The sequence below is a fragment of the Maylandia zebra genome, linkage group LG12 (assembly GCF_041146795.1).
Source record: "Maylandia zebra isolate NMK-2024a linkage group LG12, Mzebra_GT3a, whole genome shotgun sequence".
NCBI lineage: Eukaryota > Metazoa > Chordata > Actinopteri > Cichliformes > Cichlidae > Maylandia > Maylandia zebra.
In genome coordinates, this window is record NC_135178.1 from 29,145,614 (window position 1) to 29,421,611 (window position 275,998).

The following is a 275,998-nucleotide window of genomic DNA, read 5'->3' on the forward strand; positions in this document are numbered from 1 at the left end:
GGAAAATAAAGCCAATGCGGACATGCCTGAAACTACTTCCTCTAGAGGTGTTCAAGCATGCTAACAGATGCAGCTGGTCTGCTAGCCCTGATCTCTGATAACTGGACTCACTGAACTGGATCCCCATTTCAGATCATCTCGTTTTGGAGCAGTTCCTTTGAATTATCTGACATCTGATATGACTTGCTGTGAGTCAGCCTGTCTAAAACATTTGCATTTTATTTTGGTTTGTTTCTGTTTCAAATGACATAAAACTTTGTATAAATATAAACTTGTAGTGTTTCACTAAACAGGGTGGATCAGTTACATTCTGTGGATTTCCAAAGAAGCCAGAACATTTATGACAATCAAGTTTTTTTTTACATGTTGTTACTACTTGAGTATTTTGACTATTGTTTCTTCTCCATGCAGCTAGGAAGATGGCAAAGTTAGACTAATTCAGTAGGCATTCCAGTAATGCCTATTACTTTTCCCCCCCAACCCTTTAAAATGTTTTAAAATGTTAGCAACTTACTAATTGGCCATTATCAATTATAATAATCCCCATATTCACACATATCACACAACAACTGTATTCATTTGCATTATCTGGGAAGCTTTCTGTTAATCGTTAATTAGAAAAGGGTGTTTATTTTCTGTATCTGTGGAAGTGATTAGAACTGTTAATCGCCATTCAACGGCATGATAAGGACTGAAGCACTGGTTGTGTATTGACCTACAGCTACACTAGCAGATAGGAGTGACAGGGTCTAAGTACCTGATTCAACTTCAAACTAAAGTGGCCCCTTTCATGACAAAAGGCTTTTCTGAATAGAGCTTTGACACCTTATTGTGTGTTTGTTTGCATTCTTGGACAAGCTAAGACATCTTCCTGCAATACTGGCTCCCGAAGTGGATCCAAAGGGCTGTGAAGTCCAAGTCTGTGACTGAATTGCTCTCAAACAATAATTTCTGACGTCATTCAGTGTGTTTAAGGGTCTCCCCATTGTAAATGAATGAATAAAATGCTGAATGAAGTTCAGTTTCCTGACTCGTTATCCCACCTAAGAAGCTGTGAGTGTAACTTTATTTCCTTACTATGTTTCTTTTGTTGCATACATGGGGCTTTCACAGTAAAGATGGATGTAATGCTAAAGTAATGCTTTAATCATGTAAGAACATTTCCTTCTGGGCATGCAGAAAGCTCAGCTAGTCCCCTTTCCGCATGCCCAGAAGGAAAGCTGCAAATAGCTGATCCTTTTCGTACTGCTTTTTTTTTTTTTTTAGCACCATCTGTTTGTTGAAGTGTGTGTTCGTGTGTGAAATGTGGGGATCATTCATATGCAGAGATCGGCAGCAGCAGGCTGTCTAACTGTGCTGTCTAGCTCCCCCTGAAAGGTCCTGCAGCTCTCTCTAAACTTCAGATGACATCCTGACATCAAACACTCTTCGCATTTTCACACATAGGTGTGTTGATGTTTGAATCACTGGGTATGAATGCTACACTACAGGATCACGTTTGCCTGCACGAGCAAAGTCATTGTAAAGACATCCTGTTTGTGTGGGCTTCTTGTGTATCATGGGAAATACCCTAGACCAAGATGTGTGTAAAACAGTGATTTTCTTTGTTAACTTGAGGAGGGGGGCAATAAACCTAATTATGGATTATTTCAAGGGTTATCTTTTCAGATTAGGGTGTGTTTATTATCTAATAAAAATAAGCCTTGGGTAAATTTGAGCCTATGCTTCAGTGTTCGCTTTCAGTTTTGAAGGAAACATTGATGTTTGATAGCATGGCTTCAGGCAAGTAAATTTTTTCTTTGCAACTGTTGGCATGATTCAGCTTGCATTGAAGATTGTGTTATTTCAGACCCATTTTACAAGCATCTTGGAGAAGATCCATCTGAAGTGGACTATGTTCCTGTTGCTTTTGAGACATAGTCCACTTCAGAGTCTTCATGTGTGAAGCATGGTCGGACAAGCTTCACTTTTTAAGGATGTGAAGCCTTCATAGACATGTCAGGAAGTCTGAAAATCTGCAAACCTGTGGTTTAAGTTCTTCCCCTAACCTGAAGTTACCCAAAACGCATATAATGCTACATTAAAATGCAGCACAGGTGTTTGGAAGAGATCCACTATCTATGGCTTACTCATGGCATAAGAAGTTTTTACAAACGGTCACGTTAAAAGAATTGTGAAAGCGATTTGATGAGCACTACATGGTCACACCTAAAACATGCCTGTAACTGCAAATTTATTGACTAATAGTTCTGATCTGAGATAATTGTGGGTAGAATAGCATGTCATCTTTGGTAAAGATGTGCTGTTGGATAATGGTGATCTCGCAATTTGCAGAAGAATGTAGCTACCTTGCAAGGCAAAAGCTTCACCCTATAATACACCACTCAACAGTAGAGCTCCTATTTTGCTTTGCTTGTTCAAGCCCCCCACATTGCAAATGCACGTATATGTGCACACAGCTGATGCAACACAGTTTCTCACCAATAGTGTCGCACAATTTCTGTGGCATCTGGCACTGCATCAAAATACAGCACTGTGCCAGTAGAAGTAGGTCAGAAGAAGGCTACAAGCTAGTTCACATGCAAGTAAACAATGCAGGTTTCAACTGGCAGGAAAACCAGATTTCCAAATATTGTATAAGAATTGGGCATTTTTTAAGGGCACCTTTAGCCAAGGATAATTAGAATCTTATTAAATTATCATCACCACCAAAAAACAGAAAAACACTGTTTGAGTAGCTACTACTGTAATCTAGATGTGTGTGTAGTTTTTTTCTGACTGCAATCTTTTGCTACCCACCCCCAAACCCACCCCTACCAGAAAAACAAGCCAAACAACAAACACAGCAAGAAGCCTTTTTGATAGTCCACCTATCATAAAGCAATTCTCAAAAAGGATGAAGAGACTGACAACAGATTCCTTACAAAGTTCATAAAACAATAAAAATATATTTTTATATAATTTATATATTTATAAAAAGGCAGGCAGGTTGATGGGCATCGATATCAACATATCAGGACATTTTTTTGTTTGAAATGTGTTTTTTATTTTAGTTTTCATCGCACATGTAAAGTATTATTTGTTAAAGAGTAAACAGCTGTTATGTTGTTTGTTATTCGGATACTAGCTTGCCATCTGTTTTTCGTACGTAGTAATGTCAAGTCATTGTGGTCTCAAGTGTTCATCATCTGCAATATAAAATGATCATATTTCCATTGGTCCCCCAAAAACAACAAAACAATGCGCTCAAGAACATCTTGACAGCAGCTGACGTCTTTGCTGTGCTGTTGTTATATGCTCTGTTCACAATGTGAACTAAAAGTTTAACGACCGAGGACAAAGGTTTTACTCTGAAACAGTGCCCAGTGATTCATTGTTGAACTTCTTTCTCGAGCAGTCACGCTACATTTTTCTGTAAGTTTTGAGATAAAAAAAAAAAGGTTCTGTGGGGAAATAACTGATCACAGCCACTTTCCCACCACGCACTCCAGCTAGATATAACACAAAGTCCCTTTGTTTGACCAAGTGCCACATATTCAATGGCTAAAATTCAGAGGGAGCACGGTGTCACAGCTCCCGGATTAGGGTCATTTCAAAAGTTGGATGGAGGAGCGAGAGGGTTAAGGGGGTTAAGGTTAGAATTGGCATGGGGGGTTGGCTCAACTACACAGAGCAGGAATGCGTATATGCCTACAAACGAATTTAGCCTGAATGCTGTTTTTATGGTTCCTTGGTAGTGTTTTCCTAGTGATTAGCTTCCTTGCCATTACTGATCTCTCTGACACATGGTCAGTCACGTTTGAGTGCCTGATAGGGCAGATGAGAGAGAGGTTGTCTGTGAAACAAGAGAACAGGGGGCATCACACTGCCTTAATCTAAAGATTAATGTGATTTTTTATTTTTTTATTATTATTTTATTACTTAATCAGAGTTTCAGGGAAATAAGTAACTGTTTGTACTGGATGTATGATGAAACAAGACGGGCATATAATAGTGAGTAAATATTCAGGTATGAACTGATCAACGTTTGCACATGCCACAATGATTGTTGCTTATGAGAATGGCATGTCTTTGTAGTGAATGTAGGTTCTCAGCCACACCAACACACACGAAATCTCAATGTCAATGAACTGGAGTAACCCTCTTTCAAGGTGAGGCCATACCTCTCAGCCAATCACAGTGGGTCTAGGATCAGGCACCCTGGACTCAGCCAATCAACACGCTTGTGTTTTTTTCTCCCCCACTTTTCTCTGGTTCTTTGTAATTCTTTTAGAAATAGTATTTTATGACTAACAACTAAACGCCCTAGCGGAAATCGTTACCATTTTGTTGGTGTCTGCCACTCAGGCAGTTTTTTTTCTCCTTGTTCTTATGCCTCTTAAGCTTGCATGCCATTGTATGGTCTCTGCTACTCATTCATTGACAAAGTAGACAATACAAAGGGGAAATCCCTAAGTCTGTTGCTGATGACCATGTCTGTGTTTTCAGTGGACAGACATTTATCCCATTTGATCATTTCGTTTTTGGAGAAGTTTGGGAGCTGTGTGTGAGTGCGAGTGTACAGAGGCATGTGTGCAGACGTCCTTAGTAAAGTGTAATTTGAGGCTTGCGACACCGTCATCTGACATCAGCCGTTGCATAAACCATGTCAAGTAAAGACACGACTGCTTCTTACTCTGCACAGATTCCCACAGAATACCATAACATGCAGTGAAAGCTCAGGTGGTCTGTTCCCATATGTCAGGATGATGGGAATGTTGTAAGATGAGCTCCTCCTAATAATAAGTCATTGTTTTAGTTGAAGGAGCTCTTTGGGATAAAATAATGTTTTTGTAATAAGTATTTTAATCTGATACAGATGCAAGAACCTGTGGTGGGGAAAAATAAGAACATAGAAAAAGCCGAGTCTGGTTTACTTAATGAGATTTGCAAGATATACATTTGCCTTAAAGCTTTACAATTTGAAAAATACATCTTGCATTTGCTTGTATTCATTCATAGTTTACTTTTTAAGCATACTGTATAACCTCTGGTAATTGTGATCTTTTCCAAAAAGACCACAATTACTTTTCCAAAAGTCTACATCCTATTTTCATTTAAGTTAACTACAATGTTTTTTCCACACCTTTTTATTTAATCCCCCCCCCCCCCCCCTCCCCCCGCAGTTTTAGTAAACTATAATGACCTTGGTGTACTGCTTGGGTGAGTGATTTCTTCTTTTTTTTTAGTTTTTTTTTTTTTTTTTAAGTGAAATCTAATCTGATGAAATTCTTCAACTCGGGATGCACTGTTGGATACTCTGGTCATGGATGAGCACAGTAGAGAAAGAGACAGGGTAGAAAACTGAAGCCTGCAATAAAGTGCCAAAAAATGCAGGCTTTATAGTTTTTCTCCAAAGCTAGTCAAGCATTGAAGGTTCCCATGTTACAGAAGCTTTACAGCAGAAATAAACAAAATCTGATAATAATAGTAATTTAAAAAAAGGGTCTTTGGTCTCTGTATCTTATTTCCATTTCATGACAACTGTACTGCTGCAAGTGAAATAAATTTTTATACACTGTTTCAACTGTATTTCAGCTTTGATTTATGCATAATAATAGAAGGCGTCTGACCTTTGAGTGACAGATGGGTATTGTTTTGTCTTGCCAGTTCCAACCATGATCTACAGACTCCTCCAATTTGAACATTCCTTTGAAACTCATTTCTTAAAAAACTGCATGTGCTGGCTGCCGGCAGAGCCCACGGGCACGTCACTGCAGCCCCCTCTGGCTTCTGCCCCATGGCTGCTGGGTGATCTGGGGCTCTCCTCAGCTCTTCCCAGGAGGGTGATGCCCCTCTGGTGGTCCTTCTTGGGCTCTCACACTCTGGGGCCTCTGGATGTCTGGGGACTCTCAAGGCCTGGAGTTCCCTACCCCTGCTCTAGCAGATAGTTACATGGAGAAACCTTTTGAATACAAGCACGCTGATCCACATGGGTGTGCACACAGGTGTTCACTGTTCATAGACACAAACTACATTTTTCTTGGCTGCTACCTCAAAGCACATTGTGCGCTGTCAGTCTTGCGCGCTGCACAACAACATTCAATATTAAGTATTTACTGTTATTTACACTTAGCAAGATTAATGCAATGGTGTTGCATTAATGAGAATGCATGAGGAAGTCTCGAGTTGCAGAGAAGTTTGTGAGGTTGTGCAGGACATGTATGAGGTCAGTGAGACAGTGGCTTACGTCAGGGATGTGCTCTGAGTCCCTGCTTATTTCCAATGATCATGGACAAATTGACTGGGGAGATCAGGCAGGGTGGATTATGTGGGTTATGATGTTTGCAGATGACCTGTAGTAAGAGCAGCTGGAAGAGGGCTTGGAGAGGTGGAGATATACTCTGGAGAGAAGAGCAATGAAAGTCAGGAGAAACACGACAGAATATGTGTGCCTGAATGAAAGTTTCTCTGAAGCAGCAAAGGTAAGGAAGGTGGATTAGTTGCCAGGCAGGAGGAAAAAAGAGAAACACCACAGATGAGAGAAATGAATGTAGTGAAGGAAGAAATGCAGAGGGTTGTTGTAAGGGTGAGATGGAGTCAGAGGTTGCCACATTTTCTGCTTCATCCCTATTCCTTTTCACTTTTGATGTGTATGTCATACCATAAATAGTTGGTGTCAGAAGGAAATGGGTTTTTAATTAAGAAAAATATCACTGTAAAACTCCATATATATGTTTGTTTTTTGGTGTCTTTTCTTCTTTGATAATTCAAAGTCATCATTACAAAATACCCATTTACAAAAATATTAGTGTATGTAAAATGCGGCTCTAAAATACGTTGTGAATATTGATGAAGAAGATTCACTGGAAAGCAAACAATGAGCTTTAATTCATCTTCAAAACTTCAGCTTTTCATGTCAAGACAGCTCCAAAAATGCCACTCTTACATGAGTTCCAAAACTGCAGTGTCTGCCCTCCTAGAAATGCCTTAGGTTAAACTGATAATTCATTTTGAGTCTCGTAAAAAAATTTTAATAAGACAACAGATAAGACAGCAAATTCCACAGTTTTTATAGGGTAGGTACTCAGTGTGTCTGTGCTCCATAAACAAGGTTTGAGTTTTGTGTGTTCATGATTTATTTTTGGGTTTATGAAGTCATTTATGTTCTACTTCTATATCCTTTCATCCTTTGAGTATATGAGTATAGTACTATTTCCCAGCACTTCTGAGTTTTGCTAATTGCGTTTCTAGTTCTCAGTTCTTGGTTAATGTGAATTCTCTTTTGTGTCCAGACTGTCCTGGTCTTATCTCTGCGGTTGACCCTTGTGTCTCCTGTATGAAGTCAGTCTTGTCTCTGTGTGTTTTACTTTCTGTCTTTGTGTCAAGTCTGCATTTCTGTTCCTGTGTTCTGTTACTTCCTATTGTATTTTGGCAGTCGGTAATTAGATTCTGTTCACCTGTGTCTTGTTTTCCCCAACTGTGTCTTCTCTCTTTAAATACCTCATGCACATATTTAACCCTCAGTTGTCTCAGGTTTTTCTTGTGTCCCGGTATTCTGGTTTCCCCTTTAATTTCCTAGTGTGTCTTCAGCCCAGCTTTATTTTGATAAGTTCCAGCAATAAAGATTCTGAGTTTAGTTCTGCTTTGGAGTCCTGAATTTGGGTCCACACCCTGTCTGTCTTTGGACTTTTAATGACCTGGCTGATGGGTATATATAAAAGAACAAAAGCCTGAGTGAGCAGCACCAAGAATTGTGTTTATAATGGCAAAAACACATTTTGATCATGAGTTTCCCCCATGTTCCTATGCTTCTGATTAAGGCAAGCAGCCCAGGAAATACGGGATGATAGTGATTAATTTTTGGGGGGAGAAATTTAGAGCAGATGTTTTTTTCTTCTTTAATTCAGTGATAATTGTTACCATTTTATCATCAAAGGTACCCTTTACATGGCCTTTTCTTTCTTGTTTGATCTGCTGTGAAACCAACAAATAAGATTAAGTTCTTGTGAAACTGATACTAATACTAATCTTGTTTTTTGGCTGTTGGGCTATTGCTCATCCGTTATGGACTAATAAGAATTACTGTTGGTAAAATATATGACCTCACTTCACGATAAGAGGATGTTTGGAAAGACAGTCGTTTCTTTGGGAGAACAGAAAACCTTGTATCTAACATCCCTTAGTAAATTACTTTATTTTACATCTGTTTAAATTCCTTGCACAGAACAGTCTGAACAGACAGCCTCTTTTAAAATGTCCTAAATCAGTTTGAGACAAAAACACAACCTCAGGGGTCACAAGCTAGTCTACTCCTCATGCTGGTCTCAAGCCTGACTCAATGAGTTGGTTGTGTCAGGAAAGGCATCTGGGTAGAGGTCACCATGCACATCAGTCCACTGTGGTGACTCCTTGGGAAATAAGGGAGCAGCTGAAAATAGCCATCTGTCTCTGTCTGCTGATTCACATGTAATATTTGTTAATGTGTTTTTTAGTTCATATGTTTGCTGTGAGGATTTATGCAAGTGAGTTTCTATTGCATTTTGTGAAATTTAGCCTCAATAGCTTAACTTTCTTTTTATGACATTTCTACTAAATAAATACAGTGTCCTACCCTTTATATGTCAGTTTTGATCAACCTTCATAAACAGACTCACACTTGCTACTTCATTGTGTACACATGTTAAAAACTGATTGTTAATGCAAATATCCAATCAGCCAATCACATGACCATGAGCTGGAGTTCTCAGGGTGAAACTAAATGCCTTGTTGATGTCAGAAGAAAATGGCCAGACTGCTTCGGCCTGATGGGATGGTTACAGCAATTCAAATAACTGCTTGAATAACCAAGAAGAGCATCTGTAAATGACTCTATGGCGTGGTGTGGTTTGTGGCTCAGCTGCAGGGGAGGGGTGGAGCAGTGGGTTGAGGGTGTGGTGTCTGACTCACACACCTGACCCCATCATCTAATCATGTCTCCCCTGTCAAAGATGTTGCTGGCACCTGAGAGGGTTGTGTTGTGTCCGCCACAGAAGAGGAGCAGCTGGAAAGCTGCACGTTGGAAAGCCAGTCAATAAAAATGTGTAAACCTGCAACGCTGCTGTTGTCGGGTCCTTTCCCACAGACTCTAAAGGACAACACTGACTTTCCCATAGTTATCCCGACAATAAAACTGGTTCTGGGCTGGATCTGGATCAACTGTGTGAAACCCAGTTCTACCAAAGTGTACCTAATAACGTGGTTAGGCAGAGCATTTGTGTAGCTTTTTGTCCTATAGTCTAGCATTGCATAGTGTAGTTTAGTATAGTTGCTGTGATGTAAGAACCACAAGGCATTTTACTGACTCATTACAAATTCCCCCATAATTTAAGAGTAATTATATAGTAATTGTTAGAAAACAACACTATATATTGTAAGGTCTGTTATGTTATGTTCACTCAGAAGGACGCTGAAACAAAGTGTAAAACTAACTGTACAAACCTAAATAAACAATAGGAAGGTGGAGCCATACATTAAATACATTAACATCCACATGCTAAGGATTTTGCCTTTTATAGATGGATTTAGTGCCCCTGCGGACTGTCTTCCCCAAGAGAAAAAAAAACGTGATTCATTGGTATTAAAAGATTAACAGTAAATCCTCATTCCACAGCAGGGCAGCTCTGATGAAAAGTGACGCTCCCTTTGAGGTTGGTTTTGTCTGCTGCTGCAGTGAGCTCAGCTGAGACAGTGTAATGTATTTGATCTACTGTACAAATCAATCTTCAAATCATATGATTCAAACCATGTGACTTCAAAGCCAAATACCTTCACATACAATACAAGGACTCGGCTCAGCAACAACACGATGGCCGAAATCTTTACAATAAAACACCAAAAAGCATTTTCCAAAATGCTTGTTTGATTGTTTGTTTGTTTGTTTTTAATATAGAACAATGTGATGCATGTGTTATTTAACTTGCCTACCAATGCTGATTATATTAAAGTAGAAAACTAAAGGGTCTTTTAGGTGTCATGTTTGATTGTGTTATGCAGGCAAAGAGGTGTGGTAATCATGTAAGCAGTGAACAGGTCATGTGCACACAGCTATTAAAAGAAGTGACTGGTCTTAAATAACCCAAGCACTGTTGTATAACTATATAGCAAACTTGTGGCATCAGTGACATTATTCTACGAGTGACCAACAGTTAGAAAGCTGATACGGCTGATGTGTGGATACACACCCACTTAGATAAGTCCAACTGCAGCTTGTCTTCCCAAAACAATAAGTATATAAATCTAGAAAATACCCAAAAACCTTCAAAAGAAAAACCATGAGTATTGCCACAGTCAAAAATTATGATTTTGCCATGTAGTTTGATTATAAACAAAACTAACTGCTTTATCATATCCATATGTCATTTGTGACTTTAACTGCATAAACCGATCCCAGACGTTGTCTGAGAAATAAGGCCAAATCAGAATGTTGATTCTTAACATTCAGACCTTATATCCTTTTGTAACATGAAAGAATTACATAAGTCCCATTGTCTGCAGATTATGGTTGTTTTTCTACGTTCCTTCAGCTAGAAGGGTATTTTTGTGGCTCCGTCACACTTGTCTGGCTCATTCCCACGAGAACTTGTGAGCCTACACTTCTGACACCATAAAATATGGGAACACAAGAAACGACCAGCTTCAGAGGCTCTTTGTGTGGCACTGTGTGTCCCAACAGAGTGAATCTGTGTTTTTAATCAAATACAATTCAATTAACCCTCTCAGGCTCAAATTAAACTTTTTGTTGCTAATGCACAACCAAGTCCTGCAGTGGTACTTCTGACTAAAACAAACTCATAAAATATGTATGTGGGGTAATCAGGTTGTTAGTTTTTAACTGTTGGAAATCGGCAGAAATTGAAAGAAAGAAGCATGTGTGTTCTGGAGAAGACCAGTTTCACTGAAATATATTGCCTTACTGATGCAAATCTAGAAAGGTCAAGATCTGCACTTGTACTTCCTTCTTCAAAGAGGTTAAGACCTGGTTAAATTTAAGATGATTAAGATTAGAATTCCACTAAGGTTAAAAAGTTTTTAGTTGGACCTGTAGTTGCAGTGGTGCGGTAAAGGCTTAATCTTAGTCAACCTAAAAGGCTTGTGTGTGTATTTAGACTCTTCAGAATAGAACAGAATAGAATAGTCATTTATTGTGATTGATATTGTCAAGTTCTTTGCAGTCCGAATAGCTTAAAAATGTTTTTGAGTCTGGAGGTGTTTCATCAAAAGAAAAATTAGCTCCAAAGTTTATCAGATGCAGCATAACGGAACGTGATGATGCTGCACGACAATAATCATAAGCATCAAAATAAAACTATTGCATGATGGCGGTTAGACCGCAAACATGAACAAAAACAAACCTAAATCAATTAGCTGTTCATATTAGATGTCATAAAAATATGGCTGAGATTAAACAGATTTGTAGAGATTCAAAATTCCTTGTGAATGTTGCACACGTCTCATCTGTAGTTACTGGAAGCGGTTTGCGGCCAGAAGAGCTAAAACCAGTTTTCAAATTCAAGGGTTCACTTACTTTTATCAGCAACACTGGTGATGGTGTGTTCAGTAAAGACTTGAAGGATTATGTGTAAAGAGTATTTGATTTAAATGTATTTGTGTTAATCCTACAGCATCATGCTTTGGTTGCTCTTAATATGACTAACTGATATGAAGAAAGATAAAGTCTACATCATTTCTGCAGGCTCCCATTGACATTTTAAATAACTAATAAAGTTACTGTTTGAAATCTGGACTCAGTGTGTCCTTGTGTAACAATTGTTGTTTATTTATACATGTTTGCTTAATGGCTGTGTGTGTTTTGCTGACTGTACAATAATTTGCTGATCTGCGATAATAAAGATATCACTGATCCTTGACCCATGACATTATGATGAAGTTGCTGCAGAGAAACAGTTGAAACATGGGACTTTACCCAGAAGCACATGTGGTGGTTGGGATTTCTGTTCAGTGTTAAACCAAAACTAAAGGCTCAGATATTTTTAGACTCCTACATTTTTCTCTCCTTTTCCTTATTTTAGGTTTTCATTCACAGTTTGGCTAGATTTAGACAACAAAAGTATTTCTTTTGATTTGGGATAATATCAAGGTTTAGATTAAATTAGACTCTTGCACAAGCCACCATGTGTTAAGTATTACGCACGCAGGACTAGTGTTGATTCCAGTCATTTGTAAAAGATTTCAAATGTCATTAATGATATTAACTTCAACAGAACAAATGTTATGTAGCAGATGTAACAGCTATGTTTGTAACTACCAGTCACAGATGTCAGTGAAATAAAACAGATTTTTCTTACTTCATGAGAATTCTGCTCATGAGAGAGTCGTTCCCCTGGTAACACTAATCCTGTGTGAGTAAGGTTCAGAAATATTTCTATCAGAAAGGATATGAGGCAGATAACCTTGAAGGTTAACTACACTGACTCACAAAGCTCTGAATAACATACATTATGAGCTGTAGGAACAACATTAACACGCATATTGTTAGCTTAAATGTGTGTTTGTGTGTATGTGTGTTTTACACAGATCACATTACATTTATGTTCCATATTCTACTCGGGTCTGGTTTAATAATTGAATCCTTATAAAGGCAACATTTGAATTGAGAGATGTTTTCAGGCAAGTGCTTCATCATATCGAAACATTGCCTTTTAAAGAATGTTTTATGAATGTTTTGTGAATTATTGATGAGACTTGTGGAACATTGGACATGCTTACTACAAGTACTGTGCAGAAATGTACTATAAAAGTACCAGTCCATTTACATTCATGTTTTGGAAGCAGTAGCATTAGAACCTGTTGGGATTGGTTATGGCTAAATTTGGCTGCATGTTAAGCCGATTTTTATCAGTTTTTATGTTAAGCCACACCAACTAATCCTGGAAGACAGATATAGTGATCTAAGTTAACCAGTTCAATTCAATTCACTTCAATTCACTTCACTTCACTTCAATTCAATTCAATTCAATTCAATTCAATTCAATTCAATTCAGTTCAGTTCAGTTCAGTTCAGTTCAGTTCAATTCAATTTATATGGCAAAAATTCATAACAACAGCTTTCTCAAAGCGCTTTATATTGTAGGGTAAAGATGCTACAATATTAGAAAGAAACCCAAACAATCATACAACCCCTGCAAGAACCTGGAGACAGTGGGAAGGAAAAACTCCCTTTTAACAGGAAGAAACCTTTGGCAGAACCACGTTCAGGGAGAGGCAGCCATCTGCCATTGCAGTTTGGGAATGAGGGGGAACAGAAGACAGCAGGGAGAGAACTCTTTAAACGAGAAAAGAAAATGGAACTTTACGAAGATGCGCAAATCAGCAGAAATAAGCATACAACAGATATAACTTCCTGGTTCATTAGAACGCTTGAAACAGCTTTGCTGACACTGAGCTTTAACAGTAAATGACCTCTGATGTTGGATTTCCCCTTAAAAAAGAAAGGCCTGCAATTTAGTCATTAAGATGTTTCACTGTAAAACTGATCCAGTCCCATTGTTTATTATATCTTTCCATTGTTCAAGATCCTGTTTGCAAGATGATTTGGCACTACTTCAGAAGTCGTGGCAAATATGTGACATTCAGACACAGCCGATTATTATTTTCTTTCCAAAGGGAGTTTCCATGAGAAAAGGGGATGAGAACTGAAGCTGATTCGGCTCACAGTTGACGAGGTCGGAAGAGTTCATTGATGTCCATTCCAACGCCGCTGGCTCACCGGTCTCTCCATTTTTGCTTATGTTGGCACTTAGTGGTACACTGAAAAAAAGGGATTGGCCAGCTCTTGGATTTATGTAAGCATCTTGCGTGTATTTAACACATGTGCCTCATGCTTTAAAGTTAAGTGTAACTATATAGTGTAGAAACTACATGATATGCAGAGAGGGTAGATTAAATTGTTTATATCATGTTTGAGTGAAGTAAGTCAATAATATAGCAATGTTAAATCTCGCGACACCGCACAGTATTTCAGTTTCGCGCGCTTTGGATCGTGGTTTCAGGAAGGCATCCCCCTCAGTCAAGTCGAGCAGCCTCCTCTACTTTTCTTGGTAAATAAATTTGGTGGTTGTTACATTAAAAAAGTCTAACTTGTAATTTGAACACAATAATTTCATGTTTCTATGAACCTAATTAAATCATGAAGGATCTGTAACAAATTCAACAACTTAATTTGTTCTTGTTTAGATTACATGATACAATCTAGTAAGAGTGGTTAGTTGCTGAACTCATGAAATTCACAAGATCGCACGAGATGTCAAACTTCAGGAAAATCACTGGAGTTATAAGAGGCAGACAACTACACACACACTATGTGTATGCTATTGCTATTTATTGTGGTTTAACCTGTCAACGACAAAGGCATGGATTGGTGGCGGTTAATGCTGTTGCTTCACATTAAGAAGGTCCTGTGTTCAAATCCACAATCTCGGCTAGTTTGCAGGTTTCTCTCTGGGCATTCTGGTTTCCTCCCACAGTTAAAAGTCATGCAGTTATTAGAGTTAGGTTAATTGGTGATTCTAAATTACCTGTGAATGTAAGTGGCCAATGGTTGTTTGTCTCTGTGATAACCAAGCAACTTATCACTTCAGGGTTATTTCCCTGCAACCAGGATAAAGATAGGAGGATTAGCTGTTGTAGATCCATTTGATTTTTATAGTAACCAGACTCTAGATTTTGCTGAACATTATGTAATATGAAGACAACATGTAATATTTAAGTGACCTGGGATAAAAGCTATTGAATAGTGTTGAAATAAAATGACAAAATTGTGAAGGATTAAAATATTCCAAGAGCTCAACTTACTTCATCTAAACATGTTTCAATCACGTTTTATGAACACAAAATGCACAGGTTTGTTAATACGGAAAAGTTATATTGATTTAACTCAGTTGTTTAAGTTTCTGCCAAAGCAAAACATTTGTGTGCAACCAATGTACACTATTGAATTAAGTAAATCCAACATGCCCTTTTTGTCATTGTAGGATCATGGTGATAACTGCACATTGTTTACTTAGTAAGTCATCATCTGAGAGGGCAGTGAGGACACAAGTCCAGCTGTGTTGGAGCTCTGCATTAGGACAATGACCCGAAGCCTGACCTGACAATCTTAGTCCGTTTCCGTTTCATATAACTGATGAGTGATGATTCCAGAAATATGTACTGCTCAAAAACAGTTAGGGGAATACTCTGACAATCTAACCTTGACTTCTGGTGGGATTTAGAATAGAGCACTCTGAGGATAGATTATTTTGGTATCCACTGGCCATTGTTATGGGATTTTGTTCTTAACAAACATGCACGGCAGAAAGATTGTCAACTTGATTATTTTGTTCTTCAAAACCCAATTACTGATTTGAGTGTTCTCTTAATTGTTTCCATCAGTATATATATATTTTTACTACAAATCTGATTACAGAATGGTTTTAGCTAAAATACACAGTGGGACTGAATTGTTGAGGAGCCAAAATATTATATCAAGCAAGAGATGGACATTTAAAGTCTCATCAGTTCCTGAAAAGGAAAAGAGTGCTTTTAAAAGAAGTGATGATGCAGCACAAAATGCCACTTCACAATTTTGTTTAGATGTGCTGCTGGTATTAAATAAAAAGGGAGCATATACTATAAAGTACTGGTCAAAATCCTTGAGCCATGTATTTTCTTAAAAAATGGGAAATAGTTGCAAACATATATCGAAACATCTGCAAACATGAAAACACAGTACATAAGGCAATAACAGAGTTTGCACAAATGTAACAAGCTTAAAAGTCAATATTTGGTATGATGACCATAATTCCATCAATTTTCACAAGCTCTCCATGTGCACCTGACTGAATTACATCTCCAAACAGTAGATAGATCAGTTGAAGGGCCACATGCAGCTTTTAAGCTTTGTGTCAGGTATTTGCTGGATTATTTCCTATTTCTTAAGGACATGACTTTGCAAATAATACAAGTGTTCCCCACTTGTCCAGTTTGCAAAAATTGTTTAAGGACACACTGCACTGCAGCTAATAGCTCTAGCGAAATCAATTTGCTGGTGCAAAAATACTATTAGAAACAAAATATAAAGAAATGGTGGATGGCTCAAGACTTTGGCAAATTTTGTATTTTAAAAAAGTAATATCTTATTTTTACAAATTGGTTATTCTGATTTTAATCAGCCAGGCCATGTCACAATCCTGGGTCTGTTGACCCAGCGTTTTGAGTTTTAGTTTATTTTGATGTTTTTGGTTTATAGTTAAGTCCATAGTTAAGTTCATTCTATTATGCCCAAGTTACCATTATAGTTTCTTAGATTCCGCTTGTGTCTTCTACCCCTGTGTTTAATTTTCCCTTGCCTGTTATGTGTTTCATATCTTATGTCTTATATTGTCGAGTTTGTGTTGTCGTGTCTGGGTTCCATGCTGTTTCCTGTTTTATTGTGAAAGTCCCTGTCCTGTGTGCAGTGTCTAGTTTTGCTTCCTCTTGTCTCGTTGGGTCTGATTTGTCCCAGCTATGTTCCCACCTGTTCCCCATCCCCTTATTATCTTTCTGTGTACTTAAGTCCTCTGTCCTCCTTTGTTCAGTGTCAAATCGTCTGTTGTCTTTTGCGCTATGTCTCCATGTACAAGGTGTCTTTGTAGCAACGCCAGGTTTCATGTTTAGGGTTTTGTGTATCTTTAGATTCCTCAGTTTAGATTGTTTATTCTCGTCTTTGCTTGCCTTATGCATTATTTTGTATTTCTGCATCAGGGACATTAAACGGCTCCCTTTTTGCAAATTCAAGTTTTTGTTCCACGTTCCTTCGTGTCTGCATTCTGGGTCCACTATTCACTATTCATACAGTCTGCTTTGGCACACTGTGACAGGATGAAAATTTGAACATTTATGATTATTGTGAAACTTTCCAGGTTTTCCCTGGTCTTTCTCGCACCACTTCTCAAAAAATACATCTTGAAAAGTATTTATATGAAGCTAAAATTTCTTTGTACCATAACATTTTTATATAAATTGGAGATGGTTTCATGGGGAAAGCTCTCAAAAGTGGACAGAATGATCTAAATAAGATTTGAATGGTGTGCAACTCACTTTTATTTGAAATTAGTGAGTGTAAAAACATCTTTAAAAAGAGTAAAATGATCCTGGAGATAAAACCTGCCCACATAAATTTACTGAAAATCACTTGAAATCACAGGTGACTAATAACCCTCAAAACGCTCTTGGTCTGTCACAACATGGCATAACGGTGCTGATGCCACCCACACATTCTCAAGTACTAGAAGGAGACTTGTGGAAAATTCCCCCCATCACACCAGCCCCATCACACACACACACACACACACACACACATATCAACATAGGGACCAGGGTATATAATTACAGCCTCTTAAACAAACTTGTTATGTACCTGCAAAGCATAAACACTGAACTTAAACCATGTAGCCTCTGGGTGCTCGGGCAATTTATGATAGGCTAATGACAGTCATAGTGGGTGGCACCTTCCCACCCACAAACAACACTTTCCTCTTGTATGTGAACACATTTTTCCATCTGACGTCAATATATTTAGCATGTGCACAACACGCACCACTGTCCATGGGCAAAACAATAAATACAGCAAGAAGACGATTTTGGGGAAAGTAGCTTTGTACTTATTGTCACCAGAATTCTGCTGACTGTCATAATGCTCTAAACTGGAACCAAGCAAGATCACATTTATTACTGAAGGAGAATAAGAAGAAGGAGAAATAAGTAAAAACACTTTATTTACCACAAAAGTTGGGAAATTACTGTTTTACAAAATTTTATACATAAAAAAAATCATCCGATAAATCTCAATGAAAACAATTTACAAATATTTGCGTTCTCTTCCAGCATTAAAGATATGATCATATGAAGTCCTGTACAGTCCTGTGAAGAACACCACTGCATGTTAATTTGAAAGTAAGTAGAAGCCGGTTGCTGTGCCACATTGCTCCTTGCACTATAAAAGCAGAGGTTTTTGCACTTTGCTGGTCTGGAGCATTCATGTATGACAATACTGCAACATTCCTGGGAGTGGACATTCCATCAAATTTGTCATTTTTAAATACTAGCAGCTAGATGAAGTTTATGTAAAAATAATTTACAGCAACTTTTCTGCAATATCATTTACATTAAAAAGTGTTGCTGTTAATTCATTTACAGTGAGGTTTTGTAAATAAAATTACAGCAGCCATTATCGTAATGCTAATAACCATGTCAATAACTTTGACATTAAACATGTCAATCCTAGTATCTACTACTGTAACCTGAAGATGGCACTAAATGCAAAAAACCAAAGGTCACTAAAATCATAAAAGACAACCTAAAGTCTGGACCACAGTCTTCATAATCCACCTCATAACTACAGTGTCTATGTCACCATAGAAACAAAGATGGTAACGATCTAACACAAATCAGCTTTGTTGTGTTTGCAGTGTCACTTCAGAATGTCAGCTTTCTATCAGGTCAACTGGCAGCAAAAACATAAACAAAAAAAGAGTTATTTGTGTTGTACATTTCAGCAACTTTGTCCATAACCTCTTCTTGAGACACAGTAAGGTAATTGTTTTTTTTTCTGGGGTTGATCTGGGATTTGGTTCAGGGATATCAGAGTTCATTGTCTCTGTGAACCTGCAAGAACACTGTAACAAGAAAAGGGGTTAAAAGCAGTTCAAAAAGTTGCAATGAATGCCCAGTCACAGCTTCCCCTCATTGCTTAGCATAGCACTTGAGAATAATCTTGATTTTCTGTTTGATAAGGTGGGGTGGGAAAATAAAATTTAGCCTATTTCATAACAAACAAACAAAAAAAGTGTCTTTCATACAAGGCAGCAGCTGTAATCAAGTAAATATCCCTCCATCTTCACTTCACTTTGTTGTATTATGGCCAAAAGTGAAAAGAAACTGCAAGTTTGTCACAGGTAAAGTAAAGAATATTTTATGGCTGTCTAATCTAGTTTAACCTGCCAGCCTTTTATTATAGCATCTTCAATGTGTAGACAATTACTTGTTCGGAGATGGTACAGCTTTAGACCCAACTTCACCAACTTTGTAACATCTCCTAGAAAATGTAGCAGATGTCTTCCTTGGAAACAGAGTTAGTACATGTGACCTCAGAGTGCTTTCCGCTCATGCCAGGCTGGCTTGCCAAAACCAGTGAGCCGTCAGCACACTTTGTACCGTAAACCCAGAGAGGTCAACATTCATTTCTGCTCAAAGTGTCTCTAATTGACCACTGTGATGTCATTGAACGCCCTAGAAACAAGGTTAAAGTGGTTCCTCCCTCCTGGCTATAGGGTCATGTGAGGTGAACTCCCCCGCTTCCCACCACCACTCTGTGCTATTGATCGCACTGCAGTCACTGGTATAATGCCAACAACATAACATGTGGCAATGTACGCACAGCCACCCTTTAATCTGCAAGGCACGTGGCTCCAGGGCAACCAACAACACAGGACAGCTCATGTTGTGTTGCTGGGAGAAACTACAGAGCCACTGCTTGCAGGACCTTGCAATAAAAATATTTAGATTTAGATTTTCCAGGACATGCACAAATGAATTACAGCTGGACTGCAAATGTAGGACAGGTTTGCCTAAAACCTATTTTAATCACATTTCTGCTTCAGAGACCAGGCCCCATTTAAACAAGCATACACTGGCGAAATATAAACACACACATAAAGCATGTGGTCTGTGGCTGATTATTCATCTTGTTCTGCTATTTCTTGTTGAGTCTTTTAATTTCATGACAGTAGAACAGCTTTGTATTTAAAAATGACGTGAAATTTGGAAGAGATTCCCCCAAATCCCGCTGACTTTGGTAATCCTCTGACTTTACGTTCAAGGTTGTGAGTGAGAGTTTTTAATAGTTAGAGAGTGGATAAACACAAACTTGGTGCATACATTGATGTTCTCATCCAAATGCCGGGAAACATGCCAACATGCTTAATAAGGTGTTCACTGACATAACATTAACCTGGTACCACTGTCACTGTGATCATGCTTGGTTACATTTCTGCACTTTTGAAGAAACCAGCTTGATATCTGTCACTGCTTAGATGTGACAGATATCAAACCCAGAGAGGGTTTCATATCTGTCACAGCATAATGTGCTTAGCTGCCAAGCACATTATTTTGTTTTGGTGTAGAGGAGAGAAGGTGTATGAGGAAATGAAAAGCAATTTTTCATTTTCTCGCTACTTTAACCAGTTAAAGTGGCTTTGTGAGGTAGTATGTAATCTGCCTGTATGCTTATTTGGAAGGCCATGACCGATGTCAAATAGCTGTGGGGAAGCTGTGTCTGAATGTTTCTGTAACTTATACTTTGTGGAAACAGTATGGATCCAGAACTTTTTCTCAATAGTCCTGTATAAAGTCTCAAAAACATCATTGCAAAACACTCACTGCATGGAAGTGGCTTATTGGGAGTTTCGTGTTCTGAGAATAATGGTTTCAGTTTTGTAAGTGGAAAATCCCCTGAATTGTGGTATTTATTTGACGATATCGGGTACAAGCATGCTAACGTTAAATACATTTCATGGAAATTGTAAACACTTGATACTTTCAGAAACAGAATCTACAGACAAAGATGATAAACTTCAAAGAAAAAGACAATTTCTTTTTTGCTAGTTGGCACGTGCATACACTCACAAGTGCATTATATGGTAGCAGATTCACTTTTCAAGATGACTTTCGTTTGCAAATTTCTCATAACGATGGGTCGTGCAGGAGTTTCAAATGTGCGTGCGAAGTACTTGTTTCGATGCCTTAATCCAAACATGAACAGAAAATATCTGAATTAACAAAACATCAAAGAGAATCCTCAGGTTCAATTGTTTTAAAACTTCTATATCATGGGTTGTTATGGCTCCACCATGGTGATGGTGTGATGGTGAAAATTGGTGGACACAAAATGACAAAACTGACAGTTTTTTATCATTAAATTAAATAAAAATTTAATAAAACATCAGTTTACAAAACACCAAGAAAGCAGAAGTTTAACCACCGCAAGGTTTGTTTGGCATTTTATATTTAACCATCAGAGGTTTTGAAAATGTTCTGTCTGTACTGAGGTTAAGATTCCTTTGCATTTTCATCATTTCTGAATAAGTCAAGATGCCAATAAGTTCCAGTTATAGAAAAGACATGTTTCAAACAGTGACTAAAAGCTAAAGGCTATGGCTTGTTTTCCATTCTGGAGGCAGACGACATTAATGGCATTAAAATACCCTATGACTATGAAACTGGAGTGAGTCACTGAAACAATATTGTGTGGTCAGCTTAGCGTGGTGGTAAAACCAGCTTCATGCCTTTAACCACAGACATTTTCTGAGCAGATGTTTGTTTGTCTTGGTGAAAATGGGTCAGCAGAGTTGTACACAGGCAAAAGTAACCACTGAAGATAGCAATCAGACAGCAGAACAGGAAAACAATTAAAACTTTGACAGAGATAGGAAGTCTTGATATAGATCATACGTAAATAGCTGCCAGGCAGCAGCGACGATCACAAGGACCCATCTCACGTTACATACAGCACATCTGAAGGCATTACTAGACCTAGAAATCTTCAAGTACACTATTTCACACACATCTGTCAGCTTATTACACTCTTTTCCCATGTTTAGTCAAGGCAACCGAGTGATATCAAGGGTCTAAATGTATTCAAAGAATTTCAGTGAAACATCACAGGATAGCAGTTGTGACGTAGATGTTTGTGAAGGAGTAATATGATGGGAAAAAAGTGAGTGAGTGTGTGTGTGTTTGTGTTGCTCCTGCTCCAGTAAATGGATGTCTCATTAAAGACTGGAAAAGCTTGTGGAAGGAACACATCCAGTTGGATATTAACTGCGTGTTGTGTTACAGCAGAATAAAGTGAGTCAACATGTATACAAGAAACAAACAAACAAAAAGAAATTCTGCTCAGCTCAACCTATGCCATGGTTGAACCATGCCACTGTATGCTATGAACCATGAAGTGTCATAGGTTTTCCTGTTTATTCAGAAACTATAGCTTAGAGGAAGCAATGCTGACGTTTCTCCTGACATCTTTCAAGGCCTGAGAAAAAAAACAAATTTTACAAGCAGAGCAGAAATCAGAGTACTACACTGCAAATTTACCCCATGACATTTAGCCATTTCTTCTAGTTTCTCAGAATAGCATCAAACTCCTTTTATAATGAAAGGTGTTCAGCTTATATTTCAAATATAAAGTGAATCCTCACAGGAGGTAACAGGCGCGCTTTAAGTTCAAGCATCAGTTGCAGTGTGAGCTGTAAAAGCATGTTCTCACAAGCAGTAGTGGAGTCTTTTTCAGAAAACATTCACTTTCAGCGTTCTCCTAAAGTTGAGTCATACAGAAATGTCACATGAACATGACAGTGTGACAAATATACATGCTCTGATTACTGAAAAATCAAAGTGAATCTTCAGGTTAAATAGTTTCATCTTCTATGTTGTGAGTAGGCCACAACACCGATTTAATCTTGAAATGATGGACAAGGCACAAGCTGCTACAAACAAAGTGTGAATTTATTTCTCCAAAAGAAACAAATGTATTTACATTATGTACAGACACATCCCCTCAAAAGTAAGTCACATACAGTAACTACACACAAAAGCACAGAAAGGCAGGATCCAATAAGACTGACATCTCCTTCAATTAAACAGTGTATCAGTAATCTCTTTCAGCAGAAAGGCACACTTCACAGGTACAAACACGCACATTAATACACAAATACTGCATCTCGAAGAAACTCATTCAACATGCGCTCCATTATGGGGTGTGCTCTGATAAATAAGGTTGTCTTGCAGTGCTTTCATTTATTCATAAATAAATATTTTAAAAATTGTACAGTACAGTGACTATAACTGCTGGTGTGTCCACTGGCAGAAATCTCTACTTCACTAGTCCACACAGAGGAACTTTCTGTAACTTCTCAGGCAACCCACACAGTTGAGAGTGCCACCACTTCCAGGCTGTGCACCATTTTGCAACCGCCGCATGCTGAGAGAAACCCATCGTTCTTATTTTCAGAAGTCAGTGGAAACCTTCCCCACTTCCCCCTTCACCACGTGCTGATTAAGCCTAAGTGCTCAAATACAGAGGGCACAGCTTCTTCCTGATTCATGTTGGATTCCCCCATGGTGATGGTGCATTGGTTGTTGGGAGAGCCGAATTGTTACATGGGCACCCTGTTGATCAGAAAGAGCAGAATAATTACATACACCATAAACACAACTTTAAGTTACAGGACCAGGTAATGATAAATTTGAATTTTTCCAGTTTTTCAACTTTTCATACCGTTTTCTCGGTTTTGCATCCCAGCCATCAGGGCATTTAATAAAATTGATATATTCCCCTGGAGAGATTTCTGTTTTTGAAGAGTCTTCGGCACAGAAAGCATACCTGTAACACCACAAAGCATCAGTCAGTGTCTGAACAGATTAATTAAAATTAATTCTGCACCATTAAGACTGGCAACTGCAGTTTTGACCCTTCAGCTCACTTTTTCTGTGATTCTCCAGCTTTCACACGCATCCGACGAACTTCAAGCACGGGTTTGGAAGGGTTGGCGTTCCAGCCCCAGAAATTCTTCTTGATGTTTTTCCACATAGAGCTCCAGGAGTCGGATTCTCCTTCCCAACTCAGACGGATCCTGAGCACTTCACCGATCTCTTCCTCGGCAAAAACCAGGAAGGTGTTTGTCATGTTCAGACCAATGGTGTTATCGCGGCTGCACAAGTAGTAAGAAATTTGTTTAAAAAAAAAACCACGTTAAAAGGAAGCTGTGTTTAAGTCCACCATTTTTTAAGATCAAGCATTTGCAACTAAAGTAGACCTCTAAAATAAACAGTCTTCAGAGAGCTGTCATATTGCCCTGGCACGCTTGTATATTTATGAAAACTGCTGTTCGCTTCAGTCTGCCACCAAATTTGTTGTACAGCCCAAGACCACTTTGAAAAAATTCAGAACAAGCACTCGAGTTGAAAATTCTAAATGTATAGAAATAATCTGATTGTTTCTCAGTACAACATTCAGTCAAAAACAACTACCACACTGTGCATACAGAAGGACTGTAACTGAGCCGTTAGCGATTTACACGTTGTCATGTTGAGACATTGTGAAAGAAGACTGGTTTGGCAGGAAGGGTTTAGGTTTTGAACTTACACGTCAACAAACATATCAGCTGTGTCCTTGTGCTCGCCATACAACTTGACATTGAAGATGGGATCAGCATCATCAGACTGTTTTTTGTTGAACACGTGCATCTTCATCTGGTAGTGGTAGCCTTGAACAAAAAGCAAGAGTTAATACTTGATCTAGTGTAGGTGTGTGTACAGTAGTAGTTTACACTGCAACTGTAAAATCATAAAACAAGTTAGATATAGAGGTTAAAGATATGAAAACAGATTGGGTTATAGTACTTGCTTATCACTTTTGCTCTAGGAAGTACACGTCATAACATTTCACACATTTCATTCTTCTTGTATCTCACCTGCGAAAGGTGTGTCAGCCCGGGTTTTCAGATACATTTTACTGTTACGCCTCTTGCGCATTTTTGTGGCATTGTAGCCAATTTTGTTGCAGCGGTTTTTGCGACAGCTCAGGCAGATTCCCTTCTTGAAGCGGTCGGGCCCAGTGCACTGGAAGGCATAGCTCAGGTGCTCCTTGTTCATCAGAGAGTCCACAAACAAGTGCACAGCGCGCTCGTGTTCACACTTCATCACCTCCATGAAATCTAGAAAAGTTGAGTATAGTAGATTATAGTTTAAAGGTCAGTAGGATTCTTTTTCTTCTTTTTTTTTTTTTTTTTTTAAACATAGGGGATACATGCAAAAGTAAAGACTTTCAGCCACTTACTTCCTGCCACTGCCAGCACGTCCCCAAGTCCACAGCCCGGCTGCACGTCACCGCCATTAGGATAGATATCAATGTCCCCAATTGGCTGCTGGATTCCAATGCTCACACCCAAAGCCTCCCGAGTGTATGTGTGCAGAACATCCACAAAGTCGGCATCATCTGGTGAGAGGCGCTTCTCCTTCTCCACGCCCTCAAACATCGGTCCTGCTGGGTCTAGACCTATGAAGAACAAAGATTAGAAAGGTCAAGCAAATGAGGCAACCCTCAAATTAAAGGGCTATTTTTTCTGGCTCATATTACTTCCAACTTACCAGTGATTCTGCCAATGGTCCCTCGTACATGCATTCCTGCGTAGCCTGCCACATGAGCACCTAAACTATAACCAATCAGGTGGACATTCTCCAGAGGGAGCTGGTGCTCATCCTGTTTCAGGAAACAATAAAAAAAAAAATATATAAAGATGTCAGCTGCTGCCACAGTGGCCTACAATGGACAGAGCCTGGATTTCAGCCAATGATGAGTTGTGCCTGCAGCTGAGCCAGGCTCAGTTAACCCGAACAGAATCCACTGATAGTTCCTTCCATGGAGCAGCGCCTCCACCCTCTGTCTCAGTGACACTCTTTGTCTACATTTACAACTACATGGCAAGATGCCTGAACGCTTTCTGAATTGCCTTTTATTTACTGATAAAATTTTGTAACAGTCCCACTGAATGGGAATTGTTGTCTTTGCCTTAGAAGTGCTAAATGCACTGATCTTATTTGGAAATTGGGAAAACGAACCATACAAACAAAAAGGTACTCAAAGCAAAAAAACAAAGTATATTACGCTAAAAAAAAAAAAAAAAGAAAAAAAAAAAGATTTCAGAAATGGAGCAACCATGTTGTACTATATCAGAAGCACAATGTTACACTTTAAGGCTATGATGAAAGCCATTTATACATCAGTTCTGCAAATGAAGCCATTTTGCCTTTGATAAAGTTATGCACGAGTGCACCTTGGTGTCCACTGGGATGTTACAATTAAGTAGTTGCACATCAGTTTTCACTTTCTATAGTTTAAAAAAAAAGAAAAGGCTGAATAGAAACCCACTGAAGCATTACTAATATTTGAATGTTTAGTTTTGGTACTCTGGGTGGGTGGGAGCTTCTTTAAATTACTGTACATACCTGAAGCCAGTTGAGCAGCGCTGCAATATCAAGGCCAACACCATAAGTGTGGTTGACTGCATCAGGGTATAGCTGCTGGGCCCTTGATATCCAATCAACAATCACCACGTTGGCTTCACTTTCACGTTGCATTAATGCAGAGACGAGCTTGTGCATCCAGTGTTCAAACATCCCGCTCATCTAAGAGGAAAGGACAGCAGAAGTCAGTCATTGGTCAGACTGTTAACTATGTAAGCATCTTTCTGCTACCCCCAACAATCAAAAATAAATAGTTAAAACATTTAAGCTTGATTCACTCTGAAGTCAAGAAAGTGACCTAGGAAGCCAAAGAAATAACCTAAACTACACAGATGCTTATTAACAGATAGATATAAATTATCATTCATATGTACCGTCCAGCCATGGATGATGAAGATAGTCTTGGCTGTAGCATTGAAGCCACATTTCTCTAGACAGTCATTCTTGCCAGTTTTCAGGTAGCAGCCCTCCTGCTCCAGATCTAAGCTCTTTCTCATGTTGTACTTGATGATGCCAGCAACAGAGTGGCTGTCTGTTGACAAGTCATTCTGCCCACTGTCTTCACCTGAGGAGAAAAATGCACAATAATAAATATAAAAATTGACTGTTTATATTGTCTTTATTTTCAGCCTTTAGGGGCTGAAAAACTAAATAAACCTGCTTTTGCTGCCAAGATCTGCTCTTGAACAACGGTTAGGTGCAAGCTGGACTCAAGAAGCAGTAAAGTCATCGCTATGCTTCTTCAGTTCATCTTTTTCACAAATCTGCAGCTACAGCTCATAATTATGCCACAACTTAGCATACCTGTCTCAAGCCGGAGATTAAAACGCCTGGTGAAAGAAGCCGACTGTTTCCAAGTTTAAAAATAATTGCAGCCGTGCTTGATTTTAAAGATGTACAGTCCGAATTGGTTTTGAATAGGACTTTTAATTTAGTCTCATTGTGTTACGCTCTTAATGAACCGAATGAAGTCTGGTTTACCCTCGCAGCAAGTAAAGATCAGTTTTAGTTATAGCCAACATCGCACATTGTGTCAAGGAACTTCACAGTGTGCTCAACATGAACTCAACGCCCCAATGGGCCACACAGACCAAAATGATTTCAGCTGAGCTGGGTAATAAAAACGATCTCGTGAAGTCTGCAGTAAAACGCGGATTCAGCAGGACATCTTTCCAAGGGCAGCGCACAGACGTGGCGTTGTGTCCTGGCTCTACTTGAAGACTCCTTCCAAAAAGGACATGTCGCCCTCGTGTCCTTTAAATCCATTCCAGTTTTTCTGCTTTGCTCTGCCCGCCACACTTGTTCAAATGTGTAATTTAGTCTAAAAATGACGCGCATTAATCAAGCGAGACGTGGGAGAATTTTAGGATTTTCTCAGGCGTATGATATATACCCCGCTGTATGCTAGACGTGAGGTTTTCACCCTCTCCCTTTATTTTAGAGAGCAATTAGCGAATGAATAGACAAAAAAGCCATTTCTTACCTTTAAGAACGGCGTTTTCCTCAGTTGCTGATGAAAAAAGCGGATAAGCACATAGTAGGAAAATCCTGATTAAAACGCTTTTATGATTCATTTCTCAGCCACAGATGAGTGTGGACGAAATGAAAGCTTTCTTAGGATATAAAATGTTTTTTGGTAGTACTGCCGGCAACGAGGTGCGCTGGTGAGCGATTGAAATTCAGTGGTAACAAAAGAGCCGGTGATGCGTTTTCGTGTGCGCCTGTTAAGAACCGGCTCCAGAAATGTGTAAGCTGTGAATGAAGCGTGTCATTACAGTTTTAAATAGTTTCTCCTTTCGGTCATCTGATCATCGGCTGATCTATGGCGGATCTTATTGGTCAAGCCCCCATTTGTTTACGTTGAGGGCGTGGAAAGGTTGAATGAATCGTAGTAGCCTATCTCACTTTAACCCTTAAAGGGTGTATAGGCGTCAGACGCAATTAATTGTTTTGTATTGGTCTGAAGATCATACAATTCCCGTCTTTGTTTTCTTACCGGACAGATGAGGGTAAAAAATAGGCAACATATGACAAAAGACGCGAAAGGAATATGCAGACAAAAATTCAAGAAAACTCCGAGACACCCAAAGAGAATGCGAAAATACGCTTTCTTTCTTTTTTAAATTATTTTTTATGTTTTGCTCATCCAGAGAGCACTTCAAATAGAAATGTTCCAGGAATCCAGGAGGCGCTCCTTCTCAAAAAAGAAACAAGCAAACAAAAACCAAAAAACAGTTGAACGCTGAAAGACGCACTGAAACGAGACGGCGTTTTTACAATACCAACATTAAAAAAAAATCCAGTCATACAAAGAATATCCAATGGGAGCTCTTATAGGAATATTTAAAAGGCTGCTGGTTGTATGGAGAAGGAAGGGGTCTCTCTCCCCCTGCCTGGCATGCTGCCAAATCATCAGCTTAGCTCGCAAGCCAGTTTCAGTTGATGAGACGAAGAATGGGTGCACTCACGCAAAGGTCCCTGTTAAAGTGACACCACTGTTTTTTGTGTGCACACGTCACCAGCTGGAAGTGTCATCTGCTACCCCAACAGCGCCTGATACCTGACATCTAAAAAAGTTTTTACGCATCTCTGCAAATAGTTACAGCGCAATTTCTTATGTTTTATTTTGCTTTTTTCACTACCTTAAGGCACTATAACTACACAGATCCTATCTGTCTGTCTGTCTGTCTGTCTGTCTGTCTGTCTGTCTAAGATGTCACTGCGTGTGTAATCTATCACATCGTGCAATCAAATGAGGGTACACACAGTACAGCTTTACGTTAATGAAAAACTAACAATGAGCCATCAGTGCACTGAAACAAGCAGTGATGGAAATGCCAATAACCCATATCCTTCATAGTGCTTCACTGCACAAATTGACCAAGAAATTATGTCCTTTTTGAATTTTTTTTTTACAATTTTGAAAAAAATCAGAAGACACACTAAAATGTATTCTTGAATGGAGGAGCGTGACACTGTGTGACAAAGGGCAGTCCAAAGTAACTTTTCGTATTTTTAACACCCATTTATATAAAAATGTATAGGAAAGTATATGTTTTGATTTCAGTAGGGCACTAAAGTTCAAGTGATAAGATGAGACAATGCACCTGACTGACTCAATACTACATTACTTGATCCCCTGAGGGTTCCAGGTGCCTTTCAAAACATTCAAGGTTGCCTTATAACAAAAAAAATTCACTGTCTTTGTGAGTCGTAAATTGAGGAGTAAACCTGGAGGTGGCAAAGCTGAAGATGCTAAGATTTCACCTGAAAATGACCAGAATGTACAGGATCAGAAATGATTATATCAGAGGGCTATAGCTTAAGTTGAGCGCTTTGATGACAAAGTTAAAAAGACAAGGCCAAAATGGTCTGAAGTTTAGGAGCAGAATCTTGTATTGGATGCGTTCGGGAATGGGGAGCCAGCAACGCTGGATGTGAATAGATATAATATGATTGGTGGACTTCAGGTGCATGTGATGAGTCTGGCTGGAATTATGTTGTTAAGTTGTTTGGTAAGACTGGAGACATAGATATGCAGATCTGCAAAGTATTTATTTACTTTCCAAGCCCATATACTGTGCTAATATAGGTATCACACTGTGCTGTGTGAGATCTATGTGGAAAAAAAGGCGTGGGTCAGATGATTACCTCTGTGACGTCTGTGCATGTTTGGAAACTTTCCAGTAGTAGAGCATTGCCCTGTGTTCTTTCACCTCTGGCAAATAAGTAAATATGAGATACAATTTCATGGGGTATTATAGAGTTCCCCAAGGTGTTTGAGGTCTAAAACTAAACATTTCTCTGTATGCTGTGGAAATAATAAAATTAGAAAGATTGTAGTTTAGAGGTCAACATATGTTTTACCAGATAAACTTATTTTTTTCTGCTTCTTATTAAAAATTTAAAAAAAAGAAAAGAAAAGCTTGTGGACTTCCCAGAATCAAGCTGATGTTGGACATTTGCGTCAAATTTAAAATAGCTTTGCATGCACAATTAAAGTTATTCTTTCCATCCACATACCTCAGCAAGCTGCCAAATGTGTGAGCCAGTTTGATTCTGCACTTTGCTGACCTGTCTTGATTTCGCTCTACAAGGTCTGCCTGGCAAGAAGCAACAATGAGGCACTGTGAAATACAAAAATAATCAGCAGTTCTCCAGTATAATTTAAACATCTTCATCTAGTGCAGCCGTTACTCCTTCCTTAAATTACTGTCAAAAACTTCAATTTTGAGCCATGAAGTTAGAACAAAGCTTGCAGTGTTGGCAGACCACTGAGATGACATCCTGGCAGCAGCAGCTTCTCAGCAGAACTCACACACAAAGCTTTTAGATGTCTCAGTCTTGGTGTGTTGAATAAAAATAAATGACTAAATAACAAACTTCCAAGATTAAATACCTTTTGACGTTATGTGTGGTCATCCTTGGTTTGGTCTGGGGAGTAGATCCCTTTAGAGTTGCATCAGGAACAACACCTGGTGTATAAACGTCTGCCAAATCATCATGCTGAGCAACCCGCTGTGGTGACCATTTGTGAATAAGGGAGCATCTGACAGTAGCTGACATGATCAAATCAAGCCTCCCAACTAATATTGTATGGGCACCCACCAAACAAGCTTTGGCACCAGGACAGGGATGTATGATCTCAATTCAATTCTTTATTTATTTGTCACATGTAGTTATAACTAGTACAACACACAGTGAAATGTTTTTTCCGGCTAAAAAGTACTCCCCCCCCGACTGTGCATCTTACTAAACTTATAATAAAAAATATCTATATAAAAGTATAAAAATGTATAATATCGTGCAAAATATTACGCTGTAATAGTTAAGAGCTATAGTGTACGTATTTACATAAATACAGATGTATATGATAAAGTACAAATAAAAATAAGGATAAAACTCAAAGGAAAATTATATACTGTGTATGGAATTGTCCATCATGTTGTCCGATTTGTGTTTTGATTGAGGAGTCTCACTGTTTGTGGGTAAAAACTCCTCCTGAACCTTTCAGTTCTTGTTTTCAGGCTACAGAGGCGTTTCCCTGACCTCAGTGGCCTGAACAGTTTGTAAGCAGGATGGCTGGAGTCGTTAGTGATCCTGATGGCCCGGGATCTGGGGGCGTTGGAAGAGGATCCTTTGAGATTTGGATCTGGTTTGGTGGGAGCAGATTATTCCACCTGATATCCTGACCCAGCATAACATTTCATTGTAAGGCAATGATGAAAATTCACCTAATCTGTCAGTTATTCTAATGCTGTGGCTGTTTGATGATGCTAAAAATTAAATAAAGTGGGTAGAACTGGAATGAGCAATAATTAGAGGTCACGACACCTCATCTGCATCCATCTCAAACTATCCCTAACACCCAGTCATCTGTCACACCAACCCGCTCAATGTTGTCCTTTACTACATTCATGAACCTGCTCAACCGGAGCTCTTCCTCACTTTAATCCCGTCCTTCCTGGTCACACAATGAAAATCTCATTATCTTCAACTGTTCCAACTCCAGTTGCACCTCCTGTTTAATGATTTAAAAAACACTTGTGAGAATTTTCAATGCTGAAATTCACGGTAAATTAAAAAAGTGAGAACTAAGGTCACTATAGTTCATCCACAAGCGACCCAAAGCAGCATTTGTGGTAAAAAAAAAAATAAAATGGAACAACAGCGCCACCGTGTGCATGGAGTGACAATGCACTGGACAGTGACACAGCAGGAGGCGGAGGGAGAAGGAGAGGGAGGGGGCAGCGAGCCAGACCGGATCCTTCATGAGGGAAGAGGCCAGGGAGAGCCAGCCAGCCCCGGCTTCTCTTCTCTTCACTCATATTATTTTGCATTGCAAGGCGAAGGAGCCCGAGCAAGGGGCTGCGCTAGGATGTCCCGTCATGAAGGTAAGAAGGTGCTTTAGCACGGAGGTGGAAGCAGAGACGGGATTTGCGATTAAAAACGATGACAGCTCACCGCTAGCTAATGTTAGCTAGCCGAGAATTCCTTAGTTTGCAGCTCATCCTAGCTAACGTAGGCTAGTGTTAGCAGCGAGGTTGCAGTGAAATTTCGTGGGGGCACATTATGGCTGCCGGGAGAATTGGTGTCTAATCATAACGGACTCTTGGAGTTGGTCTTCTCTCTTCAGAACATATGCACTACTCTGTTTTAACTGACCAAAACAACGCTGACATATAAGCGGAAGGAGCTCCGTATCTTTAGCTAAGTGTGCTAGCTAGCCTGGGAGATGGGTAATGTAGGTTAACCTTAACGAGCCGGGGAGCGAGGGGAGTGTCGAGAATAGGAAACAGAAGCGTGGAACGCGACCCAGATGGCGTTATGGGTTTGAAACTTGTATGTCGTAAACGTTAGCTAGTTTCAGCCTCCTTCCTGGTCATTGCTGGCCTGCTGAATCAAGTTTCGCAAGCTAACATTTAGCAAACTAACATTCACGTCGTCCTTGTGGCCAACCTTGTTAGTTATTAGTGTTGAGTAGATGTCTTGCAGTGTTGTTAGAAGACGTTTCTGATCACAAACCGGCAAAAAATTGACTTGGGTAAAGTCTACCATTGATGACTTGCCTGTGAGCTAAGAGTTAAGTTGTTAAATTGTTAGCCGGTTGCGAAGGTTAGGCCGGGCGGCCTTTACATGCCATGCCTGTGTTGTTGTTGTTTTTAACTTTGCTGTCAGTCAAGGTGTTTGTGCCTGAGTTATATCATGAAGGGGTTACCGTTATCACACTCGTTTATATACCTTTTTACAGCTTCATAGTTATGAATGGAGATATTAGGGGGGGTTACACAAACCAGTGTCATGCCATGCGTACACTGTGTCTGTACGACTGTCGTAGTCAATCAAAAAGTGCCCGGACTTGACCACAGTCCATCTCACATGGCGCATTACATGTATGTAGGTACTGAAATGAAGACAGTGGTAATTAGTAATTCACTGTTGTGAATGTAGTTTTTACTTAAACATTGATGGGACTTGGACTAAGTGTAACACAGTAACACTTTATTTATAAATTGTGCAATAAATAAACACTTGTAAGGAACACAGCCAAAAATCTACTCCAAGTCACCTATGCCCACCACAACACAAGCAAATATTGAACAAAACGCTTAGCCAACTACAACAAAACAAATGCACAAGAAAGTAATGCAATCCAGTATGTTACCACAAGAGTCGACTTCTCTCAAAGTCCCAGTTCAGACTAAACAGTGCTGTCTGTGCACTTAATATTTATTATAAATTATCTTAATGAACATTGAATTATCTCGATTGTGTTAGTTTTAATGTTGAGGCAGGAATTCTGCAGCGATCTGCGATATTCTGGCTCAGGACTGAAAAATCAACTGAATATCCATTACTTTAAAATCTTCCAACCAGACAATATGTAGTGGTAATGTTTCTGTAAATTTCCAATGTAGGTATGTTTTGAATATTATTCACTGCAGTTTAACTGAAGTGGACATACAAGGAAAAAAATATCAGTTGTAATCCAGTGAACCTAATGGTATCAGAGAAACTGTGATAAATTGTATCCAGTAATAAATCTGGCAATCCTCAAAAGATGAAGTTTTCAATTACTTGATTTTGAAAATTAATTAAAGTTGATTAACTGTCACATCTTCTAACTTTTCTCTCTTCTGTTCTCCTGTCTTCACTCAGGTGTGAGCTGTGATGCATGTTTAAAGGGTAACTTCAGAGGACGACGTTACAAATGTTTAATTTGCTACGACTATGATCTTTGCGCATCGTGCTACGAGAGCGGTGCAACTACAACCAGACACACGACAGAGCATCCCATGCAGTGTATATTAACCCGCGTTGACTTTGGTAAGTAAAGATGATATGCATGTCATCCATGTCAACAGACAGTCAGCTAAAAACCAGGAATGAGAATGGAGTGTAGTTGAATTTATGAACATTTCTCCATTAGTTGAAATACTGAGCCTCAAATTACAGACACAGTGCCTGTAAGCCAGTTCTCATAGAGGGTAATTGCCTGTTGTATTTCACTGTCGAGTCAACTGAGGGACTGTAAACTGTCAAGCAATCAAACATGAATTTATCAGCTGTTAAAGAGGGATGATGTGTGCTCATATGGTGTGTTGAGTGATAGTCCAGGTATGGGCCAGGTGTATGAGGGAAGGGGAGGGGGGGTGACAAAAGATGGAGAAATTATGAGCTGTTTTCAAACTTGGTGCAGTGGTATTTTTTTTTTCCTTTAAAATGTGACAAATGCTAAAGAACTGAATTGTCTTGGGATGGTCACGACTGCCAGTTAGGGCAGAGCGGTAATACTGGCAGTGTTTTGTTGTTGTTTTTTTTGTTTTTGTTTTTTTTAATTTTATAAACCTCCCTTCACTAGATTTTATAAGATTGCAAAAGTGCAATGTCGTATGTTATCTTTTCCTGGCACTGGCTTTTGTTTTCAGATGGGAAGGCTGCTCCCAAATGGCTTAACAGTGATGGATTTGACTCAGCCTGAGGAGTTTTTGGGAGTGTGTTGTTGGCCTTCTGGGTTTGATTTATCACTGCATAACTGGAATATTTTATATTGGCAGCAGTAAGGATTAAACTTCTCCAAATCTTTTAATATTCTTAATTCTTTAATTAAGCATTCGGGTAAGCGTGGTACAATCCAAATTTCTTTCGATTAAATGGGCCATTTGTCTTCCTTTTGGACGACTGCTTCTGTTATTACTTCTTGTCTTGATGTTGTGAAATATGTTACCGTTCAGCTTTTCACACATTGAAGATGCTCTTTTTCAGCCTGGTGAAAAAACAAATACAAACAGCAACTGTTGCTGAAAACACAACAGAAGGTGCAAGCTTAATAAGAGGTTTTCTTTTTTTTGGCAGTGATATTTTATTGACTTTTTGCAAGCATTTTCAGTGAGCCTGCTGGTTTTCCACCAACTGAGCTATGTCTAAAAAAAAAATAATTGATGATTAGAATTCTTTTGATTATTTGGGGAAATGAGACCCCTGCCATGAGTTGTTGTCATACATGTAGCTAGTAATAGGTGATTTCTTTCTCTTTAAAAAAAAAAAGCGATGTGAAAGAAAAGGTGTGCTATAAATTGGTCTCTGTGAAATGCAGCTTTTCTCAGCACCTCTATAGAACTATTCAGGGTATGTGAACATTAAAATTTTCTGGTTTTAGCGTTGTGCTCAGTTTCTTTTTCTTTTTTTCAGAGCTGAAACTTTCACACCAGGTCTAGAGTCAAATCAAGATGGTGTTTTGTTTTTTTTTCCCCCACAGATGTTTGTAAAGACCAAATTTAAAAAAGGAAAAAAAAAAGCTTCCATAATCAAGAAAAAGCGATGACTTATTTGCATTCAAATAATAATTCAAATATTTGCATCATTGCCAGTCTAACACAGGGCTAACACAGAGACAGGCTACCACACGCACATTAACACCTTCAGCCAATTTGTTTAACGTGCTGCTGCCCAATTCAGCCCAGTGATGGTTTTTCTTCCACTCAGTTTTTGAGTTTACCTGCAAATCAAACTGCCTAAAGCAGCTCAGAAGTACCTTTTTTTATTTTTTTATTTTTATTATTTAACCTATGCTCACATTAAGGAAGAATTTGAAGTAGCAGTGGTGTTGCTGGACAACACAAGTGTTGATTTTTAAAAAGATGGTATTATGGACTGTAGAATGAATATAGATGAGCATGCATCTATAAATGCATGTTTTCATTGCTTTTCATTGATTATCCCTGAAGACTCGTGGCAAGGAACACATCTTTAAATTTTTTAGTTCAATAAATATCGGATCTTTAAGTTTATGATTAGTTGTGTTAAACAGTTGACATTAACCAATATTAATCAAGGTTTATAGATTAATGAATATTAACTGTAATAAACACCATTTTGAGGGGGGAGGGGGTTTGTTATTTGCGAGTGTTAACTATGAAAGTAGGAAAAGTGAAATTTGCACTTATATTTAACTCAAACATAACCCCAAAGTTAATGCTAATGTTGTTGTATGTGTTTTTTCTGTTGTTGTTGGTGGGTTTTGTTGTTGTTTTGTTTTTTTAAACAACTAATGGAGTGCTGAGTAGATCTCTCATTAGGAGCTAAATGTTCTTCTTAAATGGACTGTTGTAGTTTGTAACTATGTCTGTAGATGGCCTACTTGCTGATGGTTTCATGTGCATGGGTTTATTTATGTTTCCTGGTATATGTAAAGGGTAAAAATACTGTAGTTAACAGAGTATCTTTAATTGTGTTTACATTTTATAGCATACTTGTAGCTTTAACTTAAACTCTTGCATTTAAATGTTGCTACATAACTGACACTACATGGAATGTGGGTGTTTATTCCCTCCCAGACTTGTACTATGGTGGTGAAGCCTTCTCGGTGGAGCAGCCCCAAGCCTTCACATGTCCCTACTGTGGCAGAATGGGCTACACAGAGATGTCCCTGCAGGAGCATGTGGCTGCAGAGCATACAGAGACCTCCACAGAAGTGGTAAGTTGGTGCTCCATGAAATTAAACTTGATGTTTGTGCAGATATTAACAGCTGCATTTCCTTCAATATTATCTTAACTAAGCAAACTGAATCAGTGTCTGAGTGGGCCTCACATTGCAGGATCTTGTTGGGTTTGTCAGCATGCATTTATGTCATATTTATTGTCTTGGTTCACAGTATTATTGTTGAAAGTCCTTGAGTCAGTTTCTGAGTCTGAAATAAGAATCAAATTGCAAGTCATGGCAGACTTTGCAGCTCTATTTATAGCTTATTCTTTTTGTACAGTCAACAAAAACACCACCACCACTGGCTTATACAGCTGAGACTGCACGTGAGCTTTCCAAGCTGTTGACTTAAAATGATTTTTCAGTTATGGCTTTATATTTGTTTTCTCATTCTAATAAGGGGAGAACTAGTTTTCTATGTGTGCAATTTGTGAGAAAGGCGCACGAGCAGACAGGGAGACTGAGAAAGTACCGGGGAGGCACAATCTGTCCAGGAACACCAGATGAAAGTTAGTATATTAATTGTTAAAAGTCATACAGTCCCCTTAGATACCATATAAGGCCAAGAACATATGTAGCTAAAGGCGTTCTCAATAAGTTTTTATTCGAAAATGAATGAAATTTAACAGTATGTCTTCCCCACAGGTGCAGACAGCCATTGTGTAAAAACACTGTTAATGTCTCCTTATGTTTGCAAGTGACACAAAATCCTTGTTCTTTGAATATATGAGGAATTGCCTACCTGCTCTGGTTAAATCAACACTGCAGCTTAGCTTGGATAATTTGAATTTTCTTCCTTTTTAAATGTACAAACAAAAATTTATCACATTGTGGAAATTTCTAATGTGATTACATTAGAAAAAATTGTGAAAAACATTTCCCTGGGGAAAAAATGACAGCATTGAATAAACAGATTTTTATAGATAAATTTTAAAGATAAATATCACTTAACAAGTGAGGAAGATGGAACTGTGAACGATTAGCTGCCATTCTTTCTGTCATGAAACTCTCCCATAGATATCTCTCATTATAAAGTCTCAGGTGTCAGTTCCTGTCAGATGACGGCGTGAGAAAGCACAGCAGGTATCAGTCTGTCACTACTGCAGAAAATTGGCATTGAAATAGTAGTCAGAGTTTACAAGGTATTAAAATATTGATGTTTTTATTAATGTCATTGTTACAGCCAGTGCTGTGCAGCATTCTGATGTTTTGATGGCAGTCTGTGCCTTTTAAATTAATTTCTGTTGGATATATTCCTTTCACATGCAGGTTTCACTTTACTGATATTACATTTCTTCGTGTTTAAGCACAGTGTTTGTTTAAGAGGATTTAATACCTCGTGGTGAATGTTGAGTGTGAGGTGAAGTGTGTGTGTGTGTTGTGAAAACTAATGTGCACACTCTGTTTTTCTGTCATTTAGATCTGCCCCATATGTGCAGCACTTCCTGGTGGTGACCCAAATCATGTGACAGATGACTTTGCTGCTCATCTAACACTTGAACACAGAGCACCCAGAGACTTGATATCCTTTTCAAGTACTTTAAGTACCATCTCTGCAGATATGAAGTGACATTAGCTGCATTTTATGCTTTGTGAAAGAAATGCTGAGTTTCATGTCATTGAACTAGCCTTGTCTATTTAAAGATCATTGCAACAAGGAGGCATCTGTTCAGTGGAACTGACATTTGTTGATATTTTGCTTACAGTATTAAAGCCTACTCTGCATGACAAGCCATTTTAACATTAACATTTTATTTATGTTAATAAAATCTTTAGCAGTTTGCTGGTGATCTGGTGCATAGACAATGCACGACAGTGAAGGCACATGGACTAATTATCATGCCTCAAAAACAAAAATATGAACACATGATTAAGTGGTAAATTAATAGCATGAGGAAATGTGGCTAAAACAGATCAGTGGCACTTGTGTTTTCAGCTTTTTTCCCTTCTTTTTTGTTATTTGGCTGTTTCAGGTTGTCATAGGGGTTTCCACTGATTTTGATGCCTAGTGGCATTGTCATTGATATTTGCTCAGGATTTATCAATACAATCTGGATCCTTATTGATACTGATATTGTAAATACTGTACTGTTTTCCTCTACTGGTTACTTTTATTATTTCTCATTATATATAAATCCATGGAGCCAAAAGCTGCAGTTTTTTTCTACTCTTGGCTCTGTAAGATGCCAGAAAAGAGATGAAGAAAAAAGTGCTGATGGACAGAAACATTACAGTAGACTTGTTTTATGAAAGAGGAAAAAAATGTATAATGGAAACACTGATTTGCATTGTTTTATCACCTGATTTAGATTTTTGTTGATGATATAACTGCAGAAGGCAGTAACATGTTAGTGGTTCAGAAATCAGTGCAGGAAATAAGACCTGAGTATTTCATTCACTTAAGCATTATCTGGGAAATTTCTCTACTCAAAAAAAAATTAAGTAGTCTTAGGAGTGCTCTTATCTGATCCGTTACTTGATTGCTATTAAACTTTGCATAAACCCAAGGCTCTGTCAAGGCGTTTTAACTAATTAGATTCCAGACATGCATGCTTATCTCCTTCATTCCTTTGAGGATAAAAATGCAGACACATTGTAACTTAAATGAGTAAATGACCACTTGTGCAAAGGTTAAAGAAGCTTCACCTCCTCCCAAAAAAGGGACATTCATTAAATTGAGCTAATTGTCTAAATGGCTAAAATGTGATTGTCTACTTAGCCTGTCAGAAATCAGCTGAAAAGCACACTCGTGAATAGACTCGGACTGACAACAGCAGTCTGGCTGCCTATTTATAGCGTACTTTGAATGGGTGCAGTGAAGAAAACCACAAATGCAAAAATATAGTTGAATGAAACGTAGCTCAAACAAGTCCTTTGACAGCTTCACTGACAGAGCCATAACTTTTGATTGTGAGTCAGCAAAGTTCTTTGTCTTCTGTGTTTATGTTGACATGAGAGCTTTATGCAGGTATTGATTGCAGATGGCTCATTAAAAGTCCTGGGAAGCATTTAGAGGCGTGGCAGCGATAGTTTTGAGCTACATCTCGCTTATTAACTGTTCGTTTTTTAAAAAGCAATTTTATAAGCAAGAAATATCTGTTATTCACAATCAGGCACATTTTGAGGTTTATGGATTATTTTTAATTGTACTTTTTTTTTATTATTCATTAATTTTTGACTTTTAGTTGTATCAATATTATGCTCTTGTTTTGTTCCTTGACGGCAAGCATCACGATGAGTCCAGTGGCGTGCGGCATGTGAGGAGGATGTTTCACCCCGGGCGCGGGTTAGGGGGCCCGCGAGCCCGCAGGTCTAACATGCATTTCACCAGCAGCACCACAGGGGGGCTTTCCACCAGTCAGAGTTCATCACAGAGCTCCAACTACAGCAGAGAGGCCATGGACCCCATAGCAGGTTAGTCACACATACACTCAAAAAACCTTTTTTTTTAAATTTTTTTTACTGGATTCAGGAAGTGCCTGATGATTTCTTCAGTATGAGTGTATGCAAGAACGGTTCAATAAAGTACCCAAGCCATTTCAGGGTAATTTTTAGTTCCTCTTCCATGATAGGTAATCTCCCAGCACGACAGTAAACGATGAGTGACGTATGTTGCGCTGACTTGAAATGTAAATGCCGCACCAGAAAGTGTTATTTAAAAAAAACAAAACAAAACAAAAAACGGGGAAAATATCCTGGTAGCTCTGTAAACGATGGGTTTTAACTTTACGAAAACCCTTGGAAATCCAGGCTTTATTGAGCTTAACTTTAGTACATTTGATGCAGTTTTTAAATAGTCTGAACCCACCAACCAGTAATGTCACCTCACCAAGGTTCAAATGCTGCTTCCCAGTGTGTAGTTTTCCCTTAGTCCCCAGTCCCAAAGCACCTGTTATTACAGGCTTCCTGTGGGGCACATAATTGTAGAGCAAGAAGCTGCAGAGCCAGGTGCAAGTCAGACAACAAATTATTACAGTAAGACACTAAAGGATTAATTTATCTTTATTGTTATATGCATTATCATATAGGTCTGACAGGGAAAGAAAAAGTGCGCTCAATACTAAATCAGGTGTAGCATGTTTATTAGGTTTTCTTTAGTATATTTTCCTCCTCACAAAAAAGGGTAAGCTAACTGCTGTAGCTTGGGTATTACAAACCATTGCTACTTGTGTCTGCATGTACTTAAGTGTTGTGTAGATGGTAAAGAAATGTGTGGGTAGAGTTGTTGCTGTAGCAATTCCTTGATTATCCTGTTCCCAATTTGAATCTGGTTCAGTGCTTGGCATTCGTCATGTCAGCTCCAGCTGTGCCATAATGAGGGACCCTGTTCAGTCTGCCTCACACACGGGTACCAGCCGCCTCTCTAATGACCCACTATACCTGCTGAGCCCTTGATCCAGCTCATCGAGTTTTAGCCCTGAAAATCACATTTGTCTTTTGATTTGGTGTGCTGGTGACAGTATAACTAATCAGTGCATATTTTGAGGGATAAAACGCTTGATCGACTTGATATATTATTTTGAAAATAATAAAATATTGCTATCTTTTAAAGAAATGTATTATTGAGCTATCATCTGTAGTTAGTATGATCAGCTTTAATGCTTTACACTGACCACTGTTGTTTTCTGTTCCTCCAGAGCTTCTGTCTCAGTTGTCGGGGGTACGGCGTTCAGCAGGAGGTCAGCTCAGCTCGGGCCCGTCTGCCTCCCAGCTCCAGCAGCTTCAGATGCAACTCCAGCTGGAACGCCAGCAGGCCCAGGCAGCACGTCAACAGCTGGAGACTGCCCGAAATGCCACCAGAGGTGGCGGCCGAGCCAATGCTATTCTAAATACCAATTCAGCCACTGCAAACCCCAACCCAAGCGCCAACCATAATACCAACCCAAGCCCTAACCCGGGCCCACCCGAGCCCAACACACAGCATACTGCACATAGCTCCCAGTTTCTACTCAGCAGGTGTGCCAGTTTTAAATGTTTTTATTTTCAAGTCTCTTTTGTTTTTCTTTTTTAAATGTATTTTACTTATTACCTGTGTTTAGAAATTCTTTCTGTGCAGAGAACGTGGAAATTGAGTGGAAAAATTAGCAACAACCACGTGCATGCTCGTTTGAGTATGTATGTGTGATCCACTCATTGGTTCACAGCTTAACATGTGATCAGAAACTCCTTTTAAATCTTAGTTTAAGGCAGTTATCTGCAAGCATTACGTTTGGCCCCTTTGTGGAAATTTAAAAACCTCTAAATCTTGTGTCCAGTAGTAGACGTTTTGGATTTTTCAGTGCGGAATAAGTAGTTACAGGATTTTTATGTTACAAATAAATTTCTTATTCTCATCACTCCTTCTGTCTCTCTCTGTGCAGGCTGAACGAACCACGGCTGTCTGAGGCAGAGCGCCAGGCGTGTGAGGCCCAGTGGGCCGACAGGAGCCTGTTCGTGACGGAGCTGCTGCTGTCCACACTGTTACCAGACGAGGACGCCTCAGCCTCCTCCTCCGAGGACGAGGATGACTGTCACGGTTCGTTGCGGAATTTCGCTGACTTCGAGGCCATGGGTTGTGTTGAGGTCATGACCTTAGACGTGGCGCTGGAGAACCTCAACCTGAAGGAGACGACCCCAGCTACCAAGACGACGAAGACGACAACTAAAACGGCACCAACGAAGAAAGAGCCTCCTCCGCCGCCTCTTTGATGACATGGCCCTTCCCTCCCCTCAAAACCACCATTGTAACTGGCTGACTGCGGCGTCAGTCCAACTGCCAATGGATGACAAAAAGACTGCAGTTCTTCTTGGCTTTTTTTTTTTTTTTTTTTTTCCTCTCAGTGATCATCTGTCAATGATCATGTCATTTCAGCTCTGTTGCTCCCCACTCCACCCCATGTTTTATGTTGTCCATTGAATAAAAGTAGTGAGACGAGAGAATGTGAAAGCAAGAGTGGTGGCTGCGTGAGAGAAAGGAAAAATAACTATATAAATATATTATAGAAAAATCTATATGAAAGTTGATAATCAAATCCACATAACCCGTGTTTCCTTTAGCAGATGAGTAAAGCGTAGTTAGCCATTTTAAGAGAAACTTGTCACACACTCCACTCACCAAGGGAGAGGAGCAGACAGAAGCCTCTCTGGTAAAAACGCTGCTGTGTATTTATAGTTATAAATTAAAGAAGTGCTTGGATGGTTTACCACAACTTAAGCATGAGCTTAAATCACCATGTGCCCATTTTTAACTGCACAGTCACTAGACGGGGAGGTCTTTCTCTTTTTGTTCGTACACCTGAGTAACTGTACATTAATGGTGCTGAGTGCCGCATCGCCGGCACTTCACCGCACACACTAGACACACACACGAACACAGACTGATGACGGCGTTTGGTTACCTTCAAGTCCAATCTCACCCTCCTCCCTCCCCTTTGTGTGACATTACCTGTGTTGGGTCATGTGACCTTGCTTTCTATAAACTGTGGGCACTTTGGTTTTGAATTGCATATCCAGTGTCCATTTGTGTACACTACAGATGCTCTACATAAAAGCGATACACAACTTGGAGGCAACCAGAGATGAAACTATCTCAGTGTGACCGTTTTCAGGCCTTTTCTAACATGGAAGAAACGCGACCCTGTTCTTCATGTGGTTGTTTTTTTTTTTGTTTTGTTTTTCGTTTTTCATCTTCTCCCTCCTTTCTCTCTTAATGAAGATCAGATGCTACTTTCTCAAGCTTCCAGTGATCTGAGATTAATCTTCTCTCCATTACTCATGAATGCAAAGATTACTCATCATGTGACTTGAAGGAGAGAATCCTGTATTGCTCTTTCCATTAATTTCTCTCACTCAAAACGATCTTTGTATGCCTCCACTGCTACCTGAGGAAATGCAATGTATGTTTTTTGGCTTATCAAAGAAGCCAAATCACAGGGTAAACCTTTCAGTTTGGAGGACAATAAAAAATGTTTTTGGATGGAAATGAACTAACTCAATCCTGCTCTCTGGTTTGTTTGTTTGGTTTTTTTACTTTCTTTCTTTTTTTTTTTTTTCTCTCAGTTGCTAACTTCTTGGCGAGCATGTACAGAACATGGTTACAAGAAAAAGAATAAACGCCTATCTTACAGGTCAAGGCATTCTCAGTTGGTCTTCTCCTGTCCTCATTCACAGCAGCAGATTGACACACTGGACTAAACTGAGTGTGGGTTATTTTTTTAATAACAAAAAGATTTCACCTTGAGTTCTGACATCGTGTAACTCACAAAGAGTGAGGCACATCTGTCAGTGTGGAATGGCTTTTATTACTGAGCTCTCTCTGACAGAAATGAGAACAAGGGTATGAGTCTCTTCGGTTATCCTTGAGATTATAGTGGCGCTAATGAACTTTTGGTTTTATGCCCTGGTTTTTGACTTGCAGGCCAGCTCGGCTGTTCTTGTATTTTCACAGTTAAATTAAGTTTGGGAGAAATAAACAGCATGATAATCTCAAATTTACAAAAATCATCTTTGTAAAAGTTGATTTCCTTGACAACCACTGGACTAACTTGGGTCATTAAAATGTAGTGGAAACTTACCTGGGGAAAATTTCCACAGTTTTTCTGTGCACAGTTAGGAAAAAAAACAACACATTAACTATTAAAGGCACAAATACTCCAGTGTTTTTTTTTGCTCACATTATGGCAGCTGCACTTTCCTCCTCACATGAACACGCACAAATCCAGACGAATATCTGTTATGCTTCACTGTGAACTTATGCAAATCTGAACACGAACGGCACATGAATACCAATATAGAACAAAAATAGCCGTATCTCCGGCCTGTCTGCCATGTGTCATGTGAGCAGACCATCTAGGGCCAAAGAATCTCAAACATCAATGGAACAGTGGACAATATGTCTGGAATAACACACAAAATAAACACGTCTTGGTTTTTAAAGCACATAGAAACAAAGGTTAAGAATGACACCTAAATATAATGACGTCACTGCTGCAGAATGGAACAGTGGACAATTTTAGCATCTACAAATTCCAATCGATGGCAATGGCAGGACTGGGACTTTTTAAGAATCATGTAGTTGAAAATTAAGGCTAATTTTTTACAGCTTTACTGAAAAGACTGCAAGGTCTTTTGTGAAATACTTTCATCATCGTCATCTGGAGACATACCGCGTTTCAAGAACAACTTGAAAACAAGGTCTTTATAGAAAATTGATTCACAGAAAGACACATCTGCAACATACTACAAACAAATTAGACTTGGTGTTTGAAGTTAAGCATGCAAACCGGTGGTTGCAGACAAAGGAGGAGGTCAGGGGCTTAAAATGAAGTGAACCTCCACCCTGAACCCTGATGAGATTTTTACTGCAGTGCAGGAGCCACATTTCATCACAGCTGAAGGGTTGTCTGTTGTCAATTAAGATGAGGACGAGAACCACACATAAGTGGACAAATACCATTCACAAAGCACGCAGGCTGTGTGTTACTGAAACACTGCAGAGAGGTTATGGTTTCCATTTCTTGTTGGTTACTGATTTAACCGATGTGAAATGGAAACCATTATCCCTCTGAACGCAAATGGTGTCACTTGCTGTGTGCCAGCATCAAACCAGCATTTTTCACCGTTACTGTAGAGATGTATTAAATGAAACCCAGCTCAGACAGCAATGCTGCTGAGAACTTAAAGTGCAATCTGAGCCAAGTCAGTGAATTATTATTTCAGCTCAAAACCCTAAATAAGAGCAGCCTGAAAAGATCTGGCAGATTCATTTGGTCTTTAAAGAGGTCGGTTGCTGCAGGAAACCAAATGCATGCAAAGTGGGGGGAAATGAGAAGAGACGCAGCATGAGCAGAAGTTCATATTAGATGCAGTGGAAACTACACACTGTATAAAGCAAGTTGCCGTTGTTGGGTTCATAATACCAGAGATTGGACTGGATTAAAAAAAAACAAAAAAAACCACTCGGACTGTATATCAAAAGTTGTTTTTTTTTTGTCTCTTTATTGACTTAAATAAGCTAAATAAGGGGTGGGGTGTTATTGTTTTTACCTTGTGAGTTTTATACTGCAACAGGAACTGCCACGGAGGTGTTTTTTGAATACTTTATCAGGTGTTTCTGTCTCTGTGGTTACATTTTATCAGCATGCCTCAATAACGCTGGACCTAAAACCAGTCAAAACTTTACAATGTTAACTACATTCCTGTAATCACGATCGAGAGGTTGGGTGTGGTCCAACACTACTAAATGGAAGTAGGGGCCCAAAGGTCCTGTGGCTCCTTTCCACTGTTGGATTTTTAATACATGCATAACTCCTAACATGAGACATCTTTATCTTGTATAAAAGGAAACAAAATGGTGTGGTTCAAGAACTCGCTAGCATCAGCGATGGTCTGATCCCATTGCCAGATGTTCTCTAGCTTACCCATAATGCAAAAAAAAATAAATAAACACTATGTGAAATAAACAATGTGGTAACTTGTCTTAAATATCCGTCTCTTGTGCCTACTATGCAATAAAGCCTCAGTGTTTAATTATACACTTTCCCAGCTTTCCTTATGCAGCATACAAACACATACCACACACCTTTACAAAAGTAAGACACAACTCAGTGGATTTTAGGTACTCTGTAATTTTAATTCCCATAATTTAGTTTAAATGCAGACATTTTCTCACTAAATCTTAAATAAAACATTACAGTACGATATATGCAAATCAGAAGAGCTTTAAGATTTTGTAGAAGCAGGCTACAGTTTCTTTAGATTTTTTTTATTTCTTTTTTAATTTATTCATTTGTATTCATATATATATGCATCTTATTTCTGAAGGACCGGACAGTTAAGTAGCAGTAAACAGTAAAGAGACATCACAGAGCTGTAAAACCTGCAGGCCAGCCAAGGAGCACATTCTATTACAAAACAGACCCGACAACTAGGAGACAGCACGCCACATCCAGATGAAAGTCTGAGCTGATGCTGCTCCGCCTTTGGGAGGCGGTGCTAGTCCCACACACACAGGAGAGGGCGCTATTACACCAGGGCAGGTGGAGCTACACACGACCACTAAAGTGACGGCAATGTAGTTGCACCTTCACGAGAAACGGCTTGTATTGCACATTCAGGGAGAAAGAAATGGCACATTCTGTTTTTTTTGTTTCGTTTTTTGTCTACAAAAAGGTTGATAAACAGTTGAAATGCGGCAGAAGCACAGCAGCTCCCTCAATGGCAATTCAACCAATCGTTGAAACAGTCCGTCTAAAATGCTGTCCCTCTCTACGGGGAGGGAACGTGTCAAACTGCGCCCTCTAGGGACCGTGGTCATCCCTACGCCCAATCTTTTTTTGCGTTTGTGATCAAATTTTGAAAGTGTTCGGATTTTACAGGGAACCACGTTAGATGTATATATTTCCTGTTGCCGGCTCAGGATGTAGCCCTTTCTCTCAGATACTTAAAGCTGCCAGCAGAAGGCGATTTTCACTTTCCCTCCCCATCTTGAGCAGTGCATCCCTTTTGGCCTATCAGGACTGAGAATGCATGGAAAACAATATAGAAAATGACAGTGTGAGTTACAAAGGGGGGCTGCAGCAGAGGATGGTGACACTGCACAAATCAAACACGCGATGCATGCCGGCTGACCTCAGTCCATTCACAAACAAACCTCCTAATGCATGAAGGAAATAAAGTTTTTTCCGGCTCATTATATTGTTTAGTAAATCTTGCACCAGAGCAACAAACTTCCACAAGCCTCAGAGTAGAAAGCTGGCAAATGAAAGAGTCTTTCTTCAGCTTCTGACTTCATATTATGAATATAGATTTTTAAGGTTTAAACTGCTTTTATTTCAGCAGTTATAAATGCCATAGTATAAAATAGAATCCAAAGAAATAAAATAGCACAAAATGCTATCCTCACGACTGCATGAGAGATTTAAAAATTTTTGAGGCTACCGTCTGCTTTTACTAATTTTTGTCATTTTTGTGCCATTTGCTTGAGGCCAGAGCGCCTCAGCTGTTTAGCAATTAGAAGTTGGCCGTAACACTGGCTTGCTTTAAAGACAAAGGGGAAAAAAACATCCATGAAAGCTTCAGATCTCTGCTGCATATTTTCCTGGGTGGGGGGGGAGGCTAAATGTTTTGTGTCATCACAAAATTCCTTCTAAATATTCTTCCTCCGGGCATCAGAGAACAAACACAAGAGGATTTGAACACACCGGCTCTGTGCAGCCCCATTGAACAACACACAGCCTGTGGAAAAGTAGAAGGCCATGAGCTTCAACAGCGCTAACCTGCCAAAAAACAAGGAAACAAATTTCCTCACAATCAAGTTTCCAGATACCACTCATTGCATTCATCTTCATCAGGTCAGTCCTACACAATGGTTTTCTGGCACGGTGCTGTGCTGCTCTTGAAGCTCGTGGCCAAAGCAGTAGGGAAACAAAATTACAAAGTGTTTTCATCAAAAATTCAAAAATAAAAATGGTAATTTAAAAATCTGATCTACTGGCAACCGACACATCAGTCTATATGTTAGAGGAACCCACCGGGCTGAGAGGAAGTGTGGCACATGGCACCCTGAAATAAGACCATTTCTCAGTATTGCTGCGATTACAGTCTTACAACAACTAATCCCAATTGGCCAGATTTTACCATCAGCCCCACAGAGTGTCCTCCAAAGTGTCCGGAAGCTCATCCCGGTTAAAACTCAGATATGGTAGAAAAATATAGTTCTGATGAAATTTCTCTAGTTATCCTCTTTATTACTGAATTGCACCCATACATGTAGTGTTAATGCATTGTAGTAGCAGTGTAAGGTGACGGGGGTCAGGATCAGCACTACCGCTACAAGAAACAAAATGAAAAACGAGTCACTGCGCACACACTTGCTCTCGCTCTCTTTCTCTCTAGACACTTCTGGTTATTTTTTTAAAAAAATTTTTACTTGCACTTAAAAACTCACGGTTAATAGTTTGTCTTTCATTGGCATCATTAGGCAACAGTTGTTTTTTTGTGGGTTTTTTGTTTTTCAGATAACTCTACAATATGGTTACGATGTAAACACCACAGTACATAATTAGTTTACTTTTTCTGCACAAAGTAAAACACAAAGTTACAAGGCAAGTGGCTACGTAAGCATAGATTTGTTCATGAGAGAGAGAGAAAACAAACAAACAAACAAACAAACAAAACAAGAAATGAGGAAACACACCACAAGAACAAAAACAACTTGCGACACCTGGCATCGAGTTTGTTCAAATTAAAAGAAAAAAAAAAGACTTTGTTCATCTACAGGTCAGGTGACCGTTTTAAAAAGCTGGTGATGATCAGTTCTACCTCCGAATACAACCTTAAGTCCTAAGACAAAAGTCTTGTGATATTTTTGTGGCATGAGCAGCCTTGAAACCCTCACCGGGCTGTGATTCACACACCTCATGACATGGCGCTTAGACTGAATCAGATGTGATTGAGAGACTAAATGCTTCTCTGCTCCAAACAACACCTGCCCATTTTGAGGAGCTACTCGTGTGGCTTGGATTGAGTCCTCTTCCTTTCGACGTCTGCATAACGCTTTACAATTTAAGTATTCGATATGACAGATCACAAGGCCTTAGCTTTTTGCATGTCTCACTCTGTTAGATTTGAAACCTGGACTCGGATAATCTCGGATAACCGCGGTGCGAGATCTGAGATGATCTGAATATGAAAAAATGTAAAGGTTCATCAGTGGGCAGGGAGCCTTTGATATAAGGAAATGACTCCTGCTTTATCCAAAGTCAAAGGCATATGGATGATGATATGCAAACATTTTTACTAAACTTAATCAGTGCTTTATTTTTTGTACATCTGATCAGTTTTGGCATCTGCTGTACCTCATTTATCTGGCATACAGACATGGTGACAACAACTTACTTTGGCATGGTTCTGCTCTCTAAAGAGCAACCTCACTGTCCCTCGCTATCTGCGTATCTCCTCAAGGAGGGAGCCGTTAACAAAAGAACCTTCTGTCAATACTGTTCAATTCACCCAGGCAATAAAACAGTGAATGCAACGGCAACTCTCACTTCCTCTGCTGTGGATGGGTTTGGTAAAGCAAAACACTTTGTTCTAATCAATATTCTTCTGCCAACTTCAGAAAAACCTGCCAAGTGTTCATCGGTGGGAGTTTCCCATGAGCAGCGGGGGTTGAAACTAACCGTGAATTCTGACATCATTATGAGGTGAAGAGGCCCCCCCCCCCGCCCACCCACTTTTCTGAAACCATTCACACTCACACGCACGCACGCATCCCCAATCCCCCATCCCAGACCCCCACATCCAAACTCTTAAAGGACATTATTTACAGTACAAATTACAGTATAATACATCATTAAAAAATATGAGATCTCTAAAAACATACAGGAGCTCTTGACAAAAACAAAAAATCAACTCTTTAGTAAATTAGGTTCCTATGGTATCATGTGAAAAATAATAATAATAATAATAAAAAAACAAAAGCAGAGTGACAGTCTCACCGCTCCTCTCTGAGGCGTCCGTTCCGTTTGGCCCCAGTTGTACCGGCTAGCATGTTGAAAGTGAGATGACGGATGGGTTTGGTTGACCACGCGCACATCTTTTCTTTTGTTTGAAAGCAAGCCGCAATACAACGAATCACACTCGACCCAATATCACAATATGTACAGTTTTGTTTTGTTTTTTTGTTGTTTTTTTCACCCCTGGCATTTTGGAACAATGATAACGATAATAAAAAGTAAGCACTTGACCGATTGTGCTGCCTAGAATTTCAGGCAGAAGGATATGGATTTACTGCAGGCGAGTCTGCTGGCTTATGTTAGCAGAATAAACTGCTTTTTGATCATTTTTATTTCTGTATTTTTTATATTTACGTGGTTTTGTTTTTTAAGGAGACTGTCACGTGTTTTGTTAGAAGTTACCAGTAAGTCCCCTGTTATTGTCTTATGTACAGCAGATTGAATGGTACACTAGTTACACTTTTGTTTTTTAATCAATCCCACCAAAAAGAAAGAGAATAAATAAAAACCGATTGGGAACTCAAATGAGTCAAAAAGATCTCTGGACTACGGAGCCAGGCAGCATGTGAACCAACCCTCCTCACATCTACAGTACAACCAAGTCCACCTGTAAACCATCCTCCCTTCTTCCTCGTCACCCTTGTGCATCGACTCTCTTCCTTCTCTTCTATCAGCAACCCACACATTCGAGATATGACATCTACCCAAGTTTCCCCCTCTCTCTCTCGCTCTCTCTCCCCGACTCTCTTTTTCCTCCTCTGCTCTCCCTCCCGGCGCTGCGCCCTCAGACGTAGGGCAGGATGCCGTAGACAAACAGGGCCATGACGGCGGCGCTGAACAGGCCGGCCACAGGCACCGTGACAAACCACGCCAGGAAGATGTTCCTGAAGAGGCGCCAGTCCACTGCTTTCTGGGAGCGGATCCAACCCACAGCCACAACTGAGCCCACCTGGAGGCCGCAGCAAGGAGGGAAGAAAGAAAAATAATCAGCAGCAGCACAGAACAAAACGTTCAACGCAGCAAAGCCAAAGTCAGTATAAAGAGCTACAGGTTGTCCACGCTTTTCTCTTGATGGAAGTTTCTCCAAGATTGTTTTGCAGTCAGATTACGTCAGCTATTCTTAAGACATGTTTTGCAATGCTTAACTCTTCTCTTGTGCAGTAAGTGGTTAATTGTCTAATTAACCCTATTGGACAGAAAAGATAACAGCAACAGCTGATTAATTAAATTGCAGATGGTGATTGGTGGAAATTATGTGTTAGTCTCCTCTAACAGTATCAGTCAGCACTTGAAGAAGTCCTCAAATTCTTCTGCAACAACAATAATAATAAGTTTAATATTAAATATTCTATTTAAGGGCTCCTTTTATGGTTTTCCTAATTTGCTCCCACATAAAACACTGCATGCTTATTTAGAACACGAGCAAAGTTTCAAAAAATGAGGACAGCGTATGTAAAAGTAATCTCTATGAGCTAAAGCTCAGGCTTCAGACTACGTTTTTTTTCTACTCGTCCCGAGATGACATCACCTCGGCATGGATGTCCTTACATGGTCATTTTAAGCACAAACAGAAGCACTAGGTTGAAAACATGGGGCTAAAAAGAATCAAATTCCTGTTTGTGGAAGTCAGGCAAGAAGAAGCCAGTTAGTAGAGTGTGGTCAGCAACGTTTTAGACAGGGGGTGAGCTAACATGCTTCACAGAGGGACAGTATAAGAAAAATATGTACATACATACTCAAGTCCATTTTCGTACTATATGGACTCTTACAAAGAAATACTTTGATACTTTGAATTTAATGTAATTGATATTGAAACTGGTAGTAATTGGTATATTAACTGTATCTAAAACTTGTACTGAGCAACAACAAAAAAAACTTCCACCAAAGAGTGCGGCCAGAAAGACACACGAACAAAAGGTGATAACATATCAACAGGTCAGCAGAAAGGCCACGTGCAACCTGCAGCTCTTCAAAATCAGATCAGTTTTCAGTGTCTGCGTTAGTGACTGCAAGCAGATTATAGAGGTTATCACAGCATAAATTAAATTTGGTATCCGTGGAAGCCTGAAATCAGCAGCTCCAGAGTAGCAACAGTCTATTATTTACTTAATATTAGGCTGTAAATATCAAAAAGCACTAAACTAGAGCTAGTTAGCTTTTGCAAATCTGTCTGCAAATTTCAGACTTCCACTTCTTTCTTTTGATAGAAATAACTTCAGAATACAAAAGAGATTGTTTTCTAATCCATGTTCAAAGACTCAAAGCGACACACCTGAGTGTTGGAGTAACGTGCAGTGAGTGGTTTCAGCTCTTAGTGACGCTACAGGTGGGCGGGAGTTAAACCGCGTTTCCCTGCTCTTATATGGCCGCAGCAACATGAGACACCGTCTGTCACACGCTGACTAAATGTGGAAGGTCGGGCCAACAGAGTCCAGCCTGTTCTTTTGGTTTATTAGTCAGTCTTAATAAGACTAAGCTCTACTAGACTCACAAAAATATCTCCCAGAAAAGACATTCAGGTCATGTAGCCTTTCTACTTAAACGCAAGATACTTTAATGTAGCATTTCTTGGATTCTCCTCTTTCCAAAGCAGGGTGTGCATGTGTTGAACAATATTTAACTCAGTGGTCACATTGTTTGTTTGATGGTTTTAGTACCTCAAGCACGGAGCAACAAATTCTGAACTTGGTGTGACCTCAGTGTTCGTGTTGCTTTTGAGTTTTTGAAACGAGTCACTGCACATTACCATACCACACCGACCCACACACCCATCCATTCGGTTTAACTTCCACACCCACACACACAAAAGACCTGAAAAGAAAAATTATCACTCATACACAACAGAACTTCACTGAAACCGAATGGATGCCAGTGACACAGATACAGACACACTCTCTCTCACACACGCACGCACGCACACACTGAAGATGTTGAGAGATGTTGCTGGCTACTTTCTGAAAACCAAACAATTTAAAATGTCAAAGAGCTGCAAGTCTTGCTAGTGGTTTTTTTTTTAGTCCAGCATCATCTGTGGACCATCTCCACATTTAAAATAAACAAATAAATAAGAATCACTAAATCATTCAAATCACCACCACGATTATATACCTCTAACCATCAGTAGATTTAGCATTTTAGCAGAGCAGTTGATTATCCAAGGTTTTTAGGAAGGAAACGCGAAGGCATTTGGAGGTGAGAAATGAAGATAAGGTATGGATGGCGATGATATTGATGTTTAGACAAATAGATCACCAGTAACTTAAACCCAGTTTTGAGTCTTGTGCAGTTTCCCTTCAGTGGAGCTAACATTTTTGCATTCCTGTTTTCACTGATTATTGCACGTATGATCTTATATAAGCTAAAAACAAACATTTCGGGTGTTTCATCCAGCTTCAGCTTTACAAGTAGCTAAGAGGCTAACGGCAATAGCTTAATATTTAGTGATATCAATATTATCATCAAACTCTCTACTTGTGTATTTGTTTAGCAAATATTCCTAGTTTTTCATCTATTAAAAAAAACTTTTACTACTAATTTAATAAACAAAAAACAATAAATAAATAAAGATGATATCTATGTATTTGCTGTATGTCTAATAAACATGCACGTAACTGCCTGATAACATTCTTTAATCTTACAAAGCTACCTTTCAGTCAAACTTGGGGTTGTGTTGCTGAAGGAAAACTGCACGAGAAATCAAAACGTCAACTTCGGGAGTTGTGATTGGCTTTGGCGATTGACAGCTACAGGTGAAGCGATGAAGGCGAGCTCCCGGAGGGCTCTCTAGGATGACTTCACTACCAATACCTTGCAGTGGGTGGAGCTTATTGGGATGCCCACATTTGATGCAACAAGCACTGTTAGCGCACTCATTACTTCAATGCAAAATCCGCTGTGAAGATAGATGAGTAGAGAGACAGACAGAGAAAGATGGAGAGGTAAAAAAAAGTGGAAAACAAGTGTGACAGGTGGGTTTCGGGGGGGGGGGGGGGGGGGGGGGGGTGATAGGTATTTGGGAGGTTGAGGTCTGCTTGCGGACAAGCACGGCAGGGTCGAAAACCCACACACCAAACCATGCCAGTGCTAAGAGGGCAAAATGGAAGAGACTTGGTGGAAATGAAACAGAGAATGAGACACCGTGTTGATGGGGGCGGGCAGGGGAGGACTGGGACTGGTGGGGTCCGTCTCGAATTCCAGCCTCGATCTGCTGTTCCTGAAAAGAACAGGGGAGAGGGGCTGCACACTGCTGCCTGGGGCTGGTTGTAGCGGGCTGGACATGGATTCGTTTTGATCTTCTCATGCACCTCAAAGATTGGTTAGGATTATCAGTTCCTGCGGAGGATAAGTCTCGTTTATGAGAAAATGAGTGGTATTTACATCGTTTTGACAACGATTTCTACTAACGATGCTGTTACTGTGATCACTGTGGGAAACACTTTACCAAACTGGAAATATTAGGGTTCATTTTTCATACTCATGAGGATGGAAATGATAGAAATGGCAAATCGGACCAAAAACAATTGAGCAGAGCTTCTTCTGCTATTTGAAAAGCCGCCTGGAGCGCCCTGTAATAATTAAAGGCAACTCAGACTTACGAGAATTTTTATCGCCTGGATTTCAGTAAATCAGCTAGAGGATAATGTTTAAAGAGATTTTAATGATAAAATTAAAATGTAACTGTAAAACTGGTATTAGGAAATTTAACCGAGTCAGGCTCCCTGCTGATTTCCACAGGAAAATACTTTCTTGCTTTTTTTCCCCCCCCCACAACACACCCGACAGTAGGGCCCGTGTTACTGACTTTGTTGGACTAATGATGTCGTGCTCACGGCTTTCGGCCTAGCTTGTACAAGTGATCACAACAGACAGAAAAGAAGGTCAAAACTAATAAATAAGACCCACGTTTTCATAAACTGCAATTATCCTTTTTTTTCTCTGCCACAATAATCTGAGCTTTGATTTCTGTGGAGAAATTTAACTAAGAAGCAGAGCACTTGTAGGGAGGTAGGCATAAAATTATAGTAAACTAAAACAGATTTTAGCTAATTATCTCACGACATGACTAAGCACTAATTATAGCTAAAGCGGTGTGTGTGCGCGATTCTAGCTCAGTCCAGCACGGCGGCCTGGGAGGCAGTGTGAGCTCCCTGTCCCCTGGAAATGCCTGAAAGGGAGTTGAGAGGCCAGCTGGAAGGCCACTCAGTCATACCTTGCAGTGTGTGGTACTGACAGGGATTCCGATATTGGAAGCGAACACGACTGTGACTGCAGAAGCCAGTTCAATAGTGAATCCACTGTGGAAGGAAGGGAAGGGAGAGGAAGGGAAGGGGGGAGGGAGCAAAGAGACATTCTTCATTGTGATGTCTTGGATGATGCTCATGATGGCACGATCTCACTGGCATCCACATATAAAACCATTGCAGAGCATTCAGCAGTTCTTTAAAGTATACCCAACACACATTTGAAAAACAGAAATAATATTAAATATCTGACACACACACACACACACACACACACACACACACACACACACACACACACACACACAATAAACACAGCATTTCTACCAGGTATTACACACTAGTGTGTTATTCATAATGGACACAGTTTCAGTATGTGATATACAAACAGGCCTTTGTGTTGGTGTGTTTCTGTGCTGCCTTGTGCTTACTAGAAGACAGTTTCTCTAAAGCCACCAGCTGCTTTCAGGACACACACAGAGAAGACATTAGACATTAGAATAAACTTCCAAATCATAAAAGAGGGGAAAAAAATTAAACTAAATGCATGAAAATGCAACTTAAAAGGAGAAAAATGTGGCTTTTTTCTTACTAGATGGCAGGCAATAACATTCGTCAGAAACACTGAGCTAAGGTTCCAGATGAAGATACGACTGAAATTTAAATGTCACTGCAGGCGGAGTGTGGAGTGGTCGAGCAGCAGGAGCCAATCTCTAAGACAGCAGAGCACCAGCGATGTCACCTGATTAATTTTGAACCCATTTGTAAATGGCCACTTGGCCCCAACTCATGGCCTACAGAAATTGATAGCCATTAGGCAAATGTTAACTGTATTACTTAGACCTGTGCTTTCCCCCAGCTCATGTCAGAATGTAGGAGTAGAGGGTCTTGCAAGAAAGCTACAGAAAAAACTCACACCATTCGCTCCACCTCTCAACAGCAACAATAAACTATAAACAACTGGACAAGTGTGCCATATCGACTCATCACAAAGAGATATGATTGTTTGTGTTTCTCTGAGTTCTGCTGGTTAAGCTTTGCAGAGCCTGGTAGATCTGCAGCAATCTGTCCCTGTGGTGCTTCAACAGCAGAGCTGGGCAGAAGGATGAAAATCCATACTTCAAGTTTCAAAAGTCTTTTTACTGCTGTGATACATTGCACTTTTTAGGTGTTCGCTGCGGCTGCTAAAATATATTCCCGGGCACATAGACCGCAGACACACATATAAACACTTCTGTGTCCTTGCCCCAAACAAACTTCTTTTCAGAGTGATGCATGGAAACAGACACTGGAGGAAATCAAGTCTTTAGAACGGTGAACCAGTGCAAATTTGTCTTTGGGTCCTGGCAAAAAGTCTAAGCTGGTGATGGAAGGAGGGAGATTAAGAGAGAAAGGAGACAGACAAAAAAGAGAGAGCCCAAACAAAAAGAGGAGAAATGAGGGAAGGGAAAATAATGAGATGGCGTGGGCGTGAGCGTGAGAAAGAGACTTTAGGGAAAAGGGGAGAGAGAGAGAGAAAGCTCTTTAGGTGAGACGTAAAAAAAAAAAAAAAAACAAGATGTAAAGGAATGAAGAAAAAGAAAAAAGCAGGGCGCTGAGAAGAAGAAGAGGGTTAACCACAAAAATAGTGATTTACAGGAGTGGGTAGGAAGGAGAAAGGAGGACGGGGGGGGAAAGAAAAGTGCAAGAGTCAGACTGGCGTCCCTCCCTGCGGTTGGAGAAGAGAGGCTACGGTTCCCACTGTGGCCCTCCCTCACCCCTCCTGCTCTACTTCTCTTCACCCAGAATGCCAAACAGCTTCCTGCAACCCTGTGTGATGTTCCTGCCAGGCAACAAAACACAGCCACTCAAACACACACATGCACGCACGCACACACGCAAACCTCAAAACGCCTTGCTGGAACAATTAGACCCTAATGTGCATGCATGCTCGGACACATACAGTACATTCAATGCACAGTGACTTGCAGAGTTCGGTTTCCTCAGCACACAAACAACTCGGTGGTATGCACAGACACACGCGGGCACGCACGCACGCACGCACGCGCGCACACACACACACACACACACACACACACACACGCGCAAACTCTTCATCTTATGCGTGGGAAGAGAAGAGAGAGAGGAAGGAGGAGACTGAAGTCAAGGACAGAGCAACAGCACGGGTTTGTGGATGTGAGACGTCTACTGCTCAGGTTATCAGACAGCCAGTGTCCTCAGGCTTTGTTTGTTGTGGTCCGAAAGTCTACTTGTTTATTCAGAATTTTTTATGTAATAGGTCAAAAAAATCTGAGAAAAAAAAAAGCGCTACTATTTCACTCCCTAGGCACCACTAAGATACTATTATTAAAGCAGATTTCTGTAAAAAAGTAGTAAGAATTATTTCTAGCAAAGTCTGGGATGATTCCCAAAATCATAAATAGTGTGCTTAATGCTGAGATCAAGATTTATTTATCACCAAATTTTTATTTATACGTTTATAGCAGGAAAAAGTAATAAAAAAAATCCATTCAGTCTTTGTATTTTACCTAATAAACTCAAATGTAATGGATTTGAACACACAGATCTTTTCACTTAAACGATCTGTCTGACCTCTGATGATAAACATGAGTGCACATCAACACTGTGTGTGCAGGTCACTCCCTGGCAGAGAGTGAGGGAAAATCAGAACATTCATTAGTTACACAACAGACAAACTGCTTTATGCATTTTGCTGTCTGCACATAGATTACTAAGTATCTTCTGATTGTTCATTTGCACTTTACTGCCCTTAAGACATTGTGCATAAGCATTCTAATACGGCTGTGGGAAAGTAAGTACTCACCATGGAGGCTGGGAGCCCTCTATGAACTTGTTTGTGTCAGCGTGTTGAGGCTCTATGGAGCGCGTAAAACCAAAGCATGGTGGATAGTTCACCTCTGCAGCACAACTCTCCTTCAAACGCACCCAACCGCATCCACAGACATGCACATGTGCACTCACTCTCCTGTGAGGCGACTTTCTCACCTTGAGGGGGTAATGGGAGTGAGGTCCTTCCCCATGGTCTGGATGACGCGGCGGCCCCATACCCACAGGCCGGCACAGATGCCTATACCACCGTAAAACAGCAGCCAGATAGGAGTGGCAGCATCCTGCATCACACCGCCCTGTTCATAGATCATCCACAGTGCCACCAAAGGCCCAATGGCATTACTACAAACAAGAAAGTAGATAAAAACCTTATTCAGGCATTATATACTCAAGTCCAAAGAGCAGCGTGAAGATGATTTTTTATATTTAGTTGACAGAGAAATGTACTCTGGACCATAAAGGTCGCTATCTGTCATGCAACACGTAGGGGGCAGCACCTGACATCGTTGCCTCCGTGGGCGAAAGAACCGAAGCAGGCGGTGAGGATCTGCAAGAAGTGGAAAAGCAGAAACACCTCAGGTTTGTCCTTCTCCTCCTGATCCTCCAAGTCGTCCGGCCCTGGAGGTGCAGCCCCTTCTTCCTCCACCCCTTCCAGGTCTGTGGCAAGCTTCATCTCCACTCCGCCCTCCTCGGCCTCGATCTCAGCCTCGGCCACGGCGTTACAGTACGATGAGTAGCTGTCGTAGCGTATCCGCTTTTTGGAGTAAGACACGCTGTTGCTCCTGCCACCTCCCTCACCAACCAGCTTTTCACTGTCCTCGCGTGATTCGGAGCGCATCGGCTGGACGGGCATGCCGCATATTGCCGCTGTGTAGCAGGTGTAGCTGTTGTTGCGGCGCAGCAGGCGGTAATTGTTGTCAGGCGGGCCGGCGTTGGAGCGCTCGTTGTCATCCATGCGGCCCAGGTGGATTTTGTGAAGCAGGTCTTTGTACAGACCCGAGTCTTTGTGCACCGTGTGGTACACCTGGCCATCGCTACGCATGTGGCCATCGAAGCTGAAGCTGCCGTTAGAGATGGGGGATTTGAGGCTGCCGTTCGTCATTGAGTGTGTCCGACCTGGAAGACAGACGATTAATGAAAAGTCTGCGTGGGAGCAGGATATTAATGATGATGACCGACGAGTTTGATCTCCATTAATGGCAAATTTATTTATGCTAATAAGTATTAACGCATAAATAAAGCTATAGTTACTCTCCTCTTATCAAATATTATTATAAATGTCCAGTTGTACCATACACCCTGCCGTTTGGCAGGATAGTGCCTCCATTCGCCAGGTTGGTGAGCTCGCTGCTGGATTCGCGGGTGCCCCGGTCACTGCTGCCGCCTGTGAGCGGCATCACAGCCTCATCTGTGCCCTTCGCCCCTGGTAACTCTTTGAAGACGGGGCTCTCCTCCTCCTCTTCAGGGATCTTATCCAGGCTCTCATCAGAAATCCTCGACAGAGCCTGCTCTTTCTTTAAACGACCTGGAGGAGATCAAGCAGCAGTTGAAAGAGCACCGAGTTAGGACATTTTTGCAGGTTGCTTTAAATCCATCATGAAAGGAAAGCCACAACTGTATTGTGGCAGCCTTTTATTATTAAAGGATTTCAAGGAAACCAATCTGGATGGCAGCCAGTTAAGAAAGCAAAACAATAGTTAGACAAAAAAAGGGAAAGAAAAAAAAAAGATTAGAATTTATTTGCAACTTTTCACGCTTAAAAAAAGCTGTTGCTTCTGCTTTCAGGTTCGGGAGACAAAACTTCTGACAAGAAACAGATTATCTAAATTATCCCAGTGCCTACCCGACTCTTTGAATACCCCAGTAGAGAAAAAAAAACCCAATCAGAGTTATGACCTGTTTTATTTAAGTGGATGCAGTAATATCCAGATTAGCACCAATAATTTTACCTGTAATCCTTGCAGGCATTAGGGGGTTCATGACACGGTCACACAAACCACGAGTCAATGGAAAAAAACATTCATTTTTTTGGCCTAAACATAGATATTATTTTTCATGGCCTATAAATACCACTCAGCTTCTTATTAAATTTTATTTATATTTCTTTATAGTGCAAAGCATTTCTGGCATCGATCAGATTTTTTGGATCAAGTGTTTGAGCTCTTACACAAAGAACCTTTTATTTATCCAGCACAAAGTTAAAATAAACAGAGCTGTGCCTTGTCTTTATCCACCACTGTCTACTTTTTCCAATGTTTTAATTTTCTGTGTCATGAGTTTTACAGCACTGCCTGCTTTGCTGTGGGCTGGTTTTCCCATTAGGGAAACAATTCCCAGCCCTGATCCTGAAAGCTTTCTACACTGCAGGCCACGATCTTAGCCTCTTTCATCTGACCAAGTAGCTCTACGCCCAAAAATCTAAGTGGAGCACTGGAGAGTTCACAGGGATTTTTCTGGTGGCTTTAGTGCCTCTGGCAGAGGCCAACAAGAAAGCACATGCCCTGGCTTCCGTTGTTTGGTGTCAGAGCGTTTTCACATGGCGTGAGAGAGACAGACTGGACACACACACACACACACACACACGTATGGATATCCTTGTGAGGACATTCGTTTACATAAAACCAAATACCTAAACACAACACTTACCCTAACCCTAAACCAAATTTAACAGATACTTACTTGCAATCTTTCTCCTCATCCAGGGACAGACCAATATCCAGACCAGAGCTGCGCAGACCAGCGAGCCAGCTAAAGTGATGAGAAAGATGGCCCACACCGGTAGCATCTCCAACCCGAGCACTGCAGTTAATGAACACACATTAAAAAAAAAAAAAAATACAAAATCATGTACTGGCATCACACATTCAAGAGGAATTTTGAGCAAACTAACAAGCGCTTCCATCCCTGAGGTGATAATTTGATCATACACTGGTGTCAGGTTAAATAATCAGAGATATACTGGGAATAAGCACTTACATGGAGCTCCAGTATACATGATGGAGAATGTGTTGATACCAATGGTGGAGGCGTAGAAGAGGGGCAATGCTCGCAATCCGTTTGGAACAGAGTCATCCTGTGAAGTAAAAAAGGAAATGCAACAATAATGATAATAAATCATAAAACAAAATATGTACAACACAATAACATATTAGCTAAAATGAGAACATCTTCTGGCTAAAAGTTTAGCTCAGGTCAATTTAAAGGTGTGGAGTAATACAATTATTCCATCTTGCACAACCATGGCTTGCTTTTATCAGAAGGTTAATAATTAATATGACTAATGAGGCAGGTGAAATGTAAAATGACACTAAATGGGATGTGGATTTTACAGAAGTAACAAATCTCAACCCTGCAAACACAAAACAGAAAGATCGAATATTCTGATGCAAATAGCCCGCAGACGCAAAAATGAACTCATTCCTAATTTGACCCATCTATGCAGTAACACCGGCCCAAACGGCAAATCTTCCCGTGACTCACTCATATATAATCCTGCAGTCGTGACCCTCGGATGATCTGCAGCACTTCCTAGTCTGCCAGAGCTTTCCCATTACATAACAAATACGCGGGTGTTGCCATATCAAATGGGTTTTTATCTGTGCTCAAGTTCTTTCAGACAAGTTGGGCGTACACGTGCAAGTCTGTCTCCGATTTCTTATATTAAAATGACCAGATTGGCAGCTAAGTGTGAGTGCGGAGAGTGCAACGGCTGCAAATGCAAGGGCAGTGTCACAAAACTGAACACAGCATTAGTTGAAAGTGATGTGCGCCTACCTTGTTGAGGATGAAGTGTCTGATGAGCATAAAGAGAAGTCCAGACATGAGTCCAGAGAGCAAGGGGGAGATGAACCAAGACGCCACTGAAGAAGAATTGAAAAATGTTAATGAGGAAACGACAGGAGAGCCTTGCCAACTCTCTACAACTAGAAATTTTGTGTTTTAATAGTTTTTTGTGTTTTTAGCCATCAGTTCTCTTCCTAAAATGAATTCCAAGTCATTTCATTTATGCGTTATGTATTTAAGTATGAGAATAAATCCCAATAACCAGTTTTATGGTGACGTGAGAGTTTATTATTCTTTAAAGTATGCATTATTATTGGATGCTGTATGATGTATGACAGAGGCTCTTAACAAGGAAGAAATAGGTTTATCTGTCTAAACTAAACTCATTAAAGTACTGGGTATAAAGTGAGTCATGTACTTGGAAACACAATCTGAAGATTGTTGTTTACTAAAAACCTAGAAACCTTTCTAAAAATCAAACTCCACTGGGCATATCTCAGAGTGGTTTCTATTCCATCAGGTTTCACTGGAAAATGGGGCAGTTATTATAGGCACACACACACACACACACACACACACACACACACACACACACACACACACACAATGATACAATCTTCTGCCATTACCAATCTTGACAAGCTGCATCCACTGTACTCCCTTTGTGCCGATGGCTACCATAGAGAAGCCGATGGTGGCGCCAACGATGCAGTGAGTCCCAGAGATGGGGAGCTTGAGGAAGGAGGCGATTAGCTGCCAGACGGCTGACCCTGTGACCAAAACAGAGACAAAAATCTAACGTTTAGCTTGGTTTATTTATTTGTCCGCCTCCATGCACAAAAACAATCTCTTGGGAAAATTAGCAGTTAATTCCCATCTGCAGTTTGTGTGACATCATGTAACATCTTAAATGAGGGCCTGAGAGTGCCATTTGAAATTCCAAATGACTGCCTTAAGTTTGCAGTGTTTATAGAAGCTGAGACAAAAGTATAATCTGAAAACTACACTAGGCTTTGTTTATCCCTCCTTTAACAAAGACTGCTATTCAAAAATTGCTCAATGATGTGAGTAATTGCAGTGTTTTTGACATAGAAGATTATATATATTTAAAAAGAGGAATATTTTAAGATCCAGTCGTGAGAAAAAGTTTCGAAATAATCACTCAAATATGTCTTCTAAATCACTACATTCATTAGAGACAAATATTTTAACTAAACCAATAACACAGACAAAGTTCAACACAGAGAGTAGTTTCATGGCCCAAGCTGGAAAATCGAAAAGAACATCTGAGACTAAGACTTTAAAAAGCTCATTAAAATCAGGAAAAACTGGAAGTGTGGGTTTAGAGAGGTACCTCTCTCTATAAATAAAGTCATAAAATGTGTGTAGTGAAAGAGCACCCTGTCAAATCACTGAGGAAACAGTGAATTTGAAAATTACAAGATAACTTTAGGGGCAGCGGATCATGACCTGCAGCTCTGGAGATTTTGGGTGATGTAAGCAGACAATGACCCAAAGCGCACACAGTGAAACAATAACAACAGAGCTGCTGAAAAAAGAAAATTTGTTGCGGAGGCTAAGCCAGAGCCTTAACCTTAATCTAATTGAGATGCTGTGGCATGACCTGAAGGGGGCTGAGGACAGGAATTAAGAGGGGCCGAAACAGTTTTACAGCAGAGGTATTCTATGAGGGATGACACAACCTGCCTCCAAAGAGCCAATCAACAGCTGAACCAGGAAACTGCACTGACTCATGCACACAGCTGAGGTTCACAACAGTTTCAGCCGAGTGGCGCTAGGGAATGTGTATGTGTAGAAAAATGTGTACCATTTCTCTCGGCTTACATTTCCATAAATTGAGTTAGCATGGTGTCTGTTCAGTGCTCCGGTAAGTAGAGCTAGAAACACTCATCGAGTTAGCTGTTAAGTACTGTTTTGGGTGTACATAGTACACTTATAACCTGCAGGGGGGGGAGGCAACCTTTTAAAAGCTTATTTTGGCTGGAGATTTTATACATGCGGTTGTTTTCATTATCCTAGAGAAGCAGATAATAGGACAAATCATTGTCAGCCCTAAATTAGACTTTAAACTCCAGCAAAACACCAAAGCCTCCAGTACACAAGAAGCACTGGAGGAAGTTTTAACAATAGGTTAAAACTTCTTTAATTATGCATGAACAATATGCCAGTTAAAACGTTTCTCCAACAGTGACCTGTGGCAGCCAGCCACACCTGAATTTTCATCTCCTTGGGAATCCCCTGTGCATAATGCTGCCCTTTTTAAATCAACGTTTGCCAGCAGTCTGTCATCAAAATGGTATTGTCCTAATGGGAGACCCATTGTTTTCTGCTTTTACTGAAATGGTGGTGTGCGAGTCTCCAGTTGATACTCAACAATTTCTCTTTATGTTTCACTTCAGGAGTTTTGTTTTCCTGCGGCTCTTAGGAAATACTTACAATGCTGCAAGGTTAGCTAACATTTGCAAAGCCCCAATAAAGTTTGATCTGAAAATACATAAAAAAAATAAAAAAAAACACTTCGTGCAGTGCCTTTCATGTACAGTAAGAAAGTGAGTGAGGTGCACTGCTTAATAACAGTAATTATGATACATACATGAGGATTGGTGCATGTCACAAGTACCAGCTGAGCCCAGGATAATATATATAACATTATTGTTAAATTCAAATTCATTTCTAAGCCTTTTATAAAGGTCTATGTCTGCATTAAGCTATGGATTTAGCAGATTTCGGGAGGATTAGCAGGGCCTAATTTGTGACATGGTAAATATTGAACAATACATATCAAAGTAGTTTATATGAGGTAATAAATAAGACATTGTTGAAGTTTTAAAAAATTGTCTTTTGGGCTGTTGGAAAGTAATTTTTTAATTTTTCTCTTATTTTACAACTTTACAGGTGATGGGGACAAAAAAAAAACTGAAGCATTTCCTCTTTAATATATACCATATATTACTGCAATGTGCAAATCTTTTAGGCATGTGAGAAAGATTTCTAATGTAAAGAGTTTTTATTTATTATTTTACTAGGAAAAAGCATGTGTTGTTGTAATCCTAGACGGACAGGATGATGTTGACATCAGGAAAACTGCTGTAGGAATACTTGATCGTGTGGCCGAATGGCTGAAAATAGATCTTTGGCTCTGTGTGACCCTTTGCTGGATAAGGATCGAAACTTGTAGTAGTAACACTGGAGTGATGGGGGGAGGGGGGCACCTTTGGTAACACATTTTTCATCTATGGAGTGGAAGTCGCAGGAGTTTCTCTTGGCTGCAACTAGCATCACAACTAATATTAGCAAATGAATCAACTTTTAAAGAGTCAAAAAATTTCAGGAAAAAAAAAATCGCCGAGGCAACAAAGTCAAATGTCTCTCTTCCATCGCGGCTCATTCAAAAGCCTTTTAACAGTCTTAGAAGACAGAAAAGAAAAATACACTTAAGCATCTCTAATAAAAAGCATTTACAGACTGTTTTCAGAGCTACTGACAACTATTATTCTTATTTCCAGTCTCATGGTTGTTTCCTGTTTGTTAACAGTTGTTTAGCAGCTATAACATCAAAAAGTCAAGCATGTTCTCCACTAATCGTGTTTGTTACAAGTTTTGATGAAGTCTGATGTGATTTGTAAAGGATAAAATAAAATAATGAATCCTAAATTTCATCGACATCCAAGTTTTTTTTGCACATTCAAGTTACTTCAAACTTCATTCAGACATGCAACAGGTTGCAAATTAAAAAAAAAAACAAAAAAACAATCACTGGGTCTATTTAGTAGAAGTGCTGTTGTGGCTTTTACATCAAATTGACTCTGGTGCTTATTCCAGCATGGCCTAAAATTGTCCATCAGATAAACATAAGGATTTGCATGTCTAAAATGAGGCTTAAGACATTAGCGGCAACTGCGTCACTCAGTGGATGTAAGAGCAAATTCAACTTACCAACCATGGCGCTGACCTCGCCTGCCATGAGCACGGGCACCGTGTCATTGTAGAGGCTGACATCTATGATGCCCTTCCGAATCGTCTCTCCCACTTTGGCCCCGAGCAACATTGAACCCAGCGTCTCGAAGATGGATGCCAGGATGCAGGCCTGCTTCAGAGTGACCACGCCGGATCCCACTGCTGTGCCAAATGAATTGGCCACATCATTAGCTCCGACTGAAAATGCCAGGACGAAGGCAATGATGAAGCCAATAACCACCATCCACAGATACGACTCCAGATCCATCTTGATATGATTTCAGGTGAGAAAAATATGCAAAGAAACAAAAATCCTGCTTAAAATATCTACAAAAAAAGACGAAGAAGAAAAAAAAAGATGAAGTGCTCTGTGCGTTTTTAGCAGAGGACTTGGTAAGCCCACACCTTCTCTTCGTCCCCTGGTTATAAAGAGTCTGAGGGGAGAAGCACAGCCGCTAACTAAGCGTTTGGAGCTCAGTCCAAAGATTGGAGGTTAGTGATGGTGGGAGCAGAGAGCATTCCATAGCTTAGTGTGAGACAGTCGGTCTGCACGTTCTTTCACCTGCCGGAGAAAAGAGAGAGGAGAGACAGAAACAGATTAGTGTCATAAGCTATGATTACTCTTTTTCAACACCTCCTGACAACACCTCCCCGTGACTTCCTCAGAAAACCAAAAACAAAGAAGTCTGGGTGGGACTAGGAGAGAGGGGAGGGGAGACACACATAAATGAAAGATTCGGGATAGATGATGATGAAGCAGAACTGGCTTTGATGAAACAATGATAGCACTCCAGTGAGAAAAGCTGAGGACATCTCAGATATCTACAATAGGAAATCACAGTCTGCACTTCAAAGGAATCAAATCAGATCGTGCAGAGGGTTTGCTGTCAGCACTGACACTATAAAAAGATCACCGTTTCCAGAATGAGACATGAGCAATGCTCCGAACATTAGAAAGGCTAGTATCATTTTATCCCCGCGCACCAGGGCAGCTGACAACCTTTGCCACACATTCAGACAATCTCAGATAGGAGTTTATAATTTACTTAGTTTTAATGTTCAACCACACAAAAAAAGAAAAATCACACCATCTGTTATTATTTTAATCCGACCCAGTGATGCCAACAGTGATAACAGAGAATTTTTAAGTATTCTATGAAATGTTAAAACAGAAATGTTAGTCATAAAGTTGCTTCAGTGGCAGCCCCGTAGATGTTTTCTTGCCAGATTTACATTATAGCTGGTTTCCAATCTGTGCTCCTTTAGCCTCAGCGTCACTATAATTGTGCTTGCCGGGCGACACTGAAAGGTACACGAGTTTTGTAACCAGCTTTGGAGTACAAGTTCAAACAGAACCAAATGCTCTGGTGCAGTGCAAAAAAGAAAAACGTGGTGCGTTTAAGTTAAGACTGCAATGCAGCAACAGCATCTGCGCTGATGTTCTACTGCTGCTCGAGGTGGGATACATTTCTTGAGGGGACTTACAAGACTCTTCGTTTCTGATGTGAATAACTATAAAATAAAACTATTAAGCCCCTATTTCCTAATTTCTCTCTAAATTTAAAAAGTATTGTTCTGGAGGGGGGGGGGGGGGGGGGGGGGGGGGGTGTTTCACAGTTAACCTCAAACAGTCTGGAATGGTTTCATTTTTTCTCTCTTCTGTTTTTTTTTTTGCTGTATTTCAATAATTGGATTCGTTACACTACTAAAGTCATTTAAAAATAATTTTTGTTTGTGGACGATCAGGTGCTGAAGAAGGGGCGATCGTGGCTCAAGAGTTGAGAGTTCGCCTTGTAATCGGAAGGTTGCCGGTTCGAGCCCCGGCTTGCACAGTCTCGGTCATTGTGTCCTTGGGCAAGACACTTCACCTGTTGCCTACTGGTGGTGGTCAGAGGGCCCGGTGGCGCCAGTGTCCGGCAGCCTCGCCTCTGTCAGTGCGCCCCAGGGTGGCTGTGGCTACAATGTAGCTTGCCATCACCAGTGTGTGAATGGGTGGATGACAGGTTGTGTAAAGCGCTTTGGGGTCCTTAGGGACTAGAAAAGCGCTATACAAATACAGGCCATTTACCATGTTTACCTGTTTAAAAGCCGATCGCATCCACTAAAACCTCACCACTGTTCCCCAAGGCTTACACACAACACAACAACAACAGTGACATGCTTTAAAATCAGATGATGAGGCCACCTACTACGAAGCCTCCAGTGGTCTTTAAGAGGCATCTATGCCGCAAATGACTTTGCTTGGGTTTTTAAGTTTGTATCTTCATGGGGACCAATGACAGCCTACTTCCTTCTATGGTTAAACCAGTGGGAAGGGGGGGTGGGGTTCTTTTATGGGGAAGCATTAAATGTAAACAGCTCTTGGCATAAACCGACTGCATTCTCCTCGCGTGGGGGGCAAGCAGCTCCTTTCTAAATAGCCTGTGGCCAGTTATGGCTCCCTCCTCCCGACCGAGAACTCCATCTGGAACAGTCGGTGTCACGCACTCTTAGCCTTTATCCTTTGCAGAACCACAACAAACACATAAAAACATGATAATTTGTCTTTTGATCAAGACCTCCTGGAATAGGGATCCATTAGTGACACTAAAAATGATTACGTTGCTGCTGATTTGAAAAATAAGTGGACGCATTTCTTGGTTTTCTCACAGTAAAATCACAGAAGTGAAGGTGAGGAGAGCTCAGACGCTGCCAAATCTCAAACAGAATGAGTAAACAATGACTTGATGATGTACTGACCCCTGAGGTGAAATCCTCTCCAGTGAGAGAAACACATCTGAGCACAAGTTCAGTGCCTCTTGGCCAAATTTTTATGTATTATTGTAGGATCTACCTTACAATATAAAGTGCCTTGAAGTGACTGTTGTTGTGATTTGGCGCTGTATAAATAAAACTGAATTGAATGAATTAAAAAGTTAAAGAAACCAAGCTCGTGAACTTGTGTCCATCGCCATAACGAATGAAAATTAATGATGAACGATAAAAAAGACAATATAAGGCAGGGCATGATTTTATCTCTGATTACTTAATTGCTTCCCGACTCATATCTGCTGCTTGTAATTATGTCAATTCATAATAAAAGGCAGTTTAATAAAGGCCGCACCAATATGAAAAGCTACCCTAAACTGATTTCTCACCGAATCTTTATTGAATAAGTTAAAGAATCCATGTGTGGCGGCTTGTTTCATGCCATTGAGTAGCGCTCTCTAAAAATGTTTTCTGCAGTCAATGTATTGACTCTGGCAAAGTCTGAAGGACTAACAAGAGACTGTGTAAATGTTTATTCCGGGGAGCACTGCTGCCACAAGACGACCACATCACACACCACAGTCAAACACGAGCGTCCAGCAACACACAGAACCAGGCAATGCTCAGAAGAGATGTGCAGCCAAACACATCTGCAGCAAAAGCAGACTGAACGTCCTGTGCCTTAGGGTGACATGGAAGAAAGATAAGAAAGTGATTTGAGCGCGGGTGTGATCTCTAGGTCAGCTGGTCATAATTTTATTGAGTACGTTCTAAAAAAAGAAACTCAACATGACCGACCCTTAGACTGAAGTTCACTCACAGCCACTCCTAGCTGTGTATATAAAATCTAAAAACAACGACACTTTGTGATGTCCGTGACAACGCCTGCTAAAAATGACCGAAGTACAGCGCATTTCCAGAACAAACACCTGCCTGCTGCTCTCCATGTCTGATTTCTCACTGGTGACATCTGACGGCAGCGAAATCTGCACTGAACTTTGAGAACATCTGAGACGCGGGGCAGGAACGATCACGCTTTTTCACAGATGACCCCACGTCCTTGAACACAACTCAATAATCCTACCACGACCTGGAGTATGCACTGATTTGGATCCAGCCATTTAGCAAAGCGATTCAGTTTCATATTCATGTGTGTGATTCAAGCTAAATGGACTGTCTGGCTACATGACCTTCAGAATGAATCTTTACAGTTTTTGCCTGAAAGCAAAATAAGAACCGTTGCATGGTGTGTCATACAACCTATTATCTTTCCATTTTATTGCCATTTACCAAGAGCGGCCCTTCTGTAATTCACTTGTAACAATCAATGAATAATTCATGTAAAAGATGCGCTCAGTGTTAGCAGAATAAAATAGAAGCAAGGACGGAGCAGAACCACAATGCAAATTGATGCACTGCAAATGTAATTGCAATTGCTTTTTGCTACCTGGATAAGAATGAACTCCGTGATGTTTCTATTTTGCAGGTCGTTGGGATGCAGGGAAGTAATCAGGTGATGAAACAGTAGCATACAAAATTTAATTTGAAAATTGGCAGCAGAGAGAGGAAATCACGTAACTGTTCAAACAACTTAGAAGAAATGTTTGAGATAAGGTGCACACAGGAAGGAGTCTGACCCGCTTTGTTAAGGAAACTAATGCATAGGTGCCATTTCGGTAAAAACACTGAGTCGGTTAAAAAAAAAAACAACAAAAACTTGGAAGTCCAGCTCATATTTATATGATGTGATTTTATCTGCCGAAATGAAGCATCCCGTTTCCAACACAGCTCAGGTGAATCATTTACAACCTTTAAAAACTGTGCCGCTGCCACTCTCCAAGGTGCTGATCCTGAGACCACCAGGGATGACTGAGGTGACTTTGATAGACTTTTTAAGAGCAAGAGCAATATTCAGGTCACGATTAATGTGCCTGAGAAATGCTGGAATTATAAGGGAAAATTCTGGATACAGTGGCCCTGAATAGTTTCAGATGAGTATGAAGAGTCGATTAACAGGCACCATTTCCACAAAGGATGTTGTATCATATTAGGGCTGTTCGATATAACGATATATATCCGATGACGATATAAAACAGTCTATCGTTTCATTTTACGCTATCGTTTGTTTCGTGGTGTCGCAAAATAAACTGTTTACGGCAATATTTTTTCATGGTTTTGATGGTCACTGTAGTGGCTATATTAATTTCTTAAAGTTCTCTCTTTCTCTTATATTTTATTTGACAAGCCCTGTTTTTATGGTTGTGATTAGCAACAACTACGGTAACAGCATCGCGTGTCTGCTTGTTTATGTTCCACATAAACCTTTCACAATAAAGCTCAAGATCCTGTTGAGACTTTTCAAAATAAACTGAATCACGTGAAAGAGCAGATTATTTAAGGATGAGAAGTAAAAAAGAGCCGCCAGGTGCTAAAAAAGAAACCTTAGACTCAAACGTTAGAACAGGCTTTTCCCCGCAGCACGCCGTGTAATAAATACGCAAAGAAAACGGCGGCCTTTACAACTTATGTCTAAAAGTGTATCGTTTCATGCATCGGTTAAAACACTCGACTGCAGCTACATGACGCGCAGCTGGAAACACTTCCCGCAAGTCGAGCTGCCCGAGATTCACAGAATTTACAGAAAATGTTACATTTTTGTGATTTATATCGTTATCGGACGATAGAATTCTTATATCGGGATATGAGATTTTGGTCATATCGCACAGCCCTATATCATATGTATAATACCTTCATTTTGTTTGTTTTGTCTGTTGAAATTTTATAATTTTTTGCATCAAAATGTTTCCAGTTGGTACATGGCCATACTTAAGCCTAGTTTATGGTCACCCACACTCACATTTACCTAAGGGCAATTTAGAATTACCAATTAACCTAACTCCACTAACTAAAGCCAGAGAACCCACACAAACACAGAAAAACTCCCCACACAAAGACCCTGCCCTGATGGTGGAAATGAACTGAACAGTTAGCTACAGTGCTAACCCTTGCAACACTTTCATACGCTTGAAGAATAAATGAAACTGAAATAACAAGGACATTGGTACATTTGGAGACACTGCCTTAATTTTCAAAAATACATCACAAACTAATAAGAGCTCAGATATTTTTCTGGATCCAGGGTCAGTCCAAGGAGATGAACCGGCAGTTCCTCCTGAACATGGAAAATTGGAAATTAATAGAATTTTTAAATATCAAGGTAAAATGTTCTTTAAAAAAATAAACCCCACACTCCACATCTTATTATAAACACCACCAGTTCTGCATTTCAATCGTCTGTTTAACCTTTATTTCCACAATCTGCTTGTAAATTGTGGGCCTTCCTTGTTTGTCCGCTAACAGTTTGAGGTTTTATCTTTGAGCGACTGTGTAATTGTTCCCAAAGAGCAAACCACGGCCTTGCACAGCAACGGTGCGCCAAGAGTACCTAAGAAAGCAACCCTAAATAAAAACACTGGAAAGTGACTCCGTAAAGCAACCTGCTCTTGAGGATTATTTCTGGCAGACTCATTTTCTTCCTGTGGATGTGGGTTGCCAAACAGTATCCATAATGAGAGCACTGACACAGACACACATGTACAAACTCAGAAATGACACAACATGGGCAAACAAGGCTAAAGTGGGTCTTCGTGTTGTCTGTGCAGAAGAAATTAAGCAAAGTAGAAACATTTAAACCTGAAAATGTTTTTTTCTGGAATGTTTTTTTTAAACCAGTCCAGCAATTACAGAGCAGCAGCATCATTCTTGGGGAGGCTAGATGCCAATTCACTCTCGCTTCGCTCCACTTCTTGGCCTCTATCAATTCTTGACACCTAATCTTACATTTGCAGGTGTACAGTGGGTTTCTATTCAATAGCTGCCATCTGTAGCCAAAACTGTACTCCTTCACACATCTGATACATTCTTATAAACATATGGATGATAGCTGTTTAATAAAATATTGATTTTTAGACTGTTTATTGACCCCAAAAAATGCAGAGACTGCCAGCTAACCTGTAACACTACTAGAGCGTTTCACCTGTTACAGCATCGGCCCCTAGCCGCACGTGTTGTGTGCCATGGACTGTAACACGAAGCCTCTGTGCAAACTACTTCCAGTGATTAGTTTAACTGTTTGTTATCACTGCTGAACAGTGATCATTAATCCGCCGGAGATGCCAATGCACCACAGCCACAGCTGGTGCAAAACACTGTGTCACGAGCTACAGTCTGCATTGACACGCGGCTCCTCTATCCTCACACTGATTCAGCCCCCTCCCCTTCCTCTCATCCTGTCTAGGCACATGCTGAAAGAAACAGAACTAGAACATACATCTAGTGTCAAGATGATGACTCACAGCAGCATCCTACTAGCCGGCTAATTGTTATACCTGAAGCATACGCAACTGCAGTGCCTTCAAGGACACCGGATGCTCGCATCTACCAGATGGCTCAGTAAGTTAAGAGACGGAGAGAGATTATATTTAATAACACAAAACTATGAGAAACAGGAAGCCAAGTACAGAAAGATCAAATCCTTTAAAACAGCACCACTCACCTTCATGACACTTCACATCAAGAGGAGATGGGACAGTGGTGGAAATGAATAAACGTCAAAGACGAAATGTATTTTTTGAGGGGAGGTAGAGGGGGACAGAGGGAAATGGCAGTATGGAAAAGAAAACAGACTGGGAAATAGAGTGGCGAGTGATTGATCAGAAATAAAATTACGCAGAGAGACGGGAAGAAAACTGATGATGAACGAGGAGAGGGGAAGAGAAGGAGCAGAAGAGGTTTACTGAGGAATCGGCAGGTTGTGGTGGTGTTGCAGGAGAGAGGACGGCGCGAGCTAACCACCAAGAGCGAGGGAGATAAAGAGAGAGAGAGAGCGAGCAGCACAGCCAGCTGAGTCTAGACTGCCTCTTAAAGGAATTTATCTGCATTCACAGCACACATCAACCAATGACAAATGTCGTAGAAGAAGAGGTGTACCACTGACTGGTTATCTGAGTGCAGAGAGGATGGACAGACAGGGGGGAGGCGGCCAATGTCTGTGGAGGAGGACAGCCAGCAATGGGGGGGGAGAAGAAGAGGAGCTGAACCTGTGTGGATGTGTTTTACAGCCAGGGAAAAGCATTCAGACAGATGAAGGGCATTCAGAGCACTTCCCTCTCCTTCATCACTCTGATCCCAACGCAAGTAGCAGACCGATTCATATAATAATAATAATAATAATAATAATATTATTATGCACACATACTAGAAAACGATGCACAGATAACGCACACTGTCATCTCTAGCGGTTGTTATTGCAGAATAATCAGTATAATGAAATGAACTAAGACAGGACTACTTTTCTTTGTAATACAGAAGCCTATCACACAAGAGCGCACAGCATTTCAGCACCATTATTTGGCTGGAGCCCACCCATCACTTTCTCTGCCTTTCTCTCTCTGCCACAATTGTTCCTTTCAAAGACACGCCGAACAGTGCGTCTTTATGTCACTTGACTTGTGCGGGCAGAGATAGGGGCTCTCGTCGACACAATGAAGAGCCCAGGCCAGAGCTGATGTAGGCGACTAAATGCAAAGCCGCAGAGTTCGCATCTCTTCAGCAGTTCCTCAACACGTCACTGATAATTAAACAAGAAGAATGGCAAGAAAAATCCTATACTTGAGATGATTTTACAGGGAAACAAACTCTAATTGGCTACGACCAGCAAGGTTTTTGTTCTAAACTTATTGGAGATTTGGCTCGACAATAAACTACCTGCTTCCTAAAAAGTTTCTCTTTTAACCTTCACAAAATCTTTTGTGTGGATTTTTTTCTTTGTTTTTTTAAATCATTACTCACATGCGCCATTGAAGCCAAGAATAAGTCAGATGCCTCCACAGCACACTCTGGGTCCTGTTCCCTTCCTCCTCACATACTGTCCAAGGGCTAAAAACACGGTGACCTCATCTATCCAGTTCTGTTCAAAGGTCTGATGTTGTATTTGTTTGAGCTTTCTCTTCTATCGCCTCTCAGCTCATTCTCTCCCTTTCTGTCCCCCAAACTGGCCCTGCCTGCTAAAAGCCAATCTGCGTCAGCTGCACCTGCTGCCTCTGACTCTGTACTTCGCAGCAGGGAGGCGCTGTCTCTTAGAACCCAAACACGCACACATACACACACACATGCTACAGTCCTATGATCAGTCAGTGTCGATGGGCAGGAGGGGGGTCGCTTAAGAATGACAACAACAGCGCATGTCGCTCTCAGCACCATCTTCAAAAGGTTCACCAGACACACACACACACACACACACTTTCATAAATCCTCTCACTAAGTCTATTTATTTTCTCCCCGCATTGCAGCACTAAGTCCGGTTGTTAAGAAGTGAATAACTCTTCAGATTGCTTCTGATGGAAACACACAGGCAATCTGTCAAAAATTTATGCGAGCACACAGCTAAATAAATAGTCTCCAGTAGAGATTTTTGCTAGATTTACTTTTGTAGAGATTCTGCTATCTCTGCACAATGACTAAAGTCTCAAGATAGACTGCTTTGAAATAAAATCCCCTCTTAACTTTGTTTCTAAAAATATGTTCATTTTCTCTTTATTTCACTATTACATAAAACCTGACAGCATCGAGTTCCTATCATCGTTTCAAATATAAGTTAAAGATGCATTAATGCAGCTGCGTTGGTTAAAACTCGGTTACAGTAAAGTATTTTGTTGAAAGGGGGACTGCTTTTATGGGGCATTCAACACACAGCAAAGATGACTCATGAATGGATTTTGTGACATTAACACAGCGTTGCCACGAACAACAAAAAGTCAATAGTAATAAATCCCTCAGAGTTAACCTTTAACCTCAATTGAATGTGGATATCCGCTGCAAAATGTACCACAAAAAGATTACTCCAACGATTTAGCACATAGAGCCATTTTAAATGCTGATAAGCCTTTTTTTTAAAGTGCCAAAATTCTTACAGCAGAACCAAAGATTCTCCACACATTTCTTCAATGTCAAACTTTGGTATTTAGGTTTCCCGCAATGCAACCAGGAACATTTTCTGAACATTGGGCGGCCTATCCTCTAGCTAATGGCTGTAGTCTCAACCCACAACCATCGAGCAGAGATGAGGTGCATGCTAAAGAGGTCTGACAGACCTCTTTTTGCACTTGGTTTTAAAATATGTACGGGGTGACTGGATCACAAGTGGACAGCAGAGGCACATCGTCATTTAAACCTGTGCCACTTGTGTTTGGATCTCATTAATGTCAAAGGGTCCAGTGCACCATTGTTACATGCATCTGTCACCAGTGAAGAAACAGATTATATTTTAGCGAGTGCTAGCACAATGTTTCAAGGACCAATATACATGTATGAGGAGAATGACAGGGCAAAGTCATTCACAGGTTGCAAAAAGGGTAGAGGACAAGATGAAGGACCACCATGTCCTTTCTCGGGACATCTTTTCTTCTTATGTCCATGTTGACGATGCATTTGTAGTTTATACACCAGGTAGTCATATGCGACAACTTCAGCAAGTGTTTGGACTTCATGCGCTGAAATGAGTCAGGGTGGTCATTTACACTTATTTAGCACTTTCCACTGTAATCTGATATCTCAAGGTGTATTTTAATACCAGGTGTAAATAGGAACATACAGTTCTGTGCAAAGGTCTTTAGTCCCCCTTCGTTCCTCTATATTTTGCCAGGAAAATTGGAAACAGGTGCAGTGAATTATTGAAACATGTCCAAACATACATAGAAATACAATAAATAAGACAAAAACAGAGTTTCTACAATTCTATCAACCTTGAAAGTTAATATTAAGTATGACTAACATTATCCCTTGACACTGTCTGAACTTTCCAAGGCAGGCTTTCTTAACCCTTTAAGACCTACCATAGAACCAAGTCCGCCAGAGCTTATCTTTATATTTTTACATGCTGTAGTGCCATTTTTGGGAGCATTTCAAGTTGCTATACATCAATACAACCATTATAGCCCAAATTTTAATAATATGTATGCATTAAATCAATAGAAACTACATAAATTGCAAAAAAGTGCAATAAACTGCAAAAAAAATTTGATAATCGTTTTTATATATATATATATATATATATATATATATATATATATATATATATATATATATATATATATATATATATATATATATATATATATATATATATATATATATTTAGAGAAATTTAAGAGGTTTATTCCTAAAAACTGTAAATACAAAATTCATTTTTGAGAAACACCAATTTTTATATACTGCAGGAAAAACTAAAATAAATATTGTAATGCAAATTTGCAAAAAAAAAACTGCATGTGCATCACAATAAACTATTTCCAGCAGTGCAATTTGAGTCCTAAGCATCCCAGAAACTATTCAGAAAAGTCAAACATGACTTTTAAAAACACCAGCAAAGGCTTATAAGGCCCTGAAGGTAAAAAACTACTTTTTCCACGAAGATGACGTCACTTCGGTTTCGGGCAGGTAATGGCGGACATACAGTAGTTCGCGCTGGTGTCTATTCCAACCTAGGAAGTGTTATGAACAGCTGATCGGATCGGCAAAGCGTGGAATATATTATGTTTTTGTTGCTGCCAGTGCTTTATATGCAATTTTTGCAAAGCTATATGTGGAAGGAAACCATGACTTAGGACAAGCTAATGGCATAACATGTAAGTACAACTCCTCCGGTTTCATATGCAAAAAAAAATATTGCGCTACCTTAAGTGGTTCCAGTTCTACAGAGATTTAAAAATAGTTACGCAAAACGGAGCGTGCCCGCTCGGACCGGTTTTAAAGGGTTAAACTAGTCTTCATTAATAGTTCTCCAGTCTTCTTGAAGGACTTTAAAAGATCCCACAGTGCTTCAAAAATGTAGAGGTTCAAGCTCTGGTGAGGCCAGTCCATGGCTAAAAGTGCACCATTGTGTGTTTTTCTATCCAGGTGTGCTTTACTGCAAAGGAAGGGTGTTTGGGATCATTGTCATGCTGGAAAATAAAGCTGCTGTCAATCAGATGCTTTTCACATGCTATTGCATGTTGGATCGAAATCTGACGGTACTTTCATGTGTACATAACATAAATTTTGACAAGATCTCCAACAACATTGTTTGAGAATGTTGTTGGAGCCGCATTGGAAAGACCTGTCACCACTGATTTTCAGTCTTGTTCTTGCATAATTTGGGATACCTCAACCTTTTCTCTCCCTTCTTTAGGGATGCCTTCTTGATAGCGACCCTTCCACCAAGACCATTTTCTGAAGAGGCTTCAGTGAACACCAGATGGAGCAACTGAAGAGTCAGATACACCTGCCAGGTCCTGTGTCAAGTCTTTGCTATCTTTTGCATTTTTCATAGATTCGTCTAAAGAAATTGGAACAAATTTTGTGTTTTTGTGACTGACTGGTAGTAACAGAGTACCTAAAGATACAATTTGCGTTCTTTGCCAAGTTGTCTGCTATGTATGGACACAACAAAAGCCTGGACAACTATTACTCAGTGTGGTAGTACTGAGACTCTCAGACCAATTACCCCAAAAGTATCGAATACATTTCCTGGACTATCAGAGGAGAAAGAAACAAAATTTTCATCACAGTCTCTAATAAGGCCCCTGTTACCGTTGGATTTGCATCTGTGTTATGAAAGCTTTTGCCGCTTAATTACCTCTGGCTAACCCTCAGACAGCAATTATCTTCGAAACAGTTTTAAAATGACATTCTCATGCACCTAACAAATATCCAAGCCTTTATCAATGCTAAACCGAGCTCTGGTGCAAGAGCAAACAATTGAGCCCCCCTGTGGCTTTCAATGTTGTGTAAGGCTTAGGTTTAAATACTCTTAAGGTCAGCTCTCTCTGGTTTCAGTGGAGACTATGCATGGGTTTGACACCCTTACTGAGAAATGGCAAACCAAGTAAAGCGACTCATCCCTATTTAAGCGTCTGTATGACTGTTTTAAATAACAGCCAGACACACTGCACAGAACCTAACACTGCTCGCCCTTGTTGAGGTTTCTAAGGCATCCAAATAAGGAAATTAACTTAGATCAATAAAATCAGTGTATTTAAAGGAAATACTGACTGAATGCATAAAAAAAACTAGAAAACGTCACAATAACTTCAATAATTATACTTTCTATACTTGAAGTTCATAAATTTGGGACTTTAAAGCCAAGGACACACACAATAACCCATGTACCCAATGCACAAAAACCACCAAGGCTAAAATAGCAGCTCACAAAGGATGGAGTGCTCAGAATAATGCTTTTAGGCAAGCAGAAACTATTAGTCACCTCTGAGAATAACCCATGCACACAAGTGGGATCTTAGTAGACCAATCAAACAGTGCCACAAAGAAGGAAAAAAAGAGCCAACAATTTATTACTAACAATAAGAGGGCCAGTTATTCAGGCAAGCCCTCATATCATGTGACTGACACAATTAGGCTTGGTACCTACCAACTATTTGGGGCCTTTTTTGAGGCTGCAGTCTGGCTTTTTTCACTTTCTGCCATCTGTGTCCATGTTCCTCAGTGTAGGAGTCATCTTACCCCTGACCCTTTCTCCGGTTTCCCCTCCTTGCTCCCTCCCTTCCGTACTTAGTTTTGCCCGAACAGCTCCAGTTCTTTTCCACGAATCAGCATAGGTACCCAAAAGCAAAAAAACAAATCCCCTTCAGCCCTGTCCTTGCTTCCTTCTTCACTCCTGTGCCGACCCCCTGCCACCCTCTCCTCTTTTTAGATGTGGAAGCAGAACAATTTTGATCTGTACTCACATAGCACTGCCAGGACCTCCAGCCTACCTACTTTTTTCTTGACCGCTGAGACTGGTAATCTACTGCTGGCATGTTCTGTGGTATTAAACTGTGTTACTGGGACAAAGTGGGTGCCGGTATAAGTGAGTGCTGGAAATGTAGGGCAAAAATGGCGAAAGAGTCCAGTGAAAAATGAGACATACCAACATGATTAAATTATGTTTTGGTCCATGTTTACACCAGTGGGAATAAAGCATGTTGTCGCCTCAGTATTTTGTCTACACTAAAGCTGCCAAGTGACCCATGAAACTTCAAATGGTCTCCAAAGTGGAGATCTAAAACCTCTGGGATTGTTATGTAATGCGAAAAGACAAATATGAGGCCTTTTAAGCAAATGCTGACATAGGATTTCGTGGTCCTGAGTGCCACAGGATCCAGAACAATATTCACTATAAAGCTCTTTGCTTGGGAGGGGAGAATGATTTTTCCCTCCAATTTTGTTTACCGTTTATGTTTGAATTTCTCTTACTTTCTCTGTATCCTAATAAAAAGTATGAGAACATATGTGTAGAACACAAGCACAACAAAATGATTCACCTAACATGCTCCTATTTGTGATGTTTTTGGTAGTGCTAGCTGTTCGGGAACGTTCTATGTGGTGCTAGTGTCCCGCCAGTGGAACAGTGTGTGGTAGAAAGGTTAAAGGAGGACACTATTGGATACATAAACAGTACGTGTATGTGCAGATACTTTAAGCTGTGGGTACTTTTTTTTTTAGCAAAAGGATTATGAAAGCGCTTTGTTTTGTTTCACATTAAATCTATAGTATTTGTAGTATAACACACTTCAGTGACCTTGGATGGCTGCAGCCACCGCATGTGAGGTTAAACGTAAGTATAAGACAAAGCCAGAGAGAGAGAGACAGAGCAAAAAGAGAATGAAAGAGAATGGCTCCTCCTAAGCTGCATCTAGTGGCCGTGCCCTCTTGCTCTTAATCCTGGCTTCCAGCACATGACACAGCTAACACTATTACAGAAGTGCTTTGATTAGGCCTGCTGCTGCGCGCACGTAGTGACAGACGTAGCGGTGGCAGGGGTACGTGGGGTCCTGTACTTTGGCACCACTTTACAGGAATGCCAGGCCTCTGCATAGATGCATGTACAGCCACACAGTGTAATTAACTACATGTCGACCCAAGCGTACACGGCTTACACACAATCGAAGAAAAGGCACGAGGCCTGACAGATTACATCTGCAAGTCAGTGAATTGGTGTATTACCCCATTGCTGTTATTCTGAAAACTGAGAGTAATGCTCAACAATGTGTAGTTAGCATTAGCCATGGGTAATGTCTTTGTCCTAAGAATGAGTTGCAGTAATGGTACTTAGACTGTTTACAACAGGGAGGGGATTTTCACATGACAACTTCAGCAGCAGGCTTTAATCGCATCAAGGGGTTTAAAAAAAAAAAAAAAAAACAACTGTATTTTTATAAACTAAGAGGAAAAAAGCTAACTGAGGACATAACTTAAGTTTGCAGACAGGAAAACAAATGCTAAATTAGAGAAAAAAGGTCAGTCCATCATCAGTCGTGAATTTGCAGTCAGATTTATCAAAATCAGCTTTCTTTATTTATGTCTGAATTTTTCGTTTTCTGTTTTTAAAATACATAAATTAAGTGTATCCTCACTAAAACTATGGCGATATATTAGTGACTGCACTGAATCTCAATTGTCTTAGTTAAGGGGAGCTGAGGACACAGCAGCTCCAGACTCAGACGTTTCTGAACTACAAATACTCTGTTTATCTCCTGGAATGATTGATGACAACAGAGACGGAACAGTCCACAGGCAGGCCGCTGCCAGTGAACAAATGCGTGCATAAACAAAATCACAATCACGAATCCAGGACTGTCAACAGAGCACTGCATGGCAGGAGATGTTGGTCTACGTTGCTACGTCTGTGAAAGAACAAATGGCTTAATCTGAAAATTACACAGTAAACACAGTATGGCCAGTGTTATCACATATTCAAGCTGCACCGCACATTCATGGCACATGGCGTCCACACACAGACACAATGCACTTTTCAACTTTAAGGAGGTGTGTTCAATTTTGCATTTGTGGGGCAAGCTAAGGTCACACCCAGGTGCTCAATACAAGTGTCCTAGCGTTCGGACTAAATGAAGAACCTGCAATCAAAACTGATAACAATTCTCTACACAAATGTGCAAATTATTTATCTGTCCTGATATGCGCAGCCTTGTCAGAATATTTCACACAATATTTTGATACAGCTGCCGTGCACACTCCAGGAAGTGATATTTTTGGGGGCAGCATCCTTGGAGGCTGTGTGTGACATGCGCTACTTTCTCTGTGTGTGAATGCTGTCACAGCATGCCTGGTGCTGAAGGAAAGCCGTTGTGACAAGTGGTCTGCTGGTGTTTCGGTGATGGAGGGTAGGATGGGGAGGAGGGCAGCTCTGCCTGGGTCACCTCTAATCTTGTTGGTATAACTCATTTCTTCAAGACTTTTCCATCCATGGCTCCAGATCAGAACATCATCTTGCCCAACCAGTAGGGGGTGCAATGAAGCTGAAATCCCCAACCCCCCCCCCCCCCCCCCCCCCCCCCCATCCCCCCTCTACTCTCAGTTTTCTTGAGTAGGAGAATTTTAAATACTTTGAGTAAGTTTTTCAACTACTAGCTTCAATGGCAACTTACCATGCTTCTGAATCAGGGATTTCAGTTAAACAAAAGTCCTCTTGACTATACACTTGACTGAACAAATATAATTAGGTTATAAAATTGTCCAAGTAAGAACGCCAAAGTGCTGATAAGTCCCATTTCCCATTAACTGTTTAAGCAAACATCTCCCAAAAGCCAGCAGGACTCAAAAAGAGGGCTTTAACGGAGCTGATCTCACAGCCATGCTTTGATGTGTTTGCAAGTTTAACTCTGACATTCAGACATTTGTATCAGTGGTCTATTCCTTAAAAAGTTGCCTACCAGCTTTTAGGGAAAAAAATATAACCCTGTCTTTTATCAAAATCAAATATTCTTAAGCTCAAAATGTACTTTAAAACTCCTGAACTTAAGCTCAATAAGACACGATTCTATTGCGCAAGTTCAAATTATATTAGAGCTAAAGATGTGAAAACTCTCTGTTTTACAGGTTTTACAGATTATACACGGCCCTAGACACCTAGTAAACATTTTCTAATATCATATACAGTATTCTGAAAGATGCCGTGTTTATGTGTAAAGATTATGTAGACAGGTTTGTTGACTACAGTTCAGACTGGAGCTGGGTAAGCCTTCTAAGTATTAGTAGGCTGCTGGCCATAACGGTTACTAGCTGTATACCGAGGGCAGGGCTGGAATGTGATAAACATTATGAAGATGTCATCACCTGTTCAGTATAGGGAACCCTCCGAGTTGTTCAATCACATTTAATCCTAACCTCCTGTAGTTTACTGCAGCGGTCCCCAACCCCCGGGCCTCGGACCAGTACCGGTCCTTGAGTCGTTTGGTACCGGGCCGTGAGAGTTGAGGCTCGGGTGTGAAATGTATGGTTTTCACGGTTTTTATCGGTTTTCAGCATTATTTTGTTATCGTTTATTGTTAACTCGGTTTCTTCTTTTTTCTTTTTTTCGGTACCGGTACTAGTTTTATTTTGTTGTATTTATCCGCGACACCTTAAAGGCCGGTCCGTGAAAATATTGTCGGGCATAAACCGGTCCGTGGCGCAAAAAAGGTTGGAGACCGCTGGTTTACTGGACTGATATCAGGTTTACTTCACAATAGGAGTGTATTCTGTGCCCACACTCTGTTCCAAAATTATCTCTTGTTTCTGTCACACATCTAAAGAAGACCCAATTATACAACTAACCATTATTAAAAATAACAGACTTGTATTAGACCAACAATCATATCCTCCACTCCGTTTGAATACTCTGATTAATTCGTCCGTAAAGTGTACAAAATGCCACCTAACATTGTAATAGGTAGTCTCAGCTTGTGAGAGCTTAATGGTATGATTCAGTGAAATTATATGTGATCACAACAGTACTCCCTCGGTACTATTTTAGACTTAAAAATTATGCATATGGCAGTAAATTGGTGCTTACCGTGGAACAAATCATTGAGTAAAATGACTGGATAAAAATATGATTAAAATTTGGGATTTGTTGATAATTTTTGTCAATACTAGAGTTGCAACATTCAGCTTGAGATTCCAGTTAACTCACACAAATTCTCATTGTTTTCTATACTGTACCAGTTCTTGGCATGAGCAAACACAGGAAATTTTGCATTTACCATCACGTGAATTAAATGCAAAACATAAACGGGAATCACAAGATGACAGCAAATCTTAATGGTACAATGTGCAAAATATCATTAATAGATGTCAGTTGACTGATCGGAATCAACTGAGTTCTATTTTCTAACATCTTACAATTCAAGTGCATAATTAGAATAAACAACTCTGGCCACCATTCATCTCAGTGTGACCGTCAGTCTGCTGTTTACCTCAGCTGTAAATATGCTAGGCGTACAGGTCTATTTATGCTGGAGGAGGCTGCAAAACCTTATGAAAGGAGCCCAATACGAGTCAATGAAGTTTACTTCTGTCCGATGACAATGATACCAAGGTGAACTGTGGAAGTTATCCTGAACTTTTGTGTCCATAAGAGCTGCCTTTTTTTGCCCCTTTAAGCTACTGTTAGCTATTGTTAGCTACTGTTAGCTATTGTTAGCTACTGTTAGCTGGCATTAGTGAAACTGTCACGGTCCTGGGTCTCCTGACCCAGCGTTTTTAGTTCTTTGTGATTTTTGTATTATTGTACTTGTGTGTGATTTATTCTATGGCTTCTAGTTTTGATCCCTTGCCCTTCATGTCTCTCTGTGTCCCCTCTGTTCTGTGTAATTGTGTGTCTTTGCATGTTTGAGTTTCTTGTTTTCTGTCACTCTGCATTGTGCATTATGTTCTCATGGTTGGTTTTTTGTTACTCTCTCTAGTCTAGTCTCTTGTGTTCCCAGCTGAGTATTTCCCTGTGTATTTTGGTTCTTAGACCTCTGCCTTATGGTTTATGTCTCTGTATTTCTTAGTTGCTGTCTCCACTGTGTCAAGTTCGCGTCTCTGTGTGATACTTCCTGTTTTACTTTGATGGTCCGTGTCTCATGTGAATGCGTCCTGCTTTGCTTGTCTCGTCAGTCCTGATTTCTCCCAGCTGTGCCCTCCTTCTGTGTCTCATTCCCCTCGTTACTTCCCAGTGTATTTAAACCCTGTGTTTCTCTGAGTCAGTGTCGCGTCGTCCCTCATGCTGTGTGTGGATCTCCCTGTGAGTGCTTAGTTTATGGTTTCCCAGTTTAGTCTAGTTTTGTATGTTTGTTCTACCAGCAAATAAAGCTGTGTTTTGAGTTCACCTCCCCGAGTCTGTAAGTCCTGCATTTTGGGTCCAACTCCTGCCTGCCGCACAGCGATTCATGACAGAAACTTTCTTTGAAGTTGATTCAACATCGTTTGATTTCATCTTCATTGGGAATCTAATCAAACTGTTTATCAGAGGGAAAGTGTGATTGTTAGGACACTTGACCCTAACCTTAGCTGGCATGATGTTAGTTTATAACCAGCTGTTTGTGTTTAGCTGGCTGTCAGCTATCGAGAGAGAGGAGGGTCACATCTTATCTGCTGACAATAAGTAATTACAAAAATATCGGGAATAAATAAGCATGTTTATGCATGTTTTCATGTATTAGAGCCTTGGCTTCAGTTCAGGAAATGAGGCTAGAGGTGAGAAAGAATAGAATGAAGTGGACATGAGGTAAAAGAGAGAGCAGTGGAGGAGGAGAATGACATAATGAGAAACACAAATCTTTTGTACAAATGTTACAGTCATATATAGTTTGAAAGATTGATTTTTGAGATTTAAATTTATAGTAACTCATAAGGTACTACTTATGTGGCCGGTCTCTAGCCACGTACATAAAGCCTCATTTGGCGCTTTACCATGGCTACTGTATTCAAGATAGCAACATGGTGGCTTCCAAACCAATGCCCCATGTATTGTTAATGGATTAGTTCTAAGCTTATGAGAATCCAGCTATTAAATGTAAATATTGAATCTAATATTGCTGTCTGTGAAAGACAGCAATGTTAGCACAGAAAGAAAGAAATGATGAAGCATCTATTAAGACATCACATTCAATACCACAACCTATCCAAGTGGCACTGAAGTTGAGAAATGACACTGAACAACAAACAGACTTAGATTCTGAAAGGTTTTTTAAGTAAGCAGCAGAACTGATCAATCACCTTATATCTTTACATCTTCCCAACAAGAACGTTGGATGTGTGTCAACCAACAATTCATGTGTTTATTTCCAGCGTGCCCAGTGACATGTGCAAACACTGTCTGACAAATTACAACTTTGTGGCAACAGTCTCAACCTGTTCCGACCACATACCTTTACTTCAGTCTTCTACTGAAGACATTCAATTGGCCATCAAGTCATGTCCTACCTAGCTTATCCCCATCCCACAAAGTGGCCTCTGGATAGATACCACTGGACTATGACGACTGCCCCCACCTTCTAACCTCACGGCTTCCTGAGGTGTCACGTATCCACCACTTGCTCTTGCACTTGCTGGAGGCAGCAGGGAGAAGGAATGATTTGGCTAGAAATAGCCGTGTCACATGAGCGTATGCAGTAACCAGTCTGCCAGCTGCTCAACCTTACATGGAGCCCTGCCTCATTCGTACAGTCAAATACAAATAAGTGGCAACATTATAGACACAACAGCAATAACCAGGACATGTACACGTTTCTCATTCATATCTGAGACCTCTTACACATTTCGCCACACAGCAGAGTAAAATGGAGAAAACTGCGATACGCTACCATAAGAGGTGACCTGTTTAAATCAAATACAATCTGCAATAAAATATAAATTATTTAAAATAAAATTGTGCAACCAACATAAATCTGCCAATTCTCAATAATTTTACCCAATTTGTCACAGACACATTACCCCAAAATAACAAAAATAGATTTCCCTAAGCGCTGTGCCAACAAACATTTTCCAAAATTTCAAACTGGCCTCCGGGCTTAGTGGTGAAATGATTTCACATTAATGTCAAGCAAGCCCCACTGTGCTCCTGAGAAACATACATGAGCGAAAAGAAGAGAAAAATGCATACTTTCCATAAATAGAACCGCAAGGCCTCACAGTTTAGCAGTAAGCCTGTCATGCTATGCCATTAGCATAGTTAACACAAGGCCAACATCCGAACAAGAGAAGCTCTGTGTGACGCCGCTTTGATACAGACCCTGCCGCTTACAGAAGGCCACCAGAAAGACTACAAAACCGCTCTTATGGGCAGAGTGGAGTGCACAAACAGGGCCAAAAAAGCACACAACAGGACTGAGAAAATGATACAGCTATCGTAAAATACCAGAGTGTAATATATGGCTAATTGTTTTGTTGTTTGATGGAATGGCTTACATTTCTCATGGGAAGAATCTAAAGGTTCAGGAGGCAATAACTTCTTGTAAGCACCAGCCTTAACAATTTAAACAAGAGATTCCAGCTTTAAAGAAACCAAAACAGGAAAACTAACAGGAAACCTACGGCTGGCAGCACGATTAAAGAAGTGAGTCAGTAAATGCTGATATTTGTGAAGAAGACCGAGGAAACCTTCAAAAATACCACAATCGTCGTGTTACGAGTTCTCGGAAAAAAAATTTCAGCATTAAGAGCTATTAAGGTTAACTTATGGTTTCTAAGAATGAAGGTCTACATGACAGCAGTAAAGGCGGATAGATGAGCATTATGGCTCTAAACTTGGCAGGAGACAGAAGTTCCCTGAAACCAGCTGCATACATATACATGTGTACTAGCCACAAATATTTAAACGTATAATTGCAGCCTCAAGTATTTTGCGTCCTGATAGTTAAAATCTGGTTAAGTACTGAGGTAAAACCGAACTGATGGTTGTAAAATAGTCCAAGAGCTGAAATGGTTTGGGTTATTATCCCAAGCTTTAATGGCCCCCTGACCCTAAGGCACAGCTTAAATTAAACAATTAAAAAAAGGCAAATTTGAAGTTTGCTCGATCTGTTTTTGTCTTCTTTCTCTATCACTGATAGCTAGCAGATTCCCCTAAGTGTGTTTTGCTCTGTGTCCTCTTAAAACACTTGCATGCAAACCTTTCCGTCATCTTCTGTCCTATGCATGTTGTGACCTTAGCTAACAAAATAAGAAGACACGTGATTGATGATATGCTTAACCAGGTTTTCAGCAATAACATGGATTAAGCAATACTGGCATAAGCAGGCATGTAGCGCACGCATACACACACACACACACACACACACACACACAGCATGAAGATTCTCGCTCTTTCAGTGGTATCATGTGATGTTGCCATGGCGAAGGAGGGTTCAGACATAACAGGGTGATTGTGCTCGGAGGGCGAGGTGGGCTGATCAGAAAGACAGACTGTTCTCTGACTGTGAAGCTGCCAGCCCCGGTGCCAACTGCCCTTCTTCCCACAGCGACGCAGACACACCCACTGGCAGAAGGGCCGGACTGCACGGTGGGCAGCCATAACTGAAAGGAGGCGAGCACCTTTTCCTATCATTGTCTTTTATTCCAGGTCATGTTGACAGACAAGGTCAAACTAATTTAGTCTTTTTATGTAAGAAAATCCAAATTAAATCTGAGATAATTCAGAATTCTGATAGCTGTGTGTAACTGCCATCAATGTATACAATATTAACACGGTACAGCTTTATTTTATTCTAGTAATAAGAAATTATAATTCCCAAAAATTGGGGTTAGATTATTTGTTTAAGAATTTTAATTTAAAGTTGTTTCCTTTGTCTTCTTTGACATCATCATAAAATAATAAAAACTGCTTGGTTTCAGGCTGCTATTAACAATGTGCCACTGGAGGCCCTGCAAAATTCTGATTCACTATCCTCTGCAATACATATGAGCAAAAACATTTCTTGGGAAAATAACCTGTAGATTAATTAATAATTCAAAAAAAATATTTTGCTTTAGTTGTACTCCAGCTGTAATATTGCTAATCATAGGGTGAGGTTCTTGGAAACACTCCTTATGACATTTTGTCAACCAGAGGACACTGACGAGTCTTAAAATGTCCCAGTTAAATTTATTGTTATTTAGTAGATGTTTTTCCACAAAGTAATTGTTAATGACATGTAAAATATGAGGATTTTGCTATTCTGAACACTTAAAAGTAACTGTTGGAGCTGAAACAAGCTGTCAGCACAACAGTGACAACTCTGCAGCAATTTGTATATTAACCAAGATCATTGTGCATCTGAAAAGCAGTCACTATTTCAACAAGATAAGACTTCACCTAAAATTTTTTAAAAACCCCACTTGATTCAAATTTAGTGCTTATCCCCTTCAACAATGCCTCCTTGTGCAGCCCTGCATAACTACCAGAGCTGCCACGACACTTAAATCATTCCCTGTAGGGTCACTGTTGACCTCAAATATGTACATAAAACAAAATCTCAAATGTTGTGTCACTCTGACCCAAATTTAATATAAAATGTCATCATTAGTGACAAGAATTGGGTCACTAGTTGGTGGCCAAACATTAGTAGAAGGATACTCAAAGTATCCAAGGTAAAAGAACACACAAGTCTTTTTCTACTGCGAATGTATCCACCAGGGTTGGACTGTCAGTACCGATTAACCTGTGACGCACTGAGGCATCGGACAGAGAACATTCAGTCCAAACAGCCTTAACTTTATCACATACCATTAGGCTTTTTTTGGCACAATTCCTCTGCTTTGGCTTCCTTTGACGGCACCTAGCTTCCCCAATGAAATGAAATGATTAGAAATGTTGTTTTGACACAGTTTACTCACATCCTGTGAATATCCCTGCAAGTGGGCAGAGTGGGACTTCAAGTGAGCGATCCTAACAAAACAGGAGCAATCTGAACGTGCATTTCTACGACATGGAAGGAACCTTGAAGGGAAAACCAGCCAAATTTAAATCAGGTTTGGTTTTTACTTTAAAAAACAAAACAAAAAACAATCTAACAAAAAAATCTCAGAGTTTTATCACACCTTCAATCAAAACACATGAAGGTCTCCTCCATGAAGAGAGACTATAATATGAAGTGCTGTAGCCTGCCTGCTGACAGAAAATATTTTTGTGTAATCGCGAGAGGCCTCAGGGGAAAATAACATTGAACCGGAACTAAAAGCAAAGTCGCAGAGGGCAAAAAGTTCTTAGAAACGACAAACTGTACTTTAAAAGTACAGCCACGAAAACCAGTCTGCTCACTCAGTGTACTGTTGAACATGAAAACATTACGCAATGTACACATACCTCTTCCATGCATAAAAACTCGGCTCACCCCCCGCCCTCCTCCACTGATGGCTAATTTCCACACAAAAGTTCTACTAAACAAGGTTTAGCTGCAAAGCTTAAATATGAGGTGCTCGGTGTCTGTCATGGAGCATTTGGTTAACCATTAGAAGAGAGACTATTGAGCATGTGGTCTAGGCTGTGGTTGCACCCTGTCGCCACGGAACTGGCAATTTAGTGTGAATCATTTTGGTTTGATTGTTTTTTTTCTCTCAAAAAAGATTACACTCACAAAAGGCAGGTCAAAGTACAGTCAACCATAAACACAGTGGACCGTAATGTTTCCGTGAACGCACCTTAACTCGATTAGATAGTGGTGGAACTCTTTAATAAAAGCTTTGTCAAAAGAAGTCCAACCACACTAACATGTTTTCTTCTCTCCAAAGCTGTCAAGTAAATAAGTACAACAAAAAAAAGAAGCTGACACTCAAACACAGAAGTTGAACTGAAATGTTCCCTGTGTCAGTAAATCAGACTGCTTTAAAGCAGCAGATTACCCACAGCCGAAGGTGTAAGGACTTTACGTTTTAAAATCCCTGCATAACTGCGTGAAAGCCAGTGAGTCCAGCTTAGGTAGACTGGCTACTGTTCATGTTATTAAAAAAGTTAATCCAAGACACAAAAATGGCCGGATGGTGTAAAGAGAAGCAAACAAATTCTACTACCATTTCATTATTACCACATGGGTGCAAACGCCCTGAACAGCAAGTACCAAGCCAAACCGTTACCTAACACCCTTCCCTGCTCTGTACCATATTTGTTAGCATTCTCCACCCTGTAGTTAAGAAAAACATATAAATAAATAAATAAATAAATAACTTTAGCTCACTCCAGGGACATTTAGGTTGGTTGTGCTTTTGTTTACAAACAGGATAAAAGTGTAGAAAGACAGGGAAGTCATTAATCTGCGTATCTTATCATTCTGCACTTCCATATCTGTCTTAATGCCGATAAAGCTAGAATAGACACAGCAATCAGAGCATTTTATTCTCCCAGGTTATAACCCCTGCTGTGCGAAGCACTGCTCTAATATTTTATTACCAAAACCATATAGGAGAAAAAGCAGAGAATGGAAAACACGTAAGGTAGTGACAGACCCTGATATTTTTGCCCCTTTCTCACCACTGCTTATCATAGCACGCAGACTAATGATTAACTAGAAAACTGCATCATGGGTCCATAAGTAATATGTGACTTCCACTTCCTATGCAAGCAGTAGCAACAGATATCATTAACGTAGTGAAATATTGTTAAAGAAGACAAGAGGACAACTGGATTTGCCTAGAATATGACAATCAGCACTTTTTATTAACTATGAAAATAGCTAAGTGCATACACTTTGGTGCCCAACTTAAGGTACTTGAAATTTACTTGTATTTGTTTTCACATACACTTAAAATAGTTCACGTAAAAAAAAAAAAAATAAAAAAAAAAACGAGCCTAGCCAAAATATATTACCAGGGACTTTTTATTTGGCACTCCTACCTCTGAGTATTTGCATAATGTTTGCTTACTATCTTACTTTCACTTGCGTGACATTTCAGTAATTTTGTGATGGCGTATTTTTACACTGTGATATTTTTGTTCTGAGTAAGCAGTCTGTAGCGTTTTGCCCAGTTCATTCTGTTGTTCTTCCCACAGCCCTGTGATATTTCTCTTTGGAAAATAGTCATCATGGTGACAATGAGGCTTGCCGTGAGCTACAGAGCTTGCCATCACAGATTCATTTCTGCTCGTGAATAACAGGATCTGCTTTATTTGCTTGTGCTGCCCGACTCACTCGCCTGAAGTTCCACTCAATAATCGTTCTGTCAACAAACCGGAGAAGCGACCCGATGCACTTTTGAGAGGTACAGGACAGACTACTACTACTCTCAACTGATTAATATTATAGGTCAAAGGGGGCGGTAGTGCGCATGCCCAGTGGAGACCACCGTTGTCCTCAGCGTTTGGTCTGCTCACGAAAAGCCCTGAGAGAAATGCGCGCGTGTGATTAACAACTAAATGATTTATTAGGCACTGAAAGCAGCTCTCAAATTCAAGCCATGGCCGGCTACGGTGGTTCAGAGCGGACAGTGAATAAGAGCTGGTGACTCTCAGATGTGGAGTCACACACACGTGTAGCTTCATTCACTGGTTTTGTCGCGTGCGATCAGCAGCAACAACAGGAACGAGCGCACAGAAATAAAACAAAAATGTTGCCACTCACGGTAAAATGTGACGTTCACGGCGCTGTCCGTCAACGTAACAGGAGTACAATTCGGAATCACCGTAGCGTGCCCGTGAGCTGCTGCAGCCCATTTTAATGTACACACATGCCTCTTTGCCGCTATATTGCTACTTACCAGGCCTCTTCTTCCTTAAACGCAGCCCGCGGGGACGCAGACCACAACAAACGCGCAGGGAAAGTGGCGAAACGAGACACGAGTCCCGTGGAAGAGGAAAAGGCACATGTGCAGCGGTTTTTTTTAATGGGCAAAATGTACTTACCAACGAAATAGGACACCGCAAGAGGAGGGGGGAACGCGCCGCTCCTCTTCGCCTCCACGCCTCTGTCTCTGTCTGAATTTTTCCCACAGCGATCTTCGTGGGTTGCGTCGAAAATTTTCAGATTCCTGCACTCGCTGTCGTCCCCCACTGGACTGGTTGCCTTCCAGTCGGTCGACTCATGCGACTGTGTTGCCCTGAATGTCGCCTGCCGCTCTCATCCGGGCGTTTAGGGATTGAGCCGTCGACTCAGTACCGCTCAGGATGACAGCTTTTAGATGAAGGAGGGGGAATAACGTGAGACAGGGAAGGAAAGGGAGAGAGAGAGAGTGGTGGTCAGTCTAGTGGTGGTACCATATGAGGGGTGAGAGGGGGAATTACAACAATACGATTAATATGCGCATAATTTGCATCTCTAAATGTGGTTTAATTTTTTTATTCAGAAGATATCCGAGTGATCATCCAATCGCATTCATTTTTTCTTTTATTTTTTTAATTAACATTTTCAACGAGTGTATGAACTTTGCTTTAAATCAGTGTTTGCTCATTGCCCTCTTGAGATAAATGCCAGGAGGCCCATCGAATAATACCCGTTCAATGCATTTTTCCTGGTAAGGATGACACAACCAACAACCGGTCACGCTGAACTGAGTGTACCCTCAGATCGAGTTAAGAGCAAACACACTGTCCTGTTCAATCCCTGGATTCGTTTTTATGGTCGGGACTGAACGGATGAGTGCGAGCTCCTCGGTAGAAAATCGATTAATTGGCCACAGCGTTCATTGACCTCACTCTTATCCTGTGCCTTAGAGGTGAAATGCGGGCTGTTTGGTTTCAGGGGTGGATGGTAATGTTTAATCCGTCCACATATTGTCATTTATAATGACTGTAGCCACGTGCGCAAGGCATAAATGTGTTACATAACCGGCCGAGCCAGTCAACAACAGTGGGTGGAAGAGAGGGGGGTGTCGTTTGGAGGGTAATTAAACCTCAATTCAGGGATTTCTTAGACACATGGATATATTGAATATTTAGAAAATTGAAAAAAGAAACTCCTCCCAATTTGATCTCTTGCACCACACCTTCCCAGTTTATACCTTTGAAGAGTGCCTTCAAGGTTTTATAAAATCACACTCTGAATTTCCAAAATCCCTGTAGCCATGATGTCTGAGTAGCGGTGTGCATAATCTGAGAAATAATTTCTCTTTTCATTTATACAAATGCTGGCTCTTGCTGAAACATGCTTCTGCTTCATTCAACCTCTGTTGGGAAGGGACAACTGACTCTACCTTCTCTTCATTTTCACCCACACCTTGTTATGTCAGCGTTATTATTCCACCCATCTCATCTTAACCCCATATTAACTATGACAACCTACACAACACCACAGCCTGACAGACAAAACCAAAGCTTACTGGCCAGATCCTCCCATAGATACTCCTAAGGACACACAAAATGGGCTTTTCCTGTTTTCATCCTTTGAATTATATAAGGTCTCAGGGCAGCTTCACGGAAATGATAACACTTTTTTTAATGCCTATTAAACATTAGCATACACCCATTTATTACTGCCAATATAGACTATAATACTCAACACAAGATAGAGATTAGATCAGATTAGACAGATTACAGTTGTCATAAATGAAACATTGTGGTCAATGTGATGAAAAGGTCATAGCACTGGATGGTGCTTTATAGGATAAAGCAAGTTATCTCATGTCTCACCAACATTTTACTGTAAAATTTTAAACATTTTTGTTATTATCCCTAGCATCCCTATTATATGGTGGTACTGTGGTTTGCAGTGTCACCTTACAGCAAAAAGCTCCTGTGTTTGACTCCAGACAGGGGCCTTTATGTATGGAGTCTGCATGCTCTCGTTGTGTCTGAGTGGGCTTCTTCTGGATACTCTAGCTACCTCCCACCATCCAAAGACACGTATGATTGGTTAGCTGACTATTCTAAATTGGTTGTAGGCATGAATGTCTGTCTCTCTCCATTACCCCTGCAACAGACTGGTGACCTGCTCAGGGTGTTCCCACCATGACCTTGAACAGAAGACAAAGAAATTAATGGATTAATTTATATATTATATTATATTATATTATATTATATTATATTATATTATATTATATATTTTTTTTCTTTTAACATTCTATGACATTCTAGTTAGATTTTTTAAACTTGTGGAACACCATCCTTTTTCTTCTTAATAAGCCACTTTCTTTTACCATATTTTATTTTAGTGAGTTATTCTATTTTATTTTATCTAATCACAGCAATTTCCCAGTTTAGGGGCAATTAAAATATATTTTATCTTTTAAAATGGAGTTCGTACTTCTTTTATGCATTGGATTAAGTTGTGTTTAACATGAGTCATCCCAGTGAATGATACCCATGTCTTGAGCCTTTGAACAAAGCAACTTTAATGTTGGGGTTATTTTCTTCATTTGGGTTCACGTCACAACTTGTCATCCTAATAAAAAGCAGTCATCCTCTTGTGCGTCAGCTGTGCTGTCTATTTTTTTTAACAGTCACATATCAAATATAATGTCTACATCAGAGTAATATGATAATTGAACCTTTTTGTTTAAGTTATATTTGGTTAACAACCAAACAGTCTCAGTTATTGCAGTAAAAAGAATATAATAGCAAACTTCAGGATTCGCAAACAGATCATGTACGTAAAAGCCAGCGATGAAACCACAGCTTAGCGTTTGTCACACTGGATATTGTGCACATTCTCACAAGTCTCATGTCCAGGCAGGCTTGGTTGGGTGTGGTGTTTACCACATTGTCTGAATTCATTCCCACCACTCGCATAAACCTTTATGCTAAAAATGCGTCATGCGTTGTGTAATATTCATGTTTTCTCCAAATAAACAACCTGTTTTCGTAATATTAACAGCCATACTGATCAGTGTGACTCAAGACTGCACGTCATACATACAGCTATCTTTTGTTATAAGCCAGGACTTCCCAAAGTGTGGGGCCCGCCCCCTGGGGGGGGCGCAGAACCATTGCGGGGGTGAAAAGGGAAAAAAAACAACGCTTGGACACTGCTAGCACGGGAAGGCCACACAAACGCAAAGCAGGAGATAAAGCATAGCTGAATATGTTTCCAAACCAACTTCATTCTAAGCCAAAGACTAGAAAATATGGTGAAGCATATCTTCCCTTTGGCTTCACCTGCACAAGTGCCAAGGTAGGTCTCCCCTGCATAATTGGTTTTCCCTTTGTTGGGAGCAGCGCTGGGCTCTTCAAGTCACGGACAAACAGTGTCCGACATTCTTGATTTTTAGTTCACAAACACTTGTTGTAATGACTAATTACTCCTGACATTTTGGAGATGTTAGCTCTTTATACAGTAAAGTTACAGTGGGATACAAATAATATCAGGCTCAGGGACGTGCAGAGGGGGGGGGCTAAAGGGGCTTGAGCACCCGCCCCTTTCCTGATGAGTGCCCAAAGTGCCCTTTTGTTGAGGCAACTTTTAAATTTTTTTATTTTATTTATTTATTTATTTAATGTGTGTGTGCGTGCGGAGTCCTGTCTGTGCCCCTCAACAATAATATTTAACTATTAATCATAGTTTTGCTAAATAAAAGGATCTGGCTTGCATCAGTCACATGATCACATTTAACCAATGATCGCCCTCGACGGCAGAACGCGCTGGTTACGAGCCGGGAACGAGCTCACAAAGAGCACGCGCATTTTTTGCGGTCCGGAGCTGTAGGAGAAACACAAGTTAACTCAGAGACACAGACTGATGCGACAAAACCACTAAGTAGGTGTACAGCGCACACTGTAGTGTGTAACACACAGGAGTATTAGCTTATTACGTACACGTTGGTAAGCTGTCTTGTTGCAACTGACGAACTGAAACAAACGAGCGTGCTGTGTGTGCAACAGCGCGACAAACATTACCTGTCCTTTTATTAACTGCACAAGTACTGCTGGTCATAGCTGCTGGCTACCTGTGTAAGGCTGTCATGGGTCTGTAGCTCTGTCACCGTTTCAGGGAACATATTTAGTTTTAAAGTAAGTTTCTGGGCATTTCCTGCCTTTCTGGAGGGATTATATTTCACTAAAAAACGATCTAATATGCATGTCCACATAATAATAATTATAATATATTAAAAAACACACGCTGTATTTTAAAGAACATACATTAAGAAGCAGATTATATTAGATTTATATTTTAAATAAGACAAAAGTTGGATTTTACAGCAGTAAGATTATTGTATCGCTACAGTTTAAAAATGTAATAAGCTTTGCCCCTGCACAGAGTGGATAGTGAAACAAATGGAATCATCATAAATACATTATTTCATATTTATTACTTCCCCCTCCTCATTGCTTTATTATTGTAGCTCTAGTAATAAATAATAATGTAAGGATGCCCATAGTATATACAGTATTCTGAAGAAGGTCTAAAATGTCACTGTGTGTGCATGTGTGTGTTTTATTTAGCTGGATTTAAAAAAATATTACTCATGATATAACATTGTGCAGACATGGCTGGTAAGGACATGAGGAGGAAACAGTAGGAGCTGTATGAGGCTACTAAAGGCAGTGCTATAACATTTTTCTGTCATCATTTTATTATAGATTAAGTGCAAGAGTTTTTAGGTGTGGATAATTAGATTATAGTTTATTGCAATAGCAAGTTGTGCCTTGTTCTCAGATAGACAGCAAGTGGAGAGTGATATATGAAATGATGGGAAGGAAGGAAGAAGAGAAGCAAAGAGTGATTCATAGGCAGAGCCGAGTTTATGTCACAGTTTTTCGTTGCCTTATGGTTCCAAGCGCTGTCACCAATCTTTGCATTTTGTTATTATCTCATGACACTTGTTTAATCAGCTACCATCTCTCCTGTGGACTTTTTAATGTCTACAGTCTCAGATCAACACAGCCCTGCCCTTCCCATATTAGATTCTTGATGAATGTGTGTTGTTGTTATTCAGCATGGTTCAATGTGCCCCTTTTTAACTTTGAGCACCCGCCCCTTTAAACCTCTCTGCACGTCCCTGATCAGGCTGATACTGCCACGATTTGTTCCCTCTGTCTAAATCACAGACAAACAGCATCCCACAGCTGTTTATGTTTTTAAACCCATTTTGCACAGAGAGGCATTTTTTGAATGAGCAATGTTGAATATTATTACACAGGGAAAAAAAACTACATGTAAAATAATCACACCGTGAGGCCTCTGCCTTTGTAAATAGAGGGACATTACAGTTTTTTCTGAATGCTTAAACCCTAACTGTGATTCCTGTAGCACAATCTCTAAAACTATTCAGACTTATAGCAAAACCACTCACTGAGTTTGCAAAACTAAAAGCACAAAAACTGCTTTGCACTCAGTTTGCAATTTTGTAACACACACTTTGCAAAACTGTAGGCACAATTCATTGCACAACACTCAATTACCAAATTTCCAACACAATCCTAGCAAAAGCATACACATGTATGGCTATCATTAACATTAATTTGCCAACTGTCTGGCACACTTTCACATGTGAAAACTTCTTTAGATAATTAGTTCACTTTGCAATCAGCCTAAGCACTATAATACAGGTAAGCTGTGTGTGCGGAGTACAATGGAGGGAGCAGAAAGAGTGAGAAGTAGAGGAGGCCGAGGAAGAGGACGTGGAGGTGAAGAAGTAGGATGAAGAGGACGACAAGGACAAGGAGGAGCAAGAGGAAGACGAGGAGGGGGGAGAGGAAGATGAGGAGGGGGGAGAGGAAGGGTAGGAAGAGTAAGAAATAGAATTGCTGATGACATCAGAGCTACAATAGTGGACCATGTAATCAACCGTGGAATGACCCTGAGGGAAGCTGGCCAACGGGTCCAGCCTAACTCGAGCCGCTACACTGTAGGAAGTACCATAAGGACATCTTGAAATGAGAATATGTTAGTACAGTCACTTCGCACAAAGATTTGTAGCACTGCCATATGCCAATGAGAAACACACCAATACCATTGATGTAAAAATACTGAAATTGTTACTTTACAGAATTGCTAGATGACCAGATGCTGGGGGCAGAGGAAGCATGTTCACTGCAGACCAAGTAACCCATATAGTCATTATGGCGATTGCAAATAATCTTATACTTGGAAATGAACACTTGTGTTTGTTTTGATGTGTTTGAATAAACACCAGTACTTGAAGTTTGGATCCCTCTATGCTTATGGATCTATGACAGAAGTATGAGCTCAAACTGACATAGCCTACCTTGTGCACAGAGAAAGCAAAGGCCAGATGTGTTTTGTATTCATACCATCAGTGTGCAGTTGGCGCATTGTGTGCTTAGTAGATGATGGCTTGTGTGTACTGTTTGATACGGAAACACCATTTTTACGAAGGTGTGAAGAGTTAATCTAGCTGTGTTTGCTTTTGCAAGAGAACTACAATGTTTTGATGATTGGGTGACAGGTTTTCTTATTTGTGTGAAGAGTTTTGCAAAATTAGCCAATAGTTACAAAAAATGTGCTTAAGCAATCAGAAAAAACTGTAACTGCGTGTGTATATGTAAGCATGTAAAACCTGAAGATAGTCAGATTAACAGTATTTTGTCTCTATCTGCCATTCTGCAATTCATCTCACGTAAACAATAACGTGGCGCACAGCTGACGTGAAAAAAGGCACATAAATTTGACTTTGCATGATTAACTCTGTATTCCTCGTCCACACATAAACCAAAAAAGGAGTTTTAAACAAATCTCCCTTTTCGGTGATTCGAAACGCCGTTTACGGGAGGACGAAACAGCTGCGTTTTCAAAAATACCCGTGTAGGTGTGGACATGGCGTAAAACAGTTATTTCTTACTACCTGTAATTTATTGCAGGTTACTTGTATTTGCGTAATTGTTTACTTAATGTTTGAGGTGTGAAATATACCGCAAAGTTTGGGAACCACTGTTATAAGCTATCTTTTGGTTACTTAAAAAAAAAAAAAAATGATAGTACCAACATGCTTGAATCCATTTGTAGTATGCGCACTAAAGTGAACTACATTTATTTGAATGGTTACCATAGTGTTGTCAGGTCACACACTGGAAAGATTATAATTTTTTTTTGTGTCTGAGTAACAACACAATAATAAAGTTACCTCTGACATGATACCAATATAAAGATGTTAAATAAGAGTAGCATCAAGACTATAGACTGGAAAATTGGTCACCTAATGTTGGTCTAAAGAGCACAGTTCTGAGTGAAAAATCACTGGAATATTATATGTTAAATATTTGCACACATCCATCATACATGTATGTAAATATTTATTCTTTGTGTTGTATTTTTGTATGCAGGAAGTTTTATGCATTTGTGGTCCTGGTAACGCTGAAGTGGTGTCTCAATCCTGCAGCAAGGAAGGTATATAATGTAGCTGCTCTTACTGTGGTGTGTTTGATGAGGATAACTGACATGAGACCACCACCATACTCCAATTTGGTCATTTAAGGTCAAAAGTTACACTGAATATATATTTTTATATGTAATTGTATTTGTAATTTTTCTTCCAGCAAGGCAAAATGTCATGGAAATTAGTACTGTCACATCACAGCAAGGAGGCCCTAGGTTTTAATCTGCCTCTCTTGTTTACATTGTCCCTGTATACTCCATCTTTCCCCCACATATGTAAATGGCCTGTATTTGTATAGCGCTTTACACATCCAGTCATCCACCCATTCACACACTGGTGATAGCAAGCTACGTTGTAGCCACAGCCACCCTGGGGCGCACTGACAGAGGCGTGGCTGCCGAACACTGGCGCCACCGGGCCCTCTGACACAACAGGTGAAGTGTCTTGCCCAAGGAAACGATGACCAAGACTGTCCAAGCCAGGGCTCGAACCGGCAACCTTCTGATTACAAGGCGAATTCCCAACTCTAACCCAACAGGTTACATGTTGGCTTAATTAAAATGTAAGTGGCTGTGCCGTCCAGGGTGTATTCCCCTCCCCCACATATGACAGCTGGACAGCTGGGATAGGCTCCAGCCCCACCATGACCCTGACTTGAATAAGCGCAAGAAAATGGATGGATGTGAAACGCTGACATATGCTAAACGTCCACTTCTCTGCTGTTTATGTTGCAAAACCAACATGTGCTTTAGGACAGCTGACAATTACGGTCTTGAATAAATACTGCAAAAAAGTAAACAGGAGCATAAAGCATGGGGGGGGGAACCCTTAGTGCTGAAGTTATGTGCAAACACTGTACAATGAGCACCTTTATCTTAGCGTCCTCTCCAGGAAACATGTATGATTAAGAGCAGACAGTGAGGCTTTCTTCTTGACTACTATGGACTCTAGACACCTATCATCAGTTCTAGATGTTCATACTGTCAGGTACTGCACACAGATTGGACAATTTAATTCTTACATTTTTAGCTATTTTACAGTTTTTTCTGAATGCTTAAACCCTAACTGTGATTCCTGTAGCACAATCTCTAAAACTATTCAGACTTATAGCAAAACCACTCACTGAGTTTGCAAAACTAAAAGCACAAAAACTGCTTTGCCCTCAGTTTGCAATTTTGTAACACACACTTTGCAAAACTGTAGGCACAATTCACTGCACAACACTCAATTACCAAATTTCCAACACACTCCTAGCAAAAGTATACACATGACTCTTATAAGTACCTGGGTGTTCACCTCAACAAGAAACTGGACTGGACAACAAATACAGACGTCCTGTATAAGAAGGGCCAGAGTCGACTCCACCTGCTGAGGAGACTGAGGTCCTTCGGAGTCTGCAGGACTCTGCTAAGGACATTCTATGACACTGTGGTAGCATCTGCCCTTTTCTATGCAGTGGCCTGCTGGGGGAGTGGATGCACGGACAGGGACAGGAGCAGGATTGACAAACTGGTGCAGAGGTCTAGCTCCGTGCTGGGATGTCCCCTGGAGTCTGTGGAGGTGGTTGGTGAGGGGAGGATGTTAGTAAAGCTGACATCCATCATGAACAACCCACATCACCCACTGCATGAGTATGTGAGTGGTCTGAGCAGCTCCTTTAGTCAGAGACTGAAACACCCTCGCTGCAGGAAGGAGCGTTTTCGCAGATCATTCATCCCAACAGCAGTTAGACTCTATAACTCCTCAATCACGATGTCATAAGTCACTGGACACTGTGAACATCCACGGTCACCACTTCATGCATAATGGACCTTCCATGACCTTCCAAGCTATATAGTTTATGTCTTCCATATTTCCAACCATATCCATAATCACATACTGTGTATGCTACCATTGTATATAGTGTATTATCTTACTTTTTTTCATTGATTGTACTTAATTGTATTTTTGTATTTCCTTCATATATCTGTACCTGAGCTGAGGTGACGCAAAAATTTCCCCGTTGTGGGATCAATAAAGTCTTATCTTATCTTATCTTATCTTATCTTATCTTATCTTATCTTATCTTATCTTATCTTATCTTATCTTATCTTATCTTATGTATGGCTATCATTAACACTAATTTGCCAACTGTCTGGCACACTTTCACATGTGAAAACTTCTTTAGATAATTAGTTCACTTTGCAATCAGCCTAAGCACTATAATACAGGTAAGCTGTGTGTGCGGAGTACAATGGAGGGAGCAGAAAGAGTGAGAAGTAGAGGAGGCCGAGGAAGAGGACGTGGAGGTGAAGAAGTAGGATGAAGAGGACGACAAGGAGGAGCAAGAGGAAGACGAGGAGGGGGGAGAGGAAGATGAGGAGGGGGGAGAGGAAGGGTAGGAAGAGTAAGAAATAGAATTGCTGATGACATCAGAGCTACAACCGTGGAATGACCCTGAGGGTAGCTGGCAAACGGGTCCAGCCTAACTCGAGCCGCTACACTGTAGCAAGTACCATAAGGACATCTTGAAATGAGAATCGGTTAGTACAGTCACTTCGCACAAAGATTTGTAGCACTGCCATATGCCAATGAGAAACACACCAATACCATTGATGTAAAAATACTGAAATTGTTACTTTACAGAATTGCTAGATGACCAGATGCTGGGGGCAGAGGAAGCATGTTCACTGCAGACCAAGTAACCCATATAGTCATTATGGCGATTGCAAATAATCCTATACTTGGAAATGAACACTTGTGTTTGTTTTGATGTGTTTGAATAAACACCAGTACTTGAAGTTTGGATCCCTCTATGCTTATGGATCTATGACAGAAGTATGAGCCCAAACTGACATAGCCATAATTTAACAAAGAGATAGATTAATATAGCAGATATTTGCTGCCATCTAGTGGAAAAACAGGACATATTTCACTGACGATGGCTATTACAAAAAGTTGATTCAGTTGGCTATGTTGTGTCCAAATAAACAGAATTAGCTTTTTGGGATTTCCTTCCCTGAGATGATTCAGCATGCATCAAGACTAACAATGGTTGCTTTTCTTTTTTGGTCATCATTTCCTTTATTGCACTATCTTCATAGCTGTATGTGTACAGTACCCGTGGAACCACACACCTTTCTTTTGACAAGGATGTACGAAATAGAGATTTGATCTATTCTGGGAATGTAGAGGCACTACAATGATTTTATAATTATGGTAAATGGACTGATTCTTAGATAGTGCTTTTCTACTCTTCTGAGCACTCAAAGCACTTTACACAACTTGTGCATTCACCCAAGCACATTTTCTTAGTGCTTTCTAACTAACATTCACACACACATTCATACTCCGATGGATGCATTGGAGAGCAATTTGGGGTTAGTATCTTACCCAAGGATATTTGGCATGCAGACTAGGGGAAGCCAGGAATCGAACCACCGATCAATAGATGACCTGCTCTGCCGCCTGAGCTATAGCCACCCACAATTAAATGATGCCTCACAGCAAGAAAGTCGTATGTTCGTATCCACTTGATGGCTGAGGTCTTTCTATGTGGAGTTTTCATGCTTTCTCTGTGCCTGTGCAGGTTCAGGACAGACAAAAGACCAGCTTTTCCATCATTTCCAGTCTTTGTGTTAAGTTAAGCTACTCAGGTGTTGATGGTAGCTTAATATTTACAATACAGACATGAACTTGGTATGGATCACTTCACCTAACAGCCAAGATGGGAAAAAAAACCCCAAAACAAAAAAAGGGTGTCTTTTTACTCATATTGTTTCATGCTTTGAATGTCCATGCAGAAAATCCTTTTATCCCCGTCCTACATGTTGAGACAATGTCCCACATTGTGATTCACTTTAACTGAACAATTGTGAACACCTGACTCTCTCTAGAAGCATGTGGTCGAAAACGAGATGTGCTGATTGATAGTGTGGAAGATGATTACCAGAGTTTGATCTGTCAAAGCTCTACATAAAGGGATCAGTGCTAACAGTGGTTAGCACTGTTGCTATCACTGCTGCCTCACAGGAACGAGGTCCTCGGTTCAAATCTGCCATGTGGAAGGGGCCTCTCTGTGTGGAGTTTACAAGTTCTCCCCCTAGCAGCATGGGCTCACTCCAGCCTCCTCCCACAGTCCAAAAACATTCAGTTAGTGGGGCTAAGTTAATTGCTGATTCTAAAACATCTGTCTGTGTGTTAAGCCTGTGGCAGACTGGGCTCCAGGACAGCTGGGATAGGCTTCAGGTCCCTGTGACCCTGAACTGTATAAGTGGAAGATAATGGATGGATGGAATATAGGAGTGTACAAAGACTTGAGACTATACATACTTTAGCTCATATGTGCTTATTGCAATCAGATAAATTACAGCATATTCGTTTTCCCTATACTTAAACTCTAACCTGTATAACTTTTGTGAGATTTTAGCCAAACATTTATCAAAATTTCAGACTACACACACCACTCCATTATGGCACAACCACACTCTTTGACCCTCATCTTGTTTATTGGGCTCTGGCCTCCCTGCTCACATATAGGCTGTGTTTGCCATTACAGTTGCAGCTCATTTCATGAATGCACTCCCAGGCAGTGCACACAACAAAGGAGGCCAGCTCTTCCTCATAAGCCAAAAGATGTGTAGTGTGTAATGCAGAGTATCATTCATCATCGTCTACACGCTTCCCTGCCCCCTCTCTCTCACACACACAAACACACACACACGCACACACACAAACATGGCGGCCTCTGTTTCACCGCTACGCTCCTCCTTCAGGATTTGTAGCCCTTTAACGTTACACCATCACTGCTGCCGGGCCAAACTGCGGATGCACAGAAAATGCGAGAGTCAAAAGAGACATCTACACGAGTCGGCGACGAGGTAAAACGCAGCACGTCTAAAACAATGCTGGTTTTTCTTTTATTATACGGCATCACTTTGCGCAGGGCTGAACGACGCTTCAGGTCCGGCGAAGGCGTGCGCAGCGTCACGTGTCGGTGGGTGGTGATTGACAGCCTGTTTCGCCGTTCACGAAACCTGCGAGTGTAGATTACAGTACAAATTGCAACCATATTTAAAGGGACTATTTTTTCAAAAGACATGACAGAGTTACATAACCGGCTCACAGCCTCGCCGGCTGAACACAACGCGCTCTATGTAATGTGGACTGTAGCTGATGGAGAGGGCTGTCACCTATGGTTATACCATATTTAGTATATTTATAGCACATTTAAGAACACATAAAATTGTGGTCCCTAAATCAGACGCCTTAATAAAATCCTCACTGGACACTTGAGAACATCTTGCTATTTGTCAATTTGAGCCATCTACTCTAATTCTTCCTGGCACAGATTCAAAAAAGTGTCAAAACAATAAGTAGAGATTTTGCTTCATATTGACCAGAGAGCATCACAGAGTTGCTGCACATCCATGATGCAACACTCCTCATCTCAAAGTTGCATTATTGGACTGAAAGCAGTGACTGTGGAGGCTATCTGGCTATCTGAGCACTGACTCGCTGTCATGTTCAAGAAACCAGTTTGAGATGATTAAAGGGTAGTTACGGATGTACATAGTCAGCAACAATGCTCTGGTTGGCTGTGGTGTTTAAAGAATATTCAGTTGGTGTTAAGAGGGCAAAGTTTGTCAAGGAAATATCCCTCACACCGTTACATCACCGGAAGCATTCTGAACTGTTGAGACGAGGCAGGATGGATGCATGCTTTAGTGTTGTTTATGCCAGGTTCTGACCCTACCATCGACTGTTTTCAGTCTACAGTTGTCCAATTTTGGTGAGCCTGTGTGAATTTCAGCCTCAGTTTCCTCATCTTAGCTACAGGAGAGAAACCGGCTGTGGTCTTATAAGCTTTGTTACTGGAAGTATTCACTCACTTAGCCAAATCACTGAATTCCGGTGTCCCTATCACTTTTGTGGCGACAAGGGTATAAAATGGCAGGTCATGGGTAATAGCTGTCAGTAATACAAATTTAAAACCAAGAATATCCAAAAGTAGATTCTGGTCATCTGGATGTAGCGTTTTCAGTGGGAGAAACATTTCGTCACTCATCCAAGTGAGTTCTTCAGTCTCAGCTGACTGCAGGTCAGCTTGAAAAGTGAATTTGTCACTGTTAAATTCATCTTTCATCTTTCCCGCAGTGTATTAGTGCATTAATTCATGTGTTTTCTCTTTATCTTTCCAGGCATGCCGCTGTGGTGATTTCCGGAACAGAGTTAGCTCGTCAGCTGCACAGAGAAATCCAGCGTGATGTGGAAGAGCTGGTAGCTCAGGGCAACATGAGACCACACCTAGGTGTGGTCTTAGTGGGTGACGACCCAGCCAGTCACACCTACGTTAAGAACAAGACCCGCGCAGCCAGCATCCTGGGTCAGATATGAGCAGCACATGCATTCTTAAACGTGTATTCATAAAGTATTTCATGCATATCTAAAAACAATAAATATAACTAAAGTAGCACATATTTTATGCATACACAGATACATATGTTCAGACGCACTTGCTTAAGCAAAAGTAACATACATTTAAAATAATCAAAAATAAAACAATGTGTATTTAAAATAATCATGCAAAAGTACACAACTACATCTTCATGGTTTAGGTATATGTGTTTATGTGTTCTCCAGGTATTTCCAGTGATACAGTGGTGCGGCCCAGCACAGTGTCTCAGGAGGAGCTGCTGGAGCTGATTGACAAGATGAACCGTGACTGGAGGGTCAGTGGCTTATTGGTGCAGCTCCCACTTCCAGGTGAACAAAGGCACCACTGCTCCAGAGGTGTCCTCCATGACATCATGTTAACTGGTCTTTACAGTTGTGGTGATTCTGCTTCTATAGTCGATGGATATTGTGTGCATAAAATTTTATGCGTACAGAATATGTATTGGAGTGATTTCTGGTGACTGTGGGGCCCACATGACTGCAGTGAACTCATTATCATTTTTAAGAAACCAGTTTGAGATTATTTGAACTTTGTGATGTGACACGTAATCCTGCTTGGAAGCAGCAATCAGAAGAGGGGTTCACTGTAGTCATAAAGGGATGGTCAGACTACTCAGGTAGGCTATATAGTGTTTAAACAATGCTCTGCTGATACTAAGGGGCTCATGTCGAGTTCTGACCTTATCATCTGAATGCTGAACAGGCGTACTTAACAAAGTCACTTGTGAGTCTATTATGTTTCAGTTCTTTGTACAGTTCTTCACATGATATACAGTACCTGAGCTTATGTTCTGCTCCCTCTGATTTTAGAGCACATAAATGAGAGAGCAGTATGCAACGCCATCGCTCCAGAGAAGGATGTGGATGGCTTCCATATTGTGAACATCGGTAAGCTGTGCCTGGACCAGAGATCCATGGTGCCAGCCACTCCTGCAGCTGTCTGGGAGATCATCAAAAGAGCAGGTATGCCTCCCAGTATTCTCCAAAGCATTTACTCAACTTAATATCTATAAATGTTTGTCATGGCTATTTTTAGCCTTGCCATTCGCTCTGTTTTTTGAACCTACGATGGCATGATCCCTAAATTTGAACTGAATGTTCAGTTCCAAAGAATGTAAAGTTAACTCTAGAAGCAATAGCAGAAGTAGGTATTATATGTCCATTTCTATGCATCTCAGATCCACTAGGTGGCGCCTAATATCCTTTCTTCCATCTAAATCTAAATTTCATCTGTTCTTTGACTTTCATTAGTTTTAACATGAAATAAAAGTATAATGTTTCAGTTTTCTGAAAAAGTGTGAAAGTTATTTGAAGTAATGTGTGTAAAACTTTATATTTAACAGATGTTGTTATTAAAACATTATTTGAATAAAATAGTAGGACGTTAGTTCTTAAAATAAAACTATTCTTACTGTGATGTGAGAACAGTGTCTAGAATGGCAAGAAACCCCTTGGTTATCATACCAAAGGAGTGGAGGATTGAGGTGCGGCTAAGCCTTGGCTGCCTTTGAGGTTAGTTCAGTTGTCGTAGGAATGCTTAAGGGTTTTATATCATCATGAAATCAGCTTATCGGCTGTGACAGAACTTTTGGAATCCTCCATCCCACATAGTGCTGAAGCAGATATCTCTTTATAGATTACATTGAGAGCTGAAGGATGAAGGGTTTGGCGTAACTCACTTGTCTGTCTGAATGACTGGAATGTTTCAAACTCTAAGTTATGGAAATACACAATTCTGATGAACTTGAACACTATACACTATGTGTATATAATTATTTGAGCTTGGTTTTGGTTTCAAAGGTGAAAATGGTCCGAGAGAAGTGTGACTGAATTCTTTAAGCCTTGTAACAAACCTTTCTGCTGGCTCTATCGACCTAGCTAAGGCAATGCAAGTGAAAACAGATGCAAGTTTTTAATAATTACTGTATTCATAGAAGCTAAAATATTATCCAGTACCCCAAATCACCAGTTTAAAAAGTAATGGCTCCTGTTAAATAGTTATCCATAGAGTCATAAAAAAATAAGGTTTTCACAGGACTCTATGCTGTCATTAAATGTGGCATTGTGCATTTGCCATTATTCCAGAAATCTTGTGGTTTGTTGACAAGTAAGAGGCTTTCTCTTGATAAACATTCCAGACAAGCCAGGTATGTTCACTCTTTTGTTAACTGAAAGGTCATGAACTTTAACATTTAAATAAATGGTAAATGGCCTGCATTTGTATAGCGCTTTTCTAGTCCATAGGACCCCAAAGCGCTTTACACTACATTCAGTCATTCACCCATTCACACACACATTCACACACTGGCGATAGCAAGCTACATTGTAGCCACAGCTGCCCTGGGGCGCACTGACAGGGCAGCACAGTAACTAAAGTCTGTAGAGCCTGAAATGCAGGTCTTGAGTTTTTACAGTTTCTCTGAGCACTGCATGGTCTGACTATGGGGTGAATTTACTGGGATATCCACTCCTGTGAATAATGTGGTATTATACACCTCAATTCTGCTTTTATAGAGGTCATCACACTTGTTGATGAAGTGCATTTGATTAGGTACCTGTTTGCTATTTACCTTCTTAATTCCTATTAAACCAGTGGGGATGCATTTAGTTTATCACAGGACTGCATAGAGTCCTTCAGAAACAAGTCATACAATACCAGAGATGTAAAGCTTGAGTTTTTATATTCTTCTGAAAGGTTTTAGGGATTTCAAGATACATTATCGCAAAATTTGGAGAAGCCTTGAGGTTCCTCTGGAGTTAGTAGTGTTTTTACTTGCCAGCCTTCTGTGCACGTCATTTATGCCCAGTATCTGTTGGATTGTGGAGTTACCAAAAGAGATACTAGATGACACAAAGACCAAGGAAGGAAGGAAGGAAGGAAAAAATCCCATGAATCTTTTTCTTGTAACTTTTTTGACATCATAGGATGATTCATTGTTGTACTCTTTGGGATATTTTGAAACTCTGGAAGGATTTCAAACTTTATAGACTTATCTGGCTTAATATTCTTCTTCCTTATCACTTCTGAAATTTCTGGTCGTTACCACATATTGTGCTGCTGGTAATTCCTTTTAGGCAACTTCACACTTCTGAAAATTGCTTATATGCCATGGTTTCAGGCCTGGGTGTGTCCATTCCAGCTGCAGCCGGTTATCAGCTTTTTTTTTGACTACAAGGGCAAAAATCTTTTTTTCTCACATATACTTTGTAATATTAAACACTCTTTCTGCTTCGATACTTAGATTTGTTATTTCAAACTATCACTACACAACAAGCATGCTCAGGTTGACTTTTTAAAAATTGGACAGAATTTGGTATGACATAAAAAACAAATAGAAAACAAGAAGGGTTTAGATCAGGTTTAGCAGCATAATTGGTATTTAATACAAATTTCATCAGCAAATTGTGATATTGGCCTAATTGATGACACCTATGTTAACGTCTTAATAGTTTTTGCTTGACAATTTAGCTTCAGGGAGAGTCAGTTTCTCTCTACTTGAGCAGTACTTTTAATCTAGCATATTTTATCATTTCTCTGTGCAGGCATTGAGACTGTGGGGAAGAATGTCCTTGTTGCTGGTCGCTCCAAAAATGTTGGAATGCCCATTGCAATGTTGCTGCATACTGATCGCCATCATGAGCGTCCTGGAGGTAAGAAAATGCATTTGGATGTCTGTGTGGCTTATCTGCAATCTGAGTCAGCATTGTAATAAGATTGGCGTGCTGCTCTTTGTAGGATTGGTGTTTCACCATTGTGGCTTTCCCTGAAGGATGTTTGATGTTTGAGCTTTTGCCAGGATGTGAGCAATAAATTAAAGCTTTATTGTTTCCTCACCTTTTTAATCAAACAAAAAACTGCTGATGAATGTCCTGCTGAGGAAAAAAGAAAAAAATCTGGGAGTGTGAAGGAAAATCACAGGGTGAGACTTTTGGCACTGGAAGACAGATCAGCCCATCAGGGTGCAGGAAGAAGGGATTGGATTTGGAAAGGTATTGCATGTTCAGATGAAGCAACAAGATGTGCTTAACATTTCAAAGTAAAGTGTTATTGCAGGTCAGAACAACACAAATGGGAACATAACTCACTCAAAGCTGCATACCAAAGAAAAATTAGGAGATCAAAACACTGCAGTTGTCCCTAAAGTCATCGCTAAAAGGATAAAACGTTCTTTATTCATCCACATCAAATTAGGTCAGGGGACTGAAATATGCTATACAATTTCTGAAAGTAAATGATTGAGACCCAGTCCATGTTCTTCCAAACTATGTCGTGTGTACATATTGCAAATTGAGAACCATTTTTAAGTTTTTGAAATCAGTAAAAGAACACGCTATTTTGAAATTTGAGTCTTTTAAAAGCTCTTAATGGCTACTACTGACTTTGTAGCTGAAATTGGTTGCACTGTTAAAACATATGAGTTGTAATGAGTTGCTTGGAAACATCTATGCCAGGGTTTTAGTAATGCAGTATGCAAAAACAAACTTAAAGGCAGGTGTTATCTTTTGAAACTGTACATATTTGTTTAACTTTACCTTTTACCTTTAGAATCACTTGGAACTGCACCAATGCTATTTGTTTATTTAGTTAAACATAAGCATAATCCTAATTAATTTCAGGTATGTTGTGCCATCCTTATGTAAAAAATCTTTTAGTTTTACATTATATTATTATTGTAAAGCCCATAACAGAAAACTGTATTGTTTATTCTATTGGTAGCTGCGTCATCTATTACCAAGTTTTGTCAGTTTATTAATCATCAGTGATTCCTGGATGATGGATGGTATAAATAGTTAATGAGAACTTATAATCTGTAAGAACTTGTTCTTACAGATACTTGGCAATCTTTAAGATTGAACTTATGAACTGGTGCAGCCAGTTCCAGGTCTTCTGAGCCTTACACCCAGATCAAGATTAACACATATTTGTGAGGCACGTGACATGGACAGAAGAAATAGAAAGTTCTTGGTCATAAGACGATATTAAGGAGAGGAGAGGAGAAGAGAGCAAATATCAATGTATCAATAACTATTCATATGTCATAAACTCCAGCTTCCTCCCATGGTTCAAAGACAATTGGTCAGTGGGGTTTGGTTAACTGGTGAATCTAAATTGCTCATAGGTGTGAATGTGAACGGTTGTCTGTCTCTATGAGTTACGCTTGTGTTTCTGTTTGTCAATCCGATCAATGAGTCTGGGTTTTGCGGTTGCGAGGAGAACGGTACTTGTCTGACTGCTTTGTGGTGTGGGATTGTTTTTCAGGAGTTGGGCTTGGCCACTTAGTTTCAGTGAAAAGCTTTATCGTTTTGTGGGAACAGTTTCCGGATGGCTCTTTCCTGTTCCAGCATAACTGCGCACCAGTGCACAAATCAAGGCCCAGAAAGACATAGATGAGCGAGTTCGATGTGGAAGAACTTGAATGGCCTTCAGAAAGTCCAGACCTTAACCTGATAGAAGACCTTTGGGCTGAATTAGAGCAGAGACCCCAAAGTTGTCCTTCAAAATCAGTGTCTAGAAGCATAAATGTGCAAAAATGTACATGTACATACCTTCAGGTAACGTCAGGAATTTATAAATCATTTCAAAAAGTCAAAAAGAAGCGTGGAGAGGCTCAGAATCTAAGGTATTTGAGTTCCATTGGAACGTTTGCACAGTGTGGGATGACTTGAGTTTCCCTGTCTTACCTGAAACACAAAGAATCTTTTAAAGCATTGTCACAAGGAGGAAGAGACACATCCGGCGCAAAAAGAAACTGATAGATACCACACGGATGCCTTAAGTTGTGGTAAAACACTCCCAACCAAATATTGAGTGCATAAATGTACAGATTTTTCAGAGGTTGGACATTTTTGTATTGAAAATGTTTTTTTAATGATCTTATTTTAATGTTCTAACTATTCTGATAATGCCAGATACTGGATTTTTGATGTTGAAGAGCTATAAGCCATAGTCAATAAAATTATAACAAAAAAAGATTAATATATTTCACTTTCGAAGTAATGAATATCTGATAAATGAGAAAAAAAAAATTTCTGAATCAAATTACAAGACTTCAAAAAGACTAAATCTGGTCAATGATCTACCAGAACTTTTTCTGTAACTTTAAAAATGTATTTCTTACAATTTAAGTCAGATTTCTTTCAGCAGCTTTTTGTTTACCATGTAGAAATACAGTTAAATATGTAATTTCTTTACACTGTCAGAAAGGGGAGTTTCACTGGCCTGAAACACTTAAGATCAAAGTCGGCTATATGTGGCCCGCGATGTAAGATGAGTTTTACGCTCCTCTTGTACTTGTTATTTCAGGTGTATGGATTTTATCAGAACGTGACACTAAGGTGGACTACCTAGTTCTTGAAAACTAAGTTTGCAAAGAATGGCAACTGAATGTGTGCTTTGTAACTGGATATTAAACTGCAAATATACAATAAGGCTAAAAACAAACTTTCCTATTTTAAAAATCTTCAGTCCCCAGTAAGTGTTTTTTTTTTTATTCCAAAGGGAAGTTGAATAACCACATAGTTCATAGGTTTATTTCCCACAACACGAGTTGTACAGCTTCACACACATTTCTTCTGGTATGCGATATGCAGGTTTGCTGTGCTGTGACTTGCCTTTTCTTCCCTCTCGTTCTTATCTTCGCAGAATACCTCCGTGGATTACAGCAACAATACTGGTCCTAATACAGTTATGACTTTGCAAGTTGCTCTGACACACCTAAACGGAGATTAAAGTTACTATCATGCATGCTGCATTTCCTCATTGTGTAATGTCTGACTTAGGGTGTCCTTCCCCCACCACTGTCTCATTTTTTTTGTAAAGCTGTAAGAGAACAACAGGTCTCACAGTAATGAAGCAGAAAGAAGAGAATATTTACACTTTAAATGTATAAAAACACTGCTTAGCAGAATCAATATTCTTCATTCCCACAGGAGAACCTTAATTGAATTAATTAATTGAAGGTTAGGTTTTGGCCACATTAACTGTTTGCTGATTATTAACATTAGCACTAATACCCCCCAAAATGCACCACCTGTCAGTACCTGAAGAATGATAGACTGGGTAATAACTTGAAATATTCATATTGAGTAAAAGAAATCTTGCTTCTGGCACTTTGAGCATGTAGAGACACCAGCTTTAGAACAGTTTAAAGGAACGTCATTGACAGGATAACCTTCACTATCAGCATTTTTAGAAGTATTGAAAGATGTCCTTTCATGGTTAATTTGCCATGTTTTGGCTAAGTAAGTTTTTATACATATTTTTAAAACCCTGATGTGGCATTTTATTCATATACATTGAATGTAGCAGGTGATGTAGGTGATAGATATCTCCGAGACCAAGAAGTGTAAACCAAGAAGTGGTGGATTAACCACAACATGTCCTTTTTCCTCTTAGGTGATGCCACAGTGACCATTACCCACAGATGTACTCCAAAGGAAAGGCTCAAAGAGCTAACCCGCCTGGCTGACATCATTATTGCAGCAGCAGGTAAACGTATCAGGACCACAGTAAAACATATCTGTCAGTTTTTTCCACAACTAAAGAACTACCGAAGTGACATATGTCATACCCAACAAAACGTCTTTCAAATGAATGGAGTGACACATGCAAACTAGTTCAGGCAGGTGGTTTGGGTTGTCCTGCATCTTGCATTCATGACAACCCTCACTTTCGTCACGTAATTCGTCGCCATTTACTTCATTCAATTTAAGCTGAAAAATTTCCAGTGTTACCCTGTGTTGTGTCACTGACACTGCTGCCATGCATCACTGGCTGTTATTTCATCACCAGCGTCTAGCTGTAGGCTCCAATGTAATGTTTATGAGCTGCTGCTGTAATAAATCAACAGTTTCTGGTGTCAGTTGTCATACTAACTGTATTAAGTATTGCAAAACGATTCATAGGATTTAACATCACATCAACTGGCTGTACGGTTACAACCAACCATCACTGTCATAATTTGCTAATCTGCCAAGGCATTTCTCAGTCAGTGTTTTGGTTGAATAATGTCACTGTTTTTGAAAAATTGACATCAGTGATGTCATTTTTGTCCAAACAAGAGTCAAAACTAGGAACTTGGGATCACCTGATTTTCCTCAAACAATTAGTACATTTTCACTCATTATTCAAGTTGTGCTATTCGTTATTTTGCGACCGTGGCTCAGGGGTTGGGAAGCGTATCTGTAACCGGAAGGTCGCCGGTTCGATCCCGGGGCTCTCTGTCCTGGTCGTTGTGTCCTTGGGAAAGACACTTTACCCTACTTGCCTACTGGTGTTGGCCAGAGGGGCCGATGGCGCGATATGGCAGCCTCGCTTCTGTCAGTCTGCCCCAGGGCAGCTGTGGCTACAACTGTAGCTTGCCTCCACCAGTGTGTGAATGTGAGAGTGAATGAATAGTGGCATTGTAAAGCGCTTTGGGTGCCTTGAAAAGCGCTATATAAATCCAATCCATTATTATTATTATTATTAAAAAATGTTCAGCGTGTACTGCAAAGAAATGTATCTACAGTCATGTGAAAATTAAAGATTTATAGGATTTGCAATCCTGTGAGAAACTAAGTATGCCCATAGTGCTTCCACAGGAATTAGTACTAATCACTTGCTCATCATCAAGTGTGATCAGCTCTGTAAAAGCAGAATTGATGGGTGTAATAACAGTGCCGCAATCGTCACAGGAGTCCATGTCCCAGTAAATTCACCCCAAGTTCAGACCATGCACAAAAGAAACTGCAAAACACTACAGAGCTACACCTCAGACTCTGCAGGTCTCAGTTAGCATGTCAAATGTCATTGTTGTACAATTAGAAAAAGACTGAACAAGCATGGTTTGTTTGGAAGGGTTGCCAGTAGGAAGGCTCTTCTCCCTGAAATGAACATGGCTGCACAGCTTAGGTTTGCAAATCTGAATCTGAACAAACCAAAAGGTTTCTGGAACAATGTCCTTTGGACAGATGAGACTAAACTGGAGATGTTTGGACATAATCCACAGCAGAAAATTTAAAGAAAACCTAATTAGCACAACACCTCATATCAGGTAGAGGTCTGATGATTTTGGTTTGTTTTGCAGCAAAATGACCTGGGCACATTATAGTCCTTGAGATGACCGTGAACTTTCGATACCAAAGTATTCTAGGGTGTATGAAACCATCTGGCTGACCGCTAAAGCTTTGCCCAAACTGGGTATTACAATAAGACAGTGATCCCAAGCACAGCAGCATATCTACAACTGACTGAAAATGAAAATAATCAAGGTGTTGTGTGTGAATGGTAGTTAGAAAGCACTTCAAAGCATAGAAGACATTGCCTTTATGAATGGGTGAATGTGGCTTGTTGTAAAGAGTGCTTTGAGTAATCAGGGAGAGTAGAAAAGTGCTATATAAGAATCAGTCCATTTATCAACTAAAGCAATGTTGTACATAAGAGTGGGACAAAATTCTGACACAACAATGTGAGAGACTGAGAGTCAGAAATAATGACTTCAAGTTACTGCTACTGATTGTAGTTCTACGAGCTACTGAATCATGAGGTGTACTCACAGAACTGCAGAGAGTTCTATGAAAACTTTCCTTTTCACATACTGTACGTCGGCTTTTACTTACTTACCTAATCTGTAATAGGCTACTTGTTTGTATGCAGTCATTATTATACTGAACTAGGGTATCATTTGTTTTTGCTTTAGAGAAACTGGATTAACCCATTTTAAAAGAAGAGTTTAAAATATATTGAGAGCAAACATCCATATTTTGTGAATTTTCTTGTTAACCCTAGTTTTTTGGATAGAAAACCCTACATTAAGAAAAGCAGTGCCAGTTATATGGCATTACTAAAGAGGTTCTACCCTCCAGTGTGCATTCCTTTCCGTCAGTTTCAGATTACTTTTCCTGTGTTGGAACAGGTGTACGTGGATTTATGTTGGCTGATTATGCAAAAAGGAGGAGATGTTGTGAAAAGTGCTCACCAGCCCTTACTTGAAGCGAGCTTCTTGGAATCAAAATAATAAAAGGCGACATTTCCGCCTGTTACTCTACCCCATCTGTAGGCATTGATTAAAACTTTCTGGAAGAACAGTAGTGCTTTGTTTGTTTTTTGCGTGCTGGAACGTGCAGCCATTAATCAATACAGGGCTGTAATATTAGATGAAAGATTCTTTATTAACGCAATGCAGCGATGGGTGCCATGTCTTACTCTGTTTGTCATAAATGGGCTTTTTCCTGATGAGTCACACCTCAATTTCTTTTCATGCTGCAAATGCTTGGTTTTGATTTTGAAGTACTAACTGCATGTACATCATCTCTTTCAGCTGTCTTTGTGTCTTTTGGGAAACGGCACGTGTTTTGGTTGTGTTAAAAGCGAAACGTATGCTGAGGGATTAACTGGTTGTGTAATCTGTAGTAATTGCAGTTAATAGGCTTGGCATTTAGTTTTGTTATACCCTGTCTTGGAAGTTTTATGCTGGCTTTATATGAGCAGTTCTAGTTTAGCTAGACAAACCTGTTATTTAATTATTTAATTATCCAACTGAATTTGGGGCCCATTATTAATTAACAATAATAAATGTGTGAGGAGATCAAATTGATTGTTATCAAATATGATGTGATGATTATTTGAATATTTGTGTTTTAATTCAGTTTTAATGTCCATGGTCCACCCGACAAAAGAACAATCAACTGTGATTCCAAAGATTTTTTTTAGATTTCATGAATAATTGATCTGTTATTGAGTTCAGTACTTCCCCTAACACAAGAATAGGATTTAAAAAAACATTTTAAAGCATTTAAAGAAAACGTTTCAAAGTAGTTCTCGTTTGTCACCATAACCTTGGTTTCTTTACGTAGGTGTTCCTGAGCTGATCACAGCAGATATGGTGAAAGAAGGTGCAGCAGTCATTGATGTGGGTATAAATCGCATCAAGGATCCAAACACAGGAAAACTTCGGCTCATTGGTGATGTGGACTTTGAGGGTAAATGAAAAAGAAGTTAACTGTGTCACAGTTTCTTCTATACTGCTGACATTCTGAAAACAATGTATACCTGTCTGTCGACTTTATTTTTCTTGGGAAACTGTCTCCAAGTCAATTGTTGTGGCATGTTGTAGGAGTGAAGGAGAGAGCAGGTTTCATCACACCTGTCCCCGGAGGGGTGGGTCCAATGACGGTCGCCATGCTGATGAAGAACACTGTGACTGCTGCCAGAAACGCACTGATGCATTAAACACACACACACACACACACCTACACCTAGACACACACACACGTGCACAAACAGTATAAAGATATTTATTTTAACAAGGGCAGACATCATGCAGACATGCAGATATAGATGCATACATTTATATAGGCACCCGCACAGGCAGACCTCCTGCCAAACATCTAACACAGTTTTATTTGAACATCTGTGAACTCAAGACTCAATACCTGCTGGGAAATCTACTTGATATGTATTGCGTTTATAATATTTATTTATTCATTTATTTATTAAGTTAGTTATTTCAGCTTTCAATTTTTAAGAATTTATATTAATATTTTTTCTACTGATGTAAGTTTGGTTCATTTTGAGCATAATGAAATAAAAACATTTCAGTTCCAAAGTTTTTTTCTATTTAGTTTTTTCATGATTTCCAAAAGTATTTTGTTGTGTGTTTGTTCTGCTTTTGAGTGTAGTGAGACAGTAAAGCTCAACCATGATTAAGGGTTATGCATCTTAAACATTAGGCTGCTGATTCCTGATCTAACAGACAGCTTTTCATTTCCTTATCGCATCCTCTGCAATGCCTCAAATCCAAAAATAGGGAAGTTCTGAAAAATGAATGTAACCAGTGAAAAGATTCCCCAAAGACATTTCATCTTTTGATCATCATAATAATTAGATAATTAATATATAGATTTCTGTATGGCTATCCATTTTCCTAATGATGGCACTGCTCCACTGTCTTAAGGCTAGAGGCAGGCCATCTTGGACTACTTGTCAGTTTTGCCCCTTCCTGATTTCTCAGTTTTTTTTCTCTCCATATTTGTCACACTTACATGTATCAGATGTTAACACGAATTTTAATAATAGTCAAAGATAACTCATGTAAATAAAAATTACATTTTAAAATGATAACTTCATTTATTAAATAAGAAAAAAGCTATTTAAAGCTACCCGGCCCTGTGTAAACACATCTTCAGCTAATTCTGGACTCTATGGCGGATAATTTATATTTGAAAATGATATCTCATGCTCCCTGAGTCACTCTTATAATTTGAGCTAGATGAAGCAGCATTGCATCTAGAAATGTGCCTGTACTATAAAAGAAGAAAAGAAAATTACTGATGGAAAAGCCTGGTGATTGAGTATGTTCAGGCAGCCGCCTGACCTCAATATTTGGGAACGTAATATAGGTAGCTGTGGGACAGTAAAATATAATGGTGGCTCCACACCAGTTTGCAATGCAATCCCCAAAGGATTTGTGTTTTCTCCCAAAAATGAAGCGGTTGTTCGGTTGTCAGGTGAAAGTGTAAACCATATCACTTTGGAGCCACCTCCTTAAGGTGATAGTGAAAAACAAAAAGCAAAAAAACAAACAAAAACAGTAAACACATAATTGAAGAGTTCATCTAGAAATGCTTGGCCCCCTATCAAATTTTTTGATAAAACTTTTAATTACATCTAATTCTAATGTGCTGTAACCTGTCTCTAACTAATTCTCTCTTCACGTGTTAAGAGGCCAAAGAAAAATAAAGCTTCCATTGTGATCACGCCAATGAAAAAAGAGAGGATTTCCCAACATCCGCTGTCAGTGAAGCAACTTTACTGGACTGTGAAACTGATTGAAAGTCACCCAGCCAGTGTTCTTCAGAAGCACTTGCCTCTGGGGATCTCGTGCCTCCCCCATAGGCTTTGTCTCTGCATGCCTATGAAGTAAATGATTTGATTCAAGTCGAGTATCAAAAGGAAATACTTTTCATTTTTCAAAAGAAAAAAAGCCTTCAGTGTTTTGATTGGCTGTGCAAATCTGGATAAATAAGCTCAGCGCAGACCTGTTGGTCACACCTGTGCAGGCAGAAGGAGCTGAACACATCACATCACCAAAGGACAACATGGTCACACAAAGACAGACGTACCTGGAGAAACGTAAGTTTCCAGTTTGTTCTGTGATAGAGCCATGAAGCAAGAAAAAAAAAAAAAACCTTTTAAAATAAAACTTTCATAAAGCTTGACCTAGGTATTTTTTTTTTTTATGTATAAATGATAATAGTAAAGGAAGAAACTTGTTAGGAAAACTGAAAAATGCATAGAGTAAAAATAAATCATCTATATATTTAATATTTAATATATTTTCTACATTATTTTCTTTTTTTCTTTTACAGCGTTTCTGCCGGCAGTGACGGTGCTGGTGCTTTTGGCTGCAGCAGGACATTCTGCAGTGGTGAATGATAATCTCCAGACCAAAGCACCGCCTCTGTCAAACTCATCTCTGACCACTCAGTTTAGCAACAGTGAGTGTTTTAAGTTTGAGTTTTGTGACGGTGTAGAAACACATGGCATTACAGTGCTTTATCCCTGACATATGAAATCTACAGAGCCCCAAATGTCCCCAGTGACGTCACGATATATGCTTGTTAAGTTGTGGGCACAAGGTTTAAGGTCTTATAACTGAAGCTTATCTGAAGACCGGTGTCAAATAATGCCGCCTGTTAATCAAGGAATTAATAATAAGAATGAATAATTAAAGTCATATATTTCTGTTAAATTTTTGTTTATGTTGATTGTTTTATTCTCCCTCTCTGCAGGTAGCATGGAGTTGCCTCAAGTCCTACCTTTACACAAGCCATGTAGAAGCGAACATGCTTCTTATTGTGTAAACGGTGGCAAGTGCATGTATCCGCAAGACAGTGACAAACCTTCTTGCATGTAAGTTCTGCAGTTTCAGACAGTATCCACAGTAGATTTAGTTAATAATGATCTGTATGAAATTCTTCTACGTGTTTGTTCATGTTCACTTTTGGAATGCGCTCACATATTTTCTCTGATCTGCAGCTGCGAACCCTCGTACAGCGGGCCACGCTGCATGTTTGTGGAACCAATTCGTGGTGTTACTTTGCTTGATGTAGAGCAAGTCATTGGCATTATTTTCGGGGTGTTCATACTCATCATATTTTTGACGATCGCATTTTACTTCTTTGTCTACAAGAGGTGAGTATCCACAGGTTTTCGCGGTGTAATAAAGTATGCAGGAATAGTGGCAGTTCCATTTCTGATGTTGTTTTTGTGTTTCTGTTTTCAGGTGTACAGAATCGACGGTGCCAATAAAATATGCACCTGCTAAGACCTCGGTGTGAACTCTGCAGCTCACATTTGCTCATGCACCACCATCTTCAACATTTCCCCTTTCAAGAAAAGACAAACCACAGCATTTCATGAGAGTGAATCATTTGCAAGTCTACAAAACAAATAATATAATATATAAAAAGAAAAAAAAAATCCCTTTGACAACATTTAAATGGAAACACTTGACTGTTACAAGAGGTTATTAACAAGGAAAGAGCAAGCTCTATCAAATCTAACGTTATTTTTTTAACGATTGTTTTATTTTCATGTAAAGAATAAGAATGAAAAATTGTATATATTTATTGCAAAATTATGTTAAGTAAATTATTATAAATTATTATTTTCTTGTATTTAAAGTTTATTTTTTAATTAATTACAAAAGATATTTGTGTTATTTGAATTTCACTTTTTGCTACAGCCTTTTTACAATAAATATATTTTTGCTTTGATAATTGTGCGTGCCAAATATTTGACAGGAGATACTCCATTACCATTTTGATAAGGTAAAGAAGAATTTTTAAAACTGCGTAATTCCTGTTTGAGTTTCACTTATTAAGCTTTTGAAACGATAATGCTCACTGATCCCCAGACAAACTGTAAATGAGCCATTTATTAAGCCTAAAAAGGCTGCCCAAAGTCTAATTAAACAACAGGTTAACTTGTAACACGATGCTGTGAAAGGCTAAACATGCTTGAACGGCATATTTAGCCATGAAATATGACGATAAACTGGTCCCATTCTTAAACGGAGTAAATAAGCCCAAAGTACAGTAAAGGGTATAAGAAAAGTTCGGTAATTTTAATTAGCAGTGATTAAAGCTGAGATTAATATACGAGAACAGGAAAAAGAACATGAAGAATAAAACTATATTTGGACTGCATAGCTAATAAATGCTCAAACAGGCGACCTGGCCTGGACTTCTGCCAAATCAGTGTACCACCTAACTCCTTTACTCCAGATAATATATCTGCAATATATTTATAATGCAGCCTTCACATATGTATCCAGTTACCTATGCCATGTACGCTATATAATAGCCCTATCCCGGTCATGTTACAGAACAATTTTCCACTCACGCAAATAAGCTTTTATCAGTTTGGACGTTTCATAGGGTGTCTTACTACTTTTCAAATGATATGGGGTTTAAATGGTTTGCTGACAGCTTTTTGTTTAGTTTATATTTTACTGTGTCCACACTTTTGTCGATAATGGTACTTACAAACGCAGCAAGAGCCAGACTGCAGAAGAACAACATATTATAAGTGGGGTTTTTTTCTGCTTTGATTGGGGCTTTTTTTTTTAAATTGTGCTGTTACTAGCTTTAGTCAGTTATCTGAAAATTTCTATTACAATCCGCCTTTTATTATCAACAATAAAAACTCCTGTTTTATGGAAACCGGTGAGGACAGACATTCTCGGGTCTGTCCTTTCATTGAAACCGCTGAGAGGTGAAATTATCTAAATTACATGAGTCTGACACCACACCCAAACCGCAGGAGTAAAAGCCCACTGGTTTCCTATTTTCAAAAGAAACGTCACCTGCACCTTTACCTGACAGTTATTACTCGTCCTGCTCGTCCTACCAGCGAACTATCGACTGAGATGGGGATCAGCAAACTGTCAGTGCTCCTGTCAATTATCGGTAAAGTGTGTGTGCTTTTCTTAATGTTGACGTCTTGAATATTATTTTTATTGTTTTATTATTATTATTATTTGAGTTTGACGCGTTGACAGTGAATGGCAGGTCTGTTCAGGTATGGATTGAATTTAAGTCATCTCAAGGAACCCGGAGCGATGATCACCTTTAAATAGACGAAAAGCTCTTTCAAAGTTAAACTTAGCATCTACTGGAACGGAATGTTGAATTAAAAAAATAACTAAATGCAGTTACTAATGGTTGTAGCCATGGGAACACTGTTTAACAGCGTCAGTGAGTGACTCCATACTGCAAGATTTCATTAAGGCTGATGTGGGCGTGTACCCATTTGCAGTCTGACTTTATCTGTATGTATTTTTAATTTGTAGTAGGCTACAAGTAGAGTACTTGCACTTTAGCTGATGTAGTTTGATATAGAGGGTAGCTAATTTAGTTAAATAAAAATGCAAGTTTGTAAGCTGGTCACCTGTTATGTGCAAATCATGAGTTCTGTTGTTTTTACTTTGAAATTAATTTTAATACATCTGTTAAGTACCATGTACCAGTACAATATGCTGCTATCCTTCTGGGTTTGACTGATTCTGATGGTGTTATAGATGTTAATAGCAGATAGCAGTTGAAAATTGAACAGAGTAAGGTCTATTAAAAGATAATAAGGTGATACGATGTTAAGTTATGTAAAATAACTTTCCATACTGATGATTACTTTCACTATTAAGACTTTAAGTACAAAGTCCACATACTATTTCTACTGCATCTTATTTATCATCTTAGATATGTCTTGGTGTAAGATGCAGTTAATATGAATGATTTCTTTATTCATACTCAAAGCTTGAAAGCATAATCACCGCAATATAACATTAAAATCTAGCATTTAAATAGTTTTAGTGTTGATCTTCAGATTTCCTTTGCTGCTAATATTTTGGCATTCTTACCAAACTGACTTTTAAACTGGTATTTGGCACTTGAGTCAAAAGCTGAGTTAACTCCAATTATAGTGTCTCTAAAACCCTTTTTTGGCACGCCCCAAATCAGCCAAAAATGTTTAAAAATTCAATAAAATTCACGTGATTTCCATTCCACTCAATTTTGGTCAGTTAATATCAGTAAAAAGGGATCCAGTGTGTATATGAAATCGTGGTAACTTAAATAATACGATCAAAACTCTTTTATTTCATTTGATTTACCTCAGTTTTTTTCCCCCTGCATGGCTATGCATGCCACACATGCAGTGGCTTTATGTCCCACTGGTGGGGCCCACAGTTCAAAAACCACTGGACTAAAAGTAATTACAGAAACCATCCAAAGTTTTTCAGACAAATGATACTCTGTGGCATCTGTAGAGCCAAGGGAGGCTGAATTATTTTATGACAATTATTTTCACCTCAATTAATGTCTTGAGGTAGGCTGGTTGCTAGGAATGTGCAATTAGAGTGAGTCATTGGCTAATGATGTAAATGATCTGATTAATAGTGATTAATTAGTAATACGGGAAAGCTACTTCATCACTTCCACTGTACTTTACACCAGTCAACCATGTCAGAAACACCCAACAACCACCCTGAGCTCTCTAACTGAAAACAGAGAAAAATACCTCTGCAGCCATAACAACAGACAGGAACAGAAACCCAAAAAGGGAGCGATTTTATGGCGAGTATTACCAGATTCATAACCAGTCCTAACTAGACACATCTTGCATTCTGTTTGATGTGTTTTTGCATCCTGTCTGCTGGAATGTGGGCGGCTGCTAGTGCTGTCCATTATAAAGTTGTGCAGGCTAGTACAGGTATTTGATCCAAGTAACACAAGCTATACCTTCTTGTTATCACCTAAAACTGACAGGCATTCTCACAGTTTCTTTTATCCCCCTGCATATTTACAGTTTCTGAATTTTTTTTTAATGCTGGTGCTATGTAAATAAACTCATTCATCCGTTTTCTTAACCGTCTTCCTAAATCAGGTTTCAGGGCTGGAGCCTTTGCCAGCTTTCACTGTGTGAGAGGCTGGGTACACCCTGCAGAGAATGCTAAGCAAAACCAACAAAAACATGAATCATTTTGGGTTGTTGTGGAGTAATTAAAGGAACAGTCGTCCCTACATATAATTAAAAAAAAAAAAAAATCATAAAACATATTGCTGACTGACTGTACATATCTTCTCTGCAAGTAAAAATAACATTTGCAGCTGTGAAAGTCTGTGTTTGCATGCAAAACTATATCATTCCCTGACAAACTGGATTAGGTTAAATATATAAGAACCTGGGCAGCACATTTTTAAAATGTCCATTTTCAAATGACTTTTTTGATTGTTTTACCTTCTCAAGGCCTCGCAAACGCTTAAATAAAAACACCTGAAAGTTGTTACCCTGTACAGGGGGTGGCATGTTCACCTTGAAGGTGCACAAAAGGTTTTTGACCAGCTATTCTTAAGGTTGTTAGAAATTAGAAAATGCTATTGGTCAGCATTCTTTAGGAAAAAACTCTTACAAAAGGGCTTGCGTAGCTCATTGTTCATATCAGACTTATATCCAGTGTGAATAATGAGGATTTGTTTTTATCTGACAGGTGTCATGATGATCTGGCCGTATGTACTCACCGAGAGTGCATCACCCAGAGTGCCGTCTGCAGATGGTGCTTCTTTGCCTGCAGGTATTCAGCTCTACAGCTGCTGTGAAGACATTTTATCAGCCTTTTTATAGCATAGTAAATCAGAAGATTTCAAAATTAAAATGAAACACTGAGCACCTGGAGTTGAAACAAAGTGGGGGCTATGAGGATGAGGTGTTATACAATTAGTCAGCTATTATTTTTTTTTTATTTTTAAATGTTTCCTTAAGTTACAATAAGGTGAATATATCTGCATCATTGACTGGTAGCACAATAAAACCACACAGATAAATGTTACTTTCTTTACACTTCATAGATAAAATGATTGATTAATGGCATTAACTGTCAATATTAACTGACAGATGCAGCCCCAAAATACTACTTATTTCATTTAATGTACAATTATTAATAGAAAGGATATAATGTTAGATATAATAACCTTCAGAAGCCCTTTACATTAAAAATAAGACAATGAAGTAAATTATTTAGATAAAACAAATGGAGGATATTTAAATCTAGTAAACAAATAAGCCACAGCTCAGGTAAAAAGTAACATCCACAGTACTTTTTACCTGAATGTACACCGATTCATGCAGGTCTTATTTTTAGGAAACGTTTCCAACGGCTTGTTGTTTGTTTCAGGCCAGGGAGAAAAGCAACAGCATGTGGTTAAGCGGTCGATGCAGAACTGTGAAAGCGCATATGACAACTACTGTTTGAACAACGGCCAGTGCATACTGCTCGTGGACATCAATGAACACCACTGCAAGTACGATCGTGTGTGTGTGTGTGTGTGTATGTGCAAGGGCCATGACAAATAATGGGAGGAATACCACTCAAACCAAAATTTACACACTAAAAAAAGATAGTACTCCATGAGATGTGTCAATCATTGCTATCAGTCAGCATATCAGTAGTTGGATGGATGATTGAATGTTCAGGATGCATACTGTCATGTGGTGTAAAACCTAAAAGAACCAGGCCAAATCCAAACAAACAAATAACATAGTGCTGGATAAATGGAGCGATAAGAAAGAGAGCCCAAGTGCTGAGACAGCCAGTTCTTAAATGCTCCAGGGAGACTGACCAGGTGCTCTCAGTTACACGGATTAACCCCACCTACCAGGAACCTGCACACACACAGGGACAAACAGAAAAAGCAGCAGGCCATGGCAGAGGGCTGTCACATGTGGCTATGTGGGTGGGTAAGTGAATCTGTGCTACTTTGTCATCATGAGTAGTTATGCATGACTCGTCTGTTTGTGTTGCAGGTGTGAGACAGGCTTCATTGGTTCCAGGTGTGAGAAACTGGAACTTGTTTTGGGGCCAGAAGGTGAAAAGCAAATAATTATCATCATTTTCTTCATGATTCTGCTGATTATTGGATTGGCTGGAGCTCTGTACCTTTTCTGCAGATGGTAAGGCTTTGATATTGTCACGGTCTGGCTAGGGCAGACCGTATGTTGCAGGGAAGGACTCAAGCGCAGACCGAAATGAGATATGAATAACAAAACATTATTTATTAAGGCAAGAAACGAGGGTACAAAATAATAGGGAATCGATGAAAACTAAACAATAACCTAAACTGGGTGAACTAAAACGAAACATACAAAACTCTAAACATAACGAACTGACAGGGATACCTGGAGCGGAGACATAGGAACAACGGAGCAGTACAACGGACAACCTGACAAAGAATGACTGAGAACACACAGACTAAATGGACACAGGAGGATAATGAGGGAAGTGGCAACACATGGGAACCCAGCTGACACATGAACATAATTACGTCACAGGGGGAGAGTAACTGAACATGATGAACACAGACACACCAGACCTCTTCACAATAAAACAGGAAACACAGTGAGATATAGACATGACAACCTGAACTGACAACATAAGCCACAGACATGAAATACATGAAAAGCAGGGGAGACTTAACATAGTGGGAACACGAGGGGTAAAATTAACTGGAAACAACTTGGCATGATAACGATGAACTTAGGAAACCTGAAGGCTACATAAACTAAACACAAAACGCTGGGTCAGCAGACCCAGGATCATGACAGATATGTGAATGTATGTGACTATACGTGTGGTTACTTAGTAGGCCTCAAACTAAAGCAATGAGATTTCTTACAAAAACTGAACGCTGAGAACAAAGAGGAGCCCAGAGCAGAAAAGAAACAGACTTTTGGCTCATGTGGATTATTTTAACATAAGCTGACCTCATTTGAAGCCATGTTGAATATGAGTTTTGACTGTTGCAGCAGTACATATGAAAAAGAAAATAATAACATTTTGTCTCCATGGAATATGTCAAAAGTAGGCTGCACATTAAGCTGCTAAAAGTCTACCACTAAAACTCTGAGGGTATTCGTGACACTACAGCTAAACCTACAGATCTACATTTTACTTTAAATATTGAAGTTCATGAAATAAAATCTTGCCCTCAGCATCCTGCTCCATGCACACGCACCAAACCACAAAGAACGGCTATGACTGAAATCCCATTTCAAGTTCCTCAACCTTCATTGTTGGTTATATTAAAGCATGAAATGGTGAAATGCTACATCACCGAGACAGGATTTGTGTATTTTGAAATAAAATCAATATGTGTTATTTTTGTAGGTATAAGAAGAATAATTTTCGACGTCAGCTGAAGCTGCAGGGTTACAAAGGAGACGAGATGGCTTAGAGCATTTCACGCTCTCTTGCAACATCCACTGCTGGAAAAGGCAAATCAAGATTTCTCCCAGTTTTCTAAATGAAAATTTCAACATATCAAGAACATCCTGGCAGTTCAGTGGCTAGCTTAGTAAATTATTCCTGCCTCCTTTACACTGTACGTCACGTGGCTTTATCAAGCAGGCAGATCACCACAAAGAGGTTATAATGGTCAGCTTTGTGTGCGGTGGGATTGTTTTCCAGCTGCACTGGTTCTAAAGTTGCGGCACCTGTTACACTCAGTTTGAAAAGATGAATAGTTAGGCACACAAAAACAGTTTCTGTGGGTGACTCCGCCCACACGATACTGAAAAATTAATGGAAAATAAACAATTGTGAAGCGGTAACTATAGTAACTTGTAATGCAACAAAAAAAAAAAAATGTTGCTCCGAATTTGCTGATAACTAGCAGAATTGATCATAATCAATATAATAATGTAGTTTCCTCACTTTGGGATTTCTGTTTTTTGCTAGAATGCAAGTCTAATTTTAGAATATGAAAGGCTTTTCTGTGGTTCAGTGAGGCTGCGTTATCTTTTGAATCAACCCACTCTCAGATCCTAAAATAGAACTGGTTAAAGATGTTTTGTTTGTCTTCCAGTCCTGTCTACTCTGACTTAACATCCTAAAAAACAGATTAGGACTGTTTACACTGTGGTTTGAACTTTGCCTTTAATTTATGCTTGTGCCTAGCTTTTAGCTTTTATTAGATATCATTTTTTTGTCTTGCACAAAATCAAAATGGCCACTATTACTATTATGATGATGTCACTTTAAATTGGCCAATGAGTGTAAAGTTTTGAGCTTTAACGCTTGAAACTTTGTGTAGTGTGGAGGTTTCCTCATTCTTATAAGTTCAGTTGGCAATGTTTATATACTCTACAACCTCTGTCTGTGTTTGAAGCTACAAAGTATTTATTTTTTTTACTTTTACTTGTTTTTTTTTTATTCTTGTATCTTTCAATGTCTTCACTCATTCTTCAGGTGATAAGGCTGCAGCGGTGAGGCTTCAAATTCTTCTCAAGCCTTCCTGCAGTCTTCACATTTTTCTTACATGTCATCAATATCTCTCTTTAATATATATATATTGATATGTATTGTTTTTTTTTAATTTATTTAACTTTTTTTTCCCAATTTTTTTGTCCTTTACATTTTATACACATGTAAGAATACTTCTTGCTGTACAGTTTGCAAAATAATCTTTCTTGGGCAGTGTTATCTGGACTTGTACCAGGGGAAACATTGCTGTGCTGATGGTGATGCTGGCTTTTGCACTGCTGCTTCCTTCTGCGGGTTTGCCACAGAAATGCTTTGCAAATGGAAACCAGGTGGTAAGAGCCTTGGTTCTTCTGATAAAACTCTGAGAACACCATCTCCAAAAAGCTTTCCTTTGAGTTGTTCTTCATTTGAGTCTAATAAAAGACTGACAAATGACTACAAGTTACGTGTACTGTGTGCATCCAAACCATCCCTATTAAACCCAAATAAATATGCATGTCTGTGGTCATCATCTGACCTACCGAGTGCAGTGTCAGATGTCAAGTTAATCAGTAGCTTCATTTTACACTCAACCAGAGCCAATGATCCATTTTAACACCTCGCCTGGATCCGCTTTACATGTTCTGTATACCAATGAACAGCGACGATGACACGTAAACATTAACTCACCTGCAGCTGCTGCTCTGTTAAGACATACTTAAAAACACATTAGCATGCGCTTACACACGCGATGACCCACAAACACACCCACTCTGTGGTGGCCATTTTGTTCTAAACATAAAACCCGTGGATAAAGATATTCGAAATTCAGGAACTGCTGCTCTAATCCCTGCACTGTGCTATTACTTATTATTGCATAAGTAATAGTAGGCTACTCATGCAGTGAGTAATACAGTGGGGGAAGCCCCACTAAGCTGCATCTTCGTGTGTTCTTTAACAAACAAGTCTCATGTCTATCACGTATGCGTTTGTTTTGCTTCTCAAGTCAGGTTTGTGTTTTAGTTTCTGTTATATTTGTATTATTCGCTGTCATTTATTCTCAAAGAGTCGCTTTCTAGATGGAAATACAGACTATTAAGGCTCCAGATTGAAAGTCCACATACATCATTTAAGGGCACTCAGCGGAGAGACATAATTAAGGTGAAATTGATAGTTTTCAGGAAGATGCTGGAGTTGCTTTTCTGCCATTAATACTAGTTGGTAAAGTTGCAAGAATTCATCTTCAAGGCAATAAATTTAAGAAGCCGATCTAAATAAACTGAGAACTGAATCAGCTACAAAAGGCACCATGTAGACAACAGTGTACATATACATTAAAAAACTTTAAGCTAATACTTCACATGGGAAATTATGCTTTTAACGGAAAAGTAGAGATTCAATATCGGCAGCTAGTAACATTGTAACAGTGTTGTGAAGATGCACAAAGACATCTAATTGTATTTTTGTGTTCAAGTTTTCATCCTGCGTGCCTTTAGCTTGACAGCAGTGTGTTTACTGTGGGTGGCTGTTATGAGGTGCTTCTCTCCTGGCTTGTGTCAGACTTTCCACACATCCATATCTCATATCCTCAATGTCATTACACATATCCAAACAATTCCATTGCATGTTTATCCTCAACAAAACGTGCCAGGAGCTCCAAGTCATTGTTACGGAATGAGATGGAGTAGTTCCCTGCATTCCTAGCAGGTTTGTGTTTGATTCCACTAGTGTATGACTGATGGGACAACCTGTATCTGCAGACACAACAACATAAACAACACACCCTTGTGTGCAGCTTCCCCACCCAAGCCTTAAGGTCTCCTCTTAGTTACAGTGTACAGAAATAGTAACACTGAGTATAATTTGATAAAACACACACATAATAATTCAGACAGAACCACAACCCGCCGAACAAAACGAAACAACAATAAAACAGAGAACGCTCATTGTCATAGGCAAATAAATAAAAACAGGTAACAAGTAATACACACTTAAAAAGATTATATTAAAAAAGTATCTTATATCTCAGAAAATAAGACACATTCAGAGGTGTATTTTCTAGAAGCCAGCCACAATTCCCATTTCATGACCTATTTGCCCATATACAGTGGGGCAAAAAAGTATTTAGTCAGCCACCGATTGTGCAAGTTCCCCCACCTAAAATGATGACAGAGGTCAGTAATTTGCACCAGAGGTACACTTCAACTGTGAGAGACAGAATGTGAAAAAAAATCCATGAATCCACATGGTAGGATTTGTAAAGAATTTATTCGTAAATCAGGGTGGAAAATAAGTATTTGGTCAATAACAAAAATACAACTCAATACTTTGTAACATAACCTTTGTTGGCAATAACAGAGGTCAAACGTTTACTATAGGTCTTTACCAGGTTTGCACACACAGTAGCTGGTATTTTGGCCCATTCCTCCATGCAGATCTTCTCGAGAGCAGTGATGCTTTGGGGCTGTCGCCGAGCAACACGGACTTTCAACTCCCGCCACAGATTTTCTATGGGGTTGAGGTCTGGAGACTGGCTAGGCCACTCCAGGACTTTCAAATGCTTCTTACGGAGCCACTCCTTTGTTGCCCCGGCGGTGTGTTTTGGATCATTGTCATGTTGGAAGACCCAGCCTCGTTTCATCTTCAAAGTTCTCACTGATGGAAGGAGGTTTTGGCTCAAAATCTCACGGTACATGGCCCCATTCATTCTGTCCTTAACACGGATCAGTCGTCCTGTCCCCTTGGCAGAAAAACAGCCCCATAGCATGATGTTTCCACCCCCATGCTTCACAGTAGGTATGGTGTTCTTGGGATGCAACTCAGTATTCTTCTTCCTCCAAACACGACGAGTTGAGTTTATACCAAAAAGTTCTACTTTGGTTTCATCTGACCACATGACATTCTCCCAATCCTCTGCTGTATCATCCATGTGCTCTCTGGCAAACTTCAGACGGGCCTGGACATGCACTGGCTTCAGCAGCGGAACACGTCTGGCACTGCGGGATTTGATTCCCTGCCGTTGTAGTGTGTTACTGATGGTGACCTTTGTTACTTTGGTCCCAGCTCTCTGCAGGTCATTCACCAGGTCCCCCCGTGTGGTTCTGGGATCTTTGCTCACCGTTCTCATGATCATTGTGACCCCACGGGATGAGATCTTGCGTGGAGCCCCAGATCGAGGGAGATTATCAGTGGTCTTGTATGTCTTCCATTTTCTGATGATTGCTCCCACAGTTGATTTTTTTCACACCAAGCTGCTTGCCTATTGTAGATTCACTCTTCCCAGTCTGGTGCAGGTCTACAATACTTTTCCTGGTGTCCTTCGAAAGCTCTTTGGTCTTGGCCATGGCGGAGTTTGGAGTCTGACTGTTTGAGGCTGTGGACAGGTGTCTTTTATACAGATGATGAGTTCAAACAGGTGCCATTCATACAGGTAACGAGTGGGGGACAGAAAAGCTTCTTACAGAAGACGTTACAGGTCTGTGAGAGCCAGAGATTTTCCTTGTTTGAGGTGACCAAATACTTATTTTCCACCCTAATTTACGAATAAATTCTTTACAAATCCTACCATGTGGATTCATGGATTTTTTTTTCACATTCTGTCTCTCACAGTTGAAGTGTACCTCTGGTGCAAATTACTGACCTCTGTCATCATTTTAAGTAGGGGAACTTGCACAATCGGTGGCTGACTAAATACTTTTTTGCCCCACTGTATGTTTATGAAACCACTTACCGAAACAAACACTCATAGATACTCTTTTTATGACCCCTTATTGCTCTCACTGTAATGTAGCATTTTTTTATGTTATTTTTTATCTTTGTACCTTGACTAAAGTGTAGCTATGACTCGATTACAGAAAAAGGTGTGTATAGTTGCTGTCAATTAAGAACCCAGTAACTTTACTTTTGTGGTTTGCTTATGATTTTGTCTATCTAAGATTAGTCAACACTTTGGCCATTCAATAAATGACACATGATGGCCTAGAAAGTTGTTTTCAAGTTAATGTTGAAAAGCTTTATAATATCCTGGTATGTGTCTCTATCACTACAGAAGGTATAACTAAGGCCATATAAAGGCAGCCCTGCGGAAGTAATAAAAGTTACCAAACAGGTGATAAGCCAAGAGCTTGGTGACCCAGTGTCGCCCACAATTATTATTCCCACCAGAACGTGAGGTGCAAAATGTATTGCCTGGGGCAGATGAATTAGTAGACACACATGAATAAGCCACACACACACAAGCACAATGCGTTTTTTACTCTCTCTCCTGTGCTCTCTCTTTGCTCTCTCTTTGCCTCATGCACACACACTCACAAGTGCACACACACACCCATCTGTTTCCTTCAAGTTGAGAAGCAGGCGTTGGTCTATAAAAGCTGCACCCAGTGGAGGTGAAGAAAGCAAAGCACACTCTTGATCAGCGGGGGACAAAGACACACTTCGACACCTACTTACACACACGTTAGTACAGGACTATCATACACAAAACACTTGCTTCCTGGGATATGAACCCTCTCATCCTCACCTGTTTCCTGTGCTTCGGTAAGTCTGAACTTGTACTTAAAAGTGTCTGTGTGTTTGTGTGTGCGGAGATAGTTTAAATGACTGAAATGAAAAGAGAAATGCAAGTGGCATGACAGAAAGGCATGGGTCAGGGGAGAAAACTTGTATCCACAGGCGAGGACTTGTCAGAGAGGAGAGAGGTATTTGAGTTTTTTTTTGTTTTTTTTTGTCAGAGACGCTTCTAGAGACCAAACTATTACCAGACATTGTGCAGGAGACACACCAGACACACAGAAAGGTCATCATATTTTGAATACTTCATTATCCTTTCACTGAATCCTATTCATCACTGGTGCAATACAGTCCTCAATGTGGACTGGTTGTACTGGTTTAAGATTGTTCCCAGCAGAGGAAGGTGAAATAATGAGTCAGAGGTAAAGCTATATGAGCACAATTTCTAAAGAAAGTAACTCACACAAAGTTCATGGTAAGAAAAAAAAAGGAAAGAATGAAAAAAAATGACTGCCAAGACTGATTTCTAAAATAGTTTATCAGCAGATCGGCAACTATTCACGTCTTTTTTCTATTTATAGCTCTGAAAGAGTGTTTTTCACAATCCAAGATGTTGATCTGGATCAAAAGAAGTAAACTTTGATTTAATTGTGTATTTCTATGTAGATTTAATGTCTTATTCATTTTTGTTGGCTTTTTTTTGTAGTCTGCAGTGCTCTAAGTGCTCAGGGATCTACAACCACACAGTCAGGTGACCAAGTTGGAGTGACTGTCGACCTGGCCTCAGGGGAAGGCCTCCAGAATTTGCACAGCGATGATGATGAGTTGGAAGAGGACGGGATTTCAGGAGGAGATGATGAAAATGTCAGCTTCCTTGGTACAAGGGAATCTTTTATCTGAGTATATAACTGTGTGATTTGTATATGTTTCTTTTAAGAAAGATGAGTATATAAAATTGTATGAAAGTGAAGTTCTCTTGACTTTAACAGCTTCAATTGATTAAAAAAAATGTTTTCAGCCTTTAAGTCTAGGGAGTTAAAATGGCACCCTAAACAACTGCGGATGCTTCCTTTCCTCCTACAGACTTGCATCCCAACAGAGATGAGAAGAAGAAAAGGAAGGTCAAAGGCAAGAGGAGGAACAAACACAAGGGCAAAAGCACAACTCCTTTCAACCCCGAGCACATGGTCTTCACTAGTGGACATACATCCACTCTCAGGACCAATGAGGATCCCTGCAACACCTCCCACCTGGGCTACTGCATTCATGGATACTGCAAGCACATAGACGGCCTGCATGAACCAGTTTGTATGTAAGTACAGTCCTGGCCCCATTGTATTTTTGCATGAGAGAATATGAGCTCCATGGTTGATACAAGCATGTGGCCTTCACTGAATCAGAACTAAATCATGTTTGGGATCATTTGCAATCATCAAAATGAATGATGTAGACACAAAACCCCCAAAACAATTATACTGTTAAAACCACTGCCTCACCTGAATGTGACTAATAGGCAGGTTCAGACAGATTCAAGTTATTGGAACAACTTGAAAAAATCATTCAAACACTCATCAATATCTGATATAAAAGCCTCTTCATTGAGTCATCACACTGATTTCTTAACTCTTTTTTTCTGCAGATGTATGAAGGGTTATGATGGAGAGCGCTGTGGGATCCAGACTCTGGGGACAGTGAAAAATGAGCCCACCGAGACCAACAATGCTGAGCTGGTGCAGACGGTCTTAGTGGTCATCGCCGTGGTTCTTTCAGTCATCAGTTGTACCGCCATACTGCTTATGACCTGTGCTCAGTGAGTTTGAAACTGTCACACAGCCAAACACACAAAAAGAAACACAACAAGACACACTATTTGGTGGTAAGGCTGTAGCAACCAAAGCATTCGTTTCTGGCTGAAGGATTTTAAAGTAAATGGATAAAATTCCAAACATGAAAAAATTAGTGGTAACATAATACATATATCAGAATATGCCAGTTGTTACATATGTTATATATAACAACATTTTAAAAGAAAAGAAAAGCCTCTAATTTGGCCTTAATTAATGATGCCAAAATTTAAAATTTAGCCCTCATTTAACTTTTGTCTTTTCCTAGATATAGATAGGTCTGGGTTAACCGAGTATTGTATTGTATTAGTATGAGTAACCCATCTTCAATTCACTGATGAACTCTTAATAGTAAACTTAAACCTTTCTTTTGTTCCCAGTTGTAAAAGCAGTCAAAATACAACTTTACAACTTGAAAGAAAATCCTCATAGTGGGATTTTTTTTTACAGCAATAAACCCGCCATTGTTCACTGAGGAGAATGAGGCGCAGAAAAAACAAAATGTAATGTCCCCACAAACTCATCACTATCAGACCCCAATATACCTGCTATCAGTGTGACCAGCTTCACCAAAGCTGGAACAACATTAAGACAAAGCCTGATTGTGGTGATTTTGTGAAAAAGTAATCTTCTTCTTTTTTACATTTAAAGTATTATAGAGAATATTATCCAATAAACCATCCACACCCCATGAATCCCAACAGAACAAAGGTTACGCTTCCAAGATCCAGGCCAGAAACACTTCCTGGCATATGACCACACTGACACATCAAAAAGTACATTAACACACCCGAACACACCCAGACTTTAGAGTTATTGCTCACCACTTTGCCAAGATCAACTCAAATGACTTCTACAGCTCTAATGGTCATTCCTGTTCCTACAGCACCATCAACGGTGTCACCTCACTGTTGTTTTATCAGAAAGACTGTAAGGTCTTTTGTATTACTCGTACTTTTTTTGAATCTTGAATTCCTATGACAAGCAATTTATTACATAATCACAGTTTCTTATCAATATGTAATGAAATCAAAGGTATTATTTGAATTGTGGACAGAGTCAATAGTCCATGATGGTGCAAATAAAACAAGCAGACATGCAATTAAAGCTTTACAGCCACGGTTAGTTATAACTACTCAGTTGGAGAAAACGAGAGAAAGTAGGACTTATTTCTGTGAGTCTGAAACTTAAATAGTCATATGCTTTTTATGTGCACAGCCAATAGAAATGACAGTGAAAATGTCACCATAAAATGTATTTATCTCTATCAGACCATTACCATGTAGCTGGCACTGCAGTCCTGGTTTTCAAAATAGCTGATTCTTTCACTTATCTGAGCTGTTTGGGCTTTTGATACTAATGTTAATGTCTTGTGTAGTTACAGGTCACATAAAAACTTCCTGGCTTCCTACCTTGGAACCGTGTCAGAGCAGGAGAAGCTTCAGAAACACCCTGGTGACGTTGTCGTTTGAGGGCGTTAAGTTACAATGAGGTAGGTGCTCCTGAGGTTTTGACCTCCTTATGTGCAAACCAACACGTACTCACTGTACTTATTTTTTATACAACTCAGTGTTTATTGCACAATATAAAGCATCAAATTATCAGAAAAAGCAGTGCTACTTCCAAGTACTGCACTGTGTTCAGACCAGCAAGATCATGGAAACGTTTTATTTCAGACGGAGTTTGTAAACATATCGTTTAGTCATCACCTTACATGAGTGTTTTGAGTCACCCAACCCTGACCTCGAATAACCCATAAAAAATAAGAATAAAGATATAAAACAATACATACCATGAAAATGACAACTACGACCTTTACCAAGCTGGATAATGTGTCAGTGCTGTTGCAGTAATGCCATCAGTGCAGCAACATTGATATAATCTTCTCGTATTTCTGGCGCTGTATGGTTTCGTGATGTATTTTTCACCTATGGTCTTGCTTAACTCCTTAGAGGAGTGTGTCTAGCCACTGATCACATGAGTCTAAGCCAAACAGGAAGGAGTGGGCTCACTGAATGACAGGAGCGCACGTACGACTGTTGTTGTTGTTGAATACATGCATCATGCAGATCAAGAGAGATCCCTACTAGAGGTATTAGTCGGGATTAGTGAGGGGTGTCTCCACTTGTTCCATCAATGAAGTGAATAGCAGCGTAAAGAGAAACCACACGTTCATTTGTACACATTCATCTTTGTGTCCTGAACAATAAGAGTATTGACATAATGACTTTGCACGTGATGACCTATAAAGAGATAATTACTCATTAAATCTTACTGAGCAGCACATGCAAACATGCACAATGACTTTACATGTTTGGAAACAAAACACTTTAGTTTCAAGATTTACACAGTGTGGACATGCCGTATTCTCTTCATAAGCTTTTTATTGTGGCAATTTAGGAATTGCTGAAATACGGGATTTCTGTTACACTGCCACAATGAAGCATGAATGAATGATGACAAAAATGAGTGACTAGAATGAGGGAAAGTAATTAAAAGGGACAGTAATCTGTCCAGATTATTTAACCCTGTTTATTTGCGGTTAAAAAAATATTTTTATTACTCTTTATTTGTCTTTAAAACCCCAAATGACATAAAAATCTACAGAAATTAAAATAAAACATATCTGCACCATTATATTACTCAGTCATAGCAAAATCACCACAAAGTGCAATATCAGAATTGTAGAGTTTTGCTTTACATAGCTAAAAAAGGATTGTATGTAAGTTTCAAAATGAAACTATTGCATAGATTTCTACTAAAACATTAATTTATGTATTTTTTGACCTTGCATTTTTGTCTTTCCACAGCAATGCTAAACAGTTCAAAGAACTTGGCTCTGACCACCCGAGAGACGAGTGAATAGATGGCTTCAATAGATGCTGTGTAAAAACACTGTCCAGAATTTATTAGAATGTAATTTATTTAGTATGATTATTTATTGTTAACAACTATATATGTATCTGTATGTTGGACTACTATTATAATATCTTTTATCTGTGAATGCTGAGGATGCAGCCTTTTGATGTTCTCTAGTTTTGGTTTTATTTATTGTACTGCTTTTGTTATAGGTCAGAAAACACTCTTCATTTCACTCTGGAAAAGGGATGGAATATGATCACCAATAAAATGTCTCAGTGTTATGTGAAAATGATATTTGTTCGCTCATTTCTGCCTTAGATTTATATTTACATTCCTACCTCTGCAAGCATCCAGAGTCTCAGCAGCTTGTTTACATGAACAAGGGAGTCTTGTGGACAAAGTAGATAAGAATAAGCATGAAAGTACTTTTCCAAAAACTGACATCATCAAGGTAATCAGACACACATGAGGGCAATACAAAAGTAGGAGAGACTGGAGAGTTGCCTTTGGTATGTGTTTGTGCTACAAGCTCAGATTTACCATTTCAGTGGTAAATCTTGTAAGACCAACATATTTTTAATATATAAAACGAAACATATCAAATATAACCTTATTTCACTACACCTACAAGCATATGAAGCATTTCCTTTGCAAAATTTACAACTGTGAGAGAACTTTTGAATGAATGTTGAACGTGCTCGTGCACTGTCTAACTGATAAAAAGAAACAGGGGTGTGTCTAGTCTGAGCTATTTTTAGAGTGCTTGGGTAATTTAAAAGTCTCTCACAACACAAATGTAGGGAAAAAAAAACAAAAAAAAACATAATTATATGGTTCAGGACAAAGAAGACTAAAGCACATTGCGTAAAGAAAGACCAACTGTTTCACAGGCAGATTTGGCTGCAGTCACAATGCATTCATGTCAAAAGGACAAATGTTACACAAACTTATCTGGATAAGCAGAAAGTCGCTGGAGTTCATGCTTTATACTCAGCTTTAAAAAAAAAAGAGAGAGTGTTAGTAATGATGACATTTTCAATTCAATCTCATCACTATAGTGACACCAGGTTACAGTGGTTACATATCATTTTTCCAGAAGCAAGCGAGTCTGATCACTCGCTCACTCGCCATCTAAATTAGACAATGAAATCTCAGGCAAAGGTTCAATGTCGTGAGAGTTTTTATTTAAACCTGAACCAAACAAAAAAAGTTACAAATTATAGTAAGACGAAGTACAAAAGAGAAAAATATTAGACACATTAGTATGTGACAAGTTGCTGTGAGAGTGTGTTGAGTTTGAACGTATGAATCTTGCGTCACTTGATTTGTTAGACAAAAACTATTTGTGGCATTGCTTTTTGAGATCACAATATCTGCAGCCCCATTAGGTTTTCCCCTATCTTAAAACATAGACTTCGTTTAGATTAAAACTACATACCTGTAAAGTTTTAGAACTAGATTTTGTAGTTTTTGTGGAACTTTGTTGACAAAATCTGCCCACAGACTGACAGAACTGATGTAATCACAGACCTAGCCCTGGGTAGCTGTCAGGTTTGAGACAGTGCAGGGTAAAGACTGTGCATTGAGTGGAAGATTTATGTTGTCACATTCAGCTCTGTTGGGTAATGTCTAAAAATGTTCTTGGCCATACAGCATGTATGAAAATGATTATACATTATACAACCTCAGTATGCAAAGCCCTTTTTGTGGGAGTTACCACTACAGTAGGTGTCTCCTGCAGGATGGCATTTTTCTGTGATGACATAAATACACACAAAGGCCGACAAAATGAAAAAGATAACAGGGCCATCATGGCAGGTAAATACTGCTCAAAAACATTAGGAAACAAAGGAATTCCAACTGGGCTCCACCTTGAGTGTCAGTGGCTACAGGGTGTTAGGTGACGGCTGTGTGCAAACAGGAATAGGACCCAAGATGCAGACTCCGGAGACAAACTTAAACCAAAACAGCTTTAATGCTGAACGCAAACATAACATAACTGGGAAAAACTGAAAATAAACTAACACCGGTGGACTGGCAAAACACACAGCAAAATAAACGGTACATCACGACACAGACACAGAGAAACACAGGGCTTAAATACACAGAGGGAGCAATCAGGGAATGAGTAACAGGAGGGAAACACAGCTGGGACAAATCAGAACTGACGAGACCAAAGAAGCGTAAACTGAACACACTGAGATAAGACAGAGACCTTCAAAGTAAAACAGGAAACACATAACACAGACTCACATGCAGGCACTACAGAGGGAACAGAGACGTGGGACCAGGGCAGACACAAACACTGACTGGATGTGGGGATACAGCAGACAGGGAAGACAGCAACTATGGAACACAGACAGAAAACCAGAACACTAAAACTCTAACCAACCCCACCCAGAGAACCTAAACTAAGAATGATCCTAAAACCCATAAAGCAAAGCTAGAATATAATGAAATAACAAAATCAAAGAACCAAAAACACAAAACACTGGGTCAACGACCCAGGGACCCTAACACAGGGCCCTGTAGAAGACATTAGCCACCTTCATGAAGTCTGTTTTCTGGTTATTTGGTCAGAGAAATTCTTAACAGTGGCCATTGGCATGTATTAATATGCCATCCTGGAGGAGCTGGACTACCTGTGCAACATCTGTAGGGTCCAGGTATTGCCTCATTCTACCAGTAGTGACACTGATCGTAGCCAAAAACAGTGAGAAAAGAGGAAGAGGGAAAAATGTCAGTGGCCTCCACCTGTAAAACTACTCCTGTCTTGGCATTGTCTCATTGTTGCCCCTCTAGTTCACCTGTTGTTAACTGATCACATCAATATCCCAGAAGTTTGAATGACTTAATACTATACTTTGATCAAAAAGCGCTATTTTTTTAATCTGCATATAACTTATTTATGCACCAGATAATAAACCTTGATGAAGGGAGTCATAAAAATATCACAACTTAAACTGAATGAGGAACTGGTGTGTACAGAGGCCAGTGTCCTATTGGCTGACCTACTCTGGTAATCCTTTGCTCCATACTTGTTGGTCAGACCACATCCATCTTTGGAACTTTGCCATTTGAGCTCAATTTTCCATCTGCAAAATTCTTACTGCGCTTGTGTGAAATTAATGATCAGTAAGCAAATATCATATAGACCAGTGGTTCCCAAACTTTGTTTTACAAGAAAAATCTTTGCGCCCCCACCACCACCACCTAACACCCCCCACACAAACACAAACACATCCTCCAACCACAGACACCCATATTTTGTTTTAAAACTCCATTGCGGTTAATTTCACACCTCAAACATTCAGTAAACACAAATAAAAGTAAACTGCAATAAATTACAGGTAGTAATAAAATACACGACTAACTCTTTTACACTATGTCCACACCTACACGGGTATTTTTGAAGATATGCTTCACCATATTTTCTAGTCTTTGGCTTGGAAGGAAGTTGGTTTGGAAACATATTTGGCGATGCTTCATCTCCTGCTTTGCGTTTGTGTGGGAGCCCCGTCAAAACCTGTCCATTATGCTAGCAGTGTCCAAGCGTTCTTTTTTTTTTTTCTTTTTTCTCATACCGCGCCCCCACTGCAATGGCTCTGCGCCCCCCTTGGGGGTGGGCCCCACACTTTGGGAACCTCTGATATAGACTATAATATAGACAGTGAGTTTAGTATGTCTGACGTTTGCATTCTAATGTGTTGCTTTCTCATTATAATTCGTTTTACAGATGGAAACTGTCAAGGAATCAGAGGAAGGAAAAAACAGAAAGTCCATGTGGCGGGGTGTCAGTTGCAAACACACAAGAACATGCGATTATAACAAAGTTAGTTTACATTTTGTGTTAGAACATTTTTTCTTTGTCAAAATTTGTAGCTTTTTTATGCCATATTATAGATGGACTTTAAATAACTTTTTACTGTTACTTAATTCTGGTACTTGTCAGCAGCTTCAGTGTTACATTGTGTTACACTTATATACAGGTGGCAAAAGTACAGGTATTCTGTACCTAAGTAGAACTACAGATTTGTGTTAAAATACTCTGGTAAAAGATAAAATACTGATTCAACTTATTTACTCATGTAAGAGTGAAAAAGTAAAGCCTCTGAAAATGTACTTAAAGCAAGAAAGTGAAACGTAGCTTTTTTGAGGATGTTTCTATCAGCTATTTTTGGCAAAGTGAACTGAAAAACATGCTATATTAAAATAATAACATCATATAAATAATTTTGAAGTTATGTTTGAGTAATTTTTAATTCTAGTTTATTTACCCTGTTATGTAGAACATGAGTTGATACAAATACAGAGAATCAAGAACACCAAAGCCACTGTGCACCACTACATTACTGGTAAATTTACCAAAATATGGAAAAATAACCTGTTTATACTGCACTAAATTTCATGCAACCTTTATATAACGCAAAGTTAGTACGCTTCAGTTTGTTTTGCAATATGTTTCACGATCTGAAAAATCAAACCTTCACATCACGTACAGATCCAATGTCTGATTTAAGAAAAAAATCAAACAAAGCAACAGAACATCCTTTACATCTTTGTAGGAGGGCACAGGTTTTAAAACGGACTTTAGTCATCTTATCTTTGGGCCATTGCGTCAAAGCATATTTGTTTGCACTTTAACTCAGAGATAAAGATGCTGAATCACCTCCTGAGATATACGAGCTTCCAGTTTCAGTTATAAAACAAGGCTTCACTCTATGCCTGCAGTGTTGCGTCACAAGTGAGAAAAGGCAAGGCAAGGCTCCTCCAACTTGGACATGTACCCAACTCTAGGTAAACATTTACTCTGATTTTATGTGTGTGGATGTGTGTGTATGAGACAGAGAGAGACAGTGATAGGGAGGGCTATTTAAACATGACAAAGACTTGCGTAAACACTGACAAGATAAGTTTGTATGGGTGTGGCAAACTTTGATAGTTTCACCCGCATCGAGGTGGGCCTGTGAGCTTTTGTGGGTGCCCATGGAAACAGAGTAAACACAAAAGCAGGTGTCTGGTCAGTTTAATTCACTAAGAGCTCAAATAAAAGACATGATGGAATTTGATAGGTGTGGTATGTTTTCCCCCTTCACCTGTAAAGGAACAGGACTGATGCCAAGGTAAGTAGATTTTATCTCTTGTTTTTAATTTCTTACACAGACTTGCGTTTCAGGTAACGTTTTAGTCAACTGAAAAAAACAAAAAACCAAACGGATCAAATGAAATAATAATGACTGTGTTTTAACACAATACAGAGATTATATTTTGAACCTTAGTTTTGTGAATGTGTCCACATTCTTTAGCACACCCAGCACAAATAAAAATTGTTGAATGTGTACTGATAAGATATTGTAAACTAACTTAAGCCTAATAAACTAGATAACATGAAATAAAGTAAATAAAAATAATAATTAAAAAATGTGGCCATAGTACTAATCCTTTCCTCTTGGAAAGATTATGCTTAAAATTTGCAGGTAGTTTTAAAATCTATCTATAAGTAATTCCCTGCAAATTTTATGATGCTGCCAAGGGTGTAGATTTGGTTTTGGCATTGGTGGAGACGGATGATTCAACCGCCGAACCCTGCCCTGTTTCTTTTTTTTTTCCTTTTTGTCTTTGCTTCTTGATAAAAAAAGGAGAAATTTACTTGCCTACATATGCTATTCTACATGCTTTTAAACCATTTAAAATTACAATTCATAGTTTTAAATGTGAATTATATAATGTTAAATTACTATTAAACAAATGACTGACTAAAGTATTTTAGGCTTTAGTTTACTTCAGCCATATTCCATATAAATCAGGTTTCATACAAAAATAAAAATAGCTTCAAATACAGTTATGACAATAAAAGAATATGACTTTAAGGACTTAACAACATTTAGTAATAATTACATAATGTTTTTAATACTTTCTTATATCCAGGTTCTTCCTTTTTGCTGCCATCCTCCTCTCCTCCTTGCAGGTCCTTGCAGCGCAGGCTTGCCGCTGCTAAAAGTAAACAGAGCTCCCTGAAAGGCACAGCCAATCACATTGGCCATATTTGTCACATGACGTAGGACTCCAGTAGAGAACGTAATTTAACTCTTTCTGCACCGCTGGGTGAATGAGTTGACAGATCATTTTTCTTTCTGCCAAATCAAGCAAAGAGAACCACCCACTGAAAGTAGCTTTTATCTCTACTCGTGATCCCAGAATACACTCCACTTAGGAGCAAAATACAAGCCACCACAAAGGCGTGCAAAAGTGTCCTTGCGGGTATGAGACAAGGTTTGAACTAAGTTGGCTAAGTGCACACATCAAATGTTTTCTTCTGTGTACATCACTGTGTTGGCAATGTTACTGTTGACAAACATGTCCAGGCCTAGCCTTGGATGACAAAGGAAATTAGAAGTGACACAACTTTCAGACCTGGCAACCAAACCTTTTATAGCACAACTAGAGCCACCCCAAAAATAGCCATCAGAAAGGTATAGTGATCTTTAAAAAGAAGATCAAGGGGCTTTACTTGCCTTGGCAAATATTCAGTTTTATTTCTATAGCACTAAATCACAACAGTAGTTGCCTCAAGGTGCTTTACCTGTTGATGTAAAGACCCTACAGTAATAAAAAGAAAACTTCAACAATCAAAAAAACCTCTTTGAGAAGGCACTTGGCAACAGTGAGAAGGAAAAACTCCCTTTTAACAGGAAGAAGCCTCTGGCAGAACCAGGCTCAGAAAGGCCATCTGCTACGTCTGGTTGTGAGTGAGGGGAGGAAGATGGGATAAGTCTGGCAGGGCAGGCAAAACATCACAAGACCAACAAGTGTTCAGCTGGTGGTGTGCTCACCTATTTGGTAAAGGTGAGAGAGTTAAAGGGCTTCACAGAAAGGAGCTAGCATCCTTGTGATAACTACAGCCACACCTTCACAGTGCTAGAGCATAATGTAAGGTGTGCGGTTAGAGCTGTCACCCTCCTGCATGGAGTGAGAGGATGGGTACTGAAAGAATGTGAAAATCAGCTTACTGAGGCCTTCAAAAAGACATGAAAATCAGAAACTCCTTGGCTGTGCACTGCTGTTTTTGGAGGAACTTTTCAGTTTTTCCTGTCCCAGCAGAGCTGCCAATATCATGAAAGAACGTGCAAACCCAGACACGACCTGTCAAAGCTGCTGCTCTCTGGAAGACAATTCATGCTCATGAACAGATTCAAGAACAGATTCTAACCCCAGCCCATTTTCACTCCTGAGGCATAATATACTGATGATTTGTCACATCCCGCTGCGTCCCTGAGGAACAACAAAGTGTGACCTTCTGCATTCTTATGCTACATGCCAGGTTATGGATAAACCCAGTAGAATGACACTCCCAGAGTAATAGACATTCCAGCCATGTATTCCAGCCCTAACCCTAACCTTTTCCCTAACGTTAACCACGACTTTAATGATGTTAGATAGTGTTTTCCAAAGCGATTTAAGTAAAATGAACGTACATGTGTCGATTCATTCCAAATGGTTGTCATGTGTCCTTATTTTTCTGATCTCCTAATATAGGGACGTGTTGGGTGCCCAGAAGCGTAATATACCACCGATTTGTCACCTAGAATAAAATGTTTCGCTTTGGGAGTGAGAACGTGTTGCTCACCCAGAGCCTTGCGAAAACTGAACAATTCCAAAAGTTTAGTTTGATGGGGTGAGGATGGTCTAAAACTTTTGACCGGTAGTGTAAATGTTCCATATTGTATATGTACAATATATCCAAATGCAGTAACTCAGCTGCTTCATTATACTGTATAGTATTATATTTCATTTTACTTGAATAAAATGCTTAGAAAAGTGTTCCACAGCTCTGAGGTCCCCCTCATTTTATTTGTGATGTTTTTCATACGGTGTTTGTACTACTACATTGAAAAATTCTTGTGGACTGGCATATTTGTTTAAATAGTTATGCAATTGGTTTATGTTTGTATTGAGGCCAGTGTGTATTTGTGATACGTGTTAACAGCCACTGCACTTTTTTTCTTGGTCTTCATGCAAAAACTATTCTGCAGTTTGAAGTGTGTTGTAAGGTGGTTGAAAGATTTATGCCTAATTTATGTTTCCATTTGTAGAGGGATTTGCCTATGGACAGCATACAGAGAGGGGTATTCAACTAATGCAAACATGCCCCTGTGCAGTCCTACAAAATCCGAACATTGCGTTGCTTGTTGTGAATGATCCTGTGCATTGATTGAATGCGGTCTGGATGACTAGTGGCATGCATTAGGGAAGGGCTGGATAGCTGAGCTTACCAGGAATGGGAGAAGAGGGAATCAAACACCATAGATCAAAAAATACATAATGAAAAGTACAAACAGTGACTACCAAGGAAACGTTTTGTTGTTTTTAACACTTGGTTTCACTTCAGCTGTTATAACTTTTCTCTTCTATTCAGCTAGCTGATTGACCAAAAGTAGTCTACAGACCAGTTGTACCACATATTTTTGGCACAGCCCCATCGGAAAACAGACACTCTCTGCAGGTAGAAGTCCATAGCTACCCACCAACTGCCAATATACTGCCAGTGTGCGATTCATATTTTGAACATTAGTTGTGTTGTTTTGCAGGGCATACACAACTCTACATCACTATTTTCATATGAATTCTTCTTAGTCACTTGCACTAAAGCCAGAGTGTATCCAAACAATGCTGATCATCTGTTGCTTTTGTTTGCTTGGCTTTTTGTTGTACATCTGTTTTTTTTTTACAGACTGTTTTCCTTTTCAGGAAACTGCAGCATACAGGAAACAACTGTGACTGGTGGCTGCAGGCACATGGTAAGGTGCTGATTGAAGGAGCACTTGATTTGCTTTTACTTTGCCCTTTAAGTAGTAGTATTGATCAAATCTTGCTAATTGTGGAAAATCCCAAATACTGACTAAATTTGATTTATTGTGCACTGCAGAAAAAGGTATTAATGTTGCCACAATAGTCAGTGTTGATCAAAAATAGCATTAATCAGTTTAACCACTTGTTCATATGTTTTTAAATGATTAGTTTTCTAGTTTCGTTTGCTAGGCTGAAGGCACACACTGCTCAAACCATATGGCAGAGAACACCATCTAGTGGTGTAGTATGGAAACTGAGAGCCAGTGTCACAGTGAGTGCAAGTTACCTGCATGTTTCATGTTATGAATCACTGTGATTAAACAGGCCACAAAAATTCAGAGCCCACGTGGTGTGACTGTCTCTGATCAAATTCCACCGCCCTCACTCTCTCCTGCGCTCGCTCTCTCAGTTCAGTTCAGTTCAGTTCAGTTCATTTTTATTTCAAACATGTGCCTTCACAATCATTACAAAATATCATTCCATTATTTGTTTGAAAAGGAGTAGGCAGAAGTATTTACTTATTTGTCCCTACCCCCTCTCGACTACGCAACTGGGTTAACTGGGAACCCACCTGCATATTGATTGCAGTGTGGCGTCAGTCCGTATAAAGTTAAGCCGGTGTTCTGAGAAACCATCCTACCTACTCTGACAAATCGTCCTACCCGTATTATAATTTGACGGTGACTTGTGACTAAACCTACCCCTACCCCTAACCCTAACCATAACCTTAAGAAGTATTCCGGATGGGTGAGCGAAAAAGAAGTTAATTCGGCATTGGTGTTGTGCGCATGCGCCGCGTCTGCGCAGAAACATTGGGTAGGATGTTTTTTGAGGTAGGATGGATTCCCAGAACACCGGCTTGTGATCGAGGTCTGGACAGTTGCCACCAGGACGAGTCATAGTTTGACTTGTGGGGTGTAAGCCTTCCAGTTTGGTGTGTGTGTGTGCGTGCGTGCATTTGTGATTTCTTTTATTAAAGCTAATACAGATTGAAGTTTTAGTTTTTATGATATGTAGCAAGCCTAACGCTCAGTGTCATTTTATTCTTTTAACGTGTAGTTCTGTGTTTTATTTCAGTGAACGGAAGACGTGCCAGTGGCCCTGGGACCTCAGGTGGTGGGTCGTTTTCACACTTTCCTTTGTACACCACCGGGTGGACTCTAGTGATTTTCTTTTTGTGTGATTTTCTTTTGGGTCCACGGCTGCTGGTAAGTCCAAGTTCCATGATTGTTTTATTTTAACTTTAGGACACTGTCAACAATGACGCTACATTTTGTTTTCTAATATTTTATTTATTTTAACTAAATAAAACTGTATTAATATTGGAGCCAACCTGCCTCGGTGTGCATCCTTGAATCTGCGGCCTCTTTTATCTATTTTTCTTACATATATATTTCCTGGGGGTGAAATTCCATTAGGTGGTGTTGTCGTGTTTATTAGTTGTTGTTTTTTTTATCCAACCCTGCCGACCACTTGGTCACATTAGTTTCACCCTTGTTCCACCTTGCCTTGTCTTTTTTGTTTTTGAACGTCAGCCTGTGTCTGCTGTATATCCCGTGTCTGCTTTTGGGCCCACTGAATAAACACCCCAGCGTTCCCCACCGCGACAGGCTGTGCACATTTATCATTCACGCTGTTTTCATATATTAAATTATTATTCACGGTTTTTACACCTGATTAATAAATGTGGTCAGCCTATACATATGTGGCCAACAAATGCATCTAAAGGAACCTTTTTATTGACCATTGGGCTTTGATCAGTGGTTGTTGATCAAGGGTCATGAGAATTTGCATAATTATGATGAAGGAACTGACCTCTGTTATGGAATAAATATATATTCTTGGTGCTTATTTTCTGATTATATTGTTTTATGTAGTTTAATAATAAAGGCCTCTATAAAGCAAGGCCAGCTGTGAGAGAGAACTAGGTCAGAGGGTGATAGGTCGTCTTAGCAACAGAAGCTTACGTTAGTGGAAGTTTAAAAAACAGGAAGTTTAGTGCAGAGCTGCAGAGGCATATTAATAAAATACAGGAAACCAGACAGAAAGAGCGAAACTAGTAACTCAGAAGGAGTTGTTTTTATCAAAACTATGTGTGACGTGGAAAGGACCAAATTAACACCTATATGATACACATTTTGATTTCTAATGCTAGAGATTTTGCAACTGGCTTTTTGGGCTGTGCAGGTCTCTCTCTTCCGGAAGATGATTAAATAAAATTATAAATATTTTGACTGACTGAGTCGTGTTCTCTCTATTCAGTAAAAGAATGACAAGAACCGAATTTAATAGTTGGTGCTGAAAACCCGGGATTCTTTTACGGCTGAGAAGACAAATTCAGCTTAAGGTGAAATTGTAAAATGAAGCGAACGGAGAGCCGGCTTGATAATACAAAGGTAAGCACAGCCTGTTAAATCAAAATGTGCAGATTGGATGAATTCTAAATTATCTGTTCGCTGAGTTGATGATCTTCACTGTTAAATTGGCTCAGTGGTGTTGAAACATTATAACAAGAGATTTTTGCTAAGAACTGCAGGTTGATGTTTAAGTCTGCTGCAAAGTTATTTTAAGTGTCTGTGAAAAGTCGTTTTCACGTGTTGCCGTGGAAGTATAATAAATTTTACAATAGGTCAGCAGACGTTGGACGCCACAGTTACGGTCTTAAAGTTACCAATTTGATCCTAGTAAGAGAGCGCGAAGGTCAACTTTGGCAAGCCACCCATTCCTGGACGCGGGAGTGGACCCGGTTAGACTGGTTGCCCGGTAGGTATCCCGCGGGATTCGGCCCCCGTTAATTACAAGTGGTCTATTGTTTGGCATGCAAAATTGCATGCTTTTTCTTTTCTTTTCTTTTCTTTTAATTTAACACTTGTGGTCAAATGTATCATAATGAGTAAAAACTACGTGTGTTATTCAGGTAAAAAGAGGACCAGTTGAATCAAAATGAAACAGGATTTCTGGAGGTAAGAAATGATAATTGAAAGAGTGTTGGGGCATATACTGAGATTATGAACATAGTGCTTGCATGTCCTCTGAAAATGTGCACACTGAGTAACCATAGTCTAAGTCTCTATATAGAGACTTAGCATTTGTCTGTTGTGGTCTGCTCTGAGTGAGAGCTTAATCACATTTTTTTCTTTCTATGTTTTGCAAGTTAATATTCTCTGTGTTGACATTACATTAATTGTCTTATTTGTCTTTTCTTAGTCATTATAGTTATTTAATTTGAACACTAAAACCAAAGGACTGAAATATCAAGCTTTGATGGTAGAAGGTGTCAGAGTAAAAACAAAATGACACTTGGAAAGAGTTACAAACAATGAAAGATTTATTATATAGTAGAATGTTTATAAAAAATATCCTATGAGGGGTTTTAAGCAGGGATAGATGGAATGAAAAATCAACAAAAAAGAGCATGCTCAAAAAAATTCATCAAGCTAACAGAAACTGAAATATCAGAAAATAATGTGAATATGAAATGATAAAATGGCTAATGGTCATGTAAGCAGTCTACATTAAAGGCATGGACATTTATTATCAAAGAAAAGATTTGCTTCTTGCTCAGCTTGTATGGATTGACACCTGTGGGTTCATAAGATTTCTAAAGACTGCATTGTTTTTTTGATCCACTTGAGTTGTTTCTCTGAGAGAAACGAGTAGACTCCAGGTTTTTTAATGATACCACAACCTTCTCCGAAAGAAGTGACTCCAACCAGCACTCCATTGCACACGAGTGGTCCTCCTGAATCCCCCTGGCAAAAGAACAAATATATTAGTCTTTCTTTGACTAACTTACAGGTGTCACAATGTCAAAAGGGTGTTGAGTTGGATGGATATTTACTTCCTTACATACTTTCTATATACTTACTTGACAGGTATCAGCCTTTTTTTTACCATTTGAACCAGCACATATCATGTCACTGGTGATAACTGGGTTGTGGTTGTAATAATCACGAGAGTTGCATGTCCGTCTACCAACCACAGTCACATTGACAGACAGGAGAACATCTGATGTTTTCTTGTTTTCAGTTTCTCCCCATCCAGCAACCAGACACTTGCTTCCAGCTGGAGGGTCCTTGACAGTTTTGGCTAACTTTAGACATTTTACTGTCTTGGTTTGCTTTACTGGTTTCTTCAACTGAAAAAAATATATATATAAAAAGGAAGATTACATATTGATAATGACTACATTACATACAGAGAGCTGGCCTTGAATTTTAGTATTTACTCTATAGGCAGCACGTGCTAAAGTCTTGACACACCACTCATTTATTTGTATTTTGCTTGGAAAATCCAAAACAGGCACAGTGATTTATTGAAATATGTCCATACATGCACAGAAATAAATCATATAAGATTGCAAACAAACTTGTTCACATTATTGCATCTCTCTTTCACTTGCTTTTGGACAATGAATTATCACTTTACCTTGAGCAACATGAGGTCATTGCCCTTGATTGCCTTGTAATAGTTAGGATGAGGAAAACGTTTATCAACCGTTTGGACCTGCTTAGAATCTTTTTCTTTTTTCCTGATTGAGTGTGCTCCCAGGGTCACCTTACTCATACTGTGGAAGAAAAAAAATATTAGTGAAATTTCAATTATATAAAAGGTTAATAGGTCAGATTAACCTTTTTAAATAAAACAATTATCAAAATATCATAGTAAATGTGTGTTACTATATATATTTGGTTTATGGCTATTATAGAGACTGCATGGAGTTTTCCTCCAGCTGAATTTTAACAATATTAATGTTGCAGTTATGAAAATTTCAGAGTGCAATTTCTCTTTCAGTGACAGTGTTTACCACACATTTCTTGTTTGTAACATGATTATTCTGTTTTAAATAAACATTTAATCTTTTTCTCATTTCTTGAATTATGACCAACATCAATATTTGCAGACAATGCAGACAAATCTACTTGTGTCTTACAGGCCTGTCTATAAAAATCACATACAGTATGTTTGATGCCAATTTGATTGCTATATTTCTATCTATGGTAAGAAAATAAAGAATTTGTGATATGTATATATAGAACCATATACTTCTTTGTGTGTGTGTGTGTAAGTCCTCATGTTCCTACTTGGTGCAGTGTGCAGCTGTCAGGACCCATTGTGGATGGATTAACGTCCCTCCACAGAAAGATTTTTTGCTTTCCACATGGGCCATGAAAGGCAACGAGTGTGGCTTGACTTCTTTCCCTTCAATAATTTTGGACCCATGACCTAGAAAAAAAGGAAATATCCATCACATAAAGTCAGCAGACGATGAAGCTGAAAACAGATTCATGTAACAAACATCCTTCACCAGCTGCTTTTGTAATGCTGAAAGATATCAATAATGTGACTATGCATTCTGCTTATTTAAATGCATGAGAAAATTATCTAATTATCTAATTAAAGTTCAATACAAATCATTAATCACCTGGCTGGATGATCAAGAGGAGCATGCATGGAATTAAAACACTGAAATTACTCAGGCAGAACATTTTGCATTTTGTCTCTCATAGATGCTGTATGCACTGAAACTGTGACGCTCAGCTTTATATAGAGAGCTGAAAGGATGTGGTCTGACAACTGAAATTAACAAGTCAGCAAAATAAACACCCAAACACTTGTGATTAAATATATCATTAACAAGCTTACCCCATTCACCACCAACAACAATAATAACTACAGCAACACGCACGCACACTTACCCATTTTTTGATCGTGAGAAATTTGACTAGGTGTATTTCTCATTAGTGATGGGTCGGCCGCGAACGAAATGGCTCTTAGAGCCGGGTCTTTGACGTGAATAACGCGAGCCAGCTCCTTATCGCGAGCCGTGGGTTTTTTTTCTTTCTCTCCCCTCTCTCCAGTGTTGCCAACTCCTCAGTAAGGAAAATCGCTTATGGTTGTCCTAAAAGTCGCTAAATGACATCATCACCTAATTTGCATAATTGGTCATGCTAATCTAATTGTAACCTATGTTGTTGGAGAGAGAAATAACATCGTGGAAGAGACATAAAGTGAGTAAAAAAACGTCCTAAATGCATTTAGAGTTTATTTAGAACTACAAGTTAAATTTCTTTTAGCAATTATTGTTTTTTTTTAATGTCACAATTCCAACCCTGCTCCTTTACCCGGGCTTGGACCGGCAAAAGTGACCCGAAATAGGCACTCTGGTGGAGTTACTTTGTGTGTGTGTGTTTATAAGTAGTTTTAAACCTTGTGATCCACAAAAGAACATAAGAGTAAAAGAGTAAAAGAAGAACTGACTGCGTTACAGCACCTGCTGCTTGTTGAGAGTAAAAGCAATACGCGCTTTCACGTCAAAAAGTTGTCATAAATAAGTCTCCAAGAACACCAGAAAAAGTCGCCAGATTTGTTGATAGTCGCTTTTTAGAAAAAAAGTCGCTAAGGGGGTCTGAAAACTCGCTAAATATAGCGACAAAGTCGCTAAGTTGGCAACACTGCCTCTCTCTCACACTTTTTTCCGCTTCACTCAGCATGCGAGCCTTGTGCTTTACGCTGGGAAGAGGGGGGAGGGGCGGTAGTTATACTCAGTGTTGCCAACTTAGCGACTTTGTCGCTATATTTAGCGAATTTTCAGACCCCCTTAGCGACTTTTTTTCTAAAAAGCGACTAGCAACAAATCTGGCGACTTTTTCTGGTGTTATTGGAGACTTATTTATGACAACTTTTTGACGTGAAAGCGCGTATCGCTTTTACTCTCAACAAGCAGCGGGTGCTGCTGTGGGCACCTCGCCCGTGCCAAAGCGCTCACAGGCAGAGGATAGTCCTCCCCCAGCTGCTATCAGGGCAGGAGATGTTCACCCCTATGCGTCCAAACTGCAAATGAATCGCGCATGAGCAAAGCCGCTGCTCCCGCACTGACTGTAACGCAGTCAGTTCTTCTTTTACTGTTATGTTGTTTTGTGGATCAAGTTTAAAACTACTTATAAACACACACACACACACACACACACACACAAAGTAACTCCACCAGAGTGCCTATTTCGGGTCACTTTTGCCGGTCCAAGCCCGAATAAAGGAGCAGGGTTGGAATTGTGACATTACAAAAAACAATAATTGCTAAAATAAATTTAATTTGTAGTTCTAAATAAATTCTAAATGCATTTAGGACGTTTTTTACTCACTTTATGTCTCTTCCACGATGTTATTTCTCTCTCCAACAACGTAGGTTACAATTATATTAGCATGACCAATTATGCAAATTAGGCGATGATGTCATTTAGCGACTTCAAGCGACTTTTAGGACAGCCAATAGCGATTTTTCTTACTGAGGAGTTGGCAACACTGGTTACACTCAGTAGCACAGGAACAGAGCAGGAGGGAGAGACAGAGAAAGAGCCAGGGATAACAACGTCACATTAGAAAGGTATAGTAATCATCCACAACTATTCAGTTGCAGATGCTAAAGGATTCAGAAAGTTTATTCATGCAGGTCCATATGACAGAGAATATGCATCTTCTTTTTGTTTTCATATTATAATTTATATTTAATTGTGTTGTGGTTTGCAGTGTTTTGTGTTGTTTCACTTTAAATTTGTAAAAGGAAAAAGCTGAAAATTTGAATAGCTAAAAGTTGAAATGTGAATAGTTGATTTTTTGTATTATATGATTTATTTATTACATTTTATGTTGAGTGAATAAATAAAAGTATATTTACGGTGGCCCCTACAGACAAAGCACATACAAACTTCAAATCACGTAAAAATACGTAAAAACTCCAAAACACGTAAAAACTCAGAAGCACATAAAAACTCAAAACACATACAAAAGACAACAGAAGTGCTCCAGGATGCTAGGCGCAGTGTTGAGCTTTTGTTACCTAGTGGCTACACAAGCCAGCAAGTACCAACGACCGGATTTGGTGTGTGGTAATAACAGGTAAATTAACTTTTTTTTTTAAATTATTTGACTATATATGAATGCTTGTGTATAAAAACACAAACAATACACATATGCTTTCATGCTTTTAATTGTGTCATTTAGGTGATCTAGGTAGCTCTGTTTTGGAAGTTCAGTTCATCCTAGAAATGTGTTTTGGAGTTTGTATGTGCTTTTTGGAGTTTGTACGTGTTTTGTCTCTAGGGGCCACAGCATATATTTATATATAAACATATATAAATAAAACCACTTTTTTTACATTAGTAATTCCTTTTGTGCATAATTTTATATTATTGTTAATAATAAATTAGTTAAAGCAACAAAACAACCTGAAGAGCCGGTTCGGAGCCAAAAGAGCCGGTTCTTTTTAGTGAGGCGAGCCGAAAGAGCCGGTTCTCTAAAAAGAGCCGGACATCCCATTACTACTAGGCTGCGGGGGTCGGGGGTTCCTGCTGTAATCCATATCACTGCTGAGATTTTGTGGGCCATCATAATCTAACCACCAAAAACCTCTATTTGAATTCTTTATATCAATAAATCATGTCCACTTGCTTCTAATAAGCCCTTCTTATTGAAATTTTTAAATGCAATGAGGATTTCTACAAACAAAAACATGGATGTGCCATGGGCTCCCCAATTTCTCCAAACACAACATCTCAGTGCTCTTCAGACCCAGCCACGCCTTCAGACAAAAATTGGTTCATCGAGGACAAAACTCCCCAACACAACTACTGCAAGGAGTTCTGACCTCTGAAAGAAGAATGTAAGAAGTCATCTATGTCCACTGTGAACAACTGTCTATGAACAGAGGAGGTGGCTTACGACACCATCTGTCTGCCACCTGCAATGCTGTCATGAGATCCCTTCCCAGGTGTCTCAATTCCTACTCACATCATGGGTCAGGTGGCTCAATGGGTCACGTGATAGGGTGAAGTAAGGTGGCTTCAACACATTGTAATGGAAAAACTATCTTACACATAGTTGTTCATCCATAATCGATAATGGTGGGTGTGGTCCACTCAGGTTCCTCAAATTTTGGTATGCTTTCTGAGATCTGACCTTCCTGCTCTAATATCTGGCACTGCTTTATCTCATCCTCTGACAGTAAATCTAACCTTACTTCTACAGTTCTCTGTAAAATTCATTCTCTCTGACTCACATATGGCACTTAGTAGTTAAAAACAGAATGATAGTTTTGTTTTGAAAGTGTTCCAATTACTGTACGTTTCTTAAATCCTATGAAATTGAAGATAATAATTTAATATGGAAAAAACAATTAGATTTGTAGGAATAATACATAATATCTGCAAAAAAAGAACCTGGAACCAATGCAGGTTCCAGGTTCTTTTTCATTTTAAAAAGAACATCCATGTTGTCTGACAGCACCGTGGAAACAAATCATAATAGTAATAATTGTAGCATTTGTATGCCAGTATGTTCCATGCTCCTCGTTTCCTAGTGTTTAATTCTGTGTTTCCCTGTTCGGGGTTTTGGTTTGTTTTTTGAAAGTTTGTTTTATGAAGTATCTTTTTTTTCAACAAATAAAGCTGCTGCTTGAAGTTTACGACTCCTACTCTGTGCTCGTGATCTGTGACAGGTAAGCAGTCCAACAATTCAATTCAATTCAATTCAATTCAATTTTATTTATATAGCGCCAAATCACAACATAAGTCGCCTCAAAGCGCTTCATAGATACAGAGGAAAAAAAACCCAACAATCATATGACCCCCTATGAGCAAGCACTTTGGCGACAGTGGGAAGGAAAAACTCCCTTTTAACAGGAAGAAACCTCCGGCAGAACCAGGCTCAGGGAGGGGCGGCCATCTGCTGCGACCGGTTGGGGTGAGAGAAGGAAGACAGGATAAAAGACATGCTGTGGAAGAGAGACAGAGGTTAATAAGATATGATTCAATGCAGAGAGGTCTGTTAATACATAGTGAGTGAGAAAGGTGACTGGAAAGGAAAAACTCAATGCATCATGGGAATCCCCCGGCAGCCTATGTCTATTGCAGCATAACTAAGGGAGGATTCAGGGTCACCTGGTCCAGCCCTAACTATATGCTTTAGCAAAAAGGAAAGTTTTAAGCCTAATCTTAAAAGTAGAGATAGTGTCTGTCTCCCAAATCCAAACTGGAAGCTGGTTCCACAGAAGAGGGGCCTGAAAACTGAAGGCTCTCCCTCCCATTCTACTTTTAAATACTCTAGGAACAACAAGTAGGCCTGCAGAGCAAGAGCGAAGTGCTCTAATTGGGTGATATGGTACTACAAGGTCATTGAGATAAGATGGGGCCTGATTATTTAAGACCTTGTATGTGAGGAGCAGGATTTTGAATTCAATTCTGGATTTAACAGGAAGTCAATGAAGGGAAGCCAAAACAGGAGAAATATGCTCTCTCTTTCTAGTCCCTGTCAGTACTCTTGCTGCAGCATTTTGGATTAGCTGAAGGCTTTTCAGTGAGTTTTTTGGACATCCTGATAATAATGAATTACAGTAGTCCAGCCTGGAAGTAATAAATGCATGAACTAGTTTTTCAGCGTCACTCTGAGACAGGATATTTCTAATTTTAGAGATGTTGCGCAAATGGAAGAACGCAGTCTTACATATTTGTTTAATATGTGCATTGAAGGACATGTCCTGGTCAAAAATGACTCCAAGGTTCCTCACAGCGTTACTGGAGGCCAAGGTAATGCCATCCAGAGTAAGAATCTGGTTAGATACCATATTTCTAGGCTTTTCAGGGCCGAGTACAATAACCTCAGTTTTATCTGAATTAAGAAGCAGAAAGTTAGCGGCCATACAGGTCTTTATGTCTTTAAGACATTCCTGCAGTTTAACTAATTGGTGTGTGTTATCTGGCTTCATGGACAGATAGAGCTGGGTGTCATCAGCATAGCAGTGAAAATGTATGCTATGTCTTCTAATGATACTGCCTAAGGGAAGCATGTAAAATGTAAACAGAATTGGTCCTAGCACTGAACCCTGTGGAACTCCATAATTAACCTCAGTGTGTGAGGAGGACTCTCCATTTACATGAACAAACTGGAGTCTATTAGATAGATATGATACAAACCACTGCAGTGCAGTCCTGTAATACCTACAGCATGTTCTAATCGCTCTAATAGGATATTATGGTCGACAGTATCGAATGCTGCACTAAGGTCTAGCAGGACAAGCACAGAGATGAGTCCACTGTCAGAGGCCATAAGAAGATCATTTGTGACCTTCACTAAAGCTGTTTCTGTGCTGTGATGAGCTCTGAAACCTGACTGAAACTCTTCAAACAAAACACACAATTCCACAATTGTTCCACTCCAAAACCTGGATAAACCACAAAACAGGCAGATCAGTGGGGTACTCATGAGGAAATAACGTAACTGCTTAGAGCTGGGGCTTCACTAACTTTTCTCCAGGCGATCCAGGAGAGAAGGACGACTGCTGCCTAAGTGAACACCTATAGATCCTTAATGTGTCAGGAGTATTGGAACAGTTGAGACACAGTTTTTCTAAACACTGCGTCTCTGTTTCTTTTAAATCCCAAAACACGCTGCACCAAAAATTGGTTCACCCAAAGGATCGGGTCCCTCGACACAATCAGAGTAATGTAGTGTACGCTGTTAAAAACCAAACAACCGAAGCGGATGGCAGAACACAGAAGAGCTAACTCATCACCTCAGGCCTCCGTAGTCTATTCACACCTACAGGCTAGTGGCCACTCTTTCAACGATGAGGACATACATATCCTGGACAGGCAGGAATTCAACTCTCTATGAATGGTACTAATGGCCATTGATCACTGATCTTTGATTAGTGTGCTTGGATCAATGTTCATGACAATTTGCCTATTAATGATCAAGGAACTGAAATCCCAGCGCATTGCTCATTCAGTGGTGCTAGTTTCAGTCATTATGGAAAGGTAGTGTTTATAAGGTTGGGGAAACCTGCAGTAAACTGAGACCGAAGAAGTCACTTGGATGAGTGATGAAACGTTTCTCTCATTGAAAACACTATGTGTTTTTTTGTTTGTTTGTTGTTGTTTTTCTTTACTGTTCCCAGTGTTGTTACTTGTTCTGCTTGAAAAAGCAGAACAAAACATGACAAACCAAAGACAAGAAGGAGACTAACAAAAACTAAACTGGGAAAGCTAAACACAAAACACTACATGAAATACAAACCTGGAAAGAGAAGCAGATGAACTGGCAACAGACAGAGGAAGATGGAGGACTAAATACATAGAGGGGTAACTAGGGAATGAGGACCAGGAGGGAAACACAGCTGGGATTAATCACACACATGAGGCAGGGAGGAAGCAAAACAGCAAACTCTAACACAGGAACAACACCATAGAAACCAGAATGACTAGACATAACACAAGGAACACAGGTGAGGCACAGTAACAAAACCTAAAGACTAGAAATCACCAAAATACTAAAGAATAACCAAGGGAGCTAGAAATACAAAAGACTAAATCACAGAATATTAATATTCAAAAACATAAACACTGGGACACTAGACCCAGGACCATGACAGTGTTTAGTGCAACATACTTTGGTATACTCTCATATTCTTGTTGGCATTACTGTAATTTTCTTTTGAAGGAAACAATCCTTCCATTCTCTTCCACTTATCCAACTTTAAGGCTTGCATAAGACAAGAGGAGGGGTACACCCTAGACAGGTCACCAGCCTGTTGCAGAGCTAACTTAGAGAGTCAGACAACCACTTACACACATTCACAAGAGAACATGTGCATAATAACATGATTTGCAACTAGTGTAAAGTACTTTTTTCAGAAAAGCAGTGTCAGATGTTTTAGAAAGGAGAGAAATAAAATATATATTATAAAATATTATTATCTGTATATTGTAAAATCATGCATGGATGTGCTGCACATGTAAAAAAGTGTCTACATGGGCCACAGTCACTGACTGAAAGGGGAAAGCCTTCAACATGTGCAACTAAATGTTTTAAGATTTTGTATCAACTAGTTGTGCAAGTAAGTGTTGTTTGATTGTTTTGTGTTTTTTCAGTGAATATTCTCTTTCTATACTTTACTGTAAATGTGTTTTGAAGAAAACTTGGAGAGATGGGGCATGTACATATATTTAAGTTTGTATGTATATTTTTGACCTCATGTGGATTAGAGAAACTTGGAAATAAGTTTAACCTTGTGAACCAATCTCATTACAGATATATGCTGTATGGCGTTTCTGTGATGGAAACACAACAATTCAGAGAAATCATTAACTGAGAGCCATGCTAGGCTCAGGGAGACTCTGCTGACTGTCTGTCCCGCGGTCGTGCAAGGACTTCATCAAGCTTGGTTGTCTGTTCTTTGTGTGTTTTGATTAAAGAATGTTAGCTACCGCTCACCGCTCGTCTGCAGGCTTTATTTAAATGGAAAACTTCCACAACAAGCAAAAAAAAAGCTTTTTGCTAAAAAAAAAGATTTAGAGCAGAAGTTTTTGGCACTGCATTTTGAAATGAAAACATATTGCATTTATTTACAATTAAAGACACAGAGCAGAAAGTGTGTTACTGTTTTACATCCACAGACACACAAGAAAAGAAGCAGGCAACATGAGGTCAAGTTATGGCAATTTTATTTGTGTATTTCAGTACATGTATTTAGATTAGAGTTTTTTAAAAAACAAACAAACGTCCCAAGAAGAAGGATGGGGTGAAAGAAAGGTGGAGAGAGGGGGAAGGAGGAAGAAACTATTGATCTCCTCCAACTTGATGCTGCTGGGTCAGTTCTTTCTCAGCAGTCTGCTCCAGAATCCCCTCCTGTCCTCGGCTTTCTTTTCTTTTTCTTTTGCCTTCAGTTCTTTTAAGGTTTTGTTGAGCTGCTCCTCGGCATCTTTAATTTTTTCTTTCAGCTGCTGTTTGGCCAGTTTCCCTCTCTGTTTGAGGAGCTCTTTAGCTTCCTTTTTGTGCTTTCGTATTTCTTTAAGTGCGTCTTTGCAGTCTTTCTTGGTCACCGCAGAGCCGGTCATTTCTTTCTTGAACACCTTCACCTCAATTTTCTCTTCTGCAAGTTCTTCTTGCACTTCCATCAGTTCCTTCTTCATGTTTTGAGTGTAACTCTTTGTATCTTCCATTTCTTTCTTTACTTCCTGTATTTTAATTTTCTCTTCCTCCAACACTTTTTGAGCTTCCAACAATTCTTTCTTCATATTTTCAATCTCATTTTCTGCCTCATGTTTATGTTTTTTCTCCTCTTCAAGTTGTTGCTTTACATGCAGTAATTCCTTCCTTAGTTTTTCACCTTCAGCCATTACATTTGCAGCTTCTTGTGTTGCCAACTGCATTTTCCTTTTTTCCTCTTCAAAAGCTTCCTGCACCTCCTGTAATTCCTGAATCACATTTCCTGCCTCCTTCTTTGCAGTTTGATATTTATTTTTGGCTTCTTGTGCTGTGGTTTTCTCTTCCTCCAATGCTTTTTGAGCTTCCAACAGTTCTTTCTTCATGTTTTCATTCTCGTTTTCTGCCTGTTGTTTTCCCATTTTCTCTCCTTTAAGTTTGAGACCCACATGCAGTAATTCCTGCAATACTACTTCAGTTTCAAACTTTGAATTTGTAGCTTCTCCTCTTGATTTTTCTGCCTCTTCTTATAATTTGACATTTTCAGCCTGTATCATTTGAAATTCTTCTTGCAGGTTAATCAGCTGTACTGTATTGTATGGTGAAGCACTCGCCGATCCTCTTCTCGTTCTCCCTCGATTCATTTTGGCCTTTTAAACAAAGGAACCAACGTATTGTAGAGGAGTGAAGTGAAGTTTTTGATGTTTTCTTCGTCAACTGTCGTTTGTCCTGCACAGAGATGCTGCTGTAGATGTGTCTCTAACTGTGTCTGGATACAATGAAAAATGTAACTAAGTGCTTGTGTTGCACAGTTCTACTAAACAAATAACAATTATGACTCTGATGTGTTTCATGTGTAGCAGGATGACCTCTATACAGCAGTCGCTGCAAGCATCAACATCGCCACACTTACTTTTCTTTAAGCAGGCGTGCTGGGGTCCTCCTAAGGAAAGTTTGAAACTTAATTTCCTTCATGCTGGTGAACTTTTTACCAAATATTTTCATCAAAGCTTCTCCATCACTGACAGGGATTGTTTGGATCTTCACACTCATCTCCACGAACCCTAAAAAATGAGTCTCACTTTGCTCATATAATGCCAGGAGTGTCTCCATATTTCACAAAAGTCTATGCAAACATGTAACAGTATCCCATATTCATATAAATATTACTGATATTATAACAAAAGCTGTCACCAACACAACTGTCCCAAGTGCTTTTTTTTATTAGTTATTGCAAATGCTTGATTGCAGTTCTTGCTAGATGACAAAATCACTTATTAGGTTTAGAAGGAAATGACTTTTTCTACATGAGGTAAAGTTGGAGAGCTGTTTCCCCAAACTAAATGAAATCATCATTTAAAAAACTACAATCTGTATTTACTCTGAACATCTGTGTTAACATTTGAAATTGGAAACATGTAAGTGTAACAAACATGTTAAAACATAAGAAATCAGGAAGGGGCATGTATAGGAATTTCTTTTACTTATGGATTAATCACATTATTTTATTGTATGATACCTTGGTGCCACTGGATTTTAACATGTCTCACACTCATACAGTAAGACAAATGGTGGGGGTCTAGTAAGGAAGTTGGGGGAAGCAGACAACTCCACAGGAAGAGTCTTTTGTCTCTTTGAGGACTCTGGTAGGTAGCAAGGGAGTGTGAACCTTAAGGTGTGAAACAGCTGTGTACTGCCTTTTGTTCATGGAGAAGGTATTTAAGGCATCTAAATTTCTCGGACAGAACATTTTTTTTCTTATCTCTCGTTTATCAGGTGTTGAATTCACTGAAACCCAAAAGATGTGGTTTCACCATGAGTCAGCAAACTAGAGAAATGGAAACTGATGCATTCTAATAAGCTGTATTGAGTGTGCCGTGACACTCGCACTGATGAAATATACACCCAGTTGTTGGTGCCACAAAGCCATCAGGATTTCCAGGCGGCTCATTGCAACCCCATGGCAGGGCATATGGGATGAGATAATACTCTGGAGAGAATAATGGCCCGATTTTATTGGCTGGGCATCTGGGCATGCCCGGAGTGTCAGCTGGTTAACCAGCCAGCTGTTCCAAAAGTGCCATTGTACCCGTTACTATTAATGGAGATCCCATTTGAGCGCATTGGTATGGACCTCATCGGGCCATTTCACCAGAGTGCACGCAGCTATTAGTTCTGGTGGATTATGCAACGCAATACCTGGAAGCAGTGCCGCTGTGCACCATCTCTTTAAAGAGTGTGGCTCAGATATTGTTTGAGGATGTCTCCCAAGTCGGGATTCTGAAAGAAATACTGACTGACCAGGGCACTTTGTTCCTGTTTCGCACACTAAAAGAGCTGTATGAATTACTGGGGATTAAATCTGTTTGGACCAACATCTACTACCCGCGGACTGATGGGCTGGTGGAGCAGCTGAATAAGACTTTAGAGTCCATGATTTGTAAGTTCATTCACGAGGATGAACACAATTGGGACCGCTGGTTAGACCCTCCTTTGTTTGCAGTGCAGGAGGTGCCCCAGGCCCCCGCAGTATTTTCTCCCTTTGAATTACTGTATGCCAGTAAGTCGAGGGGTATGCTTGACCTTATTAAAGAAAACTGGGAGGTTCGAGCCTTGAAAAAAAATGAAATTCAGTACATGCTGAACCTGAGAGCAAAGCTACACACTTTGGGGAGGTTGTCACACGGGTGGCCGGTGTTTGGTTGAATGTGGCCCCCGCTTCAGGTGGGGATGTGTGGCAGGGGTGTGGTCTCTGCGGATGTTGCTTGGGATGCAGACATCGCTCGCCTCATGTGCCTTTGGAGGCGTGTTTCTGAAGCCTTGGATGTACAGGCTAAGTTGGTGGAAATAAGCGCTATTCTTTGCAGCAGTCCAGAGTTGGCAATCTTCTTGACTTGGGGGCTGCTCAGCTGTCTGGACCAGGCCAAGGAGGCACTCCAAGCTTGGGAGTTGCTGGAGTTCTCCGGGATGCTGCAGCCGGGGCAGCTAAGTCTCCACCAGCAGTCCCTGTGCCTGCTGGTTTTGCTTCGTCTCTGTTTGAGGTTGTCACGCCTGCTGGGCCTGCTATGCTGTTGCCCACAGTTCCATCAGTCACGATGGGGAGTCGTGACTGATGGAATAGATGGATAGTTAGAACGTAATCTAACTAACGACACAGGGGAAGAACAACTGAACTTGGAACACAAAGGACAAGAGACTGTCAAACTAAAACAGGAAGTATGAGAAACACACACTGGGACACAGACAGAAGAAAACCCAGGGAACAGAGGGAGGAGAGCAAGGGACAGAGAGCGAGGGTGAGAGAGAGGGCGAGCGACAGAGTGAGGAAAAAGAGAGGGAGAGGGACAAGAGAGGCTGGCAAGGGTGAAATAGCAAGGGACAAGAGAGGATGAGGGGCGAGAGTGATGTCACAATCAGTTTGACATTATGGGAAAGTGGAAGTGATGTGAAGTTTTGATTTAGCTAGCAACACCTGGAAGCAGACAGATGTGACACCATAGATCTTCTTTATTGAACTTACGCATAAGCTTCATGCGGTGTTAAGGCCTAACAGTGTACAAATCTGATCAGGGGTAAAGTTGGTCCTCTTTTCTAAGGAGCTGTAGTTGTTTTCTCACAGTCTGCACTGCCTCGGTTTTAGGGATACAAGTTAAAAGGGAGAGCCCATCAAAGGACAATTTGATTTTACCTGGATCCAGTGTAGGTTTTTTGACCTTGTTGGTGAAGTCAGTAGAGGTTTTGATGTGATGGGCTGTGTTCCCCACAAGGGGAGCTAGAATGGTGCCGCGGTGCTTGGAATTGTTGTAAGTGGCTGAGTTTATACTGCTAACGATGGGTGTGAGTGGGACTTCTTTGTGGATATTCGAAAGTCCGTACATACAGGTTATAGCATTCCCGGGGCACACACGGTGGAATGTAGGGCGGTCAATGGCTGTACTAGGCAACTGATGACTTTCTTTTTGTAATTGTGTTACGTTCCCCTAAAAAAGGTATAGGGGATGAGGGAAAGTAACAAAAGCTGTCCAGATTGAAAAAAGGAGGCCGGGAGGCAGAATCGTTAAATTAAAGAGTATTATTAATGTTTCTATTAATAACTAATAACTAAAGGAGACAGACAAGCCACTATCACTTTTTGAAGCAACAAAACAAAACTCAGGTGTTGGTCAATAAACTGAAAAGTAAGTAACATGCGGGCACGTGCACACACGCACACATACACACTCCTCTCCACAGAGCAGGAGCAATCAATCACCAAACACACAGCTCACTAGCTGCAATCCAACAAGTCTCTCTAACACTAGAGCTCACCTTTCTCTGGCCCTAAGTACTTCCAATTGCTGATGGGAGTCAGCGGAACAGCCTCCTCTATTGCCGTTGGCAGGCTCCCGGGGGTCACCATGAGGTCTTCCAGCTCTTGGTACCTCAACAGTTGTGGTCCAGGGTCCTCCAGCTGGTCCATTGTGCGGCGGGGGCAAGACACTTTGGGGTTACCAAGACTCTGCGGCGACTTCGGTCTCGGTTCTACTGGCCCGGGTGTCGCCAGGACGTAGAGCTCCATGTCCATTGGTGCGGTGCTTGCACGGCTCTGAAAGGGCCTTCCCAACGCTTTCATGCCCCCTTGCAACAGTATCAGGTGGGGGCTCCCATGGAGCGGGTTGGAGTGGACATCCTGGGGAACCGCTACGTCCTGGTTGCCATGGACTACTTCACTAAGTGGCCTGAGGCCTATGCAGTCCCTGACCAGAGTGCTGTTACCACCGCTGAGCGAGATGTTTTGTCGGTTTGGAGGAACTGCACAGCGACCAGGGCCGGAATTTTGAGGCTGTGGTATTCAAGGAGGTCTGTCAGCGGCTGGGTATCAGGAAGACCCAGACCAGTGATTTATTAACCTACCTTGAGCAACATGAGGTCATTGCCATTGAATGCATGTCATAGTCAGGATGAGGAAATTGTTTCTCAATTTCTCTGACCTGCCGAGAATCACATTCCCCATTCCTGCAGGAGTGTGATCCCAGGATCACTTGAGTCATACTGTAAACAAAAACAGTTCATGTATATAAAATGGTAATGGATCAGGAGTGTGTAAAACAAACATAAAATAATTACATTTTCTTCATCATATTTGGAAAATTTCACCTGCACTGTTACTGAGCCTTAAATGAATTTCAAGATATTTTCCCACAGCTAAATGAAAATTTCAATATTATAAAATGTTTTAGATTATGAAATCTATTACATATTTCATGTGTATGTAGCTGTGATGTATTGAATAGATATTGTAGCTTTAAATATGTCGGAGATGAGCAGACTGAGATGGCAGCAGCATGTCTCCTTGTTGAATGTCTGCTTTGAATTTGTTTTTGTTGTTGCTGTTTTTTGTTTTGTTTTGTTTACTATTTCTAATGCATTTTCATTTTTTCCAACAAGGTTTTTAAGGGTATTTTAAATTATCCTGTAAATTTTTGGAAAGGGGCCTATTTTGGGGGGCCTCTGCTACTACTAGAAGTTGTCTGTACCACACCAGGGCCTCTGCTGCGAGCAGAAACCATCTGAGCCTCACCAGGGCCTGTGCTGCGCGCTGAGGCCATCTCAACACGTTCTCATCTACACCAGCGGTCCCCAAACCCCGATGCACGGACCGGTACTTGTCAGTGAGTCGTTTGGTACCGAGCTGTGAGAGTTGAGGCTCGGGTGTGAAATTGATGGTCTTCAGGGTTTTTATCAGTTTTTATCATTATGTTTTTTTAAATTGTTTTTATCGTTAGCTCGGTTTCCCTGGGTCTTTTCCCGTGTTATGAATAAATCTTCTCTCTTTTTTTTTTTTGGTACCAGTACTGGTTTTATTTTGTTGTAATTATCTATCTTCATCACCCTAAAGACCAACCCATGAAAATGTTGTTGGACATAAACCTGTCCGTGGCACAAACAATGTTGGGGACCGCTGATCTACACCACACCGAGGCCTTTGCTGCTTGCTGGACCCATTTGTATCACACCAGGGCAAGTGCTGCTAGATGAGGCAATCTGCACCACACCAAGACGTGTGCCACTAGTTGGAACCAGCTACTTTACTCCAAGGCGTTTACTGTTAGCAGAAGCTCATCTGCATCACATCGGGCCCTGTGCTGTTGACTCAAGCCCTCTACACCACATCGGTGCATGTGTTGCTAGCAGAAGCCATCTGCTTTGCACCAGCACTTGAGCTTCTGGCTGGAGCCTTACTTGCCAATCTAGGTTTGTACAGCCTTAGATGGTCCACAGTCTACATGCATCATTGCTGTTGTACATCCTCCAATGTATTTGTAACAGGACATGAAGCTTTTCATTCCTAACAGAAAGCCTTTTTTACTGTCCAGCACTCATTACTTCAGCTTAAACTTGTTCTCAATTTAGGCAAAACACAGCTCATGTTGTTTTCTAAATCAAGGAAATGGGCCCAAACGATTTCTTCAAGTAACCACTCTTGAGGGTAATAAAATAGAGTTGGTTCACACGTATAAATATCTGGGTATCTTGATTGATGACTCGCTCACCTTCAAACCACATATAGAGAATCTCATGAAAAAACTGAAGTTTAAACTGAGTTTTTATTTTCAAAAGTAAGTTGTGTTTCATTTAATGCATATTGCTGCAACATTTTTACCTGTGCTGGATTATGGAGATGTTCTATATATGAATGATTCTGCTCAATGTCTTCAAATGGTTGGTACTGTGTATCACGCTTCTTCCTGTGTATGTTCCCTGCTTGCAATGAAAGCTGCTGGGTGTTATTCTCTTCATCCGCAAGGTTACTTGTTGTTTTCTGTTCCATTTGCCCAAACTGAAGTTGGCAAAAGAGCTTTTTTCCATTTAGCACCCTTGGTTTGGAACGAACTGCGTGACCACTGGAAAATGACTGAATTCATTTCATTTAGTGCTTTTAAATCAAAACTAAGAATCGTTGAGGCCAAGTCCATAACATGCAAGTGTTTTAATTAGATTGTTTGTCATTTTTATTTTATTTTATTTGAATTTTATTTTTATTTATTTTTGCATGTGTGTTTAATTATGTAATTTTTGTAACTGTGAGACACTTGCTGCTGCCTATCTTGGCCAAGTCTCCCTTGAAAAAGAGGCTTTTAATCTCAATGGGATCTTCCTGGTTAAATAAAGGTTAAATAGAAAAATAATAATAAAGTTTTACATTAATAATTATAATAAAGCATTTTATATGATGCTTGAAAAGATTCTGGGCAAAATAAACTGACATAGTTTAGTATCTACTTTCTTATTCCAGTTCTGAACCAAATGTAAAATAAAATACCTTTAAAGAAGATTATTTTGTGTTTGCTATTTTCATTAATCTGCCAAGCTGTCAGATCAACTCATATCTTACAGACTTTTTCCTTGTGATCTCTTGTTAAATCTCTTTATGTATCATCTTTCACACAGTCAGTTAAAGATAAATATTGCAATATTTTGAAATTTTAAGAAAGTAAACATTCCTACTCTCTGCATTGGGGAGCTGTCAGGACACATTGTGGATGGATTAATATCCCGCCACACATAAATCGAGCACTTCTCACACGAGCCATGAAAGGCAGTGAGTGTGGCTCGACTTCGTTCCCTCCAACAATCTCAGAACCATGACCTAAAGCAAGAAGAAAATATCCAGTCACATAACAAAATGATCACATGATGAATTCAAGAACAGATGACTGAAATGAACACCCTGTGACAACTGTTTCACATTACATGTGGAGTACGTGTTTTACACATCACATGTAATACATTTAATACATGTAATACAATAGTATATGTTTCATACATTACTGATGTATTACATTCAAATTGGAAAAAATATTTTTTTAATCAAATGTAAAATAAAATTCAGGTGAAAACATGACAACTTTGTTTCATTCCAACATGATTCAGTCTAATAAACTGAACATCCTTAAAGTATAACAAAATATACAGGAATTTAAGAATATATATATGCACTAACAAACTGATAATTGCCCCTGTAAACAAAGGTGTCACTGCCTGCTGGCCATCAGAAAAAATGCAGGTTTGAAGCACTTTTGGATTGGCTTTCAAGTCTGGAAGCTATGTGCGTCCACTTTTATGCAGTTACTGCAGTAACAACAGCAAAAATGCCAAACAATGATGCGTCAACAATTACAGTGACTGTGTCTGAGGCTAAAATGGTTTTTAAGGGATCACTCCTCTTAATGTTTGTGCCATCTGATACCTGAAGTGGAAAGGACTAACATGTACAGAGTTTATAAATAGATAAATAAAAAATGTGAACAAAAACTAAAATATCATAAAATATATGCTATAAAATAATTTTATACTAGAAAAAGACAAATTCAAAGAAATGATAATAAGTTCAAAAAATAGGTTGCCACTTTAGCAAGATAAACAGTGCCTGTTTGCCAAAAGATTGATACAGAAGACTGGATTCAAATCTGATCTGAGAACAATTACTACATGTCTTCAACTGGTCTTTTTTAACAGCACCTTATTCCTTAAAAGCCCCTAATATAAATATATTTTATTTAAAAAGCCCCAAATTACTTTGAGATTATTGCCCACAATCATTTTGCGTAGACATCTGACCACAACTCGGTCGCTATCACCAACAGACTCTAACTGGACAGCTGGACAGTTCACATACTTGAAGCAAAGGTGGACTGTGCTTTCACTCTAATAGCTAAAAGACTGTGGCATAAACATCCTCTTACTGTTAGGTGAGCACAGTCAGTTACACATATATGGAAAACAATCAAATCAAATTTTAAAAATCCACCTGTAGAGATTGGCTTTTGTAGAATATTTCTCATCTCAAAATTTCTTCCCTGCTTTCTTCATCTTTTTTTGTATTTGCTTTTTTTGTTTGTGTATTTTCTTGTGTTATGAATTTTAATTTTCTTCATAATGTTTTTAATTCAGTTTTTGGTAAATTAAGTGAAGCACCTTCTAACTTTGGTTTAGAAAGGTCCTGTCAAAATCGATTTTATTATGAATAAAATTATCATTGTGCTGCTCTCTACTGCAGTCAACTTGTCCTGCTCCTCTGCAAATGTATCAATACTTATATTCATGGGTCCACATAACACATCACTTTTTGATTAGTAGCTATGTATCACATGGTGTTGCACCACACATGAAACAATAAAACCTTGAATATTAATTTAACACCTGTGGTCAAATGTATCATAATGAATAATAACTACATTGTGTTATTTGGAAAAAAAAAAAAGAGGCCTTGAAATGATAATTGAAAGAGTGTTGGGGCATATATGATATATATAGATCATGAACGTAGTACTGGCATGTCCTCTGAAAATGTGCACGCTGAGTAAGTCCTAGTCCTAGTCATAGTCTAGTGGGCTTTGGGGAAATTGTGCACTCTTCCTGTATAGAAACCTAGCATTTGTCTGCTGTGGTGTATGTATAGGAGTAAAAAGACGACAGAGTTACAAACAATGAAAGAAAGAGAGAATGCTTCCAGCTATATTATGAAGTAGAAGGTTAATAAAAATATCTTATTGTCATGGTCCTTGGTGTTTCCCAGTGTTCTCCTGATGTTATTTGCTGTTCTGGTTTCTAGTTTAAGTCACTGTCTTCCTTGTGTTCCATATTCTTTCAGTCTGTCTCTCAGTGTCAAGTCCTCGTCTTTTTAATTGTCTCGTTTCCTGTTTTATTTTGATAGTCCCCGTCCTACATGCAGTGAGTGTAGTTTTGCTTCCCCTTTCTCGTTATGTATAATTTACCCCAGCTGTGTCTCCCTCCTGTTTCTCATTCCCTGATCGCTCCTGTCTGTATATAAACCCTGTGTTTTATCCTGCTTGTTACTGGTCTGTCTGTGTTCCTCCATGCTGTCTTACTGCCCTGCTTCATGCTGTGTTTCTCTCCCCATGTTCTCCTGCAAATTTAGGTTTGAGTTTTGTTTTATTAGTTTTCTCGGTTGAGAGTCTTTCTTACTTCTGTTTTTTTGCACCCTCACTTTTGGTTGTATGTCACCCTCCTGCAACAAAGTTCACTCACATCTCAGCCTTGCCTGCATTCTGGGTCCTTATGTCTCCTCCACAAGGCTTTCCCCGCAAACTTATGGGTTTTTTTAAGCAAAGATAGATGGAATAAAAAATCAACATAAAAGAGCATGCTCAAAAAATTTTTTTCATAGATGAAAGAGAATTTCATCAAGCTAACAGAAACTGAAATATCAGAAAATAGAATATGAAATGATAAAATGGATAATGGTCAAGTAAGCAATCTACATTAAAAGCATCGACATTTAATATCAAAGAAAAGATTTGCTTCTTGCTCAGCTTGTATGGATTGACACCTGTGGGTTTATAACATTTCTGAGGATTGCATTGTTTTTTTGATCCACTTGAGCCGTTTCTCTGAGAGAAACGAGTAGACTCCAGGTTTTTTAATGCTACCACAACCTCTTCCAAAAGAAGTGACGCCAACCAGCACGCCATCGCACACAAAAGGTCCTCCTGAATCACCCTGACAAAAGAACAAAAAGGTGTTGAGTTGGATGGATATTTTAATATAGATATTTACTTCCTTACATACTTTCTATATACTTACTTGACAGGTATCAGCCTGTTTTTCACTATTTGAACCAGCACATATCATGTCACTGGTGATAACTGGGTTGTGGTTGTAATAATCACGAGAGTTGCATGTCTGTCTACTGACCACAGTCACATTGACAGACAGGAGAACATCTGATGTTTTCTTGTTTTCAGTTTTTCCCCATCCAGCAACCAGACACTTGCTTCCAGCTGGAGGGTCCTTGACAACTCTGGCTAACTGGAGCCATTGTACTGTCTTGGTTTGCTTTACTGGTTTCTTCAACTGAAACAAAATTAAAAAGAAAGATATTGATAATGACTATATTAACTTTAGAGAGCTGGCCTTAAATTTTGTATATATACAGCACTGTGCTACAGTCTTGAAACACCACTCATTTATTTTGTCATGGTCGGCCCCGCAAGGCTACATGTGTTTTGGTTTTGCTCTCTCACTGCTCTGCCTGGGTGGAGCTCACTCCAAGCTTCTGCTTTTGGACCACGCACCTGCTCCTAATCTCGGGCCACTTCTTAAGGCAGTGGCTCTGAGCTCCTCATCGCTGGACTATTGAGTTTGATACGTTAGTGTAAATCCAGCTCGGTGAATTCTAGTGTGCTTGTGTATGAACCTATTTGTGACTTTCGTCTCTCTGTGCTTAGACTTCCTGAACCGTGGAAACTTAAACGTGGATATTGGCAGTTTGGAGTGGCGTGCATGTGGAAGTCTCAAACAGAGCGAACGAGTGAGAAGGATCTGATTCTCTCCCCTAAACCTACCCGGTAGACCACTGGAACCCCTGGCTTTCCTTCCATCTGTATATATATTCTGCACCTGGTGTTTTGTGTAAATAAAAGAACTGCTAACTTGTGATTCCAGTCTGAGCCTGAGTCGGATCCATTTGCCGTGACATATTTGTACATTTTGCTTGGAAAATGTATAAATAGGCACAGTGATTTATTGATTTATCCATACACACACACAGAAATACATCATATAAGATTAAAAACAAACGTATTCACATAAATGCATCTTTTTTAAACTTGGTTTCAGACAATGAATGATCACTTTACCTTGAGCAACATGAGGTCATTCTCCCTGGATCCCTGGTAATAGTCAGGATGAGGAAAACGTTTATCAACCTTTTGGGCCTGCTTAGAAGCTTTTTCTTTTTTCTTGATCGAGTGTGCTCCCAGCGTCACTTTACTCATACTGTAGAAGAAAAAAAAATGTATTAGTGAAAGTTCACTTATAAAAAAGATTAATAGGTCAGATTAACCCTTTTAAATAAAACAATTATAACATTATCATAGCTGCACAGTTATTTCATTATATGTGTATTATTGTATATAGTTGGGTTATGGTTATTTTAGAGACATAGATAAAGCTGCATGGTGTCTTCCTCCAGGTGAATAAAGAATTTCAACGATATAACATTTTGCAGTTATGAAATTTCTGAGTGCAGTCTCTAAACAGTGATTACCACACTGTTTAGATAAACATTTAATCTTTTTTTTCTCATTTGGATTATGGCCAACATCAATATTTATGTGCAATGCAGACAAATCTACTTGTGTTTTACAGGCTTTTCTATAAAAACAACAGACAATATGTTTGATGCCAATTTGATTTGTATCTATGATAAGAAAATGAAGAAATTCTAAAAAATGTAAAAAAAAAAAAATGACAATGACTAGTGCAAAATTCTCTGTGAAGATATTAATTACTACAAGAATATGGACAATCTATAAATAAAAAAATAACAAAAATTTTTACATTAATAATTATAATAAAGACTTTTTCCTTCTGATCTCTTGTGAAATCTCTTTATGTATTATCTTTCACACCGTCAGTTAAACATAAATATTACAATATTGTGAAGCATTCCTACTCTTTGCAGTGGGCAGCAGTCAGGACCCATTGTGGATGGATTAACGTCCCTCCACAGAAAGATTTTTTGCTTTCCACATAGGCCATGAAAGGCAACGAGTGTGGCTCGACTTCTTTCCCTCCAATAATCTCAGACCCACCACCTAAAACAAAAAGAAAATATCCATCACATAACAAATTCAGCAGATGATGCAGTCAAAAACAGATGAGTGAAACAAATACCCTTCACCAACTGCTTTTGTAATGCCGAGTATGCATTCTGCTTATTTAAATGAATGAGAAAATTGTCTACAGGTAAATTAAAGTACCACATAAAATATTAATCACCTGGCTGGATGATCACGAGGAGCATGCATGAAACGAAAACACTGAAATAACTCTGGCAGAACATTTTGCCCTTTGTCTCTCATAGATGTTGAATGCACTGAAACCGTGACGCTCAGCTTTATACAGAGAGCTGAAAGGATGTGGTCTGACAACTGAAATTAACAAGTCAGCAAAGTGGGCTCCTAAACGATTCTAAGGTTGTGATCAAATATATCATTACCAACCTTACCCCATTCACCATCACCACCAATAACAACAACAACAACAAGAACACACACATATACTTACCCACTTTTTGACCGTGAGAAATTTGACTTGGTGTATTTCCCATGGATGAATACTTCATTGTCCTTGGCTTGACTGTTAAACTAAACTTAGATTGTTGTAATTTTCATTCTGTGCTTTAAAAACTTCCATATTTCATGACATAGTATCTGTGGTGAGGCATGGTCAGTGGTGCCGTGCGGACCCACCTGCACGGCATCCGCAATCACGCCTGCCGTGTTAAAAACACGGGGAAGCAGGGGTTGTTGTGAGTTGTGGTGTGATGAATGTGCGGCTGACAGCTGAGAGGTGCAGCCGAGTGTGCAATAACGATGGCTTTGCCTAACACTCTCTGGACCTGCCGTGTCTCTATCACACACCACTCATTCAAACTTATGGGACAATTGAGAGAAATGTGTAGGCTGAGACTTAATTTTTTAAAGTTACTATTCAAAAACCATGTTTGGACAATGTGTAAAGCAAACTAAAAAATAATTTGTTTATGTTTGTACTGTTTACTAATAATTGATCAACACTGTATTGCCAGCAGTATTTGTTTGTCTACCTTCACACACATATGAACTTGAGTGACAGTAAAACAGTAAAAATATGATGTCATTCAGTGGTGCATTTGGGTAATCTCAGTCTCTCACTGAATGTGCTCCTGTGATTAGCTAGCACGTTATGGAGTGGGTGCAAGGTATTGTCCAGCGTTGTCCTTATGTTGGAAAGCGTCCGCCTCTCTGACACCACAGTAAGAAAGTCCAGCTCCATCCCCACATCATTTCTGGCTTTGCCAATCAGTTTATTGAGTCTGTTGAACACAATAAATATGTCACAGTGGGGTACGCCGGTGTGTTTTGAATATAGACCCAAATGCAGACACTGAGCGAGGAAACAAAAGCGAGCCTTCATTAGGGCTGACGACGAAAAGTGCAAACAACATGAACAGTGACGAGAACTAAACTAACACCTAAACTGGAAAGAACTAATACTAACTATGAAAACAGTGAAAACTATGAAACCACAATGAAGACTATGAATACTAAGATGAGACGTGGATGGTAAACAGACAACCTGACAATCAGCAAAGGAAGACAGGGGACTTACATACACACAGGAGGTGATCAGAAGAAGTGGAAACACAGGGGAAACAGCTGACTAGAACGAACATAATGACGCCACAGAGGAAGTGAAACAAAAAACAATGACAAAGACACACAAAACTCTTTCAAAATAAACCAGGAAACACTGTGAAAATAACAATAATCAAAGAATAAAACGAAAACACACAAAACACTGGATCGCAAACCCAGTTCCGTGACAAAATAGACCGAGTGGGTCTGGGGTTCCTCCAGGTGAACCACAATGCCAGGCCTCATGTAGCAAGAGATCCAAGAGGATGAAGAAACTGATACTGGCCCCCAACGCCCGACTGACCTAAATTCAAAAGAACAGCTATGGGAAATTTTGTTTAGGTACATCTGACACCACCAGGTTACGCTGCAGACTGTCCATGAAACCAGTTATGCCCTGGTCACCTCTTGTAGGAGACCCCCCCCAGGACACCCTCTGTCATCTCATTGGGAGCGTGCCCTAGCATACATAAAAGCACATGAGAGCAGGGCTCTAGACTAACTTTTTGTCACGGTTGCACTGGTGTGCCTAAAAGTTAGGCGCCCAAATTTTTCAAGCGCATCGCTTGACACCGCAGTTGTCAAGCAGGCCCTCTGACCACTGGTGGCGGTCAGAGGGCCCGTGGCGCCAGTGTCCGGCAGCCTCGCCTCTGTCAGTGCGCCCCAGGGCAGCTGTGGCTACAATGTAGCTTGCCATCGCCAGTGTGTGAATGTGTGTGTGAATGGGTGAATGACTGAATGTAGTGTGAAGCGCTTTGGAGTCCTTAGGGACTAGAAAAGCGCTATACAAATGCAGGCCATTTACCATTTACATTTTACATGTGCACTTTTTGGGCCGTCCATACAGACAATATTGTCTGTAAATGATTAAATAACAATCTTGTCAACAAGTTACTGAAAAAGTGCTTGTGTTTAAAGTGCTTTGGGACTCTTTGGTAATATTGCAGACAATGTTAAACTTAATCATCACATCGACCTCCTCTGATGACCCGTTTGCGATGGGAAACTGTTCTTAAAGTACACTGCGAGAGAGAGAGCTGTGCATGAAGTATGATTTTAACGTGGTGGAAGCAAAACAGCAAAAGTAAGAGAGAATTAATGACGACATTTATCAAATGTGAAGCGTAGTTTGAATCTTCTTTTGCTGCTGGTTCAGGGAATTTTTGTTAAAGAGAGACAAGACCTAGCGCAAAAAGGATGTAAACACAAAGCGCGCATCCGCGCTCTGTGTTTACGTTGCTGAAATCGTTTTGTGGGCTTTAATCTGAGATTCTGGCATTTCTGGCAAAATACATTTATATTTAAAAGTCGATTCAGGATTTAATGAATTGATTTCTCTTTATTCAAGCTACTCACCTCTATCTATCTGCCTGCACTTTCAAACGTACACACAAAGGACTACAGGAATATCTGGACTGCGGCTAATTAGAGAGGTCCCACCCCTGACTATCTCTGACTGGTTTAGACCATGATAGGGGCATAATATATGTCAGTTGTTGACCAGTGTTGGTCAAGTTACTTGAAAAAAGTAATCAGTAACTAATTACTGATTACTTCCCCAAAAAAGTAATCCCGTTACTTTACTGATTACTTATTTTCAAAAGTAATTAGTTACTTAGTTACTTTTTAAAAACATGATTTACAACCTGAATAGGTGATAAAGCGATAGATCTTTCAGCCCAATTCTACTTTTTCTACATAATCTATCATACAAAATGTAATCAAATGGAAAAGTCTCTTTTTTTTAACTTGTTTTATCAGTTTTAATCTTTTAACTTTATGCATCAAGCAAAAATGTAATTATATGCAACATTCTCTGACTGGAAGAAATTAGTTTAACATTTAAACTTATTTTCTGCACATTCCAGCACATAAAATAAAATATTTTTTGTGTTTACACTCACTCTTTCAAATAGATGCAAGTAAAACACAGCAGAAAATAAATAAAGTCAAAGACTCAGCGGTCCTGTTGCTCTATTTTCACCTGTAAAGCAGGACTGGGGTAGGCGGAGGTTTACCCTGGTGCAGGTGTGCCGCGGTGAGTTGAAGAATCCGCGAGTTTCTCTGTGAGTTTCCCATTACGTCGTTGCGCACTCGGTGCTTGCTTGGAAGTTTAGGGGGTTTTTTCGCTGTAAAAAGAAGTTTTCTTCCCACACACGATGGACGCTAATGTTTTTGTCACTTTTTATGGAATCAAACTCAGAGTAAGGTCAGTACTTCCACGCTTTAAACGCTGCACGCTCATACTCTCTCCCACAATCGATATGTGATCCATTGTTGATCTGCACACAGCTGTTGTCACTAACGGCGCACTCGCTTACGTCACTGTCGTGAGACATTCTTGCAAAAAATCACGGTTTTAGTAACGCAGTAACGCAGCGTTACTACGGGAAAGTAACAGTAATCTAATTACCGTTTTTGCAATAGTAATCCCTTACTTTACTCGTTACTTGAAAAAAGTAATCAGATTACAGTAACGCATTACAAGTAACGCGTTACTGCCCATCTCTGTTGTTGACCACATGGAGACTTTCAGAGTTGCAGCGGCTTTTCTTTCTTTTTTCGACACTGCAAAGAACTCTAACTAATGGTATAGTAAGAAACTGAGCGTCAGTGTCACATGAAGCTCATGGTCTTACAAGTAAAGATATTATTTATAATATTTTCGGACTGTTCATGTTACAGTAATGCTGAGATGTATTTAGAGGGCTAAGTAGATTGGTTACTTTCGCTTTAGGATCAATAAAGTTATTCTTATTCTTTAACTATTCTCAACTCGCAGTGCCGCTAATGGGTTGTCATCAGCAGACAGCAATGAAAGAACAGCATCATTTAAGGTAAAACGTCTAACTAACAAATTGAGACTGCCCCTTGTCATGGATGACACTTGTGGTATGTCGTGACATTTTGCACTCTTCCTGTGCAGGGTCTTAGCATTATTTTTTGTGGTTTGCTCTTAGTCAGAGGCTCATTATGCTTGTTCTTCTAGAAGTGAATGTCTCTTGTGTTGACATTACTACAGCTCTCTTTTGCAGGAAAGATTATTACAACCTAACCTACCTCAGGTGGGGAAAGAAGAAAGAAGAAAATAAATTACAAGATATCATCTTTACTGTGTAAGTGATTTAATTCCACAGCCATTCACTGGTATCTGGTTACAGTGACTCCAGAAATGCTTGCAAAAGTATGGGACAAGTTTGCCAATCATATGGACATATGTCACATGTCTGGAGAGAGACATATTAAGTTCAAGTACTGTATTTATAACTTTTATTAACTATGTATCTTAAAATGTAAGGTGGGCTCTATGTCCATTACTTTGAAGAATGTAGCATTCTAAAATCAGATACGTTTTTTATATGACATATAATGTGTTTGAGAAATTGGAAATTTGAAAGAGCTATAGTAAAAACAATGAAATAAACAGTGATTCCTTTTAAAATTTTGCTTTATTAGAAAGTAGAAAAAGAAGAAAGTGTAGTCAAAATCAATACAGAAAGTAAAGTAGAAACAATGCAGATTTAAGGCACTTTTACATTTGCTTATCTTTTCAGGTGTGAAAGCTATGTACCCATGTTTATGTATGGTGTGCAATGACAATTGCTAAAATACTGGACAGTCAATCTTTTCCTACACAATACTAAAAAGACTGGTTATAGATATCTCACCCAAGTTCCTGCAAGGGAAAGGGTGATGAACCCACTTCCAGTTATATGATGTTTAAACAAACGCCTGTTCATGTAATAGATGTGCTGATGCTTTTAATAGTCTGTAAAGATTATAGCAAGCAAGGAACCTACTCTATAAAAGATGAAACAGAAGCCATTAAATGAAAAATAATAGATCAAGTGGACCCAGCAGTGGCATGTTTAACAGCATCAAAGATTCATATTTGGCTGTTAGGTCATATCTGCATTGATGTCGGTATCACATTTCAGGGGCACCCATTGTGTTCTTGATCCACTTGACTTGTTTTTCTGAGAGAAAAGAATAGACTCCAGGTTTTTTTATGTTACCACACTCTTTAGGTCCAAAAGAAGTGACTCCAACTAGCACTCCATTGCACAACAGTGGCCCTCCTGAATCCCCCTGCAGAAAGAGCAATCGCTTTTGAATTATTTACAACTTTCAAGGTGGCAGCGGGTCTTCAAGCACAAAAAATATGCATGATCCTTACCTTACAGGTATCAGTCTTTTTTTTACCCTTTGAACCAGCACATATCATGTCACTGGTGATAACAGGGTTGCGGTTGTAATAGTCACGAGAGTTGCACGTTACTCTATCGATCACAGTCACATTAACAGACATAAGGACATCTGATGGTTTGTTTTTTTTAGTTAGTCCCCATCCAGCCACCAGACAGTTGCTGTCAGCTGCAGGGTCTTTGACATGTTTATGTAGCTGGAGACAATTCACCGTTTTGGTTTCCTGCACTGGTTCATTAAGCTGAAATAAGATTAAAAAGAAACATAACATAGGATATAAATTGTGTATACGTATCTTTACAAAGATTTTTCTTAATAAAAGAACTATATGCAGTAATTCAAAAACCGAAGCCTCCTTTCTCTACAATTTGCTTCAAGGAGTCAACGTGATCTTTTAAGCTTTATCAAAAAGGAAATCTTTAAGACTAACCTTAAAAGTAAAGAGGGGGTTAATTGTGAATTTAGTGACATGAATTTAACCAGCCAGAGTCAGTGAAAAATGTTAAGTGTTTCCATTTTTTGACCTTAAGGGGCTTGAGTATGACTGGATGCTTTCAGGTAGCCACTTGAAAAGCATGCAGTCTATGCAATGGCCAGATTAAGAATTCAATACCCTGTTTACTTTTCTGAGTAGCATCAAAGTGTCTACAATAGCATGAGGGCTTTGAAGGTTGAAGATCAACAAAACTGCTATTTTTTAGTCACAGCAGAAAGGAAGGATGTTTGAATGAATATGGGCTTTTTATAAAATTTGTCTGATACTCAGAATCAGTCACAGAACAGATTAGAATAAATTACAGTGTTTGCAATGAACCTTAATTACAGCTACTAAAAGTGTTGATATTGTTAAAACAACATAGGGACATGCGAGAGCCTTGGAAGAGTATAACAGGCACACAAAGTGTTTGATTAACAGCATTTTGAATAAACAGCAACTGAAAATAGAAGAAAAGAGACTTTGATTTTGTTTGATTTAGACCATTTCTTATCTGAAGCTTCAGATATGTTATTTTAGATTCCTTTTTAATTCACATTGCTGAATCTTTGCTCTGCTCACTGTTGGACATTCAATTATCACCTTACCTTCAGCAACATGAGGTCATTGACTTTTTTTTCTTTAGAATAGCTGGGATGACGAACACATTTCTGAACCTTTCGGACCTGCCTTAAACGTGTCTCTTTCTTTTTCTTTTTCTTGATGGAATGCACTCCCAGGATCACCGTACTTATACTGGAAGAGAAAAAAAACATCAACAACACTTTGTGGTGATGATAGTTTGTTTATAGAACAGGTTAATAAAAATTTATAGATCATTGTTTGGTTGTTAGTGCTTTATAAATAAAATTCCTTACAGCATCTCTGTGAAAGATCTATCTTTGTAAAATGTGTAAAATGAGATTGTTTAATACTATGCTGTTGATAAAAATAAACATCAACGTATGCACATTAGCTCTACAGTTTCTATATCTTTCATCTATAATACTGTAGACACACTGGTCACATAAGCCAAACAGAGTAAATATGATGTCATCAGAAAATCTGTCATAATTCTGTAACTCAGTGTGTGTCTGCATGTGTATGTGTATGTGCATGTGTGTCTTTTTAAAAAGGTCTGATAGTTCAGTAAGAGATCAACTGTTTATTTAAAAGGTAGATATACTGAATGTGTGTGTGTGTTTCCATAATGAAAGCCAGATGCGGCAAAAATTGTATCTTTTGTAAATAAAGTCCATAAGCATCAGAATAATAAATATACTGTTGACTGGCATATACACAAAACAATTGTATTAAATTGCATTTTAACATTTTAAAGCTTGAAAATTGTAATAAAAGTACGATTTAATTTCCTACTTCGGACAGTGAGCAGCAGTCAGGACCCATGTTGGATCAATTAATATTCCTCCACACATTGTTCCATCACCCTCCAGCAGAGCCATAAAAGGCAGCGAGTGTGGCTTGACTTCTTTCCCTCCAATGATCTCAGAACCATGACCTAAAACAAAGTAAAAATGTCCAGTCACTGGATGTTGAAGTCAAGAACAGATGAGCAAAAGAAAGAAGCACACTGCATCTCAACAAACTGCTTTGTATGACTGAAAGACCTCAGTAATGTGAGTTTGCATTGTGCATGTTTACATAATGGAGCAAAAAGCAAATTCAAGAGAAAACACTGCTCACCAGACTGGATGATGAAGAGAATCACACATGTGATGAAAAGACTGAAATCTCTCGGGCAGAACATTTCTGCTTACCTCTCCTTATCAGATGCTGAATGCACTGAAACCTTGATCATAGCTGTAATGCACAACTTATGTTGAGCTGAAAGGATGTGGTCTGGCTGCAAAAGGTTCAAGCTTACATCATTTCAAGAACTCTGGTTGAATTTACCACGAATAATGACCATTTTGTTTATTTACTGTGCGATGGTGGGTTTCTTTACGTGATTCTGAGAACGTTGTCACTGGGTGCAGATATGTCAGTAAGTCACTGACACTTTCACATTTGCTTTCTAAAATGTCATCTTATTAACCAGAAGAAAAAATGATTTGCAGAATAAACAATGAAAAATGACACACTGTTCACAGACATGTTGAAATCATAAAACCATGAATGGACTCAAACATAGTGAATAATTGCAAACAATGCTCTGGAACTGTGTAAAACAAAAACTCAGTAAAACATTTGAGGTTGTCTTTTTGTGAAGTTTACGTTAAGTCTTTTAAAAAATTCATTATCACAGAAAAAATAATCATATCATTGATAATATTTGTATTTTAATATTATTTAAAAAAAACAAGACAAGGACAGAATAGGATAGAAAATAATGGATGTATTCAACTCTCTTCTGTGGTAAAGCTGGTATTTAAAAAAGAGGGAGAACAGGAGGAGAAAATAAATAAATAATTATTGTCACAGTCGGGGAAGTGGGGAATGAGGACCCAAGTGCCGGCCTCCTTATGCTGAACAGTGCGTTTATTTATAGTGCAGTAAATAATCCACAGAATAAATCCCCATGCACTCCCCTGACTCCCGTGTCGTGTCTTCTCCCAAAACATCCGTGTTCTGTGCTCTCCACTCCCGTGTCTCTGCATTCCCCATGCCTGCTGCTATCTGACGTTCCACGCTCCTCCTGAGACACAATAGAAACAGCCATCAAGACACCACATAACTAGTCTTCAACACTGACTTGAAAACTGACTTGGAGTCTCACGCAATAATCCCACGCCAGAGGGAGCTCCATCATACTCTTAAATAGCTCCCCCTACGAGCCTCATCATCAGCAAGTGCATGGCATGGTCTTCAGGTGTGGCCAGCCCCCTACCAAGGGGGCTGGCACCCAGCCTACAGGAAACAGCGCCAACTGCAGACAAACAAACATCCCAACACACACCTGCCTATTCCTACAACTTGGGACACAGCCGGCAGCTCAGTGCAGCTAAAACACACAATAATAATAATAATAATGATAATGAGTCCACACTGCTCAAGAACCCTGGATCCCTCAGACCCAGATCCCTGACAATTATAAAGAGTGCATATACACATACAAGCAATTGTAGTAAAGAGCCTTCAATATCAATATCAGTATCTTGTGGATTTTGTGGGGTCCAGAAGAGAGATTTTGGATGCCTCCGTCTGCATTCTGGACCCCTCCATGGTCAGAGAATACCGCCACAGCTACCCAAACAAGCCCGGGAGGCTCACCGAAGGACTCACCTTCACTAGAGTCCTTCGGGTGCTTAAGACCATCGAACTATCAAAAAAGACCACATCTGGTCTAATGAAACAAAGACTGGGCTGAAACTGGGCTGAATGCCAAGCATCATGTTTGGAAGAAAACAGGTACTGCTCATCACCTGGCCAATACCATTCCTACAGCAAAGCACGGCAGTGTCAGCACCATGCAGTGGGGATATTTTTCTGTAAAAGGAAAACTAGTGGGAGACTAGTTAGGATCAAGGCAAAGATAAAATCAGCAATATACAAAGACATCCTTGATGATAACCTGCTCCATAGCACTGTACTTTGGACTTTGGGGAGAGTTCATATTCCAACAGGACAACGAACCAAAGCACACAGCCAGGATAACAGAGGATTGGCTTAGGGACCACTCTGTGAATGTCTTTAGTGGCCCAGCCAGAGCCCAGACTTGAGCCTGATTTAATATCTCTGAAGAAAACAGAAAATGGCTGTGGACCAACACTCCCCATCCAGCCTGATGGAGTCTGACAGGTTCTGCATACAAAAATGTGAGAAACTGCCCAATAACAAGTATGCCAAGCTTGCAGCATCTTACTCAAAATTACTTCAGGATATATTTCCTGCCAAAGATGCTTCAACAAAGTATCGAGCAATGGCTCTGAATACTTAAATGCATGATATATTTTTGTTTTTTATTTTAATACATTTGCAAGAATTTCAAGCAAAGTTTGTCCCCTTTTTCATGATGGAGTACTGTGTGTAGAATTCTGGGAAAAAATGAATTTGATCCATTTTGGAATAAGGCTCTAACATGACAAAGGCTACGTTCACACTGCAGGCGAAAGAGCATCAAATCTGACTTTTTTGGTATGACAGTTTGAACAGCACAAATCCGATATTTTCAAATCCGACCTAGGTCACTTCGGTACGTGGTACTGAATCCGATAAATATCTGATGTTTTAGAACGCGACTGCTGTTTGAATGGTCATATCACATTAAATCGGTCTTTTACGTCACTGACACAAGACAGACACCAATTATCAGCACTGGAGAAGACAAACAAGAAAGCATGGCGGCCATTGTTAAAGCACGGGCTCTCTTTTTTCTCAGTGTCCTTCTTTCTCTAATTAATTTGTCAAAATTCTGTCGGTTACGACTGTGCAGAAATTGATAGACTGCTGCAACAACACCTACTAGCTCTGTAGCCGCCATTTTTACTTTCGTAAACAGAGCGTGTTGTGTGTGACGTCTTCTTTTGTGCATGCGGGCCGCTTTGAGGGCCGTGAACGTTCACACTAGAGCGCGTTTGCTGTCACATTTTATTTGTAGTGTGAACAACCAGACAAAAAGATCGGATTTGATCAAAAAATCGGAATTGAGCATTAAGACCTGCAGTGTGAACGTAGCCAAAATGTGGAACAAGTGAAGCACTGTGAATGCTTTTCGGATACACTGTAGCTGGTTACTATTGTTTTGTGGAGCATGATGTACCAAGTCCTTCTTCTTCTACATGACGTTATCACACACACTGTCCAGCAAATTATCCCTGTGGATGAATTACAATATGGTAAATGGTCTGTATTTGTATAGCGCTTTTCTAGTCCCTAAGGACCCCAAAACGCTTTTACGCACACATTCACACACTGGTGACAGCAAGCTACATTGTAGCCACAGCTGCCCTGGGGCGCACTGACAGAGGCGAGGCTGCCGGACACTGGCTCCACGGGCCCTCTGAGGCAACCAGTAGGCAACGGGTGAAGTGTCTTGCCCAAGGACACAACCGAGACTGTCCAAGCCGGGGCTCGAACCGGCAACCTTCCGATTACAAGACGAACTCCCAACTCTTGAGCCACGATCGCCCCTCAATACAATAGAGCTCAAATAAAAGGCATGGAATTTCATAGATATGGTTGCCTTTTCCCTTCAACATTACAAGGTCCATCCATCCATCCATCCATCCATCCATTCTCTTCCACTTATCGGTGTCAGGGTTGCGGGGTGGCTGGAGCCTATCCCAGCTACTTTACAAGGTTACTCAATTTTTTAGTTTTGTTTTAGCTTATCAAGCAGTTTTATATAACCATATAACCACAGCTCTGTAACAGGAGGAGTGGCCCAGGACTGAATTATCTAAAAGTAAAATAAAAAAGTAACGTGTGGAAAAAGATTGGTCAGTGGTTTCTGAGCACAAGTAATCAGGATGAAAAATGAACAAATAAGAAAGCATGCTCAGTAATTTATCTACATCAAAACAAAATCAGTTCACAAGCCTCAGTTTCAGTTTCAGTATATAAAGCAGGAGCTGGTGAATCTTTCTCACTGGCAGGCTGAATAATTTCACTTTGTTGTTTTACTTTCATGAGTTTTGTATGTACATTAAAAAAACAAAACAAAAAAAAACATTTGTATGCTTTTATTGCAGAGGTAGCCTTCAAATGCAGCAAACAGGAGTACTCATATTCTTGGGGTTACTTGGGGATTGAAAAACAAAGAAAAGGAAAAGTTTGTGCAATGATAAGGACTAACAATAATAAGGATCTGTCATATATGTGCAGAGATCAAAAATAAAAATGTAAAAGAATGAAATGATAATATTAATAATGCTCAAGTCAGTGGTCTATAGGAACAGCAGTAACAGATTTAACAAGAAAGATTACAAAGATGCTCGTGTTCATTAAATTATGTGGACTGATTCCTGTGGATTCCTTAAAATTCAGATGACTTAGTTGTTTTTTTGATCCACTTGAGTTGTTTTTTGGAGAGAAATGAGAAGACTGCAGGCTCATTTATCTCGCCACACACTACAGGTCCAAAAGAAGTGACTCCAACCAGCTCTTTATTGCACAGCAGTGGCCCTCCTGAATCCCCCTGCAGCAAGAACAAATGTTTGACATTTTTGGGGGGTGTTTTAACTATTCTGGAGATTTAAAAAAGCCAAAAAGGTCTTGCGCTTTATTGCAATTTACAATTTCATATTACAAAGCAACTTACTAATATATACTTACATTACATGTACTAGCCTTAGCGTTTCCATTTGAACCAGCACATATCATGTCACTAGTAATAACAGGGTTGCGGTTGTAATAACCACGAGAGTTGCACTTCTTTCTGTCAATCACAGTCACATTGACAGACAACAAGACATCCGACCTATTCTTCTTTTCAGTTTTTCCCCATCCAGCCACCAGACAGTTGCTGCCAGCTGCAGGGTCTTTGAGAGTTTTGCCCAGCTTGAGAAATGTCACTGTTTTGGTTTCCATCACTGGATTGTTAAGCTGAAAAAAAGAAGCTTTACATATTGATAATGATTATCTATGTATTATGTTTATATAGTTATAAAGTAAGTAAATAAGACAGAACATAACAGCAGGGTGCATACATGGAACGCCCATGGAACTAAGCCGCTGGCTTAATATACAGGAATATTTGTGCTGAGTATGGCCTGGATGTCCCAAGGTCAAAATGGAATACACCCTCTAGGGTGGTTAAGAATGACCAAGCTAAGATCCTGTGGAACTAAGTAAAGAAAGAAGGCTGTAGTAATACATGTAGCTATATCAAGTGATAGCAACATCAGGAAGAAGGAACATGGGAAGCTTGGGAAATACCAAGGGCCGAGAGAGGAACTACAGAAGATGTGGAGGTTGATTCAAAAGTTGTCCATGAGGTAATTGGAGCACTTGGAGCAGCTCACCCCCAAACTAGGTTAAGCTTCCTACAAGTGTCATTATTACTAAAACTAGTAGTGTGGCACACTAAGCAGGAAAGTGCCAGAGGAACAGGGGATAAAGCATGATGCTATAGCAACATGGCTGAGAGCTAAGATAGAAAATCCCTAAAGATAAAATTAATCAATACTTTAAATATAATTAGCTGGTAATTTCAACAGTGAGTGTAGTGTCGTGATACTGGACTGCAGCGAGCCAACACCAAATGAGAGTCAGTTAATAAACAGATTGCTAATTTTTAACAGTCAGTTATTACTCATTGGTCAGTACTAGCTTACAATGTTTTGACTTTAAAAACATGTTTCAACTATGTAAGAAGAGTAAGTAAAGAAAAGAAGAAAAGTAAATGTTAGGTCCTGAGCTGCCTAACATTTCATATTATTCATATTGTTACATATTTCAATTGTCTTTTCACAAATAGAAATGTTTTATGTAACATAAAAAACATGTAATACTAAATCAAATCTCATGTGATTAAAAGCTCTAAAAAAATTGTGCACTTTAATTTACTGCCCCATTTTAAACAAATTCCTCTAAGTGGGTTTTCTTGAAAAAGCGTTTAAATTACAGGGTTGCGTCTTTGCTTCATTTAGTATTGTGAATTGTACAGTGAATATTGACCTTACCTTGAGCAACATGAGGTCATTGCCCTTTAATATATTACAAAAGTCAGGATGAGGAAATTGTTTCTTAACCTCTCGGAATTGTTTCGAATCTTTTTCCTCTTTCTTGATGGAGTGTGCTCCCAGGATCACCTCACTAATACTGTAAAAGAAAAAAATACAGAGTAAAGTTAACATATATAAAAGCTTCATAGGGGAGGACTACGATAAGATAAATTAACTCTATATTTTGTTATATGCATATTATTAGAGGTGGTTGCGTTATGGGTTTTACTGAAAAATTACTTTCATGGGTGTAGGGTGATGAGGGTTAGAATATGAACAGATTTTGTCTATTGTCATTTTTTGGAACGTTATCAACCTCTATTTTCATTAATGTGCAAAGCAGTCAAACATACTCGTGTCTTACAGGCTTTTTTCCTGAGAGCTGAGGCTTGTCCTTAAAAACGGCAGAAAAATCTGAGGGATTTTTAAAAGCAATGCTGTAGTGGGGCGAGGTGGACGCACCTGAGCGTCATCAGCGATCACGCTGCGCCTGCTTTAACCCTTTAAGACCTACCATAGAACCAAGTTCGCCTGAGCTTATATTATATTTTTACATGCTGTGGAGCCATTTTTGGGAGCATTTCAAGTTGCTATACATCAATACAACCATTATAGCCCAAACTTTAATAATATGTCTGCATTAGGTGCATAGTAATTACATAAATTGCAAAAAAGTGCAATAAACTACAAAAAAATTGAAAATCGTTTTTGTTTTTTTAACATATATTTCTAGTTAGAGAAATTTAAGAGGCTTATCCCTCAAAACTGTAAATACAAAAAAGTTACACAAACTAGTTTCCCACCACAGGAAATTTATTTTGAGTGTCTTCATAGTTTTATTTTTGAAATACACCAATTTTTATATACTGCAGGAAAAACGAAAATAAATATTATAGTGCAAATTTGCAAAATAACAGCATATGCATCAAAATAAACTATTTCCAGCAGTGCAATATGAGTCTTAAGCATCCCAGAAACGACACAGAAAGTCATAAAGTCAAACATAACTTTTGAAAACATATAACAAGTAAAACACAAGCTCATAAGGCCCCGATCGTAAAAAACTACATTTCCGCAAAATAACGTCACTTCCGGTTTCGGGCAGGTCATGCGGTCATGTGATAGTTCGCGCTGATGGACGTAGGAAGTGTTACAAACAGCTGATGGATCGGCGAAGCGTGTTTCTGGAATATCATGTTTTTGTTGCTGCAAGTGATTTTTATGCAGTTTTTGCAAAGCTATATGTGGAAGGAAACTGTGACCTAGGACAAGCTGATGGCATAAGATGTAAGTACAACTCCTCCGGTTTCATATGCAAAAAAAATTATTGCGCTAGCTTACTTGGTTGCAGAGCTACCGGGATTTAAAAATAGTTACGCAAAACAGAGCGTGCCCGCTCCGATCGGCTGTAAAGGGTTAAAAGGGTGAACTAGGTCCTTTCTTAGTTGTTGTAGGGGAAGTGAGCAACTGCGAGGTGAAAAACTGAAGCAGGGTGTGAAAAGTGACAGCAACCGAGAGTAATAAAAGCAACACTGAAATGTGGTCGCTTCCGCCATGAGTTTATTCAAATACATTTTTAAGGAGATGCTGATTTGATTGTGCCTACTATTAACATGATAAGTAATTATGTAAATTATTTACACTGAAGATGTGAAGTTTTAGCATATTTGTACTCACAGTATCAGTGAAAGGATTACTGACAGTATTTTATATGTAGACATATGTTATATGTATATATTATTTTATATTATTATGTATATATTATAAAAATGTATTAAAAAAACACACAATGTGTTATTTTTCACAGTCTGTTAAAAATATTAAGATATTTTGATTTGATGTCAGAAGAGTAAGTCTGTACTTAGTGCAGTGGGCAGCAGTCAGGACCCATTGTGGATGGATTAATATCCCCCCACAGAAAGACTTTTTACTTTTCAAGTAAGCCATGAAACTCAGGGAGTGTGGCCTGACTTCCTTCCCTCCAATAATCTCAGAACCATGACCTAAAATTAAAAGAAAATATTCACTTAAATATCTAAATCACAAGATAATCAAGTCAAGAACTTAAAAATGAAAGAAGGAACAGATGAGTAAAACACAAGAAATGCCAGCGGCTTTGTAATACTGAAAGTAATGCCCTTGCATTCTGTGTACTGAATGAATGTGCAATAGAAAATATTACTCACTTGACTGGATGATGAAGAAAATCAAACATGAGATTAAAAGACTGAAATTCTTCAGGCAGAACATTTTGTCTTACCCCTCTTTGATTAGATGCCGAATGCCATGAAATTTACTTTGATGCATAGCTTTATACGCGGAGTTCGAAGGATGTGGTTTGATCATGGAAAATAATGAGTCAGCAAAACTGACACATGCCAGCTGATGAACTGGTGATATTGTTTCAAAGCAAGTGGTCAGATTTATCACAAATAATAACAATTTTCTGTAGTTTCTATATGAGAGAGGGGATTAAATTGAACTTCCATTGTAGTTTTAAGGTTTTTATTAAAAGTCAAGAATGGATTAACTGAATTCAATTTAATTTTATTTATATAGCTCCAAGTTAAAAAGGCACTTATATTGGTGCCAAAGTATAATTCAGTTTAATGCAGTAACCTGAATTGTCAATCAAAGCGACCAATCACATTAGGACCCCATTTTGTTTATGCTCTACCCCCCAAACAGTCAATAGTCAGTTGATTTCAGTTTCAAGGAAATCTTCTGCAGCGCTTCCAAAGCACACACTCTGGTGTGCGCAATGGCTTCTTTGTGGCCGTGGCTGCTGAACTCTTCACATATGGATTTTTGAATTTCTGCACAAGGAATTGTGTAAAGTATCAATGAATACTAGTGTTTGTAAAAACTAAATAATTTGCTTGTTATTTTGATTTTTTTCATACAGAACTTTTAACATAAATATAATTCCAAATCTTTACCTCCAGAAAAAGTGAGCACCGACAAACACTTGCTCCTGCGTCTTCACTCCAGTCACTTGACTGCTTTGGATGTCACTCACCTGCTCTCTGCTGTTCCACAGACTTTGCCTGCCTGCCTACAGTAACCTCTCCTCGTGCTCATTCCAACAGCATGACAAGAAGTCCCACTTTCACTCCATTCAGTACTTGTTGCCTTCTTATAACATTTACTCTTCAATGGAGTCTTACATGGTGAGCGTGTACATAGGTCATGGCGGTTGAGTGCATTACTTTTTGTTTTTCTTTCAAACAATTCTAACTACAGATTCCAGGTCTTTCTGTAGCTGTCCACAATTGGTTCTTGGCTCTTGGCTCAGTCCTATGTCTGAACTCTTGTGGGGAGCATCTGGTCGTGGTTGATGTGAAATTATGTTGTTTCATTTCCACTTCCAGATTATGGCCCCAGCAGTGCTCACTGAAACCTTCAGTAGTTCAGACGTTCTACTGTAACCAGTGTCATCAGTATGTTTTGCAACAATAAGTTTGCAAAGGCCACTGATTTTATCCATCATGACATGTTTCTTCTGTGACACCTTGCTAATGAGCCTCCTTTTGTACAGGCCATCAGTTGGGACTTACCCAGCTGAATTTGCCCTTTCTTTACATGCTCAATACTTTTTTTACCCTGTAATAATAAAATAATGGATTGCATTTATATAGCGCTTTTCGGGGGCCTCAAAGCGCTTTACAATGCCACTATTCATTCACTCTCACATTCACACACTGGTGGAGGCAAGCTACAGTTGTAGCCACAGCTTCCCTGGGACAGACTGACATTCTGTGTCCTGTGTCCATTCTCATTATTACATACAACATATGGACTTCTATGGTTTGATTTATTTGCATGTGTGGACTAGATGGATTTTTACTGATATCTGGCGAGAATTTCATATTCATATGCGCCTTTTTTTTAGGAAATTGGGGAGATATTCAGTACTTATTTTACTCACTGTATATTCGTACATTTGACAGTTGAAATGAGCACTAAATCTGTTCACAATGCACAGGTTTATTAAAATTTACTGTTGAAATGCTACATCTCTTCAATCCATGCACATTCTGCACTTGGTAATCTGTTTACATTAACCCTATAAAGCCCTTTGTATCATATTTGATACCTGAGTTTCTGAGACTTCTATCTCATCAATATGATCAATACTTGTCATAATTTCAAAATGTTATGGACAAAATATTAACATTGTTGTTAACAAAACGTTGAAAAAAAAAGCCCAATGTATCAAATGCGACACAAAAAAAAATATTATAAATATATAATAAAAATATGTCATGAACAACATGATATAGCAAAAAAAAAAAGTGTATTTTGTTATAAGGGTTAATAAACATCTAAGTTCCCCCCAAAAATGGGTTGGGGTTGAATGGGATGAGTCTTACAGGGTTAATGGTCAACACAAAACTTTCATCTTCCTGGTGAAACTGAACAAATGCTAATTTTGGATCGTGTTATCAGAATTACTCAAGTAATACAACGAATTATAGTAAAGAGAGGTACTTGGTAAGGGTCACAAATTTAACAAATATTTGTGTCTATCATAAACTCAACGGGTGCAATGACACAAAATGAACCCTCTATGGTGGATCCAGTGGTCAAGGTTTTTCAGGCAGCAGTGTTTTAATTGTTTACTAAAGTTTAATTTTATATGTTAATATATACCAAGACTGACAATCATATTTGACACATCACTTGCAAATTTGGCAACAATATGACAAATATGGCCGGTCACCGGTCATATACATGCTGGACTTATGCACAGTTCGTTTATTCTTGTTTTCTAAACAGGCAAGTGCACATAGACTATTTGAATTTGTGTTTGATGGTCTAGAAAAAAAAATTAACTCCAGTTACACTTGCTCGCCTAGATGGCTAAATGGTGAAGAGGACGAGACTGTAATTCTATTGACACTTTCCAAGATGACAGTGAATAAAGTGCGGGACCATGTGGTGACATATCACCATTCATATAAATGCGTGCAAACGTCACTTTTTTGAAGCTGAGGTGCGGTCACAGCACAAACCGTCATGGTGGGTGATCCTGACCACTATCATTAGACCCCCATTTATTGGACAGGCACTCGAGGATAGAAAGAGGAAATCTTTCATATCACATGACATACCTTTGTCTTCAAAACATGCACATCTAGCAAAGAATCATGCACTTCTCATTTTCAGCAGCTTTATTTGAGTTCATTTCAATCCCATTTCTTTCTTTTACTATTTTTTAAAAACGTTTAGACCACTAGTTTTTGGCAGATATTCAAAAAATGCTGAATTTTATAGCAAAAATACAGCTTTCCAGTCATACTGATTCAACTTAATTTCACCCGATATTTTCCCGTTGTGCCCCATCAGTGGGGCCTGCTCCACTGTTTGAGAACACTCATGTCCAGTAAGACTCTTAGAGAAATCTTATCTGCTTTAACAAAATCCTTTAAACCTCAAAATATAGACTCATATAAATGCAGACCATTGGTGACAAAAATTTGTATTTAAATTTATGCAACAAAAACAAATGTTTAACAGATAGTAAAGGTTTAAGAAGGAAAAAGACTCAGAGAGAGATCTAATTTTGAGTCATAGTTTTTTTGATCCACTGGAGTTGTTTATCTGAGAGAAAAGCATACACTCCAGGGTGTGTTTTGTTACCACACTCCTTAGGTCCAAAGGAAGTGATTCCTGTCAACACACCACTGCACAACAGCGGTCCTCCTGAATCTCCCTGTAGAGAAAATTATAATATGATGGTCACTGAGTGTTTCTTCATTCACTGTGTGTTTATACATCACTCTGCATTTAATTATAAAATATTAATAATCTCTGCCCATAATAATCTCGTCAACAGCATGTCTTTTTCCTGTCCTCCTCCCTCTACCTCCCATTGGTCGAGGCAAATGGCTGCCCCTCCTGAACCTGGCTGTGCTGGAGGTTTCTTCCTGTTAAAAGGCAGCTTTTCCTTCCCACTGTCTCCAAAGTACTTGTTCAAAGGGGGTCTTCTGATTGTTGGTGTTTTCTCTGTATTATTGTACAGTCTTTACCTTACAATGCTTTAAGACAACTGTTGTTGTGATATAAATAGAATGAAATAGACTTGAATTTATTTAGTAGTTTATTTTTTCTGATCATTAACAGTTAAAGTGGTAAAAATGACTATCAAGCATACATACCTGACAGGTATCTGCTGTCTCTGATCCAGCACATATCATGCTGCTGGTGATAACAGGGTCGAGGTTGTAATAGGCACGTGAGTTGCACTTCACTCTGTTAATCACTGTCACATTGACAGACCTCAGGACATCTGACATTTGCTCGGCTTTGCTTTTAGTTGCTCCCCATCCAGCCACCACACAGATGCTTCCAGCTGCAGGATCTTTGACAGCGTTGCCCAACTTGAGCCAATTAACCGTCTCGGTTTTCTTCACTTTTTTGTTAAGCTAAAATTTAAGATATAATTACTTAAGCATAATGAATTCATCATTGCCTTAATAGAATTTTTACAATAAATAAATAAGATAAAATAAAAACAATTAAAAAAAAACACATTTATTTTAAATGAAACTACTTAAGCCGACTCAACATGAAGTCAGTCTTTAATCACAATCAAAATTGAGAGACTAAAGTCGTAATTCTATTTTGAACAAAAAATTCAAAATACCAGAAGTTTTCAGGATTGTGCAGCTTACACTTACTGTTATATCCTATACAAAATCCACTCTTCCAAGAGGGCATGACAAATGTGGCAATGTGTCTTGACACAACAACTGTAATCTCCACTTTCCCACTCTTTTCTTGAAAAACAGTTTCAAGATTTAAAGATTATCTTGAAGTTTCCACTTTATTCTCAAAATGATTAGTAATACTTTTGTTCTTAATGCGGCCCTGATGCTCTGTCGTACAAACATTAAATGAAAAAAGAAAAATTATCTAAATTTTGCAGAAAAGCATCTTTCTCTTTCTGGTCTCAGGTGGAATTTGAGCTGTTGAATTTTGAACAGATGGGAAGATGAGAAAGACCTTATTTTACATCTGAAGTTAAATAATCATAAGTGACAGCCTGGCTTTGCAGTTGTGTTTATCTTGAATAAACATTTGCTTTTCTTGCTTAACATGTATTATGTAATGTCAGCAAACATAACTTTTATAGAAATCGCTAAGGATCGTTTTTCCATTCTGTTATAGTCACCTTACCTTGAGTAACATGAGGTCATTGACCCTGTCTTTTGCATCAAAACAGGGATGAGGAAAACTTTTTTTCACCTTTTGGATCTGCTTTTTTTTATCTCTCCTGATGGAGTGCACTCCCAGCAACACATTCTTAATTCTAAAAGAGCCAAAACAATGCAGTGTTAAATTAAAGTTCAATTATGGCATAGGTTTACTGGCCAAGAAAGTGTCAAATAGAGAAGAAATGAAGATTTGCTTTCTCTCTGATTACTGAGTGGTTACATGATAAAAAAAAATTTACTAAGGTCACGATGTGGCATGTAGCTGATTGGAGTATCATGAAGCTTAAACATGTTGACTTGTATGATATTTTCAATACCCATGATGACATGGATTTTTTTGTGATCCAGTAAAAACATAAACAAATGCTTCAGATTCCTACTTATCACAGTGAGCAGCAGTCAGGACCCATGCTTCATCAATTAGTATCCCTCCACAATTGCCCTCGTTACCCTCAAGCAGAGCCATGAAAGGCAGTGAGTGTGGCTTGACTTCATTGCCTCCAATAATCTCAGAACCATCACCTAAAATGACAAATATTCAAAGAGATCAAGACAAATGAGTCGACAAGCGCTTAAACCAAAGACAGAAAACTCTCTGCACAACTTACTTTGTAAGCCTATAAGACATCTATGTGACACAGATCACAGAATCTATACACAAAATACCTGAAGCACATCCAAATACAAATTCTAACATTTATGAAACCTTTAAAATCCATGTAGGAGTGATCAGGAAAAGTGAAATTACACTCCAACTAAGAAACCATAACAAATTTGCTGAAAAACATTACTACGACTTAGACATATGTACATTAATTAACCACTAAATAAATCAAAAGCAGAAGAAATGACTCACTTGACTGAACAATGAGAAGAACGACACATGAGATCAAGACACTGAAAAATCCGAAGCAGTACATTTCTTCTTATTTGGCTTTGACTAAAACACACACTGGTGCGCACTCGTCTTTATGTATCAAGCCTAAAGGAAGTGGTCTGAAAATTCAGCATAATGGGCTCAAGCAAGGCGTGGGAATGCATTTGTTTCAAAGATAGTGGTAGCATTTACAAGTATTCATTCAGTAACCATGTCTTTTTTCTATGTCGTTGCTGAGGTTTGTTCTGTCTGGTGTACAATGAGTCATCCTTGAGTGTACGTGTCCATAAATCTACTTGTATGAAAAAAGCTAGAAGAGTGTATTGATGTTAAAAGAAAAAGCACTTTATAATAACTTTACAGTTGGTGTAGAGATTATTTCCTTATCAGACATGTAGCTTTGAAGCAGCTTCACCTGTCAACTAGTGCCAGTAAGAGACAATGAGGCATGTCTGTCAGCAGACAGTCCACAGATACATCCTGAAGGAAACATCTCAAAGGTAGTGCCCAAAAGAAGAAGGAACTGATTATTTTCAAATTATTAATAATTAATTACTTAATTGAATGTATAGTCATAAAGTGGATGTTTTCTATGTTGACATTACTGTAATTAATACTACTCAGAATGAGAAGACAGTATGTGCAAGAAAAAGTTGTTCACAGCCTTCTCTTTTTTAAGGCTTGTAATACGGAAAGTGGTGAATCTTTCTGGCTGACAGGTTGAATAATCTCACTTTGTTGTTTTACTTTCATGGGGTTTGTGTGTCCACAAAAAATGTGTTTTATCTCATGTGTTTCCAGCAAATGTGATTGACCGAAGCAAACAGGAGCACTTATATTTCTCTTGGCATTTTATGTAATTTGCAAAAAGAGAAAATATTTTTTTTAAATTAACAAACATCTTTGTTCACAAAAAAGAAAAAAATGAGGGGAAAAGGAGTAAATATGTCATTTTCCACTGCAGGAACTAGGTGATTGTTTGTTTGTTTTTTCCAAAGGAGTAATTCTCTGTTGGCCAATAGAAAGAATATAGGTCTGGCTTTTCATGTCTCAAAGCTAACATGTCAACCTATATGTGCAATCTGCAGTGACAGCATCTAAAATATTAAATTGTAATCCATCACCTATCACAGTGGCTGTGTCCATTTTTGGTAAACAGAACGGCCACAAAGGCAAATATTTGACTCATCTGACTTCAATTCCTGCAGTGGAAATGGCTAGCCACAGCAGAACTACGATCACATGTGTGTACAAGAAGGAACGCGAGAAGCTTGAGAAGTATCAAGGGCTCAGAGGAGAGCTGCAGAAGATGTGGAGGGAGAGAGTAACAGTGGTCCCAGTATTAATCAGAGCACTAGGTGCGGTGACTCTTAAGCTAGGTGAGTGGCTACAGCAGATCCCAGGAACAACATCGGAGATCTCTGTCCAGAAGAGCGCAGTCCTAGGAACAGCTTTGATACAGCGTAGGACCCTCAAGCTCCCAGGCCTCTGATAGAGGACCCGACAGAGACCGCAATGACAACAAGACGTCAAAGATTTCCATCTTGTTTATCATGTTGATGCCTCTGGAGTCATGAAATTTCAGTTTGCTTAATTTATTCATGATTCAGTTGAGTTGTTTTTCTGACAAAAAAGAGTAGACACTAACTGAAGTGGTTGTTCTGTGTCTTCTTAAATTAATATATATATATTTAACCGCTGACAGACAAGAAGTATAATAAAAAAAGTTAACATATATTTACTGTTAACTTTTTCAATTCGTGATTGTGGAATATTCATCATTTTCAGCTTCATTTCAACTTTTGATTTAGTGGTTTGTTTGTTTTTTACTGTGTATTAAGTTGTAGTAGCTCAAAATAGCTGCAAACTTAGGTCAGGTCACTAAACAAATTATAATGCATCATGGATAATCCTAACCACCATCATTCAATTCAATTCAATTTATTTATATAGCACTCTTCACAGGGTAAAAACCACATAGTGCTTCACAGTAATATAAAAACAGAAATACATTTAACCATAAAGTACATAAACAGGACATAACTTTGTCTTTGCAAGACATTTATCTAGACACTCTTATCTCAATATGGCATCTGATTCTTGGTGTGCTTGCTTTTTCTACATTTAGTAACCCAGACCATTGGTTACTAATGCAAAACAAAAGTACATTACAGAAAAGTACACTTCTATCAGTCAACTGAATTTCACACCATATTTCTACAGGTTGACAACCACTGATTTACAACAAACGTTCAGTAACACTCTGCTTTAACATCATCCCTAAAATCATAAATATAGACAGATATAAATGTAGACTCGTGGTGGCAAAATAACACAACTGAACTTAGTATCCCTCTTTAATTTAAAGATGGAAGCAGGAATGATTCAGAGAACTCATTCTATTTTAGATCCCTTCATTGTATTTTTGATCCACTTGAGTTGTTTTTCTGACAGAAAAGAGTAAACTCCGGGTTTTTTAATGAGACCGCACATCCGTCCAAAGGAAGTGATTCCAGCTAGCACACCATTGCACATGAGAGGTCCTCCTGAATCCCCCTGCAAAGAGAGCAATAATATGAGGTTCATTTTTTCATTTATTTTTCGACTCGTTTACGGTTCAAGTAGCGAAGTGGACGGTGAGGCGTACATACCTGACAGGTATCAGCTGTGTTTCTACCATTCGAACCAGCACATATCATGCTGCTGGTGATAACAGGATTGAGGCTGTAATAATCAGCTGAGTTGCACTTCACTCTGTCAATCACTGTAACATTGACAGACCTCAGGACATCTGACATTCGATTGACATTGTTTTTAGTAGTTCCCCATCCAGCCACCACACAGACGCTGCCAGCTTTCGGCTCCTTACTGGTTTTGGGCAGCGTGAGCCAGTTTACAGCTTTGGTTTTTTTCACTTTCTTGTCCAGCTGAAATTTAAATAATACTTATTTAACCATAATGGGTTCATCATTGCTTTTAGTAAAAACAAACAACAAAACACACACATTTATCATATTTGAGAGAGTGCATGTATATATTTGAGCTTATATGTATAATTTTGACTTTGAGAAAATTCAACAAAAACAAATTTTCTATAAATTCCTCTAAATATAATTATCAGCAATCTTGGATCACTTTTCCATTCTTTTGTAGTCACATTACCTTGAGTAACATGAGGTCATTGACCTTGTCCGTGCCATCATAGCAGGGATGAGGCAAACTTTTTTTCACCTTTCGGACCTGTCGGAAATCTTTTTCATCTGCTTTGATGGAGTGCACCCCCAGCAACACCTTCTTAATGCTGTAAGAGCAAAAACGGTGCAGTGTTAAATTACAGTTCAGTTATGGAATAGGTTTATTGATTAAGAAAGTGACAAATATGGTAACAGTGATGCAGAGCAGCACTTGTTCCTTGTAAAGAAGTGTTCAAACCCCTGAGCTCTTGTGGTTTCTTTAGTCACTATCTGCCAGATTATAGCTGCTATAATGAATGCTGAGTGGAGCATCATAAAGAGGAAATGTTACTGACTAGCATGGCATTTTGAATAATCATAGTGCAACATCTTTGCAAGAGCCAACAAGAATTAAGATTGCAATTTTCAAATGTTAATGGGAAAGATTCCTACCTAGGACAGTGTGCAGCAGTCAGGACCCATGCTTGATCAATTAGTACCCCTCCACATATCGGTTTGTCACTCTCCAGCAGAGCCATGTAAGGCAGCGAGTGTGGCTGCACTTCATTACCTCCAATGATCTCAGAACCACGACCTAAAGTGACAAATATTCAAAGAGGTCATTGAGATGAACAGATAAATTCTCTTCACACTTTCCTTTGTAAAACTAAAAGACATTTAGATCACACAATCTACATGCACAACACTAAACAAAGCATAAGAAACAAGCAGAAACATTACCATGATTTAGGCATATTTACATCAATTAATTCATTAGTATTAAATAAACAAATGCACAACAGATGAAATAACTCACTTGACTGAACAATGAGAAGGACAACACATGAGAGGAAAACACTGAAACCCCTGAGGCAGAGCATTTCTTCTTGTTTCGCTTTGATCTAAATAGACTGAAACACACTATGGTGCACAAAGTCGCCTTTATGTGAGCTCAGAGGAAGTGGTCTGACAAATGGAAATTCATGTGTCATGAAAAGCGGTCGCAAGCATGAGGTGAGGATGCATTCATTTCAAAGCCAGTGATCCGATTTACAAGTAAATCTCATGATCTGTGTGGCACAGTGCAAGTCATCAGTGGGTGCAGGTGTCAATACATGGACTAGTGTGAAACAGTTGGAGGAAGACATTATTCATGTTGAAAGAACAAGTCCTTTACAAGAACTACACTACCAGTCAAAAGTTTGGACACACCGTCTCATTTAATGATTTTTCTTTCTTTTCATAGCTATTTACATTGTAGACTCATATGGCATTATGTAGTAAACAAATAACTCAAAACATATTTATATTTTAGATTCTTCAAAATAGCTACTCTTTTATTTGATTACTGCTTTGTACACTCTTGGCATTCTCTCGATGAGCTTCAATGAGTCAGCTGAAATGGTTTTCCAACAGTTTTGTAGGAGTTCCCAGAGATGCCGAATATTTGTTGGCCCTTTTGCCTTCACTCTGTGGTTCATCAGATCCCAAACCATCTCGATTGGGTTTAGGTCAGGTAACTGTGGAGGCCAAGTCATCTGGTGCAGATCTCCATCACTCTCCTTCTTGGTCAAATACCCCTTAGACAGCCCGGAGGTGTGTTTGGGGTCATTGCCTGTTGAAAAATAAATGACGGTCGAACTGAAGGCAAACCAGATGGGATGTCGTGTCGCTGCAGGATGCTGTGGTAGCCATGCTGGTTCAGTGTGCCTTCAATTTTTAATAAATCCCCAACAGTGTCACCATCAAAGCACCCCATCACACCTCCTCCTCCATGCTTCATGGTGGGAATCATGCATGTTTCTGCGTCGTACAAAAACACGGTGGCTGGAACCACAGATTTCAAATTTAGACTAATCAGACCAAAGCACAGATTTTCTCCACTCTAACGTCCAATCCTCATGTTTCTTGTCCCAAACAAATCTATTCTGCTTGTTGCTTTTCCTTAGTAGCGGCTTCCTAGTATCTATTTGAGCAAATCCACAAAGGAACCCTGACAAAGCCCATCTGTCATGGTCCGTGTGAGCAGCTGGGTGTGGCTGGTGTGGATCCCGGCTTCCTGTAACACTAGCGTTCCCCCTCCTCGACTCAGAGATGGTCTTTCCCTTTTTCCTTTACAGAGGTTACATCTTTCACCATCTTACAATGCTGTGATTGCAGCCATTTACCAACTCTCTGTGAATGGTACTCATGGTCTTTGATCAGTGGGCTTTGGTCAGTGGTTGTTGATCAATGGTCATGAGAATTAGAATTATTAAGATTAAGGAACTGACCTCCCAGCCTATTGTTTATAAGGTTGGGGAAACCTGCAGTCAGCTGAGACTGAAGAAGTCACTTGGATGAGTGATGAAACGTTTCTCCCACAAAACGCTACATCCAGATGAACAGAATCAACTTTTGGAGATTTACTTACCTGGATTATTGAGCATGCATCAAGATATTTAGTTACATATATGTGCTTCATAATTCCATATATTTTTATTCATATATTTGATGGCTTCAGTGAGAATCTGCAATGCAAATTGTCTTGAAAATAAAGAAAACCATCAAATAAGAAGGTGCGTCCAAACCTTTGACTGGTAGTGGTCACTATGGTCACTTTTTTTTCTCTGTAAAGGTTCTTTTCTGTTTTTCTTATCAGACATGTGACTTTGGAGCAGCTTCATCTGGCAGCTAGTGTCACTGAGAGTCAGTGAAGCATGTATGTTAGCTGGGACTCCACAGATATACCCCGAAGGAATCTTCTCTAAAAATAAGTATGGAGCTTAGTATTTAGTCTGTAGGCTTTTCAGTTATTTGGAGTCTGAAGTTAGAGTGAACAAGGTTGGAAACATCGTCCTCTAGCCAGGTATCCTTTGTGATGTGGCAAAATACCATTCATGTTTAGAGTACCCAAATGGTTAGTGTGGGATAGCAACTAGCTATACAAGTAATTTATAGCATTGACTAGCTAGCGTAGTCAATGCTATAAAGAGAGCACCTTCTTTCTGTATTTGCATCTGTTGCTCCAGCCCCAGACACATCTGACCAATAAGCAGACTAAATGTTCTCATGTGGTTTGTAGTGACATGTTTTGGTTCACTTTGAGTTTTTTTTCTGTGTGAATTGAGACAAAACCACAGGAAAACCTACCCGCCACCCCCCCCCCCCCCCCCCCCCCCCCCCTCTCCCCTCAGTCTAGCCCAGTCATAGACTGGAAGTTGAGCAAAATTAATGACTGAGTCGGTAAGTTGGTGGAACATAGTCATAGCACTGCGTAGCATTTATTCCACTGAACACTATGCAGTGGTTTCAAAAAGTAAGTATAGGTCTTGATTTAACACCTTGTGGAACCACCTTGGGCAGCAATAAGTTAAAGCTCTCATATTCTGTATTACTTTAACACTTTTTGTGGCAGAATGTTGGTCAACTGTTCTTCTCTAAACTTTGACTAGATGACCGTAGCAGCTTGATTCCTTTTTTTTTCAGCCATTCTGCTGTTGTTGGTATGCCTGACATCTTTCTCTTGTTGCAGGGCCCAGTTTCAGCCAAGCTTCAGCTGTCAGACAGATGGCCTCACATTAACTTTGCATTAACTTTGTATATAGATGAGTTCATTGTCAAATCAATGACTGCAAGGTCCCCAGATCCTGTGACTGCAAAACAAACTCAGGTCAACAAAGCTCCACTACTATTTAATGTTTGACAGTCGGTATGAGGTGTTTGTGCTGATATACTGAGTTTGGTTTTCTCCAAATGTGGCACTGTGCGTTAGAGAACACTGTTCCAGAAATCTGGCTCACATTCTACTTTCATAATCGTACAATTATGAACTTTAACATTTAATATGCTAACTGAGGCCTGTAGAGTCTGAGATGTAGCTCTGGGGTTTTTGCAATGTCTCTTAGCACTTCATGGTTTGACCTTAGGGTGAATTTGCTTTGACATACACTCCAGGGGAGAGTATGCCTTTCTATAACACTGACACCTGAGTGCTCCAGACCAGCAAACTGCCAAAACCTGTGCTTTTATATAGGTGGTCACACATGCTGATGATCAGTTAATCAAGTGCATTAGCAGCACATGGCTGCTACATACCTTTTTACTTTCCTGTAGAAACAGGAATAGAAAAGAACAGAATGGAATAGAATAGTCCTTTATTGTCATTGTACATGTACAACGAAATTACAGGTGCTCCATACCAACAAATATAAATAGTAGACAACAGGATTAAAAAACAAACAAGATTAATATAAAAAATTATAGAAATTATAGAAAGAACAAGTTGGTACAATCCCAAAGTCTTTTTTCTTTGTTTTTCATTAAATGTGTGCAAATAATCAATAAACCAACAACTTTATTGAATATTTGTATCTATGCCACTCTTTGTAAATAAGCTTGTCAGCAGAGTATAGTAAGTAATCAACTGTTTATACTGCTATTCAGTTACTGTTAACTTGTTTCCTGATACGCTACATAAATCCTAAAGGCAGCTTAAAAAATACACCTAAAGGCCTGAGAACCATGAGATCAGCAAGGTCTTTATGTAAAACACATTGCTTGTTTGTGTAATCACTACTTTTTTGACCTATGTTTGATTCAAGAAAAATATCTCACTCTCAATCAAGAATACTGGTAATGTTATTTTCCATCTTTGAAATGCTAATGTTTCATTTGGGTCATGACATTCAATTAAATGCACTGCCACTATCTGAAACTATTGAGAAGACCCTAAAAGTTATGTTTGTCTAATTCTAATTTAAAGCAACAAGTACATTTTGAAAGAAGCTTTATAATATTTCGTCCAATATCAATGGGCCCTGTAATAAAAAAAATATTGTAATAAACAAACAAATGAACAAAAAACACTAAAAAATATAAAAGAAAAAAGAAATCCTAAAAGTGAAGAATAACAACAATAAACATTTTTTAAATTTTACAGTTTAAATTTTTCTTTTTGTTCCTCTTAATAGTTTATATTTTTATGACTTATAACTTCTAGCAGCACTGGATGAAATATATTGTTCTTCGCTCATTTTTCACATTTACTGACTTTCTTGCTTTTTTAAATAAACTAAAGGTGAGTACATCAAGAAAAAGTGGAAAAACAAAACAACATAATACATAATATGTGATTTCTTCCTACTGCTCATTAAAATCAAATGACGGTTTCATCTTGAGGTAAAAAGTGATACTACAGTGGTCCATCTGACACTTCACTGCATTGACTTGTGCTAATACTTCATAACTCAGACTGTGATGAGTTACAGCATGACACATTTTGTGGGAAATGACTAACAGGTAGTTTTAGTTAAAAAAAAAAAAAAAAAAAGAAGCATAAAATGCTTTTAACAAATACTACTTTTTTAAATTTTGAGGGTCACATATTTTCACATGTGCTCACTAATCTGAATGACCAATGGTACAACCATACAATACAAAACAACAGTGTAGATGTCTGTTTATAAAGATGAAGCCAATGTGAAAGTGCCTTAAACCTGCATCCTATGTGAAGGGCCGCTACAATGCAATATCTGTGGCTGCGTAAAGGCTTTCGGTACTATGAGTCTGTGGGTGAACGGCAACGGAAAACACAATCCTGTTGAGTTCGTGGTCTTAGTCACTCATTTAGGATCAAATTTAATAAAAATCGAAAGGTATTTTAGAAAAGTTGGTCATACCATGTTTCAAAAAAGAAGGTTTAACTGTAGTATTTTCTACACACTGGTTAACGATTCATTTGTAAATGAGAAGCAGTTTATTTAAAAAATGAATCTGTCTCCATGTATTCTATATTCATTGTGTTGGCATTTTTCATTTGAAGAGATTTTTCTACAAATGTCTAGACTATGTTTTTTCCGTGTCTTAACCAATGCCTGGAGTTTTCTGAGGGACCAGATCAACAATTGTGTCTTCAGTTGAGAGCAACACTGGAGAGATGTAATGATTTGATTCTTCAAAACGACCTGCTGTTTAAAAAATAAAAATAAAAATTATGTTATATGTTATGGAGATTTTTTTTAAATATATAGATTTTTTACTGGAGAAAGAAGACCTACCTTTTTTAAGGATATGATAAAGAATCCACAGTGGAGGAGCAAGCAACATCAGTTTAATGACCATCAAAACAGCAAAGATGATATCGTGATCTACCGAAGTAGAGAGGATACAGAGACACAGATACAAAAGAGGGAGGCAAGCACCAGTTTACAATGATGAGTAAATGGGCTGAATATAATAGAATATTTTAATTTAAGTTGTTGTCAGTTATTGTACACAGTATCTAGGAAGCAAGCCATGACACAAAAATAAACAAGAACTTCCTCACCTGTTTTAACGTCTACTGTTGTAGGGTTACTCTGCAGGATGATGTTTCCACCAGTAACACTGTCAGGCCGAACAACAAAGGCAGAGATATGTAGGAAATACTTTGTGCCTGATGTTAAGTTGGAGATGCTGATGCTCATCGCTGCAGAACCATTGGTGCAGGAGTAAAAGACTGTCTCACATCTGCTGTCACATATGGTCACATTGTAACTGTGTGGTGTCGTCTGCATAAAGGCAGAGATATTCCAACTAAGATTCACATGTTCCGCACCCACTGAGTCCACTGTCACCGACTGAGGGGAATGTGGACCTGTGGGAAGAAAAACAGTCAGAGTCAAGTAAGAGCTCAGGTATGGATCATAAAAAATAACATGTTATCAGATAGGTTTGATGAAAAATGATGGAGAAAACAGAGATTTAAATACCAGGTGATGGGTTATTATATGAGGAGAGCTAGATAGGTCAGTGAGGGGGCCAGCAGCAGAAGCAGTATCTGCTCTTTTGTGGGGAGGAACAGGAGAATCCTGGTAAAATACTAAAAAATGAACTCCAGCATGAACTACGGTGGACTAGTTCATCTATCTAAATTGGTTGGAGGTACTGTCTCATGTTACTGTGCTTTTGAGCAGGGATCTCCAACTTCAGAGAGCTGCAGGCCACTGCTGGCACTGTCATCTCATTGTATTATTTCAAATATTGTATAAATATTGTATAACAACAATTTTTTTTCTCACTCTTAACTAACTGAAGCTTTTCATTGAACTACCAAATAAATAAATTGGTACACTCTTTCTGGCCAGACACATTGCAGCACTTTTGCAATCATTATGTTCATATTTAACAAAATAAAAATGCAGACATAAGTGTACACATTCGTTTTTTACTGCCAGTGAAAAATGTTTTCTTTACAAATAACTTTCTCACTGAACTAACGCAGCCAACATGTTTGTACTGTCTGCTCATATTGCCTTCATATTAAATATTTTTTTGCTTTTTAATGAACTTTTTAAGGAACAACAGGAAAGAAATCCTCCCTAACAAAAAGAGTAATTTCAAGGGCCAAATTGCATTATATTTCTTCACCTCAACATATGGGCCGCAAGTAGGGGTGACACGGGCTGCAAGTGTCCCCAGGCTGTGAGTTTTAGAGCCCTGCTTTAGAGGTTTAAACCAGCAAAACTATTTTAATAATGATTTTTTTCAACTGCTACCTAACTAATCTGTTATAAATAATAACAGGCAGGTGGATGCAGGATATAAACAAAGCACCATAACATAACCAGTAGAGTATGGGATCATTTTCTTGTGGCAACACACTCACCTTAGACAGGTAGAACAGGTTTTTAGTCACTGCATCGTGTTTCAGTGAATCTGACTGTTTGCATTTTTTAGTTGTGTGCCTCATCTTTATTGAGTATCATATTTAGACTTTGTAGTTACTATATTTGTCAGTTTCTAACTCCAAAAAGAGCAAAAAATGCATTACTTACCCTGACAGACAACCATGTGTGGTTCCTTACAGTAGCGAGCCAACAGGTTCTTGTCTTTTTCCAGCATGGCCTCTAAACTTGCACAGCAGCCTTCATTGTTTCTCCTGTACCAGTGTTCATAGCCCAGTTGTTCCCCATTCACCCACTGCCAGTCACTGGAGACACTCTGGCGTTTCAGACCAAGCCAAAAGCTGACTTTTGTGGCAGGAGTAGCATTCAGGACACTGAAGTACTGCTCCTCTGTGGTCAGGACAGCAAGGTCCACATAGTACTTCTGACAGAACTCCTGGGCTTTGACCCATGGCATAGGTCTTTGGACTAGGAAGTAATAAGAAGAGATCTGACCCACTGCTAAGCCATGACATACCACTGCGTAAGGAAAAAAAACATAGATGAAGGCAGAGTAGTTAACAATAGCTATGTTTGGTTGTTTGATTGTGTTATAATCTATTAGACATGTTTTCATTATATACATTTAAATAGTGTGTTGCAGTATTTAGTAGAATAACTGTGTACAAGTGTTAAATAAATACTGAAGTATAGCCACCATTTTTCAATCTACAGAAATGCCCAAGTTGTAAAGACAGACATTAACCTTAAAGACGAAAATGCAACTGAGAGATTTGAGACTACATTTGTATGTCATTGTAGAAGAGCATGGAACAGGGGGCCAAGGGTCTTCTCCCTCTAATAATCTGTCCTCGTGAGCAGCTAAAGTCACATTTTAGCTAACATTCAACAGTCACATTTTAGCTAACATTAACAGCAGCTAGAGTATGTCTGTGAAGGTTCTCAGTCATCCAGGTCATCGTAGTCAAAGGAGCTTGCAAAGAAAAGCGTCTGGACTTCTTTAAGTTACTTGAAGACGTTTCACCTCTCATCCAAGAAGCTTCTTCAGTTCTAAGGTCAAATGGTGGAGAGTCCCAGATATAAACCTAGTGGGAGTATCCCCCCACAGAGGGACAAAAGGACCCCCTGATGATCCTCTAATCCCCTGAGCCAAGGTGTGAAACTGGGTGTGGGTCCCACTCAAAACGTGCGGCTATCCTAAAAGGGCGTTCTTAAAGTCAGCAAAGAGACACAGAAAAGAAGATCAGACACCAGCGAGGGAGGATAAGAAAGACAGACGCAACAACATTGTCATCCCCTATGTAGCCGGTGTATCAGAAAAACTCAGGAGAGTTTTCTCCAAGCACGATATCCCAGTGTATTTCAGACCCAGCAACACGCTCAGACAAAAACTGGTTCACCCGAAAGACAAAACGCCAAAACACAGACTTAACAATGTGGTGTATGCTGTACAGTGCAGTGAGGAATGCCCAGACCTCTACATTGGAGAGACCAAACAGCCACTTCACAAGCGCATGGCACAACACAGAAGAGCCACCTCCACAGGACAAGACTCAGCAGTCCATCTGCATCTTAAGGATAAAGGACACTCTTTCGAGGATGCCAATGTTCACATTTTGGACAGAGAGGACAGATGGTTTGAAAGAGGAGTGAAAGAAGCCATCTATGTCCACTGTGAGCGACCATCTTTGAACAGAGGCGGTGGTTTACGACACCAACTCTCTGCCATCTATAATCCAGTTTTGAGATCCCTTCCCAGACGCCTTAACGCCCACTCACATCCTGGGCCATCTGATCTCAGGAATTCGCATGATAAGGTGGGGCCAGGTTTCACAATGAACTCACCCGAAACTCTGGCTGATTGGGACCCACACCCAGTTTCACACCTTGGCTCAGGGGATTAGAGGATCATCAGGGGGTCCTTTTGTTCCTCTGTGGGGGGATACTCCCACTAGGTTTATATCTGGGACTCTCCACCATTTGACCTTAGAACTGAAGAAGCTTCTTGGATGAGAGGTGAAACGTCTTCAAGTAACTCCAGACGCTTTTCTTTGCAAGCTCCTTTGACCAGCTAGAGTATGCAGTCAGAACATAAGTACTAATAAAAAGCTTATTGCATCAGATGCTAGACTCATTTTGACATTTACGGACAATGAAACATGGAATGATAACATGCTTGACTCATGTTAAAGAAGTTTTGCAAAATGTTACCTAAAATCGCCAGCTGATGCAGAATTGCCGTCTCATTGCCAGACATAAAGTAGAATCCGTGTAGTTTTCTGGGAGGTGATATATATGTTTTTATTTCATTCCCATCAGACAGCTGACCATGAGCTGTCTGGTGTTTCTCAAGTGCTCCCTATAGTCCTCCCATACTCTCTCCTTCTCATTTGCCCAGGACTCTGTTCGTGTGTAAATTTATAAAGCCAGCTAAAGCCTCAGGGTGATGCAAGAGGTGAAAAAATGGGAGTGTCTAAAGCTCAGTGCTTACCTGTATGAGGACGTTTTCAGGAATTAGTTACACAAGATATTAAAATCTATAAATGCATTTGCTTTACATTGTTTGTTTTCCTAAACCTTTCCAGTATCAAATATCCTAAACATTACAATCTGCTTACTAACTGCTATTTGAATTTTTTTTATCTCTACTGGAAAACAGAAGATTGTGCTTGTTGGCAGACAAAAGCGCCTGGAAAAGCTCAACAATGCCACTGTAACTGAAGACTGGGAGAAAGCTGCCTAGCTTTTATAAGGGGGTTAAAAATACGGCGTAACTAGCTCCACCCTGCAGTCTATTTTTAGAACAGCCTGGTTGATAATTTGTTAGTTAGTGTACTTTTTGACTTTCAAATATGAGCCCGATTAAATATTTGCAGAACAGCAAACAACATTATTCAGGTTTCAGACTCTCTTGTCTGTCAGGTCTCTGTATTACCCATATGGAAAATTATGCAAAAAATTAAGAATGACGTAAGGTTGAAGTATACATTCACTACTGTAGTCAATGGGAATTTGTTTAAAAAAATGTTTTCTATTTTTCCCCCCATATGTTTGCACTTCATCACAGACATAGTAGTTTTTGTAACATAAAGCAAACACTAGAATTGTAAACAGTCCCCCTAAGTCACATCTAGATTCACACACTTGCCGAGTGGTGGATACTGTAGTGAGTATCCTGAGCTATAGATACAGTGGCTTGCAAAAGTATTCGGCCCCCTTGAAGTTTTCCACATTTTGTCACATTACAGCCACAAACATGAATCAATTTTACTGGAATTCCACATGAAAGACCAATACAAAGTGGTGCACACGTGAGAAGTGGAACGAAAATCATACATGATTCCAAACGTTTTTTTTACAAATAAATAACTGAAAAGTGGGGTGTGCGTAATTATTCAGCCCCCTTAGTCAATACTTTGTAGAACCACCTTTTGCTGCAATTAAAGCTGCCAGTCTTTTAGGGAATGTCTCTACCAGCTTTGCACATCTAGAAACTGAAATCTTTGCCCATTCTTCTTTGCAAAACAGCTCCAGCTCAGTCAGATTAGATGGACAGCGTTTGTGAACAGCAGTTTTCAGATCTTGCCACAGATTCTCGATTGGATTTAGATCTGGACGTTGACTGGGCCATTCTAACACATGGATATGTTTTGTTTTAAACCATTCCATCGTTGCCCGGGCTTTATGTTTAGGGTCGTTGTCCTGCTGGAAGGTGAACCTCCGCCCCAGTCTCAAGTCTTTTGCAGACTCCAAGAGGTTTTCTTCCAAGATTGCCCTGTATTTGGCTCCATCCATCTTCCCATCAACTCTGACCAGCTTCCCTGTCCCTGCTGAAGAGAAGCACCCCCAGAGCCTGATGCTGCCACCACCATATTTGACAGTGGGGATGGTGTGTTCAGAGTGATGTGCAGTGTTAGTTTTCCACCACACATAGCGTTTTGCATTTTGGCCAAAAAGTTCCATTTTGGTCTCAACTGACCAGAGCACCTTCTTCCACATGTTTGCTGTGTCCCCCACATGGCTTGTGGCAAACTGCAAACGGGACTTATGGTTTTCTGTTAACAATGGCTTTCTTCTTGCCACTCTTCCATAAAGGCCAACTTTGTGCAGTGCGCAACTAATAGTTGTCCTATGGACCCCCTGACATCATCAGGGGGTCCTTTTGTCCCTCTGTGGGGGGTCACTCCCACTAGGCTTATATCTGGGACTCTCCACCATTTGACCTTAGAACTGAGGAAGCTTCTCGGATGAGAGGTGAAACGTCTTCAAGCAACTTAAAGAAGTCCAGACGCTTTTCTTTGCAAGCTCCTTTGACTACGATGACCTGGATGACTGAGAACCTTCACAGACATATGTCCTATGGACAGATTCCCCCACCTGAGCTGTAGATCTCTGCAGCTCGTGCAAAGTCACCATGGGCCTCTTGGCTGCATTTCTGATCAGCGCTCTCCTTGTTCGGCCTGTGAGTTTAGGTGGACGGCCTTGTCTTGGTAGGTTTACAGTTGTGCCATACTCCTTCCATTTCTGAATGATCGCTTGAACAGTGCTCCGTGGGATGTTCAAGGCTTGGGAAATCTTCTTGTAGCCTAAGCCTGCTTAAAATTTCTCAGTAACTTTATCCCTGACCTGTCTGGTGTTTTCTTTGGACTTCATGGTGTTGTTGCTCCCAATATTCTCTTACACAACCTCTGAGGCCGTCACAGAGCAGCTGTATTTGTACTGACATTAGATTACACACAGGTGCACTCTCTTTAGTCATTAGCACTCATCAGGCAATGTCTATGGGCAACTGACTGCACTCAGACCAAAGGGGGCTGAATAATTACGCACACCCCACTTTGCAGTTATTTATGTGTAAAAAATGTTTGGAATCATGTATGATTTTCGTTCCACTTCTCACGTGTACACCACTTTGTGTTGGTCTTTCACGTGGAATTCCAGTAAAATTGATTCATGTTTGTGGCTGTAATGTGACAAAATGTGGAAAAGTTCAAGGGGGCCGAATACTTTTGCAAGCCACTGTATGTCAATTAGGAATTACTTCCTTTCAGTGTACAACATTTTACATAAGGGACGCAGAATATGTTGACCCTTTTTGTGCCGCCAGTTTCAGCTGAGTGGAGCCATCATGACTTTGACCTTGCATTAAAGGCCAGCATATTTGTAAAGCAGTAAGCTCACAGAGAAACACAACTTATGCAGATTTCTTCTCAGTTCTTTTTTTAAAATTTCAGTTTCTTTGCTGACTGGGCTTCATTTCAGACTGCACTTGAGGCATGTTGCTGCTTTCAGTTGAGTGTTGACATTATTCATCTTGACCCTTATCTTAGTCAAAAGTGGAACAGCGTAGGCTAGACTTTGCAGACATCTGAGGTTACAGGGACTATATAAACCAACCTCAGTCATTGCACGTTTGCTCCGACATCTCAGTGTGACTGTGAACATATAACCTATAAGAAATAACTCATGTAGAGGGGGGGGTCTTGCTCTGTTTTTATAAAGGAAGTCTTCACCACAGTGCTTTTGCACAAACTGTTCTCTTAAATCTTCTCTGGTCACACTCTTGCAAGTCAAATTTTGCAGCGCATATGCTCACACACAAAGTCTTTTCAAGCAGAAATCTATTCTGCTTCATTTTACATTTAACTTAAGTCTAAGTGATTTAACTACTAAACACATAACTTTTAAAACAAACCACAAAGCTTTCACTCTATTTCTAGGTAAAATAGGTAGTAGGGATGTTTCATATCATTGGGGCAAGAATAAAAGCTACCTTAGGCTACAGAGTGTATTCTACTATTAGGTTCCTAAATTTGATTTCATTGTGCAAAATATAATTAAAAAAAATTTCAGGAAGTCAAAATTTACAATGAAGACATATCAAAATGTAATATAAATAAAAACACAACAAACTCAAAGTGAACTCACATACAGAACAAATAAATGCTGATGAGCCTTAAGTCAGCAGCAGCAGATTTCAACTGTTGGTGCTGAGCTATTTCATATATGTGTACACTAAAACATGTCCCATGTCTGTCTTTTGTTACCTTTCATATGATAGTAGTCAGTATGGCATATCTGTCATATCATAACTATACAAAAGATTCATGTCGTCTAGCCATTAAAACAGGAAACCTGTGCTACCGGCATGCACGATGCATGACAAAAGGTGTGAGCTGGTGGTAAACTGGCTTCGAATTGTGGTTGACATCATGGGAGGGAAATGTGTGGTCTCTATGACACAATTGCCAAGAAAGCAGCAATGTGCACTTATGTGGTAATCAATTGTATACCTATTTCTAACCAGATGCTAAAGAACTTTATTATCAATATGAATGTCACGGTTCCATGACGCTGGTTACTACAAATCCCAGATGTGAAAGCGCTGGTCCGCACCGGTGGAGAAAATCTGAGAATTGTCAGGGTTTAAGGCCAAGTGAAGGACTCGATCAGAGTGACCTGGTTAAAAAAAGAAAAAGAAAAAAAATTATTATTTAAAAGAACTGAAAATCAGTTCTTGTTGTTGCTATAAGTAGTAAGAAAATGCCACATTAACAGGGAATTAATATTGAATTGTACTACCTTGATTATAATGCCTTTTTACATTTTTATGTTTTTTGATGGAATCACACATCAAAAACCAGGATTAGAAAGAAAAGTTGACAGACATCTTGGATTCAGGAGATAATGAAATAAAAGCAACGTGAAGTTAAATGGAAAAAATAGATAATACCAAAAACTAAACAATATAAGCACTCTGTTCCAAACCTCACTTCGCACATATTTGTCTGTGATTCAAACAAGCATCTCATTCAGTAACAACTTCTCCTTGTTTGCCAGTACAACTGAGTCAATCAGAGCCTTATTGGCAAAAATGAGAAGGGGGACTTTATGACTGTGGTTAACCAAGAAAATGGTGACTAAAAATCTGCCTACAGAATAACGGCCTGCATTGGTGCAACTCAATGGGAGCTACACTATTTTGTTTTTGTTTGTTTTTTTCCATTATGAAAACAAGTCAATTTCCCTATCTTATCATAACCAGTATTCCTATGGGAATAGGACTTTACCACAAGGGTTGATATCAGTAATTACACTTCTGAAAAATAGCGCAGAATGACCGTCAAGTTTTCATTTAAAATATAAAAGTACAAAAAAACTTAAATTAAAAAAAGGAAATTTTGAAAATTACTTGATCATTTTTTTTATTAAGTAAAATTATTCAATATTACATATTAGTGGGTTTTCAGTAAAAGTGTCTTTTGCATTCAATGCTTGGTTTGAGCCCCCCTGACCAGAAAAAACAGGAATTTAGCATTTCTGTTAGCGGTTTATTTCTCATTTTTTCCCCCCTTAAGCCGTAAGTATTGGTTTTCTAACACCAGCTCACAATACTACAGGACAGTGAGACAGCTCATATTAAAACTAGCAACCTTAGTTTCATATTCACTAGAGGGAAGCCCAGAACACGAATCACTCAGCACACGATGGCCATTAAAGACATTAGTGGTAGGTGACAGAGCTGCTGCACTGACAACAACTGCTTCTGTGAGAATATTACTCACTGTGTTATTGACGCAACAACATTTGTTCCTATGAGTGTGTTGTCAATGTGTTGAGACTAAGTTGAGATAGTATCAGACAGCAGTGCTGATACAATTTAACGTTGCATTAAACAGAATTATTTACTTTATTAATAAAAAGGTTATAGTAATGTAGAACAGCCTTGTGTGTTTTTTGGTTTTCTAACCTGTGAACTGGTAAATGGGGCTGAGAGAGTGAAACTCCCACACCCAAGATGTGACTTTGTGATGAGGTAGGCCATGACCTGTAACCAGATATCTCTTCTTTTCAGCCCATTGTAGAGAACAGATCTGCAAATGAGGGTAAATAGTAATAGTTTATCCAGCATTTTTAAATACAGCAAAACAAAAATATCCACAATACTGTAATTCTCAAGCACCTGTGAATTTGTTTGCACAGAAGTAACACAAGATGCTGATTGTGTGTCCCAGATTCTCAGCTCACCATCTTTCCATCCCCCTCCTGTAGCAATAATGTTTCCCTGCCATGGGCACCACCCCATTGCCTAACAAAATAACACACACAAAGGTGGATACATTAACAGCATTTTTAAATCTCTGTTTACTAACCCAAAATCCTTACACATTAAAACCATTAGCCTCTTATTCACATTTAACTGCTTTGACGTCTGCTCAAACTCTGTAACTCTGGCTGTGTCAGCCTTTAAAAATGCCAAACAGTTTACTTTTAGCCTCCAAATCCAAGTACACAGACCTTCACAGCACTGGGCTGCTTCACTGTCATTATTGGCTGACTTGACATTTTTTTTCCCATGATGTCATCATCCCAGATATGGAGAAGGCCTTCTGTGGAGCCGCTGGCCAGCCATTTGCCTCCTGGTGACCACTGCAGACTGCAGACCCCCTCCCTCTGGGTGGTTGCACCTACCAGAGGTGTGAAAGCCCGTGGGTCAAGGTGACAGATATGTCCAAGAACAGATCCACTGTCAGAAAAAACACTGCTTTTATGGACACTTTTATTGATTAAGTGTCTCCTACCCTGTCCGTGACTAATTCATCTACATTTCTTCTATTAAAGAGATAAAGCTGTATGCCTTTAGCTCTTATCCTAAGCCTATCTATCCTATTTATTCATTCATTTATTTAGCATAATTTCCAAATTGGTCAATCTTTTCCATTTCATTATTAAGCAGCACCTTCTTTAAATACCAGAACAAACCAAATGGGTACCTGCTAAGTAACTGCTGTTTCCAAGAAAGCGCTCTCACCACAGCCAGGTGTGACAGCAGAAACCTCATGTTCTGCTTGTGTTCGACATCCCACAACTAAAGAGTCAAAGAGAGACAAAGACACCACAAACAGTCATCCTGCTGATTCAGTAAATATGACACTTCCCTTCTCACAGAGCCCCCCATACCACATTTGGTTTGAATAAGTTTCCAACCTCTATGAGCTCATTTACCTGTATCTCCCCTCGTCTAGTCGCGATACTGAGGGCTCTTCCATCTGTGCTCCAGCACAGAGACGAGACCGACTGACGATATCGGCATCCTGATTGTGGACTCAGGTCCAGATGTCCAACCAGACCACGAGTTTCTGAATTCCAAATGTAAACTGAAGAGCCGAGTCCTAATGCAACCATGCCACTACAGCTGCAGTCGAGAAGGTTAGTGTCTGAAATGACAAAGTTGCAAAAACAAAGGACTACAGAGGACTATATCGTAGGCATAAATTATTGATGAACAGGATGAGCCTTAATTATAAACATTTTTTTTTTTTTTTTGTTAAATCTGTTATATCCACCAAAGTGTTTTCAGTAAGTATTTTTCAGAAAAAAAAAACAAGTAGCAGATGTTCCAGGTTGTATTTTTGTTGCCCATATGGCTATGCTATTTAAAATAATGAAATTTCACCAGCACACCCCAACACAACCACCATCATTCGTCAAACATGATGGAAATGTTATAGCACATAGATGTACAACTTCTTTTTTTTTTTTTTTTTTTTTTTTTTTTTTTTCTTAACTTTTATTTAACTTTTTTTCCCCAACAAATATAAGACTGGTTCACATCCAAAATAATAACACTACACAGCACTAGAATATTACAACATTATGTCCATAACTGTTGTCCTCTAGGATCCAGTTTATAGGTTACTCCCAGTGCTTCCAGTGGTCTCTTCCATTTGTAAACAAAAATTCGGGAGCTCCCATCAATATAATGTCCCAGCCTGATCAGAGTCATAACTTCAATGATGAGCGACTTCCATAGAGAAATGGAGGGAGGCTCAGCCCCCACCCATCTCAACATAATGCTTTTCCTGGCCAACATTAACAGTGACTGAATTACATGCTCATGTTGTACCAGTGAGACAGGAATATATCCCAATATACACATTAATGGGTTTTCTGTCACCTGATGACCAATGGCTGTACTAATATTGGCGCAGACCTCTTTCCAAAATGACTGAATAATAGCACATTCCCACAAGCAGTGGAATCTAGTGCCCACTCTGACCTTACACTTGAGACAGTTTGGAGATATTCCCATATTATACTTACTATAAATATATGGAGAAATATACACATTGTGCAAAATTTTGTACTGCAGTTCTTTAAATCGGTTACAAACAGAGATTTTGGATGGAAGGAGCAAGATTTTGTCCCATGCCTGTATATCTATTTCACATTTAAGCAGCGTCCCCCAAGATTTTCTCAACCATGCCAGTTTATCCTCGATTAGGGCATAAATCGAGTTTCTGAATTCCAAATGTAAACTGAAGAGCCGAGTCCTAATGCAACCATGCCACTACAGCTGCAGTCGAGAAGGTTAGTGTCTGAAATGACAAAGTTGCAAAAACAAAGGACTACAGAGGACTATATCGTAGGCATAAATTATTGATGAACAGGATGAGCCTTAATTATAAACATTTTTTTTTTTTTTTTGTTAAATCTGTTATATCCACCAAAGTGTTTTCAGTAAGTATTTTTCAGAAAAAAAAAACAAGTAGCAGATGTTCCAGGTTGTATTTTTGTTGCCCATATGGCTATGCTATTTAAAATAATGAAATTTCACCAGCACACCCCAACACAACCACCATCATTCGTCAAACATGATGGAAATGTTATAGCACGTAGATGTACAACTTCTTAATGGCCCAATACTGATAGAAGAAGACGTGTCACCTGATCCTAATCCAGAACAGCATGCTTATCAGTTTTAAATGCAAATAAGCCCACAAATAAGCACCAACCAACAGTGGTGAAGTAAAGGCCCAGCAGAGCATCTCAAGGGAGGAAGCACCACCTTTAATCATGTCCATGCATTCTAGACTTCAGGCAGAATTAATGCAATGCAAAGGATTATTAGTTTGTTCAATTACTTCTGACCCTTTAAAAATTAGATTATTTATAACAGTGACTATAATTCCTAAACAGCTAATGCAAAGCATTATTAACCCCAATGAATTTAAGCTGAAAACTACATTTCAGCCACATTTGGATTGTTTTACAGTCTACTGTGGTGTCTGTGAAGGTTCTCAGTCACCCAGGTCATTGTAGTCTAAGGAGCTTGGAAAGAAACATCTACTGTGGTGGTGGTGTACAGAAGCAAAAAAACAGTATTTGTAAAAGTCATTTAGGGCTTCATTTTCTCTTACAGTAATCATTCAGCAGTGATGGTGCACCCAACTTAACCACTGACTTCCCGTGCAGGCTCAGAGTGGCTTTGTTCAGAGTGGCAAATGGCTGAAGATCATATTTTCTTTCATCATAACCTTCAATGATAAAAATATAATTTAAAAGATATTGTTACAAAACATACATTGTACATCTGCTGTTAATCCATTAATTTTCAAACACTTTCTTTGGTGTGTCGTGTTTTTGACATGAATCAATAGTTGCAGCAAGCATCCACATTGATGTGCATTAAGCACTCGTTGCATTAAACTAGAACGTGTTGAAACTAGTGATGACTGCTAAAGTGCCTAAATGTGAATAAAGTGTCAAGAGAATTTAACACGTGATTTCTTTCAAACTTTTCTTCCTTATTGCTATTCCAGATGTTATCTTTGTTGTCTTTGTACGCTACCAAATTTCTCCAGACTTCAAAAACTGGTGTGCAGTCTGATAAAGTAAACCTATAATTACATCATCCAGCATTCAAAAAACAAAGCGGAAAAAAAACTGCAGCGTGATCAAAGTATGTATTTGGGTTCCCCAGTATGACATCATGTAGTATCAGTCCAGAGATCATTCACACAATCATTCATACACAGCAAAATCTCCAGTGTTAAATTAACACTGGAGATTTTGCTGTGTAGAAACATGATCTACCTGAGCGATTGAGATTTTCAGGTTCTTGAACTGCAGGTCTCCATACCCATCGCTGTAAAACAAAACCAAAAAAGGGAAAAGAATTATTACTATTCAGGTTTCAAAAATATCTAAAATTAGCATATCATTGAAAGTTAGCATTAGCAATATATGCAGATTTACTTTTTTATATGCTTTATACATCGATCTGTTGCAGGGCCATAACACAAGACAAGAAAAAGTATTCACAGTTAAAATCAATTCAGAATAACCAATCACCCACTGCATGTCTTTGGACTTCACAGAGAAAGGCCCCAGACTCTACATAAACCCAGGACCTTCATCCTGTGAGGCAGATGAGCTAGCCACCACACCACCATCTCTGATAGGATAATAACATTTTATTATTCTTATATCAAACTGATTGTGTTCTTTTATTTTATTTCACTTCGAGCAACTTTTGGAAACCACACACATACAAAACTCTCTGACTTTTTTCACTTTTAAATGAAAACTTCTATGTTCGTGTATGAGACGATGACTTGCAGAAATCAGTTTAGCATCCCCCTCAAACTACTGCATCACAACCACACACAGACACAAACGAGGAAGTGCAGCTTCCTTAAACAAACCTCTTGTGGGGCATTTTCTGCAGCAGGCCGTGTCTTTGCAGCGATCGTGCACTCTGTGTTCACCAACTTAACAGACTCAGAGTGAGACGAGCCTCCCACCAGTGCTGCCTCTGGTGAAATCAAATGACATCATAGAAAACGTCCAACAGCTCTCAGGTAAAAATGTACTGTGTCAGTATGATGATACACCTGGTGAAGATTAAAAAGAATGAATGTTGTTTCTAGATATGGGCCTAGGGGAGTGCATGCCCGTGCATTTTAAAATCAGCAGTGTCATATAAGAACAGTGTTACCCAGCTGAATCATAAATATGCTGTTCAAGTGCAACACCAACAGCTTGGGTACAGTCCCCAGTGGTGACTAGGGTCTTCATGTGGCAGGATAAAGTTGGTTGGAGTTTTTTAAACCAAAATATTTATCCAAATTACACAAACATTGTTGCATTTTTATGACATACACATTATGCTTTAAATCCTGAATCAGTCGTTTTTCCCCTCTTCTAAAAATCAGTCGTTTAAAACCTGACTTCGGGTAATTTTTGAGTTTAATCACACTTTTAATGACCTAACTTATGTGAATATGCCTGGCATCAGTATTGCATTATTATTATTACTGAACTTCTGTGTGTTGTTTAATACCTTGGATTTTTCCTGGTAGGACTCCCTGTCCCGGTTCATGCTTTCTCGGTGGAGAATCGAGCTCCAGCCTCTGACAGATGGTATCAAACTCGAAGCTTGGCTCACACTGCCGCCCAGGGGCCAGTGGGGTACTTGCAACAGGGCTTTCTCTGCAGCGCCTCTGGATGATCCGCCTCCTGAAGCATTTGTATGTGACTTCATGGGCCTCGTATTGTCCCTGAGCAGACAAATAACAATTGTTTTTTTTAATACCATCTCAAAATAAGGTTATTTAAAATGTACTAAACAGTAACTTTATATCATTAGAAACTAATCTATTAAGAGCCTAACTTCCTCTTAATTTTTTGAAACCTTTCATAGCAGATGAAGATTCTGTAGTTATTTAAATGCTTTACAGTGATTACTGAGGAAACCACTGGAAAGTTTGGTTAAGTGTTTGCTGAGGTTCCTCTAGTGCTAATAATCTGCACTGAGCATTCAGGCATGTTTATTATTGTTATGATTATGATGATGATGATGATGATGATATTATTATTATTATTAATAATAATAATAATAATAATAATAATAATAATAATAATAATAATAATAAGTTCCCGATTTCTGTTTTTAATGTTTTCCAACATTAAAAACAAGTGATATAGACATCAGTCTCAATATTAATTCCGTCTTATGCTTTTTATATTGAACACACCTAACAAAACTAAAACATAAGGCATTGTTTGTTTTGTTTTGTTTTGTTTTTAAAAAAAATATTTTCAGCTGACCCTGTAGTCGGCCTATATAGGATTCTGTAGTGTAGCTGAAAGTCGAGTATTTACATGTAAAGTTCACTTATTATTAGTTTTATTTTGCTGCTGAGTTTCCGGTATAGTCGCTTTCACCGTTTCTCCGTCCAGCTTAACGCGACTATTTCCTCTGATCCGCCCCAGAACTTCTGGAAGGAGAGCCCCAGTTCAAGCTACGGTTTGCTCTTTCCCCTCCAAGATGGAGGCTTTGGGAGGTTATCCTACCAGGTCCTCCAACCCAAAAGCGAAAAAGTTAACTGTGCTGTTGAGCATGACGGTGGGTGTGGGGTGTTTATTTCTTCTGCAGACCCAGCTGGTGAAACCCAGAAAACCGAAGGATTTTTATTCTTTCGAGGTGAAGGACGCGAAGGGCAGGACGATTTCTCTGGAGAAGTACCGAGGAAAAGTATGTCCACATCATCAGCCGTCGTTTCAGACTGAGAATAAACCCGTTTAACTGTTTAACTTTCCCCGTGTCAGTTTAGACTTGATTTATTTGCAGAGTGCGTATTTTTAAGAGCTTTTTAAAATAACTGTGCACTGCTCCTAATCCCCTCTTTTGCAGGCGTCCTTAGTTGTAAACGTGGCGAGTTACTGCCAGCAGACGGAGGCGAACTACAAGTCTCTACAGGAGCTCCACCGGGAGCTGGGCACCTCTCACTTCAACGTCCTGGCCTTTCCCTGCGGACAGTTCGGGGATACGGAGACCGGAACCAGCCGGGACATCGAGGCTTTCGCCAAGTCAGCCTACGGTGTTACCTTTCCTTTCTTCAGCAAGATCAAAATAATGGGATCAGAGGCTGACCCTGCTTTCAAATTCCTCACAGGTTGGGAGAAAGACTTTTAACGAATATCATGACTGTGGGATCACTGAGTGAGATCACAGAAACGCTGATTACATATTTATACCTGCTCCAAGTGCAGGATGTATTTAATGATGGAAGGAAGTCAAATTTGGAGCTGTCGCCAAACCTCAAATACTTAACAATTGGTCTCACCTGTATTCCAGGTACAAGTGTTGATAGTCTAAAACCAAACAAGATTAGGCAAAGCCTACTTTTACTTCATCTGAGAGGAAAATAATCTGTTACTGTTGTAAAATGTGGAGCTGAACGTAAAGTTTTGTATTTTTCAATCACCCCAGGGTAATTTAATGAGTTTTTATGAACATGATGCACCTGAAAGAAGACCTGCAGAACAAGTCTATGAACTCCAGAGGTAACTGGAATATAAAGTATGGTTCTGATCTATTCTGTGATTACAAGACTTGATGGTATAAAATTTAATCAATTCAGTGTCATATCTGCTAAGTAGCAACTTCATTTATGTTTGTAAAGCAGCAGAACTGACATTCTGCTCCATGCATTAGAATCTGGTTTTATTAATTAGCTGTATTTTTACAGTTACAGTTAATATTATTAATATACAGTAACACAACAGTCGTGGTGAGCTATAATGATTAGCAGTAGCCAAGGGGAATTTATCATTTGAATTAATGCTATTACAGCATATGAACATAAGTATGCACATTTGAGTTTTTTAGTATTAGGTTTTCACTTGATTTTCAGTTACAACACATACATTTTTCACTGCACTATCAAATTATATAATATTGAAATGATACTATAGGCTTGTGTAGGTATTTTCTTTTATTCTTATTTTATTTATTTAATATAATTTTTTTTATGCATGTATTATTTTGATTTGATAGTGTCCACTTCTGTTAGGAAGTAACTTTTTCTGTCGTCGTGGTACTCTGCTATTAAGTTATTAAATTAAGGCATTTGGTATTTTAGCATCCTGTAATCTACCTAACTGTCAGTGTTTTTAAGCATATTTTAGACCCTGATGTGTCTGTCTCTGTTTTATCCTGGTTTTACCTTTGAGGAACATTTTTTTGTCTTCAGTGTGTAATAGTTTGTTTCACTATATGGAAACTGAATTACTTGTTGCTGCCCATCTTGGGCAAACAACTTTAAAGATTGCTTAAAAATAAGATAAATTAAAAAGAAAGAAAAGTAGCATTAACGACTGTTCTGCGACATCTTGTTTGTTTTTCAGATTCTGTGAAGAAAATTCCAAAGTGGAACTTCTGGAAGTTTCTGGTGAACCCAGAAGGGAAGGTGGTTCGATTCTGGCGAACAGACGAGCCCATGGAAAGCATCAGAGAAGAGGTCACAGCGATGGTGCGGGAAATCATCCTAAAGAAACGAGTGGAGCTATGATGGCCCCTAGTGATCGGTACTGGACATAGCACTGCTTTATGTCTGTGTTTCCTGAGCTGTGGCAGCCAGGAAGGACTGAACTGTTGACAGCGAGTGTTGCTTGGAGAGGGTTGTCATTCCAGAAAGATGCAAGATGAAAATATCAGGCAATCACCGTGATGCAATGCAAGTCAGAGTGTGTGTGCGTGTGTGTAAATGAGTGTATGTGGGGGTGTTTATCCTGTGGTCAGTGATGAGCATTTCTTAAAATGACCACTGCTGCAGCTGCAGTGGTTATTTAGCTTTTCAGTTGTTGGCATTTTGAAATGTTCAGCTTTCCTTCTTTTCATCTCTCCAGTGTTTACATTAAAATCTTTTTTAAGAGGAAGCAAATTAATTGAGCCTGATTTGACTGATTTGAGCCCAGCAAACTGTGCAGCATCTATCAAACAATAAAAAGCTCTCATAAGTATTTGTTTTAACTAATGACTTTAAGATTTTTCATTTAGATGTCCTGTGTTGTGGGTATTAAGCGTCTTTCTTAACTGAATAATTAAATCACATTACAAATTACCTGCTAATGTTAATGCATTGATATTAAGGCCATCTCCTTAAATATGGTGCTGTAGTTGATTTTTCTGAATATTTATGGCTATGAGAAAATAATATAAAATAGACAATAGAATCAATGAATCGCATCTTAGTACTGATTGCAGTGAAGGGTGACTACAGACATCACTGTTGGTGTGGATTAAATGGACAGTTGGAGGGCAGCAGCAGGTGAGCTGGCACAGGAAGAAACTACCAGCTAACAAGACACTGCCTTCCAGCCACCCACAATTCAACTTCACCTTCTGTCCTTATAATAAAAAAAATGATATTTTCTTTGCAGAGTTTGCAAACATTTAAAAGTCATATTGAATGGCTTTTGAGCCATTAGTGTGACCCACAGTGAAATGTAACTGTTAAAGTAGCAGAGCAGTGTGAGCTGGCTGAAGAAACGTCAGCTAACATTACACTGCCACCCAACCAGTCACAACACATCTGTCCATGTAAATGCAAATGCGTGGATTTGACTGCTGTACCGACGTCCAGCTGCTCATTTATCAGTATGCAAAATGTAGAATTGTCTCCCAGCTTTACTCTCGGCTGACTTCTTATTATATACTATAATATAATAAGAAGCGGGTTACGTGGCAGTGTCGGCAAACATGTTTCAGGTGAGTTGACAGTAGCAGTGAGGAGTGCAGCTGACAGCTGTCAGTCAAATAGCACAGCCAGCAGCAGTACACTGCCGCACTGACACTGCAAGATCAGCAGAAAGAGGAAGGAGGCACCCAACAAATGAAGCGGGAACATTTCTGATTATTTTAATGCCAGTTTCACTTTAGTTCCCCCTCTTACCTTGAAGGGAAAGTGCCGCTTTCCTGTAAAATCTCGCAACATCCTCCTCCTGATCATAAAAACAAAAACACCACAAGCTCAGCTCATCATCACGTGAAACTAGTTTCTAACATCTTAGTCTGTGCTTTCAAAGAGTTATTCACCAAGGTGAGGACTATTTCAAGTATGCTGCAATTAATATAAATGACTGTGTGTTTTGGGTTTTTGTTTGTTTTTTCTACACCACTATACGTAGCACATGCTGTGGTTAGAAGAACCCAAATAGGAAGAGTCCCTGTGTTTAGTGTTTGAGTTGCCTGGTAGCAGCAACAGCAACCGATCCTAAGTAACATATAACATGTCTTGACTGCTCTACTGAGGCTATTTTAATTGCCCGCAACTATGTTATAACTTACTTACCCATCTGCGTGAATCTTCACTCCAGCGTTTCAGGCGCATCTTCCATTTCCTTCATTTAAGCATGCCCCAGTCCCCACTATCTCAGTCCTCCCTATCTCAGCCCAAGTGAGGACACTGACCGGTCATGCCTGGTGCACCTGTTGTCTCCTCTCCTATATACTCTCACTGGGCGGACGCCGGAGCGGGAAGCAAAGTCCTCTGCTGTGCTATTGGCAGTTAGGTCCATTTCCCCCCTGTTTTTAATTAAGCGGCCTATAGACTCGCTCCTATTCAGGGATTCCCTTCGCGTCCTGGTTTCTAATGGAAACAAACAGACAAAGAAAGAAAAAGAAAAGAACAACGCGGTAATGTTATAAAGGTGGAGGTGGCTGCGTGTTATCAGTTGATGTCCTAACTTAGACAAGGACAAACTACTTCACCTTTATTTCTTTAGGGTGGTGTCAGTTTGCACACTTAATCACATGGTTTACAGATGCAGGCTTATATTCAGCTTGTTATGTCGCTGAAGAAAGCATAATTTTAAATATAAAGGCTAATGATGATTATCGGCTAGTTACATTAGGAAAGAGGTAGGATCGTGCAGATTGGCACCTTTAAAGCACACGAAAATTTATTGTAAGTAAATCATAAATTACAAATCCTGAAAACATGCCAAAACGAGAACTGAGACCGAATAGCCTTAAATATTTAGCATGTTAAGAAATACAATTATTATTATTTATATATTTATTTATTGCTAAATTGTAGGCCTAATAAGTTGTTTTAGATGTTTGGAAGTGAATTCAAACATCAGCAAATTTTGACAACACATACTAATAAACACTCCGCAAACTGCAGATTTTACTGATTGGATTTAATGCGTTGTCATAAACCTGTAACAGCTCCTCTGGTGGGCAATCAGTGGCCGTGTTTTGCGGGTAAAGGCCCTGTATCCGCGGGCCACACCGTTTAATGAGGAGCTGCTCTGGCGCTAAGTGGGCCGAACGGCGCGAGAGCACGCACGTTCTTGCCACCTGCCACTTCCATATGCTCTCGCACCTCGAGTGCGAGCCCGGGACAGTGCGCCAGGTGCTCCATCGGGCTGTCATAGAGTCCAAATGATAGACATAAAAGGTTAAGCTCTCAAGATAACCCACAGTAACCTTTAATTTATCATCACGCCCAACAGAAACAACAACAACAACAAACGGCTCAGTGTTTGTTATTTTTACTTTTAACCTGGAAAATTCACAAATCTGTGGCAGAGCAAACAAAATTACCACATAGCACTATAATCTAAATCCATCCAGTTCTCATTCATAAAATAAAAATGGTTAAACTAGTTTGGTTTTGTTTTTTTCATCAGTATAAAATGTATCAAATTTAAACAGCCGGCATTTTCATGTAATATTGTATTTAGCCAGTTCATTTAAGTTTTTTAAATGAGTTAAATGTGAATTAGCTTTCATTTGCCCAGAACCTTACACGTCTGTATCCCACCACAGGAACAATACGTATTTTTCCCGCTGGACTCCGTCGGGCTTGCAGCCTCTCTCCAGGTTTGAGTTTAGTCACCTTAGAAACGCATTGTGTCTGTATTTTCCTTTCTCCTCCCGCATTGTTCCCCGCAGTTTGGCGGTAGCTTAACAGGTCAAAAGTGTCACAGCCAGCTTATACAATGCTTTGCCCTGTGCCATGCTCTCACCAGCGGTGCTGATCAGATACAAAAGCATTTGTTTGCTGTAAAAGTGGCTCAAGGCCCGGCTGGATGTCGAGCTCAGCACACGTGCAGATGTTTTCTATAATAAAGTGGCTGAAATTTGACATTAAGCATCAGATTGTGGCCAAGGTTGACCAGAATGTAACAAGGGAAGTAGGATGGTTTAACTAGATAATTATTATTGGGCTATCTGCATCTATTTAGAAGCAGCTGGACAGGTCAGATGTAAGAATCTGCCACACCTCACTCTCCTCATCATTAAGTTTCTTCTTGAAAGTTAAACACCACATTTCTTTTGCAATGACTAAATTGATTTAAAAAGTTTCTCTGTAATGCAAAGCCAGTATAAAGCTGGATTTAAAAAAAAACATCAGTCAAGTGGTCTTTAAGTATAAATTTGCTATGAGTTATTTATCGGTTAAATGCACCTCAACTTCCCTTGGTGGTGTAACTTTCCATGGTCTTTAAATAAATAGTCAGGCCTGTGTTAATCAGTTCTCCATCTCACTATCAGGTTTTTCTTATCTGCACTCGCTGTGTTAAATGCGGTGTTCATGACAGCAGGAGTGTCAGTACTGTAAACTGTCCCCAGTCAAGGGTCTGAACTGTTGCCTTCACTGCTGTAAAACAAACAGGCCCTGGTTGTGGAAGTTTAGACAGGTGCCTGACCTGAGATTGTCCAAATGTCTTGTGTACCAGCCAGGTTCTTACAGCTAAAGATTTCAACAGTGAGGTGGAAGAAAGATTTTCAAAGGTAACATCCTCTTTAGATAAGTTAATCTCTTCTTCTTGGTTTAATTTCTTTTTTGTTTTGTTTTTGCCTGGTTTATGGTGGTTTGGGTTTGTTTTTTGTGTGTTAAATCCGATTTTCTGTTTGTTTGCTTTTTTAGATAGATGACACAGCTAAAGTCTTTCCCTCAGGGTATACTGTTTATACAACTATTGTGTTAGCAGTCAGCTTCATAAGAGTGATAAGTCAGGAAATACAGCCCCCAAAAAAGAGAGAATCTGTTTACATTTCCAAAAAGGATATAAACAAGGATGTTGGCTGCACTACATCAATGCTCTGTCCACTCTTTCAGGCCACACAGTCACTCAGACAGAGACAAAGCCCCTGCTTCTTAAAGCAGGTCATAGGGTTACATTTGTTTCACTGCTCAAACAAGGAAAGTTCACAGTTTATTTCCATTTGCCTAATTATCACCTAAGCTCCCTTATCATCTTAAAAAAAAAAAAAAAAAACTTGAGTCAGCTACATGAAAATGTACACATTGTTTTACAGTTTTAAAAACATTTTTATTTCCAAATATGTAAAATCACTGGCATTTTCCAGGACAACAAATATATAGCGAGATGCAAACATAAACAAATATTAAACTATGTAAACCAAAACGCAATGTAAACAACAGCTTGGGCAGTTTAATTTCCTTTGTTAAGCACCTCTTCTCTGAATGATTAGCTTTCAAGCTACCTGAGGAAGACATCACTGAATCACTTACAGATATCACTATAGATTATAAGTTAAGCATTAACAGTTGCAGCCCACACATACACTTCTGTCCACCCAACAGAATTAGGGCATCTGCATATGACTAATCAGAGCCACATAACAACTCCAGCTTTATTTGCTGATCTCTCATTTCAGCTTTGTTTGGGAACCCAGCGAAAGCGGTATCCTCCTTGCTGAGTCCTTGAGGTAAAGGCATGTCCGTGAGGAAAGACCTGAGTTCTTATAGTGCTGTGTTCTCTGACAGAGGTCCTAAAAGATGAGACACTCTCTCCAGCTTCTGCTGCATCCACAGTCATGTTGCTGTCTTTAGCTATGGATGTCTGCAGGCCTGAGAATGCACCATACATGGATATTGTCTTTGATTCCTGTTGCAGCCTTGTTTCTGTAGAGCTGCTGTGAAGTACAGCATTGCAGCGTGTGCTAATATCCCTCAACATGTCCTCCACTGAGTCAGAGGATTCAGTTTCATATCCTTCATCCAGTCGCTGGCGCTTACAAGGACTCAGTGAGGTTTTGTCACCACCATAAGGCATTACTGGTTCTTTTACATTTGAGTCTCTGACTGTCATCAATTTCTGAAAGAAAATGATCCAAATTAAAGACTAAAAAGTTTAAAGATTAAAAAGTTTGAAACACAATTTATGACAATACAACCAAGAGGTTACATCATATACATGATAAATACTGATTTGACTTCTCACAGTTCTGAACTTACTTCAAGCACAGAGGCTAGGTGCTTTGCTCGATTAGCCAGCTGCCTGAGGTGAACGTTTCTTTCTTCAAGAGAATCAATCTCATCTTGTTGACTTTGGAGGGACTCATGGAGCTGCAAGCACACAAAGCAAAATATTTTCTGTGATGTGTTCATCTTTAATAATTATTTTATTTTTTAATGTTGGCATAACTAAGTTTGTGTTTAGATGTGGACAAACAGTTATTTCAAATGCACGTGTAATTTACCTATACGTGTAGGTTTTCCACAAAATCTCCATTGTATACCTTTTAAACCAAACGGGGTTCTGATCAGGATAAGGTCTTGGATGTTATAGCAGGTAAATAGGTTTATATAACTAAATAATTAATATAATTATAATTTTTAACAATTATAATTTCACAATTTAGATCCATTATAGTCCAAATTACATCAAACTTCGTATCACCATTTACGGTACATCATTTACATTGTGCAGTAATGCTCCATAAGACCTTACCTGTTTGTTGACTGCTATGCTATGTCCCAGTGCCTTTCCATGACACTCTGCTATCCCTTTCCAGGAATCTCCATCCTGGGCAGGTGGGTTGCCTGTTTCTGCAGATGAGTTAACCAGACTGTCTTCTGGTGAAAGGTTGTGCTGAGGGGTGAGGGGAGGTATAACATATCCTTGATAAGGTACCAGCTCAGCTGAAGACAAACTGCTCTCCAGGGTTGTAGGCGAAGCTGACAGAGAAGACAAGAACCCAAGGACTTAGCCAACGTGATTTTGGAGGTGCACGATTTTAACTGTATTCATGTCAATATAAAAGTAACAATAGCGATGAGCAGCACCCCAGCGGTGTGGAAGGTTTAGTTTTCTCACCTGCCATGAAATCCAGCCCATATTCTCCAAAATCCTGGTCATTTGCATCCAATTCCTGTGTGGAAATAAAAATGACGATCAGCATTTATCAGTATTTCATATAAACAATTCGATTTAAAATAACGAAAAAGAAAAACGAAAAGGTGCATAGCAGTTTTACCTGGAAATCCCACCAGGAAAAATCAGGGCAATACGATGTTAAAGCAGAAAATGTATTAGTTGACATTTCAGTCAATATGTTTTCGTGTTGTCGCGTTATGAGCTTACGCTTGTCTGTGTCAGCTCGTGGAAAAAGACTGGACCATTTTCTAGCGTGTGTGTCATGAGTTAAGTACAATGACATTCGTGTAGGATTCCAGCACATCGTGTCAAACATTAACAGAGTGATCCAGACCTGCAGCTCTGCTCACCATCCTACATCTCCATCCGTCGGAAAGGGGTTGATTTACATGGCTACGTTTAAGATATGCCATTTACGTGGAGATGTGACAAAAACTGATGTCCATTTTTTAAAAGAACATTGGTCTTCGGTGTTTTTTTCTCACCTGACAGCCGAAGGAGTCTCTCTCCTGTCTCATAGAGGGCACACCCTCTTCCAAATCATCCCATGCAATTGTTGAGAAAGCTGCGACAGAAGAAAACAGTGGGACCCCTGAATGCATTTATGAGCTCAAAGTGACTTAAAGGCACTAATCCTGAAATTCACCCATTGTGTCAGGTTGAGCTTACCTTGTTCGATGATACATGGAAACTCAACATACACAGTGACGGGACTGCTGCTTCTTGGCACAAACACTTTATCCTGTGGGTAGAAAACACTATAAAAGTCTTTCCCACTGCACAAAGAAGCTCTGTGTTTTGTGAAAAGACAAATATTTCAAACCGTTTTGTTTGTGACAGCGTTCGTCCATTTTTGCCTCACTTGGTTGGGACAAATACCATCAAACGTTTTTCCGTCTCTTTGCATCTCGATGAGCTAAGCTCCGTCTGCAGAACTAGGAGGGCATGATTTGATTTAGAGCTGATATACTCGACGTTCTCCCGGTCTGCGTTTCTTCATGCCGCGGTTTCACACTTTCAACCCAATCAAATGCACCTATTTGGTCTCCAGGGAGTAACAGCGTCCTCGGAGATTAAACGGGTGCAGACTAACGGTTTTCTGAAGTGTAACAGTGGTGCCGCGCGTAACGGCGCCATTAGGCTACAGCAGGTGTTCCTTGCCTCAGACCTGCTTTCCTTGAGCATTCAGCTAGTCCCTGTGCCAGATGCTGGCTATGGTTTCTTTTGGACATACTGAAATGTTTAGAAAAATGCCTTAGGCTCTTGTATTGTATGGCGTACATAAACAACAGATGTTGTGCAAGCTGAGCGTCACAAAATAAAGTCGCCAAAATATCTTATTTTATAATTATATATCGTAATAATTATTACATATTTTATGTATTTATTAATAAATCCTCATCAATTTATTTAATAGCATGTTTGCGACCATAACAGTCAGTGCGTAATTTCCATCTTACTGTGCGTAAAATATCTAATTAGCTTAGGTACAATCCTTCTGCTACAGTTAAAGAGCAGGGGAAAAGGAAAAGGGCAATTACAGCCGACAGCTCAGTAAACAGTCGTGACAAATGCCTCTATTAGTAAACAAACAAGAGTACCCTTAACGCTGAATACACCTGTGTGGTCGACACTGTGTCAGCAGGTCGAGCTGCCACGCGTAATGGATTATCAGATAAAGCCCCTCGATTGACCAAACTGGGATGGCACAATTTGGTTTCACATAATATAGCCAAGGGTAAACAAAAAACGAGGGTAAACGGACTTCCAGACAAACAAGCACAATAGCCCGTGTTGGAGAGCCACAAGAGTCAGTACATTGAAGAAAGTAATGTTACACACAAGGTCTTATCCTCACATTTACAGCACTTTCATGGTCGTGTGTGTTTCTGTGTGTGTGTGTGTGTGTGTGTGTGTGTGTGTGTGTGTGTGTGTGTAGGGTGGGGGGTATTGGATTTATACTTGTAAAAAACGTGCTTTCTGGGGTGACATTTTGTCATCAGTCATTTAATACTGCAGTGCTGTGAAAACTGAGACTCCACTTCCACGTCTATTAAAATACAAAGAATTTGCAAACAGACATTCAACTGCTTTTTCTCAGGTGTCATGATTACCTATGCATGTAATCAAGGCAGATTTTTATGTTTTTGACTCACATGTATTCTTTAAGTTGTCATTTTAATTAATTTTATTCTGTTTCATATGATAGTCAAAATTATTTTAGCTGCATTCTTTGTGGTAGCTCACACTTCGTGTGGCACATCTTGCTTATAGCTGATTTATTTCAACAGTAAACATAAGTTGCAATGAATCACAATAAGTTTAGAAACCGGGACAAATGCGTTTGAAGATGATTTTAATTAACTGTAGCAATCAATTCATTACAACACATTTTTCTTCATTAAAGATGTTCCAAAACTAACAAAACTCATAAACCCACAACAAATAAACTGGCATACAGAGGATTCTGACTTTTTGTTAAAAATAATGAAAAATAAAAATTATATTTCAATATACTTCATAATTATATAGTAAATTATCTTAAATAAATAAAAAGCAATGCTAAATCATAAGCATCCTGTAGCTGTAAACGGTTGACTGTCTATGAGGTATGTATAAGTAAAAGTAGGTCTGCATAAACACAAGAATTCTGAGCACCAAAACCCCCCAAATAGATATCTTATCCTCACTTCTTTGTTTAAGATATAACACTATAACCCACAATTAAAGGGGAATTTAAATTGCTGTTATCAAAATAGTCACACTCATGTAGTCACATAGTAGACATCACATCCAATGTCTCCAGGTTTAATGACACCAGCAGCTTCAGGTTGTCTTTGCATTCCTGCACTAGACTCTGTTTGTAGCTGTCATCTTTCACTGCTAGTGAGTCTCCCTCATAATGCTGAGAATTGCCTGTTGGCTGAAAAGAAACTGACTGTGTGCATAGTTCATCCACAAAACTGTCCCACTGAACTTCGTGTGAATGGATGGTTTCATGCTCAGGAAGACCTTGTTTACTTTTCAGTAACTCACTAGCTACTCTCAGTGCACAGCTGGCAGTCAGTGATGGAGGGTATTTGTTGAAAGCATAGTCTGCAAGAGTCAGCTCACAAACATTTTGTGCAAGGTTGCTGCACTGCCTGGGCATTTTTGGGTCAGGATTCATCCTTGAAATCCTGTCATCACCTTTGTTCCTAGTCACTAGCTGTGAAGCCTCGATGCAGTTGGTGTAATAGTCTAGAAAAAAGGCCAGGGTGGGTGCAGAGAGGCGGAAGTTAAGACGAAGCAGGATGAGACACTCCAGGTTGCAGAGCTGCTCTTTGGTGAACACATCACAGCACAATGACAAGAGATGGCTGATTCGTGGTGAGCAGACCTCCACCTGCAGAGGACAAAGAAAAGGATAGTAGAATGATATCCAAAAACACAAACCGTCTGCTCCACGAGCATACCACACAAACCTGTTTACTGGCTAGGAGAAGTGCGGTGACACCAATGAGCTGGAAGCAGTCAGCAGCAACAGGTGTGGAGGCCAGGAACCTGTCCATGATGTTCACAGCCAAGCAGCAACACTCGAAAGACAGACGGAAATGTTTGTGCACAGGGATGAGCCAGCTGACCAGCTTACAGCGGGCCTCTGCGGTCAACTGTATGTAAAACACACACTCATCAAAATAAAAACTTTTAGTGACCTTGGTTCTTAAATGTGATGTGCTCTTAATGTACAACAAGGTATATATTTTCTGGCATTTCACAGTACAGTACCCTACATATTATCAGTAAATGGTCCTAAAATCGTCACGTATTCTGCATCTCAGGTGTTTCTTTAGTTGAACAATAGAACTAATTAATATCTGGAAGTCACTCTCACTGGAACATTTAACTATCTGCCTTTAAACAAAAGGAGTGAATTACCAGTTCAATTTATATGACAACAAATATATTTTAATTTTTTTAAGTAGTCAAAAAAGTATAAATATACGTCTAACACGGTTCATTTAGTTACAAGCTGTAAGTGTCTTACTTGCGGTTGGCGTGCCAGGCTTTTGCAGGGATGAAACTGCGCCTCTTTCTCCCTTTGGATCATAAACCCGATGTCTCCGTACTGAAGGTACCAGCTGCAGAGTTGCCCTGCAACAGGTTTTTGTGACATGAGCAGGGAAATCTCATTCTTAGCTGGGGATGAAATCGGGGAGCATGCCAAATCTTCTTCAAAACCAGAGTCTCTTAATTTGGACACGAGTTTCTGTTTTCTATTCCGAGCAGTTTGGCGCTGTTGAGCCAGCGTGAGAGTTTCTGGAGAAGGAGAGGCGACGTTCATTCGGCTCCTTTTGAAAACACTGTCGAAACCACCTTCACAGTTCTCAAAAGACACCATCTCCAGTGTCTGACTAGAGCCGGTTTGCACACACGCTGTTAGGCCAGCGACTGCGTATTTAGGCTACTGAGAGCAGTGAGTCCACAGCAGTAGTCTCCTGGATGCTGGTTTCTGGATTTAGTGGGGAGTTCTCTCTGATGACGTCAGTTTTCGCGGGGTCTTCCCCGCTCAGGCAGCTCACGGCTCTCCTGTGACCCCGGGCAACCAAAGCTAAACAATCACTGGCACCATCTATGTTATACTCTTAAGTCACGAGAGAGAGAGATTAAAAGACAATAGATGCCTTGCCCTTTAACTTTTTGCAGAAAAAACATCAAATTACTTGGGCTTATTATTTTATAGAAAGCCTACATATGAAATGTTCACATGTGAAATGTATATGAAATAGTTTAGATTTGATACATGTATTTTTCTTCTTCTTGTTCTTCCTATAATCATGCTAACATCAGAAAATTATTAACAACAATAACAACATTATAATTTCAAGTATACTACAAAAATGTGAGCAGTGTATAAAGTTCTTAATATTCACGATGTTTTTATAAGTATTAAAAATTTAATTTCTGTGCAATATATCAGTTTCTTTTTCTTTTTTGCGGTGGGCGGAACACGGCCGCTGACGACTAGAAAATAAACGGCTCCTATGTCACCTTTCAAACTCTAGTGCAAGACAAGAGAGCGTGCCAAGTCAGAACTGAACAAGGCTTCAACTATGTCCTCTGTGCACTAGTGGGAGGTATTTTGATTTATTTAATAATACACGTGTATAGTACAAGCTAGCGTGTAATTAATGGCTGCCTTTATCTCAGCTGTAGGCTGGGCAGCTCGACAAAAAATTGCAAGAAACAGGGACGAAAGCCGCTGCTAGCTGTTACCCTTAAGTGCCTGTGCTAGCAAGCTAAGTATGTGTAGCTAGCGTTAGCATTGCTGTAACTGTGTTGCAGCAGGAGCTAACAAGTGCGGTTACTAGCACTTATTTGTTGACGAGTTGTAAGGCACTGAGGTGGCAAAGTTATAAACCACCAGCTCGAGGAAGTAGAAGAAGTAACAGTAGAGTCAAATAATAACGCTGCTGAAGCTAGGTAAGCTAGCTAACGTCTTCACCATGTCATAATCTCACAATCCTGTAGTTTGGGTTAGGCTTTACGTGTGTGCGCAAACTATTTCAGCTAACTAAGCGGCTGTGTTATACTAAAAATAGTGACGTAAAAATGTTGACATTTAAAACAAGCTTTTGTTTTTTAATTTTTATTTTAGGAATGTCAGCGTTCATGTCCATTGAAAAAGGGTTAACTGTTAACCCGAGTTTGCAGAAGTCAGCCAGTGTTTTAGAGAGGTTAATATTACCGTTTTTATCACCCGCTACCTATTGGCTCAGCATTTTCGAGTAGGTGCTGAGCTGAAAAATAAAAATGCGGCATCGCCTATATAAATTGTGCAACAGTCTGGTATGGATTACATGGCAAGTTGTGAAAATTGTGAGCAGTTACAACCAATATACGTTTTTCTACATGCCAAAATAAAATGAACTGAAATGGGACACTGCTTCTTCAAACAAGGGACTTCTGCCAAACGCAGACGTTTGGCAGGTCTCTTGTAACACAGTTTGTGTTAGTGCTGTTTTGATTACATAAGGACTATTACCACATTAACTGGACATTTTATCTTGCAGTTTTATCACAGCAGTGTATCATGGAAAACTCTGGCAGGCCTTACCGGGCTAAGCAAGGCGGCAGGGAGAGGGGGGCGGCAGCAGCAGCGGCAGAGAAGGGAGAAAGCTGGTGGATGCAGGACCAGGTGCGAGGACAGAACTTCAGATCAGATGGAGGCCAGCAGGCCAAGAAAAATCAAGGTGGGCCTTACAGGGCCAGCCCTAAGAAGGGAGGACTGGGGCCCCTAAGCCACTCTCCTGGTGGATTAAGAGGAGGCCACAGCCCCTCACAGAGAGATGATGTCCGGTGGTTCTCAGGTCCTCAGGAAGATAACTGGAGAGAGCGCCCACAGCAGAGCTGGAGGAGGGGTATGCAAGGAGAAAGTCCAAAGGAGGACAGGGAACAGGGAAGGAGAGAAGCCACGGATGATGGTTTTCAAAAATCAGGTAAATGTCTGGAAGTCAGTCTCTGCAGAAGGAATGAAACACTTTCAGCTTTATCACAAAGTCTATGTTGAAAACAAACTAGAAATTCATACTTCCCCCTGCATTTCTCATTTTCAAAGGTAAAAGACGGCGTAACAGAAACAAGAAGAAAGCTTTTGCTGAAGAGAACAGGGGCTTTGTGATTGAAGAGTCCACACTCTCAAACAAAGAGCTGCGCAACCTACGGCAAGCAGAGAGGCGGCTTAACAGGGACGAGATCTACAGCCTAAAGAAGGTACAGACCCTAAAAGCCGTAAGAGGTGATGTAATGTTTGAGTTGGTTGGTGTAGGTGATTTACAGATATTTCTAACGGTGTAATTTTTTTTTTTTTTTTTTTTTTTTTTTTTTTTGTGTGTGTTGTACAATTGTTTTAGAGGTCCCACAGCAACCCTGCTGCTCTTTACAACTGTGCCCTGTGTGATGTTCTCCTAGAGTCTGTGTCTGAAGCTTACAAGCATATTCGGGACAAACGGCACAAGAGAAGGGCCAAGGTTATTTTACATTTACCGTATATAGATTGTATTACTGTGTTGCTATTGTGGAGTAGTAGTTTTTATGTATTAAAGGCTGTGATCAAGACCCCTTTCCTGTATTTGCATGTTGACTTATAGGAGCGACAAGAGCAGCTGATGCTGACTGAGATCCTGCCTCCTAGTCCAGAGCAGATCAGTGCTATAAGTGCAGTACTAGATGCTGTTGTCCAGGAACATGGTCTGAACGACCTGGACGTTGAGAAGAGACGGTGTGTTGTCTCCACCATGCAAGATCTCCTCCTGTCTGTTCTGCCTGGTAAGACACATAAAGAGGAAAGTTCACAATATACAACAACTGTGCTCTTTCAGTGTTATTAAAATCGTAGCAATATTTACCTGCTTTCTCTCATCTATAGAGGTCCGACTCAGGCTTTATGGATCATCTTGCACTAAATTTGGATTCAAGGATTCTGATGTCAACATTGACATTCAGTATCCAACTCACGTGAGTAACACAGTGTGAGTTCATGATGTGTGATACAATTTTATTGTATTTTATGTTAATTTTATAATGATATTAATGTTAAAAATTAAAACTGGAGGCCTGTCAGGAGAATAATAGCTAGGGGAAGAAGTCTTTCATCTGCATGTATATGTTACAAGTTACGTGGGTTTAGGGTGACATTATTTAAGGGAACAAATACAAGAGATGACAGCAAAAATATTAGTATATGGCAAAGGTAAGATGTGGTGGTGTGGGTGGCGGGAAAAATATAATTTCACTTGATTTTAGATTTCACAAGTTGTGTTGCGTATGCTGTGCTTGTAGCATGCACCATAATTATGTTCTTTTTAATATTATATTTATGCTGTATAAAGGCTTTGAAATGGAATGTATTCACAGATGCATCAGCCAGATGTCTTGATGTTGGTTAAGGAGTGCCTCTCTGTGAGCTGTGAGTTTTGTTTTCATTTTAGACTCAAGAGTCTTGAAGAAATCTTTCAGACATGGTAAACTCAGTCATGTGCTTGAGTGTCATGGAAAGTTTAAATTGTTTGTGTTGTGCTATTCTCAGCTCTGTTTGTTGAGATGGAGGCGGACTTTCATGCCAGGGTGCCTGTAGTCATCTGTAAAGAGAGAAGTAGGTCTGTATCATTTGCAGTTACATGGGTTTTTCTTGCATGTGACAAGAGAATATTAATAGTGCTCATACCACAAGAGCATAAAACTCCAAATTAAAATTAACTTATTTTTTTGTTCCCCCTTCCTCCTCAACAGTGGTCTAATCTGCAAAGTTAGTGCAGGGAATGAAAACGCGTTCCAAACCACCACATATCTTTCTGCCCTGGCGACTCAGGAGCCTCTCCTCATGCCACTGGTTTTGGGCTTCAGACGCTGGGCCCGGGTATGTTTCTAGTAGACAAAGACTTGTTCCTCACATTAGCAAAGGCATCAAAACTATTCACTCATTTCTTTTTTTCAAAGTTGCATTTGTTCTTAACATCATTTTTGGCTTTCTGTTAAGATCTGTGAAATTGATCGCGCAGAAGAGGGGAGTCTACCACCATATGTCTTTGCCCTTTTGGTTATCTTCTACTTACAGAAGCGCAAAGAACCTCTCTTACCTACCTATTTCAACCAAGATGTAAGTCTTTATTTTCATTTCCATCCTTAAAAAAAACAAAAAAAAACCATATTAGTTTTGCTTTTCATTATTGACTCTTTTTAGGATTATTTTGGAATAAACTGATGCAAACATCTGCCCATCTTTAGATCAAAGTGTTTTCTCTCAGCCGGCTGTCAGACTTCAACCTTACTCATACAGAGGATGGGTATTTACACTGGGCCTACACCCCTTCCTCCAAGGAGTCATCTCAACCAGCAGAAGGCAACTCCATAAAGGGGAAGGTAATCATGAAGATGGACACACATAAATAAACTGAAAGACTTCCAAAGAACAGAAAATATAATTTTGACTTGTATTTGGAGACAGGTTTTGTTTTGTTTTGTTTTTGTGTTTTGTGTTTTTTTTTCTTTTTTTCTTTTTTTAAAAGGCTGTTAAATAAATTGAAAACTTGAGTGATAATTTTTCAGACTCTTAGTAATATCAGGCTGTCTTGCAGGTTCCGCTGGTGTTTCAAAGTCCTCATCCACCAGTGGAAGTTGGACTTCTCTGGGTCGAAATGCTTCGCTTCTATTCCCTGGAGTTCATCATGGCTGACAATATAATCAGTGTGCGGACTGGTGCTGTCCTCTCCAGAGAGATGAAAGACTGGCCTAAAAAGCGGATCGCTGTAGAGGGTCAGAAGCTTTGTTATGTTTGAATCATTTTCATGTCTTGATACTTCTGTAAGGAGAAGTGGTCACACAGAATCTGTTTTAATGTTGCTTATTTCTCTGTTGATTCTGTCCAAACCTAGATTTTTATTTCTGTTTGATTCATGGATTAAAGCAGTGGTTCTCATACTTTTTCTTGCATACCCCGTTTCAGACGTTGGAAAAGTTAACAACCCACAGTTTTGTTTTTTTTATCAGTCATTAACTATTAATTGTAGTTTTACTTGTAATACTTTATTTTAAAGTGTAATTTTGCTTAAAGCTCAGTGCAAAATAATCAACAAACTATTGTATACCCCTTATCCCACCCTTTTCGAAGTTATTAATTCAATTTAACCCCCCACCTCCCCCTCCCCAAACCTGGTTGTTTGTGTCCAGTTGCAGTGGCTAAGGTGCGTTTATGAACCACTGTGATGAAGAGACTTCTTTTATGTGTTCTAATGTTTACAAATGGTTCTGTTTCAGACCCGTTTGCCGTGAAGAGAAATGTGGCCCGCACAGTGAACAGCCAGCAAATGTACGAGTACATCCTCCACTGCCTCAAAACCACATACAAGTACTTTGCACAGTCACTCAATACACCAGCTGCTAATCACAAAAGAGGACTGAAGGGAGGATATGTTCAAGGGGCCAATGCTAAGGCTTTGAATGACGAGAGTGTGTGCTTGTCAGATTTCAGTAATCTCAGCATTCATTCAAAATATACGAGCCAATCTAAATCTGTAGAAAATGGCCCTGAGGACTCTGATTGCATTATTGAGGAAGAGGAGGAAATTGAAGAATTCAGTGACTCAGATGAAGAGCGGGAAAAAGAAAAATTGGACTTGGGCAAAAGCAGCCTTTCGGAGGATGAGGATGATGAAGACGAGCAGGATGATGACATAAATATTGATGTCGACATGCATAACAGAGACCACCTGGACAGCTTCACCATAGAGGATGAAGAGATTTTCCTAGTGGACGAGATCTCAGGGGAGGAGCTTTTGTCCGATGAGGAGGGTCCAGATTTGGACACACCTGGTTCAATGGATGAGGAAGAGGAGGAGGAAGTGGATTTGGCACCTGTCAGTGTTTCTCAAATTAAAGATGAAACACCAGAAAATAAAAATGAAAAACAAAGCAGACCATCTTATGAGTTCACCAAGCAAGCTTTCACCAGAGGAAAGGTAAGTTTGCCTTCACTTGTCATCAGTTACTGGCAGCATTTGCAATTGTGTAATTTGATTAAACAAAGAACACATAAAATTTTAAAGTTGTATGGTAAAGATTTAGGTTGTAAGTGAGGAAAACTATATGTGTAACTCCTTTCAATATCACATAGTCCCACATGGTCGTGTGCAGCTTGTGCAAACGTGATGGACATTTGAAGAAAGATTGTCCAGAAGATTTCAAGAAAGTCCAGCTTGACCCCTTGCCCCCAGTAACACCAGAGTTTCTCAGTGTCCTCAACAAAGTCTGTGAGCAGTGTTACAGTGAGTATTATGGGACATGTAACCCTTACCTGCATTGTGATGTCATATTTCTACTCTTGCAAATTTTAGTAATACATACAATGACAAAAATATACAAATGTATTTCAAATGGTTGAGAAATAAATTGTTTTTGTCGATGGTATGAACAAGTTTTAAAAATGAGGCTCATGCAAACATTTTCATACTGTTGGACTCAACAAACTCTTAATTATTGCAAGTTCCTCATTTCAACTTAATGAAGTCCACCTGTTCATGTTTTTTTGAGTTCTAATCATTAGCACTTAAGCAAAATTTTATGTAAGATTTAAAAAGTGCTTTGGAAGAAAACACAGCTGTATCCGTGGTTTTAGGCTTATCTGGTAAAATTTGTGTGAGTTTATGGTTTAACATGTGGGATGAGAATATGTTAAACTTTAAAGTGTTAAAATGTACACAACTCTAAAAAGAGCTTAATGCAGGTGCATGAAAAGTGTAGTATACCATCCACTGGACCTCAGCTTATGTGACTGTTTCACAAAATTTTGTATAAATAAATAATTTTATTTATATAGCACCTTTCTAGACAAAGTGCTGCACATAAGATAACAAATGATAAAAAGGTAAAACGGACAATATAAAACAGGCAAAAATGAGCCAAAAACAGTTTTGAGTTTGTTTGTTTTTTTTAAAGTTGTTTCAAGTTGTTGTTTTGATATTAATCAACAACTTGATTGTTAATTGTAGTTAGTTATCATAATATGTCTAATTGGCATGTTCATATAACGTTATTTCCTGAGTCCTGTTGTAAAGCCAGTTATTTAAGACCACTTTTGGTGGAATAGTGCTTGTGTCCAGTAAATTACTTGGTCACTAAATATCATTCATTCATTTTTAAGGTGATTTCGCCCCAGATGAACTGGAAGTGGGTGTAAGAGAGCACATCCTTCAAGACCTTGAGATTTTTGTGAGAAGACAGTTTCCTGGTGAAGTTGATCTTTTAACTTTTTTTTTTTTTTTTTTTTTTTTTTTTTAAATTGAATTGGCGTGATGATGCATCTGAATGATTTGGTTAACAAATCATGTGTTGATTATTTATTTTAAATCACAGGTGCTCAGTTACAACTGTTTGGCTCATCCAAAAATGGCTTTGGATTTAGACAGAGTGACCTGGACATCTGCATGGTGTTGGAAGGACAAGAAACCATAGATGTGAGTTATCAATAATTCTTTACCATGTAGTTTTGGTTCTGTTCATCAGGGAACCAGCTGCAGTTGATCTTTAATTTACACCAACTTGATTTATCAAGCTTCTAATGACGACTTGAAGTTGATGCGTATTTGATCTGCCAATATGCTTGAAGAATACATTGGTAATATTATTTTACTTGGAGGCAAGTTGCCCTTGTTCCTTTTCATTGTTATGGTTGAATTACTTATTATCTAGCAGGAGCTTATATTAAATCATTTTTGCCTTCATTCCATCATAGGATATTAACTGCATCAACATCATTGAAAGCTTGGCAAGATCGCTAAAGAAACACCCAGGTAAGACATAGTAGCTGTGGTACGAAACTGACATTCATGCACTTTATTTTGTCTGCAACCAGCAACTGTCAGTTTTGATCAAATGACAAACTGTTCTGGTTTTAAGAGATTCTAAAGTTCTAATATAATCTTTAAAATAATTCACCTTAAACAAAATGTTACCTACCCATTTACATTAATGAGAAATGCATTAAGCTGAAATAAATTATGATTGAATAAAGTTCTTAATCTTCCCCATAAGTGCCTGTAATGTCATTATGTATCCACATCAGGTCTGAGGAACATCCTTCCCATCACTACAGCAAAAGTACCCATTGTGAAGTTCTACCATGTTCGCACTGGCTTGGAGGGAGATATAAGCCTCTACAACACACTGGTGGGGCTCTTTTTGTCTTTGTATGTATTTGAAAATAAGAAAATGTGCACCTTTTGAAATTTGCAGTTTCTGTTTGTTTTTTTTCTCAGGCCTTGCACAACACTCACCTACTAGCTACGTATGCTGCAATTGACAGAAGAGTGAAGATCCTCTGTTACGTCATGAAGGTTTTTGCCAAGGTGAACATGCTTTACAGACTTGTGACTAAGACATCTTTAAGTGTTCTTGCTATTGTATTGTTCAACGTTAAAATGTTGTTTCCACTTCCATTACAGATGTGTGACATTGGAGATGCTTCACGTGGTAGCCTCTCGTCATATGCCTACACCCTCATGGTGCTGTTCTTCCTTCAGCAGAGAGACCCACCAGTTATCCCTGTGCTGCAAGAGGTACAGATGTCTGTTTGAAAGAAGAGCCAATTGTATTCTCTTTACAAGTTGCACATAGATGTGTTGATTTGTCTATGTGAGTGTTGTCTCAAATACATTTATCCCCTTAAATTAAACAACAAACTTATACCTCCATTTGGATGAATTTGTCAACAAGTCTCTTTGTAGTAGTTATTTAAAGTATTTCACAATATCGTGTGTCAAGCTTGACTGCTTGGTTTCTTGCAGATCCATGATGGGAAGAAGCCTGAAGTACTAGTAGATGGTTGGAATGTGTACTTCTTTGATGATTTTAAAGCACTAGTAAGTGTTTTGTATTTGATTTGTGCCTAAACAATATGGTTAATATAAATGTAAGACTGTGTCTTAGTAGCTCATCAATATCGTCTTTTTCCACCTTCAGCCCAGTCACTGGCCACACTATGGGAAGAACACCGAGACTGTGGGGGAGCTGTGGCTCGGCCTACTCCGCTTTTACACTGAGGACTTTGACTTCAGAGAGCATGTTGTCTGTATCCGACAGCATGCCCGCCTCACCACCTTCAACAAGCAGTGGACATCCAAATACATAGTCATTGAAGGTAGCCTTGTGTGAGACTATTGCTGCAGTGTATTGTAACTAATTTATCCACAATCAAATGTGTAATTTTTATTTGCTGAATCAAAGTAATTGTATATGTCTGCTTTTGAAGATTTTTCAAGTTCATTTTCTTTGTCACAGATCCATTTGATCTCAATCATAATTTGGGTGCTGGTCTCTCGAGGAAAAGTAAGATGGATATAGATTTTTATTTTTTATTTTTTTCCCCATTTCTAACATCTCAATGATTTTTCTTGCACTTTTCACTACTTAAAATGTGCATGTTTTTATTTTGGTCATCAAAACAGTGACAAATTTCATCATGAAGGCTTTTATCAATGGCAGAAGAGTGTTTGGCACACCCATCAGATACTTTCCTCCTGTGTATCCCAGTCAGATGGTCTGTATTTGTTGTCTGAACATTACTTTTTTTTTTTTTATTGTGGTGATATTATCCAATCAGCACTAAAACTGTGTTTTACCTGCATCTTTCCCAGGAGTATTTCTTTGATCCTGAAGTACTTACTGAAGGAGAAGTGGCTCCCAATGATCGCTGCTGTCGCATCTGTGGAAAGATTGGCCACTTCATGAAAGACTGCCCCCTGCGTAAGAAGTGGGTGCAATCTCAAGTATTTTGTCATAATATTTACTTAAGTCTGTTAGCACCTTGTGTGCCTGCCTTAATGTTGATGTTACATCGTCAATGATTTTGGACCAGGTCTAAACATAGAAGGGACTCTGAGAGAAGGCCAGAGTACCCACAAGACAAAATGGATACAGCAGAGGAATCGAAGGATCAGGTCAGACACAAAAGTGAACACTGGCGGAAAAGGGATGGAGTGGATATTCGTTGCTGCTACCTATGTGGATCAACTGCCCACATCAAGAAGGACTGCCAGCTGTACAGAAGCCCTGCTGGTAAGTACCTGCAAGGTCACTTTACATTCTTTGAAGTATGAAAAAAGTCACTTACTTTCAATATTCACTTGTCATTTGGCAGGTAATGTGAAAATGGAGAATTATTCTTCTTCACCCCACTTTAGGAATTTGCGAGAAACAGAGAAACAGGTATGTTGTATGTTTTCAGTCAACCTAAATTATAATTAATTCTGCTTTGTACAGTTGTAGAAGTGTACATCTTTTGAGCTGTCTTTTATTTTAGGGCATACCTATACAAGAAGATAAGAAGAAGAGAAAGCAGCAAAATGTGATATTAAGTCCACAAGCAGGTAATTTAATTTCCCATACTTTTTATGCATGGAATCAGATGTCTCAAACCTATACTATTAGCACTATGTAGCTAATTTTAACATGTATTTGATTTATTTTGTTTGTAAATTGAAAGTAATTTAAACTATTTGGGCCCAACTAGTCCAAAATAATCATAGCAACTACAGATAAGCATACGGCTATTTATTATGTTACGTCTTCATTAAGTTTAGTTACACTGCATTTGTACTTAATTGTGGATTGTTAGCCAGCATAGTCATGTATAGTAACACTATAGTGAGCCTTTGATTAGATGTACAATTAGCACCCAATTTAAAAGTGATGCTTTCCCAACATGTGGGATGGCTGTAGCTCAGGTGGCAGAGCAGGTCAGCCACTAATCAGAAGGTCGGTGGTTCGATCCCAGGCTGCCTCCTGGCTGCATGCCAAATATCCTTGGGCAAGATACTAACCCCGTGTTTGCCTACTGGTGGTGGTCAGAGGGCCCGGTGGCGCCAGTGTCCGGCAGCCTCGCCTCTGTCAGTGCGCCCCAGGGCAGCTGTGGCTACAATGTAGCTTGCTATCGCCAGTGTGTGAATGGGTGAATGACTGAATGTAGTGTAAAGCACTTTGGGGTCCTATGGACTAGAAAAGCGCTATACAAATGCAGGCCATTTACCATGTATTTCCATCCCTAAAGCACACATTTTGCCAACTTTATTTTTTTTATTTTTTTTAAACGAGAATTATCTGTAATTTATGGAGACAAAGTGCAATTTCAATTTTCAGAGAAATTAGACTTGGTTGACAGTGTATTTTTGCATTGGGTCAATTGTCTAGGGCTCATAAAGAGAGACGACATGATTTCTATGCAGCAGGCTCAGATTCATCCATCTTTTTCTGGACTCTGGAGCAAACACTTTCTGATCTTTTTCCTCAAATGTAGCATTCTGGTCCTTATTTTATCTGTTGTTTTCCATGTGGTCTTAGAACACATTCTCTGAGTTATTGTACCTGGTATTGTTGCCTGAATGCGTTTTTGTTTTTTCTTGGTCAATAAAGCAATGTTCAGTTTGTGTGGATCAAGCAGTCTGCTTAGTTTTGTCACCTTCTTAATATTGGGGGGGTGTTAATGCTGCTGTTGAGTTAGAAAATTGTGTTTGTAATAAATGTTGATGACTGCTTTCTGGTTTGTTTCAGGTAGTTTAACCTGCCGAAATTCGGGTCGCTCTGGTCAGAGGAAGAGCCCAGTGGAATGAGAAGTGAATAAAAAGGAAAAAAAAAGAAAAAAAACTACCAGATTCTACTTTTGTCCAGGCAGACAGCAACCCAAAGTCCAGAAACCCTTAAATCTGAATGGTACTGTTGGGCCAATAGTAGCCCGTTCAAAGCCAAAGCCAGGACATCTTGACTTGAAGCCAAATAGGGCCTTTTTATTGTTGTGGGTTTTGTTTTTGGGTTGTTTTTTTTTTTTTCTCCCCCCAAAACGCTCCTCCTGAGAGGGTTGTTTTTTTTTTTTTTGTTTTTTTTAAAGCTTTCATTTAAAGAAAATAAGCAAGTAAGCATGCATGTGATGCATGTGATGTCTTAAAATACTTTGCCAGTCAAGAGGTTTTCCCTTGTTTTGTTTTTTTTGTTTTGTTTTTTGTATATATAAAATTTTTACATTTAAAGCAATATTACTGCAAATTTGGTGTAAAATCTCTTAAAATTGGAATGTAAATAACTGTCTCCTAGACGACTAATAGCTTAGATCCCAGTAGGGTATCTTTTGACATCATACTGTATCTTTAATGCTAAATTTTATTTTTAATTGTTTTGGTGGACACTTGAAGGTTCAACCGTCCTTTAATTTGGTAGACCAGCGTTTATAAACACTGTTACCGCTGTGAGTCAGATTGAAATGATAAACTGATTATGATATTAGTCTGCTACTCAACATCAAAACGTCAAGGCTATTTCACATTAAACCAAAAAGGTTTCAATTCATATGCGTTCTTTTTTTTTTTTTTTCTTTTTTTTTTTCCCTTAAGTGTTGTTTTAGAGATTTGGGGAAAAGATGTTTCTTAATGGCAGTATACCTTTTTAATGGCCTGGATCTGTATTTTTTATTTTATTTTTAATTATAAAATCATGTGTTTGTCCTCTGCACTGATGACCATCTGTCCATGTCTCTGGTGTTCTTGAAGACAGAACTACCTGCAAGGTGTCTCCATGTTTGTGTGCCTTTTTGTTAGAGAAACCACCATGTAGATATGTTTCTCAGGATCACAGTTTTATTCCTAGACTGCTGGTCCACTCAAGCTTCATGGATACATACTGCTCTAAAACTGCCTGCGGATGTTAGTAGAGGGAAGGTAAAAGCTCATTACCTCTCAATTTTCTATATGTCTTCACACTGCTAGGATGTGTTGTAACGATGGTAGAGGATCACATGCTTGAGGGAAGTTGGGTAAAAAAAAACTTCCTGTGCAGACTCTTAAAATTGATATTTTAAAAAGGAAGAAGGGGGGAAAAAAATGAAAAGCTGTTCTGGCTGGCTGCACACACTGCGCTCCAACTAGAGGTAATCTCAGTTAGTTCATTGGAGAGCGAAATGTATTTATTTGCCACAAAGGCTTCATTTCATTGTAATGTTGCCACAGATTGGTAGCTGCACTGTGGGGTGGGTGGGTGTCCAGGCCCTTGGATTATGTTGCTGCTAATGTCTCAAAGGCCTGCTTATAATTCAACTTATGTAGGGTGTCTGGCTTTATTATATCTTACTCTTACTGATTTTTATAATAAAAATAAATGTTGGTATTGTAATCATATTTCTTATTTTAAAGGATGTGTGCTTTAATTGCTTTAATACCAGCTGTATTTTTATTTTTACTAGGATTAAATGGAGGATTTAATTTGGTGTCAGGGACCCCTGATTGTGTTAGGAAAGGTTTGCTCATTGTCCAGTTTGTCTCAAAGAATTAAACTGAAGTCAAATTCCAGTGTGCTTTTTTTAAAATGTATTTTTTTTTTTTATTTATCCCCCCCTCCCCTTTCCTCCTCAAAATATTTAAAGTATATGAAGCAGTAATGCCAGGAGTCTTCAAAATGTGTTAGATCATATACTGCAAATCCTGCAGGTGTCACCAAAGCTGAAATAGTTTAAAACGATGAAAGAATTTCACTTTTTTCCCTTTTTGTGTAGTACCACCCCACAACTTAAGTTCTAGAAAATCTAGTAAGCCTGGAAAACCAAGCTGTTTGACGGTACAAATAACTATTTAATAACAATGGGTGTAAATAATAAGGTGAAAATTGTCCACGCATGAGCATCGCCGCAGAAGTACGTATTACCTATGGATTTTACACAAGGCTCGTGTCTGTAAGAGAAGGTTGCATAACAGTGACATCCTGTCATTTTAACCCCTAAGCCTGTTTGCAGCCACAACTGTCCGTCGCAATAGTAGCCAATCAGATGGACGGATATTTCTTTGGGGGCGTTTGCTAAGTTTTTATACGCTTGCGCAATCCTATGTTGTGATTTCTACAGTTGCGAGCAACATGTCTGCATCCGTGGTGCGAGCGACCGTTCGAGCGGTCAGCAAAAGAAAGATACTGGCCACAAAAGCGGCGTTGACACTGGTATGTTAATAATTTTTTGGTTATACATGCATGTGAAGCACTTTATGTGCTGTGAGTACATAGTGCTCGAATAAGGCTGGGGTTAACGGCTGCGTCCGGTATGATGTTAGTTGTGTAAGTTGGCTAAGCTAGCTAATCATCTGTTACACGCAGATCAACTTAATATCAACTTTTCTTGACCCTTATTGTAACGCTGCACTTTTTCATGTTGCGTTGACATTCACAATATTTAGAGTAAACACTGTGGCGGTTCTGCAAGCACGACGTTGGGCTCAGCTAGATGCTAACGCTGATAAGTGGCTAGTCAAGACGCCTTTTGTTAGTGTGCTGCTGAAGTTTCTGTACCTTGACGTTCGTAATATCAAGCAGAGTCACCATTTCAAGTCATACGGTATAAAGTTAAGCTTCTTTTGGGATTTAGAAAAAAAAGTGTCTGGCCTTATTATGTTGTGGATTATGGAGTAAAAGTTGTAACAGGTTTGATTGCAGCCTCAGGTTTGATTATTGAGGCTCGCAAAGAGTTGGCAGCATCGCCAGTGAATAAAAACCACCCCGAATCATATCCCGTATCAGTCCTAAAGAACAGTGGACACATTTCCCATAAGCCAAATGGTAACACTGGTTCGTTTGCTGTGTAAACTCTACATGCTCAGAAAATAGATGGGTCGAGTCTGGTTTCACTGTTTTTGGCCAATAAACTTTAAGTAGTTAACAAATTTTATATTACTTGTAAAATTATTATTTTGAAGTAGTTTTCAAAATAATTGCAATTTTATAGCTATTTAGCTCATGTTCTGGTTTTTGCTTGCATTATATACTGTAACCAAAATCCCCCCAAAGCGGAGGGTGGGTTCCCAGACTAGGTAATTGTACATAAATGTATGACAAATTTAAAGTACCTAGTGTGATATTTAATGTTAATGTAAATAAAATTCTGAGAGTGCACTTGGCGTGTAGTAAGCTCTCAGTACAGGCCAGAGTCATTACTTGTTTTCGTGGGTGGGATGAATATGCTCAGCTATTGGTGTTTCAGCTGATGAGCTCTAGTAACAGTGCTGTTGCAAGATAATGTACTTGCATGGTGGTTTCTGCTGATAACATTAGTGTACTGAAGTGTACTTAAAATAGTGGGACATCCTTCAGTAATGCAATTGCAAATGGTGCCTTACATAAGGGGACTGCCGTTACCCACAAAACCCACTGATAAAGACTGACAAGGAAGTCTGATGTAAGGGAACCTTTGAGATGTGGGCATCCTTGAGTTACTACCACTGCTCTTTACTGTATACATTACTATGGCACGATGAGTTATTTTTAACCTTGTGCTGGTGTGGTAATAAATACACCAGCACAATAAATACACCTATAAGTACACAACTTTGTATTTTAAAAGAACTCTGGGTTGTGACACAGCAACACATGCAGATGATCACAATTTAATGGCGTACAGAAATTGGTATTTTGTGTCACAAATGCCTCCACATTAGAACTCACACACTGGCATTGATACTTTCAGCAACTACTGCTACAGCTGAGGTTGCAGAAGTTCTGGTTATTTTATGACACTGCTGTCCTTTTGGGGGGGGGGTAAAGAGTGGATTTTATTTCAACAGCAGCTAAACATTATTTTTCTCTGTTGTTTTTAGAAACAATCCTTTGCCAAATGAATTGTTTGCATCTGAATGCAGTGTAAATTGTAGCTGATGCCAGTAACATTTTAACCTTCTATTGCCTCCTTTTAGACTCCAGCAGCAGTGAGCAAGATCAGATTGTTGTTGCAGGACAGACCAGAATATGTAAGTAATGAATATGGCCAATAAAACATCAATGAAATTAACAGCAGGTGCACTAGAAGAGCAACAATGAGGCGACTTCCAAATCAGGAATAGTTTTATAGGTGGAGTCCACTGACATTTTTTTCCCCCTCCCGTGTTTTCTGACAATTTTTCACTACTTTTGCATTTGACTAGGGTTAGTGTCACTAGTGGGGAGGTGATGAGGATATACCTGGACCCTCCAGAGGTTGCACAGGTAGTTAAACTCCTCCAGGATGGCACATTAATGTATGCCATTGCAGTGTCTCCCAGCACAGTCTCAAGAGGATTGATAAGATTCTAGGAGAGCTGGACGGGGCCTTAAAAAGTTCTTAACTCATTAGCAGTGTGGGTATCTGCTCCTTTGTGCAAGGAGGAACAGATTGAGCATGGCCACAACCCTACAAAATGAGGCCACTGATGTCAATGTCTCTGATCAAACCATCAGAAACAGACTTCATGAGGGTGGACCCAACATCGTCTGTTGGGCGCTGTGCACACTGATTGGCATTTGCAACAGAATAGGAATGCATACCCAATTCCACCCGTGCTTTTCAGTATGTTCATTGAACATATGTACTGATGTAAAAGGGTTTGAGGAAACCATGGAGAGCATTATGCTGCTTTTTTAGCATGTCCGGTTTGGCAGTCAGTTAGTGATTGTCTGGGGAGGCACATCCATCCTAGACTGTCCAGGAGCTCAGTGATGCCCTGTCCAGATCTGGGATAAGATCCCCGGGAGCCTGGCGCGACGTTGTCAAGCATGCATACAAGCTTGCGGGGGCAATACAAACTACTGAGCAGCATTTTGAGTTGCTGCAATGAAATTTCAGCCAAATGGGCTACCCTGCCGCATAACTTTTACACTTTGATATTCAGGGTGTCTTTGAATTCAGTCTTCTGTAGGTTGCTAATTTTCATATCCATCATGTTGTGTGAAATTCTTTTCTTCCTAACACCGCACACAATCCATATCAGTATAGATACACCCCCATCACTAAATGAGCTTTGTCTGTATGGATTAAACAGCAACATGTTCACCTTATTTTTTCATTTGCTAAAGTTTCCTTCTTTTTTTTATGAATCATTTGACTTGAAATTAAATTTAAAAATGTTATAAGGAATATCTGTGGGGAGTAGACTACTAATGTCAGCAAATTGGTTTTTGAATTACAGCTCAAACTGTCAGTTATTTAATTAAAACAGGGACATTCAAGCATTCAGAGTGAGCTTTGCCTCTGTAGAAAGTATTATTGCTACCATTAAATTCACAGGAACAAAAGAAGCATTTTGAGATATGAGTAGTGTCAAGACGGTTTACTAATTAAACTGCAACATTTTACTGAGAAGTATAATAATGTTTAAAAATAAAACAATGAAGGTGTATTTTTTTTCTTGTATCATTTATCCTTCCTTTAGTGCATATATTACAAAAAAATAGGGGGGGGGAAGTCTGTTAACATATATCTGGTTCTCCATCAGATTGGTTTGAAGGTTGGGGTGAGAACACGTGGGTGTAATGGGCTGACTTACACACTGGACTACACCAAGGAGAAAGAAAAGTCTGACGAGGAAGTAGTACAGGATGGTAAGCTTTGTTTTATAATGAATCCAAGCTGAGAAAGGACTTTGTTGTAAGACTGATTGTGTTTGCCACACTAGGTTCTTGGGTAAGGTAATTGATTGAAAAAGTTTAAGGTTTTTATGTGTTTCCAGGTTCAGCAAGTGCAATTTTTAAAATGTTCCAGGATTAAAAATAAGATTAAAAAAAAAACCAAAACTAAATTTAGATGATCTCACATTGAGCTCCCATTTATCTTCTTGGACCCCTCTCGACTCCTTTCAGCATAGTTTGGTTTGTAAGTCTCTCAATGAAAGTCCCATTTTGACCACTTGTACTGTGCACACTCCAATTTCACCACGTACAATTTCTGTTTCAAACCAATCCAAATTTGGTGTGAATAATCATCACACAGACTGTGGTGCATGGCAGCAACTCAGTCATTTACAAAGGATTTATTTTTTCTTTTAGCCATATTAACCTGGGTTAATCTGGTTAACATCAACTCCACAGCTTTCCTTCTTGAGATGCAGGGAAATCTACATTAGGTTAAGTTGAGCATTTTCAGAAAACCATTTCTGTAACATTATCACAGATTGTACTATTTGTGTTTCACTGCCTGTAAACAATCCAACCCTAAACTTCTTAGATAGGGGCCGACCATAAGGCTGTAACCTGATAGTAGTGATGACATTGTTCTGACCTTTTTTCAGGTGTAAGAGTGTTTATAGCGAAGAAGGCCCAGCTGACCCTTCTGGGAACTGAGATGGACTTTGTGGAGTCAAAGCTGTCTAGTGAATTTGTCTTCAACAACCCTAACATCAAAGGCACATGTGGTTGTGGAGAAAGCTTCAACATATGAGCACTATGGCGCCTCAGTCCCCCTTCCCTGCTCCAGACCCTGTCTCACTGATAAAGACTGACAAGGAAGTCTGATGTAAGGGAACCTTTGAGATGTGGGCATCCTTGAGTTACTACCACTGCTCTCCTGCAAACCACTCGTGCATATGTAGTCATGAAATCCATGTATGCATATTGATGCTTAGAAGATTGTAATGCAATTGATGTAGTCAGAACCATCTTGACAAAAACGATTTTTAGGTTCAGATACCTCTGATGTAGACAACTGTTTATACTCGGCTCTGCAACTTTAAAAAAAAAAATCTCTTAGGACCTCAAAAGAAATGACTTTTTAGGTTAAAGCTATGTTATTTCATAAATTCAGTCAGGTCCTGCCATGGCTTGTGTGAGGAGAAAATGATACATGTTCTGAGAACATGTTCACTAAAGCTGAGATCAGATGGGATTTACACTGTTAAACAAAAGGATGAAGCATGATGTTTCAACGTTTGAATCTGTCCTCCAAAACTTGCAGAAAGCCAACAATCAGCTGTTTGACAAACACGCCTTTAAGGTGTGCTATTATCCAGGGTCATGTACCAGTAGTATGCAGAAGTGGAAGAGCTTGAGTGTCTTGAAACTGTTTTATCAGTTTGTAAAAGCTTTTTGAAAAGTATGTATTTATCTCTGTGTGTAAATAACTAAGATTTTAAATCCCTTGAACAACAACAATATACGCACAAAAAAACCCGCACAAAATATGCATCCCTCAAGTGAAACATGAAGTTTCTGTTTTTTCTTTTTGCTTGATGAAAGCCAGGATTTTGTTTGTATAGATGCTCTTAAGATTTGTAACCTGTGCAATATGTCAGTGTATATATGAAAGAAGATTAAATGGATCACACCGCAGCCTGTGCTTCATGTTCTGTTTGCATGTAGGACTCTGACCACCTGTTACTGTCAGAATCATCACAGTTGTCATGGAGATGTGATTCTGTGTCACTGCTGTGCCACAGAGTCCAGTTACTTGAGCCTGCTGCCCACCTGCCTTTGGCCTTTTTTTGCCTACATTTTGTAGCCAGGCTGGAGACAGAGAGGGAGGTACTGTCATTGTGAAAGATTCAACTCTATTTTAGAGCTTTAACAGTGAAATGATGCAATTTCAGTTCACTTTATTGTTGCTTATATTGTAGGTGTTCTACAGTCATGGACAGTCAAAACAAGGATGGCAGCAGAGAGTCTTATGAGCTCAAGGTATTAAAAATCAGTATGTGTAGAAAGATTGCCTTTTTATCTAGTTCTAGTTTCCCCTGATTTCTCTGAGGTGTTTCCCAAACACCAGCATCAGTCCATGATTTTTCATTAACCATTGCCAAATCTAAATGGTCCTAGTCTTAAGTGTTACTTAAAATAACATGAACACTGAAAGAATTTCTGAAACTCATCAGGAAACAACTGCTCTTTGTCAGAAAGACTCAAGAACAGCTCCCAGTAAAGTTCTACATCACAAATGAATTGGAACAGTAGCTGGGCTAGGCTCTAGCTATGGGTCATGAATGATGGCTGAAATATTTGATTGCCTTGTGCATTTTTTTTTTTTGTGAAACCCCTCATGTACCAGTGTCTTTTGTGTGTCTTAGATTTCAGAGTTATTAAAGGGTTTAGCTGAGAGGAAAACATCACCCAATGAGAGCATTCATGCTAACATCAGCCTCTCCATCACAGAGCCAGGAACTTCTTACAACCATGGGAACTTCAGATCTAGAGCTGTCCTCCCTAAAAAACTCTGTCAGCTGTCCACGTGTCAGTATGAGAGGCAAGATCATCTGAGAGAAAGCTTCAGTGCTCCGGTACTCGTTCTTGCCTGCATCCCTGCATCTCAGGCGGGACAAAAGCAACCCACGTTATCATTCCCAGATCCAGTCCTCTTTGCACACCTGGTGGAAAAATCAGAGATCTTTGCCTCTGACTCAGAACAGCTTGAAAAGCAAGAGATATATCCGTACATCCTAGGAGTGCAGGCTTGGAGGAAACGGGAGCAACGTGAACCACAATGTCTGCTGCCTAAACAGTTTCCCCAAACTGGTCAGTAAACAGTTGTAGCTGCAACTGTCACATGTAGGTTAGGGTGAACTAGGCTGAACAAGTTCACTGCTCTTAACTGCTCTAAGGTTGAATAGTAGCCATGGCTATTATGCAGTTACAGCTTAGTTAAGTGTGTTATATATCAGTATTAGTTGGGTGGACATCTAGATTTTGAGTATTCCATTTTTTAATGAAAAACTGCAGGAGAGCAGTTTTTATAACTTTCCATACACTGACATACATTTGGTTAGCCACAAACCTAGGCAAAGATGCATACTTTATTGAAACTGACAAAAGAATATCTAAGATCTGAAAACTAGTTTCTCATGGATTTTTCATGAGCAAATATTTGTTGAAAATCATAATAAATAATAATAAATGTGAGATGTTAAAATGTTTGTAAATTCCCAGTGAGATTAAGAATGGGAGATGATTCACATGATGGAACTCCAGACTTATCAAAAAATTGGAAAATTTTTTAATAAAAATTGGAAATATTTTGATACATATAATTACTAGATCAGCGATAGATCCTTCACTGACTGTTGCTTCATCCTGGTTCAGGGACAACCAACAAATGGTTCTTCAAGGATTTACTGGACCTCCAGAAGAAGCTGTTTTTGGGTGCCTCAAAGAAATCTGGAGCCCTGAGGAAATCTCAGACACCTTGGAAAACTTCACACCACCAGTCAGAATGTTCTTCTTTAATGCTTAGGAAAGTTCAAGACTGACAGAAGAAATAAACTGCAAATGAAACTAGCACTAACACTCAGTGGCAGAGTGGTCATTGAGGCAAGAAATGTATAATTACGTGTCAGAATGGTACCATGTTCCATAAAGCATTCTGAGACTTGAAAAGCATAGTCCTAATAATATGAAATATCCACTAAAATCATTATTAGATATGCAGGGAATAAAGTTAGATATTTTTTTCACCCAAAAAGTAAAAATAAAATATGCAGATTTATAAAGACATCTCAGCACAAACATGTTTCTTATTGTTTCATGCAAAAATAATTTTTAAGTGTTTAGTGGCCAGGTTAATATGTCAAACAACAAAAACAGACATGGATTATATACTCAAATGCATCTTTTTCTGTGTATGACATTGTGAAACTGGCAAGGTTTACTTGTTACTTTTCAGCCAAGGCTTCAAAGGTTCTAATGAGAGCTCCAATAACAGTTAATTGTACCGGAGGTGGCGAGAGATCAAGCTGTGCAGATCTTGTGTAAAGTGGCGTACCTCAGCATTGTCTCCCTGTTTACCTTCCTCAAGAGTGGCTTCTTAATACTCACCTGTCACCTGAGAATGTTTCTGGGTCTTTTTGTTTTTTTGTTGTTGTTTTTTTAGCCCTGCTTCTTTTTGTCCTCCATTTGTCCGTTATTTTAAGCACAGTACACACCACACCAATATATGCCACATTTTTAGCTAATAGTTCTTCAGGAATCAACTTTTTGGTGAATAAGTAATATTACACTGACTATCAATCTGTATTATCGTTTATGTTTTTGCAGATTTAACTAATGAATTGGAAACAAGTTATGTACTTTTACAGTAGGCTGCTAATAACAAAGAACCTAAAGATACAATTTAAAACTGTACTTATCTATTGTATGTAGAAGCAAATTACTTTTTTCATCCATTTTTATATATTTGAATGATTCATAGGTCAGTGTTTAGTGGTTTAAAAACATTAGTAATAAAAAGAAAACTGAAAATGGTCAGATTTATCAGCTTGACTGAAAATGTGTGGCAATATCTAAATAACATTTCTGAAAGACTTTCAGAAAGTTTGATAATGATAGATCCATTCTCTTCCACTTATCTGGACTCAACAGACTTGCTCATAAGACACAAATTTTGAGCATAGTGACTCTTTTCACTTGGCACAGAGGCAACAGCTTATTAACATTAACCTGACGAGGAAATAGAAACAATTTTAGCTTTTACAAGGTCACCCAGTCCTGGTTAATTACAGGTAATGATATTGAGTCTCTCTCACTCTTACACACACACACACACACACACACACACACACACACATACATAAATGACGCAAAGCAAAACAAATCGTCCATCATTTCCTACATGCCAACCCACCAGGTCTAGTGGTGTATAACAGTCTTTTCATGTCAGACCTGCAGAGAATCCATCACCTTGGTTTAGAACGCAAAGAGAGGAGCACTGCCGAAGCAAATAAGCACATCACAGGTAAGAGAAGCTTATTGTTAAAAAAAAAATCACTAAATTTGCTTATATATTAGTTTATCTTTACTTGATGCCATACAGTCCTGTCCAATTATTTTCAGTTTTCTAAAAATAAATACAAATGTATAAAAGTATCTCAAATGTCAAAACATGTCATCTAATACTTTTGTTAAACCACCTAAATTGAAGCTGATAGTTTTCATTCACGTCTTGGTTATTTGATTTAAAATCTCTGTTGTCTTTGTTCTTTTGCATTTCTTGCACTCTGCTTTTATATTGAGAATTATACACTGATATGTTTATATTTATTGCAGAAATATCATTGGCTTTGATGCGTGAAGATGATGGTGGAATCAGACTCTGATCACGGTCCAGAGTGTTTGTCTGTATGCAACAAGTCTGCAACTCTGACAGGCCAAGGGCCACCGGTGCTGGTTAATGCCTGGCTGGTCCCCACTCTCTTTGGCTTCATCATGCTGGTCGGTCTAGTTGGGAACTCTTTAGTGATCCATGTTATCACCAGAAGATGAAGACTGTTGCCAATTTCTTTATAGGTAAATATCTCTGAAACACTGCAGTTTTTAGAAAGAAGCTCTCATATGTTTGCTTGTTTTAACTGTTCCATGAAATGTTTTATTTTTTCAAATGTAAATAAAACCAAAATTTGTTTAACATATGATTGAATAAAAAAACAAAACAGTAACTCTGCTGTTCTGTCCCTTTGATTCCTTTAATTTAAATATTTACCATGAAAAGCCATTAACAATGAAATAAAAATAAATGCTAAGACATGTAAAAGACTTCTTCAGCAAGTGAGATACACTACACAGAAACTATGACAGGCTGGAAAAATGAGAGTGGCAACAGAATTGAAACAGAATATCAGTCACCATTAACTGTTCAACATTAATGATGTTAATGACTTCAACAGATGTTAATTCAAACACCATGTAAGTGTTCTGCAATAATAATATAATTGAAAAGTCCAGTGAGACATTAGCTCATTATACAAAGTACATCAGATAACTAATGTGCAGCTTCCAAATAATGCAAAAAAAAAAAGAGAAAGAAAAATACTGAAAAAAAAAATACTTTTTTGAATTTACACTTATAAAAATAAAAAAAAATTTGCACTTTGATAGCTGGTACACAATATCAGTTTAATAATTGGCTAAAATTAAAATACTGCTAATAAAAAAGCACTGCCATAACATCCAGGTTAACATCAAATTAATAAAAATAATAAATAAGGCTGTCAAAGTTACATTAAAAATTCCTGGTTTATGTCCTTTGTGTTGCTCATGCAGTTGAAATTTCTGTGAAAGATAAGTCTTCCTTGACAGATTTTTCAAGTTTAAAAGTTCTTTACTTACACAAGCTGATGAGGAGCACAGCTTCATGCCTGTTAGTTCAACTTCCTTCTGTCTTTGAAAAATGCCCAGAATCACCACTGAATGAATACCCATAACTATCAGTTATGTAGCGTAGCCATCCAGTCTCTTTGGCAATGGCATTACTATCTGTAGACATCCCCAACTTTCTAAGACACATCAGATGATTACACATGAGGCATCTGATTAAACTACATAAGTAAATCATAGCTGTAAATAAGGTTATACCACTTGAACCACTTGTTAAGAAACATCCTACCATATAACCCCCATTTGTGCAGCATAGCACGGCTCAATCAGCTTGTGGCACTGCTGTGTTTTTTTTAAAGCCTGGGTTGCTTTGATGGCAGCATTCGGCTCCTTTTTTGGGGTTGTATATTTTTCCCGTTCTTCCTGACAATACCCCATAGATCCTGTGAGGCCAGTTAGGCCAGGTCAGGCCAGTTATCTATCAAATCAAGCAGTAATAACATGGTCAGCATGTTATGTTATTAGATGTTTAGTACTGTGGGCAGGTGCTGCTCGAAAAGGAAAACTGGATCTCCATAATGCTTGTTAGCAGATCAAAGAATGAAATGTTCTTCTGGCTGAGACCAGTTACAACATCAGAAGACGACATAGCATGCTGAACACCTTGGTTTCTGGGCCTCTCTACTCTTCCTCCAGACTCTAGACCTTGATTTCCAAATAAAATGCCAAATTTACCTTCATCTGAAAAGAAGACTGTGACATTGAGCAAAGGTCTATTTAGTGCCCAGATAAGCTCCTCGATATTACAGGGAGTGCAGAATTATTAGGCAAGTTGTATTTTTGAGGAATAATTTTATTATTGAACAACAACCATGTTCTCAATGAACCCAAAAAACGCATTAATATCAAAGCTGAATGCTTTTGAAAGTAGTTTTTAGTTTGTTTTTAGTTTTAGCTATTTTAGGGGGATATCTGTGTGTGCAGGTGACTATTACTGTGCATAATTATTAGGCAACTTAACAAAAAACAAATATATACCCATTTCAATTATTTATTTTTACCAGTGACACCAATATAACATCTCCACATTCACAAATATACATTTCTGACATTCAAAAACAAATCAGCGACTAATATAGCCACCTTTCTTTGCAAGGACACTCAAAAGCCTGCCATCCATGGATTCTGTCTGTGTTTTGATCTGTTCACCATCAACATTGCGTGCAGCAGCAACCACAGCAACCAACAGTACACCTCTCTGTTCAGAGAGGTGTACTGTTTTCCCTCCTTGTAAATCTCACATTTGATGATGGACCACAGGTTCTCAATGGGGTTCAGATCAGGTGAACAAGGTGGCCATGTCATTAGTTTTTCTTCTTTTATACCCTTTCTTGCCAGCCACGCTGTGGAGTACTTGGACGCGTGTGATGGAGCATTGTCCTGCATGAAAATCATGTTTTTCTTGAAGGATGCAGACTTCTTCCTGTACCACCTTCTTCAAGGTGTCTTCCAGAAACTGGCAGTAGGACTGGGAGTTGAGCTTGACTCCATCCTCAACCCGAAAAGTCCCCACAAGCTCATCTTTGATGATACCAGCCCAAACCAGTACTCCACCTCCACCTTGCTGGCGTCTGAGTCGGACTGGAGCTCTCTGCCCTTTACCAATCCAGCCACGGGCCCATCCATCTGGCCCATCAAGACTCACTCTCATTTCATCAGTCCATAAAACCTTAGAAAAATCAGTCTTGACGTTTCAGCTTGTGTGTCTTGTTCAGTGGTGGTCGTCTTTCAGCCTTTCTTACCTTGGCCATGTCTCTGAGTATTGCACACCGTGTGCTTTTGGGCACTCCAGTGATGTTGCAGCTCTGAAATATGGCCAAACTGGTGGCAAGTGGCATCTTGGCAGCTGCACGATTGACTTTTCTCAGTTCATGGGCAGTTATTTTGCGCCTTGGTTTTTCCACACGCTTCTTGCGACGCTGTTGACTATTTTGAATGAAACGCTTGATTGTTCGATGATCACGCTTCAGAAGCTTTGCAAGTTTGAGACTGCTGCATCCCTCTGCAAGATATCTCACTATTTTTGACTTTTCTGAGCCTGTCAAGTCCTTCTTTTGACCCATTTTGCCAAAGGAAAGGACGTTGCCTAATAATTATGCACACCTGATATAGGCTGTTGATGTCATTAGACCACACCCCTTCTCATTACAGAGATGCACATCACCTAATATGCTTAATTGGTAGTAGGCTTTCGAGCCTATACAGCTTGGAGTAAGACAACATGCATGAAGAGGATGATGTGGACAAAATACTCATTTGCCTAATAATTCTGCACTCCCTGTATGAACACAAATACTCAAAATTCCCAACACATTAATTGCATATATTTCTCGTAGTTTCACTTTCTACAAGATATAACACAATAAAATACACCAGACACCACAGATTTAAAAATGTTTTGTTGCACAGTGATAGTAACACCAAATCCACACTTTTAAGCTTAAACTTCAAAACTTACATTTTAACTACTGATTTTATCTATTGTTCTGATTTTATCTGTTTTGATTTTTTTTTTACATACTGTTTTGTTTGTTTGTTATTTAGTTAGTTTGTTTGTTTGCTTGTTTTAATCAATTTTAAATCATACTTTTTATTTGTTTTTGTTTCTAATGTCTCTGTAAAGCACTTTGAACCACCTTGTTGTTGAATTGTGCTATACAAATAAACTTGCCTTGCCTTGCCTAGTAACAGACATACCTTGTGTTCCTGGTTTTCAGGTGACTGCACAGGCGACATGTGTCACTCTGTCAGCAATGAGTGTCGACTGCTGCTACGTGACTTTGTACCCTCTGCAATCTCTGAGACATCGGACGCCTCGGAGGGCTCTGGCCATCTCCCTGTCTATCTGAATAGGTATCATACAAACATACCATGCACACATGTGCACCCACATCACAAATAGGACTCTAGTTATTTAATCCATGAATTTAATGGACAATTAATTATCCAATAATTGATGTGTGCTTGTTTTTCTGTCTATAAACACCATTCTCAAAAAGTTTTTAATTAATTCTGATAAAACTTTGTCAGAAAGTTTTATAATTTAGGACCCCAAAACATCTTATAGGATAGAAAAGAATGAAAATATACTACGGGAAAGAGATGACCTATTATCCATTATCTTCTCCTATATAAGGTTTGTGTAATCAAAACAAACATCTGCTACACTTATAGGATTTTACTTGGATTACAAACATCTTAAAGTACATTTCAAAGAACAAATACAACAAAATGAATATACACAAAATGCAGTACTGTTCCCTCAAAGGTAAATCCTGTCCAGAGAGTGAGCTGCCTTCGCGAAGGTTTGCACTTCTCTGAGTGCTTCTTGTTATTTTTTATTTGCCACAGTATAAGAAGGAAAACTACATGCCATGTCCCCTCTTCTGTCCATCCCTGTCGCTGGAGGTGGGATACTGCTGGTTCGGTCCTCAGACATACTGCAATGATGTTTTTCCCTCTGCCCATCTCCAGAGAGCTTTCACCATCTACAGCTTTCTAGCTGTCTACCTCTTACCCCTGCTTACCATCACTGTGTGTTATGCCATCATGCTCAAGCGGATGGGCCAGCCCAACATGAATCCCATTGGCAGTGGCTACCAAGTAGGAAATTATTTATTTTTCACATATTAAATCCACAGAGAATTTCAAATATTCCTTTTAATTACAAAGACTTGGCAATGCCTCCTTTAATCCAGTTAAATCGTGCAGTAGCAGTATGGGCGCGAGTCTCTCGCATGGTGGTGGTGATGGTGTCTCTATTCCTCGTCTGTTGGGGGCCGATCCAGGTTTGCATCCTCCTGCAAGCTTTTGGCCTCCAGAGTTACATCCTATATAAGGTGATCTCTTTTATTACTGATTAGATGGTCATCGTTTCATTTTTGTTTTATATGTAACACCAGCTCAATACAATAAATGCAAAATCAATATCCTACAGTATTAAAAAGAAAACCCAAACAACCAGCTGTCAAGCAGGGTGATGGGGAGGAAGAGCTCCCTTTTAACAGGAAGACCGCAATTTTTTTTATTGTTGTCAAGGTTTTGGGAAAACTACAACTACAAAACTATTACTCAGATGTTTGGTTATCCCATTGAAGTTTGTTGTTGTGAAAATATCTAGCAAGAAATGACAAGAAGATCCAGATGTAGGGAAGTTTGCAAAACCCCTAACAGGTGTCATCGCTGGTGCAGCTAACCCTTGGCTCCTCGCTAGAACCTCAGAACAAAGTCAAATACACCCAGAATTTACTTTTTTTTTCTCAGGATCTATGTCTATCAAATGCCAGGGGTGGGGAGTGCTAGGGAGTGTCATTTTCAGGGTGTCACTAGGTGAGTATACAGTCTTAGTGTAGCTCTTAAAGGTGTGACAGTGAACAAAAGTACTGTGATGACAGAAACCGATGCTGTCGCTTTAAAAACAGCGACAGCGTTCGATTATTTTCATCTGCCACAGGTTTCTTCCTGTTAAGACGGAGTTTTTCCTTCCAATAGTCCAACATTATTGTAGGTTCTTTACAATATTAAGCACCTTGAGCTGACTGGTGTTGTGATTTGAATTGAAAAACTTGAAAATCGAGTGCGCCTTAATTTTGCATTCACAGCTGAAGATTTGGGGTCACTGCATGTCTTGCTCCAACTCCTCTGTAAACCCGTTTGTGTATGCTTTCACGGGCAACAACTTTAGAAAGGCTTTCAAGCATGCCTTCCCTGCCATTTTGCTGTGGCGCTCAAGAGGGAGAGTCAGAGTGGGAAACACAGACGCAGAGGAAGGAGTAGAGACGGATCATCAGGCACCCAAAGGAGAAGCAGAGATGCACTTTCTTTCATCTGGCCCCTAAAGGCCATGCTGAGCATTTGGACACGGTGCACTCATTGTTTATTTATACTTTCTCCTGAGATGAGAGCAGTCTGATCACTGTAGTGTATGTTTGCTTGGACATGCACACACCCACACACACACACTGAAACATTGTATAATTCCATGTGATCTCTAAAAAGGGACAAACCGGTCAAGCGAGTCTCGTGTGTTTCACGAGCTGCTGAAATACAATTATCTCTGTCACGCTTTTCTAAGTTACGGTTAAATTAATGCTGTCAGCCTGACTGCTAGAGCTTCTGGTTTTACCTTTGTTACAACTTCGTAGAAAAAACCCCAAACTGTGCCAACAGCAACTGCAATGGACTATTTCCATTTGATAGAAAATTGTCTTGCTGAATCTTTGGTAACACAACACTCTGTGCAATACTGTGCAGTAAACACTCAAACTGACTCAATTTAGTCTGTTGTGCTTACATTTTCAAACGTTTGTTTACTTTCATCTCATCTTTTTTAAAAATGCTCATGTTCACACTTCCACCTTTGACTGTGGGAAATGTTGTTATTTTGAGGACAAATATATAACAAATACATATCAGTCTGCGTTTGAGTTTGGTTAGGATTAAGAAGAGATCAAAGTTTAGATTCAAATAGTGAAAACCGTGTCTTTTTTGTCAATTGTGTGTGACAAGGTGGTACAGTGTGCAGCTACTGGTGAGAGTGACTTCAGACGAAGGGCATTTACGTCTTTACGTCCATCCTTACAGAGAGCAGATGTGTAAAAGACACTGTGGGATGTTCATTTTCTCTATCATTGCAGATATTAGACAGAATCAAATCTGAAGGAAAACACAATATGTTGCGTTTGTTTGCTCGGATATATTATATTTTGTTTTTTTTTCCACGATGCTACCCTATGTAGTCTCTTTTGATGTTGACTTTTTGAGGAAGCAGCTGTGAGCGCATGCGACTTGTCTCCATTAAACCCCGTTAATATTCTGCTCTTCAGATGTTTTGCTGTTGTGGGGGGAAATAATCTGTTCAGTGGTATTTATAAGTAGAAAGTGTGTTTTTCTCCTTCTATAGTGTGCAGTTAGACACAATACATCAAAATAGGAAAAAAATAGAACGCTGAAACATAGTTCTATGAAAAGTAATCAGAAGCTATCAGGATAATAAGGAAACATTTGATCAAAATGTGTCTAAATGTTGAAACTCTTTCTTTCTTATCCAGGCACGGACACAATATGAGAGGTTCCATATAAGCTCTATGGGATGTTGTTATTCCTCCTCTTCTCAATGCCATAACTTTGCAGAATCAATTCATGCTGGCAAGCAATATTCCAAATTCCTGCAGCATTGATTAATTGATCATTGAATAAACAGGATACTGCGAAAGAGCAACCAGTGCTCTTCCTGCTATACGTGTAAAGTGCTTTCAAATTACTTGAGACTTGAAGTTTTGCTCGCTCACATTTTCGGTGGCGTGACGGTGCACTCTAGTGATGGGTCGTTCGCGAACGAAATGGCTCTTAGAGCCGGTTCTTTGACGTGAACGACTAGAGCCGGCTCCTTATCGCGAGCCGTCACGTGGGTTTTTTTTTTTCTTTCTCTCACCCTCTCTCTCGCACTTTTTTTCCGCTTCACTCTGCACGCGAGCCTTGTGCTTTACGCTGGGCAGAGGGGGGAGGGGCGGTAGCTACACTCAGTAGCACAGGAACAGAGCCAGAGGGAGAGAGAGAGAAAGAGAGCCAGGGACAACAACGTCACATTAGAAAGGTATAGTAATCATCCACAACTATTTTCGGTTGCAGATGATAAAGGATTCAGAAAGTGCGGATTCATGCGGGCCCATATGACAGAGAATGTGCATCTTCTTTTTGTTTTCATATTTTAATTTATATTTAATTGCGTTGTGGTTTGCAGTGTTTTGTGTTGTTTTCACTTTAAATTTGTAAAAGGAAACAGCTGAAAATTTAAATAGTTAAAAGTTGAAATGTGAATAGTTGATTTTTGTATTATATGATTTATTTATTACATTTTATGTGGCGTGAATAAATAAAAGTATATTTACAGTGGTCCCTAGAGACAAAGCACATACAAACTTCAAATCACGTACGAACTCTGAAGCATGTACAAACTCCAAAACACGTAAAAACACGTACAAACTCCAAAACACGAAAAAACTCCAAAACACGTACAAACTCCGAAGCACGTAAAAACTCAGAAGCACATAAAAACTCAAAACACGTACAAAAGACAACAGAAGTGCTCCAGGATGCTGGGCGCAGTGTTGAGCTTTTGTTATCTTGTGGCTACACAAGCCAGCAAGTACCAACGACCGGATTTGGTGTGTGATAGTAACAGGTAGATGAACTTTTTTTTTAATTATTTGAATATATTTGAGTGCCTGTGTATAAATACACAAACAATACACACATGCTTTCAATTGTGTAATTTAAGTGATCTAGTAGCTCTGCTTTGGAAGTTCAGTTCATGCTAGAAATGTGTTTTGGAGTTTGTACGTGTTTTGTCTCTAGGGGCCACCGCATATATTTATATATAAACATATATAAATAAAACCACTTTTTTTACGTTAGTAATTCCTTTTGTGCATAATTTTATATTATTGTGAATAATAAATTAATTAAAGCAACAAAACAACCTGAAGAGCCGGTTCGGAGCCGAAAGAGCCGGCTCATTTTAGTGAGCCGAACCGAAAGAGCCGGATCTCTAAAAAGAGCCGGAAATCCCATCACTAGTGCACTCAGCCAGTCACGTGACAACGGGTCCTAGTTTGGGTCCTGGTGGTGCCTTCAAGTGCTGCCAAGTAAGTAAGTAACTTCGTTGGCGTGAACTGGTCAAAAAAAAAAAAAGGCAAGTGTAAGATCAATGTATAGTTTATTATATATGTGAAATAATTGAAATGAGGAAAAAAATAATTTGATCTCAGTTAAGAAGTTTCTGCATGATCTAATTTAATAAATAATTTAAGTTAAATATTTTACAATGTTGTAAATCTTTTAAAATCAAGTTGTTACGGTACTTAAGATCAAAGGGAAAACAGTCTGGGAAAATTTCACAGTAGTTATTTCACAATAGTTTAAATATAATAACACTAACCCAGAGTACTCTTACTCTAATATTGACTTAGGGGAACATTTGAGTACAAGGTGCTTTGAGAACAATGTTTAATTATGCTTTCAATTTAAAACAGGAGCCACAGAGGTTTTTTTTATATATAAAATAATTGTTTAATATTTGAATTGGAGCTTATCCACTCGGACAGCCTAAAAGGTTAATCCGCCTGTTTGAACGATTGACAATAACTACTAAAAAATAATTATAATCAGTAATTACTGGAGTTAACGTTTTCCAAAAACGCTTCGTCCATATGATCAGAATCAACTTTTTGAGGATTTGAGGATGCATCATGCATTAATACTCCCTTACTTGGTCAACTATGCATTGTAACCTAGATCGCATGACTCTATTTTGTCAATTGAGGCTACAAATTTACGTGGCGTTCCCAAACGCAACATGCTATATACATAACTGGCATCCAAGCCAACCAGTGCTCGAGGAGGAGAGCAAAGACACGGCCGAAGCTGAGGCTTTCACAACGCTGAATCTGGTAGAGACAGCAGGCAGGGACGGCATCCACCAGCCGGAGTTTCGAGCTCGCTTTACACCATGGAACACAAACAAACCATCAACTTTGGAGCCGGACCTGCAAAACTTCCCCCCTCTGTAAGTTGGTATCCCTCTCTTGCTTGTGTAACGTTAATAATGTGCAGAAAAAAAGCGAGCTAATTGCAAACTGCTTTAAAGCAAATTGCCACTTTATAATTTGTTTAACCGCAGGCGGGTCGCGGACGCGATGGCCTAATTTTCCTTTCATTTTCGTAAAGAGAGACACTGTATGATGAAAAGGACTTTGGTTTAATGCCATTGTCAGCTTGGCATTTGTCAACAGTGTGTTGAGTTGCATCAGCCTCATTCATTCATGTGGAAACCTGCTCCTTTGTGGTTCACTGGCAGCGGCAGAGAGAACCTCTAGATGGCAGAAGAAACACGCTTAGATGAGAACAAATCACAGCTCCCAGATAACACTGACGCCTCCCGCGAGGTCTTTTTGGTTGACTGCAGACTTAATGTACTCTGAGTGGTTTGTACTGCTGCCTGCGGGGCTTTGTAGAGCCCAATAAACCCAATGAACTGTAAGGATTTAGTCATGAGGCGTTTAAATGGTCAAAACAAAATAAAAAATTGTGAAACGGAAAGAGACTGACAAGTAAACTCACCGGTGTACAGTCGCAATGCTGATTATCGACTGTTTTAGTGCTTAGGCAAGTTTGTTTTTTGCTATTTTGCAGCCCACCAAGATTTTGGCTTTCCAACATTTTTTCAAAATGTGGTTTAATTTACTCATGCTTAAAAACACTGGAGTTTATCAAATGGCCAGAAACAGCATATATACAAAACACATGTACAAACTTCTCTTAGCAGTGACTCTGCATTAGTCATTTACTAAAAGCCCTTTTTCTAGACTAGAAAAACCTTAATGTGATAGCAAAGTTTACGTTTAGGAGCATCAGTTGGTCATTGTATGATTTTTATTTTTTATTTTTTAGGTCAAATAAGATTTGTGGAGCTAAAATGTGTATTCATTAGTTATTAATAGCAGTCCTATTTATAAGATAGTGATCAGAGGTGCAACACATTTTTAATTTTAATTTACAAACCAACATGTTGGTTAGTAACAAAGACCAAAAACATCTATGTGGTTTCATTAACAGCTGTTTTCTTGTTGCAGTCCAAACTTTATTTTTAGTGCAATGAAAAAAAAACGTGTTCAGCTACCATCATAGTTTCTGAAGAGATATCCAAAAGTTGATTCTGTTCATCTGGACGTAGCGTTTTGTGGGAGAAACGTTTCGTCACTCATCCAAGCGACTTCTTCAGTCTTAGCTGACTGCAGGTTTCCCCAAATCTTATAAAGATTATGCTTTATAAGATTTATACTAAGATCTTACTAAGATCTTAGTAAGATTATACTAAGATTAAGGAACTGACCTCCCAGCCCATTGTTCCTCAGTGGGCTGGTTTCAGTCATTATGCAAATGTACTGTTTGGGGAAGTTTGGGGAGAATGAAGAAGTCATTTGGATGAGTGACGAAACGTTTCTCCCACAAAACGCTACGTCCAGATGAACAGTATCAACTTTTGGAGATCTACTTTCCTGGATGATTGAGAATGCATCAAGACGTTTTGAAGAGATACTTACACGATGTGTTGCAGGTGCTGCTTCAAGCTCAGAATGAGCTCCTAAACTACAGCGGCACTGGCATCAGTGTCCTCGGTGAGTAGAAAAACAGATCAGTACACAAACATGTTAATGTATTGTCTCTAGATTTTTCAGTAAAGGATGACTCTGTTGAGATGGATCCTTTGTGACCTCTTGTTAATTGTGGCCTGTAGCTGACATTTCATACAGAGTGTGTGTTTACTGTACTGTGTCCAGATTAATAAACCTTGAGAGATTTCCATACGTCCAGATATTTCATAGCTGATCACTGCTTCCTCAGTCTCTGGAATCTGTGAAATATTAAACATCACAAATATCACATTTTCATCAAAGGTGTGTGTACGTCATATACAGTGAAATAAAATCCCCCAAAATGTTCTTTTTGTACTAGAGATGAGTCACCGATCATCAGACTTCAATAAAATTATCAACAAAACAGAGAGCCTCCTGCGAGAGCTGTTGTAAGTAACTTTTGTTGCTCTGTTGTGTTTCTTCAGATATGCTGCACTATAATCACGTCTCCTAACAAAGGTGTTCATTTTTTTTCTTGTAGTTTCAGCTGACAGTACATAACGTGTTGTAATCATAGTCAGACTTCTTTTAATGCATAAACACTCGTACCCTTTTTTCCTCTTTTGTACAACAGCGCTAATGACAGGCAAACCGGTCAAACGAGATGGTTGTGCACCTTTTCTTCGAAGTTATTCTTAGACAGTCACATTGCTGTCAATCCGATGGAGGCAGAGATGTACAAGAGATAGCTGCATATTTTACCTATCACATTTAAACCACACTAGTGTCTCAGCTGAGTAAAGAGATGCTTTTTGCTTTCAAACTGTACCTTTGCTTGGTTTAAGAATCAGACTTCCTGTAAGTTTACATCTGCACGTGATTATGTCTGGATTGCCTTTAACACACACTGGTATTTTTTTTTCTCAGAAATATTCCAGACAACTACAAGGTGCTGTTCCTGCAGGGTGGTGGGTCTGGACAGTTCAGCAGTGTTCCTCTCAACCTGATTGGTCTTAAGGAGGATAGGTGTGCCGATTACCTGGTGACGGGCACGTGGTCGGCCAAAGCAGCAAAGGAAGCGGAAAAATATGGCAAAGTGAATGTTGTTCACCCAAAACTGGATAGTTACACGAGTAAGTGTGCAGACTGGCAAGTTTTTTCTTTTATTTATTTTTTCCTGCCATGACATTAAAACAGGAAAAAAAGGAAAAACTAGTATAAGCTGAAATAGTCAGTAATTGTTATTCTGACTGCATCAGGACAGTGAGTCTACAAAATCTGGCTGTGTACCCGGGCGGTTGCATAATAAACAATAGAGCCAAGCACCAGTGAAAGACTCTGGTATGCAAGTGGTCATTTCCACATGGTTGGGCGTAATATTTAGAATCAACGCTACGGTGCTTTGAATTACAGTACTGTGCAAAAGTCTTAAGCCACCCTTCATTTCTTTATATTTTGTGCCAGGAAAACAGACTTTCTTCTAATTTTTTGCAGCGGTTTTGAGAAGTAGTTTTTCAGGCTTTCTGAAGGTCTTTCAAAGGTTTTTTTTTTTTAAATTAAATCAGTTACTCCACCTGACCATTTTTAGAGGCGTTAATCATTCAAACTTTAAAAAAGCCATGTAACTCCAGGGAGTAAACCAGTGTTGCGTCTACACAAAGTAGTAAAAGCTGACAAAGAACAATTTTAATTGAATTATATTTAGACTCTATCTGCATATTGCAAACATACATTTTCTCCCGTTTCTTTAATTGAATCTATGGGAAAAAACAAAGATAACATGACCTTCTTGGGGACACTCCCATATGGCTTAAAATCTGGGACTCTCCACCAATTGCTGTCAGAGCTGAAGAAGCTTCTCCGATGAGAGGTGAAACATCTTCAAGGAAACTTAAATAAGTCCAGAAGCTTTTCTTTCCGAACTCCTTAGACTACGATGACCTGGATGAGTGAGAATCTTCACAGACAAAGATAACACTGTTTGACAGATGTAAAATTGTATTTTTGCACCAGTAAGCTGATTCCCAAAGTGCTATTATATTGTTATGTCTCGCTACCAATATAGATATTGGCATATCTCGGTATGGTGTGCAGTGTGTCCTTTAAAAAATTTGAGGAAACTGGAAAAATCTAGGAAAAGAAGTAAGAGGCCTAAAAATTATCTACAGCAGCAAAATAGTATCTGAAAGTCATGACCTCAATAAATGGCAGAAAATCAAACAAAAACCTGAAACGAGGTTCAAGAGATACATCTGGCCCTTCAGCTGATCACTGTTCACCAAAGCATCATCAGAAATGGATACAGTGGAAAGGTAGTTTTCATTTTTCAGCATGGCAGTATTCCCAAACACACATTATTGAAGCAGTGTGGAATCACCTTGAAAGTGAGCAAAATAAAAGGCAGCCAACATCCAAAAAAGAGTTTTGGATGTCCTTCAGGAAACCTGGAGAACTATACCTGAAGACTACTTGAAAAAATTACAAGAAAGCTTGCCTAAGAGCCTTCTTACCTGATACGACTTTCTTCACATTATGCTATCGCCATGAAGTTTTATTTTAAGTTTTTGATTGCTCTCACTGTGCTGCTAGCATGGCTATAGATGCTTTGTTAAGTCTTGTTTTGATTTTATTATGCTGGGTTTTGTGTGTGTAGAAATCCCTGACCCCAGCAGCTGGACCCTGAACCCCTCAGCCTCCTACGTGTACTACTGCTCCAATGAGACAGTCCATGGTGTTGAATATAACTTTACCCCAGAAACAAATGGGGTGGTCTTGGTGAGCGACATGTCCTCCAACTTCCTGTCCCGACCTGTGGACGTCTCTAAGGTGAGCTGGAAAAATGCGACTGAAAAATGTATATATTTAACTCTTGTGCCTCTGGGACCCTGTTCTTAAATATGTATTTAAGTTCTGTATTGCCATATTGGCTACCGGGGAATTTTGAGTGGGGAACATGTCCAAAAGTTCTTAGCTTCTTTTTGAACTTATAAGTTCCCTCTCGCCAAATCAAAGGCATTTTTTTTGTCTCAAAGTAGACCCGTAGTTGTAGGCAAGGCTGTATTTATTGTGCTCTCCTGCAATCTGCAGTTTGGGCTCATTTTCGCTGGGGCTCAGAAGAATGTGGGCTGTGCCGGTGTAACCGTGGTCATTGTGCGGGAGGACTTGTTAGGTCACGCTCTGAAAGAGTGTCCCATTGTCCTGGACTACAAGGTCCAGGCTGAGATGAACTCCCTGTACAACACACCCCCATGTTTCAGGTAAAAACTCACCAGTGTAAGAAGTTAATCTTTATCCTCCAGACTGAAGATGATCAATATGTCAATTTGTCACAAACTTTAATCTTTTTCGTCACTGGGTTCAGCATCTACATCATGAGCCTGGTTCTGGAGTGGATAAAGAACAATGGCGGCAGTGCTGCCATGGAGATGCTCAACAAGCAGAAGTCCTCCATGATTTATGACATCATCAATGCTTCTAATGGTTTCTATGTGTAAGTATCACATCAGCATTTAAATACGAGAATTCAGAGGAAAAAGCAAAATGATAATGAACAAATGGGTCAGGAAGTAAAACTCTACCAAACCTACATATTAGGAGTGCAATAAGGAGTTCAACCCAGAGCTGTGTGCTGTGTTGTTACGCCCCGAGTCTAGGCATGTAGAGACGCACATAAGATTTGAGGAGAGAGAAGCAAGTACCCACCCTGGGTCCCAAACCTAACATCCGAAACCGGCTATGAGTAAAAAAAAGGTGATTTTCTTTAATGTCAGGAAGCATAGCTCCAGGGTCAACCCAGGCCAAAATAATAAACAAAACCAACTAAGTCCTGCCAGAGGAAACTAACTAAACCCTAAGAACGAAACAAAACAAACAAATGACAATACTATCCCTCGCTTCCTAGCCCAGAAACAGGAGAAAACTGTTCAAAAGAAAAGGCGGCTCACCCCTTCAGCTTCAGCCTATGCACGCATAAGCACTGAGTTTACCCACAAGCATGCTTACACAGATACAAAGTAACCCAAAAAGTTGGAAACCAGGGCCAGGTCCATGTCTGCAGTCAAAAACTGCTCGCTCGCTTCTCTCTCTCCCGGCAGCTGTCAGAGCGGCTTTTTGAACGCAGTCACGTGCTCCATGGTCCAATCAGCAGCTCACTACTCTTCATTAGGGGAAGGATCTGCAGAGAGTCTTAAGACACAGTAAAGAGACAGAAACACAGCAGCTCACACAGACTTCTTATGGCCACGAGCTGTAACATGTGTCCACCTGCTCAGGTGTCCTGTAGACACAGCCTGTCGGAGCCGGATGAATGTACCATTTCGTGTGGGGAAGAAAGAGGGAGATGAAGCCTTGGAAAAGGAGTTTCTGGATGGTGCTTCCAAACGTGGAATGATCTCACTGAAAGGACACAGGTTCGTTTGACAAACATTTTGTGTGTATAGTGTTGCTCAATTAAATCTGATTTTTAGATGTAGATTTTGCAACCTAGTAGAATTAATTTCCCTTTTAAGGTTATAGAAACAGGGTGGCACATTGGTTAGTGCTGGTGCTTGGGACCTGGACTAACTGACAATTCAAAATTGGTGGTTGGTGTGAATATGATTTGAATGGTTCTCTGTATTGGCCCTGTAATAGACTGGTGATCTGTCCACGGTAAAGCCTGACTCTTACCTCATAACTACTAGGATGGATCAAGCAGACCCCATGGATGGAAGTGGAAACAATAACTTTAGCCAGGAGCACAGATGTTGGATTTGCTTTGTAATTTTGTAAAGACAGAGAAGGCAGAGTACGAAACACACTTTTTTTTTTTTTTTCTCACCCTGCAGGTCAGTTGGAGGAATTCGCGCATCACTTTACAACGCTGTAACACTGGAGGACACTAAAGCACTCGCTGACTACATGAAGGAGTTCCTCAAAGATCACCAATGAAGCCTCTCCTACTGAATGCTGCCTGATCCCAGAGGGGCAGTTTCATTATGTTAATACAGTTTTTCAAAGAGGGAAAAAAACAACAACTTGTAACTCTTCTTTTAATCTCGTTGAGATCCACGTTGGATTTGAAAGTTGCACCTTTTTACATGCCTTTTATAACAACCTGGCATTGTTCCTAATAAGCTACTGCCTTTGCTAGTTATATATGTATGTAACATAGCCAGTAAACGAATTAAAAATAGTAATTCTAACAGGACTTATATGTGTAAATGTTCTAGGTGAATCTTGTTATTTGTAAAACCTGTACTTACATTCCAGTAAAAATTAACTTGACATTACTTTCATTTTGCAGTTGTTGTTTATTTTTTTTAAGCTACTTTTTTTTTAAACTGCTTTGCATTGCTGATGTTTTTTCTGTTTGATGAATGTTCAGGGGAGAAAGCAGAAACAGAAAATTTGGGTACATAAAGCAAATTAACCTTTTGCATATCTAAAAAGTTTTAACCAGGGGCAGCCTATATCTTTTTACACTTCATCAGTGAGAGATTAAGGACAAAAAATGATATCATAAACACACATAAGCTATATTAGCCAGGAAAGAATCAGCTGTGAATCACCCCTGCAGTGAAATGAGGTGTGCTCTGGTGCAACAGACTTAACATTTTCAGTCAAACAGTGCAGTAAAAGTTTAACCTTGCAACAATTTACTCTTAAGTAACAATGTGCAGTGCAGCCATAAGCAGAGTTACTCTTTTGCCTGTGAGGTTAAACAGTCACGTACTACTAACTAACTGGCTGCTGAAAGACAGAGGCGAGGCTGCCGGACACTGGCGCCACCGGGCCCTCTGACCACCACCAGTAGGCAAACACGGGGTTAGTATCTTGCCCAAGGATATTTGCCATGCAGCCAGGATGCAGCCTGGGATCGAACCACCGACCTTCTGATTAGTGGATGACCTGCTCTGCCACCTGAGCTACAGCCACCCCATTGCCGCCTTTGCCCTGCTAACGTCTATCGGGACGGCGCTGCAGTGCATTTCACCCTGACCTTTGACCTATGGGGAAAATGAGAATTATATTACAGCAATAGATTGTATCATGTATCCTTAGGCCAACTAAAAATACATTTAAATGTAGTCTTGGTTTACAGTCTTGATTTTTAGTTGAACATGAATTGTGTAAACAGTGCAAAGCTAGAATGTACTATGACTGATTTTTTTTAACCCATCCATAAAATCTGCAAACAGCAACTGTGACCTAATAAGCCCTGTGAAAGCTCACCAAACAAGAGAGGAAAAACAAAACACATTAAGAAAAATTATTTGCAGTATAAGAATAAAAACAAAACTGATTTAAACAGATTCAGCATTAAGACAAACAGATTCTAGTATTTTTCAGTGGCCAAGTTTAAAGCAGACAGTTGGACCTTCTTTCCACTGGTACTATTAACTCTTACAAAAGGGTAGGGGATAAAGATTTCAGGAGTAGTTCTCGTAGATGCTCCCTGGATATCGTAGCCATCAAACTCTATAACACTAAAAAAAGAAGAAGAAAAATCTCAAATAGGAAGGAAGAAGAGATTTTTAAATAACTGTGTTTTTTCCTTAATATGTTCTCTCACCCATGTGTACTGCTCCCTATAAGCGTCAACAAAATAAAACTAGATGTTTTAGCACCAATTATCCTCTAGGTGGAAGTGTTCATCAAGAAACTTATTTTGCATAACCCAGGCATGATTGAATGGAGTCTTTCAAGCTTTGCCCATCCCATTTAATTATTAGTCTTTAGTGATATGTTATCTTGTAATCACACAGCCAAGATTGGCATATTACACAACAAAAATTATAGTGTTAGTATGATATTGTGGCACAAAAGAATAGAGACAACTGAAACAAGTAATCTCCTCAGAAAAAGAATTTGGATTATAGTCTTGTTCTCCTGTCTAGACACAAACACATGCATACATAAATGCATGTTCATGGTATTGTTTACTCTCATAGGGTCAACTGAGCATCATAGGTGAAGCATTCTCAGCTGAAGAAAGAAAGCATACATCTCTACTTCAGAATCAGAATCAGAAAGGGGTTTATTGCCAAATGTTGAGCAGGTTTACAACATTAGGAAATTGCTGCGGTGCTTCAGTGCAAACATAGTGTCATAAATAGCACTTAAATAGACATGAAAAAATAAAAGTAGGGATAAGAATTAAAAGTGCTACGTAGAAAGATATGTGCATGAGCTATACATGAGATATATACATGAGAATAAGAATTAGAATTAAGAGTGCTACGTAGAAAGATATATACATGAGTGCTTGGAACCCTGAAAGTAATTCAATTCAAATCAGTTTTATTTATATAGCGCCAAATCACAACAACTGTCGCCTCAAGATGTTTTATATTGTAAGGTGCACCCTACAATAATACATACAGAGAAAAACCCAACAATCATATGATCCCCTATGAGCAAGCACTGTGGCGACAGTGGGAAGGAAAAACTCCCTTTTAACAGGAAGAAACCTCCGGCAGAACCAGGCTCAGGGAGGGGCGGGGCCATCTGCTACGACCGGTTGGGGAGAGAGAAGGAAGACAGGATAAAAAAAAGTAATAAGTTCTCCGGGCTTCCTGAAGAAAAAGTACATCAGTATTAGACACAATAAATGTGTATCACAGTTTACAGTTATTGCTGTAAGATGCATAAGATAATTCATATTCCAGGAGGTCGGATAACTCTCTCTCCTTTTATTCTAAGTTACATTTATTACATAATGTACTCTTATCTTTGTACTTCAAAAGACAGCCTGCTTATGATGTGCACAATACTGCAAACTCCTTTTTGTAAAATTAAGATCATTTAGATATTTTATGTATTATATATATACCGCACCTTGCAAATTTTTTAAGAACAAACAATAATTTTTTCTTAAGTCTAAATCTATTTCTTATTTGTATTTTTAATGCAGAGTCAATTTCAAAAACCAAAAAAATATATTTTTATAACATCTTTTTTTTTTTAAAAACATCCTTACTTTAGTTTTAGTGCCTAGAACCTTTGCACAGAACCGTATCTGAAAGCTATGGAGGATGAAGTGTAAGAGCTGAAGCTGTGTTTCAGAGTCCACCTGGTGACCACTGAAAAAAAAATCAACTTGCCATTTTCTTACTTTCATTTTGAAATGTAATGAAACACAAGGCAAAGTTGATCCAGGAGTTATTATTTTATATAACATCCCAGGTGATTCTTTCCAAAAAGTAATTTTGGCTGTTAGCAAATATCAATACCAAAAGCAGGGGAGAAAGTCTGAATGCTGCTGTTGACTGTGGCTCTCCGGGGTGGGAGATGTTGGACCTGCTGCTAAGGTTTGTGTGCTGAGAGGTAAAAATTATCTACCTGAGTGAGGTATTGCTTTAAGTCAGCCCTGTCAGTATAATAGGAAACTGCCTTAAATCATTCTTTACATTTCCACCTGCAGCTTAAGACGATGTAAGTCTTTCAGCTTTTTATAATTTACAGTTATTTTCAATTTTTGCTTTGAAGATCACAGTAATGATGTCATTAGCTACAGGTATCATCCTGGTTTTTCTCTAGAGATCAATTGACTTTTGCTAATTGCAGAGGCCATCTAAGCTCTGACACTTGGTGGATGAGGATTAGTGTTTAATTAGGCTACTTTTGTTTTCAGCATATTTATTGTGTGATTATATTTCTATTTTACTTAGGTAATGGCTGTAAAAGGAAACTTAGAGGCACACATTTGAATGAAACATCAAGATATGTAGTAATTTTGATGGCAAGCTATCACATAGCTGCCTGTATATCAAGTTTATGCTATATTAAGAAAAAATGAGCACAGAATGCAGGACACAGGA

General features: G+C 39.3%; 23 protein-coding genes and 1 long non-coding RNA gene across 36 annotated transcripts; 11 read left to right on the plus strand and 13 right to left on the minus strand.

Moving 5' to 3' along the window:
* Positions 1-22,542: 22,542 nt before the first annotated feature.
* Positions 22,543-28,165, minus strand: lipg (lipase, endothelial). The gene is made up of 10 exons (XM_004546966.6): positions 27,563-28,165; positions 26,454-26,644; positions 26,062-26,241; positions 25,204-25,315; positions 24,893-25,111; positions 24,528-24,770; positions 24,200-24,320; positions 23,538-23,765; positions 23,333-23,437; positions 22,543-23,223 (listed from the first exon to the last, which is right to left on the minus strand). Exons 1-10 carry the CDS (start codon positions 27,651-27,653, stop codon positions 23,211-23,213), a joined length of 1,503 nt encoding a protein of 500 aa, XP_004547023.1. The 5' UTR covers positions 27,654-28,165; the 3' UTR covers positions 22,543-23,210.
* A 3,594-nt stretch (positions 28,166-31,759) lies between these two features.
* LOC101483644 (E3 ubiquitin-protein ligase KCMF1) lies at positions 31,760-43,683 on the plus strand. Its single transcript, XM_004546965.6, has 7 exons — positions 31,760-31,973; positions 33,739-33,906; positions 36,417-36,556; positions 37,983-38,084; positions 39,796-39,976; positions 41,200-41,518; positions 41,923-43,683. Exons 1-7 carry the CDS (start codon positions 31,775-31,777, stop codon positions 42,248-42,250), a joined length of 1,437 nt encoding a protein of 478 aa, XP_004547022.2. The 5' UTR covers positions 31,760-31,774; the 3' UTR covers positions 42,251-43,683.
* A 2,468-nt stretch (positions 43,684-46,151) lies between these two features.
* Positions 46,152-92,642, minus strand: slc20a2 (solute carrier family 20 member 2). Of its 6 annotated transcripts, none has more exons than XM_004546961.5 (11): positions 92,329-92,642; positions 65,889-66,471; positions 62,561-62,701; positions 61,923-62,008; positions 61,125-61,221; positions 60,828-60,947; positions 59,440-59,673; positions 58,646-59,264; positions 58,305-58,490; positions 53,866-53,950; positions 46,152-51,007 (listed from the first exon to the last, which is right to left on the minus strand). In XM_004546961.5, the coding sequence occupies exons 2-11, from the start codon at positions 66,175-66,177 to the stop codon at positions 50,843-50,845; spliced, it is 2,022 nt and encodes a 673-aa protein (XP_004547018.1). In that variant the 5' UTR covers positions 66,178-66,471; positions 92,329-92,642; the 3' UTR covers positions 46,152-50,842. The 6 variants fall into 6 exon arrangements, with proteins under 6 accessions (XP_004547018.1, XP_004547017.1, XP_004547020.1 ...); XM_004546960.6 differs by lacking the exon at positions 53,866-53,950 and adding an exon at positions 55,268-55,352 and having other exon boundaries at positions 92,329-92,641; XM_004546963.6 differs by lacking the exons at positions 53,866-53,950; positions 92,329-92,642 and adding exons at positions 55,268-55,352; positions 92,184-92,310.
* Positions 92,643-104,409: 11,767 nt separating this feature from the next.
* Positions 104,410-117,724, plus strand: mthfd2l (methylenetetrahydrofolate dehydrogenase (NADP+ dependent) 2 like). The gene is made up of 8 exons (XM_004546959.3): positions 104,410-104,551; positions 105,872-106,056; positions 106,314-106,436; positions 106,938-107,090; positions 109,671-109,778; positions 113,524-113,616; positions 116,964-117,089; positions 117,224-117,724. Exons 1-8 carry the CDS (start codon positions 104,499-104,501, stop codon positions 117,337-117,339), a joined length of 957 nt encoding a protein of 318 aa, XP_004547016.1. The 5' UTR covers positions 104,410-104,498; the 3' UTR covers positions 117,340-117,724.
* Positions 117,725-119,100: 1,376 nt separating this feature from the next.
* Positions 119,101-120,890, plus strand: epgn (epithelial mitogen homolog (mouse)). The gene is made up of 5 exons (XM_004546958.4): positions 119,101-119,241; positions 119,478-119,606; positions 119,901-120,021; positions 120,148-120,303; positions 120,395-120,890. Exons 1-5 carry the CDS (start codon positions 119,208-119,210, stop codon positions 120,447-120,449), a joined length of 495 nt encoding a protein of 164 aa, XP_004547015.1. The 5' UTR covers positions 119,101-119,207; the 3' UTR covers positions 120,450-120,890.
* Positions 120,891-121,944: 1,054 nt separating this feature from the next.
* On the plus strand, positions 121,945-128,953 carry LOC101481723 (proepiregulin). Of its 2 annotated transcripts, none has more exons than XM_076891024.1 (5): positions 121,945-122,081; positions 124,661-124,744; positions 125,345-125,471; positions 125,974-126,035; positions 127,334-128,953. In XM_076891024.1, exons 1-5 carry the CDS (start codon positions 122,042-122,044, stop codon positions 127,363-127,365), a joined length of 345 nt encoding a protein of 114 aa, XP_076747139.1. In that variant the 5' UTR covers positions 121,945-122,041; the 3' UTR covers positions 127,366-128,953. The 2 variants fall into 2 exon arrangements, with proteins under 2 accessions (XP_076747139.1, XP_004547014.2); XM_004546957.3 differs by having other exon boundaries at positions 121,948-122,081; positions 125,974-126,120.
* Positions 128,954-132,125: 3,172 nt separating this feature from the next.
* Positions 132,126-137,917, plus strand: areg (amphiregulin). Of its 2 annotated transcripts, none has more exons than XM_076891025.1 (6): positions 132,126-132,946; positions 133,626-133,796; positions 134,003-134,231; positions 134,559-134,729; positions 136,148-136,255; positions 137,574-137,917. In XM_076891025.1, the coding sequence occupies exons 1-5, from the start codon at positions 132,910-132,912 to the stop codon at positions 136,233-136,235; spliced, it is 696 nt and encodes a 231-aa protein (XP_076747140.1). In that variant the 5' UTR covers positions 132,126-132,909; the 3' UTR covers positions 136,236-136,255; positions 137,574-137,917. The 2 variants fall into 2 exon arrangements, with proteins under 2 accessions (XP_076747140.1, XP_004547013.1); XM_004546956.5 differs by having other exon boundaries at positions 132,132-132,946; positions 136,142-136,255.
* An 11,928-nt stretch (positions 137,918-149,845) lies between these two features.
* Positions 149,846-152,519, minus strand: LOC106677004 (granzyme A-like). Of its 2 annotated transcripts, none has more exons than XM_076890470.1 (5): positions 152,175-152,519; positions 151,560-151,701; positions 150,904-151,042; positions 150,344-150,613; positions 149,846-150,227 (listed from the first exon to the last, which is right to left on the minus strand). In XM_076890470.1, the coding sequence occupies exons 1-5, from the start codon at positions 152,215-152,217 to the stop codon at positions 150,066-150,068; spliced, it is 756 nt and encodes a 251-aa protein (XP_076746585.1). In that variant the 5' UTR covers positions 152,218-152,519; the 3' UTR covers positions 149,846-150,065. The 2 variants fall into 2 exon arrangements, with proteins under 2 accessions (XP_076746585.1, XP_014270146.3); XM_014414660.3 differs by lacking the exon at positions 152,175-152,519 and adding an exon at positions 151,901-151,975.
* An 18,196-nt stretch (positions 152,520-170,715) lies between these two features.
* On the minus strand, positions 170,716-173,311 carry LOC101479876 (granzyme A-like). Its single transcript, XM_004547334.2, has 5 exons — positions 173,239-173,311; positions 172,913-173,054; positions 172,095-172,233; positions 171,040-171,309; positions 170,716-170,955 (listed from the first exon to the last, which is right to left on the minus strand). Exons 1-5 carry the CDS (start codon positions 173,300-173,302, stop codon positions 170,794-170,796), a joined length of 777 nt encoding a protein of 258 aa, XP_004547391.1. The 5' UTR covers positions 173,303-173,311; the 3' UTR covers positions 170,716-170,793.
* Positions 173,312-178,074: 4,763 nt separating this feature from the next.
* Positions 178,075-181,109, minus strand: LOC101480941 (granzyme A). The gene is made up of 5 exons (XM_004546954.3): positions 181,024-181,109; positions 180,697-180,838; positions 179,928-180,075; positions 178,816-179,085; positions 178,075-178,727 (listed from the first exon to the last, which is right to left on the minus strand). The coding sequence occupies exons 1-5, from the start codon at positions 181,085-181,087 to the stop codon at positions 178,566-178,568; spliced, it is 786 nt and encodes a 261-aa protein (XP_004547011.3). The 5' UTR covers positions 181,088-181,109; the 3' UTR covers positions 178,075-178,565.
* Positions 181,110-184,952: 3,843 nt separating this feature from the next.
* Positions 184,953-189,216, minus strand: LOC101480646 (granzyme A). The gene is made up of 5 exons (XM_004546953.2): positions 189,131-189,216; positions 188,806-188,947; positions 186,903-187,041; positions 185,554-185,823; positions 184,953-185,416 (listed from the first exon to the last, which is right to left on the minus strand). The coding sequence occupies exons 1-5, from the start codon at positions 189,192-189,194 to the stop codon at positions 185,255-185,257; spliced, it is 777 nt and encodes a 258-aa protein (XP_004547010.1). The 5' UTR covers positions 189,195-189,216; the 3' UTR covers positions 184,953-185,254.
* On the plus strand, positions 188,033-217,427 carry LOC143421509 (uncharacterized). Of its 2 annotated transcripts, XR_013101180.1 has the most exons (4): positions 188,033-188,231; positions 214,235-214,782; positions 214,887-215,070; positions 217,064-217,427. It is a non-coding gene; the product is annotated as an uncharacterized LOC143421509 (long non-coding RNA). The 2 variants fall into 2 exon arrangements; XR_013101179.1 differs by having other exon boundaries at positions 214,235-215,070.
* Positions 192,505-195,084, minus strand: LOC101480358 (granzyme A-like). The gene is made up of 5 exons (XM_004546952.1): positions 195,021-195,084; positions 194,545-194,686; positions 194,127-194,259; positions 193,106-193,372; positions 192,505-192,660 (listed from the first exon to the last, which is right to left on the minus strand). The coding sequence occupies exons 1-5, from the start codon at positions 195,082-195,084 to the stop codon at positions 192,505-192,507; spliced, it is 762 nt and encodes a 253-aa protein (XP_004547009.1).
* On the minus strand, positions 196,900-199,115 carry LOC101479592 (granzyme A-like). Its single transcript, XM_004547333.4, has 5 exons — positions 199,032-199,115; positions 198,668-198,809; positions 198,204-198,342; positions 197,693-197,968; positions 196,900-197,597 (listed from the first exon to the last, which is right to left on the minus strand). Exons 1-5 carry the CDS (start codon positions 199,093-199,095, stop codon positions 197,436-197,438), a joined length of 783 nt encoding a protein of 260 aa, XP_004547390.3. The 5' UTR covers positions 199,096-199,115; the 3' UTR covers positions 196,900-197,435.
* LOC101480073 (uncharacterized) lies at positions 202,340-208,251 on the minus strand. The gene is made up of 5 exons (XM_004546951.3): positions 208,072-208,251; positions 206,011-206,379; positions 204,522-204,830; positions 204,253-204,342; positions 202,340-204,162 (listed from the first exon to the last, which is right to left on the minus strand). Exons 1-5 carry the CDS (start codon positions 208,115-208,117, stop codon positions 204,059-204,061), a joined length of 918 nt encoding a protein of 305 aa, XP_004547008.1. The 5' UTR covers positions 208,118-208,251; the 3' UTR covers positions 202,340-204,058.
* Positions 211,820-215,046, minus strand: LOC101479793 (cell division cycle protein 20 homolog B). 3 transcript variants are annotated; one of them, XR_013101178.1, is made up of 6 exons: positions 214,867-215,046; positions 214,635-214,729; positions 214,159-214,387; positions 213,889-213,949; positions 213,611-213,734; positions 211,820-212,319 (listed from the first exon to the last, which is right to left on the minus strand). XR_013101178.1 is itself a non-coding variant. In XM_004546950.5 (6 exons), exons 1-6 carry the CDS (start codon positions 215,044-215,046, stop codon positions 212,222-212,224), a joined length of 852 nt encoding a protein of 283 aa, XP_004547007.1. In that variant the 3' UTR covers positions 211,820-212,221. The 3 variants fall into 3 exon arrangements, 1 of the variants encoding a protein (XP_004547007.1); XR_001167478.4 differs by having other exon boundaries at positions 213,824-213,949; positions 214,159-214,328; positions 214,867-214,997; XM_004546950.5 differs by having other exon boundaries at positions 213,824-213,949.
* LOC106677008 (cell division cycle protein 20 homolog B-like) lies at positions 215,453-224,077 on the minus strand. The gene is made up of 7 exons (XM_014414667.2): positions 223,782-224,077; positions 223,383-223,431; positions 218,987-219,203; positions 218,349-218,458; positions 217,738-217,789; positions 217,062-217,178; positions 215,453-216,239 (listed from the first exon to the last, which is right to left on the minus strand). The coding sequence occupies exons 2-7, from the start codon at positions 223,422-223,424 to the stop codon at positions 216,142-216,144; spliced, it is 636 nt and encodes a 211-aa protein (XP_014270153.1). The 5' UTR covers positions 223,425-223,431; positions 223,782-224,077; the 3' UTR covers positions 215,453-216,141.
* gpx8 (glutathione peroxidase 8 (putative)) lies at positions 219,770-222,460 on the plus strand. Its single transcript, XM_004546949.3, has 3 exons — positions 219,770-220,180; positions 220,340-220,601; positions 221,836-222,460. Exons 1-3 carry the CDS (start codon positions 219,974-219,976, stop codon positions 221,997-221,999), a joined length of 633 nt encoding a protein of 210 aa, XP_004547006.1. The 5' UTR covers positions 219,770-219,973; the 3' UTR covers positions 222,000-222,460.
* Positions 224,078-226,883: 2,806 nt separating the features above from the next.
* mcidas (multiciliate differentiation and DNA synthesis associated cell cycle protein) lies at positions 226,884-229,550 on the minus strand. The gene is made up of 7 exons (XM_012917998.2): positions 229,451-229,550; positions 229,297-229,369; positions 229,113-229,192; positions 228,568-228,622; positions 228,202-228,428; positions 227,706-227,816; positions 226,884-227,565 (listed from the first exon to the last, which is right to left on the minus strand). The coding sequence occupies exons 1-7, from the start codon at positions 229,532-229,534 to the stop codon at positions 227,122-227,124; spliced, it is 1,074 nt and encodes a 357-aa protein (XP_012773452.1). The 5' UTR covers positions 229,535-229,550; the 3' UTR covers positions 226,884-227,121.
* A 1,422-nt stretch (positions 229,551-230,972) lies between these two features.
* ccno (cyclin O) lies at positions 230,973-234,985 on the minus strand. Its single transcript, XM_004546944.2, has 4 exons — positions 234,725-234,985; positions 232,655-232,761; positions 232,092-232,277; positions 230,973-232,012 (listed from the first exon to the last, which is right to left on the minus strand). The coding sequence occupies exons 2-4, from the start codon at positions 232,715-232,717 to the stop codon at positions 231,401-231,403; spliced, it is 861 nt and encodes a 286-aa protein (XP_004547001.2). The 5' UTR covers positions 232,718-232,761; positions 234,725-234,985; the 3' UTR covers positions 230,973-231,400.
* Positions 233,614-246,491, plus strand: tut7 (terminal uridylyl transferase 7). Of its 2 annotated transcripts, none has more exons than XM_004546945.5 (29): positions 233,614-233,744; positions 234,681-235,106; positions 235,226-235,380; positions 235,521-235,637; positions 235,758-235,935; positions 236,036-236,124; positions 236,524-236,575; positions 236,696-236,765; positions 236,899-237,025; positions 237,146-237,265; positions 237,394-237,528; positions 237,744-237,921; positions 238,423-239,123; positions 239,279-239,429; positions 240,305-240,391; positions 240,517-240,617; positions 240,896-240,953; positions 241,226-241,329; positions 241,419-241,508; positions 241,605-241,718; positions 241,947-242,021; positions 242,122-242,299; positions 242,440-242,487; positions 242,607-242,698; positions 242,796-242,911; positions 243,017-243,216; positions 243,299-243,366; positions 243,461-243,527; positions 244,708-246,491. In XM_004546945.5, the coding sequence occupies exons 2-29, from the start codon at positions 234,701-234,703 to the stop codon at positions 244,764-244,766; spliced, it is 3,936 nt and encodes a 1,311-aa protein (XP_004547002.2). In that variant the 5' UTR covers positions 233,614-233,744; positions 234,681-234,700; the 3' UTR covers positions 244,767-246,491. The 2 variants fall into 2 exon arrangements, with proteins under 2 accessions (XP_004547002.2, XP_076747141.1); XM_076891026.1 differs by lacking the exon at positions 233,614-233,744 and adding an exon at positions 233,893-234,090.
* Positions 246,492-246,978: 487 nt separating this feature from the next.
* Positions 246,979-252,255, plus strand: isca1 (iron-sulfur cluster assembly 1). The gene is made up of 4 exons (XM_004546941.5): positions 246,979-247,131; positions 248,874-248,927; positions 250,428-250,533; positions 251,220-252,255. Exons 1-4 carry the CDS (start codon positions 247,051-247,053, stop codon positions 251,366-251,368), a joined length of 390 nt encoding a protein of 129 aa, XP_004546998.1. The 5' UTR covers positions 246,979-247,050; the 3' UTR covers positions 251,369-252,255.
* Positions 252,256-252,309: 54 nt separating this feature from the next.
* On the plus strand, positions 252,310-262,228 carry kiss1rb (KISS1 receptor b). The gene is given in 11 exon segments (XM_074560016.2): positions 252,310-252,447; positions 252,540-252,600; positions 252,987-253,431; positions 253,996-255,643; positions 255,955-256,153; positions 256,156-256,194; positions 259,747-259,914; positions 260,422-260,461; positions 260,463-260,664; positions 260,760-260,900; positions 261,663-262,228. Coding segments are annotated over 7 exon segments (999 nt in total). The 5' UTR covers positions 252,310-252,447; positions 252,540-252,600; positions 252,987-253,431; positions 253,996-255,643; positions 255,955-255,981; the 3' UTR covers positions 261,900-262,228.
* A 3,208-nt stretch (positions 262,229-265,436) lies between these two features.
* Positions 265,437-272,467, plus strand: psat1 (phosphoserine aminotransferase 1). Its single transcript, XM_004546940.2, has 9 exons — positions 265,437-265,627; positions 267,179-267,239; positions 267,577-267,646; positions 268,125-268,330; positions 269,851-270,023; positions 270,285-270,454; positions 270,559-270,687; positions 271,469-271,606; positions 272,024-272,467. Exons 1-9 carry the CDS (start codon positions 265,571-265,573, stop codon positions 272,124-272,126), a joined length of 1,107 nt encoding a protein of 368 aa, XP_004546997.1. The 5' UTR covers positions 265,437-265,570; the 3' UTR covers positions 272,127-272,467.
* Positions 272,468-275,998: the final 3,531 nt, after the last annotated feature.

Bases quoted from the DNA above. Each gene is read 5' to 3' on its own strand.
- lipg (XM_004546966.6), bottom strand. From the start codon at position 27,653: ATGAATCATAAAAGCGTTTTAATCAGGATTTTCCTACTATGTGCTTAT. The intron at 26,645-27,562 runs GTAAGAAATGGC...TTTTCTCCTCAG, and splicing joins GGAAAACGCCGTTCTTAAAG to GTGAAGACAGTGGGCAGAAT. The intron at 23,438-23,537 runs GTGAGCTGAAGG...GTGGTGTTACAG, and splicing joins GCTGGAGAATCACAGAAAAA to GTATGCTTTCTGTGCCGAAG.
- LOC101483644 (XM_004546965.6), top strand. From the start codon at position 31,775: ATGCACTGGACAGTGACACAGCAGGAGGCGGAGGGAGAAGGAGAGGGA. The intron at 33,907-36,416 runs GTAAGTAAAGAT...ATTCCCTCCCAG, and splicing joins ATTAACCCGCGTTGACTTTG to ACTTGTACTATGGTGGTGAA. The intron at 36,557-37,982 runs GTAAGTTGGTGC...TCTGTCATTTAG, and splicing joins CAGAGACCTCCACAGAAGTG to ATCTGCCCCATATGTGCAGC.
- slc20a2 (XM_004546961.5), bottom strand. From the start codon at position 66,177: ATGGATCTGGAGTCGTATCTGTGGATGGTGGTTATTGGCTTCATCATT. The intron at 60,948-61,124 runs GTAAGTGCTTAT...CATTAACTGCAG, and splicing joins CATGTATACTGGAGCTCCAT to TGCTCGGGTTGGAGATGCTA. The intron at 59,674-60,827 runs GTAAGTATCTGT...GATCTCCTCCAG, and splicing joins GATGAGGAGAAAGATTGCAA to GTCGTTTAAAGAAAGAGCAG.
- mthfd2l (XM_004546959.3), top strand. From the start codon at position 104,499: ATGCACAGAAAATGCGAGAGTCAAAAGAGACATCTACACGAGTCGGCG. The intron at 104,552-105,871 runs GTAAAACGCAGC...TTATCTTTCCAG, and splicing joins CTACACGAGTCGGCGACGAG to GCATGCCGCTGTGGTGATTT. The intron at 117,090-117,223 runs GTAAATGAAAAA...GGCATGTTGTAG, and splicing joins TGGTGATGTGGACTTTGAGG to GAGTGAAGGAGAGAGCAGGT.
- epgn (XM_004546958.4), top strand. From the start codon at position 119,208: ATGGTCACACAAAGACAGACGTACCTGGAGAAAC. The intron at 120,022-120,147 runs GTAAGTTCTGCA...TCTGATCTGCAG, and splicing joins AGTGACAAACCTTCTTGCAT to CTGCGAACCCTCGTACAGCG. The intron at 120,304-120,394 runs GTGAGTATCCAC...TTCTGTTTTCAG, and splicing joins TACTTCTTTGTCTACAAGAG to GTGTACAGAATCGACGGTGC.
- LOC101481723 (XM_004546957.3), top strand. From the start codon at position 122,042: ATGGGGATCAGCAAACTGTCAGTGCTCCTGTCAATTATCG. The intron at 124,745-125,344 runs GTATTCAGCTCT...TGTTTGTTTCAG, and splicing joins TGGTGCTTCTTTGCCTGCAG to GCCAGGGAGAAAAGCAACAG. The intron at 125,472-125,973 runs GTACGATCGTGT...TTTGTGTTGCAG, and splicing joins ATCAATGAACACCACTGCAA to GTGTGAGACAGGCTTCATTG.
- areg (XM_004546956.5), top strand. From the start codon at position 132,910: ATGAACCCTCTCATCCTCACCTGTTTCCTGTGCTTCG. The intron at 132,947-133,625 runs GTAAGTCTGAAC...TTTTTTTTGTAG, and splicing joins CACCTGTTTCCTGTGCTTCG to TCTGCAGTGCTCTAAGTGCT. The intron at 134,232-134,558 runs GTAAGTACAGTC...TTTTTTCTGCAG, and splicing joins CTGCATGAACCAGTTTGTAT to ATGTATGAAGGGTTATGATG.
- LOC106677004 (XM_014414660.3), bottom strand. From the start codon at position 151,964: ATGTTCTGCCTGAGTAATTTCAGTGTTTTAATTCCATGCATGCTCCTC. The intron at 151,043-151,559 runs GTAGGAACATGA...TTTCTTCCACAG, and splicing joins ACAGCTGCACACTGCACCAA to TATGAGTAAGGTGACCCTGG. The intron at 150,614-150,903 runs GTAAAGTGATAA...TATTTTTTTCAG, and splicing joins ATGACCTCATGTTGCTCAAG to TTGAAGAAACCAGTAAAGCA.
- LOC101479876 (XM_004547334.2), bottom strand. From the start codon at position 173,302: ATGTTCTGCCAGAGTTATTTCAGTGTTTTCGTTTCATGCATGCTCCTC. The intron at 173,055-173,238 runs GTGATTAATATT...TTTTTGTTTTAG, and splicing joins CCTCGTGATCATCCAGCCAG to GTGGTGGGTCTGAGATTATT. The intron at 172,234-172,912 runs GTAGGAATGCTT...TTTCTTCTACAG, and splicing joins ACTGCTGCCCACTGCAAAGA to TATGAGTAAAGTGACGCTGG.
- LOC101480941 (XM_004546954.3), bottom strand. From the start codon at position 181,087: ATGTTCTGCCCGAGAGATTTCAGTCTTTTCATCACATGTGTGATTCTC. The intron at 179,086-179,927 runs GTAAGGTGATAA...ATCTTATTTCAG, and splicing joins ATGACCTCATGTTGCTGAAG to CTTAATGAACCAGTGCAGGA. The intron at 178,728-178,815 runs GTAAGGATCATG...CTCTTTCTGCAG, and splicing joins AAAAGACTGATACCTGTAAG to GGGGATTCAGGAGGGCCACT.
- LOC101480646 (XM_004546953.2), bottom strand. From the start codon at position 189,194: ATGTTCTGCCTGAAGAATTTCAGTCTTTTAATCTCATGTTTGATTTTC. The intron at 188,948-189,130 runs GTGAGTAATATT...TTTTAATTTTAG, and splicing joins TTTCTTCATCATCCAGTCAA to GTCATGGTTCTGAGATTATT. The intron at 185,824-186,902 runs GTAAGGTCAATA...TCTTTTTTTCAG, and splicing joins ATGACCTCATGTTGCTCAAG to CTTAACAATCCAGTGATGGA.
- LOC101480358 (XM_004546952.1), bottom strand. From the start codon at position 195,084: ATGTACTGCTTCGGATTTTTCAGTGTCTTGATCTCATGTGTCGTTCTT. The intron at 194,687-195,020 runs GTGAGTCATTTC...TTGTCATTTTAG, and splicing joins TCTTCTCATTGTTCAGTCAA to GTGATGGTTCTGAGATTATT. The intron at 193,373-194,126 runs GTAAGGTGACTA...CTTAAATTTTAG, and splicing joins ATGACCTCATGTTACTCAAG to CTTAACAAAAAAGTGAAGAA.
- LOC101479592 (XM_004547333.4), bottom strand. From the start codon at position 199,095: ATGCTCTGCCTCAGGGGTTTCAGTGTTTTCCTCTCATGTGTTGTCCTT. The intron at 198,343-198,667 runs GTAGGAATCTTT...TTGCTCTTACAG, and splicing joins ACTGCTGCACACTGTCCTAG to CATTAAGAAGGTGTTGCTGG. The intron at 197,598-197,692 runs GTATGTACGCCT...CTCTCTTTGCAG, and splicing joins ACACAGCTGATACCTGTCAG to GGGGATTCAGGAGGACCTCT.
- LOC101480073 (XM_004546951.3), bottom strand. From the start codon at position 208,117: ATGTCTGGCAATGAGACGGCAATTCTGCATCAGCTGGCGATTTTAG. The intron at 204,831-206,010 runs GTAAGTAATGCA...TTCTTCCCACAG, and splicing joins ACACATGGTTGTCTGTCAGG to GTCCACATTCCCCTCAGTCG. The intron at 204,343-204,521 runs GTGAGGAAGTTC...CTACTTCGGTAG, and splicing joins AACAGTAGACGTTAAAACAG to ATCACGATATCATCTTTGCT.
- LOC101479793 (XM_004546950.5), bottom strand. From the start codon at position 215,046: ATGGTTGCATTAGGACTCGGCTCTTCAGTTTACATTTGGAATTCAGAA. The intron at 214,730-214,866 runs GTAAATGAGCTC...TTGACTCTTTAG, and splicing joins CTAGACGAGGGGAGATACAG to TTGTGGGATGTCGAACACAA. The intron at 213,735-213,823 runs GTGCTTGAGAAT...CCTCATTTGCAG, and splicing joins CTGTGCAAACAAATTCACAG to ATCTGTTCTCTACAATGGGC.
- gpx8 (XM_004546949.3), top strand. From the start codon at position 219,974: ATGGAGGCTTTGGGAGGTTATCCTACCAGGTCCTCCAACCCAAAAGCG. The intron at 220,181-220,339 runs GTATGTCCACAT...CCTCTTTTGCAG, and splicing joins TGGAGAAGTACCGAGGAAAA to GCGTCCTTAGTTGTAAACGT. The intron at 220,602-221,835 runs GTTGGGAGAAAG...TTTGTTTTTCAG, and splicing joins TGCTTTCAAATTCCTCACAG to ATTCTGTGAAGAAAATTCCA.
- LOC106677008 (XM_014414667.2), bottom strand. From the start codon at position 223,424: ATGTTGCGAGATTTTACAGGAAAGCGGCACTTTCCCTTCAAG. The intron at 217,179-217,737 runs GTAGATCATGTT...TTATCATTGAAG, and splicing joins TGAAAATCTCAATCGCTCAG to GTTATGATGAAAGAAAATAT. The intron at 216,240-217,061 runs GTAAGAGAAAAT...TTGTCATTTCAG, and splicing joins ATCACTGCTGAATGATTACT to ACACTAACCTTCTCGACTGC.
- mcidas (XM_012917998.2), bottom strand. From the start codon at position 229,534: ATGCAAAGAGACGGAAAAACGTTTGATGGTATTTGTCCCAACCAAGTG. The intron at 229,193-229,296 runs GTAAGCTCAACC...CTTCTGTCGCAG, and splicing joins TCCATGTATCATCGAACAAG to CTTTCTCAACAATTGCATGG. The intron at 228,623-229,112 runs GTGAGAAAAAAA...ATTTCCACACAG, and splicing joins GAGACTCCTTCGGCTGTCAG to GAATTGGATGCAAATGACCA.
- ccno (XM_004546944.2), bottom strand. From the start codon at position 232,717: ATGATCCAAAGGGAGAAAGAGGCGCAGTTTCATCCCTGCAAAAGCCTG. The intron at 232,278-232,654 runs GTAAGACACTTA...TTTTACATACAG, and splicing joins GCCTGGCACGCCAACCGCAA to TTGACCGCAGAGGCCCGCTG. The intron at 232,013-232,091 runs GTTTGTGTGGTA...TGTCCTCTGCAG, and splicing joins TTCTCCTAGCCAGTAAACAG to GTGGAGGTCTGCTCACCACG.
- tut7 (XM_004546945.5), top strand. From the start codon at position 234,701: ATGGAAAACTCTGGCAGGCCTTACCGGGCTAAGCAAGGCGGCAGGGAG. The intron at 241,719-241,946 runs GTACAGATGTCT...GGTTTCTTGCAG, and splicing joins TTATCCCTGTGCTGCAAGAG to ATCCATGATGGGAAGAAGCC. The intron at 242,300-242,439 runs GTAGCCTTGTGT...TCTTTGTCACAG, and splicing joins CAAATACATAGTCATTGAAG to ATCCATTTGATCTCAATCAT.
- isca1 (XM_004546941.5), top strand. From the start codon at position 247,051: ATGTCTGCATCCGTGGTGCGAGCGACCGTTCGAGCGGTCAGCAAAAGA. The intron at 247,132-248,873 runs GTATGTTAATAA...GCCTCCTTTTAG, and splicing joins CAAAAGCGGCGTTGACACTG to ACTCCAGCAGCAGTGAGCAA. The intron at 250,534-251,219 runs GTAAGCTTTGTT...ACCTTTTTTCAG, and splicing joins CGAGGAAGTAGTACAGGATG to GTGTAAGAGTGTTTATAGCG.
- psat1 (XM_004546940.2), top strand. From the start codon at position 265,571: ATGGAACACAAACAAACCATCAACTTTGGAGCCGGACCTGCAAAACTT. The intron at 270,688-271,468 runs GTAAGTATCACA...CCACCTGCTCAG, and splicing joins GCTTCTAATGGTTTCTATGT to GTGTCCTGTAGACACAGCCT. The intron at 271,607-272,023 runs GTTCGTTTGACA...CTCACCCTGCAG, and splicing joins ATCTCACTGAAAGGACACAG to GTCAGTTGGAGGAATTCGCG.